General features: G+C 53.1%; 16 protein-coding genes across 23 annotated transcripts in view; all 16 read left to right on the plus strand.

Moving 5' to 3' along the window:
* LOC135993760 (protocadherin gamma-A12-like) overlaps positions 1-3050 on the plus strand; it is a 9253-nt gene extending 6203 nt beyond the window's left edge. The window contains exons 3-4 of the mRNA XM_065643815.1: positions 1-595; positions 2922-3050. The exon at positions 1-595 is cut by the window's left edge and continues 2113 nt beyond it. Of these exons, the coding sequence (XP_065499887.1) occupies positions 1-595; positions 2922-3050 (724 nt within the window). The remainder of the gene's footprint in view (positions 596-2921) is intronic.
* An 89-nt stretch (positions 3051-3139) lies between these two features.
* On the plus strand, positions 3140-6317 carry LOC135993761 (protocadherin gamma-B1-like). Its single transcript, XM_065643816.1, has 3 exons — positions 3140-3349; positions 3704-5590; positions 6306-6317. Exons 1-3 carry the CDS (start codon positions 3140-3142, stop codon positions 6315-6317), a joined length of 2109 nt encoding a protein of 702 aa, XP_065499888.1.
* A 3077-nt stretch (positions 6318-9394) lies between these two features.
* On the plus strand, positions 9395-11920 carry LOC135993727 (protocadherin gamma-A12-like). Its single transcript, XM_065643750.1, has one exon. The coding sequence runs from the start codon at positions 9410-9412 to the stop codon at positions 11918-11920; it is 2511 nt and encodes an 836-aa protein (XP_065499822.1). The 5' UTR covers positions 9395-9409.
* Positions 11921-20519: 8599 nt separating this feature from the next.
* LOC135993763 (protocadherin gamma-B5-like) lies at positions 20520-22997 on the plus strand. The gene has a single exon (XM_065643817.1). It carries the CDS (start codon positions 20520-20522, stop codon positions 22995-22997), a length of 2478 nt encoding a protein of 825 aa, XP_065499889.1.
* A 2082-nt stretch (positions 22998-25079) lies between these two features.
* LOC135993764 (protocadherin gamma-A10-like) lies at positions 25080-37985 on the plus strand. The gene is made up of 2 exons (XM_065643818.1): positions 25080-27695; positions 37965-37985. Exons 1-2 carry the CDS (start codon positions 25080-25082, stop codon positions 37983-37985), a joined length of 2637 nt encoding a protein of 878 aa, XP_065499890.1.
* An 862-nt stretch (positions 37986-38847) lies between these two features.
* LOC135993765 (protocadherin gamma-B2-like) lies at positions 38848-41319 on the plus strand. Its single transcript, XM_065643819.1, has one exon. It carries the CDS (start codon positions 38848-38850, stop codon positions 41317-41319), a length of 2472 nt encoding a protein of 823 aa, XP_065499891.1.
* A 2464-nt stretch (positions 41320-43783) lies between these two features.
* On the plus strand, positions 43784-46656 carry LOC135993773 (protocadherin gamma-A2-like). Its single transcript, XM_065643828.1, is given in 2 exon segments — positions 43784-43847; positions 43850-46656. Coding segments are annotated over 2 exon segments (2871 nt in total).
* An 11536-nt stretch (positions 46657-58192) lies between these two features.
* Positions 58193-60674, plus strand: LOC135993766 (protocadherin gamma-B5-like). Its single transcript, XM_065643821.1, has one exon. The coding sequence runs from the start codon at positions 58215-58217 to the stop codon at positions 60672-60674; it is 2460 nt and encodes an 819-aa protein (XP_065499893.1). The 5' UTR covers positions 58193-58214.
* Positions 60675-63195: 2521 nt separating this feature from the next.
* Positions 63196-66062, plus strand: LOC135993790 (protocadherin gamma-A3-like). Its single transcript, XM_065643868.1, is given in 3 exon segments — positions 63196-63251; positions 63253-63319; positions 63321-66062. Coding segments are annotated over 3 exon segments (2865 nt in total).
* Positions 66063-75681: 9619 nt separating this feature from the next.
* LOC135993734 (protocadherin gamma-B2-like) lies at positions 75682-78331 on the plus strand. The gene has a single exon (XM_065643763.1). The coding sequence runs from the start codon at positions 75717-75719 to the stop codon at positions 78198-78200; it is 2484 nt and encodes an 827-aa protein (XP_065499835.1). The 5' UTR covers positions 75682-75716; the 3' UTR covers positions 78201-78331.
* A 3815-nt stretch (positions 78332-82146) lies between these two features.
* Positions 82147-84699, plus strand: LOC135993767 (protocadherin gamma-A10-like). Its single transcript, XM_065643822.1, has one exon. The coding sequence runs from the start codon at positions 82147-82149 to the stop codon at positions 84697-84699; it is 2553 nt and encodes an 850-aa protein (XP_065499894.1).
* Positions 84700-92667: 7968 nt separating this feature from the next.
* LOC135993789 (protocadherin gamma-C5-like) lies at positions 92668-211598 on the plus strand. Of its 8 annotated transcripts, none has more exons than XM_065643863.1 (4): positions 92668-95097; positions 188527-188585; positions 203448-203536; positions 209245-211598. In XM_065643863.1, the coding sequence occupies exons 1-4, from the start codon at positions 92668-92670 to the stop codon at positions 209469-209471; spliced, it is 2805 nt and encodes a 934-aa protein (XP_065499935.1). In that variant the 3' UTR covers positions 209472-211598. The 8 variants fall into 8 exon arrangements, with proteins under 8 accessions (XP_065499935.1, XP_065499932.1, XP_065499934.1 ...); XM_065643860.1 differs by lacking the exon at positions 92668-95097 and adding an exon at positions 122220-124673; XM_065643862.1 differs by lacking the exon at positions 92668-95097 and adding an exon at positions 135857-138414.
* Positions 107138-109694, plus strand: LOC135994073 (protocadherin gamma-B1-like). The gene is given in 2 exon segments (XM_065644369.1): positions 107138-107890; positions 107893-109694. Coding segments are annotated over 2 exon segments (2484 nt in total). The 5' UTR covers positions 107138-107208.
* LOC135993732 (protocadherin gamma-A12-like) lies at positions 111232-114109 on the plus strand. Its single transcript, XM_065643759.1, is given in 4 exon segments — positions 111232-111287; positions 111289-111355; positions 111357-111564; positions 111567-114109. Coding segments are annotated over 4 exon segments (2874 nt in total).
* Positions 156374-159241, plus strand: LOC135993791 (protocadherin gamma-A10-like). Its single transcript, XM_065643869.1, is given in 3 exon segments — positions 156374-156487; positions 156489-156615; positions 156618-159241. Coding segments are annotated over 3 exon segments (2865 nt in total).
* LOC135994074 (protocadherin gamma-C5-like) lies at positions 181132-184427 on the plus strand. Its single transcript, XM_065644370.1, has 4 exons — positions 181132-183555; positions 183785-183857; positions 183920-184347; positions 184413-184427. Exons 1-4 carry the CDS (start codon positions 181132-181134, stop codon positions 184425-184427), a joined length of 2940 nt encoding a protein of 979 aa, XP_065500442.1.
* Positions 211599-253289: the final 41691 nt, after the last annotated feature.

The raw sequence follows: 253289 nt of genomic DNA on the forward strand, positions 1-253289 counted from the left end.
GGAGCCGGGGCTGTTCCGCGTGGGGCTGCACAGCGGCGAGGTGCGCACGGCGCGCTTCCCGCTGGCCCGCGACGCGGCGCGGCAGAGCCTGGTGGTGGTGGTGAAGGACCACGGGCGGCCGGCGCTGTCGGCCACGGCCACGCTGACGGTGGTGCTGGCCGAGAGCGTGGCCGAGCTGCTGTCGGAGCTGGGCAGCGCGGCATCGGCGGCGGCGCCGGGCGAGCCGGCCGGCAGCCTGACGCGCTGGCTGGTGCTGGCCGTGGCGGCCGTGTCCTGCCTCTTCCTCGCCTTCCTGCTGCTGCTATTCGCGCTGCGCCTGCGGCGCTGGCGCCGCTCGCAGCTGCCGGCGGCGGGCAGCGGCGCCTTGAGCGGCGTGCCGGCGTCGCACTTCGTGGGCATCGACGGCGTCCGCGCCTTCCTGCAGTCCTACTCGCACGAGGTGTCGCTCACCGCCGACTCGCGCAAGAGCCAGCTCCGCTTCTCGGCCGCCAGCTGCTGCGACACCCTCCCAGCCCGCCCGCCGGCTGAGGCTTCGAGTGATCTCGTCCCTACGGGAGATCACGTTGCTGAGAATGGCGAACAAGTTTCCTTTAAGGTACGTTAATTTTTTTTTAACCTTCTTTTGTGTACGCAGTGCTTATGATTCTTAGGGTAGCCACGGACATTTCACAGATCACGGTTCACAGGCTAGGAAATAATATTTTACGGTGGTCACCAGATTGTGAATGTCACCTCCTGAACGTGTGTTGAATCTGCTGTGCATGGTTTAGATGCCATGTTCTGTAACGTCTGTACTGAGCTCATCGTATCTAGATTTCTCTTCGACCTGAAGGTTCCATAGCATGTGGAACTGCACAAGGAAATTTGACACTTCCCCGAAATTGGTTATATACTTCCTAGTACACAGTTCCCAGAATTTGTTTTTCAACCCCTCTTTAGCTCTCATATGCTGGTAGAAGCAGGCAACTCTGTAGCCCGAAAGCCAACATCTCTGAAGTTCCAGTTTACCTGGAAATCAGCCTTCAACAAGTGAGTTAATGAATCACACCTAAGGACTTTAAAGTTCTACGAATAAATCCGTATTACAGGGTGAAAATTGGTTCTGATATCCTATCGAGTTTTTTTCCCACTGCTGGGCTTTGTGACCTAACCTTTGGATTCGATACAAATGTAATTGTCGATTACTGTATAGGCATAGACATACAGAGTTTATTTACTAGAATATAGATGGAAAATATTTTAAAACTAATCACGATTCATCACAGTCTGATTATCGTGTGTCTAATATGGGAATCCGAGTTAGTCTGAGAATATAAAACATTTTACTCCTTGATTCCCATATAATATTTAAACATTTCCCTGACAAACATGCTATTCTGTTTTGAAAACACATCTACCAAACAGGCTGCTTGGAAGTGTCCTGCTGTCCATTACTGATCTTTCATCATGGACTGAACAGGCTTTTAGGACTTCAGGAATATAATGAATGAATAATATTAAGTTGCTCTATTGTTTGTTATTCTCCTATGTAAGTTGGTGATACATTGTGTTGTTGCATGTTAAACAAAATAAACTAGTGGCACATAAAAATGACTACTTTCAAGTCGACAGAAAATCATACTACAAGGTTCCTGGTGAAGGTCCGCATAGATTGTTTTGTGCTGATCCTAGATCCTGCCAAAATATTGTGACTTGGTATCGGTGCTTTTGTGTGTTCATGTTTCAGCAGTGTCCCTCCGTCCCTGTATAAATATCTACATTCTTCTCTCGAACTCGTATAGAGATGCCCACATGCTTGTTACCTCCTGACTCGTGAAACACTGCAAGTTCAAGCCAACTTCTCGTTCGGGTGGGTTATTAATTTATTACCGTGAGTTTTGTATAGGTGCAGCTGGAGGAAAACAGATTGTCCTCTACGGGATGAATGGCCAGAGTTAGCAGGAAAACATTAGCATCCACAGAAACTCAGAGTTTGTGTATATGTGAGAGCTACTACACCGCATAGGTTGTGCGGAGAGTTTCCTAAACTTTCCTGCTTTGTGCATAAGGGGCTATGGTCATACAGCCCTCCTTCAGGTTGGTTTGGTTTGGTTTGTTTTTTATTTCTTCACCGTAAGAAAGGCTATGTTTTAATGTACGGGTGAGATACAGTGGCTTTTCATGATGGTGGGAACTGTGCGTTTTCTCTTGGCTTGTTCAAGAAACAGGAGCTGCTGTCGACATTTGCCACAAAATATTTTTAACGTTTGAGAAAGCTGCAGTAACGGCCGGCTTAGGAGATGAGGACGTGGTTTGTCAGAGACATAGATAAAATAAATTCGGAGTTGGGTTGTATGGCACTGATACAATGATGGGTATTCAGTGTCGAAAGAGATGGGACCAGGTAGGTCTGGTGTGTCCACTGTGCTTTTCTCAGTGTCTAGGATTCCCGGCTTTGCCAGTCCATCAGCGATTACCGTTCAAAGTGAGAAAGTTCAGTGCTAGCTAGGGATCTCCCAACTATCAACCCGCCTCCCCGCCCCCCCCCCATCATCTACTAGCAGTGCTTCAGTGTTCGTCCCGTCCTGCTGTTTTTCTCACGGTGGTGAGGAGATGGCAGCGAGGACACTCCTGCGCCTCACCCTAGAGACCAGCAAGACTGTGGGGTAGAGACAGAGATCCTGCCCTACATCCTCTGAGCAATGGGGGAGGATTTGTTCGGCAGAGGACTTGCAAGTGTAAGGAATTCAGACAATGTGAATTCCTAGATGCACTGTTTCAGCACAGACAGATTTCTGTTTCACGCCTCTGACAGCATCTCTTTTTTCCAAACCCCGTGAGTACGATTCCAGGAGCTGCGTTAGCAGGACCTTCGGGCTGTTGCCTTCCTCTCGGACGCTGCGGTTCTCAGGCACGGACTCCGGGTGTCACTGTTGTCCAAGGCGGAGAAGCGGCTCCTCCGTCGGCTCCTCCCCGGCCCCGGCGCCCGTTCAGTGCCGCTCCACACGGAGCAGAGCAGAGAGCAGAGCAGGAACTGCCCGACTCAGCCCGTCCTCCGACCGGCAACCTAGATTTCATGTCTTTCTCTCAGGTACTGATTTAGCTGCTCGGAAACCCTTATTTTAAATCGTCTGTAGAATACCCTTCAGAGAAGTAGAGCATGGAGGTCCGGCCGACAGCGCAGGGCCGCGCAGCCGCCGGGCGGGTCGCGCTGTTGGCCGTGCTGTTGCTACCGGTGTGCTGCCGGGAGCCACCGGAGCGGCTCCGCTACGCCATCCCCGAGGAGCGGGGCAGAGGCTCGCTGGTGGGGCCACTGGCGCGGGACCTGGGGCTGAGCCCGGCGAACCTGCCGGCACGGAAGCTGCGGATAGTCTCTGGTGACGAAAAGCAATACTTCACTCTCGGGGAAGACAAAACAAATCTCCAGGTAAACGAGAGGATAGACCGAGAGGGTATCTGTGGGGCCGTGTCACCCTGTGTTCTCAGTCTGGAGGCAGTCGTGGAAAACCCTTTCGATATATTTCATATAAGCATTATTATCCAGGATATCAATGACAATGCGCCGCAATTTGACAGAGAACTTTTTGCCATAGAAATGATTGAGTCCACTCCTCCTGGTGTCAGGTTCCCACTGGGCAGTGGCAGAGACCCCGACATTGGGACGAACTCATTACAAAACTACCAACTTACCCCCAACCCGCTCTTCTCCCTTGTAGTGAGAGAGAGTCCTGATGGGATGAAGCAGCCGGAACTAGTGCTGGAGAAGAGCTTAGATCGAGAAAAACAAAGAAATCACAATTTGATACTGACGGCGGTGGATGGCGGGGATCCAGTCCGATCCGGGACTGCCCAGATTAAGATTAACGTGACCGACGCAAATGACAACGCGCCAGTATTCACCAAAGAGGTCTACAACGTCCAACTGCTGGAAAACCTGCCAGAGGGCTCCTTAGCTTTTCAGGTGAAAGCCACTGACAGCGACGAAGGTACGAATGCAGAAATTACGTATTCTTTCAGTGACATCTCAAACAGGGCTCGCCAGCTATTCACTCTGGACTCCAGGACAGGGGACGTGAAGATTAAAGGCTCCCTAGATTATGAAGAAGGGAAACATTATGAAGCAACTGTTGAAGGCAAGGACGGGGGCGGGCTGAGTGCGCACGCTAAAGTGCACATAGACATTCTAGACGTGAACGACAATGCGCCAACACTTTCTGTCTTGCCTATCTTGAACCCGACACCCGAAGACTCAGTCCCGAGCACAGTCGTAGCTGTGATCAATGTCCGTGACAGAGACTCGGGAGATAACGGAGCGGTGAGCTGCACTATCGACGGCGATTTGCCTTTCAGACTAGAACCGTCATCAGAGAACACCTATAAACTAATACTAGCCAGTGCCCTGGACCGAGAAAAGGTGGCCGCTTACAATATCACCATCACTGCCACGGACCAGGGTCGGCCGGCGCTATTGAGCAGCATGGCGCTGGTGCTGGAGGTGTCGGACGTGAACGACAACGCGCCGGTGTTCGAGGAGGCCGCCTACAGCGCCTACGTGGCGGAGAACAACGCGGCGGGCGCGCCGGTGCTGCGCGTGCTCGCGCGAGACGCGGACGCGGGCGCCAACGGGCGCGTGAGCTACTGGCTGGCGGGCGGCAGCGGGGACGCGGCGGCGTACGTGTCGGTGGAGGCGCGGAGCGGCGCGCTGTACGCGCAGCGCTCCTTCGACTACGAGCAGTGCCGTGAGTTCGCCGTGGTCGTGCGGGCGCAGGACGATGGGGAACCGGCGCGGAGCTCGACGGCGACGGTGCGCGTCTTCGTGCTGGACCGCAACGACAACGCGCCGCGGGTGCTCTGGCCGGCGGCGGAAGCGGAAGAGAGAGTGCCGGGGTCGGCGCCGGCGTTGGAGCCATTCGAGGTGGTTCCGCGTTCGGCCGAGGCCGGGTACCTGGTGGCCAAAGTGGTGGCGGTGGACGCGGACGCAGGGCGCAACGCGTGGCTGTCGTACGAGCTGGTGCAGGCGGCGGAGCCGGCGCTGTTCCGCGTGGGGCTGCACAGCGGCGAGGTGCGCACGGCGCGGGCCGTGTCGGAGAGGGACGCGGCGAAGCAGCGGCTGGTGGCCGTGGTGAAGGACCACGGGCAGCCGGCGCTGTCGGCCACGGCCACGCTGCACGTGGTGCTGGCCGAGAGCTTGCAGGAGGCGCTGCCGGAGCTGAGCGAGCGGGCGGCGGGCGCCGAGTCGCCGGCGGAACTGCAGTTCTACCTGGTGCTGGCGCTGGCGCTCCTGTCCGCCCTGTTCCTGCTGAGCGTGGCGCTGGCCGTGCTGGCGCGGCTGCGCCGGGCCGGGCCGCCCGCCGTCCTGCGCTGCCTGGGCGCGCAGCGCTTCTCTGTGGCCGGCGCCGCCTTCCCGGCCGACTTCTACGAGGGCACCTTACCCTACTCCTACAACCTGTGTGTGGCGCCGGGCCGCGCCGTGACCGAGGCCGCTTGGCTGCCGCCGCCTCTGCCCAGCCTGCCCGCGGAGGAGCTTCTGGATGGGGAGCCCGGCGGGAAGCGGAGCCCGAGCAGCAGGGCCGGCGCGGGAGAACGGCCCGCCAACCCCGACGCCCCGCAGGTCTGTAATCCCGCGCGGTCCTTGTCTCTCAGCCTTCCCTAACCTCGTGCTGGGGGTAGTGGGCAGTTCTTCCTTTGTCTGCTTTGGTGGTTAGTGATCATTTATGTTGCCATGAAAGAATGAACTAATCCTGTACCAGCGCTTTTTCAACAGCACGTTCTTCCTCATCAGCTCTTCATCGTGTAGGGTCGGTGGGGTGCGGAGGTTCTTGCCTGTGCTGCTTCCGCTGTGATCGAGATAGTTTTCTTCCTAGTTGTTAGAATCTTTTCTTCTTACTAGCTGGTACCGCCTTTGTTTTGTATTTCGTATCGGCTTCCTTGGCCGTTGAAGGTTCAGGTACAGCTGACTGGTTTTGGGTACGAAGCTTTCTGAAATACTAGTGATGGTGAAGGCGGATCCTTACTGTGTAGTATGAGATTCGCTGATTCTATATGACTGTATTGGGAGACTGGATTTGACGCCTTGTGTTAGAGATGTTTCCTTCCTGAAATTTGCGTGCTTTGTCCATAAAAGGAGAAGTTATGGGTTGCTCCTCCCTGATGAAGGAGGAGAGTGCCGCCCAACTTCTGGTGCAATAAAGATAGCAGAGGCGTGACGGCTTATTTCGTCCAGGCATTGTTTCTCTTTGCACTATGTCCTTTCCCCCCCCCCCTTATTCCGGTTTGGGTTATAGGTCCCTCTTTTTCACCCTTCCCGATCTGTGTTTCATACACAGGTGAAGGTGTAGAATGCGATCTCAAGAAATAAATTGCATTTAGTGTTTCAGACCCTGTGCTGTTTTCGATCCCCTTTTCCCAAGAAAGGGTGCTTGGTCTTTGCTGATGGCGTTGACTAAACGGAGGAAATCTGTCTCCTAGCCACTTTCTGCAATCCTTGTTGTGTCTGCCTGTTTTAGCAGGAGAGTCTGTACCCATCCTGAGAACATATCTTAAACTACAAGGAGATACGCAAAATAACAACGATTAGGCACTTGAATAAATCCCTTTACAAATGGTGTGCTTGGTTTAGGATGTGCAGCTGTACTATCTCGTGCCTACCTAGAGTATTCTGTTGAAAAGGCGTCCTATAAATAGTGAAAACTCAAGGATTAGAGGAATACTTTATTAACAAGTTGTTATCCTTTACACCTTGGTTTCTGAAAAAGGAACGGCCCCTTTCCTAGGTGTTCAAGCTATCGAATTAATAGAGTGTAATTGCGTATAAACTGTACAAATCCTGAATGTATGTGGTGCATTAAAAAGGGAAATTCCAGCCATTGACCTTGTCAGCATTAGTTGCGTCTTTACGTGTTCCAGGAGTTTAATGATTATGCCTGAACAACCCCCACTCCTCAGGATCTGTCATATGGAACAAGATCTAAATTGGCTACTCCATTGCATTTGACTGAGAGTGAAAATCTCGGTTTCAGTGGCTTGACCCTACCTTCTTCTGCCTTTAAATGTCCAATCTCAGTCAGTGGTGGCGGAGTTCTTAATTCCGTGTTTGCGCTGTTCCGAGATCAGCTGCATGGGATCGGTGTTCATGAGCAATTGCCCTGTGCATTAATTATCGAGATATGGGTATTTATTATTATTTTGTTTGTTTGTTTTACTGCGTTGTTGAACTGTTCTTATCTCTAGCCATTAATTTCTTCCTTGCCTTTCGATTCTTTTACCCATCACGTTTGGGCGAGAGAATGGGGGAGGTGAACGAGTGGTTACATGTGGTTGTAGTTGCAAGCTCGGGTTAAACCACAACAGTGCCATTCACCTTGGGCTGGACAAAAGGGTAGAGGTGTGGTGAAACTCTTAGATCTAATGAGCTCTGCTGATCCTGGACATTCACAAGGAAGAAAAAAAAAAAAAAGACGTTTTTTCTTTTTGCACTCAGAGCAGAATAGTGATGACGCTTCTTGATTCATCACGCGTTCAGGTTCAGCTGAGAAGTTTTGGCACCACAAAATGGTGAAATATGTTATGCATTAGTAATTGTTTACAAAGATCCTTATCGTGGTGAGTACGATCCTTGGGCCTTTCTGAAGCTTCATTCTGTTTCTCTGCGGTTTCCCCGGGTAGTAGTGATGGGAAGTGCTGATCCGTGTGTCCATGAAGGCATGAATACAGGGAACGGGATGACCTCCTTCCATTCAGAGCAGTCCCTAGGTGACGGCAGTTCTTGTTTCATCAGTGGTCACTGTTTCAGGTTAAGCTGAGAAGTTTTGACTCCGAAGCTTGTGTTGTCCTTTCAGACAGTCACGATGAAGGTGGAGCCTGACTGTGTATAGTGAGAGCCGCTAATTCTACATGACAGGGTTGGGAAAATAGGGTTGATGCTTGCTGTTGGAGATTTTTCCTTCCTGATCGCTTTTACCTGAAGGGATGTACTTGGACCTGGTTGACGGCTGAACAAAACCCCTTTGCTTAATGCTGTTTCGGTTTTGGGCTCCCGAAGTGTACGTGTAAGTCCACGCATGAAGAAGCTGTAGGTTGTTCTTCTGCCGTGTGCCTTCTTGTCTTCTGAGGGAAGGCCGCTGCAGAAACGGTAGCAGCAGTGAGGCTAATTTTTCCTGGCATTGTTTATCTGATTACTTTGAGCAGTATTTTTTCAGTATTTTTGTTCCCTCTTTTCTTACCTTCCTGATCTTTCTTTTTCTACAGAGCTTAAGCTGTGTAACAGAATCTGCAAAAAGAATGGTTGACTTCTTTATTTCAGAGCATGTTTCATTTTTGCATCCCCTTTCCCAAAGAATGTTTGTTTACCATGAAGTGTTTTCTTCCTTTTTTGGTTTTGTTTTGGTTTGGTTTTTTTTCGGATTTTTTTTTTTAATTATCACCCCGACAGAGAGTGCACCTCTACCTACTGCTGAGTTACTCTAGGAGGGAGCACTAAGTCCTAAGTGCAAGCACAGCCTGTAGTGCAAAGTTATTATAAAAAGAATCAGAACTGGTGGTGTGGAGAAAGGGGAGACATGGAGTATGATTCAGAACCGCCTCGGTGTTGAGATGAAAAGTAACAAAATCAAGAGAGAAAAGTAGTCCCTGAGGAGGACTCCTTTTGAGGGGGGATCTTAATTGCTGCCTTGTGGTACTGGTTAGTCGTTTGGGGATCCCTGTATTGCAGGATCCAGGGACTGACCATTCTGACTTCACGAGTAGTTCTCTTACTCCATGGTGCTCTTTTGATCTGCAGAAAGGCTGAGAGTCAATCAAGGACGACTGCTGAAAAAGCTGTGGAATTGCTGTGGTAGATTTTGCTATCAGACTAATGGGATAAGACATGTAATACTCTACAATTCATGTTACGAAGAAAAATAACATATAGAAACTATCAACAATAAAAACAAACAAACACTCCCGTGTAGTAGAAATAACACAAACACGTGAGGTGTGTTATTTCTTTGTGGTCCAGATCACCTCGAATTTCAGAAAAGAGCTCGACTGGAGAAAAGCCGACGCAGGAGTACACCACTGGAGAGAGGCGATGTCTCCGTGACCATTGTCTCGCGTCCAAGAGCTGTGGGTGCGACAGGCCGGGCGGGCAGCGCTGGGCAGCGCTCGGTGCGTGCAGTGCCGGGAGGAGGCTGCGGGCGCCGCTGTTGACCGAGGAGGAGCGAGAGGAAGGCCGGAGCGCTGCAGGCAGCCCCGCCCGCTGCGGCCCGGCTCCCTCACTCGCTCGCTCGCTGGCTACCGGGCGGTCTGTGAGCGTCCCCGCGGTGCGGAGCCGTGCTGCAGCGAGGCGGAGGCGCCGGCGGCGGCACCTGAGAGCGGCGAAAAAGGGCCGAAAGAGGAAGGCTGCGGGAGCTGCCGTTGTTGGTGCGGTGCTGGCGGGGCCGCGGCGGAGATGTGGGCGGCGGGGAGGCGCTGGGGCCGGCGGGAGCGAGCCCTGCTGTGGGGCGTGCTGGTGGCGGCGTGGGAGGCGGCGTGGGGGCAGCTGCGCTACTCGATTCCCGAGGAGCTGCCGAAGGGCTCGTTCGTGGGCGACGTGGCCAAGGACCTGGGGCTGCAGCTGGTGGCGCTCCGAGACCGAGGCGTCCGCATCTTGGACAAAGGTAGGACGCAGTATTTCACTCTGCACGGGAAGACGGGACATTTAGTGACGGCGGAGAGGATAGACAGAGAGCAGCTCTGCGACAGTGTGCAGCAATGCGTGCTGCGCTGTGAAGTGATAGTGGAGAGTGAAATGCAGATTTTCGGAGTCGAAGTGGAAATCACGGACATTAACGACAATGCCCCTAGCTTCAAGGAAGTTGACCTGGAAGAGAGAATAAGCGAGACGACAGCACCGAGCTCGCGGTTTCCCCTGGTCAGGGCTCACGACCCGGACTTGGGACAGAATTCTGTGCAGAGCTACGAGCTGAGCGGCGACGAGCACTTCTCGCTGGCTGTGCAGGCGGGTCCCGGCGGGGATCAGCGTCCCGAGCTGGTGCTGGTCAAGGCGCTGGACCGGGAGGAGGCGTCGTTTCACGAGCTAGTGCTGAGGGCGAGCGACGGCGGCGAGCCAGCGCGGACGGGCACCGCGCGGATCCGCGTGGCGGTGCTGGACGCCAACGACAACGCGCCCGTGTTCAGCCAGGCGGAGTACACGGTGCGTGTGCCGGAGGACGTGCCCGTGGGCTCCACCCTCGCCATCGTCACGGCCACGGATGCCGACGAGGGGCTCAACGGGCACGTGAATTACTCATTGAAAAAAATCACAGAGAAAGCTTCGAATATTTTCCATCTGGACGCTGAGAGCGGAGTTGTTACGCTCTTGCGGAGCCTGGACTTCGAAGAAGGTGAATCCCACGAACTGGAGGTTCAGGCACGGGATGGTGCAGGTCTTTCCGATACAGCTGAAGTGGCGATAACAGTGACAGACGTCAACGACAACGCACCCGAACTGACAGTGTCCTCGGCGTTGAGCGAGATCTCCGAGAACGCCCCGTCGGGGACAGTGGTGGCCCTGCTGCACGTGCAGGACCAGGACTCGGGGACGAATGGCGAGGTGCGGTGCAGCATCGACGAGAACCTCCCGTTCCGGCTAGAGAGATCGTTAGATAATTACTACCGCGTGGTGACGGCTCACGAGCTGGACCGGGAGCAGGTGTCGGAGTACAACGTGACGGTGCGGGCGGCGGACGGCGGGTCGCCGGCGCTGCGGAGCAGCGCGGTGCTGTGTCTGCGGGTGCTGGACGTGAACGACAACGCGCCGGTGTTCGCGGAGGCGCGCTACAGCGCCCGTCTGCCCGAGAACAACGCGGCGGGCGCGCTGGTGCTGAGGGTGCGGGCGTGGGACGCGGACTGGGGGCAGAACGCGCGCGTGCGGTACCGGCTGGCGGAGGGGCGGGTGCGGGGCGCGCCGCTGTCGTCGTACGTGTCGGTGGAGGCGGAGACGGGCGCGCTGTACGCGCTGCGCTCGTTCGACTACGAGGAGGTGCGCGAGGTGGGGCTGTGGGTGCGGGCGGAGGACGGCGGCGCGCCGGCGCTGAGCAGCAACGTGTCGGTGCGGCTGGTGATCGTGGACGAGAACGACAACGCGCCGCAGGTGCTGTACCCGCCGGCGGCGCCGCTGCTTGCGCCGGGCGCGGGCTGGGCGGGCGTGGAGCTGGCGCCGCGCTCGGCGGAGCCCGGGGCGCTGGTGGCCAAGGTGGTGGCGGTGGACGCGGACGCGGGGCAGAACGCGTGGCTGTCGTACGAGCTGGCCAAGGCGACGGAGCCGGGGCTGTTCCGCGTGGGGCTGCACAGCGGCGAGGTGCGCACGGCGCGCTTCCCGCTGGCCCGCGACGCGGCGCGGCAGAGCCTGGTGGTGGTGGTGAAGGACCACGGGCGGCCGGCGCTGTCGGCCACGGCCACGCTGACGGTAGTGCTGGCCGAGAGCGTGGCCGAGCTGCTGTCGGAGCTGGGCAGCGCGGCATCGGCGGCGGCGCCGGGAGAGCCGGCCGGCAGCCTGACGCGCTGGCTGGTGCTGGCCGTGGCGGCCGTGTCCTGCCTCTTCCTCGCCTTCCTGCTGCTGCTGCTGGCGCTGCGCCTGCGGCGCTGGCGCCGCTCACAGCTGCCGGCGGCGAGCAGCGGCGCCTTTCGCGGCGTGCCGGCGTCGCACTTCGTGGGCATCGACGGCGTCCGCGCCTTCCTGCAGTCCTACTCGCACGAGGTGTCGCTCACCGCCGACTCGCGCAAGAGCCAGCTCCGCTTCTCGGCCGCCAGCTGCTGCGACACCCTCCCGGCCCGCCCGCCACCCGACGAGCCCGCGCCGCTGCTCGGGGAGGACCCCGCCGCTCCCCCGGTGAGTTCCAATGACCGCCCTTTCTCTGTGACACTTCCCTCTGCTGCTTCTCTGTCCTTTCCCTTCTGCGTTCTGCTGCGTCCTGCGTAGGGAGGTTTGGTTACAGGGAAGGCAAAGCTTCGTTCGGCAGCGCGTTGTGCGCTAGTGGCTCTTGGTCTGTGGGCGTGAACCTGTTATCGTTGCTCAGAGTTACCGTTGGTGTGGAAGGGAGAAGTTGGGCTGCTGCTGGCTTGAGCTTTGTTAGCGCAGGGCTTTATGGTTTTATTACGTTGTCAGTATTGTTACACGCTGTTGACTGATCCAGTCTTCTCCTGTAGGGCAGCTACTCGTTTTCTTTTTAGAACCCTGATGCTTCTTCTCTGAAGTGTAGTGTGGAGACAATGTATCTTCATCTCATCAGAGAAATGTGAAAGACACGTATGCGAAGTCCATAACGTGAGCCTGCTGCACTTTTTATAGAAATGGTCTGGGTAACTGGCCCTTTGATGATATGTGCCTGCTGATTTTTGGGCCAAATAATATAGTGCAAGTTGTGAAGGGCTGGAGACAGCTCATGGGAGCTGTTTGTGAAGGCCTCCTAAAGGTCACAAGAGATATGGTTTGCTGCTTTCCATTTTCAGTGCCCATCTGCAGTATGTTGCAACGTGAGTTTCTTCTTCCCAAGTCAGTTTGGCCTAAGACATGTCACTTCAGCTGTATTGGGAGCCATGGGAAGTTCCTCCTGTGTCTTTCCTGGTTGTTGTGGTGTACGCAACTAACAGCTTAAGTATGTAGTAATTAAAAAAATACATGTGTTAATAGTTTAACTGTGTATTCATTCTAAATGGTAGAGCCAAGTGATTATGCATTCCCTCCTAAATACCTGCGTTATTTATCTTCTCTAAAAGCCATAATCTGGAAGCATATGTTCTGATCCCTTCCTTTCTGCAGGCTTTAACTTCTTGCCTGCTTGTTGTAATGATCTGAATGTGAACCTTTGTCTCACTGTGTGGAAGATCCCATCATCTGTTAATTTTTCCTGACTGTCCTTTATATGTCTTTCATGTTTACAGCTGTAAAGAGGAGGACTTCCATAGACATGTTTCCTTAAAATGTTACTGGTGGAAATGGTCTTGATTGTCACATATGCATGCTGAGAAGTCAAATATTATCCGTAGTAAGGAGAAGTTGTCTGTAGAACTTTTTTTGGGTGAAGTCCATCTGATGCTCATTGACAATGATTCGAGCTGTGAAGTGTTTGAGGAGACTGTTGGGGGTGCTGTGTGTGACGAGGTACGGGTGGAGACCTGGCATGTGTTTTGTCGAATCCTGGGGTTTATTTCTGGTGTTCCAAAACTGTGTCTGAAGGTGTCATCTTTTTCAATATCACTGGCTTCCTGTGGGTTTATCACTGTGCTTTCTTATTGCCTGATGTTCCCTGTGGATGGTATTTAAAGGCTTATCTTGCTTCTTGTGATGAGGTAAAGGTGGACCTCTGTGTATCTGATGATGCACCTGAGAAAAATCACTGGAAGAAATGACCTTGTTTGTCACATACACATGGTGAGAAATCAGTACAGGATCAGTACGAGACTGGCCTGGAAGCAGAAGAAGAGGGGGTTGTGTGCTCAATCTGTCTCGGCAGTGCTTTAATATGATGCCTAGTGCCAAGTCCTCTGCCACTTACATTTAGACACCTTTTCCCACGTCCTGAAAAGGGATGACAATCTTCTGAGAAACTAGTCTGCAAGTAATAGCAAAGGAAGGGCAAACATGAATCAGGGATGCTATTTGTAGTAATTGCTGTGTGAAATGTAGTTTTTTCTAGATACATGAGCTTCTAAGACTGAGATGTAGAGTTTCACACTGTTTTTATTAAGCTTTTCCAAGCCTTGACCAGCCTTCCAATGTTATAATGGCCCTTGGTCTAAAGAAGTAACTGTTGATGTTTTGTTTGCCTTAAAATTGCTGTGAATGTAGGGGATGGGAGGGTATTTTTGTTAGGAATTTGTGGGTTTGGGGCTTCTTATTTGAAGTATGTACGAGGAAGATACTCCTTTTTTGTACTGTCATGATCAGCTTTTCCTATGAATGGTAGACATTTGGCATAGAGGTAAACATTGTATTAATGCTTGCAGTCACATCTCTTCCAAATTGCCCATGGCTGAGGAAGGATGGTGGTGTTTTGAGTTGATACTGATGACTAACCCTCTAACTGAGCTACATATCGCTTATGCCCTTTAGAGCATTTTATGTTTCTTGTAATGAGTGTGATGAGCAGACAAGTCTCCATGCGTGCATCCAAGTTGTGATCCTTATTCTGCATCAGGAGAAGTTGTAGGTGCAACATTTCTTTGATGGTGTCTGTCTTCAAAGTCTCCTTCCTTGTTGTGTGATGTCGGAGCACGTTAAAACATTTGGCCTGCACAGAGACAGGGCAGGTGGAAGAGTTCACTGTGTCACCCCTTCCCCCACATTCTGAAAGGACATGACAATCTTCTGACAAATTTGTCTGCAAGTAATAGCCATAGAAGTGCAAACATGACTCCGGGTTGCTATTTCTAGTAATTGCTGTGTGAAACATTGTTTTTCCACATATATGTGCTTATGAGACTGAGATGTAAATTTTTGTCCTCCTCCTGTTCAGCTTTTCCCAGCCTTGACCATCCTTCAGATGTTATTAATGTCTCTGCTCCAATGAAGTAACTGCTGATGTTTTGTCGACATTAAAAATGGTGTGAATGTAGGGAATGGGAGGGTATTTCTGTCTGGAATTTCTGGGTTTTGGGCTTGTAATGTGAAGTATGTGTGAGGAAAGTACTAATTTTATGCACTGTCATGTCCAGTACAGCTTTTCCTGTGAATGGTAATCCTTGGGCAGAGAGGCAAACATTTCAATGACAGTTGCAGAGTCACATCTCTTCCAAATTTCCCATGTGCATGATGGTGTTTTGAGCTGATGCTGATGACTGAGCCTTTAACTGAGCTACATGTTGCATATGCCCTTTAGAGCATTTTATGTTTCTTGAAATGAGTGTGATGAGCAGAGAAGTCTCCATGCATGCATCCATGTTGTGGTACATGGTCTCGATCAGGAGAAAGTTGTATGTGTAACGTTTCAATGATGTTTGTCCGCAAAGTTATCTTCCTTGTTTTGTGCTATTGGAGAATGCTAAAGCATTTGGCCTGCACAGTCAGGGCAGGTGGAAGAGCTCACTGTGCTATAGTTTGTAATGTCTAAAAGAGAGGTATAAATGTTTCATTTCTCCTAGTTGTTCAATGGGGCCCATAGTTGTGCTCCTGTGCATTTTCCTTTTCTTATTGTCCAAAGAAATGTCTTGGAGAACTGTGGCAATGGTCTTTGGTGTAAACTCCTGTGTAATCCTCCCATGTACTTTTTACTAACTAGACCTCAGGGTGCCCCATCTGAAGGGGAAGGTCACATCTATTGCAATTGTCTGAGTGCAGGTGCAGTTCCCATGCTCACCTTCTCTCTGCTGCTTCTCTGCCCTTTCCCCACTGTGTGGAGACATTTGGTTACAGGGAATGCAAAGCTTTGTTCAGCAATGCACTGTGTGCTGGTGGCTCTTGCTCTAGGGAGTTCAACAAAGGATTGTTGCTCACTGTTACAGCTGGTGTGGGTGACAGGAGAAGTGGGGCTCTGCTGGTCTGAGTTTCATTTGAGCAGGGTTTTTTTAATCACATGCCAGGTCATTTCTCATTTTGTCACCTGAGACATGTCAAACTGTTTTTCCTGACACTATTAACTTTTCCAAATTGATGTGTTGTGTTATTAGCAAATGAAACTTCACCTAAGTAGCATGGTCAGATGTCTTTCTGACAGCACATGTGCTTGAGAAGGATGAGTTTGTCTTGAAATGGAACATTAAGGTCCCCATGTAGAACTGAGCTGCTCATCATTTCTGCTTTTCTCAGCCTTCCTGTTTCTCCATGATAACGTGGATAAGAAACAAAATGTCACTGTATTGGTTCATGCTGCCGTATTTTTGCGGGAGATGAAGCAATGGTCTGGGCAACAAGTGGTCCCTTATCGATGTCTGCCTGTTATGAAGATGAAAGAGAATTGTAAAAGATGTGACTATTTGAGGAGATCTCTAAGTGTCTGCGTGTGAAGGGGTATTGGAGAAAATGGGAGATGTTTTTTGCTGATTTCCTGTCTTTTAAGTTTGACTTATTTCAAATGGAGCTGGATGTGCTTGCACTTGAAAATACACTGTAGTCATTACCAATAAAAGAGATGTATCCTGTCAGTAATTACTAACTTAAGAATATACAAGCAGTGGACCAGTACCGGGTCAGTCTGCTCCTTAAACAAAGAGTGATTTGAGTGAGTTTCTCTCCTTGTGGTTTGAACATCCTGCAACATGCATAATTAGTTAAGTTTGTTTAACATATATCTTAAGACTGTCAGAGTGTCCTCTAGATGAACTTGGCTCATTATAAGCTCATTATCATACTAAAAATGACATCCACTTAGGAGAAGACCTGTGCCCAAGTGAAGACCCTAACCCATGTGCATGCGAAGTACACGAAAATTATTGTCTCACCATTTGTATATTACTATGCAATCCTGGAAAGAGGGTGGAAATGTGGGGAGGTCTAACCAAAATCAAAAATATAAATTGTGTAAGTACTGAGAAGAAGGTGTGCTAGCGTGGTGGTTTTATCATTTAGCACTCAACATTGTGCAGTCTCATAATAAAGCAGTATCTTGATCCTGCAGAGAGACAGGGCAGGTGGAAGAGTTCACCATAGTATGGTTTGAAATATCTAAAATGTAGGTGTAAATGTTCATTTTCTCCTAGTTGTTAAATGGAACCCACCGTTGCGCTTCCAGGCATTTTCTTTTTGTTATTGTCCAAAGAAATTACTTAGAGAACTGTGGCTATAGTCTCTGGTATAAACTCCTGTGTGATCTTCCCATGTAATTTTTACTAACTAGAAACCCTTCTGGTGTACCTACTACTGTTTAAATAACCCGAATGTTAACCCATGATTCCTTCACTTTTCCAGGTTTCTCATTCTTCCTTACTTCTCCTCATGTTCCAAGACTGTGCCGCATTTTAGCTGGTAGTCCTTAAAAATAAAGATCTGTTAAAATTATCAGACTGGGGGAGCAGTTTCTGCCCATACCTTGAAGATGTTCAGCTGCTGAGACAAAGACTTTGATAGTCCACTGTTTCCCCAAAATGTTGCTGAATGAAATGCACTTTCACCTGTTGCTGACATAGAGGAAAAAGTTACATATTGTCCACTGTGTACCCAAAGGCTGTGAATGCAGAGCAAGGAGGCTGACAGGCTGAGTTCCAACCAGGAAAATAGGTGGGCCGAGATGGTCTCGGCTGGGCAATGTTTTGATTTCATGCCTGGTGCCAATGCCTGTGCCTTTTATGCTGTGTTCCTATATTCCCTGTCTTGAAAGGCAATGATAGCTCTCTGATAATAAACTATGTGAGTGTCTGTACCTACAATTATGGCACATGGATGGAACAGCTTATGATTCCTCTGTGAAACCTCTTTATCCATCTCTGTCTCCCTTTAGTTTTGCGATATAGAGTTTCTTCATATTTGTAGTTACACTTTCTTCAAGCCTTTGTTTCCTGGAAGGTGGTGATTCATTTTCCCCATTTCTGGACATTTAAACTTACAGCATCGTATTTGTGGGAGATGAAGAGGTCACATGGTATTAAAAAATTACTGAGAGATTATAACTATTTCATACTATTTAGGCCAGAGCAAGTCTTCAGGGTTGCACTTGTGACTTTAGAGATGAACAACTTCCAGGTGCTCTCAGGGATGAATTTCCACGTCTGCAGTGAAGACATAGATGCCCTCACAGTGAGTTTCTCCGACAACACTTTCCTGTCAATGCTTTCTTGAGTTGCTTCTCTGATTTTGCTCTTTTTCCTTTTCTCCTGTGTATGTAGGTTTACTTGTAAGTAGCAGTGTATCCTCATTTATCAATTCATTGTGGATTAGTGCCACTTGCTCATGGTACAGCAAGTGTGGAAAGGAGGAGATATGAGGGTACCTTTGTATTCTGTTCTTTTGTAGAGAGAATGGATGAAAACATAACCTCAAGTAGAAGTTACGACTCTGTAGAACAGTGCGTGTGATAAAAGAGGGGTGATTGTCCCTAAGCCATTAGTTTGCTGACCTAGTCTCTGTTGGATGACTGCTCTTCTTTTACTTTGGGCACTTATCATGCATGTGCTTTAGAATCCTTCTGCTTCTCCTCAGAATGGTGGTGAGCAGACAGATGTAGTAAATCTCCCTTCTTGGTGTTATGGTAGTGCATTACCCTTTCATGATATGTTTTTGCTAATTATGGTGTCAGAAGCAAACCTTTAAGTTGTGAAGGGTTGGTGAAATTATTTGGGGGAGCTCTGTTCGCAGGAGTGAGGCATAGAAAAGAAGATGGTCACTTCCCTGATGGTCGTAGTTACTCCCTTAGGCACACAGTTGTGGTACCATGCAATTTGAATTCCTTCTGATCAATAAGTTTGGCCTAAGAAATATTATTCCACCTGATCTGTTATTTCAGTATGTTTAAATTTGTTCTTGCCTTGCTTGTTGCATGAGCTACAGCTTGACCTCACAATGTTTGATCAAATGGGGAATGGGGTTCCTGTACACACCTCTGATATTTACAGCTGCATAGAAGACGACTTTCATAAACGTATGCTTGCTTCCAGAAACCAACTTGTCTCTAGTGAAAGAAAGCAAAACCATCTGTCCTGCAGTCCTCAAAGCACTGACTGCAACCCAGCCCAGGCAAAGTTTCCATGAACAAACCAGGGGTCAGTGACAGAACCTGTGCAGGGTGTTCCCCTCACGGTCCCCCAAAACATGCTGACTGCTAAACTGGAGAGATATGGGACTGTTAGATGGAGAAGCAATTGGCTGGATGGCAGCACTCAAAGAATTATAGTTCATGACACAATGTCCAAGTGGAAACCAGTAACATGGTGTTCCTCAAGGGTCCATACTGGGACCAGTGCTGTGTAATATCTTGATCAGTGACACTGAGAATGGGCTTGAGTGTACCCTCAGCATGTTTGCAGACAACACCAAGCTGAATGGTGCAGCTGATTCGTTCAAGGGACTTTGACAGGCTTGAGAAGTGAGTTCCTTTTAACCTTGTGAAGTTCCACACAGCCAAGTGCAAGATCCTACACCTGGGGTGGGACAATGCCCAGTTCCAATACAGGCTGGGAGGCTGAGAGCAGCCTTGCAGAGAAGGACTTGGGGATACTTGTGGGAGACAAATGGGACATGAAGTGACGATGTGCACTTGAAGTACTGCACCCATCTCTGGGGCCTACAGAACAAAAACCACCTGGGTCTAGAGGAGGATGAGAAAAAGGCTGAAAAAAGGCTGAAACAGTTGAGGCGGATCAGGCTGGAGAAGGGAAGGCTGTGTGGAGGCCTTATGGTAGCCTTTTGATATAGAAAGGGGACTTGTAAGAAAGACAGAGAAAGTTTTTAGCAGGGCCTGTCGTGACAGGAGAAGTGGCAACAGTTTTAAACTGAAAGAGCAGAGGTTTCAATTGAACATTATGATGAACTGTTTTATGACAAGGTTTGTGAGATACGGGAACAAGTTACCCAGAGAAGTTAAGGATGTGTCATTGTTGGAAAGGTTCAAGGTTAGGTTAGACACAGCTTTGAGCAACCCGATCCTTTGATGGATGTCCCTGCCATGGTAGAAGGGTTTGACCAGATGATCTTTAAAGGTCCCTTCACACTCAAACCATTCTATGACTCTCTGAAACAGATAACATGTCTTTACCCTTTCTCTTTGTCAATCCCTATGGTATGGAGATGCAAAAGAAGGAACTTTGTGAATCAGAAAAAAAAGGAAGATTATTCTGCTCTCAGCATAGAAATCTACACATTCCCTCTACAGTGATATAGTTCTCAGTGTACTTTTTCTTCTAACTAAAATAAAAATTAACAATGGGAGGAAAGTCAGAGACTTACAAAAGCAAAAGGAAGAAATGCATAGAAGATGGAAACCCTTTGCGGGCATTGCCTTAAAGGATCCAAATTACTCTTGCTTCGTTCTGTTTCTCATCTTTTATCATTTACACCACCATGAGCATTTCTTTCTTGGTATTCGTCCCAGGTAAGGAAAGCAAATTCAAAATACCTGACGGAATCCTACAAAGCTCTTCCCTACTTATTCGATCGTATCTTGATCTTACAGTTCCATCTTTATCTTCTTAAGAGAAGCTGAGCTCCTTTATTTCTTGCTCTTCCGTGAATATTTACAGATGACTGTTCATTGACTCAGGAGATGACCTAAAAGTACTTGACAGTGTCTATCACTTTGAAATGCCTTTGGAGTCGTAGCAAACTAGAGCTTCTGCGCTAAGTGATTTTAATGAAAGAAAGAACCCGAAGGCGGGTGCAGGCACCAAACCCCGTTGAAGAGCCCAGGTCCCCGGGAGCGCGGCCATCAGGCGGCTGCGGTGTCGTCGCGGCGCCTCCGGGTGCCGCTGTTGGCCAGAGCGGCAGCGGCACAGGCAGCAGCGGCGAGAGGCGGCGCGGACTAGGGAGCAGCAGCGTCCGAGCCGGCGCCCACATCGCTCGCTGCCCTTCGGCGGCCCCTGCGCTGTTTGCGGAGAGGGACTGGAAGGAGGGAGGACAGCAGCAGGAGGGAAGAGCGCGGCAAGCGCTGCCAAGAATGGCGGGCAGGCAGAGACAGAGGCGGCGGCGAGCAGCCGGGCGAGTGCTGCTGGCCGCTTTGCTGCTGGGCTTGTGCTGGCGGGCGGCGGCGGAGCGGCTCCGCTACGCCATCCCCGAGGAGCTGGGCAGAGGTTCGCTGGTGGGGCCGCTGGCGCGGGACCTGGGGCTGAGCCCGGCCGACCTGCCGGCACGCAGACTGCGGCTCAGCGCCGAGAAGCAATACTTCACGGTGAGCGGGGAGAACGGGAACTTGTACGTGAGCGAGAGGCTGGACCGGGAGGAGATGTGCGGCGAGGCGGCGTCCTGTTCCGTCAGCTTCGAGGCGCTGGTGCAGAACCCGCTCAACGTTTTCCACGTCGAGGTGGCCATCCAGGACGTCAACGACAACGCGCCGCGTTTCTTGAGAGAGAGTTTCCAGCTGGAGATCAACGAATTGACTTCTCCTGGCGCCCGTTTTGCCTTGGGCAAGGCGCAAGACGCGGACGTGGGCAGCAACTCGCTGCAGGGCTACGAGCTGGAGGCCAACGGGTACTTCGCGGTGGAGGTGAAGGAGAGCCAGGACGGCAGCAAGTTCGCGGAGCTGGTGCTGCGCCGCGCGCTGGACCGGGAGCGCGAGCGGAGCCTGCAGCTGGTGCTGACGGCGCTGGACGGCGGCGACCCGCCGCGGAGCGGCACTGCCCAGCTCTGCATCAACGTCACCGACGCCAACGACAACGCGCCCGTTTTCGCGCAGGACCGGTACCGCGCGAGCCTGCGGGAGGACGCGTCCCCGGGCTCGACGGTACTCAATGTCTCCGCTTCCGACGCCGACACCGGCACCAACGCCTGCATCAGGTACGGCTTCAGGGAAACGCCGGCCAAGGTGCTTCAGAAGTTCGCGGTGGACCCCGAGGGCGGGACGATCACGCTGCAGGATGCACTGGACTTCGAGGACACACGAAGCTACACGCTGCTGGTGGAGGCGAGGGACGGGGGTGGTCTGGTGGCTCACTGCGAAGTGGAGGTGGAGGTGCTCGACGTGAACGACAATGCGCCCGAGGTGACACTGACGTCAGTGTCGAGCCCGGTGCCCGAAAACGCTCCGGCCGGCACGGTGGTGGCGCTGGTGAAAGTGCGAGATCGGGACTCCGGGGAGAACGGGGAAGTGTCGTGTAAGCTGTCGGGCGAAGCGCCGCTGTCGCTCGTGCAGTCGTCGGGCGGCTCGTACAAGGTGGTGACGGCGAGCGCCCTGGACCGAGAGCAGGCGGCCGAACACCGCGTGACGGTGGTGGCCAGGGACCGGGGCCGGCCGGCGCTGTCGAGCAGCACGGCGCTGGTGCTGGAGGTGTCGGACGTGAACGACAACGCGCCGGTGTTCGAGGAGGCCGCCTACAGCGCCTACGTGGCGGAGAACAACGCGGCGGGCGCGCCGGTGCTGCGCGTGCTCGCGCGGGACGCGGACGCGGGCGCCAACGGGCGCGTGAGCTACTGGCTGGCGGGCGGCAGCGCGGACGCGGCGGCGTACGTGTCGGTGGAGGCGCGGAGCGGCGCGCTGTACGCGCAGCGCTCCTTCGACTACGAGCAGTGCCGCGAGTTCGCCGTGGTCGTGCGGGCGCAGGACGGCGGGGAGCCGGCGCGGAGCTCGACGGCGACGGTGCGCGTCTTCGTGCTGGACCGCAACGACAACGCGCCGCGGGTGCTCTGGCCAGCGTCCGGAGCGGGCCCGGGAGCAGCGGCCCCGGCGTCGGCGTTGGAGGCGTTCGAGGTGGTTCCGCGTTCGGCCGAGGCCGGGTACCTGGTGGCCAAGGTGGTGGCGGTGGACGCGGACGCGGGGCGCAACGCGTGGCTGTCGTACGAGCTGGTGCAGGCGGCGGAGCCGGCGCTGTTCCGCGTGGGGCTGCACAGCGGCGAGGTGCGCACGGCGCGGGCCGTGTCGGAGAGGGACGCGGCGAAGCAGCGGCTGGTGGCCGTGGTGAAGGACCACGGGCAGCCGGCGCTGTCGGCCACGGCCACGCTGCACGTGGTGCTGGCCGAGAGCTTGCAGGAGGCGCTGCCGGAGCTGAGCGAGCGGGCGGCGGGCGCCGAGTCGCCGGCGGAACTGCAGTTCTACCTGGTGCTGGCGCTGGCGCTCCTGTCCGCCCTGTTCCTGCTGAGCGTGGCGCTGGCCGTGCTGGCGCGGCTGCGCCGGGCCGGGCCGCCCGCCGTCCTGCGCTGCCTGGGCGCGCAGCGCTTCTCCGTGGCCGGCGCCGCCTTCCCGGCCGACTTCTGCGAGGGCACCTTGCCCTACTCCTACAACCTGTGCGTGGCGCCGGGCCACGCCGTGGCCGAGGCCGCTTGGCTGCCGCCGCCTCTGCCCAGCCTGCCCGTGGAGGAGCTTCTGGGCGGGGAGCCCAGCGGGAAGAGGAGCCCGAGCAGCAGCGCCGGCGCGGGAGAGCCGCCCGCCGACCCTGACGCCTCGCAGGTCTGTAAGCCCACTCTCTATCGGTATTTTCGTTGAATTATTCTTAGCCTTCTTTTTTGTTCCCCTGGGTTTTCTGAGTAGTGAGACCGGGAAGTGCTTTTCTACGTCTCCCTGAAAAAACGAGTGATCGAGGTGTTCCCCTCCGACCTTGTAAGCCCGTGCTCTCTCGCGGTTTCTCCTGAGGTTCTCTGGACCTTCGTCCCTTTTCCCATGGGGTTTCCCTCATGTTGGTGGTAGTGGGCTCTGGGCTCTTCGTTTATCGTCTCCGGCTGTTAGTGCCCATCTATGTTTCTATGAACGAATGAACTAATCCTGTACCTCTGCTGTTCAGGCAGTGCTTCGTGACTAATCAGCTTTGCCTTAAGTGTTTTCGGTTGGGAGGTTCCTGCCATTCAACTTAGTGGACAAAATTTTAAAGGTGTGTTGAACCTGTTAGTTCTAATGAGCTCTTGTTGATGGTCGTTGTCAACTAGTAAGAAAAAAAAAAAAGATTCTTTAAAATTTTCCACTCAGAGCAGGTAGTTATTTGTGGCGCCTATTGCTTCAACATGCGTTCAGGTATGGGTAAGAAGTTTTGGTTCCACAATTTGTGCTGCATAAGATGGTATTCGTTAGTACTGGTTGACAAACATCCTTTCTGTGTGCAGTGAGATCCTTGATCTCAATGAGGGCCTTTCTCAATCTCCATCCTGTTTCTCCTGGATTTCCCCGGGTGGTGTGGATGAGAAGGGCTAGTCCATTCAGAGCACGCACTCTGTTGGTACTTTTTGGTTCATTGGCAGTAACAGAGCCAGGTACAGATTGCAGGTTTTCATTACAACACTTATGTTGTCTGAAGTGTCAGTAACGGTGAATGGTGGATCCTGACTCTATAATGAGTTCCACTATTTCTACACGGTGGTGTCCGAAAATGGTTGGGAAAATGGGATTGACGCTTGGTGTTGGCGATTTTTCCTTGCTGATCTCTTTTTCCCGAAGCGATGTAGTTGGACCTGGCTGATGGCTGAACAAAACACATTTGGTTGATGCCGTTTTAGTGGTGGATTCCCAAAGGAAAGTGAGTGTGACTCCATGAGTGGGGAAGTTACAGACGGTTCCTCCAGTGCCCTCCCATCAACTGAGGAAAGGCCACTGCAGAAATGGTAGCGCTAGGGACACTGACTAATTTTTTAAGGCATTGTTACTCTGAATTATTTCTACAGTTATTTCTCATTTCTCACCCTCTTTTTTATTGTTCATGATTTGTACTTTACTACAGCGGTTAAACCGTTGAATCGGTTAAAAAAAAAAAGGACAAAGAAAAAAAGGTCGAGTTCTGTACTTCATGGTTCGTCTTCTTTTTCTGTTGCCTTTTTGTCAAACACCAGTACTTGGTTTCATTGCTGGCTTCTGCTATTTGTCGGACTTTGGGAAATTAATGTGGCAGGTGGCGTTGCATTCTGAGGCTGTATTGGTCTAAAGAAAGGCTGAGGAAGAAGTAATTGAGGCACAACCACTGCAAAAGCTGTACAATTGGTGGTGCAGGTTTTGCTTTTGGACTACGTGAATAAGACTCGTAATAATCTGTACGTCATATTAGCAGAATTTCATTTCTGTTTTGTACCAACAGTACAATTGTTTTTTCCCCTGCGGCAGAAATAATACAACCACGGGAGGCCTCTGCCTTCTTCCAGGTTATGATCGCAACGAGAATCAGAGAAAAGCTCGGCTGAAGAAAAGCCGACGCAGGAGATCACCACTGGAGGGAAGCGATGTCTACGTGGCCCTGTCCCGCGTCCAAGAGCTGTGGGTGGGACAGGCCGAGCGGGCAGCGCTCGGCAGCGCTCGGCGCGTGCAGTGCCGGGAGGAGGCTGCGGGCGCCGCTGTTGACCGAGGAGGAGCGAGAGGAAGGCCAGAGCGCTGCAGGCAGCCCCGCCCGCTGCGGCCCGGCTCGCTCGCTCGCTCGCTGGCTGGTCCGGCGGCCGGGCGGTCTGCGAGCGTCCCCACGGTGAGGAGCCGTGCTGCAGCGAGGCGGAGGCGACGGCGGCAGCGGCCGGGAGCTGTGAGCCAGGACCGAAGCAGGAGACGGCTGAGGGGAGCTGCCGTTGTTGGTGCGGTGCTGGCGGGGCCGCGGCGGAGATGTGGGCGGCGGGGAGGCGCTGGGGCCGGCGGGAGCGAGCCCTGCTGTGGGGCGTGCTGGTGGCGGCGTGGGAGGCGGCGTGGGGGCAGCTGCGCTACTCGATTCCCGAGGAGCTGCCGAAGGGCTCGTTCGTGGGCGACGTGGCCAAGGACCTGGGGCTGCAGCTGGCGGGGCTCACCGACGGCGGCGTCCGGGTAGTTTCCGAGGGTAGGACGCAGTATTTCACTCTGCACGGGAAGACGGGACATTTGGTGACGGCGGAGAGGATAGACAGAGAGCAGCTCTGCGAGAGTGTGCAGCAATGCGTGCTGCGCTGTGAGGTGATAGTGGAAGGTGAAATGAAGTTTTACGGAATCGATGTGGAAATCACCGATATTAATGACAACACCCCCGGCTTCCGGGAGGCAGAAAAAGAACTGAGAATGACCGAGACGACAACCCCGGGCTCGCGGTTTCCCCTGGTCAGGGCTCATGACCCCGACTCGGGACAGAATTCTGTGCAGAGCTACGAGCTGAGCGGAGACGAGCACTTCTCGCTGGCCGTGCAGGCGGGCCCCGGCGGGGATCAGCGTCCCGAGCTGGTGCTGGTCAAGGAGCTGGACAGGGAGGAGGCGGCGTTTCACGAGCTGGTGCTGAGGGCGAGCGACGGCGGCGAGCCGGCGCGAACGGGCACGGCGCGGATCCGCGTGGCGGTGCTGGACGCCAACGACAACGCGCCCGTGTTCAGCCAGGCGGAGTACACGGTGCGTGTGCCGGAGGACGTGCCAGTGGGCTCCACCCTCGTCATCGTCACGGCCACCGACGCCGACGAGGGGTCCAACGGGCACGTGATATACAGTTTCCATACAATTACAGACCGGGCATCGCAAATTTTCCAGCTGAACTCCGAGACAGGAAAAATAACCCTTAAGGACAATTTGGACTTCGAAGAATTATCCTCACATGAACTGGAGGTGCAGGCACGAGACGGAGGAGACCTTCTTGAAACAGCTAAAGTCACGATTACCGTGACAGACGTCAACGACAACGCACCCGAGATTTCGGTACGATCGGCGCTTAATGTGATCTCTGAGGACGCCATGTCGGGGACGGTGGTGGCTCTGCTGCATGTGCAAGACCGCGACTCGGGGGCAAACGGCGAGGTGCGGTGCTCGCTAGACGGCGACGTCCCGTTCCGGCTGCGCAGCTCCCGGGGCAGCTACTACAGCGTGGTGACGGCTCAGGAGCTGGACCGGGAGCAGGTGTCGGAGTACAACGTGACGGTGCGGGCGGTGGACGGCGGGTCGCCGGCGCTGTGGAGCAGTGCGGTGCTGTGGCTGCGGGTGCTGGACGTGAACGACAACGCGCCGGTGTTCGCGGAGGCGCGCTACAGCGCCCGTCTGCCCGAGAACAACGCGGCGGGCGCGCTGGTGCTGAGGGTGCGGGCGTGGGACGCGGACTGGGGGCAGAACGCGCGCGTGCGGTACCGGCTGGCGGAGGGGCGGGTGCGGGGCGCGCCGCTGTCGTCGTACGTGTCGGTGGAGGCGGAGACGGGCGCGCTGTACGCGCTGCGGTCGTTCGACTACGAGGAGGTGCGCGAGGTGGGGCTGTGGGTGCGGGCGGAGGACGGCGGCGCGCCGGCGCTGAGCAGCAACGTGTCGGTGCGGCTGGTGATCGTGGACGAGAACGACAACGCGCCGCAGGTGCTGTACCCGCCGGCGGCGCCGCTGCTTGCACCGGGCGCGGGCTGGGCGGGCGTGGAGCTGGCGCCGCGCTCGGCGGAGCCCGGGGCGCTGGTGACCAAGGTGGTGGCGGTGGACGCAGACGCGGGGCGCAACGCGTGGCTGTCGTACGAGCTGGCCAAGGCGACGGAGCCGGGGCTGTTCCGCGTGGGGCTGCACAGCGGCGAGGTGTGCACGGCGCGCTTCCCGCTGGCCCGCGACGCGGCGCGGCAGAGCCTGGTGGTGGTGGTGAAGGACCACGGGCGGCCGGCGCTGTCGGCCACGGCCACGCTGACGGTGGTGCTGGCCGAGAGCGTGGCCGAGCTGCTGTCGGAGCTGGGCAGCGCGGCATCGGCGGCGGCGCCGGGTGAGCCTGCCGGCAGCCTGACGCGCTGGTTGGTGCTGGCCGTGGCGGCCGTGTCCTGCCTCTTCCTCGCCTTCCTGCTGCTGCTGCTGGCGCTGCGCCTGCGGCGCTGGCGCCGCTCGCAGCTGCCGGCGGCGGGCAGCGGCGCCTTGCGCGGCGTGCCGGCGTCGCACTTCGTGGGCATCGACGGCGTCCGCGCCTTCCTGCAGTCCTACTCGCACGAGGTGTCGCTCACCGCCGACTCGCGCAAGAGCCAGCTCCGCTTCTCGGCCGCCAGCTGCTGCGACACCCTCCCGGCCCGCCCGCCACCCGACGAGCCCGTGCCGCTGCTCGGGGAAGACCCCGCCGCTCCCCCGGTGAGTTCCAATGACCGCCTTTTCTCCGCGACGCTTCCCTCTGCTACTTCTCTGCCCTTTCTCCCCCGCGTTCCGTTGCGTCCTGCGTTAGGGAGGTTTCGTTACAAGGATGGCAAAACTTCGTTCAGCAGCACGCTGTGTTCTGATGCCTCTTGCTTCGTGGAGGTTGAAGTGGGATCGTTGCTCAGTGTCACAGTTGGTGTGGGAGGCAGGAGAAGTGGGACTGCTGTTGTCTTGAGTTTCATTAGACCGGGGCTTTGTGTTTGTATCACATCGTTATTGTATTATAGGCTGTTGACTGTCCCAGACTTCTCTTGGAGGACACCTCGATTACTTGTAGAAACTTGATATAGTGAAAAAACGACGCGTCATCATCTCCGCATAGACACTTAAAAGATGCGATACCCATAATGTGATCCTAGTGCATGTACTAATAGTTTAATTATGTACTAATTAGAAATGAGTGGAGCCAAATGTTTCTTCATTGCATACTAAATACCGGGGTTATGTATCTTCACCTATAATTTAGAAGACTATTTTCTGATCCTTTCCTTTCTTCAGGTGTTAACTTCTTGTCTTGCTCATTGTAATGATCTGAAGGTGGGCTTCTTTCTCTGACATCGTGTGGAAATCCCGTCTGTTACATTTGCCACACATGTTTACAGCTGTAAAGAGACAGACTTCCAAAGATATGTTTCCTTGAAATGTTGTCAGAAGGAACTCTCTTGCTTGACACAATCACATGCTGAGAATTCAGATACTATCCATGGTAAGGAGTACTTGTCCATGCAACATTTCTTTAGGTGTTGTCTATGTGCAATTGGTGAAGATGATTGACAATGATGTGAGCTGTGAAGTGTCTGAGGAGAGTCTTCGCGGTGCTATGTGTAAGGAGGTACTGGTGGAGACAAGGCATGTGTTTTGTTAACTCCCAGGGTTAATTGCTGGCCTACAGAAAATGAGTCTGAAAGTGTCTTGATTTTGGATATCACACTGCTTGAATTCTAACTGACCAAGCTGTGGGTTCATCAGTTTGCTTTGCTGTTGCATGATGTCTCCTGTGAACTGCAGTTATTGAGCACAGATGGACAATTTCCATTAAGATATGAGAGTTACATGTCTTCCAAGTTGTCCAATGTGCTGAATGGGGATTGGAGCTGCATGCTATGAGAACATTTAATATTCATTTGAATTAGTGTGATGTTTGGGTAGGGCAAAGACTTCTGTCTGTTTTGAGAAAGGGCAGGTCAAAACATGTGCTTTGGTATAATCAAAATGCCTACAAGGTAGGTTTCATGGTTCAGTTGTTCCTATTTGTTAGACAGGGCCCACAGTTGTGGCTCTATACATTTTCCCATTTCCATTGTCTGAAGGAATTACATGGAAGAACTGTGTCTGTGGTCTATGGTGTGAGATGCTGTGTGAGTCTCCTGTGGACTTTTTACCAACCAGATACCTGTCTTGTGTACCTACTAATAATCTGAAATGTTAAGCTATGATTCCTTTACTTGTGCAAGTTTCCCATTCTTGCCTTATTTGTTGTCCAGGTCTAGAGCTGGGCCTCATTGTGGCTGGTGACCCTGAAAACATTAAAAGCTCTCTTTAGTTGTTGAGCTTGGGGAGCAGTTTCCATCCATACCTTGCAAGCGGTCAGCTGCCAGGACAAACACTCTGATGTTTCCTTAAAATGTCCCTGAATGAAATGCTTTTTCACCTGTGTCTGCCACATAGTCAAAACACTGCTAATTTTCCATGGTGCAAATAAAGTTTCCAGCCATACTTTGAAGGTGTTCAGCTGCAAGACAAGGATTGTGATAGAACTCCGTTTCCCTAAAATGTCACTGAATGACATGTTCTTTTGCCTATAGCTACCATATTGTCAAAACAGTGGATATTGTCCATGATTCAACTAAAGGCTGTGAATGTAGAGCAAGGAGGGTGAGCAGCTGGCTTAGAACCATGAAAATATGTGCATTAATTTCCTTTGATTTCATGATTGGTGCCAAGGCCTGTGCAATTTTTGCCATGATCCTGCATTCCCTGTCCTGAAAGGCAATGGTAGTTCTCTAATCATAAAGCGTTCGCACAATAACTGTGCATGTAGAACGATGATGCATGAACGGCTTTTAATTCCTGTGTGAAATCCCCTTTATCCATCTCTGTTCTCCTTATAACTTTGCAATGTAGAGTTTCTTCATAGTTGTAATTAGACTTTATTTCAAGTCTTTGTTTCCTGGGAGGTTGTGGTTCATTCTGCCTGCTTCTGGACAGTGTTTTTGCATTTGAAAATGTGAGTGTTGTTTTGCAGCAAATACTTCCTTCAAACACCTAAGAGAGATTTTTTGGTGAGAAAAATTAAGCAGAAGATAACAGAGAATCTGTTGTAATTTCTCAGGAGCCTTTAACTTGAGAATGAGGCCCATGATGAGGTGATTACACATATGGTTTCATATATGTGGGAGATGAGTAGGCCACACATTAGAAGACCTGAAGAGAGCAAATGACTATTTCTTAAAAAGAAACCCCCAGCAATGTTGTCCAGAGTAAGATTGTAGGATTGCATTTACAGTGTGAGACCACAATGACTTCCAATGCTCTCAGGGATTAATTTCCACATCTGTAGTGAATCCTGAGACATCCTTCCAATGAGTTTCTCTGACAACACTTTATCTTCTAATGCTTCCTTCTATTGCTTGTCTGGCTTATGGTTCTGTTTTTCTTCTCTTGGTTTCCTAGGTATGATGTTTTACTTGTAATTATCAGCATACCTGGTTTAGCAATGTGTTGTGTGTTTGTGCCTCTTGCACGTGCTACAGCGGGTGTTAAAGGCAGGAGATGTGAGGCTGCCTTTGTGTTATGTGTTTGATAGGGAGAGTAGATGAAAGTATGACTATAGGAGAAGTCACATCTCTGTAGAGAGTTGTTTATCATGAAAGAAGAGATTCCACCTAAGCCATTAGTTTGATGACCATTTCTGTTTTTCTGTTTATCATTCCTGTGCTTTAGAATCTTCTGGTTCTCCTCAGAATGGTGGTGAGCAGACAAATGTACCTCCCTTCTTGATGCGATCGTAGTGTGTTTATCCTCTCGTGATATGTTTTTGCCAATTCTGAGGTCAGAAGCAAACCTGCAAGTTGTGTAGGGTTGGAGAGAAGACAGAGCAGCCAATAGAAGAACAGATGGTCATTTCCTTCCTTGCCATAGTTAACACAAGCATGTGCTTAATGGAGTACCATGCACTTTGCATTGCTTCTGCTGAATAAGTTTGGCCTAAGAAATGTTACTTTATGTGATCCGTTCACTTCTGTATGTTTCTAACTTTTCCCTTGCTTCTTGTCATGACCTCGCCCTCAGGGTATCTAATCATATTTGGAAAGTCTCATCTGCTCTCATTCCCGTACACACCTTTGATGTTTACAGCTGTGGAGAAGAAGGCTTTCATAAATATATGCGTGCTTCTAGACACACTTGTCTCTAGTGAAAGAAAGCAAAACCATCTGTCCTGCAGTCCTCGAAGTGCCAAGTGGCAACCCAGCCCAGTCAAGGTTTCCATGAACAAACTAGGGGTCAGTGGCATAACGTGTGCAGGATGTCTCCCACATGGTACCCCAAAACATGCTGACTGCTAAACTGAAGAGGTATGGGTTTGACTGGTGGACTGTTGGATGTTGAAAGAACTGGCTGGACATCCACATCCCAATAGTTATAGTCAATAGTTTAATGTCCAACTGGCAACCAGTAACATATGGTGGCCCTCAAGGGTCCATACTAGGACCAGTACTATTTAGTATCTTCATAGACAGTGGGATTGAGTGCACCCTCAGCAAGTTTGCAGACAACACCAAGGCGAGTGCTGCAGTTGATTCGCCCAAGGGGAGAGATGCCATCCAGAGGGACCCTGACAGGCTTGAGAAGTTGGCTCACATGTGCACCCTAGGAATTTCAACAAGGCCAAGTGCAAGGTCCTGCACCCAGGTCGGGACAATACCCATTTTCAATACAGACAATGAGATGAATGGATTGAGAGCAGCCTTGTGGAGAAGGACTCAGGAGTACTGGTGGGTGATGAATGGCACATGAGCTGGAAACGTGCATTCACAGCCAAGAAGGCCAGTTGTATCCTGGGCTGCATAACAAGTAGTGTGAGTGGCAGGACAAGGGAGGTGGGTCTCCCCTTCTACTCTGCTTTGGCAAGAACCCACCTGAAGTACTGTGTGCAGCTCTTGAGCACACACTACAAGAAAGACATGGACTTCTTAGAGTAGATCCAGAGAAGTACCATGGAAATTTTCAACGGGTGGGAACATGTCTGCTGTGAAGAGGGCTGGAAGAGTTGAGATTCTTCAGCCTGGAGAAGCAAAGGGTCTCAGCAGATCTTATTACACCTGACAGCAGGCTCTGTCATGACAGGACAAGGGTCAAAGATTTTCAGCTGAAAGAGGGTAGGTTTAGATTGGACATAAGGAAGAAATGTTTTATAAGAAGGTGTTGAGACACTGTAAGGGTTTAAGGTCAGGATGGATGGGGCTTTTGAGCAACCTGATCTTTTGATTGGTGTCCCTGACCATGGCAGAGGGGTGGACTAGATCTTTAAATATCCTTTCCAACCCAAACCATTCCATGATTCTATGAAAGGCTTGACCTGGCTATACATTTTCCTGTTGTCAGCCCCTTGAGTATGGAGACACAAAAGAAGGAACTTTTGTGTATCAAAATCAAAATAGTAAATTATCATCTTCTTTTTTAGTATAAAACAATATACATTACTCTTAGGTTGATATATTCTTATCAGTGTAGTTGTTCTTCTCAAAAAAAATAGGAATCAGTTTTCTCATGGAAGACCGCTTCTCATGTACTTTTAGACCATCAATTTTTCTTCTGTAAAGTGTAGTGAGGAGACAACTCATCTTTCAATAGATGTAAATAATACGTATGCAAAAAGTTGGGAAGGGTTGGAAATGATAGTTGTGGGAGCTGTTAAAGGGAAAAAGAGTTCTGTTTTGCTGCTTTCACTGTTCAGTTCACATCTGAGTTTCTTCTTCCCAAGTCAGTTTGGCCTAAGACATGTTACTCCAGGTGTATTGGGAGCCCTGTGTGTTTGCAGGTTGTTGGGATGTACTTTATTCATAGCTTAAGTATGTACTCATTATAAATGTCATGTACGAATAGGTTAATAATCTACTAATTATAATTGGTGGAACCAAATGATTATTCATTCCCTACTAAATACCTGGGTTATGAAACTTCACCAGGAGCCATAATCTTTAAGAGTATTTTGTGACCCCTTCCTTTCTGCTAGTAGTAACTTCCTGCCTTGCTCATTGTAATGATCTGAAGGTGGGCCCTTGTCTCTGACGATGTGTGGAACATCCCGTCTGCCACATTCGCCTGAGTGTCCCCTACGTGCCTCTCATGTTTACAGCTGTAAAGAGAAAGACTTCCATAGACCTGTTTCTTTAAAATCTTACTGGAAGAAATGCACTTGCTTGTCACATACACATGCTAAGAAGTCAAATATCATCCACGGTAAGGAGATTTCTGTGCAGCTTTCCATTAGGTGGAGTGTATGTGCAAATGATGAACACCATTTATAACCATGTGAGCTGTGAAGTGTTTGAGGAGAGTTTTGAGGGTGCTGTGTGTGAAGAGGTACTAGTGGAGATCTGGCACGTGTTTTATCGATTCCCAACGATTGTTTCTGACTTTCTGAAAATGTATCTGAAGGCGTCTTATTATCACCTTGCTCAGACTGACCTCCTGTAGGTTCATCAGTGTTCTTTCTTATTGCATGATATTTCCTGTGAATGGTATTTGAAGGCTTGCCTTGCTTGTCATGATGAGGTAGAGGTGGGCCTCTGTGTGTCTGACGTGTCTGAAAAAATCACTGAAATTAATGCCCTTGCTTGTCATATACGCATGGTGAGAAGCCAGTGCAGGATCAGCAAGAGACTGGCCTGGAAACAGGAGAAGAGGAGGTTGTGTACTTCATCTATCTGGGCAGTGCTTTAATGTCAGGCCTAGTGCCAAGGTCTGCCACTTACACTACAGCCCTCTTCCCACCCCTTGAAAGAGGATGACAATCTTGTGACAAGTTCTTCTGCAAGTAATAGGCATGAGAGTGCAAACATGTCTCAGGGGTACTATTTCTAGTAATTTCTGTGTGAAATGTCCCTTTTCCAGATACATGTGCTTGTAAGACTGTGATGTACAGTTTCATCCTCGTTGTATTAAATTTTCCCCAGCCTTGACCAGCCTTCAGATACTGTTAATGGCTCTTGCTCCTGTGAAGTAACTGGTAATGTTTCATCAGCATTAAAAGTGTTGTGAATGTAGGGGGTGGGAGTGTATTTTGTCAGGAATTTTTGGGTTTGGTTTTGGTATTTGAACTAGGTGCAAGAAGAGTATTCATTTTATGCACTGTCATGTCCAATACACCTTTTCCTGTGAATGGTAGTCACTGAGAATAGAGGCAAACATTGCATTGACAGTTGCAGAGTCACATATTTTCTAAATTGCTCCTGTGTATGATGGTGTTTTGATCTGATACTAATGACTGAGCCTTTAACTGAGTGCATGTTTCTTGTGCCCTTAGAACATTTTCTATTTCTTGAAATGACTGTGGTGAGCAGAGAAGTTTCCATGCATGCATCCATGTTGTGATCCTTGGTCTCCATAAAGAGGAGTTGCATGTGCAGCATCTGTGTCAGTGACGTCTGTCTGCACAGTTTTCTTCCTTGTTGTGTGATGTTGGAGCACACTGAAGCATTCAGTCTGCAAAGAGACAGGGCATGTGCCACAGCTCACTCTGCTATAGTTTGGAATATCTAAAAGGGAGGTGTAAATGCTAATTTTCTCCTACTTGTTAAATGGGCCCCATAGTTCTGCTCCTGTACATTTTCCTTTTCTTTTTGTCCAAATAAATTCCTCAGAGAACTGTGGCTACAGCCTGTTTGTAAACTCCTGCATGATCCTCCTGTCTACTTCTTACCAACTAGAAACCCTTCTTGTGTACCAACTACAGTTGATATCATCTGAAATATTAACCTATGAGTCCTTTGCTTCTCTAGGTTTCCTCTTCCTTCTATATTTCTTCTCATGTTCTAAAACTGGGCCTCATTTTGGCTGATAGTTCTTAAAGTAGAGATCTGTTAAAATTATCAGGCTGCAGGAGCAGTTTTCACCCGTACCTTGAAGATGTTCAGCTGCCAAGACTTTCCCAGACCACTGTTTCCCCAAAACGTTGCTGAATGAAGTGCTTGTTCACCTGTGGGTGACATAGAGGCAAAATTTGGATATTGTCCATGGTGCAACCAAGTGCTGTTAATGCAGAACAAGGAGGGTGAGGGTCTGTATTCTAGCCAGGAAAATAGGTGGGCTAATGTGGTCTTGGCTGGGCAATGGTGTGATTTCATGCCTGGTGCCAAGAGAAGGACTCATGGTTGGTTGGAGGTCGCATTGGCCATAATGGTCATGAAATGATTGAGTTTTCTATCCTTGGAGAAGCAAGGAGGGTGTTCAGCAGAACTACTACTTTGGACTTCTGAAGGGCAGGCTTTCAGCTGTTTAGGAGGCTGGTTGGCAGAGTTTCTTGGGAGGCAGTCCTGAAGGACAAAGAATTTCAGGAAGGCTGGTCTCTCTTCAAGACAGAAATCTTAGAGGCACAGGAACAGGCTGTCCCCATGTGCCAAAAGGCAAGCTGACGGGGCAGAAGACTGGCCTGGCTGAATAGAGAACTGTGGCTGGAACTTAGGAATAAAAGGAGAATTTATAACCTTTGGACAGAGGAGCAGGCTACTCAAGAGAAATTCAAGAATGTTGTGAAGTTATGCAGGGAGAAAATTAGAAGGGCCAAAGCCCAACAAGAGCTGAGCCTGGCTATTGGTGTAAAAGACAAGAAGAAATGTTTCTATAAATATATCAGCAACAAAAGGAGAGCTAAGGAGAATCTCCATCTTCTGGTGGATGCAGGGGGAAACATAGTGACAGAAGATGAGGGAAAGTCTGAGGTACTAAATTCCTTCTTTGTCATAGTCTTTAATAGTAAGACCAGTTGTGGTTCAGGTACCCAGCCCCCTGAGCCAGAAGACAGGGATGCGGAGCAGAGTGAAGCCCCAGTAATCCAAGGGGAAATGGTTAGTGACCTGCCACACCAGTTAGACACTCACAAGTCTATGGGGCCAGATGGGATCCATTGATGTGTGCTGAGGGAGCTGGTGGCGGTGATCACTAAGCCACGTTCCATTATCTATCAACAATCCTGGCTAACTGGGGAAGAACCAGTTGACTGGAAGTTGGTAAATGTGACACCCATCTACAAGAAGGGCCAGAAGGAGTATCCAGGGAATTACAGGCCTGTCAGTCTGACCTCAATGCCAGGGAAGCTCATGGGGCTGATCATCCCGAGTGCCATCACATGGCGCATACAAGACAACAAAGCGATCAGGCCCAGTCAACATGGGTTTATGAAAGGCAGGCCCTGCTAGACTGACCTTATCTCTTTCTATGACAAGGTGACCAGCTTAGTAGATGGGGGAAAGGCTGTGGATGTTGTGTACCTAGACTTCAGTAAAGCCTTTGACACCGTATCCCACAGCACTCTCCTGGAGAAGCTGGCAGCTCGTGGCCTGGATGGGTGTACGCTTTGATGGATTAAAAAAACTGGTTGGATGGCCAGACCCAAAGAGTTGTGGTGAATAGAGTCAAATGCAGTTGCTGGCCAATCACGAGTGGTGATCCTCAGGGCTCAGTAGTGGGGCCAGTTCTGTTTAGTATCTTTATCAATGATCTGGATGAGAGGATTGAGTGCACCCTTAGCAAGTTTGCAGATGACACCAAATTGGGTGAGAGTGGTGATCTGCTGGAGGGTAGGAAGGCTCTACAGAGGGATCTGGACTGGCGGGATATTTGGGCTGAGGAAAATTGTATGAGGTTTAACAAGACCAAGTGCCAGGTCCTACATTTGAGTCACAACAACACCCTGCAATGATACAGGCTTGGGGAGGAGTGACTGGAAAACTGCCTGGCAGAAAAGGACTTGGGGGTGTTGATCGATAGCTGGCTGAATATGAGCCAGCAGTGTGCCCAGGTGGCCAAAAAGTCCAAAAGCATCCTGGCTTGTATCAGGAATAGTGTGGCCAGTAGGACTAGTGATCATTCCACTGTAATTGGCGCTGGTGAGGCCCCACCTTGAATACTGTGTTCAGTTTTGGGTCCCTTATTATAAGAAAGACCTTGAAGTACTAGAGAGAATTCAGAGGAGAGTGACAAAGCTATTGAGGGGCCCGGAGCACAAGTCTTATGAAGAGCAGTTGAGGGAACTGGGGCTGTTTAGCTTGGAGAAAAGGAGACTGAGGGGAGACCTTATTGCTGTCTACACCTACCTAAAAGGTTGTACCATGGAATGTGTCAGTCTTTTCTCGTAAGTAGCATGTGATAGGAGAAGAGGAAATAGCCTCAAGTTGCACCAGGGAAGGTTCAGATTGGACATTAGGAAAATATTCCTCCTGGAAAGGGTTGTGAAGAATTGGAACAGGCTGTCCTGGCCAGTGGTGGAGTCACCATTCCTGGAGGTGTTTAAAAGGCATTTAGACAAGGTTCTTAGGGACATGGTTTATGGCTAGAGCTAGGTGATGGCTGGACTCGATCTTGAGTGTCTCTTCAAAATGAAATGACTCTATGATTCTATGATTCAAGCTGTGGTCCTAAATTCACTGTTCTGAAAGGCCATGGTAGTCCTCTGATAATAAACCATTTGAGCTTAAGTGTGTACATAGAACTGTGATTCATGGGTAGGACAGCTTATGATTCCTGTGTGAAACCTTTGTGATGTAGAGTTTCTTCCTATTTTTAGTTATACTTTCTTTTGGGCCTCTGTTTCCTGGGAGATTGTGGTTCATTTTCGCCATTTCCGGACAGTGCTTTTGTGTTTGAAAATGTAGTGTTGCTTTGCAGATAATACTTCATTTAACCACCCAAGACAGAATTTCAGGTGTAAGGAGAATGAAGCAGAAGCTAAAAGATAATTTGTTACCCTTTCTCAGAAGACTGAGCTTGATAAAGAGGCCCATGATAAGACACTTGAACTTACAGATTCATATTTATGGGAGATGAGGTGGCCACATAGTATTAAAAAATTACTGAGAGTTGATAACTACTTCTTAGCATGTAGTCCAGAGCAAGGCTTTAGGGTTGCACTTGCAGCTTAAGAGATGAACAGGGATTAATTTCCATGTCTGCAGTGAAGACCAAGACATCCTCTCAGTGAGTTTCTCTGGACACTTTCCTTCTTGAGTTACTTCTCTGATTTTCATCTTTTTCCTGTTCTCCTATCTACGTAGGTTTATTTTTAAGTAGCAGTGTATCCTCATTTATAAATCCATTGTGGTTTAGTGTCTCTTGCTCATGGTACAGCATGTATGGAAAGCAGGAAATGTGGGGGTACTTTTGTGTTCTGTTTTTTGGTAGGGACAGTGGATGAAAGCATAACCTCAAGTAGAAGTCGCATTTCTGTAGAACAGTGCGTGTGATAAAAGACAAGAGATTTTCTTCTCCCTAAAATAAAATTTACCAGTGGGACAAAAGTCAGAGACTGATATGAAAAAAAAAAAAAGGGGGGGGGGAATGCAGAGAAGATGGAAACCCTTTGCAGGCTTGCAACCCTTTGCTTCATTGAGATTCTGACTGCATATTAATTAGTCTATTATTGGAATTTTGTTCTCGGTATTCATCCAGGTAAGGAAAGCATATTTCAAAATACCTGACAGAGTGCTAAAAAGCTCTTCCCTAGCTATGCTATCATATCTTCCTCTAAAGCTCCCTCTTCATTTTATTAACAGCATGAGTTCCTTTCTTGATCTGCTGTAAATATTTACAGTTGACTATTTAAGGAGATGACCTAAAAGCATCTGACAGAGTCTCCCCGTTTATAAAGCCTTTGGAGTTGCAGCAAGCGATAACTTCTGAGCTTCCTGATTCTAATGAAAATGAGACCCCTCAAAAAGGTGCAGGCACCAAAACCCGTTGAGGAGCCCGGACTCCGGGAGAGCGGCCATCAGGCGGCTGCGGTGGCGTCGCGGAGCCTCTGGGTGCCGCTGTTGGCCGAGGCGGAGCGACGCTGGAGCCGCAGCAGCGTCCAGCCCCCGCAGGCTGATCGCTCCCCGGCACCGGCCAGAGCGGCAGCGGCACGGGCAGCAGCGCCGAGAGACGGCGTGGACTGGGGAGCAGCGGCGTCCGAGCCGGAGCCTACATCGCTCGCTGCCCTTCGGCGGCCCCTGCGCTGTTTGCGGAGAGGGGCTGGAAGGAGGGAGGACAGCGGCAGGAGGGAGGAGCGCGGCGAGCTCTGCCGAGAATGGCGGGCAGGCAGAGGCGGCGGCGAGCAGCCGGGCGAGTGCTGCTGGCCGCTTTGCTGCTGGGCTTGTGCTGGCGGGCGGCGGCGGAGCGGCTCCGCTACGCCATCCCCGAGGAGCTGGGCAAAGGTTCGCTGGTGGGGCCGCTGGCGCGGGACCTGGGGCTGAGCCCGGCCGACCTGCCGGCGCGCAAGCTGCGGCTCAGCGCCGAGAAGCAATACTTCGCGGTGAGCGGGGAGAACGGGAACCTGTACGTGAGCGAGAGGCTGGACCGGGAGGAGATGTGCGGCGAGGCGGTGACCTGCTCTGTCGGCTTCGAGGTGCTGGTGCAGAACCCGCTCAACGTTTTCCTTGTGGAGGTGGCCATTCAGGACGTCAACGACAACTCCCCGGCTTTCAGCAAGGTTGCTCTGGACCTCGAGATCGGTGAATGGACTCTTCCCGGTGCTCATTTTCCACTGGAGATGGCCCGAGACGCGGACGTAGGCAGCAACGCGTTGCTGACTTACCAGCTCACAGACAACCCGGCCTTCACTCTCACCGTGAAGGAAAGTGCGGGTGGAAAGAAGCATCCGGAATTAGTGTTGGAGAGAGCGTTGGACCGGGAGAAGAAGAGCTCCTTTCAGCTGGTGCTGACGGCCATGGATGGCGGGGACCCCGTGAAGTCCGGAACCGTCCAGATTCGCATCACCGTGACGGACGCCAACGACAACGCGCCCGTGTTCAGTAAGAGCGTCTACGAGGCGCGAGTGCGGGAGAATGTGCCGGCGGGGTCGCTGGTGTTGCGGGTGCGGGCCACGGATGCAGACGCGGGCTCCAACGGGTGGGTCTCCTACTTCTTCGGCAACGTCCCTGACGGCGTCCGAGAGTTATTCAGTGTCGACAGCGATACCGGCGAGGTAAGGACGGCAGGCCCCCTCGATTTCGAGGAGAAGAGCAAATACAGCTTCGGTCTGGAGGCAAGGGACGGCGGCGGCCTCACCGGTCACTGCGAAGTGCAGATAAATATCACGGACGAGAACGACAGCGCTCCCGAAATCACGATGTTGTCGGTGTCGAGCCCAGTGCCCGAGGACGCGCCGGCCGGCACGGTGGTGGCGCTGGTGAAAGTGAGGGACCGGGACTCTGGGGAGAACGGGGAAGTGTCGTGCGAGCTGTCGGGCGGAGCGCCGTTGTCGCTCGTGGCGTTGTCGGGCGGCTCGTACAAGGTGGTGACGGCGAGTGCGCTGGACCGGGAGCAGGCGGCCGAGCACCGCGTGACGGTGGTGGCCAGGGACCGAGGCCGGCCGGCGCTGTCGAGCAGCACGGCGCTGGTGCTGGAGGTGTCGGACGTGAACGACAACGCGCCGGTGTTCGAGGAGGCCGCCTACAGCGCCTACGTGGCGGAGAACAACGCGGCGGGCGCGCCGGTGCTGCGCGTGCTCGCGCGGGACGCGGACGCGGGCGCCAACGGGCGCGTGAGCTACTGGCTGGCGGGCGGCAGCGGGGACGCGGCGGCGTACGTGTCGGTGGAGGCGCGGAGCGGCGCGCTGTACGCGCAGCGCTCCTTCGACTACGAGCAGTGCCGCGAGTTCGCCGTGGTCGTGCGGGCGCAGGACGATGGGGAACCGGCGCGGAGCTCGACGGCGACGGTGCGCGTCTTCGTGCTGGACCGCAACGACAACGCGCCGCGGGTGCTCTGGCCGGCGGCGGGAGCGGGCCCGGGAGCAGCGGCCCCGGCGCCGGCGTTGGAGGCGTTCGAGGTGGTGCCGCGTTCGGCCGAGGCCGGGTACCTGGTGGCCAAAGTGGTGGCGGTGGACGCGGACGCGGGGCGCAACGCGTGGCTGTCGTACGAGCTGGTGCAGGCGGCGGAGCCGGCGCTGTTCCGCGTGGGGCTGCACAGCGGCGAGGTGCGCACGGCGCGGGCCGTGTCGGAGAGGGACGCGGCGAAGCAGCGGCTGGTGGCCGTGGTGAAGGACCACGGGCAGCCGGCGCTGTCGGCCACGGCCACGCTGCACGTGGTGCTGGCCGAGAGCTTGCAGGAGGCGCTGCCGGAGCTGAGCGAGCGGGCGGCGGGCGCCGAGTCGCCGGCGGAGCTGCAGTTCTACCTGGTGCTGGCGCTGGCGCTCCTGTCCGCCCTGTTCCTGCTGAGCGTGGCGCTGGCCGTGCTGGCGCGGCTGCGCCGGGCCGGGCCGCCCGCCGTCCTGCGCTGCCTGGGCGCGCAGCGCTTCTCCGTGGCCGGCGCCGCCTTCCCGGCCGACTTCTGCGAGGGCACCTTGCCCTACTCCTACAACCTGTGCGTGGCGCCGGGCCGCGCCGTGGCCGAGGCCGCTTGGCTGCCGCCGCGGCTGCCCAGCCTGCCCGCGAAGGAGCTTCTGGGCGGGGAGCCCAGCGGGAAGAGGAGCCCGAGCAGCAGCACCGGCGCGGGAGAGCCGCCCGCCGACCCTGACGCCCCGCAGGTCTGTAAGCCCACGCTCTATCGCGTTTTCCCTTGACCTTCTCTGAACCTTTTTCGCTGTTTTCATGGGTGTTCCCGAGTGGTGGGAATAGGGATTGCAGGTCCGTGTCTCCGTGAACAAATGCGTGATCCAGATACCCTCCTCCTCCTCATAGCAGGCAGCTCGTGGCGACCCTTCTCAGTTCTTCGCTGGTTACATGCTCAGCTGAGAGGTGTTGACTACTACTCTCATATGAGTTAGTAACGCGGTAAATTAATGATTCGGCAAGATGGAAAATGTGATGGACGCTTTACGTTTGAGATTTTTTTCTTCCTCGTCGTTTTTTTTCCCAAGCCGATATACTAGAACCTGGTTGATAGTTGGATGCAAAAGTGTTGGTTTCCCAAAGGAAATGTGCGTGTATCTCCATGAATGGCGAAATTACAGATAGTTCCTCCCTGTTGAATGTCCCCCTCTTCCTTTGTGTGCTTTCTCAGGTTTTGGAAGAAGGTTCCTGCAGGAATGGCAGCATTGATAGGACAGGCAGATATTATCCACGCAAGATTTTTCCCATTCTTTGTGCAGTTATTTCCCATTTTAAAGATTAAGACGGATCCTTGCTATGTAGAATGAGATCCACTGATTCTACATGATGGTGTCGGGAGACTGGAAGTGACGCTTGGCGTTAGAGATGTTTCTTTCCTGAATCATGCGTGCTTTTTCTACGATAGGAGAAGTTACAGGTTGTTACTCCTTGATGAAGAGGAGAGCGTCGCCAATCTTTTGGTGCAAGGCTTCTGCAGAAAAGGTAACCCAGGTGTGAAAGTTTAATTCTTCCAGGCATTGTTTCTCTTTGCAATTACATATATAATGTATATATATTTTTTTTCCTTCTTATTCCGCGTTAAGTAGTAGGTCCCTCTTTTTTGCCCTTCCCGATCTATCTTTCATACACAGGTAAATGTGTAGAATGGGATATCAAGAAAAAATATCGTGTTTCAAGTCCTATGCTCTTTTTGATCCCCTTTTCCCAACAAGGGGTGCTTGGATCTGGTTGATTGCGTTGACTAAACCGAGGAATTCAGTCTCTCAGCCACTCTCTGCAATCCTTGTTATGTCTGGTTGTTTTACCAGGCGAAGCTATACCCATCCTGAGAACACATCTAAAAAGACAAGGAGATATGCAATATGACAGCGATTAGTTACATTGCCTGCGTAGTCCTGCCGTGACCTAGAGTATTTGGTTAAAAGTATTTAGTTTAAAACTCAAGGATTAGATGAATATTTTATGAAGAAGTTGCAATCCTTTACACCTTTTTTTCTGACAATAGAAAAAACCCTTCCCCAGTCATTCCAGCTATTAAAGAAGGGCTCCTGCTACTTGGGTTAATGAGCCTGATCTCTTTGGTTCCTCGGGAGTGTAAATATCACGGTTTGTATTTCAGAACCCGTTCTCTTTCGCTGCCCTTGTACCAGACATTCAGCCATGACAAAAAAATCATGGTGGGGATTGTAGTTTTGGACAAAATAAGAAAAATTATTTTACTTTACGTATATCGTCATTAGCAAGGAATTTTTCCATGACGTAGAAATAGCACTGTGTTCGGTGACATGACATAACTTAACACAGTAATGTTATATTATATGTTATGGGCCCCTCACTACAACGAAGCTGCTGAAGCATCTAGGGCACAGGTATCATGAGGAGCGGCTGATAGAAAGGTGGTTGTTTAGCCTGGAGAAAAAACAGCTGAGAGGAGATTTTATCACTCTCTACAACTACCTGAAAGTATGTTGTAGCGAGGTGGGTGCTGCTCTCTTCTCCCAAGTAACAAGCGATAGGAGGAGAGTAAATGTCCCCAAGTTTCGCCAGCGGAGGTTTACATTGGCTATTAGGAACATTTTTTTACTGAAAGGGTTATCAGGAACAGGCTGTCCAGGGAAACGGCTGAGCCACCATCTCTGGACATATTAACAGATTAATATATGTAGTGCTTAGGGAATCGGCACTGTTAGGTTAACAGGCTTGATGACCTTGAACGTCTTTTCTAACCTATATGATTATACGATTCTGTACGGTCACCGTTAAACAAGAGCACAGGCTAGAGAAAAGCCAATGTAGGAAATCACCGGTCTCCATTTGAGGGAGGATCGTCATTGCGGCTTTCCTCTATTGGTCGGGATGCGGGGAGTTAATGGGGCTGTATGACGTACTTTTGATCTGCAGAAAGCGTAAGAGAAAAGTCATTCAAAGACGACACCTATAACAAACTGCAATTCGTGGAGGAGATCATGCATTCAGACTACTGGGATAAACCTTGTAATATTGTACGCGTCATATTTTACTTTACATATACCGACAAATTCGGTGACTTTTCCTTTGCGGTCGACCGCTCCGTGCTGAATACGGCGACACGGGAGGACTCTGCCTTCTCCCTGGTTGTGATCACCGCGAGTGTAAGAGAAGAGCTCAGCTAGAGAAAAGGCGACGCAGGAGATCACTGACCGCTGGAGGGAAGCGATGTCTCCGTGGCCGCTGTCGCGTGACCGCGAGCTGTGGGGTGGGACAGGCCGGGCGGGCAGCGCTGGGCAGCGCTCGGTGCGTGCAGTGCCGGGAGGAGGCTGCGGGCGCCGCTGTTGACCGAGGAGGAGCGAGAGGAAGGCCGGAGCGCTGCAGACAGCCCCGCCCGCTGCGGCCCGGCTCGCTCGCTCGCTGGCTGGCTCGGCGGCCGGGCGGTCAGCGAGCATCCCCGCGGTGCGGAGCCGTGCTGCAGCGAGGCGGAGGCGCCGGCGGCAGCGGCCGGGAGCGGCGAGCAGGGGCCGAAGCAGGAGACGGCTGAGGGGAGCTGCCGTTGTTGGTGCGGTATCAGTGGGTCCGCGGCGGAGATGTGGGCGGCGGGGAGGCGCTGGGGCCGGCGGGAGCGAGCCCTGCTGTGGGGCGTGCTGGTGGCGGCGTGGGAGGCGGCGTGGGGGCAGCTGCACTACTCGATTCCCGAGGAGCTGCCGAAGGGCTCGTTCGTGGGCGACGTGGCCAAGGACCTGGGGCTGCAGCTGCCAGCGCTCAGCGACAGCGGCGTCCGCATCTTGGACAAAGGTAGGACACCGTATTTTGCTTTGCATGGGAAGACGGGACACCTAGTGATAGCGGAAAGGATAGACAGAGAGCAGCTCTGCGAGAATGTGCACCAATGCGTGCTACGATCTGGCGTGATAGTGGAAGGTGAAATGCAGGTTTACGGAATCGAAGTGGAGATCACGGACATTAACGACAATGCCCCCAGCTTCCGAGAGGCAGAAAAAGAACTGAGAATGAGCGAGACGACAACCCCGGGGTCACGATTTCCTCTGATTAAGGCTCACGACCCGGACTCGGGACCGAATTCTGTGCAGAGCTACGAGCTGAGCGGAGACGAGCACTTCTCGCTGGCCGTGCAGGCGGGCCCCGGCGGGGATCAGCGTCCCGAGCTGGTGCTGGCGAAGGCGCTGAACCGGGAGGAGGCAGCGTTTCACGAGCTGGTGCTGAGGGCGAGCGACGGCGGCGAGCCGGCGCGGACGGGCACGGCGCGGATCCGCGTGGCGGTGCTGGACGCCAACGACAACGCGCCCGTGTTCAGCCAGGCGGAGTACACGGTGCGTGTGCCGGAGGACGTGCCCGTGGGTTCCACCCTCGTCACCGTCACGGCCACGGACGCCGACGAGGGGCTCAATGGGCACGTGATATACAGTTTCCATACAATTTCAGTCCGGGAATCGCAGATTTTCAGTATGAACTCTGAAACAGGAGAAGTATCCCTCAAGGGCAATTTGGACTTCGAAGAATTATCTTCACATGTACTGGAGGTGCAGGCACGGGACGGAGGAGACCTTTCTGATACCGCCAAACTCGTAATCTCCGTGACAGACGTGAATGACAACGCGCCCCACATTTTGGTACAGTCGGCTCTGAATGAGATCTCTGAGGATGCCCGGTCGGGGACAGTAGTGGCCTTGCTGCAAGTGCAGGACAGGGACGCGGGGCCGAACGGCGAGGTGCGTTGCAGCATCGCTGAGAACCTCCCGTTCCGTCTGGAGAAGTCCTTCGAGGAGTACTACCGCGTGGTGACGGCTAGGAAGCTGGACAGGGAGCACGTGTCGGAGTACAACGTGACGGTGCGGGCGGCGGACGGCGGGTCGCCGGCGCTGTGGAGCAACGTGGTGCTGTGGCTGCGGGTGCTGGACGTGAACGACAACGCGCCGGTGTTCGCGGAGGCGCGCTACAGCGCCCGTCTGCCCGAGAACAACGCGGCGGGCGCGCTGGTGCTGAGGGTGCGGGCGTGGGACGCGGACTGGGGGCAGAACGCGCGCGTGCGGTACCGGCTGGGGGAGGGGCGGGTGCGGGGCGCGCCGCTGTCGTCGTACGTGTCGGTGGAGGCGGAGACGGGCGCGCTGTACGCGCTGCGGTCGTTCGACTACGAGGAGGTGCGCGAGGTGGGGCTGTGGGTGCGGGCGGAGGACGGCGGCGCGCCGGCGCTGAGCAGCAACGTGTCGGTGCGGCTGGTGATCGTGGACGAGAACGACAACGCGCCGCAGGTGCTGTACCCGCCGGCGGCGCCGCTTGCGCCAGGGGCGGGCTGGGCGGGCGTGGAGCTGGCGCCGCGCTCGGCAGAGCCCGGGGCGCTGGTGGCCAAGGTGGTGGCGGTGGACGCAGACGCGGGGCAGAACGCGTGGCTGTCGTACGAGCTGGCCAAGGCGACGGAGCCGGGGCTGTTCCGCGTGGGGCTGCACAGCGGCGAGGTGCGCACGGCGCGCTTCCCGCTGGCCCGCGACGCGGCGCGGCAGAGCCTGGTGGTGGTGGTGAAGGACCACGGGCGGCCGGCGCTGTCGGCCACGGCCACGCTGACGGTGGTGCTGGCCGAGAGCGTGGCCGAGCTGCTGTCGGAGCTGGGCAGCGCGGCATCGTCGGCGGCGCCGGGCGAGCCTGCCGGCAGCCTGACGCGCTGGTTGGTGCTGGCCGTGGCGGCCGTGTCCTGCCTCTTCCTCGCCTTCCTGCTGCTGCTGCTGGCGCTGTGCCTGCGGCGCTGGCGCCGCTCGCAGCTGCCGGCGGCGGGCAGCGGCGCCTTGCGCGGCGTGCCGGCGTCGCACTTCGTGGGCATCGACGGCGTCCGCGCCTTCCTGCAGTCCTACTCGCACGAGGTGTCGCTCACCGCCGACTCGCGCAAGAGCCAGCTCCGCTTCTCGGCCGCCAGCTGCTGCGACACCCTCCCGGCCCGCCCGCCACCCGACGAGCCCGCGCCGCTGCTCGGGGAGGACCTCGCCGCTCCCCCGGTGAGTTCCAATGACCGCCCTTTCTCTGTGACACTTCCCTCTGCTGCTTCTCTGTCCTTTCCCTGCCGCGTTCTGCTGCGTCCTGCGTAGCGTGGTTTGGTTACAGGGAAGGCAAAGCTTCGTTCGGCAGCTCGTTGTGAGCTGGTCGGTCTTGCCTAGGGGAGGTGAACGTGAGATCGTTGCTCAGAGTTATCTTAAGTGTCGGAGGCAGAAGTGGTGCTGTTGCTGGCTTGAGTTTCGTTTGAGCAGGAGGTTTTTTTGTGTGGGTTTTTTTCGGTTGTTGGTTGGTTGGTTTCGGGTTTTTCATTCTTTCCCCTGAGATGTGTAATACTGTTTTTCCAGACACTATAAGTTCTTCTGAACGGTTGTATTGCATTATTAACAAGTTGTAGTTTGCTTTATTAGCACCGTCAGATGTTTTCCCGACATAAAGAGATGTATCTTATCAGCAATTACTAACCTAAGAATATGCAAGCATTGGACCATCGGTTTGAACATCCTGGAACATGCATCATTATTTGAGTTTGTTTAACATGAAGATGAACTTTGTTCATCATAAGCTCATTCTTATACTGCAAATCATGCCCACAGGTGCGAAGACTCCGTGTTTATATTTGGCTGCTACACACCGGGTAAAGAACCCTGATTTGGGACAACAGCATGACAGTGATGCATGTTGAAGAGAAATGGTCTGGGCAACTGGCCTTTTGATGACATGTGCATGTAAATTAAGAGGGTCAAAGAACACCATGCAAGTTGTGAAGGGCTGGAGATGAGAGCTGTGTGAGCTGCGTGTGAGGGGCTATTGAAGGACACAAGAGATTTACTCCAACTGTATTGGGAGCCCTGCGGAGGTTCTTCCTGTGTGCTGGCATGTCGTCATCATTTCTGAACAGCTTAATTCTGGACTTATGACAAATGTCATAATGCGAGCTTTGGGAAGAGCAAACTGTGTATTCACTAGATACTAAATAACTGAACTATGTACCTACTCCAAGTGTCATAATATAGAGGAGTCTGTTGTGATCCCTTCCCTCTGGAGGTGTTATCTTCTTGCCTTGCTTGTTGTAATGATCTGAAGGTGGGCCTTTGTATCTGGTAACAGTGGAAGGCAGGTATTTTGTTGATTCCCTAGGTTTATCGCTGGTCTTTTGAATATGAGTCTGAAGGTGTCTTGGTTTTGGATATCACGCTCCTCACATTCCATCTGGCCAAGTTGTGGGTTCATCAGTTCGCTTTCTTATTGCACGATGTTTCCTGTGATTGACACTTATTGCACACACACTGTATGTTAAAATTTGAGCATTGTGAGCCTTCCAAGTTACTCATGTGCTGAACAGGGATGATGGTGTCTTTGAGCTGATATTTGGATGACTGCATCTCTATTGGACCTGCGTGTCACTTATGCATGTGAGAACATTTAACTTTTCTTTGAATCAGAGTTATGAGCAGAGAAATCTCTTTGCAGGTATCCATGTTGTTATCCTTGTTCTCAGATGAGTAGAAGTTGTGTGGGCAACATTTCTTTCAATGGTGTCTGTCTGCAAGGTAGCTTTTTTACTGCAAGATGTTTGGGCAGGAGACAGGGCAAGGGAAAATGTTGTTATGGTATAATTCAAAATGTCTGAAAGACAGGTATAAAGGTTCAGTTTCTCCTAGTTGTTGGATGAGCCCCACAATACTGGTTTCATGTATTTTTCCTCTTTTTTTTGTCCAGATAAATTACATTGAGGAACTGTGGCTACAGCCTGTGGTGTGAGATAGTGTGTGAGTCACCTTTGAATTTTTTTGAACGAGATGCCTTTCTTGTGTATCTACTATAGTTGACATAATCTGAAATGTTAAGCTATGATTCCTTCACTTGTGCAAGTTTCCCATTCTTGCCTTGTTTGTTGTCCAGGTCTAGAGCTGGGCCTCATTGTGGCTGGTAACCCAGAAAACATTAAAAGCTCTCTTTAGTTGTTGAGCTGGGGGAGCAGTTTCCATCAATACCTTGAAGATGGTCAGCTGCCAAGACAAAGACTCTGATATGTTTCCTTAGCATGTCCCTGAATGAAATGCTCTTTCGCTTTTGGCTGCCATACAGTCAAAACACTGGTTATTGTCTGTGGTTCAACTAAAGGTTGTGAATGCAGAGCAAGGAGGATGTGAGGATGGATTCCAACTGGGAAAATTGATGGGTCAGTGTAGTTTTGACTGAGTAATGGTTTGATATCATGCCTGGTGCTAAGGCCTGTGCCATTTTTGCTGTGATCCTGGATTCCCTGTCCTGAAAGGCAATGGTAGTTCTCTACTTTTCAGTGTTTGTGCAATAGCTGTGCATGTGGAATGATGCTTATAGAACGGCTTATACTTCCTGTGGGTATACGTCCTGTGTGAAATCTCCTTTATTCCATTCTGTCTCCATGGAACATTGTGATGTAGAGTTAGTTCATAGTTTTAATTAGGCTTTCTTTCAGGCCTTCTTCTCCTGGAAGGTCATGGTTATTTTTTTCCATTTCTGGGCAGCACTTTTGCATTTGAATGTGTGAGTGTTGTTTCGTAGCAAATATTTCCTTCAGCCAAGTGAAACGGAATTTTAGTTGTGAGAAAAATGAAGCAGTAGCTAAAAGAGAATCTGCTCTACTTTCTCTGAAGTTTGAGGTTGAGAACAATGTCCATGATAAGGTGTTCATACATATGCTGTCGTATCTGTGGGAGATGAGTAAGCCGCATATTAGAAGAATTGCTGAAAGCTGATGACTATCTCTTACAATGAAACCCCCCAAAATGTAGTCCAGAGTGAGACTTGAGGGCTAAACTTGCAGCTTGAGGCCTCAGTGACTGCCAGGTGTTCTCAGAGATGAATTTCAATGACTGTAGTGAAGTCTTAGATGTCCTCCCAGCGAGTTTCTCTGACAATGCTTTCTCTTCTAATGCTTCCTTGCCGTGGTTGTCTGATTTTGCTTTTCTTCCCCTAGTCTTCTGTGTATATATGTTTACTTGTAATGGTTACAGGGAAGGCAAAGCTTCATTCAGCAACGTGCTGTGTGCTGGTGGCTCTTGCTCTGGAGAGGTGAACGTGGGATCACTGCTCAGTGTCACAGTCAGTGTGGTAGGCAGGAAAGGTGGAACTACTGCTGGCTTGAGTTTCACTGGAGCAGGGCATGGTTTCTTTATCACACACCAGGTTGTTTCTCATTTTGTCCTCTGACATGTAATACTCTTTTTCCTCTCAGGATTAGCTCTTCTGAATGGATGTGTTGCATTATTAGCAAAAGGAAATCTGCGCTTTTAACAGGGTCACTTGTCTTCCCGACAGCCGGTATTCTTGTGTAGGATGAGAAAATGGAATGTTAATGGCCGCATGTATATACAGTGCTACTGTAGGAGGAAATTCATGCTACTAAAACTCTATTAGAATTGAAGCTGGCCAGTATTGCCAAGTACAATAAAAAAGGCTTTTAAAAATATGCTAATGGTGAAAGGCAAACTAGAAATTACATTGGTCCATTACTTGATGAGTATGGTCAGCTTATGAACAGGGACATAGACAAAGCCAAGATATTTAATGCTTTCTTCGCCTCCATCTTGAACACCAAAAGTGGACTTGGGGCCTCCATAACTCTGAGTCAGAAAACCATGACTGCAAGAACGATAATCTCCCAATCAGTTCAGAACTTGTACGTGATATGCTGTTCCACCTAGATCCCTACAAGTTGGTGGGGCCTGATGGGATTTATCTAAGGGTGCATAAAGAGCTGGCTGATTTTTCAACATTCCTGGGAACCTGGAAAGGTCCCAGATGACTGGAAGCTGGCAGACATTGTCCCCATCTACAAGAAGGGCAACAGAGATGACCCTGGCAACTACAGGCCTGTCAGCCTATAGTTCTGTTCTATTCAAAATCTTGGAGAAGATTGTTCTGGGAGTTATTGAAAAACATCTGAACAACAACGCAGTCGTTGGTGCCAGCCAGTATGGGTTCATGAGGGGAAAGTCCTGCTTGACAAACTTAATCTTGTTCTACAACAAGGTACCCACCTAGCTGACCAAGGGAAGCCTATTGATGTGATCTTGTTGGATTTCAGTAAAGCCTTCTGTACTGTCTCTCGCAGTATTCTCCTGGACAAGATGTCCAGCACACAGCTGGGTAAACACACAATGCAGTGGGTGAGCAATTGTCTGACGGGCCAAACTCAAAGGGTTCTAGTAAGTGGGGTTATGTTGGGCTGGCGACCAGTCACTAGCAGGTTCCACAGGGATCCATCTTAGGGCCAGCAGTCTTCAATGTCTTTTTAAATGACTTAGACTTAGGACTTGAGGGATTACTTGCTAAGTTTGCGGATGGCACAAAATGGGAGGAGCTGTTGACACTCTTCAGGGCAGAGAGGCCCTGCAGAGGAATCTGGACAAATTGGAGAACTGGTCAATCACCAACCGCATGAAGTTCAACAAGGGCAAGCCCCAGATTTTGCACCTGGGACACGGCAACCCTGACTGTACATACAGACTGGGGGACGAGATGCTGGAAAGCAGCTCAGTGGAGAGAGGTCGGGGGGTTCTCGTCAATGGCAAGTTGAACATGAGCCAAGAGTATGCCCTGGCAGCCAACTGTGTCCTGGGGTGCATCAACTTGCTTGCCACATACACATGCTGAGAAGTCAAATATCATCCACGGTAAGGAGATGTCTGCACAGCAGTTCATTAGGGGGAGTGTATGTGCAAATGATGATAAACACGTGATCTATGAAGTGCTGAGGAGAGTTTTGGGGGTGTTTTGTCGATTCCCAGGGGTTTTTTTTTGACAATCTGAACATGTGTCTGAAGGTGTGTTATTGTTACCTTGCTCGGACTGACCTCCTGTAGGTTCATCAGTGTTCTTTCTTATTGCATGATGTTCCCTGTGAATGGTATTTGAAGGCTGCCTTGCTTGTCAATGATGAGGAATGTGTCCGACCATGTGTCTGAAAAAAATCCCTGGAAGTAATGTCTTTGCTTGTCACATACGCATGGTAAGGAGTCAGTGCAGGGTCAGCAAGAGACTGGCCTGGACGCAAGAGAAGAGGGGATTGTGTGCTTCATCTGTCTGGGCAGTGCTTTAATGTCAGGCCTAGTGTCAAGGCCTCTGCCACTTACACTAGAGTCCTTTTCCCGTGTCCTGAAGGGGGATGACAATCTTGTGACAAGTTAGCCTGCAATTAATAGCCATGGAAGTGTAAACATGACTCTGGGGTACTATTTCTAGTATATGCTGTGTAAACTGTCCCTTTTCCAGATACATGTGCTTCTAAGATTGTGATGTACAATGTCATCCTGCTTGTATTCAGCTTTCCCCAGCCTTGACTATCCTTCAGATGCTATTAATGGCTCTTGCTCCTGTGAAGTAACTGGTGATGTTTCATCAGCATTAAAAGTGCTGTGAATGTAGAGGATGGGAGTGTATTACTGTCAGGAATTTCTGGGTTGGGTCTGATTATTTAAAGTTGGTGCAAGGAAGGTACTCATATTTTGCACTGTCATGTCCAGTACAACTTTTCCTGTGAATGGTAATCATTGAGTATAGAGGTAAACGTTGCAGTAATGGTTGCAGAGTCACATCTCTTCCAAGCTGCTTATGTGCATGATGGTGTTTTGAGCTGATACTAATGACTGAGCCTTTAACTGAGCTGCATGTTTCTTGTGCCCTTAGAACTTTTTCTATTTCTTGAAATGACTGTGGTGAGCAGGGAAGTCTCCATGCGTGCATCCATGTTGTGATCCTCATTCTGCATCAGGAGAACTTGTATGTGCAACATTTCTTTAATGGTGTCTGTCTGCAAAGTTACCTTCCTTATTGTGTGATGACGGCACACACTGAAGCATTCAGTTTGCAAAGACACGGGTCAGTTGGAAGAATTCACCGTACTATAGTATGAAATGTTTAAAAGGGACGTTTAAAGGATCTTTTTCTCCTACTTGTTAGATGGGTCCCATAGTTGTGATTCTCAGCATTTTCCTTTTATTGTTGTCTAAAGAAATTCCTTGGAGAACTGTGGCTATGGAGAACTGTGGCTATGGTCGTTGCTGTAAACTCCTATGTGGTGTGCCATGTACATTTTACCAACTAGATACCCTTGTTGTGCACCTACTACAGTTGACATACTCTGATATATTTACTTATGAGTCCATCACTTCTCTAGATGGCCCATTCCTTCTATGTTTCTTACGTTCTAAAAGTGGGCCTCATTTTGGCTGATAGCCAGTAGAAGTAGAGATCTGTTAAAATTGTCAGATTGGGAAGGCAGTTTCCACCAATACCTTGAAGGTGTTCAGCTGCTGAGATGAAGACTTGGATACACCTCTATTTCCCCCAAATGTTGCTGAATGAAACGCTCTTTTACCTGTGGCCAACAGAGAGAAAAAAGTTGGATATTGTCCATGGTGTAACCAAAGGCCGTGAATGCAGAGCAAGGAGGGTAAGAGGCTGGATTCCAACCAGGAAAACGTCTGGGAAATGGTTTGATTTCATGCCTGGTACCAAGCCAGTGCCATTCATCCTGTGATGCTGTTTTCCCTGTCCTGAAGGGCAGTGATAGTCCTCTGATAATAAAGTATTGGTACAATAACTCTGCATTTAGAAGAATGATGCATGGGTGGAATGGCTAGTCATTCATCTGGAAACCTCCATTTTCTAAATTATATCTCCCAATAACATTGTAACATAGAGTTTCTTCACAGTAGTAATCACACTTTCTTTCAGGCCTTCATTTCCTGGAAGGTCATGGTTCATTTTCCCCATTTCTGGCCAATGGTTTTGCACTTGAATCTGTGAGTGTTGTTTTGCAGCAAATACTGTCTTCAGCCAGGTAAACCAGAATTTTATTTGTGAGGAGAATGAAGCAGAAGCTAGAACAGTATCTGTTATGCTTTCTCAGAAGACTGAACTTGAGGAAGAGGCCCGTGACAAGACATTTAAACTTACAGCCTTGTATTTGTGGAAGATGACTAGTAGAAAAATTGATGAGTGCTGAAGAGTGTTTTGTTGGATGCTAGTGCCTCTTGCTTATGTTACCGCTGGTGTGGAAGGCAGGAGATGTGAGGGGGGAACATTTGTGTTCTATTTTTGTTATGGGTGAATAAATGTAAACTTGACCTGAGAAGAGTTGCACCTTTATGGAACAGTGTGTGTGATAGAAGAGGGGAAGAGATTCCCCCTAAATGAATAGGTCGACCACCCAGTTTCTGTTGGATGACCACTCGTCATTCTTCTGAGAATGGTGATGAACAAACAAAGGTATCTCCTTTCTTGGTATAATTGTAATGGCTTGTCTTCTCATGATATGTTTTTGCCAATTATGAGAATTGGAAGCAAACCTACAACTTCTGTAAGGTTGGAGAGGTATGAGAACAATTACATATGGGCAGAACAGCTTCTAGTTCCTGTGTGAAACCTCCTTTAGCCATGTATACCTCCCTATAGCAACTTGATGGAGAGCTTTATCCAAGTCATAAATCCATTTTCTCATCATTCATTTTCCTTCAGGCATTGTTTGCTGGAAGGTCTTGGTTCATGTTTTTCATTTGCAGATAGTTCTTTTGTATCTGAAACTGTGAGTGTTCTTTTGCAGCAAATACTCAACAAACTGATGAATTTCCAAAAGTGAACTCCTCGACTGTGTAGTCCCAATGAATATTTTAGGGCCTTGCTTGCAGGTTCAGACCTCAGGGACTTCCAGGCGCTCTGGGAGATGAATTTTCAAGGCAGAGATATGGCAAAGCACATGGACATTCCAGGAGTCGAGTATTTACCTCACAGGATCCAGCTGGAGGCTTTATTTTCATTCCATAATAACCAGAGATGACTGAGATGTTTCAGTTTCTGCTTTCAAGAAGGACTTCATGGAGAACACTTGCATATACCCCTACCTATTGCCCACACAAAGTAGCTAACAAGCATTAAACAAGATGAGCGAGCATTATTGCATTGCAGCAGCCACCCCTGAAAGCCCTCTGGCAAGCTCAAGAACACAGTGCAGACTGTAGAGTCCTGCTGGCCAGTCTCACCTACCTGTGGTTTCTTCTTACATCTTTGGGGGACTACAAGACTACGTGCCCTTCTCTGTGACTTCCTACACTGCACAGATCTGGAAGTGTCACAGCAGTGAATAAACAGCCCTGTGTGGGTCAGGGGGAGGTATTTGGTTTGGCTTCTTTGGTTGGATTTGGTGTCGGGGAGTTTTGTTGTTCTGATAAAGGGAAGATCTCAAGCTTAGCAAAGTCATTCAGTATGTGCAAAAGAGACCTAGCAGCCCCTCTCAATCACTGTGAATTGCCTACCTTACATCTTGAGGCCTCCATGACTTCCGAGGTGGTCAAGGGTTGAGTTTTGAAGGCAAAGTTGTGGCAAAGAAACTGAAAATCACAGCAAATCATGGAAGGAGGAGGGGCTGGCCACTTGGGAAGAATATAAGGCTGTTGTTAGAGGATGTAACAACATCCTCTAGGATGTTGGGGAGGATGAGGGGAGGCAACTAGGAAAGCTAAGGCCTCCTTAGAATTAAACCTGGCAAGAGGGGTCAAGGACAACAGAAAGAGCTTCTTCAAATACATGGCAGATAAAACTAACACCAGAGGCAATGTAGGCCCACTGATGAATGGGGTGGGTGCCCTGGTGACAGAAGATACAGAGAAGGCAGAGTTACTGAATGCCTTCTTTGTCTCTGTCTACTCTGCTGGAGCCTGTCCTGAGGAGCCCCATACCCCTGAGGCCCCAGAGGAAGGCAGGACAATGGAGGAGTTTGCCTTAGTTGATGAGGACTGGGTTAGGGAGCAATTAAGCAATCTGGACATCCATAAATCCATGGGTCCAGATGGGATGCACCCGCAGGTGCTGAGGGAGCTGGCTGAAGTCATTGCTGGACTACTCTCCATGATCTTTGCCAAGTCTTGGGAAACGGGAGAGGTGCCTGAGGACAGGAGGAAAGCAAATGTCACTCCGGTCTTCAAAAAGGGCCAGAAGGAGGACCCGGGTAACTATAGACCAGTCAGCCTCACCTCCATCCCTGGGAAAGTGATGGAACACCTTATCCTTGGTGCCATCTTAAGACATATCAAGGATAAGAGGGTCATTAGGGGTAGTCAACATGGCTTCACCAAGGGGAAGTTGTGCTTGACCGACCTCATAGCCTCTTATGAAGACATAACAAGGTGGATTGATGATGGCAGAGCAGTGAATGTGATCTACCTTGACTTCAGTAAAGCATTTGACACTGTCTCCCACAGCATCCTCACAGCTAAACTGAGGAAGTGTGGACTGGATGATCGGGTAGAGAGATGGACCGCAAACTGGCTGAAGGAAAAAAGCCAGAGAGTCGTGGTCAATGCGGGGGAGTCTGGTTGGAGGCCTGTATCTAGTGGAGTGCCTCAAGGGTCAGTTCTGGGGCCAGTATTATGCAATATATTCATCAACGACTTGGATGAGGGAGTTGAGTGTACTATCAGCAAGTTTGCTGATGACACCAAGCTGGGAGGAGTGGCTGACACGCCAGAAGGCTGTGCTGCCATCCAGGGAGATCTGGACAGGCTGGAGAGTTGGGCAGGGAAAAATTTAATGAGATATAACAAGGGAAAAAGTAGAGTCTTACATCTGGGCAGGAACAACCCCAGGTTCCAATATAGGTTGGGGAATGACCTATTAGAGAGCAGTGTAGGGGAAAGGGACCTGGGGGTCCTGGTGGACAGCAGGATGACCATGAGCCAGCACTGTGCCCTTGTGGCCAAGAAGGCCAATGGCATCCTGGGGTGTATTAGAAGGGGGGTGGTTAGCAGGTCGAGAGAGGTTCTCCTTCCCCTCTACTCTGCCCTGGTGAGACCTCATCTGGAATATTGTGTCCAGTTCTGGGCCCCTCAGTTCAAGAAGGACAGGGAACTGCTGGAGAGAGTCCAGCGCAGGGCAACGAAGATGATTAAGGGAGTGGAGCATCTCCCTTATGAGGAAAGGCTGAGGGAGCTGGGTCTCTTTAGTTTGGAGGAGACTGAGAGGTGACCTCATTAATGTTTATCAATATGGAAAGGTTGAGTGTCAGGAGGATGGAGCCAGGCTCTTCTCAGTGACAACCAACAGTAAGACAAGGGGTAATGGGTTCAAGCTGGAACACAAGAGGTTCCACTTAAATTTGAGAAGAAACTTCTTCTCAGCGAGGGTGATGGAACACTGGAACAGGCTGCCCAGGGAGGTTGTGGAGTCTCCTTCTCTGGAGACATTCAAAATCCACCTGGATGCCTTCCTGTGTAATCTCCTCTAGGTATTCCTGTTCTGGCAGGAGGATTGGACTAGATGATCTTTCGAGGTCCCTTCCAATCCCTAACATTCTGTGATTCTGTGATATACCTGCCCCAGTGAGGTCAGGTGGAGGTTTTGCTTGTGTATATTGATAATCAGAAATCATTGAAAAGCTTCCAGCTGATCAGGCTGTCCTTAGGTGGGCTGGCCGGGTGATGGGACAGAGAGCGAAATGGGAGATCAATTCTTATGATAGGCCTTGGACTTTGGAGTTTCCACCAAGTTGTCACACTAAAGGTTTTTCTAGATGGAAGAGGAGTCGGTGTTAGGATGTGCACAGGGCAAAGAGCCTGTGCTGGTTTCCACTTCCTTTTTCTCTGCCAGGTCTGTACATTTTGTCTGTGACATAAGCCTGAGTTCAAGCCCACTACCTTTAGGCTTCATGTTTTTCTGTCAACGTTTTTCTGTTAATTGTTCTTCTAAATCAGAATAAAACCTGGCCATTTGCAGGTTTCCCATGAAATGATAGAGTGGGTTTGGAAAATGAGGAAGAGCATCACCTGGATCTTACAGTGTTTCCCTCTGCCTCTTTCTTATCCTTGCAACTAGGCACATGACTTTACCCAAACCGGTCTGCTGACTCTTTCTGACTCTACGCAGTGTTTATCACCAAGATTCCCTTTTCTCATTGGTTCTGAACAAACCATATATCTGGTATGAGTGAAACGAATAAGCTGTAAAGTGTCTAATCAAACATCATTTCAGATCTGTACCTCAGCTCTCTGACTGTGCATGAGGAACAACTGTATTGCTGTGGCACACGTATTTCCTTCTTAGTTTTCATGCCTACCCAAGACACAGAAGATAGAAGTCCTTGACAAATGTAATACTTAAAACTGTATTGCAATTGCACATAACCTTTTCAGTATTAGACTGCTGGTAGTGTCAAAATGAGTAACGTTCATGCTAAGAATTGAGTGCTTCTGCATTCCTGATTCTAACGAGAGACCCTGCAGCTGGACGCAGACACCAAAACCCGGTGAGAAGCCGGGGTCCCCGGGAGCGCGGCCATCAGGCGGCTGCGGTGGCGTCACGGCACCTCCGGGTGCCGCTGTTGGCCGAGGCGGAGGGGCTCTGGAGTCAGAGCCGCAGCCGGAGTCAGAGCCGCAGCCGGAGCCGGCGCAGCATCCAGCCCCCGCAGGCTGATCGCTCGCCCGGCGCCGGCCAGAACGGCAGCGGCACAGGCAGCAGCGGCGAGAGGCGGCGCGGATTGGGGAGCAGCGGCGTCCGAGCCGGAGCCTACATCGCTCGCTGCCCTCCGGCGGCCCCTGCGCTGTTTGCGGAGAGGGGCTGGAAGGAGGGAGGACAGCGGCAGGAGGGAGGAGCGCGACGAGCGCTGCCGAGAATGGCGGGTGGGCAGAGGCGGCGGCGAGCAACCGAGCAAGCGCTGCTGCCCGCTTTGCTGCTGGGCTTGTGCTGGCGGGCGGCGGCGGAGCGGCTCCGCTACGCCATCCCCGAGGAGCTGGGCAGAGGCTCGCTGGTGGGGCCGCTGGCGCGGGACCTGGGGCTGAGCCCGGCCGACCTGCCGGCACGCAAGCTGCGGCTCAGCGCCGAGAAGCAATACTTCACGGTGAGCGGGGAGAACGGGAACTTGTACGTGAGCGAGAGGCTGGACCGGGAGGAGATGTGCGGCGAGGCGGCGTCCTGTTCCGTCAGCTTGGAGGCGCTAGTGCAGAACCCACTCAACGTTTTCCACGTCGAGGTGGCCATTCAGGACGTCAACGACAACGCGCCGCGCTTCCTTCAAGACAATTTCCAGCTGGAGATCAACGAGTTGACTTTGCCTGGCGCCCGCTTTTACTTGGCCGTAGCGGAAGACGCGGACGTGGGCAGCAACTCGCTGCACGGCTACGAGCTGGAGGCCAACGAGTACTTCGCGGTGGAGGTGAAGGAGAGCCCGGACGGCAGCAAGTTCGCGGAGCTGGTGCTGCGCCGCGCGCTAGACCGGGAGCGCGAGCCGAATCTGCGGCTGGTGCTGACGGCGCTGGACGGCGGCGACCCGCCGCGGAGCGGCACCGCCCAGCTCTGCATCAACGTCACCGACGCCAACGACAACGCGCCCGTTTTCGCGCAGGACCGGTACCGCTCGAGCCTGCGTGAGGACGCGCCGCCGGGGTCGACGGTGCAGAACGTCTCCGCCTCTGACGCGGATGCCGGTACCAACGCCCGCATCACGTACGGCTTCGGGAAAATGCCAGCCAAGGTGCTTCAGAAGTTCGTGGTCGACGCGGAGAGCGGGACGATCATGCTGCTGGATGCGCTGGACTTCGAAGACACACGGTCGTTCAGCCTGGCCGTAGAGGCGAAGGACGGGGGCGGTCTGGTGGCGCACTGCAAAGTGGAGGTGGAAGTGCTGGACGTGAACGACAACGTGCCCGAGGTGACATTGACGTCGGTGTCGAGCCCGGTGCCCGAGGACGCGCCGGCCGGCACGGTGGTGGCGCTGGTGAAAGTGCGGGACCGGGACTCCGGGGAGAACGGGGAAGTGTCGTGCGAGCTATCGGGGGAGTCGCCGCTGTCGCTCGTGGCGTCGTCGGGTGGCTCGTACAAGGTGGTGACGGCGAGCGCGCTGGACCGGGAGCAGGCGGCCGAGCACCGCGTGACGGTGGTGGCCAGGGACCGAGGCCGGCCGGCGCTGTCGAGCAGCACGGCGCTGGTGCTGGAGGTGTCGGACGTGAACGACAACGCGCCGGTGTTCGAGGAGGCCGCCTACAGCGCCTACGTGGCGGAGAACAACGCGGCGGGCGCGCCGGTGCTGCGCGTGCTCGCGCGGGACGCGGACGCGGGCGCCAACGGGCGCGTGAGCTACTGGCTGGCGGGCGGCAGCGGGGACGCGGCGGCGTACGTGTCGGTGGAGGCGCGGAGCGGCGCGCTGTACGCGCAGCGCTCCTTCGACTACGAGCAGTGCCGCGAGTTCGCCGTGGTCGTGCGGGCGCAGGACGGCGGGGAGCCGGCGCGGAGCTCGACGGCGACGGTGCGCGTCTTCGTGCTGGACCGCAACGACAACGCGCCGCGGGTGCTCTGGCCGGCGGCGGGACCGGGAAAGGCGGCGCCGGCGTTGGAGCCGTTCGAGATGGTTCCGCGTTCGGCCGAGGCCGGGTACCTGGTGGCCAAGGTGGTGGCGGTGGACGCGGACGCGGGGCGCAACGCGTGGCTGTCGTACGAGCTGGTGCAGGCGGCGGAGCCGGCGCTGTTCCGCGTGGGGCTGCACAGCGGCGAGGTGCGCACGGCGCGGGCCGTGTCGGAGAGGGACGCGGCGAAGCAGCGGCTGGTGGCCGTGGTGAAGGACCACGGGCAGCCGGCGCTGTCGGCCACGGCCACGCTGCACGTGGTGCTGGCCGAGAGCTTGCAGGAGGCGCTGCCGGAGCTGAGCGAGCGGGCGGCGGGCGCCGAGTCGCCGGCGGAGCTGCAGTTCTACCTGGTGCTGGCGCTGGCGCTCCTGTCCGCCCTGTTCCTGCTGAGCGTGGCGCTGGCCGTGCTGGCGCGGCTGCGCCGGGCCGGGCCGCCCGCCGTCCTGCGCTGCCTGGGTGCGCAGCGCTTCTCCGTGGCCGGCGCCGCCTTCCCGGCCGACTTCTGCGAGGGCACCTTGCCCTACTCCTACAACCTGTGCGTGGCGCCGGGCCGCGCCGTGGCCGAGGCTGCTTGGCTGCCGCCGCCTCTGCCCAGCCTGCCCGCGGAGGAGCTTCTGGGCGGGGAGCCCAGCGGGAAGCGGATCCCGAGCAGCAGCGCCGGCGCGGGAGAGCCGCCCGCCGACCCCGACGCCCCGCAGGTCTGTAATCCCGCGATCTATCGGTATTTTCGTTGAAGTATTCTGAACCTTCTTCCTTGTTCTCCTGGGTTTTCCCGAGTGGTGAGTGGTGGTACTTTTCCGCGTCTCCCTCAAAAAATGAATGATCGGTGTGTCCTCCTCCGACTCATAGTAGGCAGGTAATGGCGTCATTTCGTGTTTCTTCAGTGGTCACGGATACAGGTTCATCCGAGGGGTGTTGACTACAACTCTCATATGGGTTAGGAACGCAGTAATTGAATTATTTTTACACGGTGAGATATGTGATGGCCCCCCTGTGTTATAGAATTTTCCTTCCTTATCTCTGTTTTGCCAAACGGATGTACTTGGTTGATAACTGGATGTAAACCCGGTGCCTTCCTAAAGGAAAGGTGTACGTAGCTCCATGTATTGCGAAATTACAAGTAGTTCCTCTCCGTGCTTTCTCGTTTTTTGGATTATGGTTGCTGCAGAAATGACAGCATTAATGGGATGGATAAATATTGTACAGGCTTGATTTTTCCCGACTGTTTGTGTATAAACTCTCCAAACCCTAAATTTATGTATCATAATAAAAAGGGAAATCTGTCCATTATCTTTCTTCCCTCAGTATTAGCTGCATCTGTAGATGTTCCATCAGTTCAATGATGCTGTCTGAGATCTCTTTTTGTTTGGTTGGTTTTTTGTAATAATCTTCTCTATAGAGAGTGCATATGCACCTCTGTCTGCTGCTGACTTAGTCTAGGAGGGAGCACTAAGTCCTAAGTGTAAGCACAGCCTGTAGTGTAAGGTTATTATGAAAAAATCCAAAACGGTGTTTGGAGAAATGGAGTATGAATCACACCAGCCTCGATGTTGAGGTGAGAAGTAACAAAATGAAGAGAGAAGGGTAGTCGCTCTTTTTGAGGGGGGATCTTCATTGCTGCCTTGTGGTACTGGTAAGCGTTTGGGAATCCCTGTACTGCAGGATCCAGGGACTGACTGTTCTGATTTCATGAGTAGTTCCCTTACTCCATGGTGCTTTTTTGGTCTGCAGAAAGGCTGAAGATAAAGTCAACCAAGCACGACTGCTCTGCTCAGTTCTGAAATCACTTGCATGGGAATAGTGTTCATGAGCTATTGCCTTTTGGATCAGTCTTTGGAATTTATGTATTTATTGCTGTTTTTATTTGCTGAACAAAATTGTAGATTTGTGGTGAAACTCTTTAGTGTAATGAGCTCTACTGATGTTGGTCGTCCAAAAGGCAGTTATTGGTGGCACCTTTAGTTCATCATGTATTCAGATTCAGCTGAGAATTTTTGTCTCCACAAATGATGCTGTATAAAATACTATGCGTTAATATTGGTTGACCAAGATCCTTTCTGTGCCTACTTCCTGTTTCTTCTGGGTTTCCCTGCGTGGTGTCGATCAGAAGTGCTAATCCATGTGTCCATGAAAGAATGAAAGGAGGAACAATATTACCCCTTTCCATTCAGAGTACGAAGTGGGTGTTGGCACTTCTTGGTTCATAGGCCATCGCAGGTTCAGGTTCAGATGACAGTTTTTGATTGCGAAGCTTGTGTTGTCTGAAATGTCAGTAATGGTGAATGGTGGATCCTGACACTACAATGAGATCTGCTAATTCTACACAATGGGGTTGACACTTGATGTTGGAGATTTTTCCTTCCTGATCACTTTTTGCCGAAGTTATGTACTTGGACCTGGTTGTGAGCTGAACAAAACCCCTTTGTTTTAATGCTGTTTCGGTGTTGGACTCCCAAAGGAAATGCATGTGATGCCGGTGGTGGTGAAGGTACAGATTATTCATTTGCCTCAGCCGTGTACCCTCCAATCTTTTGAGGGAAGGCCATCAGAGCAATGGTAACAATAGATGATGCTGTCATCTTATTTTCTGTTCCCACTTTTGTTTTTTTCCCTGTTTCTGATTTGTATTTTCCAACAGAGGTTCTTGTATCCCCTTATTCTCAAACTGTTTTACCTTTGTATATGTATTGCTGCCTGCTGATTAATTACTCTAGAGTGGACCACAACTCCTTTTTGAAAGCACGGCCTGTAGTGTAAGATTATAACGAAACCTGTTGGAATAGGGGGAGCAACTGAGGCTGATTCAGAGCAACCTCCGATATGCAGCTGAAAAGTGACAAGAGCAAGAGTGAAGGGACTGCTTTTGAAAAAGGATAGTCATCACTGCCTTGTGCTGCCTTGTGTTGATAAGGATTTGAAAAATCTGGCTGGTGGCGTTCCAATATGACGCTGCATTAATCTGCGGAAAAAGTGAGAGAAAAATAGTTCAAAGACCACTGATACCAAAAGCCGTACAATCAGTGGAGGAGATTGTGCTTTCAGACTAATAGGTTAGGCCTCATAATATTCTACACGTCACACTGAGAAAGATTCTGTCTCTATATTATAAATCACTGCCATTTGAAAGAAATATCTTTCCCCGTACTAGAAATAACAAAACAACAGGAGGCCTCTGCCTTTCTTCTGCAAGGAGCAGAGATAAGTTCAGCTGAAGAAAAGCCGGCGCAGGAGATCACTGACCGCTGGAGGGAAGCGATGTCTCCGTGGCCACTGTCCCGTGGCCGCGAAATGTGGATGGAACAGGCCGGGCGGGCAGCGCTTGGTAGCGCTCGGTGCATGCAGTGCCGGGAGGAGGCTGCGGGCGCCGCTGTTGACCGAGGAGGAGCGAGAGGAAGGCCGGAGCGCTGCAGGCAGCCCCGCCCGCTGCGGCCCGGCTCGCTCTCTCGCTCGCTGGCTGTCTCGGCGGCCGGGCGGTCTGCGAGCGTCCCCACGGTGAGGAGCCGTGCTGCAGCGAGGCGGAGGGGTCGGCGGCAGCGGCCGGGGGGGGAGAGGAGGAGCCGGAGAGGGGAGCTGCCGTTGTTGGAGCGGTGAAGGTAGAGGCCGCGGCAGAGATGTGGCCGGTGGGGAGGCGCTGGGGCCGGCGGGAGCGAGCCCTGCTGTGGGGCGTGCTGGTGGCGATGTGGGAGGCGGCGTGGGGGCAGCTGCGCTACTCGGTTCCCGAGGAGCTGCCGAAGGGCTCGTTCGTGGGCGATGTGGCCAAGGACCTGGGGCTGCAGCTGCCGGCACTCCGAGACCGCGGCGTCCGCATCTTGGACAACGGTAGGACGCAGTATTTCTCCCTGCACGGGAAGACGGGATATTTGGTGACGGCGGAGAGGATAGACAGAGAGCAGCTTTGCGAGAGTGTGCAGCAATGCGTGCTGCAATGTGAGACGTTAGTAGAGGGAGAAATGCACATTTATGAAATTCAGGTGGAGATCACGGACATTAACGACAACGCCCCCAGCTTTCAAGAGACAGAAAGAGAACTGAGAATGAGCGAGACGACAGCCCCAGGGTCGCGGTTTCCCCTGGCCGAAGCTCACGACCCGGACGTGAGACCGAATTCTGTGCAGAGCTACGAGCTGAGCGGCGACGAGCACTTCTCGCTGGCCGTGCAGGCTGGCCCCGGCGGGGATCAGCGTCCCGAGCTGGTGCTGGCGAAGGCGCTGGACCGGGAGGAGGCGGCGTTTCACGAGCTGGTGCTGAGGGCGAGCGACGGCGGCGAGCCAGCGCGGACGGGCACGGCGCGGATCCGCGTGGCGGTGCTGGACGCCAACGACAACGCGCCCGTGTTCAGCCAGGCGGAGTACACGGTGCGTGTGCCGGAGGACGTGCCCGTGGGTTCCACCCTCGTCACCGTCATCGCCACGGACGCCGACGAGGGGCTCAATGGGCACGTGAAATACTCCTTGAACAAAATCACAGGGAAAGCCTCCCAGATTTTCCATCTGGACTCTGAGACGGGAGTGATCACCCTGGTGCGGAGCCTGGACTTCGAGGAAGGCGCCTCGTACGAAATGGAGGTGCAGGCACGGGACGGAGGAGAGCTTTTCGATACGGCAAATGTTGCGATCGTGGTGACAGACGTGAATGACAATGCGCCCGAACTGAAGGTCTCGTCAATGATGAGCGAGATCTCTGAGGACGCTCCGTCGGGGACCGTGGTGGCCCTGCTGTACGTGCACGACCGGGACTCGGGGGCGAACGGCGAGGTGCGCTGCTCCCTCGACGGCGACGTCCCGTTCCAGCTACGTAGCTCGCGCGGCAGCTACTACAGCGTGGTGACGTCGAGAGAGCTGGACCGGGAGCAGGTGTCGGAGTACAACGTGACGGTGCGGGCGGCGGACGGTGGGTCGCCGTCGCTGTGGAGCAGCGCGGTGCTGTGTCTGCGGGTGCTGGACGTGAACGACAACGCGCCGGTGTTCGCGGAGGCGCGCTACAGCGCCCGTCTGCCCGAGAACAACGCGGCGGGCGCGCTGGTGCTGAGGGTGCGGGCGTGGGACGCGGACTGGGGGCAGAACGCGCGCGTGCGGTACCGGCTGGGGGAGGGGCGGGTGCGGGGCGCGCCGCTGTCGTCGTACGTGTCGGTGGAGGCGGAGACGGGCGCACTGTACGCGCTGCGCTCGTTCGACTACGAGGAGGTGCGCGAGGTGGGGCTGTGGGTGCGGGCGGAGGACGGCGGCGCGCCGGCGCTGAGCAGCAACGTGTCGGTGCGGCTGGTGATCGTGGACGAGAACGACAACGCGCCGCAGGTGCTGTACCCGCCGGCGGCGCCGCTGCTTGCGCCGGGGCGGGGCTGGGCGGGCGTGGAGCTGGCGCCGCGCTCGGCGGAGCCCGGGGCGCTGGTGGCCAAGGTGGTGGCGGTGGACGCAGACGCGGGGCAGAACGCGTGGCTGTCGTACGAGCTGGCCAAGGCGACGGAGCCGGGGCTGTTCCGCGTGGGGCTGCACAGCGGCGAGGTGCGCACGGCGCGCTTCCCGCTGGCCCGCGACGCGGCGCGGCAGAGCCTGGTGGTGGTGGTGAAGGACCACGGGCGGCCGGCGCTGTCGGCCACGGCCACGCTGACGGTGGTGCTGGCCGAGAGCGTGGCCGAGCTGCTGTCGGAGCTGGGCAGCGCGGCATCGGCGGCGGCGCCGGGCGAGCCTGCCGGCAGCCTGACGCGCTGGTTGGAGCTGGCCGTGGCGGCCGTGTCCTGCCTCTTCCTCGCCTTCTTGCTGCTGCTGCTGGCGCTGCGCCTGCGGCGCTGGCGCCGCTCGCAGCTGCCGGCGGCGAGCAGCGGCGCCTTGCGCGGCGTGCCGGCGTCGCACTTCGTGGGCATCGACGGCGTCCGCGCCTTCCTGCAGTCCTACTCGCACGAGGTGTCGCTCACCGCCGACTCGCGCAAGAGCCAGCTCCGCTTCTCGGCCGCCAGCTGCTGCGACACCCTCCCGGCCCGCCCGCCGCCCGACGAGCCCGCGCCGCTGCTCGGGGAGGACCTCGCCGCTCCCCCGGTGAGTTCCAATGACCGTCCTTTTTCCGCGACGCTTCCCTCTGCTGCTTCTCTGTGGTTTCCCTGCCGCGTTCTGCTGCGTCCTGCGTAGCGTGGTTTGGTTACAGGGAAGGCAAAAGCTTCGTTGGGCAACGCGCTGTGAGCTGCTGGCTCTTGCTCCCTGGAGGTGAACGTGGGATCGTCGCTCAGAGTTATCGTTGGTGTCGAAGGCAGAAGTGGTGCTGTTGCTGGCTTGAGTTTCGTTTGAGCGGGAGGTTTTTTTGTGTGGGTTTTTTTCGGTTGTTGGTTGATTGGTTTCGGGTTTTTGTTTTTGATCACATGCCGGGTTGTTTCTCATTCTTTCCCCTGAGATCTGTAATAGTGTTTTTCCAGACATTATTAGTTTTTCTGAACGGTTGTATTGTGTTATTGACAAATTGAAGTTTGCTTTATTAGCACCGTCAGATGTCTTCCCGACATGAAGAGATGTATCCTATCAGCAATTACTAACCTAAGAATATGCAAGCATTGGACCAGTCCTGGCTCAGTGTTCTCCTTAGAGACAAGAGCGATATTCGGTTTGAACATCCTGGAGCATGTGTAATTATTTGAGTTTGTTTAACATAAAGATTAACTCTGTGTTTATATTCGGCTGCTACACACCGGGTAAAGAACCCTGATTTGGGACAACAGCATGATAGCGGTGTATATTGAAGAGAAATGGTCTGGGCAACTGGCCTTTTGATGACATGTGCTTGTAAATTAAGAGGGTCAAAGAACACCATGCAAGTTGTGAAGGGCTGGAGATGAGAGCTGTGTGAGCTGCGTGTGAGGGGCTATTGAAGGACACAAGAGATTTACTCCAACTGTATTGGGAGCCCTGCGGAGGTTCTTCCTGTGTGCTGGCATGTCGTCATCATTTCTGAACAGCTTAATTCTGGACTTATGACAAATGTCATAATGCGAGCTTTGGGAAGAGCAAACTGTGTATTCACTAGCTACTAAATAACTGAACTATATACCTACTCCAGGTGTCATAATATAGAGGAGTCTGTTGTGATCCCTTCCCTCTGGAGGTGTTATCTTCTTGCCTTGCTTGTTGTAATGATCTGAAGGTGGGCCTTTGTATCTGGTAACAGTGGAAGGCAGGTATTTTGTTGATTCCCTAGGTTTATCGCTGGTCTTTTGAATATGAGTCTGAAGGTGTCTTGGTTTTGGATATCACGCTCCTCACATTCCATCTGGCCAAGTTGTGGGTTCATCAGTTCGCTTTCTTATTGCACGATGTTTCCTGTGATTGACACTTATTGCACACACACTGTATGTTAAAATTTGAGCATTGTGAGCCTTCCAAGTTACTCATGTGCTGAACAGGGATGATGGTGTCTTTGAGCTGATATTTGGATGACTGCATCTCTATTGGACCTGCGTGTCACTTATGCATGTGAGAACATTTAACTTTTCTTTGAATCAGAGTTATGAGCAGAGAAATCTCTTTGCAGGTATCCATGTTGTTATCCTTGTTCTCAGATGAGTAGAAGTTGTGTGGGCAACATTTCTTTCAATGGTGTCTGTCTGCAAGGTAGCTTTTTTACTGCAAGATGTATGGGCAGGAGACAGGGCAAGGGAAAATGTTGTTGTGGTATAATTCAAAATGTCTGAAAGACAGGTATAAAGGTTCAGTTTCTCCTAGTTGTTAGATGAGCCCCACAATACTGGTTTCATGTATTTTTCCTTTATTTTTGTCCAAATAAGTTACATTAAGGAACTGTGGCTACAGCCTGTGGTGTGAGATAGAGTATTAGTTGCTTTTGAATTTTTTTGAACGAGATGCCTTTCTCGTGTATCTACTATAGTTGACATAATCTGAAATGTTAAGCTATGATTCCTTCACTTGTGCAAGTTTCCCATTCTTGCCTTGTTTGTTGTCCAGGTCTAGAGCTGGGCCTCATTGTGGCTGGTAACCCTGAAAACATTAAAAGCTCTCTTTAGTTGTTGAGCTGGGGGAGCAGTTTCCATCAATACCTTGAAGATGGTCAGCTGCCAAGACAAAGACTCTGATATGTTTCCTTAGCATGTCCCTGAATGAAATGCTCCTTCGCTTGTGGCTGCCACACAGTCAAAACACTGGTTATTGTCTGTGGTTCAACTAAAGGTTGTGAATGCAGAGCAAGGAGGATGTGAGGATGGATTCCAACTGGGAAAATTGGTGGGTCAGTGTGGTTTTGACTGAGCAATCACTGCATATGTAGAAAGATGCTTATAGAACAGCTTATACCTCCTGTGGGTATACTTCCTGTGTGAAATCTCCTTTATTCATCTCTGTCTCCATGGAACATTGTGATGTAGAGTTAGTTCATAGTTGTAATTAGGCTTTCTTTCAGGCTTTTTTTTCCTGGAAGGTCGTGGTTAATTCTTCCCATTTCTGGACAGTACTTTTGCATTTGAAAGTGTGAGTGTTGTTTTGTGTCAAATACTTCCTTCACCCACCTGAAACAGAATTTTAGTTATGAGACAAATGAAGCAGTAGCTAAAAGAGAATCTGTTCTGCTTTCTCAGAAGTTTGACGTTGAGAACGATGCGCATGATAAGGTGTCCAAATATATACTGTCGTATCTGTGGGAGATAAGTAAGCCACATATTAGAAGAATTGCTGAAAGCTGATGACTACTTCTTACAATGAAACCCTCAACAATGTAGTCCAGAGTGAGACTTGAGGGCTACACTTGCAGTTTGATGCCTCAGTGACTTCCAGGTACTCTCAGGGATGAATTTCAGTGACTATTGTGAAGTCTTAGATGTCCTCCCAGCGAGTTTCTCTGACAATGCTTTCTCTTCTAATGCTTCCTTGCCGTGGTTGTCTGATTTTGGTTTTCTTTCCCTGGTCTCCTGTGTATATATATTTACTTGTAATGATCAACATAGCTTCATCTAGCAAGACGTTGTGTGTTTGTTCCTCTTACTCACACTACCGTGAGTGGGAAAGGCAGGAGATGGGAGGATAACTTTGTTTTCTGTTATTGTCAGTGTGGAATATATGTAAACATGACCTTAAGTAGAAGTTGTATCTCTGTGGAGCTGCATGTGTGATAAGAGGGGAGATTCCCACTAAGCCATTAGAGTGATGAGCCAGTCTCTGTTGGATGACCAGTATTCTTTTACTTTGGTCATTTATCATTCGTGTGCTTTAGAATCCTTCTGTTTCTCCTCAGAATGGTGGTGAGGAGACAAATGTAGCTCCCTTCCTGGTGTGATCGTAGTGCGTTATCCTCTTATGATATGTTTTTGCCAATTCTGAGAAGGTCAGAAGCAAACCTGCAAGTTGCGTAGGGTTGGAGTGAAGACAGGGGAGCTGTATGAGGGAGGCTATAGAAGAACAGATGGTCATTTCCTTCCTTGTCATGGTTAACACAAGTGTGTGCCTAATCGAGTACCATGCAATTTGAGTTGCTTCTGCTCAATAATTTTGGCCTCAGAAATGTTTTTCCAAATGACCCATTCACATTCACTTCTGTATGTTTCTAACTCTTCCCTTGCTTGTTGTCTTGAGATATAGCTTGACCTCAGGGTGTCTGATCAAATGGAGAAGGTCACACCTGTTCTACTTGTCTGAGTGCAGGTGCAGTTCCCATACATGCCTTCTCTCTGCTGCTTCTCTGCCCTTTCCCTTCTGCGTTCTGCTGCCTTCTGCATAGGCTGGTCTGGTTACAGGGAAGGCAAAGCTTCATTCAGCAACGTGCTGTGTGCTGGTGGCTCTTGCTCTGGAGAGGTGAACGTGGGATCACTGCTCAGTGTCACAGTCAGTGTGGTAGGCAGGAAAGGTGGAACTACTGCTGGCTTGAGTTTCACTGGAGCAGGGCATGCTTTCTTTATCACACACCAGGTTGTTTCTCATTTTGTCCTCTGACATGTAATACTCTTTTTCCTCTCAGGATTAGCTCTTCTGAATGGATGCATTGCATTATTAGCAAATGGATATCTGTGCTTTTAACAGGGTCACTTGTCTTCCCGACAGCCCGTATTCTTGTGTAGGATGAGAAAATGGAATGTTAATGGCCCCATGTATATACAGTGCTACTTGCACTGTAGGGAAGAAATTCGTGAATACCAAAGCTCGATTAGAATTGAAACTGGCCAGTATTGTCAAGGACAATAAAAAAGGCTTTTAAAAATATATGAAGGGCAAAAGGCAAAGTAGAAATTATATTGGTCCATTACTTGATGAGTATGGTCAGCTTATGAACAGGGACATAGACAAAGCCAAGATATTTAATGCTTTCTTTACCTCCATCTTGAACAACAAAAGTGGACTTGGGGTCCCCATAACTCTGAGTCAGAAAACCATGACTGCAAGAACGATAATCTCCCAATCAGTCCAGAACTTGTACGTGATATGCTTCTCCACCTAGATCCCTACAAGCTGATGGTACCTGATGGGATTCATCCAAGGGTGGATAAAGAGCTGACTGATGTCATTTCACGACCTCTCTCTCTGATTTTTCAACACTCCTGGGAACCTGCAGAGGTCCCAGATGACTGGAAGCTGGCAAACATTGTCCCCATCTACAAGAAGGGCAACAGAGATGACCCTGGCAACTACAGGCCTGTCAGCCTGTAGTTCTGTTCTCAGCAAAATCATGGGGAAGATTGTTCTGGGAGTTATTGAAAAACATCTGAACAACAACGCAGTCATTGGTGCCAGCCAGTATGGGTTCATGAGGGGAAAGTCCTGCTTGACAAACTTAATCTTGTTCTACAACAAGGTACCCACCTAGCTGACCAAGGGAAGCCTGTTGATGTGATCTTGTTGGATTTCAGTAAAGCCTTCTGTACTGTCTCTCGCAGTATTCTCCTGGACAAGATGTCCAGCACACAGCTGGGTAAACACACAATGCAGTGGGTGAGCAATTGTCTGACGGGCCAAACTCAAAGGGTTCTAGTAAGTGGGGTTATGTTGGGCTGGCGACCAGTCACTAGCAGGTTCCACAGGGATCCATCTTAGGGCCAGCAGTCTTCAATGTCTTTTTAAATGACTTAGACTTAGGACTTGAGGGATTACTTGCTAAGTTTGCGGATGGCACAAAATGGGAGGAGCTGTTGACACTCTTCAGGGCAGAGAGGCCCTGCAGAGGAATCTGGACAAATTGGAGAACTGGTCAATCACCAACCGCATGAAGTTCAACAAGGGCAAGCCCCAGATTTTGCACCTGGGACACGGCAACCCTGACTGTACATACAGACTGGGGGACGAGATGCTGGAAAGCAGCTCAGTGGAGAGAGGTCGGGGGGTTCTCGTCAATGGCAAGTTGAACATGAGCCAAGAGTATGCCCTGGCAGCCAACTGTGTCCTGGGGTGCATCAACTTGCTTGCCACATACACATGCTGAGAAGTCAAATATCATCCACGGTAAGGAGATGTCTGCACAGCAGTTCATTAGGGGGAGTGTATGTGCAAATGATGATAAACACGTGATCTATGAAGTGCTGAGGAGAGTTTTGGGGGTGTTTTGTCGATTCCCAGGGGGTTTTTTTTGACAGTCTGAACATGTGTCTGAAGGTGTGTTATTGTTACCTTGCTCGGACTGACCTCCTGTAGGTTCATCAGTGTTCTTTCTTATTGCATGATGTTCCCTGTGAATGGTATTTGAAGGCTGCCTTGCTTGTCAATGATGAGGAATGTGTCCGACCATGTGTCTGAAAAAAATCCCTGGAAGTAATGTCTTTGCTTGTCACATATGCATGGTAAGGAGTCAGTGCAGGATCAGCAAGAGACTGGCCTGGATGCAGGAGAAGAGGGGATTGTGTGCTTCATCTGTCTGGGCAGTGCTTTAATGTCAGGCCTAGTGTCAAGGCCTCTGCCACTTACACTAGAGTCCTTTTCCCGTGTCCTGAAGGGGGATGACAATCTTGTGACAAGTTAGCCTGCAATTAATAGCCATGGAAGTGTAAACATGACTCTGGGGTACTATTTCTAGTATATGCCATGTAAACTGTCCCTTTTCCAGATACACGTGCTTCTAAGATTGTGATGTACAATGTCATCCTGCTTGTATTCAGCTTTCCCCAGCCTTGACTATCCTTCAGATGCTATTAATGGCTCTTGCTCCTGTGAAGTAACTGGTGATGTTTCATCAGCATTAAAAGTGCTGTGAATGTAGAGGATGGGAGTGTATTACTGTCAGGAATTTCTGGGTTGGGTCTGATTATTTAAAGTTGGTGCAAGGAAGGTACTCATATTTTGCACTGTCATGTCCAGTACAACTTTTCCTGTGAATGGTAATCGTTGAGTATAGAGGTAAACATTGCAGTAATGGTTGCAGAGTCACATCTCTTCCAAGCTGCTTATGTGCATGATGGTGTTTTGAGCTGATACTAATGACTGAGCCTTTAACTGAGCTGCATGTTTCTTGTGCCCTTAGAACTTTTTCTATTTCTTGAAATGACTGTGGTGAGCAGGGAAGTCTCCATGCATGCATCCATGTTGTGATCCTCATTCTGCATCAGGAGAACTTGTATGTGCAACATTTCTTTAATGGTGTCTGTCTGCAAAGTTACCTTCCTTATTGTGTGATGACGGCACACACTGAAGCATTCAGTCTGCAAAGACACGGGTCAGTTGGAAGAATTCACCGTACTATAGTATGAAATGTTTAAAAGGGACGTTTAAAGGATCTTTTTCTCCTACTTGTTAGATGGGTCCCATAGTTGTGATTCTCAGCATTTTCCTTTTATTGTTGTCTAAAGAAATTCCTTGGAGAACTGTGGCTATGGTCGTTGCTGTAAACTCCTATGTGGTGTGCCATGTACATTTTACCAACTAGGTACCCTTGTTGTGCACCTACTACAGTTGACATACTCTGATATATTTACTTATGAGTCCATCACTTCTCTAGGTTTCCCATTCCTTCTATGTTTCTTATGTTCTAAAAGTGGGCCTCATTTTGGCTGATAGCCAGTAGAAGTAGAGATCTGTTAAAATTGTCAGACTGGGAAGGCAGTTTCCACCAATACCTTGAAGGTGTTCAGCTGCTGAGATGAAGACTTGGATACACCTCTATTTCCCCCAAATGTTGCTGAATGAAACGCTCTTTTACCTGTGGCCAACAGAGAGAAAAAAGTTGGATATTGTCCATGGTGTAACCAAAGGCCGTGAATGCAGAGCAAGGAGGGTGAGAGGCTGGATTCCAACCAGGAAAACGTCTGGGAAATGGTTTGATTTCATGCCTGGTACCAAGCCAGTGCCATTCATCCTGTGATGCTGTTTTCCCTGTTCTGAAGGGCAGTGATAGTCCTCTGATAATAAAGTATTGGTACAATAACTCGGCATTTAGAAGAATGATGCAGGGGTGGAATGGCTAGTCATTCATGTGGAAACCTCCATTTTCTAAATTATATCTCCCAATAACATTGTAACATAGAGTTTCTTCACAGTAGTAATCACACTTTCTTTCAGGCCTTCATTTCCTGGAAGGTCATGGTTCATTTTCCCCATTTCTGGCCAATGGTTTTGCACTTGAATCTGTGAGTGTTGTTTTGCAGCAAATACTGTCTTCAGCCAGGTAAACCAGAATTTTATTTGTGAGGAGAATGAAGCAGAAGCTAGAACAGTATCTGTTATGCTTTCTCAGAAGACTGAACTTGAGGAAGAGGCCCGTGACAAGACATTTAAACTTACAGCCTCGTATTTGTGGAAGATGACTAGTAGAAAAATTGATGAGTGCTGAAGAGTGTTTTGTTGGATGCTAGTGCCTCTTGCTTATGTTACCGCTGGTGTGGAAGGCAGGAGATGTGAGGGGGGAACATTTGTGTTCTATTTTTGTTATGGGTGAATAAATGTAAACTCAACCTGAGAAGAGTTGCACCTTTATGGAACAGTGTGTGTGATAGAAGAGGGGAAGAGATTCCCCCTAAATGAATAGGTCGACCACCCAGTTTCTGTTGGATGACCACTCGTCATTCTTCTGAGAATGGTGATGAACAAACAAAGGTATCTCCTTTCTTGGTATAATTGTAATGGCTTATCTTCTCATGATATGTTTTTGCCAATTATGAGAATTGGAAGCAAACCTACAACTTCTGTAAGGTTGGAGAGATATGAGAAGGGTTACATATGGGCAGAACAGCTTCTAGTTCCTGTGTGAAACCTCCTTTAGCCATGTATACCTCACTGTAGCAACTTGATGGAGAGCTTTATCCAAGTCATAAATCCATTTTCTCATCATTCGTTTTCCTTCAGGCATTGTTTGCTGGAAGGCCTTGGTTCATGTTTTTCATTTGCAGATAGTTCTTTTGTATCTGAAACTGTGTGTGTTCTTTTGCAGCAAATACTCAACAAACTGATGAATTTCCAAAAGTGAACTCCCCGACTGTGTAGTCCCAATGAATATTTTAGGGCCTTGCTTGCAGGTTCAGACCTCAGGGACTTCCAGGCGCTCTGGGAGATGAATTTTCAAGGCAGAGATATGGCAAAGCACATGGACATTCCAGGAGTCGAGTATTTACCTCACAGGATCCAGCTGGAGGCTTTATTTTCATTCCATAATAACCAGAGATGACTGAGATGTTTCAGTTTCTGCTTTCAAGAAGGACTTCATGGAGAACACTTGCATACACCCCTACCTATTGCCCACACAAAGTAGCTAACAAGCATTAAACAAGATGAGCGAGCATTATTGCATTGCAGCAGCCACCCCTGAAAGCCCTCTGGCAAGCTCAAGAACACAGTGCAGACTGTAGAGTCCTGCTGGCCAGTCCCACCTACCTGTGGTTTCTTCTTACATCTTTGGGGGACTACAAGACTACGTGCCCTTCTCTGTGACTTCCTACACTGCACAGATCTGGAAGTGTCACAGCAGTGAATAAACAGCCCTGTGTGGGTCAGGGGGAGGTATTTGGTTTGGCTTCTTTGGTTGGTTTGAGTGTCAGGGAGTTTTGTTGTTCTGATAGAAGTAAGATCTCAAGCTTAGTAAAGTCATTCAGTATGTGCAAAAGAGACCTAGTAGCCCCTCTTAATTACTGTGAATTGCCTACCTTACATCTTGAGGCCTCCATGACTTCCGAGGTGGTCAAGGGATGAATTTTGAAGGCAAAGTTGTGGCAAAGAAACTGAAAATCACAGCACTGATATACCTGCTCCAGTGAGGTCAGATGGAGTTCGTGATTTCATATATTGATCATCAGAAATCATTGAAAAGCTTCCAGCTGATCATGCTGTCCTTAGGTGGACTGGTCAGATGATGGGAGAGATGAGATGGAAGTCCTTGACAAGTGCACTACTTGAAAATTTAACAGGAGCTCCACATAACCTTTTCAGTATTAGACTGCTGGTGATGTCAAAATGAATAGCCTTCATGCTAAGAATTGAGTGCTTCTGTACTTCCTGATTCTAGTAAAAGTGAGACCCCACAGCAGAGTGCACGCACCAAACGCCGTTGAGGAGCCCGAGCCCCTGAGAGCGCGGCCAGCAGGCGGCTGCGATGGCATCGCGGCGCCTCCGGGTGCCGCTGTTGGCCGAGGCGGAGCGGCGCTGGAGCCGGAACCGCAGCCGCAGCCGCCGTAGCGTCCTGCCCCCTCGCCCGGCGCCGACCCGAGCGGCAGCGGCACGGGCAACAGCGGCGAGAGGCGGCGCAGATTGGGCAGCAGCGACGTCCGAGCCGGCGCCCACATCGCTCGCTGCCCTCCGGAGGCCTCTGCACTGTTTGCGGAGAGGGGCTGGAAGGAGGGAGGGCAGCGGCAGGAGGGAGGAGCGCGGCGAGCGCTGCCGAGAATGGCGTGTGGGCAGAGGCGGCGGCGAGCAGCCGGACGAGTGCTGCTGCCCGCTTTGCTGCTGGGCTTGTGCTGGCGGGCGGCGGCGGAGCGGCTCCGCTACGCCATCCCCGAGGAGCTGGGCAGAGGCTCGCTGGTGGGGCCGCTGGCGCGGGACCTGGGACTGAGCCCAGCGGACCTGCCGGCACGCAAGCTGCGATTGGCGTCTGCCGCGAAAAGGCAGCTGCAATACTTCACGGTGAGCGGGGAGAACGGGAACCTGTACGTGAGCGAGAGGCTGGACCGGGAGGAGATGTGCGGCGAGGCGGCTTCCTGCTCCGTCAGCTTGGAGGCGCTGGTGCAGAACCCTCTCAACGTTTTCCACGTCGAGGTGGCCATTCAGGACGTCAACGACAACTCCCCGGCCTTCAGTAAGGTTTCTCTGGACCTCGAGGTCGGTGAATGGACTGTTCCCGGTGCTCATTTTCCACTGGAGATGGCCCGAGACGCAGACGTGGGCAGCAACTCGCTGCTGGCTTACCACCTCACTGACAATCCGGCCTTCACTCTGGCCGTGAAGGAGACCCCAGATGGAAGCAAACAGCCGGAATTGGTGCTGGAAGGAGCGTTGGACCGGGAGAAGCAGAGCTCCTTCCAGCTCGTGCTGACGGCGGTAGATGGAGGGGACCCAGTGAGGTCCGGGACTGTCCAGATTCGCATCAACGTGACGGACGCCAACGACAACGCGCCCGTGTTCAGTAAGAGCGTCTACGAGGCGCGAGTGCGGGAGAATGTGCCGACAGATTCGCTGGTGTTGCGGGTGCGGGCCACGGATGCGGACGCGGGCTCCAACGGGTGGGTCTCCTACTTTTTCGGCAACGTCCCGGACGGCGTCCGAGAGTTGTTCAGTGTCGACAGCGAGAGCGGCGAGGTCAGGACGGCAGGCCCCCTCGATTTCGAGGAGAAGAGCAAATACAGCTTCGGTCTGGAAGCGAGAGATGGCGGCGGGCTCACGGCGCATTGCAAGGTGCAGATAAATATCACGGACGAGAACGACAACGCTCCCGAAATCACGATACTGTCGGTGTCGAGCCCAGTGCCCGAGGATGCGCCGGCCAGTACGGTGGTGGCGCTCCTAAACGTGAAGGACCCGGACTCCGGGGAGAACGGGGAAGTGTCGTGTAAGCTGTCGGGCGAGGCGCCACTGTCGCTCGTGCAGTCGTCGGGCGGCTCGTATAAGGTGGTGACGGCGAGCGCGCTGGACCGGGAGCAGGCGGCCGAGCACCGCGTGACGGTGGTGGCCAGGGACCGGGGCCGGCCGGCGCTGTCGAGCAGCACGGCGCTGGTGCTGGAGGTGTCGGACGTGAACGACAACGCGCCGGTGTTCGAGGAGGCCGCCTACAGCGCCTACGTGGCGGAGAACAACGCGGCGGGCGCGCCGGTGCTGCGCGTGCTCGCGCGGGACGTGGACGCGGGCGCCAACGGGCGCGTGAGCTACTGGCTAGCGGGCGGCAGCGGGGACGCGGCGGCGTACGTGTCGGTGGAGGCGCGGAGCGGCGCGCTGTACGCGCAGCGCTCCTTCGACTACGAGCAGTGCCGTGAGTTCGCCGTGGTCGTGCGGGCGCAGGACGGCGGGGAGCCGGCGCAGAGCTCGACGGCGACGGTGCGCGTCTTCGTGCTGGACCGCAACGACAACGCGCCGCGGGTGCTCTGGCCGGCGGCGGGAGCGGGCCCGGGAGCAGCGGCCCCGGCGCCGGCGTTGGAGGCGTTCGAGGTGGTGCCGCGTTCGGCCGAGGCCGGGTACCTGGTGGCCAAGGTGGTGGCGGTGGACGCGGACGCGGGGCGCAACGCGTGGCTGTCGTACGAGCTGGTGCAGGCGGCGGAGCCGGCGCTGTTCCGCGTGGGGCTGCACAGCGGCGAGGTGCGCACGGCGCGGGCCGTGTCGGAGAGGGACGCGGCGAAGCAGCGGCTGGTGGCCGTGGTGAAGGACCACGGGCAGCCGGCGCTGTCGGCCACGGCCACGCTGCACGTGGTGCTGGCCGAGAGCTTGCAGGAGGCGCTGCCGGAGCTGAGCGAGCGGGCGGCGGGCGCCGAGTCGCCGGCGGAGCTGCAGTTCTACCTGGTGCTGGCGCTGGCGCTCCTGTCCGCCCTGTTCCTGCTGAGCGTGGCGCTGGCCGTGCTGGCGCGGCTGCGCCGGGCCGGGCCGCCCGCCGTCCTGCGCTGCCTGGGCGCGCAGCGCTTCTCCGTGGCCGCCGCCGCCTTCCCGGCCGACTTCTGCGAGGGCACCTTGCCCTACTCCTACAACCTGTGTGTGGCGCCGGGCCGCGCCGTGACCGAGGCCGCTTGGCTGCCGCCGCGGCTGCCCAGCCTGCCCGCGGAGGAGCTTCTGGGCGGGGAGCCCAGCGGGAAGCGGAGCCCGAGCAGCAGCGCCGGCGCGGGAGAGCCGCCCGCCGACCCCGACGCCCCGCAGGTCTGTGATTTCGCGCTCTATCGGTATTTTCGTTGAAGTATTCTGAACCTTCTTCCTTGTTGCCCTGGGTTTTTCCGAGTGGTGAAACCGGGGAGCGCTTTTCCGCATCTCCCCTCTCTGCAGCGGGACTTTGTTTTTTTATCATGCCGTTACTCTGTTACATGCTATTGACTGATGTAGTCTTTTCCTGGAGGACAGCTCCTCGTTTACTTTTAGACAGTTGATATTTCTTCTCTGAAGTATAATGAGCAGGCAATAGTTCTTGATCTTTGCATAGAGGTGTAAAGATACCTGTGTGAAGGGCATTATTTGATCGTGGTGTACTTTAGAGTGAAATGGTTTATGCACCTGGCTCTTTGATACAAACGTCTTCCTCTTTGTATGCGAGTTTTGAATGGTTGGAGACCCAAGTCGTGGGAACTGGTTTTGAGCGGTTGTTAAAGGACATAAGAGATCTGTTTTGGTTCTTTCTCTGTTCAGTGCCCATCTGTAGTATGTCACAACGTGAGTTTCTTCTTCCCTCATCAGTTTGGCCTAAGACATGTTACTCCAGCTATATTGGGAGCCCTGGAATGTTCCTCCTCTGTGTTTGCAGTTTGTCGTGATGTACTTAAATAATAGCTTAATTATGTACTAATTAGAAATGGCGTGTAATAATAGTTTAATTATGTTTCGATTATAATTAGCGAAAGCAAATTATTTTTCGTTCCCTACTAAATACCTGGGTTGTGGATCTTGTCTAAGAGCCATTATCTGGAAGAGCACGTTCTGATCCTTTCTGCATCTGTCAATTCCTCGCCGTACTCGTTGTAATGATCTGAAGATGGACCCTGGTCTCTGGCAGTGTGTGGAAGATCCATCTCTTACATTTGCCTGACTGTCCCCTATGTGCCTTTCATGTATACAGCTGTAAAGATAAAGAATTCCATAGCCCTGTTTCCTCTAAATGTTGCTGGAAGAAATGCTCTTATTTTTCACATACACATGCTAAGAAGTCAAATATTATCCATAGTAAAGAGAAGTTCTCTGTGCAAATTTTCTCTTGGATGGAGTCTTTGTGCAAATGATGACCATCATTGACAACAATGTGAGCTGTGAAGAGTTTTGAGAAGACTGTTGGGGGTGTGATAGCCAGGATTTGTTGCTGGCCTTCTAAAAATGGGTCTGAAGATGTCTTATATTTGAATACCACCTTGCTTGTACTGACCTCCTGAAAGTTCCTCAGTGTGTTTCTTTATTGTATTTCCCTGTTAATGGGCTTGCCTTGATTGCTGCGATGAGGTAAAGGTGTCTGAAAAAATCTAGACCACCGCAGGTCTGTGAGCCTGTGCTCTCTCGCTCTTTCCCGTGAACTTTTCTGAACCTTCGTCCTTATTCCCCTGGGGTCTCCTTCTTGCTGGAGGTAGTGGGCTGTTGTCTGCTTTGGCGGTTGGTGCCAATCCATGTTTCCATGAAGGAATGAGCTAATCCTATACCACTGCTTTTTTGGCAGCAGGTAGTGTGAACGAGTACTTCCTGCTTCGTCAGCTGTGCCTCAGGTGGGCTCGATGGAGAGGTTCTTGCCATTCAAATTGTGCTGGACAAAATTTTAAAGGTGTGGTAAACCTCTTAGAACTAATGAGCTCTTGCTGATGCTGGTCTTGCACAAGAGAAAAAAAAATCCACTCAGAGCAAAGAGTTATTGACCCTTCAGATTCAGCTGGGAAATGTTGGCTCCGCAACTCGTGCTGTATAAAATTATCCGCGCTAGTAGTGGTTGACAAAGATCTTTTCTGTGCCGAAGGCATGAAGGAAGGAACAGTATAACCCTGTTCCATTCAGAGCACGCAGTAGATGTTGGCACTTCTTGCTTCATCGGCAGTCGCAGGTTCAGATTCAGCTGAGAGGTTTTGATTACGAAGTTTATGTTGTGTGAAATGCCAGTAATGGTAGTGGATCCTGACTCTACAATGAAATCCACTGATCTTACACAATGGGGTCGGGAAAATGGGGTTCACGCTTGATTTTTCCTTCCTGATCTCTTTTTCCCGAAGTTATGTACTTGAACCTGGTGGACAGCTGAACAAACCCCCTGTGTTTAATGCTGCTTCGGTGTTGGACTCTCAAAGGAAAGTGCCTGTGCCTCCATGAAAGCAGAAGATACAGATTATTCCTCTGCCTCTGCCGCGTACCCTCAGGTCTTTTGAGGGGAGGCCATTGTAGAAATCGTAGCACTAGCAAGGCTAATTGTTTTATTTTCTCTTTGTATGTGTATAGCTGCCTGCTGCTTAGTCTAGAATTAGTCCTAAGTGTAAGCATGGCCCGTAGTATAAGATTATAACGAAACCTCTTGGAGAAGGGCGAGAAATGGAGGCTGATGTAGCCTTCGCTGTGCAGCTGAAAAGTAACAAGTTCAAGGGTGAAAGGTTGTCCCTAAGAAGGACTCATTTTGAAGGAAGCAGGGAAAAATTTAATGAGATATAACAAGGGAAAAAGTAGAGTCTTACATCTGGGCAGGAACAACCCCAGGTTCCAATATAGGTTGGGGAATGACCTATTAGAGAGCAGTGTAGGGGAAAGGGACCTGGGGGTCCTGGTGGACAGCAGGATGACCATGAGCCAGCACTGTGCCCTTGCGGCCAAGAAGGCCAATGGCATCCTGGGGTGTATTAGAAGGGGGGTGGTTAGCAGGTCGAGAGAGGTTCTCCTTCCCCTCTACTCTACCCTGGTGAGACCTCATCTGGAATATTGTGTCCAGTTCTGGGCCCCTCAGGTCAAGAAGGACAGGGAACTGCTGGAGAGAGTCCAGCGCAGGGCAACGAAGATGATTAAGGGAGTGGAGCATCTCCCTTATGAGGAAAGGCTGAGGGAGCTGGGTCTCTTTAGCTTGGAGAAGAGGAGACTGAGGGGTGACCTCATCAATGTTTATAAATATATAAAGGGTGAGTGTCAGGAGGATGGAGCCAGGCTCTTCTCAGTGACAACCAACAGTAAGACAAGGGGTAATGGGTTCAAGCTGGAACACAAGAGGTTCCACTTAAATTTGAGAAGAAACTTCTTCTCAGCGAGGGTGATGGAACACTGGAACAGGCTGCCCAGGGAGGTTGTGGAGTCTCCTTCTCTGGAGACATTCAAAATCCACCTGGATGCCTTCCTGTGTAATCTCCTCTAGGTATTCCTGTTCTGGCAGGAGGATTGGACTAGATGATCTTTCGAGGTCCCTTCCAATCCCTAACATTCTGTGATTCTGTGATTCATTGCTGCCTTGTGATGTTGGTCAAGATTTGGGAAATGTGGCTGGTGGCGGTCCAATATGAGGCTGTATTAGTCTGCAGAAAGAGTGAGAGAAAAATCATACAAGGACGACTGCTACGTAAAGCTGTGCAACCCGTGGAGGATATTGTGCTTTCAAAATAATGGGATACGCCTCGTAATATTCTACACGACAGACTAAGAAAACTTTCCCTAAATTATACTAACATTTAAACCCTCTCCCCTCTCCCCCCCGTCCCCCGCAACAAAACAACCAAGACCAACTCCATTTTACCCGCGCGGGAAAAATAACACAGCAACGGGAAGACTCTGCCTTCTCCCTGGTTGTAGATAGAGGAACAAAGAAAAGCTCGGCTGGAGAGGAGGCGATCGCAGGAGATTACCGCTGGAGACAAGCGATTTCTCCATGGAGACTGTCCCGTGGTCGCGAGCTGTGGATGGGTGCGTGCAGTGCCGGGAGGAGGCTGCGGGCGCCGCTGTTGACCGAGGAGGAGCGAGAGGAAGGCCGGAGCGCTGCAGGCAGCCCCGCCCGCTGCGGCCCGGCTCGCTCGCTCGCTCGCTGGCTGGCTCGGCGGCCGGGCGGTCAGCGAGCGTCCCAGCGGTGCGGAGCCGTGCTGCAGCGAGGCGGAGGGGCCGGCGGCAGCGGCCGGGAGCGGCGAAAAAGGGCCGGCCGAGGAAGGTGGCGGGGAGCTGCAGTTGCTGGTGCGGTGCCGGCGGGGCCGCGGCGGAGATGTGGGCGGTGGGGAGGCGCTGGGGCCGGTGGGAGCGAGCCCTGCTGTGGGGCGTGCTGGTGGCGGCCTTGGAGGCGGCGTGGGGGCAGCTGCGGTACTCGGTTCCCGAGGAGCTGCCGAAGGGCTCGTTCGTGGGCGACGTGGCCAAGGACCTGGGGCTGCAGTTGCCAGGGCTCGGCGACAGTGGCGTTCGCATCTTGGAGAAAGGTAGGACGCAGTATTTCGCTCTGAATGGGAAGACGGGACATTTAGTGACGGCGGAGAGGATAGATAGAGAGAAGCTGTGCCGGCTGGTGCAGAGATGCGTGCTGCGTTGTGAGGTGATAGTGGATGGAGAAATGCAGGTTTATGGAATCGAAGTGGAGATCACGGACATTAACGACAACGCCCCCAGCTTCCGGGAGGAAAAAACAGAACTGAGAATGAGCGAGATGACAACCCCGGGCTCGCGGTTTCCCCTGGCCCGCGCCCTTGATCCGGACTCGGGACGGAATTCTGTGCAGAGCTACGAGCTGAGCGGCGACGAGCACTTCTCCCTGGCCGTGCAGGCTGGCCCCGGCGGGGATCAGCGTCCCGAGCTGGTGCTGGCGAAGGCGCTGGACCGGGAGGAGGCGGCGTTACACGAGCTGGTGCTGAGGGCGAGCGACGGCGGCGAGCCGGCGCGGACGGGCACGGCGCGGATCCGCGTGGCGGTGCTGGACGCCAACGACAACGCGCCCGTGTTCAGCCAGGCGGAGTACACGGTGCGTGTGCCGGAGGACGTGCCCGTGGGCTCCACCCTCGTCACCGTCACGGCCACGGATGCCGACGAGGGGCTCAACGGGCACGTGAAATACTCCTTGAAGAAAATGACGGAGATGGAAATTTTCCATCTGGACTCTGAGACGGGAGTGATCACTCTGGTGCGGAGCCTGGACTTCGAGGAAGGCGCCTCATACGAACTGGAGGTGCAGGCACATGACGGGGGAGAATTTTTTGACACAGCAAAGGTCGCGATCACCGTGATAGACGTCAACGACAACGTGCCAGAAATCACGGTGTCATCTATGCTGAGCGAGATCTCTGAGGACGCCCAGTCCGGGACCGTGGTGGCCCTGCTGCACGTGCAGGACCCTGACTCGGGGGCGAACGGCGAGGTGCGGTGCAGCATCGCCGACAGCCTCCCTTTCAGCTTGGAGAAGCCGTTTGAGAATTATTACCGCGTGGTGACGTCGAGAGAGCTGGACCGGGAGCAGGTGTCGGAGTACAACGTGACGGTGCGGGCGGCGGACGGTGGGTCGCCGTCGCTGTGGAGCAGCGCGGTGCTGTGTCTGCGGGTGCTGGACGTGAACGACAACGCGCCGGTGTTCGCGGAGGCGCGCTACAGCGCCCGTCTGCCCGAGAACAACGCGGCGGGCGCGCTGGTGCTGAGGGTGCGGGCGTGGGACGCGGACTGGGGGCAGAACGCGCACGTGCGGTACCGGCTGGGGGAGGGGCGGGTGCGGGGCGCGCCGCTGTCGTCGTACGTGTCGGTGGAGGCGGAGACGGGCGCGCTGTACGCGCTGCGCTCGTTCGACTACGAGGAGATGCGCGAGGTGGGGCTGTGGGTGCGGGCGGAGGACGGCGGCGCGCCGGCGCTGAGCAGCAACGTGTCGGTGCGGCTGGTGATCGTGGACGAGAACGACAACGCGCCGCAGGTGCTGTACCCGCCGGCGGCGCCGCTGCTTGCACCGGGCGCGGGCTGGGCGGGCGTGGAGCTGGCGCCGCGCTCGGCGGAGCCCGGGGCGCTGGTGGCCAAGGTGGTGGCGGTGGACGCGGACGCGGGGCAGAACGCGTGGCTGTCGTACGAGCTGGCCAAGGCGACGGAGCCGGGGCTGTTCCGCGTGGGGCTGCACAGCGGCGAGGTGCGCATGGCGCGCTTCCCACTGGCCCGCGACGCGGCGCGGCAGAGCCTGGTGGTGGTGGTGAAGGACCACGGGCGGCCGGCGCTGTCGGCCACGGCCACGCTGACGGTGGTGCTGGCCGAGAGCGTGGCCGAGCTGCTGTCGGAGCTGGGCAGCGCGGCATCGGCGGCGGCGCCGGGCGAGCCTGCCGGCAGCCTGACGCGCTGGCTGGTACTGGCCGTGGCGGCCGTGTCCTGCCTCTTCCTCGCCTTCCTGCTGCTGCTGTTGGCGCTGCGCCTGCGGCGCTGGCGCCGCTCGCAGCTGCCGGCGGCGGGCGGCGGCGCCTTGCGCGGCGTGCCGGCGTCGCACTTCGTGGGCATCGACGGCGTCCGCGCCTTCCTGCAGTCCTACTCGCACGAGGTGTCGCTCACCGCCGACTCGCGCAAGAGCCACCTCCGCTTTTCGGGCGCCAGCTGCTGTGACACCCTCCCGGCCCGCCCGCCGCCCGACGAGCCCGCGCCCCTGCTCGGGGAGGACTCTGCCGCTCCCCCGGTGAGTTCCAATGGCCGCCCTTTCTCCGCCAAGCTTCCGTTTGCTGCTTCTCTGCCATTTCCCCGCCGCGTTCTGCTTCATTCTGCGTGGGGAGGTTTGGTTGCAGGGAAGGAAAGGTTCTTTCGGCAGCTCGTTTAGAGCTGGTGGGTCTTGCTCCGTGGAGGTGAACGTGGGATCGTTGCTCACTGTTACCGTTGGTATGGTGTGCAGCAGAAGTGGGTCTGGTCTTATCTTGAATTTTTTCAGAGCGGGCTTATAAGTTTTTGTCGGGTCTTTACTTTGTTACACGCTGTTGACTCCCCCAGTCTTCTCCTGGAGGACATACCCTTGTTGTTTCTTCTCTGAAATGTAGTGACCAGATAAATAGCTTCATCTTAGCATAGTTTTACGTGTGTGTAGCCCGTGATGTGATCCTGGTGCACTCTAGAGAGGAATCGTCTGAGCAACTGGCTGTTTAATGAGGAGTGCTTGAAAATTATTTCGGTCAAAGAGCACCATGGAAGTTGTTGGAGACAAGCGTGGTGGTAGCTGTACGTTAGGGGCTGTTAAAGGACACAAGAAATCTGTTTTGTTCCTTTTCCTGTTCAGTGCCCATCTGCAGTATCTTGCAAAGTGAATTTCTTCTTCCTGCGTGTTGCAATGTTGTGATTAACGAATAGCTATGTAAAAATTACATATTGCGGATGCAAATGGTTTAATTACATACTAATTACAAATGCGTGGAAGCAAGAGGTTTTTCCTTCCCTACTAAATACCTGGGTTATGGATTTTCTCTAAAAACCATAGTCTGGAAGAGTATGTTCTGATCCCTTCCTTTCTGCAGGTGTTAACTTCTTGCCTTCCATTTTGGAATGATCTGAATTTGAGCCTTTTTCTCTGGCAATGTGTGGAAGATCCCATCTGTTACATTTGCCTGAGTTTCCCGTCCATGTCTTTCATGTTTACAGCTCTAAAGAGAGAGATTTCCATAGACCTGTTTCCCTAAAATGTCACTGGAAGAAATGCTCTTCTTTGCCTTTTACATATCCTGTAAAGTGAAATGTTATCCATAGTAAGGAGAACATGTATGTGCAGATTTTCATTAGGTGGAGTCTACCTGCAAATGATTAATAGGAGTGACAGACATGCATGCTGTGAAGTGTTTGAGGAGACTGGTGGAGACCTGGCATGTGTTTCGTCGACTCATAGGGTTTATTACTGGCCTTCTAAAAATGGGTCTGAAGATGGCTTAGTTTTGAATATCACCTCGCTTGGCCTGGCCCCACGTGGGTTCATCAGTGTTCTTTCTTGTTGCACAATGTTCCCTGCCAATAGTATTTAAAGGCTTGGATTGCTTGTCGTGATGAGGTAAAGATAGGCCTCTGTGTGTCTGATCATGTGTCTGAAAAAATCACCAGAAGTAATGCCCTTACTTGTCACATACACATGGTGGGAAGTCAGCACAGGATCAGCAAGAGATTAGCCTGGAAGCAGGTAAGGAGGGGGTTGTGTGCTCCAGCTTTCTGGACAGTGCTTTAATATCATGCCTAGTGCCAAGGCCTCTGCCACTTACACTAGAGCCTTTTTCCCATACTCTGAAAGGGGATGACAATCTTCTGACAAACTGGTCTTCAAGTAATAGCCATGGAAGTGCAAACATGACTCGATGGGACTGTTTCTAGTATTTGCTGTGTGAAAAATCGTTTTTCCAGATATACGTGCTTGTGAGACTGAGATGTAGAGTTTCATCCTCGTTCTGTTCAGCTTTCTCCAGCCTTGACCATCCTTCAGATCTTATTAATGCCTCTGCTCCTATGAAGTAACTGCTGATGATCTGTCTGCATTAAAAGTGGTGTGAATGTAGTGGATGGGAGGGTATTTCTGTCAGGAATTTCTGGCTTTGGTCATCTTATTTGAAGTAGGTGTGAGGAAGGTACTCATTTTATGCACTCCTCTGTCCAATACAGCTTTTCCTGTGACTGGTTGTCCTTGGGTATAGTGGTAAACATTACAGTCAGGATGGTCTGCAGGTAGTAGCCATGGAAGTGCAAACATGAATGAGGGATACTATTTCTCCTAATTGCTGTATGAAATATCCTTTTTCTAGATACATGTGCTTGTAAGACTGATGTAGGGTTTCATCCTGGTTGTATTAAGCTTTTCCCAGCATCAACCAACCCTCTGATGTTATTAATGGCTCTTGCTGCTATGAAGTAACTGCTGATGTTTTTTCAGCCTTAGAAGTGGCGTGAATGTAGGGGATGGGAGTGTATTTTTGTCTGGAATTTCTGGGTTTGGGGCTTGTAATTTAAAGTAGGTGCGGAAAAGGCACTCATTTTATACACTGTCATGTCCAATACAGCTTTTCTTGTGAATGGTAATCATTGGGCATAGAGGCAAACATTGCAATAACAGTAGCAGTCACATCTCTTCCAAATTGCCAATGTGCATGATAGTGTTTTGAGCTGATACTGATGACTGAGCCTTTAACTGAGCTACATGTTGTATATGCCCTTTAGAGCATTTTATTTTATTGAAATGAGTGTGATGAGCAGAGAACTTTTCATGCATACATCCACATTGTGATCCTTGGTAAGTGGCACAGCTCGCTTTGTTATAGTTTGTAATGTCTAAAAGTGAGGTGTTAATACGCATTTTCTCCTAGTTGTTAAATAGGGCCCATAGTTGTGTTCCCGTGCATTTTCCATTTCTTATTGTCCAAAGAAATGACTTGGAGAACTGTGGCTATGGTCTTTGCTATAAACTCCTGTGTGATCCTCCCATGTACATTTTACCAATTAGAAACCCTTCTTGTGTACCTGCTACAGTTGACATAATCCGAAATGTTAACCTTTCATTCCTTCACTTCTGTAGATTTCGCATTTCTTCTGTGTTTTTTCTCATGTTCTAAAAGTGGGCCTCAGTTGACTGATAGTCCTTAAAGGAGAGATCTGTTAAAATTATCAGGCTGCAGGAGCAGTTTCCACCCATAACTTGAAGGTGTTCAGCTGCCAAGATTTTGATAGACCACTGTTTCCCCAAAATGTTGCTGAATGAAATGCTCTTTGGCCAACATAGAGGCAAAAGTTGGATATTGTCCACGGTGCAATCAAAGTTTTGGAATGCAGAGCAAGGAGGGTAAGATGATGGGCTCCAGTTAGGGAAAGATGTGGCTCTATGTGGTTTTGACTGGGAAATGGTTTGATTTCATGCCTGTGCCATTTGTGTTGTGATCCTAGCTTTGCTGTCCTGCAAGGCAATGGTAGTCCTCTGGTAAGAAGTTATTTGAGCTTAAGTGTGTACCTAGAACTATGACGCATGGGTAGAACAGCTTGTGGTTCCTCTTGGAAACCCAGTTTACACATTTGTATCTAGCTGTAATGTTTTAATGTAGAGTTTCTTCATATTTGTAGTGTAAGTATGTACTTAGAAATATGGCACATGGGGAAAACAACTTATGATTCCTATATGAAACCTCTTTATCCATCTCTATCTCCCTTTAACTTTGAGATGTACAGTTCCTTCATATTTGTAGTTGTACTTTCTTCAGGCTTTTGTTTCCTGGAAGGCTGTGGTTCTTTTTCCCAATTTCTGGACAGTGCTTTTGCTTTTGAAACTGTGGATGTTGCTTTGCAGCAAACACTTCCTTCAGCCACCTAAGTCAGAATTTTAGTTGTTAGGAAAGTGAAGCAGAAGCTGAAAGAGAATCTGCTGTAATTTCTCAGAAGACTGAGATTGAGAACAAGGCCCATTTTCAGGTTTTTACACTCATGGCTTCATTTTTGTGGGAGATTAGGAGGCCACATACTGTAAAAAGTTACTGAGAGCTGATGAGTATTTCTTCCAAGGTAATCTAGAGAAGGTCTTGAGGGTTGCACTTTCATCTTTAGAGGTGAACAATTTCCAGGTGCTCTCAGGGATGAGTTTCAAGGCCTGCAATGAAAACCAAAACAACCTCTCAGTGAGTTTCCCTGAACACTTTCCCCACATACACTTAGATACCTTTCCCCATATCCTGAAAAGGGAAGGCAATCTTCTGAGAAACTGGTCCGCAAGTAATAGCTAAGAAGTGCAAACAGGAATCAGGGACACTATCTGTAGTAATTGCTGTGTGAAATGTAATTTTTCAGATACATGAGCTTATAAGACTGAGACGTAGAGTTTCACACTGTTTTTATTAAGCTTTTCCAAGCCTTGACCAGCCTTCCAATGTTATAATGGCTCTTGGTCTAATGAAGTAACTGTTGATGTTTTGTTTGCCTTAAAATTGCTGTGAATGTAGGGAATGGGATGGTATTTCTGTAAGAAATTTGTGGGTTTGGGGTTTCTTATTTGAAGTATGTGTTAGGAAGATACTAATTTTATGCACTATCATGTTCAGTATAGCTTTTCCTATGAATGGTAGATGTTTGGCGTAGACGTAAATGTTGTATGAACGCTTGCAGAGTCACATCTCTTCCAAATTGCCCATGGCTGAGGAAGAATGGTGGTGTTTTGAGCTGATATTGATGACTAAGCCTCTAACTGAGCTACATATCACTTATGCCCTTCAGAGCATTTTATGTTTTTTGTAATGAGTGTGATGAGCAGACAAGTCTCCATGCGTGCATCCATGTTGTGATCCTTATTCTGCATCAGGAGAAGTTGTAGGTGCAACATTTCTTTGATGGTGTCTGTCTGCAAAGTTTTCTTCCTTGTTGTGTGATGTTGGAGCATGTTAAAACATTTGGCAAGTGGAAGAGGTCACTGTGTTATAGATTGGAATGTCTAAAAGGGAGGTATAAGTGTTCCACTTCTCCTGCTTGTTAAATGGGAACCATAGTTGTGGTCCTGTGCATTTTCCTTTTCCTATCATCCACATAAATTACTTGGAGAACTGTGGCTATGGTCTTTGGTGTAAACTCCTGTGTGATCCTCCCATGTACATTTTTATCAACTAGATACCCTTCTTGTGTACCTACTAGCATTGACATAGTCTGAAACATTAAGCTATGATTCCCTCACTCCTGTATGTTTCCCATTCCCTCTTTATTTCTTCTCATGTTCTAAAACCAGGCCTACATTCTGATTGATAGTCCTTAAAAGTAGAGATCTGTTAAAATTGTCAGGCTAGGGAGGTAGTTTCCACCCATACCTTGAAAGTGTTCAGCTGCCAAGACAAAGACTTTCCTAGACCACTGTTTCCCCAAAATGCTGCTGAATGAAATGTTCTTTCGCCTGTGGCCGACATAGAGACAAAAGTTGGATATTGTCCATGGTGCACCCAAAGGTTGCAAATGCAGAGCAAGGGGAGTGAGAGGCTGGATTCCAACCAGGAAGAGGGGTGGGCCCATATGTTTTTGCCTGGCCAATGGTTTGATTTCATGTCTGTACCATTCATGCTGTGATCCTGGATTCCCTGTCCTGAAAGACAATGGTAGTCCTCTGATAATAAGCTATTTGAGTATAAGTATGTACCTAGAATTATGATGCATGGGTAGAACAGCTTATGAGTCCCGTGTGAAACCTCTTTATCCATCTCTATCTCCATGTAACTTTGAGATGTAGAGTTCCTTCACCTTTGTATTTACACTTTCTTCAGACCTTTACTTCCTGAAAGGTTGTGGTTCATTTTCCCATTTCTGGACAGTGCTTTTGCTTTTGAAACTGTGGGTATTGTTTTGCAGCAAATACTTCCTTCAGCCACCCAAGACAGAATGTTAAGTGTAAGGAGAAGGAAGCAGAAGCTAAAAGATAATTTGTTATACTTTCTCAAAGGGCATAGCTTGAGAAAGAGGCTCATGATAAGATATTTAAACTTACAGCTTCATATTTACGGGAGATGAGGAGGCTACTTAGTATAAAATAATTACTGAGAGCTGATGACTATTTCTTCCTATGTAGGCCAGTGCAAAATGTTAGGGTTGTACTTGCAGCTTTAGAGATGAACAACTTCCAGGTGCTCTCAGGGACAAATTTCCATGTCTGCAGTGAACACGAAGACATCCTCCCAGTGAGTTTCTCTGACAACACTTTCCTTTTAATCCTTTCTTGAGTTGCTTCCCTGATTTGGGTCTTTTCCCTGGTCTTCTGTGTATATAGGTTTATTTTTAAGTAGGTGCATATCCTCATTTATCAATCTGTTTTTACTGCCTCTTGTCATGGTACAGCAGGAGTGGAAAGCACGAGATGTGAGGGTACCTTTGTGATCTGTTTTTTGGTAGGGAGAGTAGATGAAAGCGTAACCTCAAGTAGAAGTCGCATTTCTGTAGAACTGTGCATGTGATAAAAGAGGAGAGATTGTCCTTAAGCCATTTGTTTGATGATCCAATCTCTCTTGGATGACTGCTCTTGTTTTACTTTGGCTATTTATTATTCATGTGCTTTAGAATCCTTCTGTTTTTCTTCAGAATGGTGGGGAGCAGACAAATACACCTCCCTTCTTGGTGTGATGGTAGTGTCTTATCCTCTCATGATATATTTCTGCCCCTTATGAGAGTCAGAAGCAAACCTGCAAGTTGTGTAGGGTTGGAGAGAAGATTTGGGGGAGCTCTTTTGGCAGGAGTGGGGTATAGAAAAAGAAATGGTCATTTTCCTGCTAGTCGTAGTTACTGCATTACTACGTACGTACTACTGTAGGTAGGCACACAGTTGTGGTATCATGCATTGAAGGCATCCTTGCAGAGAAGGACTTGGGAATACTTGTGGGAGACAAATGGGACATGAGCTGGCAACGTGCACTTGAAGTACTGCATCCATCCCTGATGCCCGCAGAATAAAAACCATGTGGGTACAGAGGAGGGCCAGAAAATTCATTAAACTGTAAAAGAGTTGTTGAGGTGCATCAGCCTGGAGAAGGAAAATCTCTGGGGAGACCTATGGTGGCTTTTCAATATACAAAGGGGGCTTGTAAGAAAGACAGAGTTTTTACCAGGGCCTGTCATAAAAGGACAAGGGGCAGTGGTTTTAAACTGAAAGAGTGGAGGTTTCAATTGAACATAAGGATGAAATATTTATGATAAAGGTGGCGAGACACTGAAATGAGTTGCCCAGTGAAGTTGTGGATGTGTTGTCATTGGAAGGGTTCAAAGTCAGGCTGGACGGGGCTTTGAGCAACCTGATCATTTGATGGCTGCCCCTGCCATGGCACAAGGGTTGGACTAGATAATGTTCAAAGGTCTCTTCATACCCAGACCATTCCATGATTCTGTGAAACACTCAAAATCACTTTTCACTTTCCCATTGTCAGCACCTGTAGTATGGAGATGCAAAGCAAGAAACTCTGTGGATCAGGAACAAAATAGAAAGATTATTCTGCTATCTCAGCCTAGAGCTATACACAATACTGAGTTCTATAGTTCTCAGTATAATTTTCTTCTCCCTAAAATACAAATTTACAACAGAAATAAAGCCAGAGACTTAGATGGCCAAAAGGAAGAGGAAACCCTTGTCAGGCCTTGCCTAAAAGGATTGAAATTAATTTTGCTTCCTTCTGCTTCTGATTGTGTATTGATTACTCCAATACAATTTTTCCTAGGTATTTCTCGCAGGTAAGGAAAGTAGAATTAAAAATACCTTACAGAGTGCTAAAAAGGTCTCCTATAGCTATACAATCGTATCTTGATGTTAAAGTCTCATCTGTATTTTATTGAGCAGCTTTATTTCTTGCTCTGCCATGAATATTTACAGTTCAATATTCATTGTACCACAAGGAGATGGCCTAAAAGCAGCAGACAGCGTCCCTTAGTTTTAAACGGCTTTGGAGTCGCAGCAAGCGAGAGGTTCTGCGCTTCCTGATTCTAATGACAGTGGGACCCCGCAGCTGGGCATCAAACCCCGTTGAGGAACCCGGGCCCTCCAGAGCGCGGCCACCAGGCGGCTGCGGTGGCGTCGCGGCACCTCTGGGTGCCGCTGTTGGCCGAGGAGGAACGGCCCCCGCAGGCTGCTCGCTCACCCGGCGCCGGCCAGAGCGGCAGCGGCACGGGCAGCAGCGCCGAGAGGCGGTGCGGATTGGGGAGCAGCGGCATCCGAGCCGGCGCCCACATCGCTCGCTGCCTTCCGGCGTTCCCTGCGCTGTTTGCGGAGAGGGACTGGAAGGAGGGAGGACAGCGGCAGGAGGAAGCAGGAGCACGGCGAGCGCTGCCGAGAATGGCGAGCGGGCAGACACGGCAGCGAGCAGCCGGGCGAGTGCTGCTGCCCGCTTTGCTGCTGGGCTTGTGCTGGCGGGCGGCGGCGGAGCGGCTCCGCTACGCCATTCCCGAGGAGCTGGGCAGAGGCTCGCTGGTGGGGCCGCTGGCGCGGGACCTGGGGCTGAGCCCGGCCGACCTGCCGGCACGCAAGCTGCGGCTCAGCGCCGAGAAGCAATACTTCACGGTGAGCGGGGAGAGCGGGAACCTGTATGTGAGCGAGAGGCTGGACCGGGAGGAAATGTGCGGCGAGGCGGCGTCCTGCTCCGTTAGCTTCGAGGTGCTGGTGCAGAACCCGCTCAACGTTTTCCACGTCGAGGTGGCCATCCAGGACGTCAACGACAACGCGCCGCGCTTCCTTCAAGACAATTTCCAGCTGGAGATCAATGAGTTGACTTCTCCCGGCGCCCGCTTTGCCTTGGGCAAGGCAGAAGACGCGGACGTGGGCAGCAACTCGCTGCAGGGCTACGAGCTGGAGGCCAACGGGTACTTCGCGGTGGAGGCGAAGGAGAGCCAAGACGGCAGTAAGTTCGCGGAGCTGGTGCTGCGCCACGCGCTGGACCGGGAGCGCGAGCCGAATCTGCGGCTGGTGCTGACGGCGCTGGACGGCGGCGACCCGCCCCGGAGCGGCACCGCCCAGCTCTGCATCAACGTCACCGACGCCAACGACAACGCGCCCGTGTTCGTGCAGGACCGGTACCTCGTGAGCCTGCGGGAGGACGCGCCGCCGGGCTCGACGGTACTCAATGTCTCCGCCTCTGACGCGGATGCCGGGACCTACGCCCGCATCACGTACGGCTTCGGAAAAATGCCGGCCAAGGTGCTTCAGAAGTTCGTCGTGGACGCAGAGAGGGGGACGATCACACTGAAGGAAACGTTGGACTTCGAGGATACGAGGGGCTACACACTGTTGGTGGAGGCGAGGGACGGGGGCGGTCTGGTGGCGCACTGTGAAGTGGAGGTGGTGGTGCTGGACGTGAATGACAACGCGCCCGAGGTGACACTGACGTCAGTGTCGAGCCCGGTGTCGGAGGACGTGCCGGCCGGCACGGTGGTGGCCCTGCTGAAAGTGCGGGATCGGGACTCCGGGGAGAACGGGGAGGTGGCGTGCGAGCTGTCGGGCGAGGCGCCGCTGTCGCTCGTGGCGTCGTCGGGCGGCTCGTACAAGGTGGTGACGGCGAGCGCGCTGGACCGGGAGCAGGCGGCCGAGCACCGCGTGACGGTGGTGGCCAGGGACCGAGGCCGGCCGGCGCTGTCGAGCAGCACGGCGCTGGTGCTGGAGGTGTCGGACGTGAACGACAACGCGCCGGTGTTCGAGGAGGCCGCCTACAGCGCCTACGTGGCGGAGAACAACGCGGCGGGCGCGCCGGTGCTGCGCGTGCTCGCGCGGGACGTGGACGCGGGCGCCAACGGACGCGTGAGCTACTGGCTGGCGGGCGGCAGCGGGGACGCGGCCGCATACGTGTCGGTGGAGGCGCGGAGCGGCGCTCTGTACGCGCAGCGCTCCTTCGACTACGAGCAGTGCCGCGAGTTCGCCGTGGTCGTGCGGGCGCAGGACGGCGGGGAGCCGGCGCAGAGCTCGACGGCGACGGTGCGCGTCTTCGTGCTGGACCGCAACGACAACGCGCCGCGGGTGCTCTGGCCGGCGGTGGAACCGGGAGACAGATTACCGGGAGCAGCAGCGCCCGCGTTGGAGCCATTCGAGGTGGTTCCGCGTTCGGCCGAGGCCGGGTACCTGGTGGCCAAAGTGGTGGCGGTGGACGCGGACGCGGGGCGCAACGCGTGGCTGTCGTACGAGCTGGTGCAGGCGGCGGAGCCGGCGCTGTTCCGCGTGGGGCTGCACAGCGGCGAGGTGCGCACGGCGCGGGCCGTGTCGGAGAGGGACGCGGCGAAGCAGCGGCTGGTGGCCGTGGTGAAGGACCACGGGCAGCCGGCGCTGTCGGCCACGGCCACGCTGCACGTGGTGCTGGCCGAGAGCTTGCAGGAGGCGCTGCCGGAGCTGAGCGAGCGGGCGGCGGGCGCCGAGTCGCCGGCGGAGCTGCAGTTCTACCTGGTGCTGGCGCTGGCGCTCCTGTCCGCCCTGTTCCTGCTGAGCGTGGCGCTGGCCGTGCTGGCGCGGCTGCGCCGGGCCGGGCCGCCCGCCGTCCTGCGCTGCCTGGGCGCGCAGCGCTTCTCCGTGGCCGGCGCCGCCTTCCCGGCCGACTTCTGCGAGGGCACCTTACCCTACTCCTACAACCTGTGCGTGGCGCCGGGCCGCGCCGTGGCCGAGGCCGCTTGGCTGCCGCCGCCGCTGCCCAGCCTGCCCGCGGAGGAGCTTCTGGGCGGGGAGCCCGGCGGGAAGCGGAGCCTGAGCAGCAGCGCCGGCGCGGGAGAGCCGCCTGACGCCCCGCAGGTCTGTAAGTCCGCGGTCTCTCGGTGTTTTCTCTTGATCTTTTCAGAATCTTCGTCCCGTTTCCCCTGGGTTTTCCCGAGTGGTGTGAATGGGGAGTACTAGTCCTTGTCTCCGTGAAGAAATGAAAGATCCGAGTATTCGTCTTCCACTTACAGCAAACATCTCGTGGAGTCACTTTTTGTTTCTTCGGTAATCACAGGTTCAGGTTCAGCCAGGAGTTGTTGACTACAACGCTTGTATGGGGAAGTCACGCTCTAAATTTATGATCCTGCGTGATGAAAAACGTGGTGGACGGTTGGTGTTAGAGTTGTTTTCTTCCTCATTACCTTTTTCTCAAACCGATGTACTTGAACGTGATCCGCGTAGTTTAGGGTATGCAGCTGTACTTGTCTCCTACAGTATTGTTTGCTTTATCTGTAGCTGCGCCGACAGTTCAGTGCAATTCAATTGCTCTCGTCCAGTTCAAAAATACTGTTGAGAACAGACGAATATCGGGTTAAGAGTCGCGTAAGAAGACGTTGGACAAAATCAGTTTGTGGTATGGTTGCAATGACTCCCCATTTGGTAATACGAGATACAGAATAGGTACAGGAGTCAAGGCAGATGTGTGCGCTATTCTTCTTGCTGTACTCGCAAAGGAATTTCCACTGCAGTTTGAGGAGGGCAGTGGTTCTGGCCAAATGGTGGAGTGGAAAATTTAGACCGTGTTCCGTATGAAGTGAAGTTTTTAAAGAAGAGTTCCTGCTACTTGGGCTAATGAGCCTGATATATCTTGTTCTCTGGGGCTGTGACTATCACGTTTTGTGTTTCAGAGCCAGTTTTCTTTTGCTGTCCTTGTATCAGCCATTCAAGCATAACCACTACAAACATTCACGGCGAGGATTATGGTTTTGTACAAATAGGAAAAGACCGTAATATTCGGCACCTTAAAATAAGAAAAAATATTTTACTTTGTATTTATCATCATTAACAAGTAACTTTCCTCATGCAGAAGAAATAACACTGTATTCAGTAACATAACATAATAATATGGTGTAATATAATAATACTGTGTTCAATTTTAGGCCCCTCACTACAAGAAAGACATTGATGTGCTGAAGCACGTCCAAAGAAGAGCAACAAAGCCGGTAACGGGTCTGGAGCACAGGTCTGCTGAGGAACAGCTGAGGGAGCTTGGCTTATTTAGCCTAGAGAAAATAAAGCTGGGGGGAGACCATATCTTTCTCTACATCTATCTGAAAGGATGTTGCAGCGTCGTGGGGTTCGTCTTTTTTCCCAAGTACAAGAGCTAGGAGAAGAGGAAATACCCCAGAGTTTGCCAGAGGAGGTTTAGATTGGATATTAGGAAAAAATTATTCACGGAAAGTGTGGTCAGGCATTAGAACAGGCTGCCCAGGGAGTGGTGGAGTCACCATCTCTGGGCATATTTAAAAGACGTAGATGTGGTTAGGGACGTGGTTTAGTGGGGGACTTGGCAGTATTAGGTTAATGGTTGGACACAATGATCTTGGAAGTTTTTTCCAAACTAAAGGAATCTAACAGGCACCGTTGAAAAGAACGTCTTAGAAAAAACCCGATAAGGAAATCACAGGTGTCTGTTTCAAGGAATATCTTCATTGCTGCTTTCCTCTATTGATCAGAGTGTGGGAGAACTAATGGGGCTCTATGACACACTTCGGATCTGCAGAATGGGTGACAGAAACGTAATGCAAGCACGACTGCTACAAAAAGCTGTGCAACTCGTAGAAGAGATTATGCTTTCGCGCTATTGGGGTAAGACTCGTAATATTCTACACGTCATGTTTTACTTTACATAAATTGCCCTCACAGATGCGTTTTTCCCATGCGGTTCAAATAACACAACCACAGGAGGTCTCGTATTTCCTCCCGTGATCATTTCGAGGATCAAGGAATATCTCGTCTGGAGAAAAGACGAAGCAGGAGATCACCGCTGGAGAGAAGCGATGTCTCCGTGGCCACTGTCCCGTGGCCGCGAGCTTCGGATGGGACAGGGCGGCCGGGCAGCGTTGGGCAGTGCTCGGTGCGTGCAGTGCCGGGACGAGGCTGCGGGCGCCGCTGTTGACCGAGGAGGAGCGAGAGGAAGGCCGGAGCGCTGCAGGCAGCCCCGCCCGCTGCGGCCCGGCTCGCTCGCTCGCTGGCTGACTGGCTCGGCAGCCGGGCGGTCTGCGAGCGTCCCCGCGGTGCGGAGCCGTGCTGCAGCGAGGCGGAGGGGCCAGCGGCAGCGGTCGGGAGCGGCGAGCAGGGGCCGAAGCAGGAGACGGCTGAGGGGAGCTGCCGTTGTTGGTGCGGTATCAGTGGGTCCGCGGCGGAGATGTGGGCGGCGGGGAGGCGCTGGGGCCGGCGGGAGCGAGCCCTGCTGTGGGGCGTGCTGGTGGCGGCGTGGGAGGCAGCGTGGGGGCAGCTACGCTACTCGATTCCCGAGGAGATGCCGAAGGGCTCGTTCGTGGGTGACGTGGCCAAGGACCTGGGGCTGCAGCTGCCGGCGCTGCGCGACCGCGGCGTCCGCGTTGTCTCCGAAGGTAGGACACAGTATTTCTCCCTGAACGGGAAGATGGGACATCTAGTCACGACGGAGAGGATAGACAGAGAGCAGCTGTGCCGGCTGCTGGAGAAATGCGTGCTGCGCTGTGAGGTGATATTAGAGGGAGACATGCAAGTTTACGATATCGAAGTGGAAATCACGGACGTTAACGACAATGCCCCCAGCTTCAACAACATTGAGCTGGAAGAGAAAATCAGCGAGATGACAGCCCCGGGGTCGCGATTTCCCCTGGCCGGGGCTCACGACCCGGACTCGGGACCGAATTCTGTGCAGAGCTACGAGCTGAGCGGCGACGAGCACTTCTCGCTGGCCGTGCAAGCGGGTCCCGGCGGGGATCAGCGTCCCGAGCTGGTGCTGGCGAAGGCGCTGGACCGGGAGGAGGCGGCGTTTCACGAGCTGGTGCTGAGGGCGAGCGACGGCGGCGAGCCAGCGCGGACGGGCACGGCGCGGATCCGCGTGGCGGTGCTGGACGCCAACGACAACGCGCCCGTGTTCAGCCAGACGGAGTACACGGTGCGTGTGCCGGAGGACGTGCCCGTGGGCTCCACCCTCGTCACCGTCACGGCCGCCGACCCCGACGAGGGGCTCAACGGGAATCTGAAGTACTCACTGAAGAAGGCGACGGACTTAGCATCGGAGATTTTCCATCTGGACGCGGAGAAGGGAGCGATCACTCTGGTGCGGTGTCTGGACTTCGAGGAAGGCGACTCGTATGAAATGGAGGTGCAGGCACGAGACGGCGGGGGCCTTTACGACACAGCAAATGTCGCGATCATTGTGACCGACGTCAACGACAACGCGCCCGAGATTTCGGTGCGGTCAGCATTGAGCGAGATCTCTGAGGACGCCCCGTCAGGAACGGTGGTGGCCCTGCTACACGTGCAAGACCGGGACTCGGGCCCGAACGGCGACGTGCGGTGTTCACTCGACGGGGACGTCCCGTTTCTGCTGCAGAGCTCGCGGGAGAGCTACTACAGCGTGGTGACGGCTCAGGAGCTGGACAGGGAGCAGGTGTCGGAGTACAACGTGACGGTGCGGGCGGCGGACGGCGGGTCGCCGTCGCTGTGGAGCAGCGCGGTGCTGTGTCTGCGGGTGCTGGACGTGAACGACAACGCGCCGGTGTTCGCGGAGGCGCGCTACAGCGCCCGTCTGCCCGAGAACAACGCGGCGGGCGCGCTGGTGCTGAGGGTGCGGGCGTGGGACGCGGACTGGGGGCAGAACGCGCACGTGCGGTACCGGCTGGCGGAGGGGCGGGTGCGGGGCGCGCCGCTGTCGTCGTACGTGTCGGTGGAGGCGGAGACGGGCGCGCTGTACGCGCTGCGCTCGTTCGACTACGAGGAGGTGCGCGAGGTGGGGCTGTGGGTGCGGGCGGAGGACGGCGGCGCGCCGGCGCTGAGCAGCAACGTGTCGGTGCGGCTGGTGATCGTGGACGAGAACGACAACGCGCCGCAGGTGCTGTACCCGCCGGCGGCGCCGCTGCTTGCGCCGGGCGCGGGCTGGGCGGGCGTGGAGCTGGCGCCGCGCTCGGCGGAGCCCGGGGCGCTGGTGGCCAAGGTGGTGGCGGTGGACGCGGACGCGGGGCAGAACGCGTGGCTGTCGTACGAGCTGGCCAAGGCGACGGAGCCGGGGCTGTTCCGCGTGGGGCTGCACAGCGGCGAGGTGCGCACGGCGCGCTTCCCGCTGGCCCGCGACGCGGCGCGGCAGAGCCTGGTGGTGGTGGTGAAGGACCACGGGCGGCCGGCGCTGTCGGCCACGGCCACGCTGACGGTGGTGCTGGCCGAGAGCGTGGCCGAGCTGCTGTCGGAGCTGGGCAGCGCGGCATCGTCGGCGGCGCCGGGCGAGCCGGCCGGCAGCCTGACGCGCTGGCTGGTGCTGGCCGTGGCGGCCGTGTCCTGCCTCTTCCTCGCCTTCCTGCTGCTGCTGCTGGCGCTGCGCCTGCGGCGCTGGCGCCACTCACAGCTGCCGGCGGCGGGCGGCGGCGCCTTGCGCGGCGTGCCGGCGTCGCACTTCGTGGGCATCGACGGCGTCCGCGCCTTCCTGCAGTCCTACTCGCACGAGGTGTCGCTCACCGCCGACTCGCGCAAGAGCCACCTCCGCTTTTCGGGCGCCAGCTGCTGTGACACCCTCCCGGCCCGCCCGCCGCCCGACGAGCCCGCTCCGCTGCTCGGGGAGGACCCCGCCTCTCCCCCGGTGAGTTCCAATGACCGCCCTTTCTCCGCGACGCTTCCCTCTGCTGCTTCTCTGTCCTTTCCCCGCCGCGTTCTGCCGCGTCCCGCCTAGGGAGGTTTGGTTACAGGGAAGGCAAAGCTTCGTTCGGCCGCGCGCTGTGTGCTGGTGGGTCTTGCCTCGGGGAGTTGAACGTGGGATCGTTCCTCAGTGTCACAGTTGGTGTGGGAGCCAGGAGAAGTTCTGCAGCTGCTGTTTGGAGTTTCGTTTGAGCAGGAGTTTGGTTTTTGATCACATGCCTGATCGTTTCTCATCCTTTCCCCTACAATGTGTTAGTTTTTCGGTTCTGTTGCATTATTAACAAATTGAAGTTTGCGTTATTAGCATCGTCAGATGTCTTCCCGACGTAAATAGCTGTATCCTATCAGCAATTACTAACCTAAGAATATGCAGGCAGTGGAGCACTCGCAGCTCAGTGCTCTCCTTAAACAAAGGTAATAACGATCTGAGAGATCTGAGTTTTTTTAATATATAAATACGAACTTTGTTTATTACAAGCTTTTGATGACATGTGCTTGTAAATTAAGTGGGTCAAAGAAAACCATGCAAGTTGTGAAGGGGTGGAGATGAAAGCTGTGTGAGCTGTGCTTGAGGGGCTATTGAAGGACACAAGAGATTTACTCCAGCTGTATTGGGAGCCCTGGGAGGTTCTTCCTGTATGCTGGCATGTCGCCATCAGTTGTGAACTAACAGCTTAATTCTGGACTTTGGGAAAAGCAAACTGTGTATTCATTACCTACTAAATAACTGAACTACGTACCTACTCCAAGTGTCCTAATATAGAAGAGTCTGTTGTGATCCCTTTTCTTCTGGAGGTGTTATCTTCTTGCGTTGCTTGTTATAATGATCTGAAAGTGGACCTTTGTATCTGGTAACATGTGGAAGGCATGTGTTTTGTTGATTCTCTGGGTTTATTGCTGGCCTTTTGATATGAGTCTGAAGGTGTCTTGGTTTTTGATATTATGCTGCTCAGATTTCACCTGGCCCAGTTGTGGTTTCATCAGTTTGCTTTCTTGTTGCATGATGTTTCCTGTGAATGGCAGTTACTGAGCATGCAGATACACTTTATGTTGAAATTTGAGCATCATGAACCTTCCAAGTTACTCAAGGTGAATGGGGATGATGGTTTCTTTGAGCTGATACTTGGACAACAGGGCCTTTATGAGAGCTGCATGTCATTTAGACATGTGAGAACATGTACAATTTCTTCTAATTAGTGTGATGAGGAGAGAAATCACTTTGCAGGCATCTGTGTTGTGGTCCTTGTTCTTAGATGAGGAGAATTTTGCATTCAACTTTTCTTTCAATGGTGTCTGTCTGCAAAGGTAGTTTTTCTATTGCAAGATATTTGGGCAGGGTGAAAAATTCTGTCTGTCCAGAGACAGGGGAGGTGAAGAAGTTTACTGTGGTATAATTCAAAATGTCTGAAAGACAGGTTTTAAGGTTCACTTTCTCCTAGATGTTGGATGGGGCCCATGGTAGTGGTTCTGTGCATTTTCCCTTTTTTATTCTCCAAAGAAATTCCATTGAGGGACTGTAGCTATGGTCTGTGGTGTGAGATCCTGTATGAGTTTCTTGAGAACTTTTTACCAACTAGATACCTTGTATACTGACTTCAGTTGACATACTCTGAAATGTTAAGCTATGATTCCTTCACTTGTGCAAATTTCCCATTCTTGCCTTGTTTGTTGTTCAGGTCTAGAGCTGGGCCTCGCTATGGCTGGTAACCCTGAAAACATTAAAAGCTCTCTTTAGTTGTTGAGCTGGGGGAGCAGTTTCCATCCATACTTTTAAAGTGGTCAGCTGCCAAGACAAAGACTGTGATATACTTATGTTTCCCTAAAATGTTCTTTTGCCTGTGGCTGCCGTACACTCAAAATAGTGCATACTGTCCATGGTGCAACTAAAGGCCATAAATGCAAAGCAAGGAGGGTGAGAGCCTGGATTGCGTCCAGGAAAATATGTGGGTCAGTGTGACTTGGCTGAATAATGGTTTGATTTCATGCCTGGTGCCAAGGCCTGTGATGTGTTTTCTGTGATCCTGGATTCCCTGTCCTGAAAGGCAATGGTTGGTCTCTAACCATAAAGTGCACAACTGTGTATGTAGAATGATGTTGCATGCGTAAAACAGCTTATAATTCCTTTGTGAAATCTCCTTTATCCATCTCTGTCTCCTTGGAACATTGTGATGTAGAGTTAGTTCATAGTTGTAATTAGACTTTCAGGCCTTTTTTTCCTGGAAGTTGTGGTTCATTTTCCCCATATCCGGTCAACACTTTTGCGTTTGAAAGTGTGAGTGTTGTTTTGCAGCAAATACTTCCTTCAACCACCTTAGACAGAATTTTAGTTGTGAAGAAAATGAAGCAGAAGCTAAAAGAGAATCTGTTATACTTTCTCAGAAGACTTAGCTTGAGAACAATGCCCTTGATAAGGTGTTTACACATATGGCGTCCTACTTGTGGGAGATGAGTAGGCCGCATATTAGAAGAATTGCTGAGAGCTGATGACTATTTCTTACAATGAGACACCTTACAATGTAGTCCAGAGGAAGACTTCGGGGCTCCACTTGCAGCTTGTGGCCTCAGTGATATCCAGGCGCTCTCAGGGATGAATTTTAATGCCTGTAGTGAAGTCTTTGAAGTACTCAGAGTGAGTTTCTCTGACAACACTTTCTCTTCTAATGCTTCCTTGCCTTGCTTGTCTGATTTATGTTTTTGTTTTTCTTTATGTGGTCACCTGTGTATTTAGATTTACTTGTAATTATCAACATGGCTTCATCTAGTAATGTGTCATGTGTTTGTGCCTCTTGCTCATGCTACAGTGAATGTGAAAGGCAGGAGATGTTCTGTTATTGTGGGTGGGGAATACAGGTAAATGTGACTTAGCAGGAGTCACATCTCTGAGGAACTGTGTGTGTCATAAAAGAGGGCAGGAGATCCCCCCTAAGACATTAATTTGATGAGCCAGTCTCTGTTGGATGACCAGTCCTCTTTTACTATGGCCATTTATCATCTGTGTGCCTTAGAATGTTTCTGTTTCTCCTCAGAATGGTGGTGAGTAGATGTCCCTTCTTGGTGTGATTGTAGTGCATTATAGAAGAACAGATAGTAATTTCCTTTCTTGTCACGGTTAACTCAAGGGTGTGCCTATTGGTGTACCATGCAATTTGAGTGGCGTCCGCTCAAAACCTTTGTCCTAAGAAATGTTATTCCACCTGATCCGTTCACTTCTATATGTTTCTAACTGTTCCCTTACTTGTTGTGAGGAGCTACAGCTCGCCCTCAGGGTGTCTGATCTAGTTGTCTGAGTGCAGGTGAAGTTCCTGTACACACCTTCTCTCTGCTGTTTTTCTGTCTTTTCCCTGTCATATTCTGCCTCCTGTGTAGGGAGGTTTGGTTACAGGGAAGGCAAAGCTTCATTCAGCAACAGGCTGTGTTCTGGTGGCTTTTGGTCCGGGGAGGTGAATGTCAGATCATTGCTCAGTGCTACAGCTGGTGTGGGAGATAGGAGAAGTGGGGCTGCTGCTGGCTTGAGTTTTGCTGGAGCAGGGATTTATTTTTTCTATCATGTGTGGCATTGTTTCTCATTTTGTTCTCTGACGTTTCTTACTGTTCTTCGTGTCAGTATTTTCTCTTCTGAACAGATGTGTTACATCATTAGCAAATGGAAGATTATGTTTTTAGCAGGATCATGTGTCTTCCCAGAAGCACATGTGCTTGAGTAGGGTCAGATTCCCTTGAAATGGAATGTTAATGGCCCTGTATATAGCTTGCCTTGACAGGTTAATAATTTGTACTTCTAATGCAGCCTTATGGCTTCTTTCATGTCATTACCTGCTTGTCTGTATAGTAGCACTTGATCTTGTGTTGTTTATTATTTATTATAGTTGAAAGTAGTGTGTGAGAAACAGAGTACTACATATTCTTAATAAAGGTACTTGTTAGAGAGGTTCTCTTCTTTTTCTGTGCTCCTTACCAGCCACTGAGCTGTGTTACTTATAGGAGGGAATTTTACAAGTAGAACATTATTTTCGTCTTGAACGGCATGTTAGTTGCAATGTTTTTCTCAAGCACATCTTCGGTTCACTTTATTTTCACTTTTCCCTTATATGACAGTTTTTTCATTAAACAGTTATTAATTAGGATGAATGTAAGCCATTACTGGAAATGAAGGTAGAGTCACGTGTGCCTGCTTTGGTATGGGTCTTGTACTTGTCTCATGTGTGAGAGTTCCTCACACAGCCTGTTTCTCAGCCAACAGTGACAGCAGTGTCAATTTTGTGTACCAGAATGCAGTGTGTGTTTTCCACATTGGAGGTACTTCTTCCTCAACGGGGGTGGCATTCCCAGGTGTTGCTGCAAATTCCTTGTACGTGTGGGAGTTGAGTCCAAGTGAGGTCCAGGCATTGTATTGAGGAAGAGGGTGGAAGAAGAGTGAATGTACGTGTTGGTAAGTGTTAAATTCTAAAATACATGTGTGCCCACGAGCACTGTTTGGTCACCTTGGTTGTGATCCACCACTGTGCTCTTCCAAAGACAGAGTGGAGTTGGAGAACTGGGTGTTTCCAGACCAAATCCTGTGCTTATAGACTCTATAAACCTCTTATTTGGCCTTTGATGTATAAGTGTTATAAAGAAGATGGTATTTTTGCCATTTCTGTTGGAGTGCATTACAAACGGCATAGAAAGGTCAAGATATTCTTGCTGTGAAGGATTATTAATTTGTGCTTTTTATGTTGCCTTATTTCTTGGTTTGTATTGTTGTTTTTCGTGTAGCAGTGCTTGATCTTTAGATGCTAAGTGTTTAAAATTGATGCAAATTATTTGTAAGGAAGAGAGTAGCAAGCATTCCTAACAGTGTTAGTGGTTAGAAAGGTTGTTTTCTCCTTCTGTGCTCCTTACCAGCTGGTGAGCACATTTGGAGTCTTACTGCACCCAGAATGATTTTGTGAGAACAAACTTGCTGATCGCGAGAAGCCTGTTCACACAGCAACCATTTGGTCTCTTCAGCTGACAGAGGGTTGATCTCCAAGGGGTCATCACTATCCTGTGGGTACTTTTCATTCACTTTACTGTTCATTACAATGTCTTTTACAGAGAGGTGTAGTTAGGGGGAGGTCTCTAGCTGAGTGTGTAGCGACAGTATGTCTTAACACCGACATAGCATTCATTTCTTACTTGGTAGAATTACTCACAGGATTGCACTACCTGATATACACAGGTATTTTCATTGTGAATGGCTTATTAATTCAAGATTTTTATAAAATTCTGTCGTTTGTTGCTTTATTTATCACTACTGTCTTAAAACACATTCTGATTTACTGTTAATTATTTGAAATGCATGTAAGCAGTACCTTAGTAAAGCAATCAGAAATTTCTGAGGGCGAGATTCTGCACAAATACCTGCTCAGTATGGGTGTATGGGAATAGCAGAAGAACGGTGAGAAGTTCTAGCAACTGCAGCTGGAGTGTAGAAAAAACACATAGATTCACACATTTTTTTACTGACCTTACATTCTTGACAAGTAGAACCTCTGTGTTAGATAACACAGGCCTGTGAGAAACTCTAAGGCACCTTACCATTATGCCTGAGATTCCTGCTTTGTTGTGAGAAAGAGCAGAGCACAGACGAAGACTGCACCTGCTTGAAGCCTTGAAATACAGGTGAACACAGCAGGCCCAGTGATCTTCTACCAGGGCTGAATTCTGCAGCACCTGTGTCTGTGCTTGTGTCACCTGCCTGGGACCTTAGATGCTGTTTTGGAGAACCCTGGTAGTGGGGTAACTAGAATAAATTTGGTTGTTACAGTTGTATTCATGGCCTTTGGTTGTTCTTGCGATCTGGCTGTGGTGGCTCACACAATGGGGTAAGTGACCCTCTTTTCTGTGTCTTTTCATGTGAAGTAGACTGCGACGACTACTTCGTGAGAATAGCCTTGTTGCTGGTGAAGAACCTGTTTTCACAGCCACATTGTGTCTGTATAGTAGTTTGCACTGCTACAGTGGGAGAAGCTTGTGAAGGAGAAACAGAGTCCTGTAGGCCATGTCTTTGTAGGGATTAAGGGAGCAGTGAGAGTGGCATAACCGGGAACTGAGTTACCACCAGGAACCTGTGAATGACCACAGTAGTCATCCATGGAGTCATCTCTTGCTTGGAGCAACCAGAGTTTAGGGAAGTCTGATGTACCTGTAGTTTCCAAATTCGTGGTCTGTGTAGCACTTGAAATGATGCAGCTGGTCCTAATGTGTCCTGCTTTCTCCATGGGCATGAACCAAGATTTGTTGGTTTGCAGAGACTCTTCCATTCTATTATTTCCTTTGATTGTCCAGGAGCAGTCGTATTATCATGCAAAGAGGTACTGAGGAGGATCAAGTTCTTTTCATAGGTGTTGAGAGGTTTTATCCTTGCTATTTTCTGATGACCCCACACCTGGAGTGTTCTTTGTATTGTGGATGAAAAATACACATCATTGTGTTGGTATCATAGGCAAACTGCCTTCTCTAGTGCTGCCCTTCTGACTGGTCATTGTAGTATTCTGTGCATGTGGGAAGCTTTCTGCTGCACGTCCATGTTACTAGATGTGCATAATTACCTTGTTCCCTAAAAGAGGTAATTTTGAAGAAATGTTTTAAGAGGTTGGTCTGGAGTTTCCTTTCTACAAGAGCTTCACCTCTGAAGTACGCTGCAGCTACTGCTCCTCAAAGCTCGTAGAAATGAAATAAAAGAGTTGGGCAAAGATAAGTTGCAGCAAGAATAGAATCTGCTGGAATATGCCATATATTTGCTGTACAGTGCACCTGCTTGTACTTATCTGTCCTCTGCTGTACCAAGTCTGCTCGCTCCTCCGCTACTCAGGAACACGTTCCCCAGCCAGACGCTTCAATTCCACTATGAACAGAGCTGCCTGGTTCGCCTTGCCAGGGATATGATCAAAGTCGGCAAACTGAAAGCCGAATCTCACTTTTCCGTAGCCGATGGCGCCGACTCCCGGCAGCTGCTGGCAGCGCGGCTCGGACCGCAGCGGCCAAAGCCCCGGCCGGCATCAGGCGGCTGCGGTGGCGTCGCGGCGCCTCCGGGTGCCGCTGTTGGCCGAGGCGGAGCGGCGCTGGAGCCGAAGCCGCAGCCGCCGCAGCGTCCTGCCCCCGCAGGCTGCTCGCTCGCCCGGCGCAGGCGAGAAGCGGCGCGGATCGGGCAGCAGCGGCGTCCGAGCCGGCGTCCACATCGCTCGCTGCCCTCCGGCGGCCCCTGCGCTCTTTGTGGACAGGGACTGGAAGGAGGGAGGGCAGCGGCAGGAGGGAGAGGCGCGGCGAGCGCTGCCGAGAATGGCGGGCTGGCAGAGGCGGCGGCGAGCAGCCGGGCGAGTGCTGCTGCCCGCTTTGCTGCTGGGCTTGTGCTGGCGGGCGGCGGCGGAGCGGCTCCGCTACGCCATCCCCGAGGAGCTGGGCAGAGGCTCGCTGGTGGGGCCGCTGGCGCGGGACCTGGGGCTGAGCCCGGCCGACCTGCCGGCACGCAAGCTGCGACTGGCGTCTGCCGCGAAAAGGCAGCTGCAATACTTCACAGTGAGCGGTGAGAACGGGAACCTGTACGTGAGCGAGAGGCTGGACCGGGAGGAGATGTGCGGCGAGGCGGCGTCCTGCTCCGTCAGCTTCGAGGCGCTGGTGGAGAACCCACTCAACGTTTTCCACGTCGAGGTGGCCATCCAGGACGTCAACGACAACTCCCCGACCTTCAGCAAGGCGGCTCTGGCCCTCGAGATCAATGAGTTGACTTCTCCCGGGGCACGCTTTCCACTGGAGGTGGCCCGAGACGTGGACGTGGGCAGCAACTCGCTGCTGATTTACCAGCTCACTGACAACCCGGCCTTCACTCTGACCGTGAAGGAAAGCCCGGGTGGAAAGAAGCATCCGGAATTATTGTTGGAGAGAGCATTGGACCGGGAGAAGCAGAGCTCCTTCCAGCTGGTGCTTACAGTGGTGGATGACGGGGACCCCGTGAGGTCCGGGACTAGGTTCGCGTCAACGTGACAGACGCCAACGACAACGCGCCCGTGTTCAGTAAGAGCGTCTACGAGGCGCGAGTGCGAGAGAATGTGCCGGCGGGGTCGCTGGTGCTGCGGGTACGGGCCACGGATGCGGACGCGGGCTCCAATGGGCGCGTCTCCTACTTCTTCAGCAACGTCCCGGACGGCGTCCGCGCGTTTTTCAGTGTCGACAGCGAGAGTGGTGAGGTCAGGACAGCGGGCCCCCTCGATTTCGAGGAGAAGAGCAAATACAGCTTCGGTCTGGAAGCGAGGGACGGCGGCGGGCTCACGGGTCACTGCGAAGTGCAGATAAATATCACGGACGAGAACGACAACGCTCCCGAAATCACGATACTGTCGGTGTCGAGCCCGGTGCCCGAGGACGCGTCAACCGGCACGGTGGTGGCCCTTCTGAACGTGAAAGACCCGGACTCCAGGGAGAACGGGGAGGTGTCTTGCGAGCTTTCGGGCGAGGCGCCCCTGTCGCTCGTGGCATTGTCGAGTGGCTCGTACAAGGTGGTGACAGCGAGCGCGCTGGACCGGGAGCAGGCGTCCGAGCACCGCGTGACGGTGGTGGCCAGGGACCGGGGCCGGCCGGCGCTGTCGAGCCGCACGGCGCTGGTGCTGGAGGTGTCGGACGTGAACGACAACGCGCCGGTGTTCGAGGAGGCCGCCTACAGCGCCTACGTGGCGGAGAACAACGCGGCGGGCGCGCCGGTGCTGCGCGTGCTCGCGCGGGACGTGGACGCGGGCGCCAACGGGCGCGTGAGCTACTGGCTAGCGGGCGGCAGCGGGGACGCGGCGGCGTACGTGTCGGTGGAGGCGCGGAGCGGCGCGCTGTACGCGCAGCGCTCCTTCGACTACGAGCAGTGCCGCGAGTTCGCCGTGGTCGTGCGGGCGCAGGACGGCGGGGAGCCGGCGCGGAGCTCGACGGCGACGGTGCGCGTCTTCGTGCTGGACCGCAACGACAACGCGCCGCGGGTGCTCTGGCCGGCGGCGGGAGCGGGCCCGGGAGCAGCGGCCCCGGCGCCGGCGTTGGAGGCGTTCGAGGTGGTGCCGCGTTCGGCCGAGGCCGGGTACCTGGTGGCCAAGGTGGTGGCGGTGGACGCGGACGCGGGGCGCAACGCGTGGCTGTCGTACGAGCTGGTGCAGGCGGCGGAGCCGGCGCTGTTCCGCGTGGGGCTGCACAGCGGCGAGATGCGCACGGCGCGGGCCGTGTCGGAGAGGGACGCAGCGAAGCAGCGGCTGGTGGCCGTGGTGAAGGACCACGGGCAGCCGGCGCTGTCGGCCACGGCCACGCTGCACGTGGTGCTGGCCGAGAGCTTGCAGGAGGCGCTGCCGGAGCTGAGCGAGCGGGCGGCGGGCGCCGAGTCGCCGGCGGAGCTGCAGTTCTACCTGGTGCTGGCGCTGGCGCTCCTGTCCGCCCTGTTCCTGCTGAGCGTGGCGCTGGCCGTGCTGGCGCGGCTGCGCCGGGCCGGGCCGCCCGCCGTCCTGCGCTGCCTGGGCGCGCAGCGCTTCTCCGTGGCCGGCGCCGCCTTCCCGGCCGACTTCTGCGAGGGCACCTTGCCCTACTCCTACAACCTGTGCGTGGCGCCGGGCCGCGCCGTGGCCGAGGCCGCTTGGCTGCCGCCGCGGCTGCCCAGCTTGCCCGCGGAGGAGCTTCTGGGCGGGGAGCCCAGCGGGAAGGGGAGCCCGAGCAGCAACGCCGGCCCAGGAGAGCCGCCCGCCGACCCCGACGGCCCGCAGGTCTGTAAGCCGGCGCGGTCCTTTTCTCTCAGTCTTTCCTAACCTCGTGCTGGGGGTAGTGGTCTGTTGGCTCTTGGTTTTTCTGCTTTGGTATTTATTGCCCATCTATGTTTCCATAAAGGAATATGAAATAATCCTCTACTGCGGCTTTTTTGGCAACAGGGCTGCGAAACGTTCTTCTTCATCAACTGCCCATCCTGTAGTTTCCGTGGGGCGTGGAGGTTCTTGGCTGTGAGGCTTCTTCTTGGATCGTGGTAATTTTTTTGTAGTAGTTAGAATCTTCTCCTCTTATCCTACTAGCACAGTCTTCTGGTTTGGGTTTAGTATGACACATATGGTGCATTCGCGGTTGAAGGTTCAGGTTCACCTGAGAGGTTTTGTGTATAAAGCTTGTGTTTTCTGAAATGCCAGTAGCAGTGAAGGCGGATACTGGCTGTGTACAATGAGAGCCACTAATTCTACACTACGCAACGGGAAAATGGGATTGACGCTTGGTGTTGGCGATTTTTCCTTCCTCATCACTTTTCCCTGAAACGATGTACTTGGATCTGTTGATGGCTGAACACAACGCCTTTGGTTAATGCTGTTTCAGGGTGGTTTCCCGAAGGAATGTGCGTGTGACTCCACGAATAAGGAAGTTATATACCATTCTTCTGCCTCTGACATGTACCCTCCAATATTCTGAGGGAAGACCCCTGCAGAAATGGTAGCGCTAGGGAAGCTGACTAATTTTTTGAAGGTATTATATTTCTGAATACTTTATGCAGTTATTTTGTCATTTTTGCCGCTCTTTTTTAGTGTTCCTGATTTGTATTTTTTTTCCTACAGCTGTTAAGCCTTTGAATGGGGAAAAAAAAAAAAGGAAAAAGAAGTTCGAGTTTCATACGTTTTTGTATCCTCCTTTGTATACTTTTTTGTGTCCTCCTTTTTCTCAAATAGTCGTACTTGGTTTAAAGTGAATATCTTTATTTGTCATATGCATCACTGCCTGCTGCTGAGTTACTCTAGAATGGAGCACAAACTCCTAAGTGCGTAGTCCTTACACTACGGCCTGTAGCGTTAAGGTATCAACCAAAATGGTGTTGGATAATGAAAAGAAAATGAGGCTCATTCAGAGCAGCATCCGATGGGCAGCTGAAAAGTAACAAGATCAAGAGAAAAGGGCCGTTCCTGAGAAGAACTCCTTTTTCAGGGACGATCTTCTTTGCTGACTTGAGTGCTATTTGTCGGGGTTTGGGAAACGGATGTGGCAGGTGGAGTTGCAGTATGAGGCTCTATTGATCTGCAGAAAGGCTGAGGAAGAAGTAATTGAGGTACAGCTGCTGCAAAAGCTGTGCAATTAGTGGTGGAGATTTTACTTTTGTACTAATAAAACAAGACTCATAATATTTTGCAGGTCATATTAAGATAATTTTATATCCATATTGTAACAATATAAAAAAAAAAGTTTTCCCATGCGGAAGACATAACACAACCAGGGGAAGCCGCTGTTTTCCTCCTGTTCGTGATCAGGTCGATCAAGAAAGAACAGCTCGGCTGGAGAAAAGCCGACACAGGAGATCACCGCTGGAAGGAAGCGATGTCTCCGTGGCCACTGCCCCGTGGCCCCGAGGTGTGGGTGGGACAGGCCGGGCGGGCAGCGCTGGGCAGCGCTCGGTGCGTGCAGTACCGGGACGAGGCTGCGGGCGCCGCTGTTGACCGAGGAGGAGCGAGAGGAAGGCCGGAGCGCTGCAGGCAGCCCCGCCCGCTGCGGCCCGGCTCGCTCGCTCGCTCGCTGGCTGGCTCGGCGGCCGGGCGGTCTGCGAGCGTCCCCGCGGTGCGGAGCCGTGCTGCAGCGAGGCTGAGGGGCCAGCGGCAGCGGTCGGGAGCGGCGAAAAAGGGCCGAGCGAGGAAAGCGGGGGGGGAGCTGCCGTTGTCGGTGCGGTGCTGGCGGGGCCGCGGCGGAGATGTGGGCGGCGGGGAGGCGCTGGGGCCGGCGGGAGCGAGCCCTGCTGTGGGGCGTGCTGGTGGCGGCCTTGGAGGCGGCGTGGGGGCAGCTGCGGTACTCGATTCCCGAGGAGATGCCGAAGGGCTCGTTCGTGGGTGACGTGGTAAAGGATCTGGGGCTGCAGCTGCCGGCGCTCCGAGATCGGGGCGTCCGCATCATAGACAGAGGGAGGACGCAGTATTTTGCTTTGCACGGGAAGACGGGACATTTAATGACGGTGGAGAGGATAGACAGAGATCAGATCTGCGAGAGTGTGCAACAATGTGTGCTGCGCTGTGAGGTGATAGTGGAGGGAGAAATGCAGATTCACGAAATCGAAGTGGAGATCATGGACATTAACGACAACGCTCCCAGCTTCAAGAACATTGAGCTGGAAGAGAGAGTAAGTGAGATTACTGCCGCAGGGTCGAGGTTTCCCCTGGCTGGGGCTCACGACCCGGACTTGGGACCGAATTCTGTGCAGAGCTACGAGCTGAGCGGCGACGAGCACTTCTCGCTGGCCGTGCAAGCGGGTCCCGGCGGGGATCAGCGTCCCGAGCTGGTGCTGGCGAAGGCGCTGGACCGGGAGGAGGCGGCGTTTCACGAGCTGGTGCTGAGGGCGAGAGACGGCGGCGAGCCAGCGCGGACGGGCACGGCGCGGATCCGCGTGGCGGTGCTGGACGCCAACGACAATGCGCCCGTGTTCAGCCAGGCGGAGTACACGGTGCGTGTGCCGGAGGACGTGCCCGTGGGCTCCACCCTCGTCACCGTCACGGCCACCGATGCCGACGAGGGGCTCAACGGGCACGTGAAATACTCATTGAACAAAATCACAGAGAAAGCCTCGCAGATTTTCCAGCTGGACTCTGAGACGGGAGCGATCACGCTGGTGCGGAGCTTGGACTTCGAGGAAGGTGACACCTACGAAATGGAGATGCAGGCACGGGACGGAGGAGAGCTTTTCGACACGGCGAAAGTTGCAATCACCGTAACTGACGTTAACGATAACCCACCTGAACTGACAGTGATGTCTCAGCTGAGCGAGATTTCAGAGGGTTCCCCGTCGGGGACCGTTGTGGCCCTGCTGCACGTGCAAGACCGCGACTCGGGAGCGAACGGCGAGGTTCGGTGCTCCCTCGACGGGGACGTCCCGTTCCTACTGCGCAGCTCGCGGGGCAGCTACTACAGCGTGGTGACGTCGAGAGAGCTGGACCGGGAGCAGGTGTCGGAGTACAACGTAACGGTGCGGGCGGCGGACGGCGGGTCGCCGTCGCTGTGGAGCAGCGCGGTGCTGTGTCTGCGGGTGCTGGACGTGAACGACAACGCGCCGGTGTTCGCGGAGGCGCGCTACAGCGCCCGTCTGCCCGAGAACAACGCGGCGGGCGCGCTGGTGCTGAGGGTGCGGGCGTGGGACGCGGACTGGGGGCAGAACGCGCACGTGCGGTACCGGCTGGGGGAGGGGCGGGTGCGGGGCGCGCCGCTGTCGTCGTACGTGTCGGTGGAGGCGGAGACGGGCGCACTGTACGCGCTGCGCTCGTTCGACTACGAGGAGGTGCGCGAGGTGGGGCTGTGGGTGCGGGCGGAGGACGGCGGCGCGCCGGCGCTGAGCAGCAACGTGTCGGTGCGGCTGGTGATCGTGGACGAGAACGACAACGCGCCGCAGGTGCTGTACCCGCCGGCGGCGCCGCTGCTTGCGCCGGGCGCGGGCTGGGCGGGCGTGGAGCTGGCGCCGCGCTCGGCGGAGCCCGGGGCGCTGGTGGCCAAGGTGGTGGCGGTGGACGCGGACGCGGGGCAGAACGCGTGGCTGTCGTACGAGCTGGCCAAGGCGACGGAGCCGGGGCTGTTCCGCGTGGGGCTGCACAGCGGCGAGGTGCGCACGGCGCGCTTCCCGCTGGCCCGCGACGCGGCGCGGCAGAGCCTGGTGGTGGTGGTGAAGGACCACGGGCGGCCGGCGCTGTCGGCCACGGCCACGCTGACGGTGGTGCTGGCCGAGAGCGTGGCCGAGCTGCTGTCGGAGCTGGGCAGCGCGGCATCGTCGGCGGCGCCGGGCGAGCCGGCCGGCAGCCTGACGCGCTGGCTGGTGCTGGCCGTGGCGGCCGTGTCCTGCCTCTTCCTCGCCTTCCTGCTGCTGCTGCTGGCGCTGCGCCTGCGGCGCTGGCGCCGCTCACAGCTGCCGGCGGCGGGCGGCGGCGCGTTGCGCGGCGTGCCGGCCTCGCACTTCGTGGGCATCGACGGCGTCCGCGCCTTCCTGCAGTCCTACTCGCACGAGGTGTCCCTCACCGCCGACTCGCGCAAGAGCCAGCTCCGCTTCTCGGCCGCCAGCTGCTGTGACACCCTCCCGGCCCGCCCGCCGCCCGCCGAGCCCGCGCCGCTGCTCGGGGAGGACCCTGGCGCTCCCCCGGTGAGTTCCAATGACCGTCCTTTCTCCGCGACGCTTCCCTCTGCTGCTTCTCTGTCCTTTCCCTGCCGTGTTCTGTTGCGTCCTGCGTAGCGTGGTTTGGTTACAGGGAAGTTATTGCTCGCTTGAGTTTCGTTCGGCCGGGGCTCTGTTCAGTGCGAATCTGTAGGATCATTTATCGTGAGTTTCTTCTTCCCAAATCATTTTAGCCTAAGACATGCTAGAGAGGTTTGGTTACAGGGAAGGCAAAGCCTCATTCGGTAACGCGCTGTGTGCTGGTGGTTCTTGTTCCGGGGAGGTGAATGTGCGATCCTTTCTCAGAGTTTCCGTTCGTGTGGGAGGCAGGAGAAGTGGGGCTGCTGTTGGCTTGAGTTTCGTTTTAGTAGGACTTTGGTTTTTTTATCACGTTGTCACTGTGTTACACATTTTTCACTGACCCACTCTACTGGCCGACCGATATGTCTTGATGTTTCTTCTCAGAAGTGTAGTGAGCAGACAATGTCCTGGTGGCTTTTCGTCCGGGGAGGTGAACGCGTGGGAGGCAGGAGCTCTGGGGCTGCTGTTATGCTGAATTTCGTTAGAGCTGGGTTTTCTGTTTGTATTAGGCATCAGGTCGTTTCTCATTTTGTCCCCTGACATGTCATATCGTTTTTCCTGTCATTGTTAGCTCTTCTGAACAATCGTATTGCCTTATTAGCAAATTGAAGTTTGCGTTATTAGCACGGTCATCTGTCTTCCCAACAGCACATGTGCTTGAGTAGGATGAAAGTGTCTTGAAACGGAACATAAGACTCCCGTGTAGAACTGCTAATCGTTTCTACTTTTTCCAGCCCTTCTGTTTCTCTGTGATAACGTGGATGAGAAAGGAAATGTCTCTTTTTTGCTTCATATTGCCATGTTTTTCAGCGGGTGGAGGAATGGGCTGACAACAAGTAGTCCCTTGTTGATATCTGCTTGCTTGTTATAAGGACGAAAGGGAATTTTAGAAGTCGTTACTATTTGACGAAGTCTCTGGGTGGCTGCGTGTGAAGAGGTATTGAAGGAAATGGGATTTTTTTTTTTCTTATTCCCCGTCTTTTGAGGTTGGTTTATTTCAAATGTAGCTGGATGTGCTTGCGCTTGAAAATACGTTGTAGTCGTTACCAATTAAAGAGATGTATCCTATCAGCAATTAGTAACCTATGGATGTGTAAATCATGTCAGCAATTACGTGTGCTTCTAATTTATGCGGGTTAGAGAATACCATGCGATTTGCGAAGGGTTGGAGATGAGAGTTGTGTGAGCTGTGCGTGTGAGGCTTTTATAGGACACGAGATTCTTTTTGCTCTTTTCCCTGTTCGGTGGCTCTCTGTAGTACCATGCACTGTGAGTTCCATCTTCCCAAAGAAGTTTGGCTAGAATACATGTTACTCCAGCTGTACTGGGAGCCCTGGGGGGTTCTTCCTGTGTGTTGTCATGTTGTCATCAATTCTGAACTAACAGCTTAATTCAGGACTTATGACAAATGTCGTAATGGGAGCTTTGGGAAGAGCAAACTGTGTATTCACTACCTACGAAACACCTGAACTATGTACCTATTCTAAGTGCCATAATATAGAAAAGTATGCTGTGATCCCTTCCTTTCAGCAAGTGTTAGTGTGCCTTACTTCTTGTAATGATCTGAAGGTGGGTCTTTGTCTCTGGTAACGTGTGAATGCCATGTGTATTTTTGATTCCACGGGTTTATTGCTGGCCTTTTGAAGGTGTCTTATATTTTGTCATCACACTGGCCAGATTCCAACTGGACAAGTTGTGGGTTCATCATTTTGCTTTCTTTTGCAGTTATTGAGCATACACATACATGTCATGTTAAAATTTGAGCACCATGAACCTTTGAAGTTACTCATGTGCCAAATAGGGATGATGGTGTCTTTGAGCTGATATATGCATGACTGGGTTTTATTGGACCTGCATGTCACTTATGCATGTGAGAACATTTAATATTTCTTCAGATTAGGGTTATGAGCAGAGAAATACATTTGCAGGCGTCCTTGCTCTCAGATCAGGAGAAGTCGTGCATGCAACTTCTCTTTCAATGGTATCTGTCTGCAAAGGCACCTTTGTATTGCATGAAGTTTGGGCAGGAAGAAAAATTCTGTCTGTCCAGAGACAAGGCAGGTGAAAAAGTTTGCATTTCAAAATGTCTGAGGGACATGTTTAAGTGTTCGCTTTCTCCTAGTTGTTAGATGGGGCCCACAGTAGTGGTTCCATGCACCTTGCCTTTTTTATTGTCTGAAGAAATTACATTGAGGAACTGTGGCTACAGTCTGTGATGTGAGATCGTGTGTGAGTCCTCTGTGTTCTTTTTAACAACTAGATGCCTTTGTCGTGTAGACTACAGTTGACATATTCTGAAATGTTAAGCTATGATTCCTTCACTTGTGCAAATTTCCCATTCTTGCCTTGTTTGTTGTCCAGGTCTAGAGCTGGGCCTCATTGTGGCTGGTGACCCTTAAAACATTAAAAGATCTCTTTAATTGTTGAGCTGGGGAGCAGTTTCCACCCATGCCTTGAAGGAGTTCAACTGCCAGGACAAAGACTTCGATATACTTCTGTTTCCCTAAAATATTACTGAATGACATGTCTTCCACCTTTGGCTGCCATGCAGTCAAAATACTGGATATGGTCCATGGTGCAACTAAAAGCTGTGAATGCAGAGCAAGGAGGGTGTGAGGATGGATTCCAACCAGGAAAATTGGTGGGTCAGTGTGTTTGTCTGAGCAATGGTTTGATTTCATGGTTGGTGCCAAGGCCTGTGCTGTGTTTGCTGTGATTCTGGATTCCTTGTCCTGAAAGGCAATGGTAGTTCTCTACTTCTCAGTGTTTGTGCAATAGCTGTGCATGTAGAATGATGACGCATGTGTAGCACAGCTTATAATTCCTGTGTGACATCTCCTTTATTCACCTCTATCTCTCTGGATCATTGTAATGTAGAGTTAATTCACAGTTGTAATTCGACTTTCTTTCAGGCCTTTGTTTCCTGGAAGTTGTGGTTCATTTTCCCCATATCTGGCCAGTACTTTTGGATTTGAGAGTGTGAGTGTTGTTTTGCAGCAAATACTTCCTTCAACCACCTTAGACAGAATTTTAGTTGTGAGGAAAATGAAGCAGAAGCTAAAAGAGAATCCGTTCTACTTTCTCACAAGACTGAGCTTGAGAACGATGCTCATGATAAGGTGTTTACACATATGGCGTCCTATCTGTGGGAGATGAGAAGGCCATATATTAGAAGAACTGCTGAGAGCTGATGACTATTTCTTACAATGTAATGCCCACCAATGTAGTCCAGGGGGCTCCACTTGCAGCCTGAGGCCTCAGTGACATCCAGGTGCTCTCAGAGATGAATTTCAATTCCTGTAGTGAAGTCTTTGAAGTACTCAGAGTGAGTTTCTCTGACTACACTTTCTTGTGTAATGATTCCTTGCATTGCTTGTCTGATTTATGTTTTTGTTTTCTGTATCTGGTCTCCTATGTATATAGGTTTACTTGTAACTCTCAACATAGCTTCATCTAGCAATGTATCATGCATTCCTGTCTCTTGCTCATGCTACAGTGAATGTGAAAGGCAGGAGATGTGAGGGCACCTTTCTTTTCTGTTATTGTAAACATGACTTAGCAGAAGCCACATCTCTGTGGAACTGTGCGTGTGATAGAAGAGGGGTGGAGATTCTCCCTATGCCATTAGTTTGATGACCCAGTCTCTGTTGGGTGACCACTCCTCTTTTATTATGGCCATTTATCATCCATGTGGTTTAGAACATTTTTGTTTCTCCTCAGAACAGTAGTGAGTAGACAAATGTACCTCCCTTCTTGATATGATCGTAGTGTGTTATAGAAGAACAGATGGTCATTTCCTTGCTTGTCATGGTTAACACAAGCATGGGCCTAATAGAATACCATGCAATTTGAGTGGCTTCTGCTCTATAACATTCTCCTAAGAAATGTTATTCCACCTGATCCCATTCACTTCTGTATGTTTCTAACTGTTCCCTTACTTCTTGTCATAAGCTACAGCTCGACCCCAGGGTGTCTGATCAAATGGAGAAGGTCACATCTGTTCTAGTCATCTGAGTGCAGGTGCAGTTCCTGTACACACCTTCTCTCTGCTGCTTCTCTGCCTTTTACCTGTCATATTCTGGGTCCTGCAGAGGGAGGTGTGGTTACGGGGAAGGCAAAGCTTCATTCAGCAACACGCTGTGTCCTGGTGGCTTTTGGTCCACGGAGGTGAATGTGGGATTGTTGCTCAGAGTTACAGCTGGTATGGGAGACAGGAGAAGTGGGGCTGCTGCTGACTTGAATTTTGCTGCACTTATGTTTTTGTCACGCACCTCTTTGTTTTTCATTTTGTTCTCTGAGGTGTGTTTTTCCTATCAGTATTATCCCTTCTGAACAGATGTGTTGCATCATTAGCAAATGGAAGATTATGTTTTTAGCAGGGTCACATGTCTTCACAGAAACACATGTGCTTGAGTAGGGTCAGATTCCCTTGAAATGGAATGTTAATGGCCCCATGTATAGCTTGCCTTGACAGGTTAATAATTTGTACTTTTAATGCAGCCTTATTGCTTGTTTCATGTCATTACCTGCTTGTCTGTATAGTAGCACTTGATCTTGTGTTGTTTATTATTTATTATAGTTGAAAGTAGTGTGTGAGAAACAGAGTACTACATATTCTTAATAAAGGCACTTGTTAGAGAGGTTCTCTTCTTTTTCTGTGCTCCTTACCAGCCACTGAGCTGTGTTACTTATAGGATAGGCCTTTTACAAATACAAAAATATTTATATCTGGAATGGAAGGCTAGTTGCAATGTTTTTCTCAAGTCCATCTTTGGTTCACTTAGTTCTCACTCTTGCCTTGTAAGGCAGCTTTTTCATTAGTCGTTATTTAGCATGAAAGTAAGCCAGTATTGGAAATGAAGGTAGAGTCACTTGTGCCTGCTTTGGGATGGGTCTTGTACTTGTCTCATGTGTGAGAGTTCCTCACACAGCCTGTTCTTCAGCCAGCAGTGACAGCAGTGTCAATTTTGTGTACCAGAATGCAGTGTGTGTTTTCCACGTTGGAGGTATTTCTTCCTCAACTGGGAGGCCGTTCCCAGGTGTTGCTGCAAATTCCCTGTTGCTTGTGGCAATTTCCTTGACTGAGTCCAAGTGAGCTCCAAGCATCATGTTAAGGAAGAAGGTGGGAGGGGAGCAAAATTCCTTGTTGCTGAATTCTGAATTGAATTCTAAAATACATGTGTGCACATGAGCACTGGTTGGCCCCCTTGGTTGTGATCCACCACTGTGCTATTCCAAAGACGGAGTGGAGTTGGAGAACTGGATGTTTCCAGACCAAATCTTGTTCTTATAGACTCTGTAAACCGCTTCTTTCGCCTTCGAACTATGGGTGAAGTGTTAGAAAGAAGAGTATTGTCACGGTTTCTGCTGAGGGGTATTACAAACAGCATGGCACTTCATGAAAGGTCAAGATATTCTTGCTGTGAAGGGTTATTCATTTGTGCTTTGTATGTCAGCTTACAGCTTGTTTTGTATTGTTGTCCCTCGTATAGCAGTGCTTGATCTTTTGATGCTAAGTGTTTAAAATTGATGCAAGTGATTTGTGAGGAAGAGAGTAGCAAGCATTCCTAGCAGTGTTAGTGGTTAGAAAGGTTGTTTTCTCCTTCTGTGCTCCTTGCCAGCCAGTGAGAACATCTGGAGTCTTACTGCACCCAGAATGATTTTGTGAGAACGAACCTGCTGAACACGAGAAGCCTGTTCACACAGCAACCTTGTGGCCTCTTCAGCTGATGGAGGGTTAATCTCCAAGGCATCATCACTCTCCTGTGGGTACTTTTCATTCACTTTACTGTTCATTACAATGTCTTTTACAGAGAGGTGTAGTTAGAGGGAGGTCTCTAGCTGAGTGTGTTAGCGACAGTATGTCCTAACACCGACATAGCATTCATTTCTTACCTGGTAGAATTACTCACAGGATTGCACTACCTGATATACACAGGTATTTTCATTGTGAATGGCTTATTAATTCAAGATTTTTATAAAATTCTGTCGTTCATTGCTTTTTTATCACAATTGTCTTACAACACTTGTTTTGATTTACTGTTAATTATTTGAAATGCATGTAAGCAGTACCTTAGTAAAGCAATCAGAAATTTCTGAGGAAGGGTGAGATTCTGCATAAATACCTGCTCAGTATGGGTGTATGGGAATAGAGGAAGAATGGCAAGGAAGAGAATTGTAAATATGCTCAAGCAACTGCAGCTGGAGTGTAGAAAAAACACATACATTCACACACTGTTTTACCTACCTTATGTGCTTGACAAGTAGAACCTCTGTGTTAGATAACATAGGTCTGTGAGAAACTCTAAGGCACCTTACCATTATGCCTGAGATTCCTGCTTTGTTGTGAGAAAGAGCAGAGCACAGAGGAAGACTGCACCTGCTTGAAGCCTTGAAATACAGGTGAACACAGCAGGCCCAGTGATCTTCTATCAGGGCTGAATTCTGCAGCACCTGCGTCTGTGCTTGTGTCCTTAGATGCTAGGACCTTAGATGCTATTTTGGAGAACCCTGGTAGTGGGATAACTAGAATAAATTTGGTCGTTACAGTTGTATTCGTGGCCTTTGGTTGTTCTTGTGATCTGCCTGTGTTGGCTCACACAATGGGTAAGTGACCCGCTTTTCTGTGTCTTTTCATGTGAAGTAGACTGCGACGACTACTTCGTGAGAATAGCCTTGTTGCTGATGAAGAGCCTGTTTTCACAGGCATGTCGTGTCTGTACAATAGTTTGCACTGCTACAGTGGGAGAAGCTTGTGAAGGAGAAACAGAGTCCTGGAGGGACTGAAGGAGCAGTGAGAGTGGCATAACTGGGAACTGAGTTACCACCAGGAACCTGTGAATGACCACAGTAGTCATCCATGGAGTCATCTCTTCTTTAGAGCAACCAGAGTTTAGGGAAGTCTGATGTACCTGTAGTTTCCAAATTCGTGGTCTGTGTAGCACTTGAAATGATGCAGCTGGTCCTAATGTGTCCTGCTCTCTCCATGAACATGAACTAAGATTTGTTGGTTTGCAGAGACTCTTGCATTCTGTGATTTCCTTGGATTGTCAAGGAGAGATTGTGTTATCATGCAAAGAGGTACTGAGGAGGATCAAGTTCTTTTCATAGGTGTTGAGAGGTTTTATCCTTGCCATTTTCCTATGTGTTGAAGGTTTTATCCTTGCTATTTCTGATGACCCCACACCTGGAGTGTTCTTTGTATTGTGGATGAAAAATACACATCATTGTGTTGGTATCATAGGCAAACTGCATTCTCTAGTGCTGCCCTTCTGACTGGTCATTGTAGTATTCTGCGCATGTGGGAAGCTTTCTGCTGCACGTCCATGTTACTAGATGTGCATAATTACCTTGCTCCCTAAAAGAGGTAATTTTGAAGAAATGCTTTAAGCGGTTGGTCTGGACTTTCCCTTCTACAAGAGATTCTCCTCTGAAGTACGCTGCAGCTACTGCTCCTCAGAGCTCATAGAATTGGAATAAAAAATTGGGGAAAGATGAGTGCCAGCAAGAGTAGGATCTGCTGGAATATGTCATATACTTGCTGTACAGTGCACCTACTTGTAGTTACCTGTGCTCTGCTGTACGAAGTCTGCTCGCTGCTCCATCGCTCGCAAACACGATCCCCAGCCAGACTCTTCACTTCCGCGATAAACAGAGCTGCCTGGTTCGCCTTGCCAGGAAATGATCAAAGTCGCCAAACTGAAAGCCGAATCTCACTTTTCCGTAGCCGATGGCGCCGACTCCCGGCAGCTGCTGGCAGCGCGGCTCGGACCGCAGCGGCCAAAGCCCCGGCCGGCATCAGGCGGCTGCGGTGGCGTCGCGGCGCCTCCGGGTGCCGCTGTTGGCCGAGGCGGAGCGGCGCTGGAGCCGGAGCCGGAGCCGCCGCAGCGTCCTGCCCCCGCAGGCTGCTCGCTCGCCCGGCGCCGGCCAGAGCGGCAGCGGCACCGGCAGCAGCGGCGAGAGGCGGCGCGAACTGGGGAGCAGCGGCGTCCGAGCCGGCGCCCACATCGCTCGCTGCCCTCCGGCGGCCCCTGCGCTGTTTGCGGAGAGGGGCTGGAAAGAGGAAGGGCAGCGGCAGGAGGGAAGAGCGCGGCGAGCGCTGCCGAGAATGGCGGGTGGGCAGAGACAGAGGCGGCGAGCAGCCGGGCGAGTGCTGCTGCCCGCTTTGCTGCTGGGCTTGTGCTGGCGGGCGGCGGCGGAGCGGCTCCGCTACGCCATCCCCGAGGAGCTGGGCAGAGGCTCGCTGGTGGGGCCGCTGGCGCGGGACCTGGGGCTGAGCCCGGCCGACCTGCCGGCACGCAAGCTGCGACTGGCGTCTGCCGCGAAAAGGCAGCTGCAATACTTCACGGTGAGCGGAGAGAACGGGAACCTGTACGTGAGCGAGAGGCTGGACCGGGAGGAGATGTGCGGCGAGGCGGCGTCCTGCTCCGTCAGCTTCGAGGCGCTGGTGCAGAACCCACTCAACGTTTTCCACGTCGAGGTGGCCATCCAGGACGTCAACGACAACGCGCCGCTTTTCCTGCAAGACATTTTCCAGCTGGAGATCAACGAATTCACGTCTCCTGGCGCGCGGTTTTACTTGGGCAAGGCGCAAGACGCGGACGTGAGCAGCAACTCGCTGCAGGGCTACGAGCTGGAGGCCAACGGGTACTTCGCGGTGGAGGCGAAGGAGAGCCAAGACGGCAGTAAGTTCGCGGAGCTGGTGCTGCGCCACGCGCTGGACCGGGAGCGCGAGCCGAATCTGCGGCTGGTGCTGATGGCGCTGGACGGCGGCGACCCGCCGCGGAGCGGCACCGCCCAGCTCTGCATCAACGTCACCGACGCCAACGACAACGCGCCCGTTTTCGCGCAGGACGGGTACCGCGCGAGCCTGCGGGAGGACGCGCCGGTGGGCTCGACAGTGCTGAACGTCTCCGCTTCCGACGCAGATGCCGGTATCAACGCCCGCATCACGTATGGCCTCGGCAAAATGCCAGCCAAGGTGCTCAAGAAGTTCGCGGTCGATGCAGAGAGTGGGACGATCACGCTGCAGGAGGCGCTGGACTTCGAAGACACACGGTCCTTCAGCCTGGCCGTAGAGGCGAGGGACGGGGGCGGTCTAGTGGCGCATTGCGAAGTGGAGGTGGAGGTGCTGGACGTGAACGACAATGCGCCCGAGGTGACACTGATATTGGTGTCGAGCTCGGTGCCCGAGGACGCGCCGGTCGGCACGGTGGTGGCCCTCCTAAACGTGAATGACCCGGACTCCGGGGAGAACGGGGAGGTGTCGTGCGAGCTGTCGGGCGGAGCGCCGTTGTCTCTCGTGGTGTCGTCGGGCGGCTCGTACAAGGTGGTGACAGCGAGCGCGCTGGACCGGGAGCAGGCGGCCGAGCACCGCGTGACGGTGGTGGCCAGGGACCGGGGCCGGCCGGCGCTGTCGAGCCGCACGGCGCTGGTGCTGGAGGTGTCGGACGTGAACGACAACGCGCCGGTGTTCGAGGAGGCCGCCTACAGCGCCTACATGGCGGAGAACAACGCGGCGGGCACGCCGGTGCTGCGCGTGCTCGCGCGGGACGCGGACGCGGGCGCCAACGGGCGCGTGAGCTACTGGCTGGCGGGCGGCAGCGGGGACGCGGCGGCGTACGTGTCGGTGGAGGCGCGGAGCGGCGCGCTGTACGCGCAGCGCTCCTTCGACTACGAGCAGTGCCGTGAGTTCGCCGTGGTCGTGCGGGCGCAGGACGGCGGGGAGCCGGCGCGGAGCTCGACGGCGACGGTGCGCGTCTTCGTGCTGGACCGCAACGACAACGCGCCGCGGGTGCTCTGGCCGGCGGTGGAAGCGAGAGACAGATTACCGGGAGCAGCGGCGCCGGCGTTGGAGGCGTTCGAGGTGGTGCCGCGTTCGGCCGAGGCCGGGTACCTGGTGGCCAAGGTGGTGGCGGTGGACGCGGACGCGGGGCGCAACGCGTGGCTGTCGTACGAGCTGGTGCAGGCGGCGGAGCCGGCGCTGTTCCGCGTGGGGCTGCACAGCGGCGAGGTGCGCACGGCGCGGGCCGTGTCGGAGAGGGACGCGGCGAAGCAGCGGCTGGTGGCCGTGGTGAAGGACCACGGGCAGCCGGCGCTGTCGGCCACGGCCACGCTGCACGTGGTGCTGGCCGAGAGCTTGCAGGAGGCGCTGCCGGAGCTGAGTGAGCGGGCGGCGGGCGCCGAGTCGCCGGCGGAGCTGCAGTTCTACCTGGTGCTGGCGCTGGCGCTCCTGTCCGCCCTGTTCCTGCTGAGCGTGGCGCTGGCCGTGCTGGCGCGGCTGCGCCGGGCCGGGCCGCCCGCCGTCCTGCGCTGCCTGGGCGCGCAGCGCTTCTCCGTGGCCGGCGCCGCCTTCCCGGCCGACTTCTGTGAGGGCACCTTACCCTACTCCTACAACCTGTGCGTGGCGCCGGGCCGCGCCGTGGCCGAGGCCGCTTGGCTGCCGCCGCGGCTGCCCAGCTTGCCCGCGGAGGAGCTTCTGGGCGGGAAGCCCAGCGGGAAGGGGAGCCCGAGCAGCAGCGCCGGCGCGGGAGAGCCGCCCGCCGACCCCGACGCCCCGCAGGTCTGTAAGCCCGCGCGGTCCTTGTCTCTCAGCCTTCCCTAACCTCGTGCTGGGGGTAGTGGGCTGTTGGGTCCCGGTTTGCCTGCTGTGGCAGTTTGTGCCTATCTCTGTTTCCGTGGAGGAATGAATTAATGCTGTACCGCTGCTCTTTTGGTACCAGGCTGTGCGAGCTGGCACTCCCTGCCTCATCAGCTGGTCCTCTTCGGGGCTCCGTGGCGACGTTCTTGCCCGTGCCACTTTTACTGTGATCCGTTTTTTTTTTTTTCCTTGTATTTAATTTTTTCTTTTAGTAGCTCTCACGGACTTGTTTTGGATATAGTATGAGAATAATGTGATCATACACTCATCTTCCCTGTTAGAGTTAATATTTTCTTTGTACTAGCTGGACTGTTTTTTGGAATTGGTTTGAAAAGAATGTCAGAATTTACTGATGTTTTGGTGGTTGCGAAGGAGACCAAAGACTTTTCGGGGCCAGGTCACCGTCTTTTCCTGGCCTGCCTGTTCGGCACAATCTAGGCAGGGAGAACGGGGAATGAGCGAACGGCTATGTGGTGGTCCTACTTGTAATTCGTTTAACATGAAGAGTTTCCTTTATGCTGCTTTTTTTTCTGTTATGTTCATTCGTATGGCTGCCTGCTTTTAGTCTAGAATGGAGCGCTAAGTCCTAACTTTAAGTGCAGCCTGTAGTGTAAGCTTATAACCAAAAATTCTGAAGTGTTGTTGAATGGGAGGAGAAAATGAGGTTGATTCAGAGCAGCCTCCGATGTGCAGATGAAAAGTGACAAGGTCAAGAGTGAAGGGTCGTCCCTGAGACTCCTTTTGAGGGAGGATCTTCTTGCTGGCTTGTGCTATTGTTGGTGCTTGGGAAATTCATGTGCCTGGTGGCGTTCCAGAATGTGTCGGTATTTAAAGAAGAGTTCCTGCTGCTTGAGTTAATGAGCCTGATATATCTGGTCCCTCGGGATTATGAATATCACGTTTTGAATTTCAGAGCCTGTTTTCTTTTGCTATCCTTGTACCAATCATCCAACAATACCGCTATAAAAGTTACTGGTGGAGATTGTGGTTTTGTGCAAATGGAAAAAGACTGTTAATATTCGGCACGTTAAAATAGGGAGTTATTTTACATTACATATATGGCCATTAGCTGAAACATGGCTAATGCGGTAAAAATAACACGCATCGTTAAAGAAAGGTATTGCTTACCGAAAAGCAAGCTCTTCATTTCAGTGAGTATCTTCATTGCTGCTTTTTTTCTATTGGTCGGGATATGGGGCATTGATGGGGCTGTATGAAGCAACTTTGACTTGCAGAAAGGGTGATAGACAAGTAATTGAAGCTCGATTGCTATAAAGGGGTGTACAATACGTAACGGAGATTTTGCCTTTGAAGGAATGGCCTAAGATTGTAGTATTCTAAATTTCATCTTTTACTTTAGATATATCACCATTACAAACACGTGGAAAGAACGCAAAAGACGCAGCCGATCAGAGCTGTAGAGAAGCGTCATCTCCGTGGCCACTGTCCCGTGGTTAATGCGGGTTTTGCTTTTGGACTGGTGGCGTAAGAGAGTAACATTCTACACTTCGGCTTTTACTTTACATATATCGCCGTTACAAACACATTTTCCCGTGCGGTATAAACCACAGGAGACTTCTTTCTTCCCCCTGATCTCGATCTGTGATAAGAGACGATCTCGGCTGGAGAAAAGCAGACACAGGAGATCACTCACCGCTGGAGGGAAGCCATGTCTCCGTGGCCACTGTCCCGTGGCCGCGAGCTGTGGGTGGGACAGGCCGGGCGGGCAGCGCTGGGCAGCGCTCGGTGCGTGCAGTGCCGGGACGAGGCTGCGAGCGCCGCTGTTGACCGAGGAGAAGCGAGAGAAAGGCCGGAGCGCTGCAGGCAGCCCCGCCCGCTGCGGCCCGGCTCGCTCGCTCGCTCGCTGGCTGGCTCGGCGGCCGGGCGGTCTGCGAGCGTCCCAGCGGTGCGGAGCCGTGCTGCAGCGAGGCGGAGGAGCCGGCGGCAGCGGACGGGAGCGGCGAGCAGGGGCCGAAGCAGGAGGAGGCGGCGGGCAGTTGCCGTTGTTGTGGCGGTGCCGGAGGGGCCGCGGCAGAGATGTGGGCGGCGAGGAGGCGCTGGGGCCGGCGGGAGAGAGTCCTGCTGTGGGGCGTGTTGGTGGTGGCGTGGGAGGCGGCGTGGGGGCAGCTGCGCTACTCGATTCCCGAGGAGCTGCCGAAGGGCTCGTTCGTGGGCGACGTGGCCAAGGACCTGGGGCTGCAGCTGCCGGCGCTCCGCGACCGCGGCGTCCGAGTTGTCTCCGAAAGTAGGTCGCAGTATTTCGCCCTGCACGGGAAGACGGGACATTTGGTGACGGCGGAGAGAATAGACAGAGAGCAGCTGTGCCGGCTGCTGGAGAAATGCGTGCTGCGCTGTGAGGTGGTATTAGAGGGAGACATGCAAATTTACGAAATCGAAGTGGAAATTACGGACATTAATGACAACGCTCCCAGTTTCAAGGAAATGGAGCTAGAAGAGAGAATCAGCGAGATGACAGCCCCGGGGTGGCGGTTTCCCCTGGCCGAGGCTCACGACCCGGACTCGGGACCGAATTCTGTGCAGAGCTACGAGCTGAGCGGAGACGAGCACTTCTCGCTCGCCGTGCAGGCGGGCCCCGGTGGGGATCAGCGTCCCGAGCTGGTGCTGACGAAGGCGCTGGACCGGGAGGAGGCGGCGTTTCACGAGCTGGTGCTGAGGGCGAGCGACGGCGGCGAGCCGGCGCGGACAGGCACGGCGCGGATCCGCGTGGCGGTGCTGGACGCCAACGACAACGCGCCCGTGTTCAGCCAGGCGGAGTACACGGTGCGTGTGCCGGAGGACGTGCCCGTGGGCTCCACCCTCGTAATCGTCACGGCCACGGATGCTGACGAGGGGCTCAACGGGTACGTAAAATACTCACTGAAGAAGGCGACGGACTTGGCATCGGAGATTTTCCATCTGGACTCTGAGACGGGAGCGATCGCTCTGGTGCGGAGCCTGGACTTCGAGGAAGGCGACTCGTACGAAATAGAGGTACAGGCACGAGACGGCGGGGTCTTTTTCGACACGGCAAAGGTCACGATTACCGTGACCGACGTCAACGACAACGCGCCCGAGATTTCGGTGCGGTCAGCATTGAGCGAGATCTCTGAGGACGCCCAGTCCGGGACGGTGGTGGCCCTCCTGCACGTGCAGGACCGCGACTCGGGACCGAACGGCGAGGTTCGGTGCTCCCTCGAAGGCGACGTCCCGTTCTTACTGCGCAGCTCGCGGGGCAGCTACTACAGCGTGGTGACGTCGAGAGAGCTGGACCGGGAGCAGGTGTCGGAGTACAACGTGACGGTGCGGGCGGCGGACGGCGGGTCGCCGTCGCTGTGGAGCAGCGCGGTGCTGTGGCTGCGGGTGCTGGACGTGAACGACAATGCGCCGGTGTTCGCGGAGGCGCGCTACAGCGCCCGTCTGCCCGAGAACAACGCGGCGGGCGCGCTGGTGCTGAGGGTGCGGGCGTGGGACGCGGACTGGGGGCAGAACGCGCGCGTGCGGTACCGGCTGGCGGAGGGGCGGGTGCGGGGCGCGCCGCTGTCGTCGTACGTGTCGCTAGAGTCGGAGACGGGCGCACTGTACGCGCTGCGCTCGTTCGACTACGAGGAGGTGCGCGAGGTGGGGCTGTGGGTGCGGGCGGAGGACGGCGGCGCGCCGGCGCTGAGCAGCAACGTGTCGGTGCGGCTGGTGATCGTGGACGAGAACGACAACGCGCCGCAGGTGCTGTACCCGCCGGCGGCGCCGCTGCTTGCACCGGGCGCGGGCTGGGCGGGCGTGGAGCTGGCGCCGCGCTCGGCGGAGCCCGGGGCGCTGGTGGCCAAGGTGGTAGCGGTGGACGCGGACGCGGGGCAGAACGCGTGGCTGTCGTACGAGCTGGCCAAGGCGACGGAGCCGGGGCTGTTCCGCGTGGGGCTGCACAGCGGCGAGGTGCGCACGGCGCGCTTCCCGCTGGCCCGCGACGCGGCGCGGCAGAGCCTGGTGGTGGTGGTGAAGGACCACGGGCGGCCGGCGCTGTCGGCCACGGCCACGCTGACGGTGGTGCTGGCCGAGAGCGTGGCCGAGCTGCTGTCGGAGCTGGGCAGCGCGGCATCGGCGGCGGCGCCGGGCGAGCCTGCCGGCAGCCTGACGCGCTGGCTGGTGCTGGCCGTGGCGGCCGTGTCCTGCCTCTTCCTCACCTTCCTGCTGCTGCTGCTGGCGCTGCGCCTGCGGCGCTGGCGCCGCTCACAGCTGCCGGCGGCGGGCGGCGGCGCCTTGCGCGGCGTGCCGTCGTCGCACTTCGTGGGCATCGACGGCGTCCGCGCCTTCCTGCAGTCCTACTCGCACGAGGTGTCGCTCACCGCCGACTCGCGCAAGAGCCACCTCCGCTTTTCGGGCGCCAGCTGCTGCGACACCCTCCCGGCCCGCCCGCCGCCTGCCGAGCCCGCTCCGCTGCTCGGGGAGGACCCCGCCGCTCCACCGGTGAGTTCAAATGACCGTCCTTTCTCTGTGACACTTCCCTCTGCTGCTTCTCTGCCTTCTCCCCTTATGGGGAGGTTTGGTTACAGGGAGGGCAAAGCTTTGTTCGGCAGCGCGCTGTGCTCTGGTGGGTCTTGCTCCGTGGAGGTGAATGCGGGCTCGTTTTTCAATGCTACCGTTGGTGTGTTTGGCAGCAGAAGTGGGTCTGGTCTTATCTTGAATTTCTTCAGAGCGGTCCTATATGTCACATTTGGTGTGCGTAGGCAGGAGAAGTGATGCAGCTACTGGCTGAAGTTCGGTTTGTGCAGGAGTTTGGTTTTTGATCACATGACTGATCGTTTCTCATCCTGAGATATGTAATACTGTTTTTCCTGTCATTATTAATTTTTCGGTTCTGTTGTGTTATCAACATATCGAAGTTTGCGTTATTAACATCTTCTGATGTCTTTCCGACATAAAAAGCTGTATCCTATCAGCAATTACTAACCTAAGAATATGCAAGCATTGGACCAGTCCCGGCTTGTTGTACTCCTTAAACAAAGATAAGAGCGATCTGCGGTTTGAACATCCTGGACCATGCATAACTGTTTGAGGTTGTTTAACATAAAGATGAACTTTGTTCATGATAAGCTCATTCTCAGACTACAAATCATGCCCACAGTTGCGAAGACTCTGTGTTTATATTCGGCTGCTACACACCGGTAAAGAACCCTGATTTGGGACAACAGTATGACAGTGATGTATGTTGAAGAGAAATGGTCTGGGCAACTGGCCTTTTGATGACATGTGCTTGTAAATTAAGAGGGTAAAAGCACACCACGCAAGTTGTGAATGGCTGGAGATGAGACTTGTGTGAGCTGTGTGAGGGGCTATTGAAGGACACAAGAGATTTACTCCAACTGTATTGGGAGCCGTGGGAGGTTCTTCCTGTGCGTTGACATGTCGTCATCATGTCATAACTAACAGCTTAATTCTGGACTTATGACAAATGTCAGGATGGGAGCTTTGGGAAGAGCATACTGTGTATTCACCACCTACTAAATAGCCGAACTATGTACCTACTCCAAGTGCTATAATATAAAGGAGTCTGTTGTGATCCCTTCCCTTCTGGAGGTGTTATCTTCTTGCCTTGCTAATTATAATGATGGAAGGTAGGCCTTTGTACTTGGTAATGTATGGAAGGCATGTGTTTTTTCAGTTCCCCGAGTTTATTGCTGGTGTTTTGAGTATGACTCTGAAGGTTTCTTATTTTTTGACACTATGCTGCTCATATTCCATCTGTCCCAGTTGTGGATTCATCGGTTTGCTTTCTTATTACATGATGTTTCCTGTGAATGGCAGTTATTGCACACATACTGTATGTTAAAATTTGAGCATTGTGAGCCTTCCAAGTTACTCATGTGCTGAATAGGGATGATGGTGTCTTTGAGCTGATATTTGGATGACAGGGTCTTTATTTGACCTGCATGTCACTTATGCATGTGAGAATATTAAATGTTTCCTTGAACATGTCTTTGCAGGCATCGATGTTGTGATCCTTATTCTCAGATCAGGAGAAGCTGTATGTGCAAGTTTTCTTTTAATGGTGTCTGTCTGCAAAGGTAGCTTTTCTGCCGCAAGATGTTTGGGTAGGAAGAAAAGTTCTGTCTGTCCAGAGACAGGGCAGGTGCAAAAGTTTGCTGTGGTATGATTCAAAATGGCTGAAAGACAGGTTTAAAGGTTCACTTTTTCATATTCATTAGATGGGGACCACAATACTGGTTTAATGTATTTTTGCTTTTTTATTGTCCAAAGAAACTGCATTGAGGAACTGTGGCTACGATCTGTGATGTGAGATCCTGTACGAGTCTCCTGTGGACTTTTTACCAACTAGATGCCTTTCTTGTGCACCTACTACAGTTGACATAATCTGAAATGTTAAGCGATGATTCCTTTACTTCTGCAGGTTTCCATTCTTGCCTTGTTTGTTGTCCAGGTCTAGAGCTGGGCCTCATTGTGGCTGGTGACACTGAAAAGATTAAGAGATCTCTTGGAGTGTTGAGCTGGAGGAGCAGTTTCCATCCATACCTTGAAGGAGTTCAACTGCCAGGACAAAGACTTTGATATGCTTATGTTTCCCTAAAGTGTCACTGAATGAAATGCTCTTTCATCTCTGGTTGTCACACGGTCAAAACACTGGATATTGTCTATGGTGCAACTCGAGGCTGTGAATGTAGAGTAAGGAGGGTGTGAGGATGGATTCCAACCAGGAAAATGTGTGGGTCAGTGTGGTTTTGGCTGAGCATTGGTTTGGTTTCATGCCTGTTGCCAAGGCCTGTGCCATTTTTGCTGTGATCCTGGATTCCCTGTCCTGAAAGGCAATGGTAGTTCTGTAATCATAAAGTGTTTGCACAATAACCGTGCATGTAGAATGGTGATCCATGTGTAGAAGGCTTATAATTGCTGTGTGAAATCTTTATCCATCTGTATCTCCCTGTAAGTTTGCAATGTAGACTTAGTTCATAGTTCTAATTAGACTTTCTTTCAGGCCTTTGTTTCCTGAAGGTTGTGGTTTGTTTTCCCCATTTCCAGACAGTGTTTTTGCATTTGAAAGTGTGAGGTTTTGTTTTGCAGCAAGTACTTCCTTCAACCACCTCAGATAGAGTTTGAATTGTGAGGAGAAAATGAAAGGCAAATGAAGTAGAAGCTAAAAGAGAAACTGTTCTTCTTTCTCAGAAGACTTAGCTAGAGAACAATGATAAGGTGTTTATACACATGGTGTCCTATCCGTGGGAGATGAGTGGGCCACATATTACAAGAATTGCTGAGAGCTGATGACTGTTTCTTAAAATGAAACCCTCTATATTATAGTCCAGAGTGAGTCTTTAGGGCTACACTTGCAGCTTGAGGTCTCAGTGACTTCCAGGTGCTCTCAGGAATGGATTTCAATGCCTGTAGTGGTGTCTTAAAAGTCCTCCCAGTAAGTTTCTCTGACAACACTTCTAATGCTTCCTTGCCTAGCTTGTCTGATTTATGGCTTTAGTTTTCTTTCCCTGGTCTCCTATGTATTTAGCTTTACTTGTAATTATCAACATAGCTTCATCTACCAATGTGTCATGTGTTCATGCCTCTTGCTCATGCTACAGTGAATGTGAAAGGCAGATGGGAGAGTACCTTTCTTTTCTGTTATTGTGGGTGGGTAATATATGTAAACATGACCTCAAGTAGGATTTGCATCTCTATGGAACCGTGTGTGTGATAGAAGAGGGGAGGAGATTCCCCTTAAGACAAGGGTGTGGGATAGTTGCTCAGCATTACAGGTGGTGTGGGAGGCAGGAGAAATAGGGTTTTCATTACACAGTTGTTATTTAGGATGAACGTAAGCCGGTATTGGAAATTAAGGTAGAGTTGCCTATGCCTGCTTTAGGGTGGGTCTTGTAATTGTCTCATGTGTCAGAGCTCCTCACACAGCCTGTTCCTCAGCCAGCAGTGACAGCAGTGTCAATTTTGTGTACCAGAATGCAGTATGTGTTTTCCACATTGGAGGTACTTCTTCCTCAACTGGGAGGCCATTCCCAGGTGTTCCTGCAAATTCCCTGTTGCTTGTGGGAATTTCCTTGGTTGAGTCCAAGTGAGCTCCAAGCATTGTAATGAAGAAGAGGGCAGAAGAGGAGTGAAATTACTTGTTTGTAATTGTTAAATTCTAAAATACATGTGTGCCAATGAGCACTGTTTGGTCACCTTGGTTGTGATCCGCCACTGTGCTCTTCTAAAGACGGAGTAGAGTTAAAGAACTGGATGTGTCCAGACTGAATCTTGTGCTTACAGACTCTATAAACCTCTTCTTTCACCATCAAACTGTGGGTGAAGTGTTACAAAGAAGAGAGTATTGTCACGGTTTCTGCTGGGGTGCCTTACGAAGAGCATGGCACTTCAACAAATGTAAAGATATTCTTTCTGTGAAGGGTTATTCATTTATGCTTTCTTTTGCCACCTTACAGCTTCTTTCATATCGTTATCTGTCGTGTAGGAGCACTTGATCTTTTGATACTGTCCTGGTTTTGTTAAAAAACAAGTTTCTCTTTTAGTAAATTTCCCTGTCAGCTATAGTCTTCTTACTAACTGCTGTTTTCCTGAAAGTTAGATACATGTTTTGGTAGATATAGCAAGGAAATGCAAGGTCATTGATAATGATGCATCTTGCGAGATGTGCAAGCAGGAGGTGAACTGAAAATTGACCAACTAAAGTATTCCATCCCATTCACGTGATACTTCATATAAAAGTGGAGGATCACGAGGATCTCGTCCCTTTTTCCTTATGGCCAACATTGGGAGAGGACCTTGCAGTTGTCCAGTTCTGGTTGAATCCAGTTCCGGTTGGCTGCAGAGTCCAGTCCAGGACATCGAGTGCCGGCCCTACAACTGCCGGAGCAGTTGCCGGGACTTTCAAGATTGGTTTTGTGTCTTTCCTATTATTTTCTCTATTTTTATTGGTAGCATTAGTAAAACATTTTTAATTTTTTCCAACTCTCTTCTCTCTGTCCTTATTTCCTTCCCCATCTCCTGTTCTTAGTGGGAAGGGAGGAGAGGGAGGGACTGAAGGGGGAAGCAGGGGGAGAGAGAGTTAACAATACATCTGCCACAGTTTTATTGTCACCCTGCAATCAAACCACGACAGATACTAAGTGTTTTAAAGTGATGCAAACAGTGTGTCAGGAAGAGAGTAGAAGCATTCTTAGCAGCATTGCTAATTAGAAAGGTCATTTTCTTCTGTGCTCCTTGCTAGCTGGTGAGCACATTCAGAGTCTTACAGTATTTGGAATGATTTTGTGAGAACGAACTTGCTGACCTCAAGAGGCCTGTTCACACAGCAACCTTGTGGCTTCTTCAGTCGAAGGAGGGTTAATCTCCAAGGGATTGTTGCTGTGCTGTGGGCATTTTTCATCTGCGTTACTCTTCATCCTCATGTCTTTTAAAGAGAGGTGTAGTTAGAGGGACCACTGTAGCTGAGCGTAGCAAGTATGTCCTAACACCGATATAATGTTCATTTCTTGCTTGGTGGCATTCCACACAGGATTGCACTATTAGATATATACAGGTAATATCGTTGTGAATAGCTTATTAATTCCAAGTTTTTCTAAAACCTTGTTTATTCGTGGCTGTATTTATCACTACTGTTTACTGCTAATTGTTTGAAAAGCATGTAAGCAGTACCTTAGTAATGCAATCACAAATGAGGTGGAAGGGCAAGGTCCTGACTAAATACCTGCTCAGTATTGATGAGTGGTCCTCTTGTCTTTGTCTCTCCATCTGAAGTAAAATGCGACTACTTGTTTGTGAGAATGGCCTTGGTAAGGTAGAGCCTGTTTTCACAGAAATGTGGCTGAGTGACCATTTGCTGATAAGTGTTACAGTGCAAGAAGCTTGTGAAGGAGAAACTGAGTCCTGTAGGCAATGCCTTTGTATGTATTGAGGGAGCAGCGAGAGTGGCATAACCAGGAACTGAGTTGTCACCAGGAACCTGTGCATAAGCACAGGAGTCATCCATGGAGTCATCTCTTGTTTGGAGCAATCAGAGTTTAGGGAGGTCTGCTACACCTGTAGTTTCCAAATTCGTGGTCTGTGTAGCACTTGAAATGATGATGCTGGTCATAATGTGTCCTGCTCTCTCCATGGCCATCAACCAAGATTTGTTGGTTTGCAGAGACTCTTGCATTCTGTGATTTCCTTTGATTGTCGAGCAGAGGTGGTCTTATCGTACGAAGAGGTTGAGGAGGATCAAGCACTCTTCAAAGGTGATGAAAGGTTTTATCCTTGCCATTTTCCTATGTGTTGAAGGTTTTATCCTGGCCGTTTCCTGATGACCCCACACCTGGAGTATTCTTTGTACTATGGGTACAAATCATTGTCTTGATGTCCTAGGCAAACTGCCCTCTCTAGTGCTGCTCTTCTGACTGGTAACTGTAGTATTCTGGGTCACGTGGGAACATTTCTGCTGCACGTCCATGTTACTAGATGTGCATCATTACCTTGTTCCCTAAAAGAGGTAATTTTGAAGAAATGCTTTAAGAGATAGATCTGGACTTTCCCTTCTACAAGAGATTCTCCTCTGAAGTACGCTGCAGCTACTGCTCCTCAGAGCTCGTAGAATTGGAATAAAAAATTGGGGAAAGATGAGTGCCAGCAAGAGTAGGATCTGCTGGAATATGTCATATACTTGCTGTACAGTGCACCTGCTTGTACTTATCTGTCCTCTGCTGTACCAAGTCTACTCAGTCCTCCACCACTCGGGAACACGTACCGCAGGAGATTCTTCACTTCCGCGATAAACAGAGCTGCCTGGTTCGCCTTCCCGGAGATAAGAGCCAAGTCGCCAAACTGAAAGCCGAATCTCACTTTTCCGTAGCCGATGGCGCCGACTCCCGGCAGCTGCTGGCAGCGCGGCTCGGGGCGCACGGACCGAAGCCCCGGCCGGCATCAGGCGGCTGCGGTGGCGTCGCGGCGCCTCGGGGTGCCGCTGTTGGCCGAGGCGGAGCGGCGCTGGAGCCGGAGCCGCCGCAGCGTCCTGCCCCCGCAGGCTGCTCGCTCGCCCGGCGCCGGCCAGAGCGGCAGCGGCACCGGCAGCAGCGGCGAGAGGCGGCGCGAACTGGGGAGCAGCGGCGTCCGAGCCGGCGCCCACATCGCTCGCTGCCCTCCGGCGGCCCCTGCGCTGATTGCGGAGAGGGACTGGAAGGAGGGAAGGCCGCGGCAGGAGGGAGGAGCGCGGCGAGCGCTGCCGAGAATGGCGGGTGGGCAGAGACAGAGGCGGCGAGCAGCCGGGCGAGTGCTGCTGCCCGCTTTGCTGCTGGGCTTGTGCTGGCGGGCGGCGGCGGAGCGGCTCCGCTACGCCATCCCCGAGGAGCTGGGCAGAGGCTCGCTGGTGGGGCCGCTGGCGCGGGACCTGGGGCTGAGCCCGGCCGACCTGCCGGCACGCAAGCTGCGACTGGCGTCTGCCGCGAAAAGGCGGCTGCAATACTTCACGGTGAGCGGAGAGAACGGGAACCTGTACGTGGGTGAGAGGCTGGACCGGGAGGAGATGTGCGGCGAGGCGGCGTCCTGCTCCATCAGCTTCGAGGCGCTGGTGCAGAACCCTCTCAACGTTTTCCACGTCGAGGTGGCCATCCAGGACGTCAACGACAACGCCCCGCGTTTCCTGCATAGCACTTTCCCGCTTGAGGTCAATGAGTTGTCTACTCCTGGCGCCCGCTTTCTCTTGGGCAAGGCAGAAGATGCGGACGTGGGCAGCAACTCGCTGCAGGGCTACGAGCTGGAGGCCAACGGGTACTTCGCGGTGGAGGCGAAGGAGAGCCAGGACGGCAGCAAGTTCGCGGAGCTGGTGCTGCGCCACGCGCTGGACCGGGAGCGCGAGCCGAGCCTGCAGCTGGTGCTGACGGCGCTGGACGGCGGCGACCCGCCCCGGAGCGGCACCGCCCAGCTCTGCATCATCGTCACCGACGCCAACGACAACGCTCCCGTGTTCGCGCAGGACCGGTTCCACGCGAGCCTGCGGGAGGACGCGCCCCCGGGCTCGACGGTGCTGAACGTCTCCGCCTCTGACGCGGACGCCGGTACCAACGCACGCATCACGTATAGGTTCGGGAAGATGCCGGCCAAGGTGCTGCAGAAATTCGTGATGGACGCAGAGAGCGGGATGATCACGCTGCAGGAGGTGCTGGACTTCGAGGACACGCGACGCTACACGCTGCTGGTGGAGGCAAGCGACGGAGGCGGTCTGGTGGCGCACTGCGAAGTGGAGGTGGAGGTTCTGGACGTCAACGACAACGCGCCTGATATCACGATGCTGTCAGTGTCGAGCCCGGTGCCCGAGGACGCGCCGGCCGGCACGGTAGTGGCCCTGCTGAATGTGAACGACCTGGACTCCGGGGAGAACGGGGAGGTGTCGTGTGAGCTGTTGGGCGAAGCGCCGCTGTCGCTCGTGGCGTCGTCGGGTAGCTCGTACAAGGTGGTGACGGCGATCGACCTGGACCGGGAGCAGGCGTCCGAGCACCGCGTGACGGTGGTGGCCAGGGACCGGGGCCGGCCGGCGCAATCAAGCCGCACGGCGCTGGTGCTGGAGGTGTCGGACGTGAACGACAACGCGCCGGTGTTCGAGGAGGCCGCCTACAGCGCCTACGTGGCGGAGAACAACGCGGCGGGCGCGCCGGTGCTGCGCGTGCTCGCACGGGACGCGGACGCGGGCGCCAACGGGCGCGTGAGCTACTGGCTGGCGGGCGGCAGCGGGGACGCGGCGGCGTACGTGTCGGTGGAGGCGCGGAGCGGCGCGCTGTACGCGCAGCGCTCCTTCGACTACGAGCAGTGCCGTGAGTTCGCCGTGGTCGTGCGGGCGCAGGACGGCGGGGAGCCGGCGCGGAGCTCGACGGCGACGGTGCGCGTCTTCGTGCTGGACCGCAACGACAATGCGCCGCGGGTGCTCTGGCCGGCAGTGGAAGCGGGAGACAGATTACCGGGAGCAGCGGCGCCGGCGTTGGAGGCGTTCGAGGTGGTGCCGCGTTCGGCCGAGGCCGGGTACCTGGTGGCCAAGGTGGTGGCGGTGGACGCGGACGCGGGGCGCAACGCGTGGCTGTCGTACGAGCTGGTGCAGGCGGCGGAGCCGGCGCTGTTCCGCGTGGGGCTGCACAGCGGCGAGGTGCGCACGGCGCGGGCCGTGTCGGAGAGGGACGCGGCGAAGCAGCGGCTGGTGGCCGTGGTGAAGGACCACGGGCAGCCGGCGCTGTCGGCCACGGCCACGCTGCACGTGGTGCTGGCCGAGAGCTTGCAGGAGGCGCTGCCGGAGCTGAGCGAGCGGGCGGCGGGCGCCGAGTCGCCGGCGGAGCTGCAGTTCTACCTGGCGCTGGCGCTCCTGTCCGCCCTGTTCCTGCTGAGCGTGGCGCTGGCCGTGCTGGCGCGGCTGCGCCGGGCCGGGCCGCCCGCCGTCCTGCGCTGCCTGGGCGCGCAGCGCTTCTCCGTGGCCGGCGCCGCCTTCCCGGCCGACTTCTGCGAGGACACCTTACCCTACTCCTACAACCTGTGCGTGGCGCCGGGCCGCGCCGTGGCCGAGGCTGCTTGGCTGCCGCCGCCGCTGCCCAGCCTGCCCGCGGAGGAGCTTCTGGGCGGGGAGCCCAGCGGGAAGGGGAGCCCGAGCAGCAACGCCGGCGCGGGAGAGCCGCCCGCCGACCCCAACGCCCCGCAGGTCTGTAAGCCCGCGCGGTCCTTGTCTCTCAGCCTTCCCTAACCTCGTGCTGTGGGTAGTGGGCTGTTGGATCTTGTTTCGTCTGCTGTGGCGGTTCGTGCCCATCTCTGTTTCCATGGAGGAATGAACTATTGTTGTACTGCCGCTCTTTTGGCAATAGACTGTGCGGACCAGCACTTACTGCCTCATCAACTTTTCCTCTTTTAGGCTCCGTGGGGAGGTTCTTGCCTCTGCTGGTTCTGTTGTGATCCATGTAGTTTTCTTCCTAGAAGTTAGAGTATTTTCTTCTTAGTGGTCTGCATGGTCTTCTGCTTTCGATGTAGTGTGAGAATAACTTGATCACACACTCATCTGCCCTTTGACAGAAGTAATGTTTTCTTGCCACGAGCTAGACCGTGTTTTGGAGTTGTTATGTGAAGAATGTTAGAATTCACTGATGTTTTGGTTTTTTGTCATGGAGACCGTGGACTTTTTAGCTGGGCGGGAGCCAGGACAGGACAGCAACTAGATTGACATCCAGGCTGGTCAAAGAGTTATTCCCGAACAGTACTGTCGTGCTCGGTATATAGCTGAAGCCGGCCTTTCTGGCTCATTAGTTCGCTAGTTCATTTTTTCTTCGTTTACGGATTTTTGTTGTTGCCGTTATTTGTTATTTTGTTCGTTTGGTTTTGTCTGTCTGTATGTGTGTTTGTGTGGGGTTTTGTTTGTTTTGTTGTGTTGTTGGTTTTGGGTTTTGCGTTTTTTTTTTTTTTTTTCTTTTGCTGTTTTGGCCTTTTGTCATTTTGGTCTCTCTGGGACCATTTTTTCGGGCCTGCCTGTTCGGCACAATCTAGGCAGGGAGAACGGAGGGATGAGTGAAAAGGTATGTGGTGGTTGTAGTTGTACTTCGTTTAACATGAAGAGTTTGCCTTATGCTTCCTTTCTTATTTTTTTGAGTTTTTGTTATGTTTATGCGCATCGCTGCCTGCTGCTTAGTTACTCTAAAATGGAGCACTCAGTCCTAACTGTAAGCACAGCTCATAACCGAAAATCCCAAAGTGTTCTTGAATGGGGGGAGAAAATCACGTTGGTTCAGAGCAGCCTCCGATGTGCAGACGAAAAGGACAAGGTCAAGAGTGAAGGGTTGTCCCTGAGGTGGACTCCTTTTGAGGGAGGATCTTCGTTGCTGGCTTGTGCTATTGCTGGTGTTTGGGAAATTCACGTGTGTGGTGGCATTCCAGTATGGGTCGGTATTAAAGAAGAGTTCCTGCTGCTTGGTTTAATGAGCCTGATATATCTGGTCCCTCGGGGATATGAATATCACATTTTGAATTTCAGAGCCTGTTTTCATTTGCTGTCCTTATACCAGTCATTCAAGCAAGACCGCTATAAAAATTAATGGTGCGAATTGTAGTTTTGGACAAATGCGAAAAGACTCGTAATAATCGGCACTTTAAAATAAGAAAAATTATCTAACACATATGTCTGCGTTAGCAAGTAAGTATTCCCGTGCAGTAGAAGTAGCACGCATCGTTATAGGAAAGTACGGCTTAGAGAAGAGCCAGTGCAGGAAATCACGAGTACCCGTTTCACAGAATCACAGAATCACAGAATGTTAGGGATTGGAAGGGACCTCGAAAGATCATCTAGTCCAATCCCCCTGCCAGAGCAGGAACACCTAGGTGAGGTTACACAGGAAGGCGTCCAGGCGGGTTTTGAATGTCCCCAGAGAAGGAGAATCCACAACCTCCCTGGGCAGCCTGTTCCAGTGTTGCGTCACCCTCACTGAGAAGAAGGTTCTTCTCAAATTTAAGTGGAATCTCTTGTGTTCCAGCTTGAACCCATTACCCTTTGTCTTACTGTTGGTTGTCACCGAGAAGAGCCTGGCTCCATCCTCGTGACACCTACCCTTTATATATTTATAAACATTGATGAGGTCACCCCTCAGTCTCCTCTTCTCCAAGCTAAAGAGACCCGGCTCCCTCAGCCTTTCCTCATAAGGGAGATGCTCCACTCCCTTCATCATCTTTGTGGCCCTGCGCTGGACTCTCTCCAGCAGTTCCCTGTCCTTCTTGAACTGAGGGGCCCAGAACTGGACACAATATTCCAGATGAGGTCTCACCAGGGTAGAGTAGAGGGGAAGGAGAACCTCTCTCGACCTACTAACCATCCCCCTTCTTATACACCCCAGGATGCCATTGGCCTTCTTGGCCACAAGGGCACAGTGCTGGCTCATGGTCATCCTGCTGTCCACCAGGACCCCCAGGTCCCTTTCCCCTACACTGCTCTCTAATAGGTCATTCCCCAACCTGTACTGGAACCTGGGGTTGTTCCTGCCCAGATGTAAGACTCTACACTTTCCCTTGTTATATTTCATTAAATTTTTCCCCGCCCAACTCTCTAGCCTATCCAGATCTCGCTGGATGGCAGCACAGCCCTCTGCTGTGTCAGCCACTCCTCCCAGCTTGGTGTCATCAGCAAACTTGCTGATAGTACACTCAATTCCCTCATCCAAGTCATTGATGAATATATTGAACAGTATTGGTCCCAGAACTGACCCTTGAGGCACTCCACTAGATACAGGCCTCCAACCAGACTCTGCCCCATTGACCACGACTCTCTGGCTTCTCTCCTTCAGCCAGTTTGCAGTCCACCTCACTACCCGATCATCCAGTCCACACTTCCTCAGTTTTGCTGTGAGGATGCTGTGGGAGACGGTGTCAAATGCTTTGCTGAAGTCAAGGTAGACCACATCCACTGCTCTGCCATCGTCAATCCACCTTGTTACGTCTTCATAAAAGGCTATGAGGTTGGTCAAACACGACTTCCCCTTGGTGAAGCCATGTTGACTGTCCCTGATGACTCTCTTATCCTTGATATGTCTTAAGATGGCACTAAGGTTAAGGTGTTCCATCACTTTCCCAGGGATGGAGGTGAGGCTGACCGGTCTATAGTTGCCCGGGTCCTCCTTCTTGCCCTTTTTGAAGACCGGAGTGACATTTGCTTTCCTCCAGTCCTCAGGCACCTCTCCCGTTTCCCAAGACTTGGCAAAGATGATGGAGAGCGGTCTAGCAATGACTTCAGCCAGCTCCCTCAGCACCCGCGGGTGCATCCCATCTGGACCCATGGATTTATGGGTGTCCAGATTGCTTAACTGGTCCCTAACCCAGTCCTCATCAACTAAGGCAAACTCTTCCATTGCCCTGCCTTCCTCTGGGGCCTCAGGGGTTCAGAGCTCCTCAGGACAGCCTCCGGCAGAGTAGACAGAGAAAAAGAAGGCATTCAGTAATTCTGCCTTCTCTGTATCTTCTGTCACCAGGGCACCCACCCCGTTCATCAGTGGGCCTACGTTGCCTCTGGTATTAGTTTTATCTGCCATGTATTTGTGGGAGGATGGTCCTTGCTGCTTTGTTCTGTAGGTCGGGATGTGGTGAATTGATGGGGCTGTGTGACGCACTTTCGATCTGCAGAAAGGGTGAGAGAAAAGTAATTCGGGCACGACTGCTAGAAAAAGCTGTGAAAATGGTTAATGCAGGGTTTGCTTTTGGACTGGTGGCGTAAGAGAGTAACATTCTACACTTCGGCTTTTACTTTACATATATCGCCATTACAAACACACTTTCCCGTTCGGTAGAAATCACAGGAGACTTCTTTCTTCCCCCTGGTCTTGATCGCCTCTGTGATAAGAGACGATCTCGGCTGGAGAAAAGCCGACGCAGGAGATCACTCACCGCTGGAGGGAAGCCATGTCTCCGTGGCCACTGTCCCGTGGCCGCGAGCTGCGGATGGGACAGGCCGGGCGGGCAGCGCTCGGTGCGTGCAGTGCCGGGACGAGGCTGCGGGCGCCGCTGTTGACCGAGGAGGAGCGAGAGGAAGGCCGGAGCGCTGCAGGCAGCCCCGCCCGCTGCGGCCCGGCTCGCTCGCTGGCTGTCTCGGCGGCCGGGCGGTCTGCGAGCGTCCCCGCGGTGCGGAGCCGTGCAGCAGCGAGGCGGAAGGGCCGGGCGACAGCGGCGGAGAGCGGCGAGCCGGAGCCAGAGAAGGAGCCGTCTCGATAGGTGGCTCCGGGGAGTTGCCGTTGTTGGAGCGGTGCCGGCGGGGCCGCGGCGGAGATGAGGGCGGAGGGGAGGCGCTGGGGCCGGCGGGAGCGAGTCCTGCTGTGGGGCGTGTTGGTGGTGGCGTGGGAGGCGGCGTGGGGGCAGCTGCGCTACTCGATTCCCGAGGAGCTGCCGAAGGGCTCGTTCGTGGGCGACGTGGCCAAGGACCTGGGGCTGCAGCTGCCGGCGCTCCGCGACCGCGGTGTCCGCGTTGTCTCCGACAGCAGGACGCAGTATTTCGCCCTGCACGGGAAGACGGGACATTTGGTGACGGCGGAGCGGACAGACAGAGAGCAACTCTGCCAGTTGGTGGAGAAATGTGTGCTGCGCTGTGAGGTGTTAGTGGAGGGAGAAATGAACATTTACGGCATCGAAGTGGAGATCATGGATATTAACGACAACGTCCCCAGCTTCCGAGAGGCAGAAAAAGAACTAAGAATAAGCGAGACGTCAGCCCCAGGATCGCGGTTTCCCCTGGCCGAGGCTCATGACCGGGACTCGGGACCGAATTCTGTGCAGAGCTACGAGCTGAGCGGAGACGAGCACTTCTCGCTGGCCGTGCAGGCGGGCCCCGGCGGGGATCAGCGTCCCGAGCTGGTGCTGATGAAGGCGCTGGACCGGGAGGAGGCGGCGTTTCACGAGCTGGTGCTGAGGGCGAGCGACGGCGGCGAGCCGGCGCGGACAGGCACGGCGCGGATCCGCGTGGCGGTGCTGGACGCCAACGACAACGCGCCCGTGTTCAGCCAGGCGGAGTACACGGTGCGTGTGCCGGAGGACGTGCCCGTGGGCTCCACCCTCGTCACCGTCACGGCCAACGACGCCGACGAGGGGCTGAATGGGCACGTGGAGTACAGTTTCCATAAAATTTCAGGCCGGGCATCCGACATTATCAAGCTGGACTCAGAGACAGGAGAAATATCCCTTAAGGAGTATTTGGACTTCGAAGAATTCTCTTCACTTGATCTAGAGGTACAGGCACGAGATGGAGGAGACCTTTCTAACATGGCTAAAGTCACGATCACCGTGACAGACGTCAACGACAACGCGCCGGAGATTTCGGTGCGGTCAGCACTGAGTGAGATCTCTGAGGATTCCCCGCTGGGGACGGTGGTGGCCCTCCTGCACATGCAGGACCGCGACTCCGGGGCGAATGGCGAGGTGCGGTGCAGCATCTCGGAAAAGATCCCGTTTCGTCTAGAGAAGTCTTTTGAGAATTACTACCGCGTGGTGACGACTCGCGAGCTGGACCGGGAGCAGGTGTCGGAGTACAACGTGACGGTGCGGGCGGCGGACGGCGGGTCGCCGTCGCTGTGGAGCAGCGCGGTGCTGTGGCTGCGGGTGCTGGACGTGAACGACAACGCGCCGGTGTTCGCGGAGGCGCGCTACAGCGCCCGTCTGCCCGAGAACAACGCGGCGGGCGCGCTGGTGCTGAGGGTGCGGGCGTGGGACGCGGACTGGGGGCAGAACGCGCGCGTGCGGTACCGGCTGGCGGAGGGGCGGGTGCGGGGCGCGCCGCTGTCGTCGTACGTGTCGGTGGAGGCGGAGACGGGCGCGCTGTACGCGCTGCGCTCGTTCGACTACGAGGAGGTGCACGAGTTGGGGCTGTGGGTGCGGGCGGAGGACGGCGGCGCGCCGGCGCTGAGCAGCAACGTGTCGGTGCGGCTGGTGATCGTGGACGAGAACGACAACGCGCCGCAGGTGCTGTACCCGCCGGCGGCGCCGCTGCTTGCGCCGGGCGCGGGCTGGGCGGGCGTGGAGCTGGCGCCGCGCTCGGTGGAGCCCGGGGCGCTGGTGGCCAAGGTGGTGGCGGTGGACGCGGACGCGGGGCAGAACGCGTGGCTGTCGTACGAGCTGGCCAAGGCGACGGAGCCGGGGCTGTTCCGCGTGGGGCTGCACAGCGGCGAGGTGCGCGCGGCGCGCTTCCCGCTGGCCCGCGACGCGGCGCGGCAGAGCCTGGTGGTGGTGGTGAAGGACCACGGGCGGCCGGCGCTGTCGGCCACGGCCACGCTGACGGTGGTGCTGGCCGAGAGCGTGGCCGAGCTGCTGTCGGAGCTGGGCAGCGCGGCATCGTCGGCGGCGCCGGGCGAGCCGGCCGGCAGCCTGACGCGCTGGCTGGTGCTGGCCGTGGCGGCCGTGTCCTGCCTCTTCCTCGCCTTCCTGCTGCTGCTGCTGGCGCTGCGCCTGCGGCGCTGGCGCCGCTCACAGCTGCCGGCGGCGGGCGGCGGCGCGTTGCGCGGCGTGCCGGCCTCGCACTTCGTGGGCATCGACGGCGTCCGCGCCTTCCTGCAGTCCTACTCGCACGAGGTGTCGCTCACCGCCGACTCGCGCAAGAGCCAGCTCCGCTTCTCGGCCGCCAGCTGCTGTGACACCCTCCCGGCCCGCCCGCCGCCCGCCGAGCCCGCGCCGCTGCTCGGGGAGGACCCTGGCGCTCCCCCGGTGAGTTCCAATGACCGTCCTTTCTCCGCGACGCTTCCCTCTGCTGCTTCTCTGTCCTTTCCCTGCCGTGTTCTGTTGCGTCCTGCGTAGCGTGGTTTGGTTACAGGGAAGTTATTGCTCGCTTGAGTTTCGTTCGGCCGGGGCTCTGTTCAGTGCGAATCTGTAGGATCATTTATCGTGAGTTTCTTCTTCCCAAATCATTTTAGCCTAAGACATGCTAGAGAGGTTTGGTTACAGGGAAGGCAAAGCCTCATTCGGTAACGCGCTGTGTGCTGGTGGTTCTTGTTCCGGGGAGGTGAATGTGCGATCCTTTCTCAGAGTTTCCGTTCGTGTGGGAGGCAGGAGAAGTGGGGCTGCTGTTGGCTTGAGTTTCGTTTTAGTAGGACTTTGGTTTTTTTATCACGTTGTCACTGTGTTACACATTTTTCACTGACCCACTCTACTGGCCGACCGATATGTCTTGATGTTTCTTCTCAGAAGTGTAGTGAGCAGACAATGTCCTGGTGGCTTTTCGTCCGGGGAGGTGAACGCGTGGGAGGCAGGAGCTCTGGGGCTGCTGTTATGCTGAATTTCGTTAGAGCTGGGTTTTCTGTTTGTATTAGGCATCAGGTCGTTTCTCATTTTGTCCCCTGACATGTCATATCGTTTTTCCTGTCATTGTTAGCTCTTCTGAACAATCGTATTGCCTTATTAGCAAATTGAAGTTTGCGTTATTAGCACGGTCATCTGTCTTCCCAACAGCACATGTGCTTGAGTAGGATGAAAGTGTCTTGAAACGGAACATAAGACTCCCGTGTAGAACTGCTAATCGTTTCTACTTTTTCCAGCCCTTCTGTTTCTCTGTGATAACGTGGATGAGAAAGGAAATGTCTCTTTTTTGCTTCATATTGCCATGTTTTTCAGCGGGTGGAGGAATGGGCTGACAACAAGTAGTCCCTTGTTGATATCTGCTTGCTTGTTATAAGGACGAAAGGGAATTTTAGAAGTCGTTACTATTTGACGAAGTCTCTGGGTGGCTGCGTGTGAAGAGGTATTGAAGGAAATGGGATTTTTTTTTTTCTTATTCCCCGTCTTTTGAGGTTGGTTTATTTCAAATGTAGCTGGATGTGCTTGCGCTTGAAAATACGTTGTAGTCGTTACCAATTAAAGAGATGTATCCTATCAGCAATTAGTAACCTATGGATGTGTAAATCATGTCAGCAATTACGTGTGCTTCTAATTTATGCGGGTTAGAGAATACCATGCGATTTGCGAAGGGTTGGAGATGAGAGTTGTGTGAGCTGTGCGTGTGAGGCTTTTATAGGACACGAGATTCTTTTTGCTCTTTTCCCTGTTCGGTGGCTCTCTGTAGTACCATGCACTGTGAGTTCCATCTTCCCAAAGAAGTTTGGCTAGAATACATGTTACTCCAGCTGTACTGGGAGCCCTGGGGGGTTCTTCCTGTGTGTTGTCATGTTGTCATCAATTCTGAACTAACAGCTTAATTCAGGACTTATGACAAATGTCGTAATGGGAGCTTTGGGAAGAGCAAACTGTGTATTCACTACCTACGAAACACCTGAACTATGTACCTATTCTAAGTGCCATAATATAGAAAAGTATGCTGTGATCCCTTCCTTTCAGCAAGTGTTAGTGTGCCTTACTTCTTGTAATGATCTGAAGGTGGGTCTTTGTCTCTGGTAACGTGTGAATGCCATGTGTATTTTTGATTCCACGGGTTTATTGCTGGCCTTTTGAAGGTGTCTTATATTTTGTCATCACACTGGCCAGATTCCAACTGGACAAGTTGTGGGTTCATCATTTTGCTTTCTTTTGCAGTTATTGAGCATACACATACATGTCATGTTAAAATTTGAGCACCATGAACCTTTGAAGTTACTCATGTGCCAAATAGGGATGATGGTGTCTTTGAGCTGATATATGCATGACTGGGTTTTATTGGACCTGCATGTCACTTATGCATGTGAGAACATTTAATATTTCTTCAGATTAGGGTTATGAGCAGAGAAATACATTTGCAGGCGTCCTTGCTCTCAGATCAGGAGAAGTCGTGCATGCAACTTCTCTTTCAATGGTATCTGTCTGCAAAGGCACCTTTGTATTGCATGAAGTTTGGGCAGGAAGAAAAATTCTGTCTGTCCAGAGACAAGGCAGGTGAAAAAGTTTGCATTTCAAAATGTCTGAGGGACATGTTTAAGTGTTCGCTTTCTCCTAGTTGTTAGATGGGGCCCACAGTAGTGGTTCCATGCACCTTGCCTTTTTTATTGTCTGAAGAAATTACATTGAGGAACTGTGGCTACAGTCTGTGATGTGAGATCGTGTGTGAGTCCTCTGTGTTCTTTTTAACAACTAGATGCCTTTGTCGTGTAGACTACAGTTGACATATTCTGAAATGTTAAGCTATGATTCCTTCACTTGTGCAAATTTCCCATTCTTGCCTTGTTTGTTGTCCAGGTCTAGAGCTGGGCCTCATTGTGGCTGGTGACCCTTAAAACATTAAAAGATCTCTTTAATTGTTGAGCTGGGGAGCAGTTTCCACCCATGCCTTGAAGGAGTTCAACTGCCAGGACAAAGACTTCGATATACTTCTGTTTCCCTAAAATATTACTGAATGACATGTCTTCCACCTTTGGCTGCCATGCAGTCAAAATACTGGATATGGTCCATGGTGCAACTAAAAGCTGTGAATGCAGAGCAAGGAGGGTGTGAGGATGGATTCCAACCAGGAAAATTGGTGGGTCAGTGTGTTTGTCTGAGCAATGGTTTGATTTCATGGTTGGTGCCAAGGCCTGTGCTGTGTTTGCTGTGATTCTGGATTCCTTGTCCTGAAAGGCAATGGTAGTTCTCTACTTCTCAGTGTTTGTGCAATAGCTGTGCATGTAGAATGATGACGCATGTGTAGCACAGCTTATAATTCCTGTGTGACATCTCCTTTATTCACCTCTATCTCTCTGGATCATTGTAATGTAGAGTTAATTCACAGTTGTAATTCGACTTTCTTTCAGGCCTTTGTTTCCTGGAAGTTGTGGTTCATTTTCCCCATATCTGGCCAGTACTTTTGGATTTGAGAGTGTGAGTGTTGTTTTGCAGCAAATACTTCCTTCAACCACCTTAGACAGAATTTTAGTTGTGAGGAAAATGAAGCAGAAGCTAAAAGAGAATCCGTTCTACTTTCTCACAAGACTGAGCTTGAGAACGATGCTCATGATAAGGTGTTTACACATATGGCGTCCTATCTGTGGGAGATGAGAAGGCCATATATTAGAAGAACTGCTGAGAGCTGATGACTATTTCTTACAATGTAATGCCCACCAATGTAGTCCAGGGGGCTCCACTTGCAGCCTGAGGCCTCAGTGACATCCAGGTGCTCTCAGAGATGAATTTCAATTCCTGTAGTGAAGTCTTTGAAGTACTCAGAGTGAGTTTCTCTGACTACACTTTCTTGTGTAATGATTCCTTGCATTGCTTGTCTGATTTATGTTTTTGTTTTCTGTATCTGGTCTCCTATGTATATAGGTTTACTTGTAACTCTCAACATAGCTTCATCTAGCAATGTATCATGCATTCCTGTCTCTTGCTCATGCTACAGTGAATGTGAAAGGCAGGAGATGTGAGGGCACCTTTCTTTTCTGTTATTGTAAACATGACTTAGCAGAAGCCACATCTCTGTGGAACTGTGCGTGTGATAGAAGAGGGGTGGAGATTCTCCCTATGCCATTAGTTTGATGACCCAGTCTCTGTTGGGTGACCACTCCTCTTTTATTATGGCCATTTATCATCCATGTGGTTTAGAACATTTTTGTTTCTCCTCAGAACAGTAGTGAGTAGACAAATGTACCTCCCTTCTTGATATGATCGTAGTGTGTTATAGAAGAACAGATGGTCATTTCCTTGCTTGTCATGGTTAACACAAGCATGGGCCTAATAGAATACCATGCAATTTGAGTGGCTTCTGCTCTATAACATTCTCCTAAGAAATGTTATTCCACCTGATCCCATTCACTTCTGTATGTTTCTAACTGTTCCCTTACTTCTTGTCATAAGCTACAGCTCGACCCCAGGGTGTCTGATCAAATGGAGAAGGTCACATCTGTTCTAGTCATCTGAGTGCAGGTGCAGTTCCTGTACACACCTTCTCTCTGCTGCTTCTCTGCCTTTTACCTGTCATATTCTGGGTCCTGCAGAGGGAGGTGTGGTTACGGGGAAGGCAAAGCTTCATTCAGCAACACGCTGTGTCCTGGTGGCTTTTGGTCCACGGAGGTGAATGTGGGATTGTTGCTCAGAGTTACAGCTGGTATGGGAGACAGGAGAAGTGGGGCTGCTGCTGACTTGAATTTTGCTGCACTTATGTTTTTGTCACGCACCTCTTTGTTTTTCATTTTGTTCTCTGAGGTGTGTTTTTCCTATCAGTATTATCCCTTCTGAACAGATGTGTTGCATCATTAGCAAATGGAAGATTATGTTTTTAGCAGGGTCACATGTCTTCACAGAAACACATGTGCTTGAGTAGGGTCAGATTCCCTTGAAATGGAATGTTAATGGCCCCATGTATAGCTTGCCTTGACAGGTTAATAATTTGTACTTTTAATGCAGCCTTATTGCTTGTTTCATGTCATTACCTGCTTGTCTGTATAGTAGCACTTGATCTTGTGTTGTTTATTATTTATTATAGTTGAAAGTAGTGTGTGAGAAACAGAGTACTACATATTCTTAATAAAGGCACTTGTTAGAGAGGTTCTCTTCTTTTTCTGTGCTCCTTACCAGCCACTGAGCTGTGTTACTTATAGGATAGGCCTTTTACAAATACAAAAATATTTATATCTGGAATGGAAGGCTAGTTGCAATGTTTTTCTCAAGTCCATCTTTGGTTCACTTAGTTCTCACTCTTGCCTTGTAAGGCAGCTTTTTCATTAGTCGTTATTTAGCATGAAAGTAAGCCAGTATTGGAAATGAAGGTAGAGTCACTTGTGCCTGCTTTGGGATGGGTCTTGTACTTGTCTCATGTGTGAGAGTTCCTCACACAGCCTGTTCTTCAGCCAGCAGTGACAGCAGTGTCAATTTTGTGTACCAGAATGCAGTGTGTGTTTTCCACGTTGGAGGTATTTCTTCCTCAACTGGGAGGCCGTTCCCAGGTGTTGCTGCAAATTCCCTGTTGCTTGTGGCAATTTCCTTGACTGAGTCCAAGTGAGCTCCAAGCATCATGTTAAGGAAGAAGGTGGGAGGGGAGCAAAATTCCTTGTTGCTGAATTCTGAATTGAATTCTAAAATACATGTGTGCACATGAGCACTGGTTGGCCCCCTTGGTTGTGATCCACCACTGTGCTATTCCAAAGACGGAGTGGAGTTGGAGAACTGGATGTTTCCAGACCAAATCTTGTTCTTATAGACTCTGTAAACCGCTTCTTTCGCCTTCGAACTATGGGTGAAGTGTTAGAAAGAAGAGTATTGTCACGGTTTCTGCTGAGGGGTATTACAAACAGCATGGCACTTCATGAAAGGTCAAGATATTCTTGCTGTGAAGGGTTATTCATTTGTGCTTTGTATGTCAGCTTACAGCTTGTTTTGTATTGTTGTCCCTCGTATAGCAGTGCTTGATCTTTTGATGCTAAGTGTTTAAAATTGATGCAAGTGATTTGTGAGGAAGAGAGTAGCAAGCATTCCTAGCAGTGTTAGTGGTTAGAAAGGTTGTTTTCTCCTTCTGTGCTCCTTGCCAGCCAGTGAGAACATCTGGAGTCTTACTGCACCCAGAATGATTTTGTGAGAACGAACCTGCTGAACACGAGAAGCCTGTTCACACAGCAACCTTGTGGCCTCTTCAGCTGATGGAGGGTTAATCTCCAAGGCATCATCACTCTCCTGTGGGTACTTTTCATTCACTTTACTGTTCATTACAATGTCTTTTACAGAGAGGTGTAGTTAGAGGGAGGTCTCTAGCTGAGTGTGTTAGCGACAGTATGTCCTAACACCGACATAGCATTCATTTCTTACCTGGTAGAATTACTCACAGGATTGCACTACCTGATATACACAGGTATTTTCATTGTGAATGGCTTATTAATTCAAGATTTTTATAAAATTCTGTCGTTCATTGCTTTTTTATCACAATTGTCTTACAACACTTGTTTTGATTTACTGTTAATTATTTGAAATGCATGTAAGCAGTACCTTAGTAAAGCAATCAGAAATTTCTGAGGAAGGGTGAGATTCTGCATAAATACCTGCTCAGTATGGGTGTATGGGAATAGAGGAAGAATGGCAAGGAAGAGAATTGTAAATATGCTCAAGCAACTGCAGCTGGAGTGTAGAAAAAACACATACATTCACACACTGTTTTACCTACCTTATGTGCTTGACAAGTAGAACCTCTGTGTTAGATAACATAGGTCTGTGAGAAACTCTAAGGCACCTTACCATTATGCCTGAGATTCCTGCTTTGTTGTGAGAAAGAGCAGAGCACAGAGGAAGACTGCACCTGCTTGAAGCCTTGAAATACAGGTGAACACAGCAGGCCCAGTGATCTTCTATCAGGGCTGAATTCTGCAGCACCTGCGTCTGTGCTTGTGTCCTTAGATGCTAGGACCTTAGATGCTATTTTGGAGAACCCTGGTAGTGGGATAACTAGAATAAATTTGGTCGTTACAGTTGTATTCGTGGCCTTTGGTTGTTCTTGTGATCTGCCTGTGTTGGCTCACACAATGGGTAAGTGACCCGCTTTTCTGTGTCTTTTCATGTGAAGTAGACTGCGACGACTACTTCGTGAGAATAGCCTTGTTGCTGATGAAGAGCCTGTTTTCACAGGCATGTCGTGTCTGTACAATAGTTTGCACTGCTACAGTGGGAGAAGCTTGTGAAGGAGAAACAGAGTCCTGGAGGGACTGAAGGAGCAGTGAGAGTGGCATAACTGGGAACTGAGTTACCACCAGGAACCTGTGAATGACCACAGTAGTCATCCATGGAGTCATCTCTTCTTTAGAGCAACCAGAGTTTAGGGAAGTCTGATGTACCTGTAGTTTCCAAATTCGTGGTCTGTGTAGCACTTGAAATGATGCAGCTGGTCCTAATGTGTCCTGCTCTCTCCATGAACATGAACTAAGATTTGTTGGTTTGCAGAGACTCTTGCATTCTGTGATTTCCTTGGATTGTCAAGGAGAGATTGTGTTATCATGCAAAGAGGTACTGAGGAGGATCAAGTTCTTTTCATAGGTGTTGAGAGGTTTTATCCTTGCCATTTTCCTATGTGTTGAAGGTTTTATCCTTGCTATTTCTGATGACCCCACACCTGAAGTGTTCTTTGTATTGTGGATGAAAAATACACATCATTGTGTTGGTATCATAGGCAAACTGCATTCTCTAGTGCTGCCCTTCTGACTGGTCATTGTAGTATTCTGCGCATGTGGGAAGCTTTCTGCTGCACGTCCATGTTACTAGATGTGCATAATTACCTTGCTCCCTAAAAGAGGTAATTTTGAAGAAATGCTTTAAGCGGTTGGTCTGGACTTTCCCTTCTACAAGAGATTCTCCTCTGAAGTACGCTGCAGCTACTGCTCCTCAGAGCTCGTAGAATTGGAATAAAAATTTGCGGAAAGATGAGTGCCAGCAAGAGTAGGATCTGCTGGAATATGTCATATACTTGCTGTACAGTGCACCTACTTGTAGTTACCTGTGCTCTGCTGTACGAAGTCTGCTCGCTGCTCCATCGCTCGCAAACACGATCCCCAGCCAGACTCTTCACTTCCGCGATAAACAGAGCTGCCTGGTTCGCCTTGCCAGGGATATGATCAAAGTCGCCAAACTGAAAGCCGAATCTCACTTTTCCGTAGCCGATGGCGCCGACTCCCGGCAGCTGCTGGCAGCGCGGCTCGGACCGCAGCGGCCAAAGCCCCGGCCGGCATCAGGCGGCTGCGGTGGCGTCGCGGCGCCTCCGGGTGCCGCTGTTGGCCGAGGCGGAGCGGCGCCGGAGCCGCAGCCGGAGCCGCCGCAGCGTCCTGCCCCCGCAGGCTGCTCGCTCGCCCGGCGCCGGCCAGAGCGGCAACGGCACGGGCAGCAGCGGCGAACGGTGGCGCGAATTTGGGAGCAGCGGCGTCCAAGCCGGCGCCCACATCGCTCGCTGCCCTCCGGCGGCCCCTGCGCTATTTGTGGAGAGGGGCTAGAAGGACGCAGACGTGGGCAGCAACTCTCTACAGGGCTACGAGCTGGAGGCCAACGGGCACTTCGCGGTGGAGGTGAAGGAGAGCCAGGACGGCAGCAAGTTCGCGGAGCTGGTGCTGCGCCGCGCGCTGGACCGGGAGCGCGAGCCGAGCCTGCAGCTGGTGCTGACGGCGCTGGACGGCGGCGACCCGCCCCGGAGCGGCACCGCCCAGCTCTGCATCAACGTCACCGACGCCAACGACAACGCGCCCGTGTTCGCGCAGGACCGGTACCGCGCGAGCCTCCCGGAGGACGCGTCGGTGGGCTGGACGGTGCTGAACGTCTCCGCCTCTGACGCGGACGCCGGTACCAACGCCCGCATCACGTACGGCTTCGGGGAAACGCCGGCCAAGGTGCTTCAGAAGTTCGCGGTGGACCCCGAGAGCGGGACGATCACGCTCCAGGAGGCGCTGGACTTCGAAGACACACGGTCGTTTAGCCTGGCCGTAGAGGCGAGGGACGGGGGCGGTCTGGTGGCGCACTGCAACGTAGAGGTGGAGGTGCTGGACGTGAATGACAATGCTCCTGAGGTGACACTTACGTCGGTGTCGAGCCCGGTGCTCGAGGACGCTCTGACCGGCACGGTGGTGGCCCTGCTGAAAGTGCGAGACCGGGACTCCGGGGAGAACGGGGAGGTGTCGTGCGAGCTGTCGGGCGAGGCACCGCTGTCGCTTGTGGCGTCGTCGGGCGGCTCGTACAGGGTGGTGACGGCGAGCGCGCTGGACCGAGAGCAGGCGTCCGAGCACCGCGTGACGGTGGTGGCCAGGGACCGGGGCCGGCCGGCGCTGTCGAGCAGCACGGCGCTGGTGCTGGAGGTGTCGGACGTGAACGACAACGCGCCGGTGTTCGAGGAGGCCGCCTACAGCGCCTACGTGGCGGAGAACAACGCGGCGGGCGCGCCGGTGCTGCGCGTGCTCGCGCGGGACGCGGACGCGGGCGCCAACGGACGCGTGAGCTACTGGCTGGCGGGCGGCAGCGTGGACGCGGCGGCGTACGTGTCGGTGGAGGCGCGGAGCGGCGCGCTGTACGCGCAGCGCTCCTTCGACTACGAGCAGTGCCGTGAGTTCGCCGTGGTCGTGCGGGCGCAGGACGGCGGGGAACCGGCGCGGAGCTCGACGGCGACGGTGCGCGTGTTCGTGCTGGACCGCAACGACAACGCGCCGCGGGTGCTCTGGCCGGCGGTGGAAGCGGGAGACAGATTACCGGGAGCAGCGGCGCCGGCGTTGGAGGCGTTCGAGGTGGTGCCGCGTTCGGCCGAGGCCGGGTACCTGGTGGCCAAGGTGGTGGCGGTGGACGCGGACGCGGGGCGCAACGCGTGGCTGTCGTACGAGCTGGTGCAGGCGGCGGAGCCGGCGCTGTTCCGCGTGGGGCTGCACAGCGGCGAGGTGCGCACGGCGCGGGCCGTGTCGGAGAGGGACGCGGCGAAGCAGCGGCTGGTGGCCGTGGTGAAGGACCACGGGCAGCCGGCGCTGTCGGCCACGGCCACGCTGCACGTGGTGCTGGCCGAGAGCTTGCAGGAGGCGCTGCCGGAGCTGAGCGAGCGGGCGGCGGGCGCCGAGTCGCCGGCGGAGCTGCAGTTCTACCTGGTGCTGGCGCTGGCGCTCCTGTCCGCCCTGTTCCTGCTGAGCGTGGCGCTGGCCGTGCTGGCGCGGCTGCGCCGGGCCGGGCCGCCCGCCGTCCTGCGCTGCCTGGGCGCGCAGCGCTTCTCCGTGGCCGGCGCCGCCTTCCCGGCCGACTTCTGCGAGGGCACCTTACCCTACTCCTACAACCTGTGCGTGGCGCCGGGCCGCGCCGTGGCCGAGGCCGCTTGGCTGCCGCCGCCGCTGCCCAGCCTGCCCGCGGAGGAGCTTCTGGGCGGGGAGCCCAGCGGGAAGCGGAGCCCGAGCAGCAGCGCCGGAGCCGGAGAGCCGCCCGCCGACCCCGACGCCCCACAGGTCTGTAAGCTCGCGCGGTCTTTGTCCCTCAGCCTTCCCTAACCTCGTGCTGGGCGTAGTGGGCTGTTGGATCTTGTTTCGTCTGCTGTGGCGGTTCGTGCCCATCTCTGTTTCCATGGAGGAATGAACTATTGTTGTACCGCCGCTCTTTTGGCAATAGACTGTGCGGACCAGCACTTACTGCCTCATCAACTTTTCCTCTTTTAGGCTCCGTGGGGAGGTTCTTGCCTCTGCTGGTTCTGTTGTGATCCATGTAGTTTTCTTCCTAGAAGTCAGAGTATTTTCTTCTTACTGATCTGCATGGTCTTCTGCTTTCGATGTAGTATGAGAATAACTTGATCACACACTCATCTGCCCTTTGACAGAAGTAATGTTTTCTTGCCACGAGCTAGACCGTGTTTTGGAGTTGTTATGTAAAGAATGCTAGAATTCACTGATGTTTTGGTTTTTTGTCATGGATACCGTGGACTTTTTAGCTGGGCGGGAGCCAGGACAGGACAGCAACTAGATTGACATCCAGGCTGGTCAGAGTTATTCCCGAACAGTACTGTTCAGAGCAGCCTCCGATGTGCAGATGAAAAGCGACAAGGTCAAGAGTGAAGGGTCGTCCCTGAGGTGGACTCCTTTTGAGGGAGGATCTTCATTGCTGGGTTGTGCTATTGCTGGTGTTTGGGAAATTCAGGTGTGTGGTGGCATGCCAGTATGGGTCGGTATTAAAGAAGAGTTCCTGCTGCTTGGGTTAATGAACCTGATTCAAGCAAGACCGCTATAAAAATTAATGATGCGAATTGTAGTTTTGGACAAATGCGAAAAGACTCGTAAAAATCGGCACTTTAAAATAAGAAAAATTATCTAACACATATGTCTACGTTAGCAAGTAAGTATTCCCGTGCAGTAGAAGTAGCACGCATCGTTATAGGAAAGTACGGCTTAGAGAAGAGCCAGTGCAGGAAATCACGAGTACCCATTTGTGGGAGGATGGTCCTTGCTGCTTTGTTCTGTAGGTCGGGATGTGGTGAATTGATGGGGCTGTGTGACGCACTTTCGATCTGCAGAAAGGGTGAGAAAAGTAATTCGGGCACGACTGCTAGAAAAAGCTGTGAAAATGGTTAATGCATGGTTTGCTTTTGGACTGGTGGCGTAAGAGAGTAACATTCTACACTTGGGCTTTTACTTTACATATATCGCCATTACAAACACACTTTCCCGTTCGGTAGAAATCACAGGAGACTTCTTTCTTCCCCCTGGTCTTGATCGCCTCTGTGATAAGAGACGATCTCGGCTGGAGAAAAGCCGACGCAGGAGATCACTCACCGCTGAAGGGAAGCCATGTCTCCGTGGCCACTGTCCCGTGGCCGCGAGCTGCGGATGGAACAGGCCGGGCGGGCAGCGCTCGGTGCGTGCAGTGCCGGGACGAGGCTGCGGGCGCCGCTGTTGACCGAGGAGGAGCGAGAGGAAGGCCGGAGCGCTGCAGGCAGCCCCGCCCGCTGCGGCCCGGCTCGCTCGCTCGCTCGCTGGCTGGCTCGGCGGCCGGGCGGTCTGCGAGCGTCCCCGCGGTGCGGAGCCGTGCTGCAGGGAGGCGGACGGGCGGCGGCGGCACCTGAGAGCGGCGAAAAAGGGCCGGGCGAGGAAGCGGCGGGGGGAGCTGCCGTCGTTGGAGCGGTGCCGGGCGGGGCCGCGGCGGAGATGTGGGCGGTGGGGAGGCGCTGGGGCCGGCGGGAGCGAGCCCTGCTGTGGGGCGTGCTGGTGGCGGCGTGGGAGGTGGCGTGGGGTCAGCTGCGCTACTCGATTCCCGAGGAGATGCCGAAGGGCTCGTTCGTGGGCGATGTGGCCAAGGACCTGGGGCTGCAGCAGACGATACTCACCGACCGCGGCGTCCGCCTTGTCTCCGAAGGCAGGTCGAGATATTTCGCCCTGCACAGGAAGACGGGACATTTGGTGACGGCGGAGAGGATAGACAGAGATCAGATCTGCGAGAGTGTGCAGCAATGTGTGCTGCGCTGTGAAGTGATAGTAGAGGGAGAAATGCAAGTTTACGAAATCGAAGTGGAAATCACGGACATTAACGACAACGCCCCCAGCTTCAAGAACATCGAGCTGGAAGAGCAAATCAGCGAGATGACAGCCCCGGGCTCGCGTTTTCCCCTGGCCGAGGCTCACGACCCGGACTTGGGACCGAATTCTGTGCAGAGCTACGAGCTGAGCGGAGACGAGCACTTCTCGCTGGCCGTGCAGGCGGGTCCCGGCGGGGATCAGCGTCCCGAGCTGGTGCTGGCGAAGGCGCTGGACCGGGAGGAGGCGGCGTTTCACGAGCTGGTGCTGAGGGCGAGCGACGGCGGCGAGCCGGCGCGGACGGGCACGGCGCGGATCCGCGTGGCGGTGCTGGACGCCAACGACAACGCGCCCGTGTTCAGCCAGGCGGAGTACACGGTGCGTGTGCCGGAGGACGTGCCCGTGGGCTCCACCCTCGTCACCGTCACGGCCACCGATGCCGACGAGGGGCTCAACGGGCACGTGAAATACTCACTGAAGAAAATCACAGAGAAAGCCTCGCAGATTTTCCAGCTGGACTCTGAGACGGGAGCGATCACGCTGGAGCGGAGCTTGGACTTCGAGGAAGGCGACTCGTATGAAATGGAGCTGCAGGCACGGGACGGCGGGGTCCTATTCGACACGGCAATGGTCGCGATCATTGTGACCGACGTCAACGACAACGCGCCAGAGATTTCGGTACGGTCGGCACGGAGCGAGATCTCTGAGGATTCCCCAACCGGGACCGTTGTGGCCCTGCTACACGTGCACGACCAGGATTCAGGGGCAAACGGCGAGGTGCGGTGCTTGCTGGACGGGGATGTCCCCTTTCGGCTGCGCAGCTCGCGGAGCAGCTACTACAGCGTGGTGACGGCTCAGGAGCTGGACCGGGAGCAGGTGTCGGAGTACAACGTGACGGTGCGGGCGGCGGACGGCGGGTCGCCGTCGCTGTGGAGCAGCGCGGTGCTGTGGCTGCGGGTTCTGGACGTGAACGACAACGCGCCGGTGTTCGCGGAGGCGCGCTACAGCGCCCGTCTGCCCGAGAACAACGCGGCGGGCGCGCTGGTGCTGAGGGTGCGGGCGTGGGACGCGGACTGGGGGCAGAACGCGCGCGTGCGGTACCGGCTGGCGGAGGGGCGGGTGCGGGGCGCGCCGCTGTCGTCGTACGTGTCGGTGGAAGCGGAGACGGGCGCGCTGTACGCGCTGCGCTCGTTCGACTACGAGGAGGTGCGCGAGGTGGGGCTGTGGGTGCGGGCGGAGGACGGCGGCGCGCCGGCGCTGAGCAGCAACGTGTCGGTGCGGCTGGTGATCGTGGACGAGAACGACAACGCGCCGCAGGTGCTGTACCCGCCGGCGGCGCCGCTGCTTGCACCGGGCGCGGGCTGGGCGGGCGTGGAGCTGGCGCCGCGCTCGGCGGAGCCCGGGGCGCTGGTGGCCAAGGTGGTAGCGGTGGACGCGGACGCGGGGCAGAACGCGTGGCTGTCGTACGAGCTGGCCAAGGCGACGGAGCCGGGGCTGTTCCGCGTGGGGCTGCACAGCGGCGAGGTGCGCACGGCGCGCTTCCCGCTGGCCCGCGACGCGGCGCGGCAGAGCCTGGTGGTGGTGGTGAAGGACCACGGGCGGCCGGCGCTGTCGGCCACGGCCACGCTGACGGTGGTGCTGGCCGAGAGCGTGGCCGAGCTGCTGTCGGAGCTGGGCAGCGCGGCATCGTCGGCGGCGCCGGGCGAGCCGGCCGGCAGCCTGACGCGCTGGCTGGTGCTGGCCGTGGCGGCCGTGTCCTGCCTCTTCCTCGCCTTCCTGCTGCTGCTGCTGGCGCTGCGCCTGCGGCGCTGGCGCCGCTCGCAGCTGCCGGCGGCGGGCGGCCGCGCGTTGCGCGGCGTGCCGGCGTCGCACTTCGTGGGCATCGACGGCGTCCGCGCCTTCCTGCAGTCCTACTCGCACGAGGTGTCGCTCACCGCCGACTCGCGCAAGAGCCAGCTCCGCTTCTCGGCCGCCAGCTGCTGCGACACCCTCCCGGCCCGCCCGCCGCCCGACGAGCCCGCGCCGCTGCTCGGGGAGGACCCTGGCGCTCCCCCGGTGAGTTCCAATGACCGTCCTTTCTCCGTGACGCTTCCCTCTGCTGTTTCTCTGCCTTTTCCCTGCCGCGTTCTGTTTCGTCCTGCGTAGCGTGGTTTGGTTACAGGGAAGGCAAAAGCTTCGTTGGGCAACGCGCTGTGAGCTGCTGGCTCTTGCTCCCTGGAGGTGAACGTGGGATCGTCGCTCAGAGTTATCGTTGGTGTCGAAGGCAGAGGTGGTGCTGTTGCTGGCTTGAGTTTCATTTGAGCAGGAGGTTTTTTTGGGGGGTTTTTTTTTGGTTGTTGGTTGGTTGGTTTTGGGTTTTTGTTTTTGATCACATGCCGGGTCGTTTCTCATTCTTTCCCCTGAGATCTGTAATAGTGTTTTTCCAGACATTATTAGTTTTTCTGAACGGTTGTATTGCGTTATTGACAAATTGAAGTTTGCTTTATTAGCACCGTCAGATGTCTTCCCGACATGAAGAGATGTATCCTATCAGCAATTACTAACCTAAGAATATGCAAGCATTGGACCAGTCCTGGCTCAGTGTTCTCCTTAGAGACAAGAGCGATATTCGGTTTGAACATCCTGGAGCATGCGTAATTATTTGAGTTTGTTTAACATAAAGATGAACTCTGTTTATATTCGGCTGCTACACACTGGGTAAAGAACCCTGATTTGGGACAACAGCATGATAGTGGTGTATATTGAAGAGAAATGGTCTGGGCAACTGGCCTTTTGATGACATGTGCTTGTAAATTAAGAGGGTCAAAGAACACCATGCAAGTTGTGAAGGGCTAGAGATGACAGCTGTGTGAGCTGCGTGTGAGGGGCTATTGAAGGACACAAGAGATTTACTCCAACTGTATTGGGAGCCCTAGGGAGGTTCTTCCTGTGTGCTGGCATGTCGTCATCATTTCTGAACAGGTTAATTCTGAACTTATGACAAATGTCATAATGCGAGCTTTGGGAAGAGCAAACTGTGTATTCACTAGCTACTAAATAACTGAACCATGTACCTACTCCAAGTGTCATAATATAGAGGAGTCTGTTGTGATCCCTTCCCTCTGGAGGTGTTATCTTCTTGCCTTGCTTGTTGTAATGATCTGAAGGTGGGCCTTTGTATCTGGTAACAGTGGAAGGCAGGTATTTTGTTGATTCCCTAGGTTTATCGCTGGTCTTTTGAATATGAGTCTGAAGGTGTCTTGGTTTTGGATATCACGCTCCTCACATTCCATCTGGCCAAGTTGTGGGTTCATCAGTTTGCTTTCTTATTGCACGATGTTTCCTGTGATTGACACTTATTGCACACACACTGTATGTTAAAATTTGAGCATTGTGAGCCTTCCAAGTTACTCATGTGCTGAACAGGGATGATGGTGTCTTTGAGCTGATATTTGGATGACTGCATCTCTATTGGACCTGCGTGTCACTTATGCATGTGAGAACATTTAACTTTTCTTTGAATCAGAGTTATGAGCAGAGAAATCTCTTTGCAGGTATCCGTGTTGTTATCCTTGTTCTCAGATGAGTAGAAGTTGTGTGGGCAACATTTCTTTTAATGGTGTCTGTCTGCAAGGTAGCTTTTTTACTGCAAGATGTATGGGCAGGAGACAGGGCAAGGGAAAATGTTGTTGTGGTATAATTCAAGATGTCTGAAAGACAGGTATAAAGGTTCAGTTTCTCCTAGTTGTTAGATGAGCCCCACAATACTGGTTTCATGTATTTTTCCGTTGTTTTTGTCCAAATAAATTACATTAAGGAACTGTGGCTACAGCCTGTGGTGTGAGATAGACTGTGAGTCGCTTTTGAATTTTTTTGAACGAGATGCCTTTCTTGTGTATCTACTACAGTTGACATAATCTGAAATGTTAAACTACGTTTCCTTCACTTGTGCAAGTTTCCCATTCTCGCCTTGTTTGTTGTTCAGGTCTAGAGCTGAGCCTATTGTGGCTGGTAACCCCCAAAATATTAGAAAATCTCTTTAACTGTTGATCTGGGGGAGCAGTTTCCATCCATACCTTGAAGGAGGTCAGCTGCCAAGACAAAGACTTTGATATACTTATGTTTCCCTAAACTGTCACTGAATAACATGGTCAGCCTGTGGCTGACACATGGACAAAATACTGGATATTGTCCATGGTGCAACTAAAGGCCATAAATGCAGATCAAGGAGGGTGAGAGCCTGGATTCCAACCAGGAAAATAGGTGGGTCAGCATGACTTGACTAAGCAATGGTTTGGTTTCATGCCTGTTGCCAAGGCCTGTGCCATGTTTGCTGTGATCCTGGATTCCTTGTCCTGAAAAGTAATGGGAGTTCTGTAATCATAAAGAGTTTGCACAATAACTGTACATGTAGAACGATGGTGCATGTGTAGAAAGGCTTATGATTCCTGTGTGAAGTCTTCTTTACCCATCTCTGTCTCCCTGGAACATTGTAATGTAGAAATTATTTCATAGTTGTAATTAGACTTTCTTTTAGGTGTTTGTTTCCTGGAAGCTGTCGTTCATTTTCCCCATTTCTGGACAGGTTTTTTTTAATTTGAATGGGTGAGTGTTGTTTTGCAGCAAATTCTTCCTTCAACCACCTGAGACACAATTTTAGTTATGAGGAAAATGAAGTAGAAGTTAAAGGAAAATCTCTTATGCTTTCTCAGAAGACTTGGCTTGAGAACAACATCTGTAAGAAGGTGTTTACACGTATGGTGTCCTATCCGTGGGAGATGAGTAGGCCACATATTAGAAGAATTGCTAAGAGCTGATGACAATTTCTTAAAATGAAACCCTCTACAATGTAGTCCAGAGCAAGACTTTAGTGCTACACTTGCAGCTCAAGGCCTCAATGATGTCCAGGTGCTCTCAGAGATGAACTGCATTGGCCATAGTGAAGTCTTAGATGTTCTCCTAGTGAATTTCTCTGACACCACTTTCTCATCTAATGCTTCCTTGACTTGCTTCTCTGATTTATGGTTTTGTTTTTCTTTACATGGTCTCCTGTATATGGAGGTTTACATGTAATTACCAACATAGCTTCATCTAGCAATATGTCATGTGTTTGTGCCTCTTGTTGATGCAACAGCGAATGTGAAAGGCAGGAGATGTAAGGGTACCTTTCTTTTCTGTTATTATGTGTGGGGAATACAGGTAAACGTGACTTAGCAGAAGTCACATCTCTGTGGAACTGCATGTGTATGACAAAACAGGGGAGGAGATTCCCCATAAACCATTAGTTTGATGACCCAGTCTCTGTTGGATGACCACTCCACTTTTACTTCGGCCATTTATCATCCATGTGCTTTAGAATCGTTACGTTTTTCATTAGAATGGTGGTGAGCAGACAAATGTACCTCCCTTCTTGGTGTGATCATAGTGTGTTATCCTCTAATGATATGTTTTTGCCAGTTCTGAGAAGGTCAGAAGCAAGCCTGCAAGTTGTGTAGTGTTGGAAAGAAGACAGGGGAGCTCAAGGGGGTGGTGGTAGAAGATTAGATGGTCATTTCCTTGCTTCTCATGGTTAACACAAGCATGTGCCTATTGGAGTACCGTGCAATTTGAGTTATTACATCTGATCCATTCATTTATTTATATTTCTCTTCCCTTGCTTCTTGTCATGAGCTACTGCTCACCCTCAGGGTGTCTGATCAAATGACCATGTTCTGTGTCCTGTGTAGGGTGTTTTGGTTACAGGGAAGACAAAGCTTCGTTCAGCGATGTACTGTGTGCTGGTGGCTCCTCCTTCATGGAGGTGAACAGAGGTTTATTGCTCAATGTCACAGTTGGTGTGGGAGGCAGGAGAAGTGGGGCTGCTGCTGGCTTGAGTTTTGCTACGGCAAGGCTTTCTTTATCACGCACCACGTTATTTCTCATTTTGTCCTCGGACATGTGTAATACTGTTTCTCCTTTCAGTGTCAGCTCTTCTGAACACATGTTGCATTATTAATGGAAGGCTGCGATTTTAGCAGGGTCAGATGTCTTCCTGACATTACGGGTACTTGAGTAAGGTGAGATTCTCTTGAAATTGAATAATTATATCCTCATGTGCAACTCACAGTGATGGATTAATATTTTGTACTTTTTATTAGGTCTTATTGCTTGTTTCATTTCATTATCTGCTTGCACGTCTAGTAGCGCTTGATCTTATATTGTTTATTATCTATTATCTTTGAAAGTACTATGTGAGAAACAGAGTACTAAAAATTCTTCCTAGGGATACACTTTAGGAAGTTTTTATTATTTTTCTGTGCTCCTTACCAGCCAGTGAGCAGTATTATTTATCGGATGAGACTTCTACAAGTACATAATTATTTTTATGTTGAATGGCTTGTTAGTTGAAATGTTTTTCTCAAGTCCGTCTTTGATTCACTTATTTATTACACTCTTCCCTTGTTAAGAGAGCTTTTTCATTAAACAGTCGTTATTTAGGATGAATGTAAGCCAGTATTTGATGTGAAGGTAGAGCCGCCTGTGCCTGCTTTGGGGTGGGTCTTGTAATTGTCTCGTGTGTCAGAGTTCCTCACACAGCCTGTTCCTCAGCCAGCAGTGACAGCAGTGTCAATTTTGTGTACCAGAATGCAGTGTGTGTTTTCCACATTGGAGGTACTTCTTCCTCAACTGGGAAGCCATTCCCAGGTGTTGCTGCAAATTCCCTGTTGCTTGTGGGAATTTCCTTGATTGAGTCCAAGTGAGCTCCAAGCATTGTAATGAAGAAGAGGGCAGAAGAGGAGTGAAATTACTTGTTTGTAGTTGTTAAATTCTAAAATACATGTGTGCCAATGAGCACTGTTTGGTCACCTTGGTTGTGATCCGCCACTGTGCTCTTCTAAAGACGGAGTAGAGTTAAAGAACTGGATGTGTCCAGACTGAATCTTGTGCTTACAGACTCTATAAACCTCTTCTTTCACCATCAAACTGTGGGTGAAGTGTTACAAAGAAGAGAGTATTGTCACGGTTTCTGCTGGGGTGCCTTACAAAGAGCATGGCACTTCATGAAAGGTCAAGATATTCTTGCTGTGAAGGGTTATTCATTTGTGCTTTTTATGTCAGCTTACAGCTTGTTTTGTGTTGTTATCTGTCATGTAGCAGCGCTTCGTATTTTTATGCTAATTGTTTTAAATTGATGCAAACGATGTATCAGGAAGAGAGTAGCAAGCATTCTTAACAGTGTTACTGGTTAGAAAGGTTGGGGTTTTTTCCTTCTGTGCTCCTTACCAGCTGGTGAGCACATTCAGAGTCTTACAGTACTTGGGATGATTTTGTGACAAACACACAGCAACCTTGTGGCCTCTTCTGTCAAAGGAGTCTTAATGTCCAAGGTATTGTTACTGTCCTTTGGGCACCTTTCATCTGCTCTGTCGTTCGTCATCATGTCTTCCCCAGAGAGGTGTAGTTAGAGGGAGGTTTGTAGCTGAGTTTGTAGCAACAGTATGTCCTAACGCCGATTTGATGATGTTCATTTCTTGCTTGGTAGCATTTGGTAGTATTTTCATTGTGAATTGCTTATTAATTCAATGTTTTGCTAAAATTGTCATTCGTTGCTTTATTTATCACTGTTGTCTTACAACACACATTTTGTATTAATGTTAACTATTTGAAATGCATGTAAGCGGTATCTCAGTAATGCAATCACAAATTATGACGAAGGGTGAGATTCTGCATAAATAACTGCTCAGTATGGGTAAGTGAGCCTCTTGTCTATGTCTCTCCATCTGATATAAAGTGTGACTACTTCTTTGTGAGAATGGCCTTGGTGAGGTAGAGCCCTTTTTCACAGAAATGTGGCTGAGTGACCACTGCTACAGTGCAAGAAGCTTGTGAAGGAGAAACTGAGTCCTGTAGCCCATGCCTTTGTACGTTTTGAGGGAGCAGCGAGAGTGGCATAACCAGGAACTGAGTTGTCACCAGTAATCCATGGAGTCATCTCTTGTTTGGGGCAATCAGAGTTTAGGGAAGTCTGCCGTACCTGTAGTTTCCAAATTCGTGGTCTGTGTAGTGCTTGAAATGATGCAGCTGGTCATAATGTGGCCTGCTCTCTCCATGGCCATGAAGGAAGATTTGTTGGTTTGCAGAGTCTTGCATTCCGTGGTTCCTTTGATTGTTGCTGAGAGGTGGTGGTGTCGTACAAACAGGCTCTGAGAAGGATCAAGTATTTTCATAGGTGTTGCACTCAAGGCTTTTATCCTTTCTCTTTTCAGTCGATCTCATGCCGGGAGTGATATTTGTATTTTGGGTGCAAAATACACATCACTGTGTTGGTGTCATGGGCAAACTGCCTTCTCTAGTACTGCCCTTCTGACTGGTAACTAAAGCGTCTTCAGCACATGGGAACCTTTCTGCTCGATGTCCGTGTTCTTAGATGTGCATACTTATCCGTAACTAAAAGAGGTGATTTTGAAGAAATGCTTTTAGAGGTGGGTCTGGGGCTTCCTTTCTACAAGACCTTCTCCTCTGAAGTATGCTGCAGCTGCTGCTCCTCAGAGCTCATAAAAATGAAATAAAAGAGCTGGGGAAAGACGACCTGCAGCAAGAGTAGGTGTTGGAATATGTCAGACATTTGCTGTACAGTGCACCTGCCTGTACTTACCTGTCCTCTGCTGTACGAAGTTTGCTTGCTTCTCCATCGCTCGGGAACACGTTCCCCAGCCAGACTCTTCCATTATGAACAGAGCTGCCTGGTTCGCCTTCCCGGAGATAAGAGCCAAGTCGCCAAACTGAAAGCCGAATCTCGCATTTCCGTAGCCGATGGCGCCGACTCCTGGCAGCTGCTGACAGCGCGGCTCGGGGCGCAGGGACCGAAGCCCCGGCCGGCATCAGGCGGCTGCGGTGGCGTCGCGGCGCCTCGGGGTGCCGCTGTTGGCCGAGGCGGAGCGGCGCTGAAGCCGGAGCCGCAGCCGGAGCCGCCGCAGCGTCCTGCCCCCGCAGGCTGCTCGCTCGCCCGGCGCCGGCCAGAGCGGCAACGGCACGGGCAGCAGCGGCGAACGGTGGCGCGAATTTGGGAGCAGCGGCGTCCAAGCCGGCGCCCACATCGCTCGCTGCCCTCCGGCGGCCCCTGCGCTATTTGTGGAGAGGGGCTAGAAGGAAAGAGGGCAGCGGCAGGAGGGAGGAGCGCAGCGAGCGCTGCCGAGAATGGCGGGTGGGCAGAGACAGAGGCGGCGGCGAGCAGCCGGGCGAGTGCTGCTGCCCGCTTTGCTGCTGGGCTTGTGCTGGCGGGCGGCGGCGGAGCGGCTCCGCTACGCCATCCCCGAGGAGCTGGGAAGAGGTTCGCTGGTGGGGCCGCTGGCGCGGGACCTGGGGCTGAGCCCGGCCGACCTGCCGGCACGCAAACTGCGGGTCAGCGCCGAGAAGCAATACTTCACGGTGAGCGGGGAGAACGGGAACCTGTACGTGAGCGAGAGGCTGGACCGGGAGGAGATGTGCGGCGAGGTGGCATCCTGTTCTGTCAGCTTCGAGGTGCTGGTGCAGAACCCTCTCAACGTTTTCCACGTCGAGGTGGCCATTCAGGACGTCAACGACAACGCGCCGCGTTTTCTTAAGGAGAACATGCAATTCGAAATAATTGAATCTACCATTCCCGGCGCTCGGTTTTACTTGGGCAAGGCGGAAGACGCGGATGTAGGCAGCAACTCTCTGCAGGGCTACGAGCTGGAGGCCAACGGGTACTTCGCGGTGGAGGTGAAGGAGAGCCAGGATGGCAGCAAGTTCGCGGAGCTGGTGCTGCGCCGCGCGCTGGACCGGGAGCGCGAGCCGAGCCTGCAGCTGGTGCTGACGGCGCTGGACGGCGGCGACCCGCCGCGGAGCGGCACCGCCCAGCTCTGCATCAACGTCACCGACGCCAACGACAACGCGCCCGTGTTCGCGCAGGACCGGTACCGCGCGAGCCTCCCGGAGGACGCGTCGGTGGGCTGGACGGTGCTGAACGTCTCCGCCTCTGACGCGGACGCCGGTACCAACGCCCGCATCACATACGGCTTCGGGGAAACGCCGGCCAAGGTGCTTCAGAAGTTCGCGGTGGACCCCGAGAGCGGGACGATCACGCTCCAGGAGGCGCTGGACTTCGAAGACACACGGTCGTTTAGCCTGGCCGTAGAGGCGAGGGACGGGGGCGGTCTGGTGGCGCACTGCAACGTAGAGGTGGAGGTGCTGGACGTGAATGACAATGCTCCTGAGGTGACACTGACGTCGGTGTCGAGCCCGGTGCTCGAGGACGCTCTGACCGGCACGGTGGTGGCCCTGCTGAAAGTGCGAGACCGGGACTCCGGGGAGAACGGGGAGGTGTCGTGCGAGCTGTCGGGCGAGGCACCGCTGTCGCTTGTGGCGTCGTCGGGCGGCTCGTACAGGGTGGTGACGGCGAGCGCGCTGGACCGAGAGCAGGCGTCCGAGCACCGGGTGACGGTGGTGGCCAGGGACCGGGGCCGGCCGGCGCTGTCAAGCAGCACGGCGCTGGTGCTGGAGGTGTCGGACGTGAACGACAACGCGCCGGTGTTCGAGGAGGCCGCCTACAGCGCCTACGTGGCGGAGAACAACGCGGCGGGCGCGCCGGTGCTGCGCGTGCTCGCGCGGGACGCGGACGCGGGCGCCAACGGACGCGTGAGCTACTGGCTGGCGGGCGGCAGCGGGGACGCGGCGGCGTACGTGTCGGTGGAGGCGCGGAGCGGCGCGCTGTACGCGCAGCGCTCCTTCGACTACGAGCAGTGCCGCGAGTTCGCCGTGGTCGTGCGGGCGCAGGACGGCGGGGAGCCGGCGCGGAGCTCGACGGCGACGGTGCGCGTGTTCGTGCTGGACCGCAACGACAACGCGCCGCGGGTGCTCTGGCCGGCGGTGGAAGCGAGAGACAGATTACCGGGAGCAGCGGCGCCGGCGTTGGAGGCGTTCGAGGTGGTGCCGCGTTCGGCCGAGGCTGGTTACCTGGTGGCCAAGGTGGTGGCGGTGGACGCGGACGCGGGGCGCAACGCGTGGCTGTCGTACGAGCTGGTGCAGGCGGCGGAGCCGGCGCTGTTCCGCGTGGGGCTGCACAGCGGCGAGGTGCGCACGGCGCGGGCCGTGTCGGAGAGGGACGCGGCGAAGCAGCGGCTGGTGGCCGTGGTGAAGGACCACGGGCAGCCGGCGCTGTCGGCCACGGCCACGCTGCACGTGGTGCTGGCCGAGAGCTTGCAGGAGGCGCTGCCGGAGCTGAGTGACAAAGACACTGTGTCCGAGCTGACGTCTGATTTAAACCTCATTCTTGTAGTGGCCCTTGCTGTCGTGTCGTTGGTATTCGTTTTGACAGTCATTTTGATATTCTTTAAATGCCGACGGTCAAGGAGCCCTCCCATTTTTATAACTTCTGATAAGGAATTGTATTCCAGCCTGGGCTCAAAAGTACCGTACAATTACTGCAGCAGCACGCTGCCCTTGCCCTGTTCCTACGAGGTGTGTTTAACCTCTGAGTCAGGGCAGAAGGACTTCACATTTCTGAGACCAGGGACGACAGCGCTGTCTGACTGTCTCCTGGCCCGGGAACCCGGCTCAGGTACTCACTCCAGGAAGGACTCTCCCATCCCAGAGAGCTTGGCACAGGTGAGCTTCTGTCTTGACGTCCCTCTCTGCGGACTTAAGTGAACCTTCTTCTGTTCTGCTGTTTGGGACCCGTGAGCAACTGGCAGAGCTCAGCGTTGCTTACCGGCCCACTGCTCAATAGCTCAGGGGTGGGGGTGTGGGGAGGAGTGTGTGGGGGTGTCTGTGTGATCTCGATTCTTCTTTTTTACATGCCTAATCTCATCTGTGAATTCTTGGTTGTGCCCCGAGGAGCGACGCTATGTTGGCAGTACTGCTATCTGTCCCACTCTGGCTGCGAGTTTCACCGAACCAAAGTGATGGGGTGGACATGGGGTGGAGCTGGGCTGAAAATGTCGTGGGATCCGAAGCTGTGACAAACTTTCGTCTTGGTCCAGTGACTGCTTCATTTATCGTCTCTGCTAGATTTGAGCGCTTTCCTGTGGTAACGATGTGTGATTCATACCGGTCTGTTCACTCAGTCAGGGCAGCGGCTCTGTTATTCCTCTTTTTTTTTCCCTTTCCAGCTCGGTTCTTTTCATACTCTGAACCGCTCAAAAGGCAGATGATGTGTAAACCCGTGACTAAACTTTTTCCCTCCATCTGGGGAGCCCGGGCTGGTGTTTCACTGTAGCTGTGATCTCGGAGTCGAGCAAAAAATGCTTTGGGTGTGCTCCTGCCACTGGCTCCTCTGGAGCCCCAGCGGAGCCAGGAATAACGCCAGAGTGAACTGCTCTGGCTGGGGTTTGGCTTTAACCTGTCCCCATAGGAATTCCTGATGCAGGGGAAATGCGTCTTTTGCTTGTAGCCGTTTTCACCTCCTTTTCCTCCAATGGTGCGTTCAGGAGCTCTGAGGTGTCACCGTCAATATGCGGGTTTCCCATCAAAGTGAGGGAGACCTAAGTCTCCAGATCAGTCGAAATATGTGAGATATAAATCTTCAGTCTTCCATGCCTTTCCAGAGGTTTCTGCTGTACTCACCTCTCCACTGCTTGCCCGTCCTTCTATTGCTGGGATTAAGCGGATAAGGTACTCTGAATATGGGCCATGTATGCACTCGTATGAAGAGAAACTCCTTAGGAATTGCGATATGCACATTAGAGAAATTGCTCAGTAAACAGAGTTTAGGAAAGACAGGAAGTGGGCAGTGTTTGGAAAAAAGATTCAGAGCTTATTTCAGAGAAAATAAGTGGCTGAAGACTGTGACAAGATTTATCTCCAAGAGAGCTGTGGATTTTATTCTTTTTAGATTATATGTAAGAAAAAAGGTAATTGGGATTTGATTGCGTAAGGGCCTATGAAAAATCTGCTCTCAGCACTGGGAGCCTGCAGATACGGATAGAGAGGTGTAACTGTACTTACCTGCATGATGCAGCTACTGTGGGTAAAGCATATCGTTTTCCTTCAGAGTCTTGAATTTGCTTCAGAGTTAAATTAAACGAAAATACAAACAGATGACTAGCGTTGGATTTTATCGGTGTGAAGCCTATACTTTTATCACATCCTGTAGACTGGTGATAAGAATGGTAAGTAGCAATGACACAGTTTATATTTCGGCAACGATTATTCAGTAGGAAAGGAAATAACTCAGCGTGTAGAAAGACTGTGCTGACTATTTGATATTTTTGGCTCTTCGTATAAGCGCAGAAATACTGCATGTCTGGGTGGATCCTGTGTGCTCACGGCAGCTGACAGGACTCTGCGGGACGAGGACACGTAGCCAAAGTCGAGGTTCCCGTGGCTCTGGCGGGTGTTTGGTCTCCCATGTTGGTGCGGGTGATTTGCGCCCTTCCACAACACGCTCAGCCACAAGCAGCGGAGTAACACATAACCAGCCGCAAACATTTCCGAGCCAGTTCTGCAGGGCATGGAGAGCCTTGTCGTTTCTCTCTATAAGCGAAGGAACGCGGGGGCGCTGATTTCCAGTCCGGTTTCTTTTCCAGGCATGGCCATCCCTTCCTTACCAGGCTCGGCTGTGGAATGACATCCGGATGCTGTTTCTTGGCCACAGCCGAGTTTTGACAGAGCTCCTGGTGCTCCCTTATCAATCTCTCTTGGACCCTTCCCATTTCACCTAGAGAGGTGAGCAGGCGACGGACAACGAACGTCAAAGTTGCGGCAGTTTTATCCGTGTGCGCTCGAAACGTCGGAAATCCCGACGTATCATGAGTTTGTTGTTGACAGCAACAACCCCAAACACAGGCAGGCAGCTCGGAATTGGCTGGTTTGCACTCAGGTGCTCTGGTGCCGTGGTCCTGTTGGGCTGTTGCTGCGGGGGAATAGGAACCACTCTCGCCTCCGGTGAACCAAAACGTCGCAGACCGTGATTTCCCTGCGTATGACTGGCGGAAACAGGTACTGGGGGGCAAGCTGGGAGGTGGCAGGAGCAGGAGGGCGTATCAAACTGAGATTTGTCAGGGAAAATGCCTGCTGCGACAGCGGTAGCGGTAGGGAGCAGGAGGAGCGATGCTCCTGGGAGCCTTGCGGCAGGAGCTGCCCGCGGGGTGCCTGTGAGGCGGCCGGAGGAGCTGCTCGTAACTCGGCAGCAGGAAATCCTTGTCGTTTTACCGACAACGCTGCTTTGATGGCACAATGAGGCGCGACTTCGCGGCGCCGTGGGATGTCAGGAAAGGGCTGAGCAAATGCTTGGGTGGGAGGAGCGGCATCCCGAAGGTCCTGAGGTCCCCTGCCGGGACTGGCCGCTCCCCGGCGGTGTGCTTGCCCCGGACAACCCTCTCCACCCCTCGTCCCGCCCGCTTCACCTCCCCTTCTTGCTCCCACTCTCTCTTTCCAACGAGGTTTTCCCGGGGAACACCCCCTGTGTTTCCATGTCTTCCCTTTTGGCGTCATCCTCTCCGCCAACTCTTACACCTTCCTGCCCGCACATGCAGTCTCCTTGCCCGATCTGCGCTGCCTCTGCCAGCGCTCTGCCAGCCCGGCTGTCCTTATTAGCTGGGTTTCGCGCAGGGCTTTGCTTTCTCTTCGGGGTCAGCCGTCTTGAGCCCCCTCGGGTCGGGACCGCCGCGCTCCCTCCCGACGGTGCTCGGCGGGCGGCTGCCCCGCCGCGGGACTCCGCCAGCCCTGCGCTCCGTGCAGTTATTGGCCGGGACTCTGTGTGCCGCTGTCGGCCAATGATGGAGCGGGGGGGATCTGGCGGCCCGGCCCCGCTCGGGAGCCGGGATGAGGCGCAGACGGTCTCAGAGAGAGCCTGGGAGTGAGTCACGGCGGAGCCCGCAGAGCGATGCCCGTCTCCCCGCCGGATGCCGCTTCCCGGGGCGGCATGACGGGGCGAGCTGAGGAATTCTAGCCGGGGCGGGGAGGGGCGAAGCGGGGAGCGCGGCCGTCCTGTGCGATGAACGGCGTTGCTGTAAGGAGCCGCGGGGTGACGACGGGGCAGGTACTGAGCCTCTTGCTTTTGTTCGGCGTTTCCGACTGGGTTTCCGCCGCCATTCGCTATGCGATTCCCGAGGAGGCGCGGAGAGGCTCCGCGGTGGGGAACGTTGTAGCCGACCTGGCGTTGGACCTCGGGCGGCTGCCTGGGCGCCGGTTGCGGGTGGTGTCCGGCGGCAACAAAAAGTACTTCGGAGTGGATCTGACGAGCGGCGCGCTGCTGGTGAGCGAGCGGATAGATCGGGAGGAGCTCTGCGGTGCGCTTTCTCCCTGCTCCCTCAGCTTTGAGATCGTGGTGGAAAACCCACTGGAGCTGTTCAGCGGCGCCGTAGAGATCCAGGACATCAATGACAACGACCCGGTTTTTCCCAGCAGCCAAGCGAGGCTGGAAATCAGTGAGTCAGTGGCGGCCGGAGCGCGCTTCCCGCTAGAGAGCGCCCAAGATCCCGATGTGGGGATTAACTCTTTGCAGACCTACCAGCTGAGCGCCAACCCGCACTTTGCACTCGATGTGCAGACAAGGGTGGATGGTAGCAAGTATGCAGAGTTGGTGCTAGAGAAGGAGCTGGACAGGGAGGAGCAACGGGAGCTGCACTTGGTCTTGACCGCGCTGGACGGAGGCAGCCCACCACGGTCGGCCCACGTGCAGATCCACATTGAAGTTGTGGACGCCAACGATAATGCTCCGGTCTTCAACCAGTCCACCTACAAAGCGAGTGTGAGGGAGAACACACTCAGTGGTACCCTGGTTGCCAGGATCAGTGCATACGATCTGGATGATGGGCCAAATGGAGATATCGTCTATTCCTTCAGCAGCCACACTCCCGCCAAGGTACGAGAACTCTTTGCTCTGGACTCGGCCACAGGGGAGTTGAGGGTCAAGGGGCAACTGGACTATGAGGAAACAAAGCTGTACGAGATTTACTTACAGGCTAAAGACAAGGGTGCCGTTCCTGGCGTGGCTCATTGCAAAGTCCTGGTGGAAGTTGTGGATGTGAATGACAACAGTCCAGAGGTGACAGTGACTTCTGTGTACAGCCCTGTGCCCGAAGATGCAGCCCCAGGGACGGTCGTAGCTCTGCTGAGTGTAACAGACTTGGACTCCCATGATAACGGTGTGGTGAACTGCTTCATTTCTCCTGGGATCCCATTCATGCTCAGCTCCTCCCTCAAAAATTACTACACATTGAAAACAAAAGCAGCCTTGGACCGGGAAAAGGCATCAGAGTATAACATCACTATCACAGCCAGGGACTCAGGCTCACCACCGTTGTCTGCAGTAAAACAGATCCTGGTGCAGGTGTCAGATGTCAATGACAATGCACCCAAGACCTCCCAGGACTCCTATGATGTCTATGTGCTGGAGAACAACATGCCTGGCATCCCCATCCTTAACATCAGTGCCACAGATCCGGACCTTGGGCGCAATGCACATCTCTCCTATAGCCTCTTGCAGGCTGGCCATATCTTCTCCATTAACCGAGAGAATGGCACCCTTTACCTGCTCACCTCCCTGGACCATGAGGACCAGGTGGAGTTCAGCATGATGGTACAGGTCCAGGATGGCGGCTCTCCGCCTCTGGCCACTAATGTCTCAGTCAGTGTGTTTGTCACTGACCTCAATGACAATGCCCCAACTGTGCTGTACCCTCAACCCAACACCACCGCCACCTATACCGATGTGGTGGCACCAGGCACTCCTGCCGGGCACATGGTCACCAAGGTGGTGGCGGTGGATGCAGATGCAGGGTACAATGCCTGGATCTCCTATACTCTGTTGCAGGCCACTGACCCCAGCCTCTTCTCAGTTGGGCTGCACAGTGGGGAGATCTTCACGGCCCGCCAGCTCCAGGAGGATGATGTTCCCCAGCACACTCTAGTCATCCTGCTGAAAGACCATGGGGAGCCTGTGCTGTCCACCAGTGCCACTGTCTCCATCTCTGTGGCTGAGCTGGCCAAGGAGGTGCTCACTGACCTCACTGACGTGGCACCTGCCAATGATCCCAGGAGGCATGTGACCTTCTATCTCATCCTGGCTGTGATTTTGGTGTCTGCAGCTTTCTTCATCACCATGTTGTCAGTTGGCATCTTCAAGTGCTACAAGTGGAGGCAGTCAAAGGAGCTGTTCAACAGCTCCAGGAGCACCTTGTACAGGACACCAGGGCCCTTCCACCACATTGATGCTGTGCGAGGTGGCTTCACGCCACCCAATTTCTACCACCAGGTCTATCTCACCACGGACTCTCGCCAGAGTGATCTGTGTAAAAAGCCCTTCACTTCCAGCCCCCTGGGGAGCCGCCAGAGCACCATGAAGAATGGTGAGCCAGGGCTGTATCACCAGATCGTGGGCACCACCAGCCGGCTCTCCACACCTGCCGAGGTAATGTAGCTGCTTCCTTGGCATGTCCCAGTGCCAGGCAGAGCCATGGTTCATTTGTGCCATAAGCATATGGTAGTGGATCTGGGTTGGGGGCAATGTCCAGTCCCACTGTGTCTCTCAAGAGTGGTTAGCTAATAGCTGAACTGGTCTTTTTCAGAGTCAATTGCGCCGTCCTGAGTGTTGATGATGTTTGCACTGTGATGAGCAGGATCAAGTGAGTCAGTTTGCTCAGGTTAGCGAACAGACGTCTTTTGGATGCAGTTTTGGGTACACTTTGTATGAGTAACTGGCAGAGGCTGAGGTCACCTTGCACCCACTTGCAAATCCTTGGCAGAAAGTTTGCTGCTTATTGTATTTCCTTACCTTTGCAAACTCAGTGTTGAGAGGAGTGCGTACGGGGTCAAGTGCTGGGAGGGGAGCACAGCACCTCTGCGTTGTGCCCCGGTGTGGGCTGAGGAGGTGGTGGTGCACATGGGGCTGGGAGCCACCAGCTGCCGATGAGGGACGGGGGCATCGCTTCCCATCGTGTAATATGCGAAGCTGCACGATGGTCCTGGTTCCTCCGTTTGATACAGAGCGGTCCCTCCTGTCCATGTCTTACTTCATGTTTGATTCCTGATGGTTCCTGTTTTGTTTCTGCGGAAGTTTTGCGATGATGTTCACTTCAGGGTGGGGGGGTAGGGTTGTAGGCTACCTCAGCTGCTTGCAGCATCCACTGAGCTGGTCTGTGCCTCTGAGCAGGATGGTAAGTCCTCCACCCAGGTATTGTTTTAACAACCCTGTTACAAGCCCTGCACGATCTGTAATATGCCATCTCCGGGTGATGTCTAATGTCCTGACTGAACAAACTGCAGTGAGGAAGGCGTTTGCGCATGGCAGGCAGCTTCTGTGCGTCTTCACCAGTGGGAATTGTGCAGCTTAATTTTAGAGCTTTCAATTACAGGAACATGTCGATCCTCAGAGGTGACACTGGGTAGCGGATCCAGCAGAGGAGGTGGGGGGGAGGATCTGATGGGTTTCCGAGGCAATTGGCGCTGGTAATGTGTCCCTTCCCGGGAGGCCATGAATAGGAGAGACCGGTTTCTCAGAGCAGGAGGAAGTGAGGTGCAGCGGAAGCTGTAGATGGGTGTGTGGCTGCGTGTGCTTGCTGTGACCAAATCACAGGCGGAGGCAGAAACCGCCTAGAATTATTTTATGTCTTTTTTTTTTTCCTCCCTCCTGTGTCGCTGCTCAGACTCAGCACTTCTGATCTGTGGCAGGTGGGAATGGCTGCAGCAGCTGCAGGAGCAAGTGTTCCTCTGCATTATGCCGGTTGTGCTACAGCTGGGGACAATGATGTCCCCCCCACCAAATGATCTTGGCAAGATGCCTCTGGGGGTGGGGGCTGTGAATGGTTTGAGAGTGAGGATGGAAGGAGATGATAATGAGCAGGTGGTAAGCCCCAGCCCTAGCCATAGCTCTCTCCTACTCCCCAGCACTACACTGGAAAGGTACTGGCAGTGAAAAAACAGGCAATGGGCCCTGGATTTTCAGTGTTTGTGGTGAAAGAAGATCCAGCCCAGTGCCACAGACCATGTCAAACCTACAAAGGATTCATACCTCTTCGCTCTGCAGGGCAACAGCCAGACCCCAAAACCAGTGCAGTGGGGGTGGTGCTCGCCCCATCTGTGGCAGGTGGTGTGTCCTGCCATGAGGACAGGATCTCCAGTGATCCCTCAGCTCCCTGGTTTGTTTGGGTTGGAGCTTTTCCACAGAGTGTGTTCTGGCCCTGTGGAACAGGGACATCTTCTTCTCCATTCTAGACACCCCATACCCTTCCTGCCTTGCCACTGTCTCTATCCCAGGCTTTGGCAGACCCAAGCAACAGCAGGATCCCCTGTGTGAAGCCTGTCCCTTGCTCCAGCCCCTTGGTGACTAAGCTACCTTGGGATACTGAGCAGGTTCTCTGAGATCAGGTGGGCTTCACAGGAGGCTTCTGCTGAGGCACTGCAGCAGCACCAAACCTGTTCCAGGGGCGCAGCACCCCTTGTTGCCAGTGGCAATGTCTGTCACCCAGCTCTGCTGTCCAGGGCCCTGCCTGGGATGGGGACAGGGCACATCCCAGAGTCAGGCTTACTGTGACAGCCTCCTGCTGGTGGCACCGCCGGATACCCTCAGGGAATGAGTGTGTACAAACAGGTGTCGGTCTCTGGATGCTGGGGAATCCACTTGTTCAGCATTTTGCTGGGTTGGCCCTTTAAGAATGTGTTCTCCCCTCCTCCAGAGCAGGGAGTAGGTGGTACCCAGAGGGTGTTCTGCACCAATCGTGAGGTTCCTTGCTCTGTCTCGCCCTGGCTGGCAAAAGGATGGACCCGACCGATGGCTCTCGGAAGGGGGGGGGGGGGTGCTGCAGAGGGGAGGGTGGCATCTCGATTGCAGCACCTGCACCGATTCTGTTCTCGCCCAGAAGGACAGTGTCCCTGTCAGTGTCCACCCTGCCAGCCATGGGTGTCCCCAGCCTCTCCTGCCTATTCCCCCAGGTCCCTTTGGTGCCTGAGTGGTGGGGACAGGCAGGGTCCCCAATAAGAGCTGGCTCCCCTGCCTGCCACATCACTGTGGACATCAGCCCCACAGGGTCTGCGTGTACTCAAGAGAGGTCAAGGTGGCCTTGAGTGCGCTGAGGGCAGGACCCCAGGGCATGATTGTGTGAGGTTTGTGCAGTGATGTGAAATGAGTGAACACCTTGCAGCTTGCTGCCACTCTCTGGGGCAGGGAGGGGGGGGAAATTATGGTTCTGCTTCTACCTGGGGAGGCTGAGACCCTGCTTTTGCCCTCTGGGAGATCACTCCATTGCAAAGCTGTGTCTGCTGTAAAAATTCCGTATGTGTGTCTGCCAGGTGGAAGGCTTGGGCTTCCTTCTTAGTCTGATGTCCTGACCTGATGTTGTATTCTGGTAGTGGTGTAGTGGGCTTGTTGTTTGACTCCGTGCACCTGCAGTGACTTTTGTACCAGGAAGGTTGACCCTTCCTTGTCCTAGGGTTGAAAAGGGGCGTCCAGCTGAGTGTGCGTGGACAGCAATTGCATTCCAGCTTTGAATGGCTCACCCATCTCTGCCTTCCCACCTTCTGCTCTGACCACCATGGGGGGCCAGCAGGGGTGGGCATCCCTGTCTTGGTACAAGCTTTCCTGGCTGCTCGCAGCACTGGTGGTAGTGATGCCTCACTTAGAGAGGCACTTATGGGGAGCAGGCAGCAGCCAAAGCATTAGCTGGGGAGGAGAAAACGGGTGGGAGAAGAGCCCCTGGCACCTCAGGGCTCTAACAAGCACCTTTTCATCAGGCATGAAAAGTCCTTTGGCCTGCATTCATGACAGCTGCCCTTTGTCTATGGGCACGATGTGAAGCCACCATTGTGGAAGGGGGAGCACACAGGGAAGGTTCTGTACCTAACTTCCAGGCTGCCAGGACGTGCAGTTTCCCTGCGAACGGGAAGTGAGCTGTCAGAGCAAGTGATTCAGGCTGGCGGAGGGGAGGCCGGGGGTGGCAGCCCCGCTGATGCCGGCTCAGGCCCCGCTTTCCCCACTGCCTGGGAGCCACTGCTGGCCGAGAGAGGCTGGAGCTCTCGGCCAATTGCATGCTGATCTGAAGCACGGGAGGGGAAAATCTGCTTCTCCCCCCCACTTCCACCTCCGCGCTGGGGCTGTGATTCAGTTCCCCTCCCCCAGCCCACCCCCTCTGCTCGGAGGCTGACAGCCGGAGCTGCAGCCTGCCGGAGCCCCAGAGCTGTTTTCCAAGCCGTGGAAGAGAGACCCAGGGATTTTTTCACAGCTCCTCAGCTCCTGCCCTGTCCTGGGCCAGACGCGCGTGGACATGGAGAGCGTCAGCCTCCAGCGACCTGCCTGGAAATGGCAAGTACTGAGTTTGTTTTCGCTCTGCGGCTGGGGCTGGGTCACCGGGCAGATCCGCTACTCGGTGGTTGAGGAGTCAGAGGTGGGAACTGTGGTGGGGAACGTGGCCCGGGACCTGGGCTTGAAAGTGGAGGAGCTGCCGGGTCGCAGGCTGCGCCTGGGCTCGGAGGAGAGCCTGCGCCACTTTGCTGTGCACCTGGACAGCGGCGCGCTGGTGGTGAGCCAGCAGCTGGACCGGGAGCGTCTGTGCGGAGCGGCTGCCAGCTGCGTGCTGTCGGTGCAGGTGGTGACAGAGAACCCCCTGCAGCTCTTCCGCCTGGAAGTTGAGATCCTGGACCTGAACGACAACCCCCCAAGCTTCCCCACTGCTCACCGCACCCTGCGCGTCGCTGAGTCTGCCACAGTGGCCGCGCGCTTCCCCCTGGAGAGCGCCCAGGACCCTGATGTGGGCACCAATGCCGTGGGCTCCTACCAACTAAGCCCCAACTCCCATTTCTCCCTGGACGTCAAGCAGCAGCAGGATGGCAAACTCTTCCCGGAGCTGGTGCTAGAGCGTGCCCTGGACCGGGAAGAGCAGCCAGAACTGCAGCTGGTGCTGACGGCCATGGATGGGGGAAGCCCAGCCCGCTCAGGCACAGCACAGATAACAGTCTTGGTGCTGGATGTCAATGACAATGCGCCCACCTTTGACCGTGCCACGTACAAGGTGCAAATCCCAGAAAACACGCCTGTGGGGGCCCTGCTCCTCCGGCTCAATGCGTCTGACCCTGATGAGGGCCCCAATGGGGAGATGCAGTACTCCTTCGGGGTCCACACCTCCGACTCGGTCCGAAAGCTCTTTACCCTGGATCCCCACAACGGCGAGGTCCGGGTGAGTGGGGCTCTGGACTTTGAGGAGTCTCCTTTCTATGAGATCTACGTGCGAGCCCACGATGGTGGGGTCCCAGAGATGGAGGGCCACTGTGTGCTACAAGTGGAAGTACAGGATACCAATGACAACCCCCCAGAGGTGCTGCTCACCTCCCTGCTGAACCCATTGCCAGAAGACACCCCACCAGAGACTGTTGTGGGGCTCTTGAATGTACGGGACCGAGACTCAGGGGTCAATGGGGATGTGAGTTTGGAAATTTCCCCTGATGTGCCTTTCACTGTCAGGTCCCTTCAGAACCACTTCTCCCTGGTCACCCGGAGGAATCTGGACCGAGAGGCCATCTCACAGTATGTAGTGGAGCTGATTGCCCAGGATGGTGGGTCTCCCACTCTCACCACGACACTCACCCTGCTCCTCAACATATCTGACGTGAACGACAACCCCCCGTGCTTCTCGCAGCCCTCCTATGATGCCTTCCTCCCAGAGAACAGCCCACCCGGCACCCTGCTGTGCACTGTCTCTGCCTCAGACCCAGATGATGGGGATAATTCCCGACTTGTTTACTCCATAGAAAGTGGCCAAGTGCAAGGTGCCCCGACCTCTTCCTTTGTCCACATCAACCCTGAAAATGGCAACCTCTATGCTCAGCGCACCTTTGACTTTGAGCTGCTTCAGGTTCTACCAGTCTCTGTAGCTGTGCAGGACTCGGGGTCCCCCCCACTCCATGCCAATGTTACTGTCTACATCTTTGTGCTGGACCAGAATGACCACCCCCCCACTATCCTGCACCCTGCTAGTGACAGTGACATCCTGGCACCCCAAAGGGTCCCACTGTCTGCCCCACCAGGCTACCTGGTCACCAAGGTGACAGCAGTGGATGAGGATGCCGGGTACAATGCCTGGCTCTCGTACCGACTGCTGCCGCAGTCCACTGACCCCTCCTTGTTCCACATGTCACTGTACACTGGGGAAGTGCGGACAGCCCGTGCCCTCCAGGACACCGACATGGGAGCGCAGCAGCTCATTGTCCAGGTGACAGACAATGGTGACCCACCACTCTCCACCACTGTCACCATCACTGTGGCCCTGGAAGAGGCAGCCCTGGAGGAGAGCTACAAGCCTCGGGATTTCTTGGCAGGTACCAAGGAGAAGCCAGACTTGACCCTCTACCTGATCATCGCGCTGGCAGCTGTTAGCACCGTGGCTCTTGCCACCGTCACCCTCCTGGCCGCCCGGTGCCTCCGGCGCAGAGGCCGGGCCACCGCCTCACCCTGCTGCTGCTGCTGGCTCAGCGAGTCGCCCTCCCGGGACTTCTTCAAGCACTCCAGCCCCAAGCTCCAGCTCAGCTCCGACGGCACCCTTAAGTACATGGAGGTCACCTTGCGACCCACCGACTCCCAGTCCCAGTGCTACAGCACTTGTTTCTCCCCCGGTTCCGACCCGAGCGACTTCACCTTCCTCCGGCCCTGCCCGCGCCCCGCCACCCTCCCGAGGGAAACCGGGGCTTTCCTCTCTGCTACCGGTACGCTGCGGGACCCCGGCCAGGTGAGCGCCTAAGGGCAGGGAAGGCGGTGCCGGCGCGGGGGGTCGCTGGGCGGCCGGACCGCGCCTTCCCCCCGGGGCCGCTCCTGCTCCCCCGCCGCGGCGCGGGGGGCGCGGGGGGCGCGGAGCCGCCGCCGTCGCTCGGGGAAGCGCCGCAGGTTCGCGCCGCGCGGCAACCGCCGGCGGGTTGCGATTGGCGCCGGTGTTGCTGTCCTGGGAAAGGAGCGCGGCGATTGGAGGAACGGCGCGGGGCTCGGAGCCAATAGCGAGGCGGCTGCGCGGAGCCCCGGCGTCCCCCGCCCCCGTCGAACCGCGTCCGCCCCAAACAATGAATGGGAGCGGCGAGCGCTGAGCGCGGCCGCGGAGCGCGGAGGGCATCGCTCCCTGGCCGCCCACCCGGCAAGGATGCCGAGGGCAGGGACGGCGGGCCGGTCCCTGGGACTGCCGCGTGTCTTCTCTTTCTGTTTGTTCTTGCACAGCTCCTCTGCTCAGATCCGGTACAGCATCCCGGAGGAGCTCACCCGGGGCGCCTTCGTGGGCAATATCGCGAAGGACCTGGGCACTGATGTGACGAAACTGGCGGCAGCTAATCTCCAGGTACTGTCCGATTCGGATTCTCAGTACTTCTCAGTTAATGTGAACACTGGCATTATAATGGTCAGCGAGCGAATAGACCGGGAGCAGCTCTGTGGGCAGAATCCCCGCTGCTTCCTTCACCTGAAGCTTGCCATCGAGAACCCAGTAGAGTTTTACCGCATCGAGGTGGAGATCCTGGATATTAATGACAACCCTCCGGAGTTCCCCAGTGATGAGGTATCGTTGCGCATCTATGAGCTGGCATCACTGGGTGCCCGCTTCCCCATCCAGCCTGCCCAGGACCCCGACGTGGGCACCAACACCTTGCAGACCTATCACCTGAGCGCCAATGACAACTTCAACCTCAACGTGAAGGCACGTACAGATGGAGGGAAGTTCCCTGAGCTGGTGCTGGAGAGGGCCCTGGACCGGGAACTCAGAGCTTTCCACCACCTGGTCCTGACTGCTGAAGATGGGGGCTCTCCTCCCCAGTCCAGCAAGACACATATCACTATTCAGGTCCTGGATGCCAACGACAACCACCCGGTCTTTGACAGACCATCGTATGGAGCCCGTTTGGTGGAGAACTCGCCGCTGGGCACCCTTGTGGTGAAGTTAAATGCCACCGATGTGGATGAAGGGCCCAATGGAGACATCCGCTACTCCCTCAGTAGCCACAACTCAGCTGCCTTACGCCAGATCTTTGCCATTGATGAGCAAACTGGAGAGATCCGTGTCCAGGGCAACCTTGACTTCGAGGAGGCGACAGTGTATGAGATTGAAGTGGAGGCCAAGGACATGGGGTCACCCACGATGGAGGAACACTGCAGCGTGGTGGTGGAAATCACTGATGTGAACGACAACGCCCCTGAGGTTATTCTTACCTCCTTCTCCAGCTCCCTGAGCGAGGATGCACCCCCAGGCACAGTGGTGGCTGTGGTACACGTCAGAGACAGGGACTCTGGGGAGCAGGGCAAGGTCCAGTGTCACGTGTCTCCAGATCTTCCCTTCCAGTTGCGTAAGGACTATGAGCACCAGTACTCGCTGCTAACCAGCACCCATTTGGACCGGGAGCATGTTGCCTACTACAATGTGACCATCTCTGCCTCGGACCTGGGCAGTCCTCCGCTCTCCCGCCACACCATCTTGCCAATCACCGTGGCGGATGTCAATGACAACGCACCCCAATTTGAGCAGGCGTCCTATGAAGTGCTGGTGGCAGAAAACAACCCGGTGGGCAGTGTGCTGGTTACAGTCTCTGCTGCTGACCCTGACTCGGAACAGAACTCCCGCCTCTCTTATACTATCCTGCAAGCTGGTGGGACAGATCCGGGCCTGGATCCAACGCGCTACCTCTCCATACATCCCACAAGTGGGCAGGTCTCTGCCAAACTCCCCTTTGACTATGAGCAAACCACCTATCTCCAGTTCCACGTGGAGGTCTCTGATGGTGGCTCCCCAGCCCTGAGGAACAGGACACTGGTTCATGTTTTTATAGTGGACCAGAATGACAATGCCCCACGGGTGCATTTCCCCAGGGCTGGGGAGGACTCTGCTGCCCAGTTCCGAATCTCTCCCTCTACCACCCCTCTTGCTCTCATCACCAAGGTGGTGGCAATAGACGCGGACTCGGGGCGTAATGCTTGGCTTTCCTACCACCTTGTGGAAGCCACAGAGCCAGGGCTTTTCAGTGTGGCCCTGCGCTCTGGGGAGATCCGGATCATGCGGGCCCTGCAGGAGACAGATGCTTCTGCGCATGAACTGCTCGTGGTGGTCCGGGATGCTGGGGAGCCCCCACTCTCCACAGCCGTTACGCTGGTGGTGCTGGTGGAGGAGAAGGGCCCAGAGGCCTTGCTGGGTTCTGAGGCTCAGGCCACCGATAGTGGGGGCTTGCCCACAATTACACTTTGTCTGATTGTGTCCCTAGTGCTCATCTCCACCGTCTCGCTGGTGGGACTGACAGCACTGGGTGTGAGGTGCCTCCGGCGGGTCTCTGTGCCTGCCAACCAGGGCTGCTGCGTGGAAAGCGTGAACACGCTTCAGCCCCCTCCCAGCCACGTTTTTGGGCACTTGCACTACGAACCTAAGCAAGGGGACATGGTGATGGGCGTCCAGGTGACAGCCACGGCACCTCCCGCCCCGCGTTATCGCTCCTGCTTTTCGCCGGTCTCGGACATCAGCGAGTTCATGTTTGTGAAACCCTCGGCGGGTCCAGTCAGTGCCAACCCGCCGGATGCCACCCTGCGCAGCGAGGTGAGCTCGGGAGCGTGTCCCCTCGCCTGACCGCAGCCCCGGCACCCAACCGGCTCGGGCTGTGGCCCCCCCAAGCCGGCTTTGAGGAGGGGGTGCCCGCCGGTCCCCGCTCCCAGCAGCCGGGCGGGGCGGGGGTTCCCGCTGCCGGGAGTCCCCGGCGCCTTCCCGGCGCTGAGGGGGCGGAGTGGCGGCGGGGCGGGGGGGCTACGCCGTGCGTATTTTGGGGAAGGCGGCGGAGGAGGGAGAGGAGGAGGAGGGAGAGAAAAAGGAGGAGGAGGAGGAGGAGGGGGCTGTGGAGAGACGTAGAACTGTCACTCGGTCCATCCCCTCCGCTCGCCGACTTTGTGTGCCTTTGCGTGCCGAGGAGCGGCTCAGCCGGCCGGTTTGCGATCGTCCTCCCCCGCCCCCTCCATCCCTCTCTGTCCGGCTCCGGCGACGGTTTCCTCCCTGCGCAACCCTCTCGGACCTGTTCCCTCCACCCCCGGGGCGCGGGGGTTCCGGCGCGGCGGCGGCTCCCGGGACCGGCAGCGGGGCAGGGGAGGCTGCGCGGAGCTGCCGCCGCTCCGCTCCGCGCTGCTCCGCTCGCACACCCGGCACGGGATGCTCGGGGGCCGGAGTTGGCCATGGCAGCTCCCGCTGCTGCTCGCAGCCCTCTCCTGCCTGCCGGCTCTCAGCAGCGCCCAGCTCCGCTATTCCGTGCCCGAGGACCGAGAGCCGGGCTCCCCGGTAGGCGACCTGGCCAAGGACCTGGGGGTGGAGGTGCGGAGCCTGGTCGCCCGTAACCTGCGCCTGGTGAGCGAGGGTGGGCAGCGGCACTTCCAGGTGAACCTGGCAGCAGGTGTGCTGCTCCTCGACAGCAGGCTGGACCGTGAGGCGCTGTGCGGGCAGAACCCCACGTGCTCCCTGCACCTCCAACTCGTCATGGAGAATCCCCTCCAGCTCCACCGTGTCGAGGTGGATGTCCTGGACGTCAACGACAATGCACCTCAGTTTCCCAAGCCGGAGGTGGTCTTGGAGATCACGGAGGTAGCCAACCCTGGGACTCGGCTACCTCTGGAGGTAGCAGAAGACCCCGATATGAGCTCCAACTCCATCTCCACCTACGAGCTCAGCCCCAGCGAGCATTTTGCCCTGAGTATCAACGTGAGAGGAGATGGTGTTAAAATGCCCGAGATTGTACTTGAAAAAGCACTGGATAGAGAGAAAGTGGCTGTTCATCACCTAACACTGACAGCACTGGATGGGGGGAATCCAGTGAAATCTGGCACTGCCAAGGTTACCATCCATGTCCTGGATGCAAATGACAACCCTCCTGTCTGCGACCCACCCATATCCAAGGTACATCTGGAGGAGAATGTGCCAGTGGGCACTCTGGTCACCAAATTGAATGTCACCGACCTGGATGAAGGTCCCAATGGGGATGTGGAATATTCTTTCAAAATTAGCAATAACTCACCTGGTAAATTCACCAAGCTGTTCTCCTTAGATCCTCGGACAGGGGAGATCAGAACCAAAGCTCTGCTGGATTATGAGGAGTCCAGTGCTTATGAGATTGCGGTGCGAGCCAGGGACAAGGGATCCCCAGCCATGGAAGGACATTGTCACCTGCGGGTGGAATTAATTGATATCAATGATAACAGCCCAGAGATTGTGCTGACCTCTCTCTCCAGCCCAGTGCAGGAGGACGCAACCCCGGGAACAGTGATTGCCCTCATTGGTGTGAAGGACAGCGATTCTGGTGACAATGGGCAGGTCCATCTGCAGATAGCAAAAGAGCTCCCATTTAAGCTGGTGTCATCTTTTAAAGAGCATTTCTCTCTGGTTACAAATGGTCCCCTTGATCGGGAGAAGGCCAGTGGATACAACATCACGGTGAGGGCTGTGGATTCAGGGTCCCCACAGAGGGCCACGCAAAAAACCTTTTACCTCCGGATTGCTGATGTGAATGATAATGCGCCAAATTTCTCCAGCCCTTTTGACACAGCTCACATTCAGGAAAATGCCCTTCCTGGAACTTCTGTCTTTTCAGTGTCAGCATCTGATCCTGATGAGGGTAGCAACGCCAAGCTGTCTTACTCCATCCTGGACAACGGGATGCAGGATGTACCCATCTCAACCTACTTTCGGATAGACCAAGACAATGGCACCATCTACACTGTGCGGGCTTTGGACTACGAGCAGGATAAGGTGTTCCAGGTGCCTGTGGAGGTGAAGGATGCTGGGTCTCCTGCACTGAGTAGCACTGCTGTGGTCCATGTGTTCATCCTGGATGAGAATGACAATGCCCCCACTATTGTCTACCCGTCTGTCCCCAAGGGTTCTGCCTTCCACCAAACCATCCCAGCCTTGGCAGAACCTGGCTATCTGGTCACCAAAATTGTAGCCGTTGATGCTGACAGTGGCCATAATGCCTGGCTGTCCTACCAGCTGCAGGGGACCGCTGAGGCTTTGCCTTTCCAAGTAGAACACCGCTCTGGAGAGATAAGGGTTGCACAGGTTCTCAAGGAGTCAGAAGATCCCCACAGGCTGGTGGTCGAAGTGAGGGACAATGGCACACCATCCCTTTCAGCCTCGGTGGTAATAGTCATTTCTCCGGAGGAAAACAGTGTGCAGGACTTTGCCAAGTCCTTGGACCTCCCCAGATCTTCCCCCAAGGATACCAACCTAACGCTTTACCTCATCATCTCCTTGGTGTCCATTTCCCTTGTGTCCTGTGTGATGTTTGCTCTGGCGGCTGCCCGGTGTCTCAAAGCTGGCACTGCCAGCTGGACCTTCACCGATTGCTGCCGAGGGACTGGCCGCAAGCCGGCCTCCCATTTCCGCGGGCAGATGAAGCCAGATGGCTTCATCAAGTACCTGGACGTGGGAGGAGCGGGCTTGACCTCCCAGGCACAGAATTACACCTCGTGTTTCTCGCCCATGTCCGACCAGAGTGATTTCCTCTTTGTAAAACCTTTCAGCCATTCAAGCACTGCGGAGACCATGGCTGCCTATGAGCAGGTGACCAGCACCTTAGCGAGTCCCTGCGATGGGGTAAGAGACGGGTCTTTCTTACTGTCCTGTCTCCTAAGGGCAATGGCCCGTAATATCCAGGCCAGCTGGCTGTTCTCTGGCTGCCCTTCTGCCCAAGAAGGTGGCTTCAGGGAATGTGTGTCACTGTCACCTCCTGGGAGGTGGCAGGTGAAAGTTTTGGCTCGGCTTGATGGAGGTGGGGGAAGGCGGCAATATGAAATCAAAGTGTTCATGGAAGTGGAAAGTTTTCCCTTGGCCCCGTTCGTACTCTTTTATTTTTAAAGTAATTTTTAGCGTGGTCAGGAGCATGGGTTTTGGATGTTTAACCTATTGGTTCTGTTTAACTCCTTTATTCTGTGTGGCATACAAACCATGAGGCAGCAGGAGGTTATCTGAAAGCAAAGTTTTTGGTGTTTCTTTTGCTCTGTTTTAGAGGTGTGTTGTAGAAATTGCTCATTTCTCAACTCCCCAAGTGTTAAAAGGGATCATTTTCCAGCTTAGCCCTTTCGAGCAAGGGACTGAACGTTGTGACATTTTTCAGAAAGATCTGATAACCTTATGTGCCCTTGGGCTTGCAGAGATGTAGGCAGCAGCGTGCTTTAAAAACTTTAGCCACTTGTATTCAGACATCTAAATAGAGAGGTAAGTGACTGTATTTAGCTGTCACTTTTGTAACTGGGATATAAAAAGTCAAGTAATTTTGTGTCATAAATGTCTGCCCTAAATTTGAAAGTGGTAATTACAACAGGAATTCAAAAAATAGATTGGGAAAGGCTTATCTAGTCCCGGATTGTGTGTCAGCCTGTGCAAAAATGTGTATCTGAAATCTGGAGGGCAAGTATTTAAACAGCTTAATTTGTGTGCAGCATGGGTACCAGTGGGGCCTCTATTTTAGGGGATTAATTTATTCTAATATATTCTTTCATGAGAATCATCAAAGCTGTGGATAAATTAGTGAAATCACATCTACTAAATAAAAATCTAGGTCAGCTTTACCCGTCTTCACTTTTCCTTAGTAATTGCATGTACAAGCAGAATAATCCTATAAAATTGCTGTTCCACTGTATGGACTGTGAACTGCTCATTCCTAAGGTAGCAGAGAGAAATGTTGTCCTTTCCAGGTAGCATGTTATTATTCTGGAGTTAATTAAGAAGATTAAGATTTTCGGAAGTATGTGTCTTCCAGACAGAAAACAGTTCTGCTATTTAGTGCTCTTCACAAAAGCGTGATTCAAACAGGAATATACAAGCGTGCTTCATGTCCTTCCTTATTTACAAAATGTCCATTGTCTGATGGTAAAATAACACGGGCAGAAAGCGATATGGGGGTTTACTAATGAAGTTACAAAGTGTGCTGCTGTGTCTGAAGTTTATTGTGTCTCCTAAACAAATAATGCTTTTTTCTTTTGCTGTTGGAAGTTTATTCTTTCCTCTGTGGACAGAAAAATACTGTAATGCTCTGAGGCCCCAGCATCTAGGAAAAGTCATTCAAATACAATGTGTGATCTCAGGCAAGGCTTTTTCAGGACAGAAGAAGGACAGATTAGGAAGGTCTGTTATCATTTTACCTTCTGGCATTAAAAGCATCTTTCTCAGTATCGATTAACTCTGCCACCCCCACCCTCTCCCTCCTCCAAGCTCCTTCCTTTGCTACCATCGCTCCTGCTGAATTGATGCCCTTATCAGTTTATTTCATGCTTCATTTCTTTCACAGCCTGGTTTCCTGAGCTGCTTTGGAAGATTATTCACTGAATGGTTTTTGTCATGCTTTTTAGTATTCATGCTGGTTCAGAAATACGCAGGAAAGGGCTGGGGGGAGAGCTTTCTTTTTCTTCTAATTGATTTTCTTTACTTGGAAAGAACATGCTGATATTCCAGACTGAAATAATCCAGGATCAGTTCACTTTCATTTTCAAAGGCAAGAATGGAGGTATTAAAACTCTTCTGTTTTCTCTGCAGCAAGCTCAGCCTAACACAGACTGGCGCTTCTCTCAGACCCAGAGACCTGGAACGAGTGGGTAAGTGTCTCTTTCTCCATCTATGTGTCTGATGAAGGTTTCTCTCCTTTGTGTGCTACTTTCAGAGCTGGAAAGTCCTTGACTGGCAGCTCTGAGGATGGGTGTTCCCTGTCATCGGTAGAATTGTCCAGCCAAAGAATCAGAAATAGGGCTGCTGCTGTGTCAGCTCTGTTTGATACTGGTGTGACAGCTGTTGTTTGCAAGTGTGTCTGCTTTTGGTGTCTGCAGCTCCAGGGGGACAGTCAGGAATTGGGAGGAGCTCCAGGTGAAGTTGTGAGATGGTTAAAGGAGTGTAAAATATGCTTCATAGAGAAAGGCTTCTTCTTTAAAGCAGATTTTGAGCATTTAGACTAGATTCTGCGTCCAAAAACTTGATTCCTCCCCTTGTGTGGTGGCCACTGGAAATCACTGTGTGAGTCCCTTTACCAGGCATAGAGCCTCGAGCTCTGCACTGCTGAAGTGTATTTCTTGCCCTGGCTTGATCACCTAGTACCAAACCACTACGTAAGCCCCCGTGGCAGTCAGAAGTTGGGTAGATGAGCCTCAGGTCCCCAAAGGCCCGTTTGAAGAAACATGTCCCAGCCACATCTAACTCAGCAGGAGCAGCTTCCTCATGGGGTGAGGTCCCTTTAGGATGAGAGGAAATGGCTTCAAGTTGTGCCAGGGAAGGTTCAGATTGGATATTAGGAAAAATTTATTAATGGAAAGGGTTGTGAAGCATTGGAACAGTCTGCCCAGGGAAGTGGTTGAGTCACCATCCCTGGAGGTGTTTAAAAGACATGGAGATGAGGTTCTTAGGGACACGGTTTAGTGCTAGAGTTAGGTTATGGTTGGACTTGATGATCTTAAGGGTGTTTTCCAACCTAAATGATTCTATGATTCTATGAAATGCCACTGTATGTGCTTTCCCCTATGGGCTAATCTGGCTGAACCAGGGTTAGGAACCCTGGATCTAACTCCACTTGTCGGGGAGTTTGGAACCTTTCTTGCATTCCTTGGGAAGTGCCATCTCCAGCACAGGGTGGTTCACTAGATCACCCAGGTGAGGAGTGCTCTGCACGCTTCCACTCGAGGCTACAGAAGAAGAAATTAAACCTAATGAGTGAGGAGACTCAAAGGAAGGAGGTCTCCTAAGGTCTGGTCTTGCTCTCAAAACCATGGCTGAATTTTTTCCAATTTTCATGTGATGGCAAAAAGATGAGAAGCTCTGGCAGCAGAGCAGAGACCTGCCTCCCATGTGAGACTCTGCACCCTCTTGCCTCTGGCCCAATGAAGTTTGGTTTTCTTGGTACATGGTGAGGAAGCATTGACGTGAAAATGTTGAGCAGGCACCCTTCACTTCTCCCATCTTCCCTCCTGGTTCGTAGACAGGCGCGGGGATCCTCTTCAGGGGGTGAGCTCCCTTGAGTACCATCAGGGTAAGAAAGGACTTAAACTGGGAGTCCACCTTCCTCTGTAGATACTCCAACCAGAGATTATTGTATATGAGGAGAGTGGCTCCAAGATAATTTATATGTGACAAGCTTATATTTTTGGGGCTGTACCCAAGGATTGTGTTCTTGAAGCAATTGGGAGTAAATTTGGATGCTGTGCTTCCTTGGCTGGTGGGGTCAGGCACTGCGTCTCTGCATAAAAGAGAGGAGCTCACTCCTCTGTGCTTTGTCATTGCTGGTGGCCACTCAGGCAGCTTCGGTGGAGGTTTAAATGGTGCCACAGGGATCGTCAGGTCCTGGATTTTGGTGTTGGAGGTTGCAGTTAAATGTCTGCAGCATCTGGTTGTGTCTCAGTCTTTCCCTGGGACTGGCTCAATAGCTTAACAGAAAATTAAGAGGCTGCTATAATTAACTTGTTGCAGCAATTTAACTTTGTTACTAGGCTCTCCTGGCTGACAAAGGCAAAATGGAGTGAGGATTTGATGTAAAGCATATAGAGCATTCCCACAAGACGCCAGCCATGGACTTTAACAATAAGGTCATTGCTGGAAGTTTTCTCAGAGCTCTGTTGAATTCCCCATCACTGACAACATTTTAATCAAGAAAAATCTTTCTAACCGTTTATGCTCTAGTTCAAATGACAATTAACAAAGCCCTGTTAATACAGAAGTGCTCCAAAGCTGCTGTAGCAGTTTTATTATGAGAAGCGAGTAAATGAGCCACATTGGAGCAAGCGCTATTGCTCCCTCTTCTCACATCGTGCCAGAGCTCTTCAAGGCACAGAGCTGATGCACTGCAGAGAAACTTAACTCAGTGACAGGGACCTTTTCTCATGCCATGGGACAGTGACCCCCACTCCAGCTCCTGCCTGACGCTTTTTACAAGCTCCAGCCCCTTCGCGATGCCTGAGTGGGAGCAGCAGCATGTGGGGTGGGAAGAGGGCAGGGGGAAAGGCAACCTCAGACTGTCCATGGGGAGCTGAACTAGCGTGACATGTTGGTTTTGGTGCATGAGCCGTGATGTTGGATGTTACCTCTCAGGATGTGTGACCTTGGTGCCCACGGTTGTCCCTGAAACGGCCACCAGCGGTTCACGTCAGTGACTCTTGTGCCAGGGGTTCCCATAGGACGGGCTGGCCCCCTGGTTTGGAGAGGGGCTTTGCCCGAGCACAGGCTGATACTGAACTAACTCAGTGGATTTTAGTTTGTACTGGTTTTCCCCACCTACTTGTGTGCAAATTCCACATTTGCAATGAAACAGCTCATCTTGATTTTCAGTTTTTGGTTTCTTTTATCCTGTTTTAAGTTAAATCACGATGTCTTTATTCTAAACCTGTGTCGCGATGGTAAAGGGTAGAAATAGTACTATCATATGTTCAGTGCCCAGTCCTGCCATGTCCCTGCTGATCAAACAGGCAAATCCTGGAAAGCAAGCTGCTCTCTGTTGTGCTCTTCCCAGTGTTTCGGTGTCTGGTGTGTGAATTCCCCAGGCCCTGGTTGATGATAAAGCAGAGTGCAAGGGCAGAACCTCTCCAGCACCATGAGCTCCCCGAACTGCAGGGCTCCACTTGGTGCTTGGGGAACACAGGCCACCTCTTAGCTGAGAAGAAAAAGAAGGGATGTGCTTTTAACTGCATTTGCCTGACGCAAATTAAATAGCAATAAAGACAAGGCAGCTTAGACTGGCGGTTTGAATTGATCCCGGAGGGAGTTCGGCATGGACCCTGAGCCAGGAAGCGTGCTTAAACCCACATTGCGATTCTTCCTTTGCTGCCTTCATGGGAGCTGGAGGAGGGAACAATCTTGTCTTTTCTTAGCGTAGCCCTGCCCACTCAAACAAATCCCACATGTCTCTGAGCACCTGGAACCAGGCAAACCCAGGGTGAGCTCAATAACCTGGGACCATCTCTCAGTCTTGCACATCGCTGCATTCACAGTGCAGTTACGGGACAACAAAGAGAATTTTTCTTTGTTCTGAAACACAGAAGAGCTCTGATGCACATGCTCAGGAAATAAGAGCTCAGACAATATCCTCTGAAAATGTGGTGGGGAATCAGACCTGAGTAGAATGATTCTCAATCTCATTTGGTAGAAACAGGAGGATAGATTAATGAATTAAATGATGTTTGTGTTTTTTTTTCTTAAAAAAAAAAAAGCATCCTCGCTGTCTCTGGGCAAATGTAAATGACTACAGAATGATACGGAGCAGCAGATGCCATTCCCAGACTAATCAGATCAGTGGCTGTTGCGGAGATTACAGTGATGAATTGTCCCAGACGCAAAGTCCAGCAGCGCTGCAGGACAACCCTGTGGGATCAGCGTGGGGTTTCCCTGGGGGGTGTGTATCGGGGAGAACACAGGGAGCGGGGCTGGTACGAGGGACCCATCTCGTTGCTATTTAACTAGTTGCCAAAGGAACAGAGCCCGGGCCTGTGCCCTGCATGTTCCTGGTACTTGCCTGACCCTGCTAGCTCTTTGTTCTGATCACTGTGGGATGGTTTATTCAGGAAAACACTGTGCTTAAGTCAGGATTTCCTTCCTGGAGGTGTGGGGAGGGCTCTGTGTTGCTCACAGATGGGCATGGGATGGTGAGACAACCTGGGATGGGAAGAGCCGGTATGTCCTGGGCAGCTTGTGGGAGGAGTGGGGACAATCTCAGCCATGGGGATAGGCTGGAAGGGGATCCCAGGCAGGAGGCAGCCAAGAGATGGTGTTGGGGGACTCACAATGAGGTGGGAAGCAATGTGGAAATCCCCAGTCAGGAGTGGAGGGAGGAGCAAACATGTGAAGAAGATATAGAATGCCATTTCGCACCCCCCCCACCCCCATTTATTTTCTCCAATCCTGTATCTCCCTGTGTTAATACTTTCCAGCGCTGTTGCCAGCCAGACTCCCTCTCCCATGGCGAACACAGCCAGTAGTGATGTTCGCTTCACTCGCCCATTAAGCAGCATCCCAGCTGCCCCTTCTGACTCTACCACCCCGGCTGTGCAGAGGGAGGAAGGGGAGTGCAGCAGAAAGGGTTTGCAGCAGTGCCCATAGGAGACCTATGAAGGAAAGGAGTGTTTTTTTCATTCTTTGTTTCATTTTCACACCTGAGCTCTAAGAATTGGACACACAGGGCTAGTGGCAGCCTGCCTGTGTGTGGTGTGGGATGGGGAAGGGAAAAAAGGTGTCCCAAGAATAGTCCTTAAATGCTCTCAGGTGCATTCTTGGGGTTCAGAGTGTACAGACACACTGCCAAAGGGTGGCTGCAGCTTGAAGGGCTTCTGGTGTGTGTTTGGGGTGGTTGTAGAATCGTAGAATCATTTAGGTTGGAAGAGACCCTCGAGATCATCGAGTCCAACTGTTAACCCAGTACTGGCACTAACCCATGTCCCTAAGAACGTCATCTCCATGTCTGTCCAACCCCTCCAGGGATGGTGACTCCAGCACTGCCCTGGGCAGCCTGTTCCAATGCCCAGCAGCCCTTTCTGGGAAGAAATGTTTCCTAATGTCCAATCTGAACCTCTCCTGGCCAGCATGACAGCAGCACCTCAGTGTACCAGGACATGTCTCTGCCAAGGGGACACCATATGTGCATATCTGGGGGGCCATCCCAGAGCATGCAGCAGCTGGAGCCAGGGGCCAGAGGCAGAGGGAGACGCAGACATTCGTGGGCTTACGCAGCACGGGGGTGTATACACAGCAAAAAGACAACTGGTCACAGATGCAGGCTCGAGCATGTCCTTCCTAAAAAAAAATTACTTGCTAACCCAGCAGACACAGGGGTGTCTGTGGGTGTTGTAACCCTGTAGGAATTTACGTTGCAAATTTGCGTAATGTTATAGGGGACGCAGTAGCAAGTACCATAAAGCACATGCACAGATGCACCAGTAGGGATGTAAAGGTAAACGCTGATAGATTTACCTTCTGTTCACTCTTTCATTGAAAACTTGTGAAAACGGGCACACAGAGACGCTGATCAAGCTGCAGCAGTCCTGTCCCTGCCCTCCAGTGCTGGGTTGCAGAGCCACGTCCCTGTAGCTGTGACCTTTCCATCCCTCTCAAGCCCCACCGTGGCTCTTGTGGCATCTTTTCATAGCCTCACAGATTCACAGAACAGTTTGGGTTGGCAGGAACCTTCAAAGCTCATCCAGTCCAACCCCCTGCTATGGGAAGGGACTTATTCACCCAGATCAGGTTGCTCAGAGCCCCATCCAGCCTGGCCTTGAAAATTTCCAGCGATGGGGCTTCCATAGCTAATCTGGGCAGCCTGTCCCAGTGCTTCACCATCCTCATTGTAAAACATTTCTTCCTTATGTCCAATATAACCCTCTCCTCTTTTAGTTTAGAAGTGTTGCCCCTTGTCCTGTCATGACAGGCCCTGGTAGAAAGTCTTTCTCTTTATTATAAGCTTCTTTATATACTAAAAGGTGCAACAAGGTCTCATGGAGCCTTCTCTTCTCCAGGCTGAACACCCCAACTCTCTCAGCCCGTCCTCCCAGCAGAGCTGTTCCAGCCTCGGATCATTTTGGCTCCTCTGGCCCCTCTCCGACAGGTCCATGTCTGTCCTGTGCTGAGGACCCCAGAGCTGGACACTGTGCCCTGGGGGGTGTCATGAGAGCTGAGTTAGAGGGACAGAATCACCTGCTGGCTGTGCTGCTGGTGATGCAGCCCAGGACACTATTGACTTTCTGGGCTGCAGAGCATGTCCAAAGAAGAGCAGCAAAGCTGGTGAAGGGTCTGGAGCACAAGTGTGATGGGAGCTGCTGAGGGAGCTGGGGGTTCAGCTGGAGAACAGGAGCTGAGGGGAGACCTTCTGATCTCTGACCTGCCTGAAAGGAGCTTGGAGCCAGGGGGGGTCGGGCTCTGCTCCCCAGGAACAAGCGCCAGGACCAGAGGAAACGGCCTCAAGTTGCGCCAGGGAGGTTGAGGTTGGATATCAGGAAAAATTTCTTAATGGAAAGGGCTGTCAGGCGTTGGAACAGGCTGCCCAGGGCAGTGCTGGAGTCACCATCCCTGGAGGGGTTTAAAAGATGTGCAGATGAGGTTCTTAAGGACGTGGTTTAGAGATGGTCTTGGCAGCGTTGGATTTACAGCTGGACTGGATCTTAGGGTCTTGTCCAAGCTAAATGATTCTATGATTGTGGTTTCCTATCAAGTGCTCCAGAGAAAATGCTGCTTTAAAGCATTATGAGGCTGCTCAGAGCCTGGCTTTGCTCTGAGCATGGGCTGTGGCCCTCTGGTGCAATTTTGGAGAGGATTTGGGATGCCAGGACAGGCAGGAGTTGTTTTGACACTGGGAGCAGGAGCTGTCCCTGGATAACTGCTCTCCTTTCCCCTCATCCTGTGGAGCTGAGCTGATACTGGGGCTGGAAGGTGAAGGTTTTGTTGCAGTATGTCCTGGTCCCACCCCACCTCCCCTTCCACAGCCAGGAAGCCACGAAGTTGGTCGCCTGTGCTGTGCACGGCGCCTGCGAGCACTCCTGCTTGCAGAGTTCCCCCTTTTGTCTATTAACAGCCCACATTTCAGCAGATCCAGCATTTTAGCATCTTTTTAGATCACGTAGCCTTCTTCAACTGAATGTTTTCTTCCCTTATTGACCATCTTGGGCCAATAATCCCTTTATCTGCATTTGTCACGGCCCTTGAAGTCTGAGCCATCCGGATCCTGCCAGGTGGGACAAAAGCTGGATAGCCTTTTATGGAGAAAGGGAAATATCCCTGTGATGGGACGTGTTTCTCATTCTAGAAAGCCCCCAGAATATCAGGAGCTTCGTCATCACAGCATTATGTATAGAAATGCTATTTTAGGTAATTTAGCAGGTGCTACGTGTATTAGTTTAATTTTTCTTCCTCCACCTGCTTCCTGTGCAGCTGAGCACATGCCATGGCTGGCTGCAGGGGTGCAGGGATCTGACAAATACACAACAACCTTTCCAAAGAATTTCTCAAAATATCCTTCCCGGGGTGTTTGGGACATGGGTGGCAGCAGGATGGGCTGGGTGAAACAATCACTGGTCTCAGCTCTGGCTCATTCAGGAGGACTAGAAAAGTCCCCAAGGAGGGGGACACTACCACTGGTCCCACTTTTAGAGACATGGTGGCCTTTTGTTCTGCCTCTGCCTGGTCGAGCAGCATCCCAGCGGCTCCGCTGGCTGGGAGTAATGACTCGCTGGTGCTTTGGAGGCTGCAAATCTTCCCCCCCGCTTGCCTGCTAACATTTTTCAATCCCATCTTTGCAAAGTCATGATCTGAAAGCTGGGCCTCGTCCAGACCCTCTCCAGCCCCTGTAATTGCATTACAGAAGCGGCAGAGAATGCGAGGAGCGTGGGGGAAGGGCCGGCAGCATCCTCTGTGAAGGAAGGGAGAAAGAAAGCAGGAAATTGTGGCGATTTTGGAGCTGGTTCTATTTTTTTGGAGGCTGGCGCAGGTGGCAGGATAGAGGGATGCTGGCCCTGGGGCTGTGTCCTCAGCCGTGGGGCTGTGTCCCCAGCCCGCCCCGAGCACGGAGGAGGCTCAGCACCGGCAGGGACGGATCCGTCCCCTCTTGCCTGTCACTTTGCCAGCCTGGAAAGGCGTAGGCTGAGATTTTATGTCTGCTGCTGCCTCTGACTGGAGCTGTGTGTAGGAGGTGGCAGGGAGGACTTGGAGGAAGCTGGGAGAGGAAACAGCAGTTCAGGGGGGATCAGGCTTTGGGGGCAGCCTGGGGGACCAGGGGATGCCCAGGAATGGGGCTGGAGGAATGGGCTGTAAGATGCACCCCAGCCCTTGGAGCTGGGTGGGAAGGGGAGGGCAGAGTGAGGAGCTGCCAGGGGAGGTGATGGAAAGGTGGGAGCAGCAGCCAGAGCTGGGGAGACAATGGGAGGGAAAGGAGAAAAGGCTGGGAGGAGAAACAAACCCCAGCCACGTCCTCAAAGCCCGAGAGCAGCTGGGGCTGTGGGGTGGCAGCGGTGCTGGCTGGAGGGCTGCTGTTGTAGGAGCCAGAAAGCCTCAAATGAGGGTGGAGGGAGGATGGTGAGGGAACATCCTCAGGTCAAGTGCTGCCCGCAGCCCTGCCAGGCACGCACAGGGTGCCCGGGTCTCGCCCATGGGGTGCTGGGCTGCCCCCTTCAGCCCCTGGGGCTCTGCCAGCACCACTCTGGCACCAATAAATTTCTTCAGTTTATTGTGGTGCTGCTACGGCTCATGTTTCCAGCTGCAGAGTGAGGAAAACAATATTTCAGGAATCCACCGGGCAGTTGTGCAAATAAATGTTTGCAAGGTCTTCGGCTGCCATAGTGACGAGCTCCATAGCAACCCCGCAAGGAAATGAATAATTCTGTGCTCGAAATGGAGGTTAAAAGGGATGTGGTGGCTGGGCATGTCACAAAATAGTCGGTCAGCAAAGCACCTGCGTCCACCCTGCACTGCTCAGGAAGCTCTTACAGCCCCTGCACTGTTCTCCCCACCATGTCCTGAGCCCCCTAAGCTGCTGCATCCCCAGGTTTATCTCAAGCGTGGGTTTGCTTCCTTCCCTCTGTTCCTAGCTGGAAACATTCCCGAAAATGCAAGCCAGCTCTTTGCCGAGCTTCGAAGTGTGGAGCAGAATTGAACAGGAGAAAAAAAAAAATCCATTCTATGGGGGATGGGTTTTTAGAAAAAAAACCCAAACTATTCAGTCAACGGCATTTGTATTAAAAACAGAGTCCTTGGAGTAATTTCCATAGGAGCCAGCCCTCCCATTCCGGGCAGTGGTTAAGGCAGCGCTGAGCAGGGAGCAGGGCTGCAAGGGGGGGATCCAGGTCTGCCCGCCCCGGGCAGGGGGAGCAGGGCAGGGCAGGCTGCTCGCTATTGAATCGGTGATTCACAGCTCTGATTCACAACTCTGTTCTATAGCTGTGGAAGGCAGCCAGATCTGGTCATCAGCTGTGTGCCTTTTTCCAATGCGATAAGTTATTTTTGGGTGTTTTTAGATTACAGCACTTTTCTTTTTTTTTTCCGTGCCTTTGAATTCTGGTTGATTGCACTGCAAGTAATTGAGGCACTTGAATTTCCTGCTTAGAGAAGTGAGCTCAATACGATTTTTTGCAATGCTAAGGCATTTCTAAAATAGCCTTTCTGCGTGGCATCATGGGGAGCAGGCACACGGCTTTGGGGCTGTTTGGGTAAAATTCAGGAACACTGGGTGCTATAGATTTGCAGAAAAGGACCTGGGTGCCAGCAGGTTGAACGTGAGTCACCAGTGCACCCTTGCTGTGATGGAAACCCCCTGTATACTAGGTTTTACTGGTAAGATTGTAGCCAACAGGTCAGGAGAAGAGATGGTTGCCCTCAATTTGGCATTTATGGGACCATATCTGGAGCACTGTGCCCAGTTTTAGGGCTCCCCCTGCAACAAACACATGGCCAAATGGGACCCACCAAAATGATCAGAGGTCTGGAGTCTGTGGCAGGGGACAAGAGGCTGAGAGCTCCTTCAGCTTTGAAGGTGTGAGAGTTAGAAGGGTCTCATTGCTGTCTTCAGAGGTGCACAGTGAAAGGACAAGAGTCAACGCGCACGTGTTGCAACAGGAAAAATTCAGAGTAGATATTAGGAAACATTTTTCACCTGATGGTTGTGAAACACTGGGACAGGAGACCAGGAGAGATGGAGAAATCTCCTACTCAAACTGGCTGCTCAGAGCCCTGAGGATCTAATATGAAGTTGGAGCCAGCTGAAAGCTTGGCCCTGTTTGAGGGGGGTGTTGGACCTTCCCACCGTTGTCAGGCTGGGTACTTCATGTCCCTCTCCATCTGAAACAGTCTGTGACTTTGTGATCCCACAGGGCATTAAGGGGATGTAGGGCTTTGGCTGTCCCCCTGTCACTGAGGTGTAGCTGTAACACAGGGGCCAGTGAAGTCCACTACGTGAGTTCACGTCTGTTCACTCCCTAAGACCAGAAGAAAGGAAAAGGTTCTGAAACTGTCTCCCCATCCTCCGGCGATGAACCTCAGGGTGAGCCGTTCCTTACATGTGTTCGTGCCATCCGAGGCACGGAGACACGGCTTGGACAGGAGGAGCTGCTGTCCAGTGCAGCCCGTTGATCGAAGAAGAGGTGGGAGGGGAGGAAGGAGTCTTTTGGGAGGTGGAAAATGTGATGCTGACATTGCCATGTCAAACAGGGAGTTGAACCTGGGCCTCCAATTTCAAAACAGAGTTCAAACCACCAGAATATTATGATGAAAAAAAAAAAAGGATTTGTCACTTCCTTGTGCTTTCCCTTTCCCCATCCCTGGATCCCACCAGCATCGTGGGGCAGTGTCCAGAGCCAGGAGCAGGGTGCTTCTGGGCACGTTTCCTGCAGCCCTGGAGAACCTGGGAACCTCAGGGGGGGCAGTTGGTGGGGCAGGAGCTGCTGGGGTTAACCAGTGCTGGATGGGTTGTAGTTTGCAATGGGGTTTAGGTTCCTAAGTCCTTTATTGGATCTAGCCTGAGGCTCTATTCCCAGCCCTGCTTGTGATATTAACAGGTCTCTACAGCCCCAGGGCTGTCCCCTCCTTGTCCCCACTGCCTGGACAGCGGTACCCACATCCGAGGAGTCTTATCACAACCATCATACAAGCACTGAAATCAGTTTGCAAGAAGAGCAAATCTTGCTTCTGGCTTTCTTGAAATTGTGCCACGGCACATGTTGCGGAGGATGGATATAAATAGTTGCAGCAGACGGCAGGTATTTTGGAAGCGGTGCTGTTGGCAGGGTCGTGCCGGGGCAGCCTCTGCCACGTTAGGGATTGTTTGCATCCTCTGCAGATACACGGTTGTGAGAGCAGTGCCCTGTGCCTGGTGGGGATGGATCGGGCAGGCGGTGCAGGAGGGGAAGGGACGGGGGGTTGTGTGGTCCTGGCACAGGTCCTGTGTGTCTTTGGGCAAGTTGCTTAAGACCAGATTTTCCATAGAGTCCCTGAGACTGTCCATACGCACACCCTTACATTCAGAATCTCAAGGTTCAAAACCATTTGCTTCTGAAGTTTCAGGCTTTTAAAGTTTTATTAACAGCTCCTGTGTAGTCAATACATTTGGTACTTCCACCCTGATGTACAGCAACTCAAGTATATAAATAATAGGACAAATAATACAAATACAGTTAAGAAATGCTTTCTTAGAGGCTGGACGGGGCTCTGAGCAACCTGATCTGGGTGAATATGTCCCTGCTCATTGCAGGGGGAGTGGACTGGATGAGCTTCGAAGGTCCCTTCCAACACAAACTATTCGAGGATTCTAAGTTCTCAAGCATTTATATAACAGAGGCTACGTCTTTATGGATTATCACACACACCACCTGTGTACCTCCAGTACCAAAATGCAAAAAATTATGAAGATGTGGAAAAAAAATGTAAAAAGAAGGTTCCTTTCAAACTGTGGAAAACAAAAATTTCTTCTTTGCTAGAAGTGAGATCCTCTGCAGTACACTGCAAAACAGAAACAAGGATTAAGAAGCACTTAAGTAAAAGCACTAACAGCTTTTATTTTAGGTGATTATGGGCATAAATGATCCTGCAGATTTGGGGAAATCTAGTTTAGCAGAAGTACTGTATGCGTGAAATGTAATGTCTTGATCCCTAAACAAAGGCTTAACAGGAGTGGCTTTATACAGCTTCAATACAGCACAAAGATGTAACTTCAAGAGGAGTAGTATTGTTTGTTACATTTACATGTGGGTAGACATTTGACAAACTTGTGTCTCCTGAGGGCTCACGCTCATGTTTCAGTGACAGCTATGGTAGCCTAAAGATATAAGCAAGATGCTGTCAGAGTAAGCTTCTAACAGGAGGTCATGACTTTTCTTAGGTCAACTGACACAATCACAAAAACATTTCACAAGACACTTGAACTGATGCAATAGTGCAATAGTGCTTCCACTTAACCATGTGCACTTGACATTTCCCTTAAAACAACTTTGGTGCCAAATCAGCCAAGAGCTAACTTAGCCAGAGTTAGAGTTGAGTCAGCTCATCGAGGAGACACCAAATACCGATGCATAAAAAGAAGCATACAGCACTGTATGGCTCTGAGCAAAGGGACACCTTCTCAGCACTGCTAACCTCTAAATGAAACTCAGACAACTGATAATAGCTTATGGGGAAAAGGCAAACAAGCTGTTGAACAGCAAACCTCATCTGCGGATCTGAAAGAGAAGTCAGGCTCCAAGACTATCTGAAAACACTTACTCTGCATTTAACTTTGTTCAGCTGATTAATTGTACAATTTGAAAGGAATGAGCGATTCTCAGTTCCCCCTTGTGTTCCACAGGTACAAAAGGGAGAGGTGATAAGGGAGTTCGCCTATATGTACCCCTCACTGGGTCCATACCAAGCGCTGTGCCCAATCAGGGCCATGTGGGGCCCGATCAGAGCTCACGGGCACTCTTATCGACCTCATGCATCTGCAGTTCTTCATCTTGTGTGAGGACATTTGCACAGGGAGGATGGGGAAAGCTCTTATGTGCTCAGGGCTTCCTCCTTGCAGAGCTCTGATGCAGCTGGGGCAGTAGCTGCCCGTGCTAGAAGGTCACCATGGCAGATACGACCTTCAAGAACGTGCCAGTGGGTCTGTTCCATTTCTGAAATGGCCATATAGAGCCTGTCCTCTGTGCGGGGGCTGCAGTGGGTGCGGCTGGTGGGGGCACTCGGGCAGCAGGATGCTCAGCATGGTGGTGAAGAGCCCATCTGCCGCCCGGCACGCCGTGCTGAGTTGGCACCGGCAGTGCCCGTGCCGGCATTTGCAACGTGTGGGGTGCCGAGCGCTCAAGCATGGAGCTGCTAGCGGGGAACTCCAGAACTGGGGGAGATCTCGGCTTCTTGAGCTTGTCTGAACGGGGCTTCGGGTTCTGAGCAGGGCTTTGGGGTCTGAGAGGGGCTTCAGGCTCTGATTAAGGCTTTGGGGTCTGAGCGGGGCTTTGGGATATGAGCGACAGAACACTGGTGTCAGAACACTGGACCAGGCTGCCCAGGGAGGCTGTGGAGTCTCCTTCTCTGGAGACATTCAAAACCCGCCTGGACACCTTCCTGTGTAACCTCATCTGGGCGTTCCTGCTCCGGCGGGGGGATTGGACTGGATGAGCTTTTGAGGTCCCTTCCAATCCCTAACATTCTGTGATTCTGTGACTGGGATCTGAGCGGGGCTTTGGAGTCTGAGTGGGGTTTTGGGATCTGAGTGGGGCTTAGAGGTCTGAGTGGGGCTTCAGGGTCTGAGCAAGGTTTTGGGGTCTGGCAGACCCTGGGTGTAAGGGCTGGGACCACAGTGGTGAAGGAAGAGGAGGAGGCCACCTCCGTGCCTTGCAGTCCGGTCGTTTGAACACTTGCCTGGGAAATGGGCTCAGCTCTCTCCAAGGGCTTTCAAACTCCCGCATCTCACTTTTGTAGAGCTTCTGGCTGCAAGAGCGGGGCAGACCTCATCCCAGGCAAGCCAGCGCACAGCCCAGGGGCAGATCCTGGTGCCCAGTGGGCGGCAAGAGCTATGGGTGCTCAGAGCACCCATCTGGGAGAGGGGAGACGGATGCTCTGGGTGCTGTGGTCACTTAGGGTCAGAGCAGAGGAGGACCCAGGAAGCTGGCGAGATGTTCAGGTCTCTGCTGGAAGTGGGGAGACTCCGGAGGGGCTCTGGGAGCAAAGCCCTGACATCTCTGGCAGAAGTGTCACCACTAGTGAGCGGTGGCCGAGCACAGCTGGCACCTGGCAAACATGAGAGCAGGGCTTGTAAGACTGCACACAGACTGCTGATTGTACCTTCGGGTCACAAAACCTCCTTAGTCCAGGTCTGGTAGCATCCTCAGAGGTTTCCCAAGCGGATCTCAGGCCCACTTCCCTTCTTTCCCCTCCTGTTGCTTTAGCCTCCCCAGCACTGCTTGCTGCCAGCTCTGTGGGGCTGCCAGCTGCTCTCGGACTCCCTTCAGAGCAAGTTTTGGGGTGCAGCCGGCTCCATGCTGATCCCAAAGCCCACCATGCCATAGGGCTTTCTCACCTTCCGTCTTATAGATGCAGAATGGAATTGTAGCCTGAAATAGCTTGAAAGGCACATCCACTCACATGGCCTGCAAAAGCAACAGGGGACCTGGTCATACAAGGGTGTGTGCACCTCTGGGGCTTTAGGACCAGAATTTTTCATGGTATTGCACTATATATGGTGGGATTTTTGAGGTGATGAGGTGCTGTCTGTCTCTGAAGTCAGCAGGAGCTAGACAGGTGTTGCTGGAAATACCACTGAGCCTCCAAGTGCTTTTGGTATTGGTGGTTTTTCTTTGAAAGCCCGGTGAGGGATGGAGACCCCTGAAAGTGTCTTGACTCTTGAGTGTTATTTAATAAAAGGATTTAAAGCCTGCAAACGCCTCTCCTCCAGGAGATGAGCCCACAGCCTTGGCTTTTCTCTGACAAGCCCGCTCCTCCTAACTGAGCTCTAGTAACTTGTTGTTTCTTTTCTTTTCCCATAGCTCCCAGAATGGAGAGGAAGGTGGAGCCTGGCCGAACAACCAGTTTGACACAGAGATGCTCCAAGCCATGATCCTGGCTTCAGCAAACGGTTGGTCTCCATTGCATGTCAGAAAACCATGCTGCTTGCTCTCGTGTGGACATCTCAGATGCGTGCCAGTAGATAAGATGCTGGTGGGATGTATCTGAGTTAGCTGGGGTGGTTTCAAAAGTCCGTCCTCACTAGTTGCTTGTGGAAAAGCATTGCTTTCTGTGTTACCCTGCAGAGAAGAGAGGTCAGGAAGGATTCAGGCAGAGGAGACACCAGGCAGCCATCAGCATCACGCATGCTGTAGACAGGGTACCTCTTCCACCCAAACTACATTATCTATTAACTGTATTGAATGTTATCTGGCTCATGATGTGGTTGTGTTATGTGAAAGAGCCAGTCTTGAGCTGATATTTTATAAACTACTTGGTTCCAGAAGGTCTCAGTAAATGAAACCTCTGCTGTGTTGCAACTTGCCGTACGGCAAGGAGGTCAGAAGCCTGGAAGATTTGCTTGTGCCTGGAGGCTGGGCCAGGAATCCAGTAACCGCCTGACTCAGTATCCCCTGCAAACCTCATGTCCAGACACGTCAGTGTGTGCTCCCTGCTTGCACCGGGTCTGTTGTCGAGCCGTGGCCTCACCAAGGTTTTCCCCACTGGCTGCTGCCGCCTTTTTGCAGTTGTAGTCACAGGGGTTTGGTTTTGCGTTGGTTTGTTCTGGTTTACGGCTGTGCCATGTGGAAGCGCTGGGCAGGGAAGGGTGTTCCCATGAACCCGCCGTCTCCATGGCTTTATATAAAAGACATGCAATTATCACTCTGCGTAACACTATGGATAAAGAGGGCTGGTTTTCCTACAGCCTTTATTTATAAATACCTCCAAGTGTTTTCCCCCTTGATTTAAAAATAGAAGCAACAGCATAGCCATTAAAACCCTGTGCAAAATGCTTTGGATGTTTCCTTTGAGCTGTTGGGAGAGAAGGAATCTGGGGGAGGAGGGATGGCTTTGGTGTTGCTTTCTTGGAAAGCTGCTGCAGCCGAACTTTGCTGTTCTGCAGACACCAGGCAGCCTGGAGACACAGCTGCTGTGGCCAGGGAGCGGGACGAAGGTCTTGGGCAAAGGACTTGTTTACGCTCAAGGGAAAGAAACAATACGAAAATGTGTCTCCACTCTGAAAAAAGACTATGGAAAAATAGCCTCTGGGGCTGCATGTGGTTATCATCACCCAGTGCCTCCGGATCCGGTTTCCTTGCTCATAAATAAAGATGTTTTTCTGACTGCGGCTCCAGCAGTCCCCGGCATCTGCGAGCTGAGCAGGTCCCTTCCAGGTTAAACACCCACTTCCATGGAGCCCCAGGCCCTATGGCAGCAAATCTCCCCCAATCCACAAGTCTCAAACAGTCCTAACCTCTCCCACGGCTCAGGGAGTTAATTTAAATCAGATCCATCCACTAGATAAGGGCTTTCCCTGCTGCGGCCCCAGGGAAAGGACTCTCCGGGTGCCCCATCCTTCTCTTGCCCATGCGGGTCCCTCGCTGTGCTGGATGGATGGATGGATGGATGGATGAGGACACAGCACAAGCTTTTTCCACGAGCACTGTTGTTTTCATATCTCCCCTGCTCTTTGTCCCCAGCTTTTCTCTCCTCACTCATTAAGCTAGCAGTGTTGATTGGAGCAGGCTTTGATTAGGGGCAGTGCTAATTGCCTGTTAAGCTTTGTGTTGCCCATTAGGACAAAAGGAAATGGCCTCAAGTTGTGACAGGGAAGGTTTGACTTGGATATTAGGAAACATTTCTTCCTGGAAAGGGCTGTTGGGCATTGGAACAGGCTGCCCAGGGAAGTGGTGGAGTCACCATCCCTGGAGGGGTTGAACAGGTGTATAGGGACATGGTTTAGTGCTATGTTTAGGTTATGGCTGGACTTGATGATCTTGAGGGTCTCTTCCAACCAAACAATTCTATGATTCTATCACTGGGTAATCGTTCCTGGCTGTTGAAATGATCCTTATCTCTTCCTGTCACCTGCTGAGCTCTGGTTGAGCTGTGGGCAGGCAGGTGGGACGCAGTGACACAGGTCATGGCACTGTGTGATATTTGCTCCGAGTGTGAGCTGGTCTGGCACAGAGCAGATAATGCTGACTGGCACCGCACTTGAGTCTGTGCCAAGCAGAGACTGCCCAGGGAGGAAGAAGCTCCTTTGATGCTGCTCTGCTCCATGAGCATCTAGAAGGGGCTGGTGATGCTCTACCTGCATCTCTACTCCATGCTGGGGTTATCCTTCCTCACAGCAAGAGGCAGAGCTGCTCCTGCCAAGCCTGTGCAATCCAGTCACTCTGAGGATTAAATCCCTTGCCCAAAGGCTAAACCACGCTCCCAAGGCAGAGCATCCAGGGAGCTGGTTCCCCCCAGGGCTGTGACCCTGCTGTAGGGCTTCTGTCTCCCTTCCTGGGCTCCCTTCCTCTGGATCTTCCTCCCTTGGAGCTGGGAATAACGTGAAAAGCCAGTGTTTTGAGCCATCTGATGGGGCAGAGGCAGCTGTTAAGCCAGACCAAGCAGCACAGATGCTCCAGGACACCAGACACTAAAGGGCAGACATCCCATCCTTAAAATACTCTGGCTTCCAGTGGGGATTTATAGGGGTGCCGTGAGATGGTGGGGGAGCAGACAGAAAGGCAGCCCGAGGTCTTTGTCCCCAGCCCCACAGCCCTGACGTGCTATATTGAGTTCTCCTGAAAGCCCCACCAGCAGCTGCAGCAGCATCTGCTCCGGGGCCACCTCCATCCAGCCTCTCCTCCCCTCTGTTTACGAGGGCTGTGGAGCCACTAGCTGGTTATTTTTGCCAAAGCCCAGATTCTTGTTTTCCTCTCCAGGACCATTTGGGATAATAGCTGGCTGCTGGTAAAGGCTGAGCGTAACCTTCCCAGCAACAAGAGCTGAAGTGCCCTGCTTGGCAGGAGCGGCTCAGTGCCCATTTATAAACCTTTATTGTCCCAGTTCTCAATTCTTTTCAGCCTTAATGTCAATGTTACCTAGAAACAGCCCTTTGCTCTTACCCGGGACCAACTGGCAGGCTGGGAACCTCACAGGCGGCTTTTTCTCCCCGATGAAAGCTGTGCTGTGCCTGCAAACTAGTTCATGGGGACCAGTTGTCCTGGATGCTGCTGGCAGCCCCCAGCTTCCTTGCTGCCCTGGTGCAGTGGGGATGGTCCAGGGCAGTGGCACAGGAGAAGGTGCCCAGGCCCACCAAGCCCCCAGCCGGGCTGTATCCATCTGGAAAAGCCCAGAAAAAAAAAAAAAATCTCCCTCCTGCCAGAGACCAGAGTCCACCTCCGAGCTGGTTGCTGGCTACAGCCTGGCGTGACAGCACATTTCCAACTGTTCTGTCCCCATTTGTAGCACCCCAATGAGTGTGGAGTTGAGTTGGTTGTTAATGAGACAAGCTGCTGATGAGGTGAGTGCAGATTAGTGATTAATATCACTAACTGTGTACGCACATCTCCTCCAGCCCTCCTCCAGACCTCAAAGCCCCACCAGGTCTGGAAGCCATTTAACTGCAGAAAAATACTTGTGCCAGTGAATGCTTCCACAGCAGAAAGCAAAATAGCGTTTCCCACACTGGTTCGCTGTGTTTGTACCCGGTCCTCGGTGCACAATATCGCCCCTGTTTTCAGACTCGCTGTGTGTTTTCCTCCGCCTGCTCCAGCAGAGCAGCTGTAGCTTTTCAAACTGTGGTTGCTTCATAGTTCTGACCTCTGCGGGGGGATGTTTTGGGGGCTGGTAGGATGTGGCCCAGCTTTTTGTCCAGCTTTCTGGCTGGCTTAGCCACCTCCATCTGCTCAGGGAAAAGCAGAAGCAACACAGAGGCATGCACAGATCTGCTCTGGAGCGAGGAAAAACACGAGGGGATCAGCCCACGTTCTCTGCTTGTCTTTTTTTCTTTATTCCCGCAGTCTCTCTGCCTGCAAAACGAGGGAGCAGCTTCCCCAGACTCAGCCTTGGGCCCTTCAGGTGCCCTTGCTGGGTCTCTCCAGCCTCCCAGGAGAGCTTGCCTGCAGCCACGGGCATGGAGCAGTTCAAAGCTGAGCTGGGATCCACAGTACCCAGTGCAGAGACAGGCTTTTAGCAAACCATTTCTGAGCAGGGATCCCACCCCGAGCCACGCGCTTGCACCGGAGCAGTTCACACAGCAGCCCATGGCAACAGCATCACTTGTGCTTTGCCGTCCCCTGTGCTCATTTCTCCTCCTTTCTCTGAGCATCCCCCATCTCCATCTGGTCTCTACCTTCCAGCATCCCGGGGGGGCCCAAAGCCCTTCCCCCCCGCTGCGCTTGCTCTCTCCGTGCTGGGGCTTTGCAGAGCGACAGGAATGAATTTGCCTTCCCCTCCCCCTGCTCCCAGATCTGGACCATTGGATGGCTTCAGCACTGATTTGCTTTGTGCTCGGCTTCCTAGAGCCATTTTGTGGTACTGCAGGGGAGGGATTTTCTTTCTTATCTCATGTGCTCTGCTCTCTGAATAAACCTGGCTGGAGAAATACTGGGGGCAGGGTTTTAACTCTAGCGGAAAAAAAAAAAAAAAAAAAAATTGGACTTCCCTTAATGCATTACTAATGGTTGTGGCTGTACAAGATGTTCGTAACGGGCTGCTTTGGGGGCGGATGGGGGTGTGTTTTTCTGTGGACGCAGCAGCCGAGGAGGGGGCAGAGCACGCAGTGTCAGGCAGGGAGGGACAAGCAGCCCCATCAGTGCGAGGGCAGAGGGCAGGTTGTCCTACCCTGGTCAGCCGCAGCCCCGAATCCCAAACCTTTAGTAACAATGTGAGATGAAAACGAGGGATTTTGGTGCTGGTTGTGCCACACTCCCCAGTATGTGTGTTGCAGCCATCCCATGGAGTGATGTGTATGAGGATCAACAATGCTAAGTGGCGGCTCCTGCACTTGGGTCACAACAACCCCATGAATGCTACAGGCTTGAGGAAGAGGACTTGGGGGTTGACAGTGTCTGAATGTGAGCCAGCATGTGCCCAGGTGGCCAAAAAGGCCACCAGCATCCTGGCTGGTACCAGCACTGGTGTGGCCAGCAGGCCCAGGGCAGTGACCGTCCTGTGCTGGGCACTGGGGAGGCCAAACCGCGAATCCTGGGGTCAGTTCTGGGCCCCTCACGCCAAGAAAGGCCTTGAGGTGCTGGAGTGAGTTCAGAGAAGGGAACGGAGCTGGTGAGGGGCTGGAGCACAAGTGTGATGGGAGCGGCTGAGGGAGCTGGGGGTTCAGCTGGAGAACAGGAGCTGAGGGGAGACCTTCTGATCTCTGACCTGCCTGAAAGGAGCTTGGAGCCAGGGGGGGTCGGGCTCTGCTCCCCAGGAACAAGCGCCAGGACCAGAGGAAACGGCCTCAAGTTGCGCCAGGGGAGGTTGAGGTTGGATCTGGGGAACAATTTCTTCCCCAAAGGGCTGTGGGGCATTGGAACAGGCTGCCCAGGGCAGTGCTGGAGTCACCATCCCTGGAGGGGTTGGACAGACGGAGATGAGGTTCTCAGGACATGGGGCAGTGCCAGGGGTGGGTTAACAGTTGGACTTGATCTTAAGGGTCTCTTCCAACCAAAACGATTCTATAAGTCTATGATAGTGCCAAAGAGCAATGATGGGTGGGGGGAGAATATTGGTGGCAACAAGGTCTTTGTTTGACACCCCTGAGGGCCTTTCGGGGCTGCTGGGGCTTGGGGGGGGATCTGCTGGCACTAACAACCTGTCCTTCTCTTTCCCCCCACCCCGCAGAAGCTGCTGATGCCAACTCGACCCTGGGCGGTGGGACAGGCACCATGGGGCTGAGCGCCCGCTACGGCCCCCAGTTCACCCTGCAGCACGTCCCCGATTACCGGCAGAATGTCTACATCCCCGGCAGCACCGCCACCCTCACCAATGCCGCCGGCAAGCGCGACGCCAAGAGCGCCGCCTCCTCAGGAGGCAACAAGAAGAAATCTGGGAAGAAGGAGAAGAAGTAGAGAAGAAGAAGGAGACCTCAGAGCAACAGGGCAGCCAGCTCCAGCACTCCCCCAAACCACAGCCCAGGCCGGAGGACGAATGTGAATTTTTGTAATGCAAAAAGTAGGAAATGCTGCGAATGTATCTCATCATCATCAGAGCTAGGAGCAGGGGCTCGCTGCTGTTAGATCTCATGATGAAAACCAATCTGGAAGCTAAACCGAATGCAAACAAGTGCCCTGTGAATACTTGCTAATGTTTTATACGATCCCTTGGGTATTCGAATATGTAAAGGCAGAAGGTTTTCTGCCATGTCTTTGGATCCAATTTGCTCCCAGATAGTCCGAGAAAGGCACAAGGCTTGTGCTTGGCTTTGCCTAGTGTAAATAATTTTAACGTGGATCTTTTAATTTATAGACCTTCAATCATTTTTTGGAAAGGAAAAGAAAGTTCCTAGTTTAGAGCCCATGCTCCAGATCTTTGCTTTTAAACTTTCCATTGTAAAATTCACCCCCAGTTAATGATAGTGATGGATTTGTTGCTGAGAAGTTGGTAGGGAGTGCTTCAGTTCCTGCTTACCTGTTACCCAGGAAAAAATAAGTAAGTGTTTCTATTGCATGAGTCAAAGGGAATATAGCAAAGCTGCATCCTAAACATAAATTTTTTTTCTTAAGAAGTGCAACCAACGATGGCCTGAAACGAGGTGAAGAAAAACCCTCCTGATGTCTGAGAGGTAGGGAATTCCATGAGGAGCGTGCCGAGGTACGTGGCAGCTGCCCCGGCGGTTCTAGGGGTCTCCGAAGAGCAGACACATCTCATCCCTTCTTTGCAGTAAATATTTATATGTACAGTCAATGTTCTTCTGGAATTTAAGCTGTCTCACTCCCCTGCAGCCAGGTGGCCACCTGGGCGAGTCCTCACCAAGGGGACCAGGGGACGATGCTTCACGTTCCTGCACACCATGTCTGCATGCACATCCTTCACCTCCCGCTTGCACCCACGCAGGCAGCTCCACGGTTCCCGAACGTCCCCGCATGCCCATGCAGCGCGGTGCGAACGCGCCGGCAGCCACCCAAGCTGGGGCTGCCTTGGGAGGGAGGGTGGGATCGGTCAAGTGGGATGGGGAGACTCATGGCTTCTTATTTGGGGTGTGGATCTCAAATAAGGGGGTTGTTCGGGGTCTCAGCTGAAGGGGTGGGATCTGTGGAGCTGCCGGCGTGCGGCTTCAGTGCAGAGTTGGTGACCGAGTAAGTGACAGTTGGTTTGGTGGCGCTTGGGGACCAGACCCAGTGGAGGGACCTGAGAGCTGGAGGTGAGCGTGAGGTGATGCTGTGAAGCCAGCGAGGGGGGTGGCGAGCGGGGGGACGCATGGGACCACATCGGGCCAGCCCAAAGGAGGTGACGCTCCCACTAGCACTGGGTTCTCCACCCCAAGGAGGGAATCGAAGGATGAGGAGTAGAGTTTCACCATGTGCCCATCACCCTTGCGCTAGGCCAGCTGCCCATATCAAAGCAGCTCTGACCTTCCCCAGGGAACCCAAGGGGAAATTTGTGCAGCTGGAGGGAGCAGAGGGGCTGCAGGGTGGCCAGGAAGGGGCTGCACCGGGTGTCCCAAGGGATACGTGGTGGTTTCTTTTCCCCCTTTTTAATCACTAACACATAACTCACCCGAGCACATCCAACCCTCTTTTCCAGCGGTCACCCCCCCATCGCCCCCTCCCCAAACCCAGGGCAGCAGGAGTATCCGCTGCGTTTCATCCAGCTCCGGTTCCCACCCCGTCCCCTGCCCTCCCTAGAGATGCTGTAGCTGAATTGTAGTCTTTATATTTCTTTTTAATCTGCATTTTGAGGTAGTGTAGTGAGTGTTGTGTATTTAGTGGCGTGTTATTTTTAATCTTGGTAACTAACTTGTGGACACCAGTATTTTCAATTTTCTCTGTATCTTCTTTCCATGTGGTCTGTGCTCCGAGTGTACGTGAAATGAAACACGTTTGCCCTTTCAATGTGTCTAATATTGAATTATACTTATATATTATATATATGCTTATATCCTTCTTATACCCATATAGACCAACGTCGATGTGTTACACGCAAGTTTTATACTCTAATATTTATATTGCTTTTTTTCTTTGGGAAAAAAAAAATAATAAAATGGTTTCTTCTGAATAAATGGTATTTATTCTGGTGGGAAGAGGGGAGCACAGATGGGGCCTGTGCTGAGGCTGCTGGCAGTGGAGGGTGGTTTGGTCCCAGCCTGGCCTTCATAGCGGGGATGCTCTTGGGGTGCCCCCACCCTCGGGTCCCCCAGGCCTCTGGGTGGAGGGTGACGCGGCTGTGGGGGACACTGGTGTGTTCCTGGCTGGTGTTTTTGGGGAACGGGCAGGGAAGGCCCTGGCACAGCCCAGGGAGGAGATTGTGGTGTCTGCAGCTACAGCCCCTTCGCCAGTCCCAGAGGGATCCGGCCACCCTTCCCCATCACTGCAGGGATCCACTCCTCCAACCCCAGGGCGATTCGCTTTTTGCGGTGCCCACACTCCCCTCTTTGCATTTGAGGGGCGAATGGGAGGGGGGTCAGGGGCTGCACCTGGGTCTCCCCCAGCCAGGACCAGCCCCCCCGGGTCCTCTCCCTGTGGGGGGTTCTGACACAGGACGGGGAGAAACATCCCGCGACTTGGGGTGTTGCAACTGCAGAGAAAAAAATAAGCTGCTGTTGCGCAGATGTGAGGGGGGGGAAGCGGGGAGAGTGGGGGCAGGGCAGCCCTGGGAGACAGACAGACAGCTCGGGGGGAGGGGATGGGGGCCGGTCCCCCCCCCATCAGCAGCGCACAGGAGGCTCCAGGAGCGCAGGGCACAGCCCCTTCCCCCCACCATGTTCCATCCCACCCCCCCCAGTGCCTCTGTCAGGCCCCCCTGTGCTCCCCAGGATTGCCCTTGCACACAAAGACCACCCCCAAAACTCCCTTGCAGACCAACAGACACTCCCCAAACCCTCCTGCACCCCACAGAGACCCCTGGAAATCTCCACGCACCCCTCATAGGGACACCCCTCCACCCCAAATTACCCTGCACCCCACAGAGCCACCCCTCCCTTTGCACATGGGGTCGACCCTGCTCACCTGTGCACCCACACGGGGACGGGGGTTCCAACCAGAGCACCCTCCTTGGGGGCGGGTGGACCCGGACCACAGGGGATGGCAGGGGGGTGATGACAGGGCAGGGACCCTCTGCCCCCAGCCCTGGTGCCACTGTCCCTTGCACATTGGAGCACCTGGGGAGACAGCTCCAGGGGGGACAATGATGGGGATCAATCCACTGCCAAAGGGGACCAGGGCTGAGCACATCCAGGTGTCACCCTCAGGCTGTCCCCGGCACCCGTCCCAGAGGGGGTCACATTGTCCCGGGACACTGGGCATTGCTGCCCACTTTGCCTGTGATGCCACCAGTGGTGGAGGCAGGGGGGCTGGTCAGACCAGTGGGTCTTTGGTGGGGTGACGGCCACCGCTGGTGGGGAGCAAAGAGGCTTTGCAGAGCTGCAGATGTGGGTCTGGCTTCAGGAGCCCACAGCCACCCCGATGTGTCTCTGTGTCCCCAGCTGCTGGTGTCAGCATCAGGATGTGTGCTGTGTGAGGACGCACGGTTAGTTTGATTTTATTTCTCCTCTCCGTTGTGCTAAAATCACCCAAGGGCACCACAAAAAACCAGGAAGGGAGGTGCACAGAGACACAAACCTGGCCAATTAGCGCTGATGAAGGGAACTCGGTCAGCTGTGCTAATTACCAGGGACACACGGGATTGCGAACATGTTCATTGCAGCAAGGTTAGCCGATGGAGGATTTCCTGAGCCGGGGTGATGAGAAAAGGGAGATCAATAGAAAACAAGCCCGAGTCACAGCCCGGACAAAAGGGACACAAAGAGGGTGACAAGACCAAGTCCCCGGCAGCCACTTGGGTTGAGTGGCCATCGAGGAATTTGAGGGATGGCACCCAGGAAGGGCAACTTGACCTTGGAGAGGAGGGGACGATCCTGGATGCAGGATGGGAGCAGATGTGGGGGGGATCTTTCACCTCCGGCTGGGGGGGGGCAGAGGGACTCTGTGGGACTGTGGGTTACAGCCGGTGTCCCTGTGCTGGCAGCTGAGGGGGTGAGCGGCATTATCCCACCTCCCAAACTAGGTGCGTGTGGGCTGTGCACCTCTGCCCCCTCTCTTGCTGTCCCTTGTCACTTCCCCAGTACATCCATGGCCTGGGACGGGGGGAGCCCCAGCTGGAAGCCCTTGATAGTGCAAGAACAGGTCACATAGTGCTGGAGATCCCATTGTCCTTCCCCTGGGGATTGTTCCCAACTCACTGCCAGCTCCTGGCAGGCTGGAGCCTGTAGATGCTGCGGGCAGTGACGGTCCCATGTCACCAGCTTGCAGGGCCTTTGTTCACAGCAGTCACTTTTTTTTTTCCTTTGGCCAGTTACCTTGAAAAACCAGAGCAAAAAATCAACGGAAACAACAACAACAACAAAGAATTGTACAAACACAGTTTTCCTCTGGATTTGTGAGCTGAGCTGGCCCCTGGTCGCTCGGCCCCGGGGAGGGCTGGGTGGGAGCCGGTGTCCTGCCCGCTGACGTGCTCCTTGGCATCCAGCTGCGGTCACGGGCTGAGTCCCACCAGGCAGCTCCTCCAGCCGTGACCTCACCCAGCAAAGAGCGGGGCGGGGGAAATCACCAAAAAACCGGACTTTTGACACAGCTCCCTCTCGCCTGCTGTTTTGGAGTCCCCAAAGACAGCTGGGAGGTCGCCCCGGGTCTGACACAGACACTGGGAGCTGCAGGGTTAAGCGGGGCTTTGTGCATCTCAGTGCCAAGAACCTGCAGCTGGATTTTGAGCCTGCCCCGAGCAGAAGAAACCATGGGGAGGGGGCAGCAGCGGGGGGGCTTCTCCTCCCATAAACGCGTCAGTGGGGAGAGTGGCTGATGCTGTTGAGAAGCACTTAAAATTCTTGGTGCTTGGGATAGAAAAGCTCTAAAAGGGACCTGCTGGGGCAGTGGGTGCAAACATCCGGGTGAGGACAGCGGGTGTTGGAGCAGGGTGAGGTGGAGCAGCCATTCCCACAGCCCACACCACCCACTCCCCCCAGCCCCTCGCCATAACACCCCCCTGGGATTTTATTTCCCCCGATGCAGCCGGCTCCTCTCACAGCATCACGTTCCCAGTGGGAACGAGAGATGTTTCATCATCCACCACATCCTGTCCTGCTCCATAAATCTACTTCCTGACGCTTTGACTTTTTTTTTTTTTTTTTTTTTTTTTTTTAAATGGCTTAAGCCCAGCATGTGGAGACGGGGTAAATTTGCATTTTGCTGGCTGGAACCTTGTGACTGCGGCGAAGGAGAAGGTGGAGGCCAGGTACTGCCTGCCCTTTGCCAGCCTTGCCGGGGCTGGGTGGCTGCCAGGAGCTCATCATCCCGCAGGACCAGCCTCCAGCCGCTCTCCAGCTTCAGGAGACCAGGGAAAATACTATAGGACGTGGGGGAATGTGCCCTTTTGCAGCTGGCGTGACCTCATGGCGGCCTCTGCCATAGAACCATAGGATCGTTTTGATTGGAAAAGACCTTTAACATAATCGAGTCGAACCGTTAAAAAGCTTGATATTCAGCTGCTGGAAGGATGATGACCGATCTCAACAGAAAAATGTGGTTTTTGTCTGGAAAGCTTTGAATAACATTCCACACAAATTTAAGTTCAATGCTCACATGTTCACTAGTATGAAATATTATTATGCAGAATATTTAAATTGCTTTTAACTTCATGGTGCTGAGAATATTTAGAAGCAAGCATATTCATTAATATGAACCTCAGCAGAGGTGAAAGTACTACGTTTAGCCACATTCAAGTTGGAATTAAAGAAATAAATAAAAGAAAGAAGACTAATAGGGACTTCATAGTAACAGTACAATACTGATCCAGGGATTAAGTTGGGGGTTTTATAATATTTTTCTATAATGTTCTTCTGTTATTATGAATACAGTGTATTGAAAAAGAATCTATGAAAGGAGTCCCGTCTGTCTGTCTGTCTGTCTGTCCATCCTCCCTCCGGGGGCTCGAGGAGGCAACGGCTGCAGCCCAGACCTGTGGCTGGGGATCTGGGGAGAGAGGAGACTGGGGAGGGACACAGGGGACAGAGAGGGGTGCCAGGTGGGATGAAGGCAAATTGGGCAGAGTGGGGAGATGCTGCAGGCACTGCTGCCAGGGGCTCAGCTCCGAGGGGACACTGCTGTCCCCCCCCAACCAGGAGCCTGCACACTCGGCTGGACCTTGCTGAGGCCACTGCAGGTGGGACCTGCCAGGGTCACTGTCACCAAACTGCTGGGGGACGAGCCACCCCATGGCTGGCACTGTGTCCGATGCTGCCTCTGCAGTCAGGAACCCCCCCGACTCCCTCAGAACCCCACGTTGCCCCCCTATCCCCATCTTGGGGAGCTCCTGGGGTCCCACAGCTGGGCAGGGCCAATTCCCTCATGGGTGCCCCCACCAGCTCCCAGGGACTTTGGGCAGAGGCAGCGCTTTGGGAAACCCCCAGACAAAAAATGGAAATGTCAGGAAAAGCCACTCAAAAGCAAAATCCCCCCCGCCAGCTGCATAAACGACAATTTGTGCCCAACCTTCCCCTCTTGGACACACGGTGACAGTGGCCGTGCCCAGCGTGGGGAGGGAATTTTGCCACTGATGCTGTGCCAAAGCACCCAGGGCTTTGCCAGGGCAGCTGGGAGTGGGAAGGGGGCTGGGAATGGCTGTGTTGGGGCATGTCCCTCTTTCAGGGGACAAGGACAGGGGTCGCACGGTGCTGGGGACATCCTGCTGGCTGAGGTTTGGAGGCCACTGCTGATTTTGGACCAGGGAGCACCCCACAGGAGCCTCCCCTCCTCTCCTACAGGGCTCATGACATGGGATTTGGGGGTCCCCTCCCAGGTGAACCCCGAGTGACACAGCCCTTCCCTGGGGAAGGGAAAGCAGCCGGTGGAGCCATGAGGTGCCAGAAAGAAAGGGCCCCCCAGTGCCATCCCAGCTCGTCCCAGTGGCAGCTGCATGACAGGTCCCCAAGGGGTGCCAAGGCCAGTGGGGCGGGGACCCTGTCCCTGTCCCTATCCCCATCACCAGGCCACAGCCAGGGGGTCCCCTCAAGCTGCAGTGGGAAAACAGGGGAGCTTGTCCCCCCCGCTCCAAGGATAAATAGAGAAGGAGGGTCCTTGTGCTGCGGAGGGAGATGGGACGGGCGCCAGGGAGGGAGAGCGGCCAGACGGGAGGGGAGGAAGAGGAAGAGGCAGACAAAGCTGCTTTGTGTGGGGCAGCGTCTGGGGGGGTGAAAGGACAGGATGGGGCCCGTGGGTGCCAGATGGGGGCTGGGCTGGCTCCCTCAGAACCCACAGTCGCCAAAGTGAGGGGCACGAGATAGTCCAGCGGGTTGTGGGAAGAAAATATTTTTTGTACTGTTAATACATTTTAAAAAACCTTTAAAAATATTGTTTATATTAATCTCTGCCCCATCCTTTTTTAAATTTCTATTTAAATTTGTGCTTTACGATGTACATGTTAGCCCACTGGTATGTGTGGGTAATTTATAAATCAAATATTGGGGGATGCAATAAAAAAACCGTGGAGTCCGCTGCTCTACATGATTGCTGGTGGGTGCCCCGTGTTGGGAGGAAGCAGAAATCCTCCCTCACTGCTGCAGCACCCCAGGGGATGTGGCATTTCTCCCCCTGAAGCTCACGAGGTCTCTGCTGTCCCCTGCAGAGCTTTGGGGTGTCCCCACCCCCTAAACGAACACCAGCCCCATGGCCTCTCTCCCCGGCTTTCCCCAACCCCCTGGCCAGGCACAGTGCCAGGTTTAGACAATTATTTTATCGCGGCTCTTTTTGTCCCCCATTTTTGCAGGCCAACGCGGGCGCGTTGAGCTGTGGGGGTGCTGCGGGAGACCCCACTCCGCACCCCACTCCCCCAATTCAGGGCCTCCTGCTCCCCAATTAGCAACTTGTCATTGACGAGCTCATCAAAAGGCTGCTAAAAAAAAAAAAAAAAAGAAAAGAAAAGAAAAAGAACTGAGAGTTGATACAAACTAGGGCAATAACCAGGTCTCTGCCCTCACGTTTTAAATTATCCTGGCAGTCCCACATGTGTCCATGCCTGCGGGGGCCAGTTCCCAAAAACCCCGTGGAGCCAGCGCTGGCCCCATCCCGCATCCACTGCAGCAATGAGGACATCTTGAAGAGGACAGGGGGCTGGGGAAGAGGCAGGGACATTTTTGGACACGGGCGTGGCTGGTGGCCGCATCCCTCCAAGCCTGTGCCTGTGGGGGCACAGGAAGGCAAGGAGGAGGACTGAGGATGAGGAGGAGATGCTGATGGCAGCTCGCTGCAGCAGGAGGGGCTGGAGCAGCTCCAGGGTGCACCAAGGACCCTCTTGGTGATGTCCTGCTGTCATCTTTGTAAACTCACAGCAGCAGGGAGGGGAACAGGAGCTGCTCCCCAGGCCACGCAGGAGGGGATAGGTTGATGCAGGGGAGATGCGGACGCCCCATGGGGCACCAACCACGAGGTGCTGCAGGACTTGAATAGCGAAACAGCTGCTGCAACGTAGGCTTGGCCCCAGGATGAGTAACACAGCCCGGATTCAGGTGTCCATGCATGAAGATGCAGCCTTTCTCCTCGGCTCCAGCCCCAGACACAGAACCAGTCACAAGGACGAACTCCTGTGCCACCAAGCCAGGGCCACCGGCATATGGCCAAGCATTTGTCCCTCCGAAGTGGCCATCTGGGAGAAACCGTCCTGTGTCCCAGCAGCGCAGCCAGGAGTCCTGGCCCAGTTCTGCCTCTCAGGCATTGGAACAGGCTGCCCAGGGCAGTGGTGGAGTCGCCATCCCTGGAGGGGTTGAACAGATGGAGATGAGGTTCTCAGGGACATGGGGCAGTGCCAGGGGTGGGTTAACAGTTGGACTGGATGAACTCGAGGGGCTTTTCCAACCAGAATGATCCTGTGATTCTAAACCCAGCCAGTGGCCAGTCTTATGCCTTGCACACAAGATCAAGGGCAGGAGGACCCTCCATGGGGGTCACCAGGAGGGACACTGCTGGCACAGAGCTGCCGCAAGGGTATGTACACCTTTGCGGACGAGAAAGGCTTGAGCAGCATGACCAGGGCTACACTTACTGTTTTATCCCTGGGGAATATCCAACACAGCAAGTATTTTGGACAGTGAGGGTGGCTCCTGTCCTCACCTACTTCCCACCTGGGTGACATTTGGGCAGGAGTGGACACCTCCATCCTCTAGAACCCACTCCACGCCGGGGCCCTCATGTACCAGATCAGGTTTGCCAAGGCAGATTTCCCGGGGGGAAAACAGGACTTGCAGCCTCCTCCCAGGACATGGTGGCAGTGCCCAGCCCAGCCCAGGCAGCTGTGATGCTGCTCCAGGTCCCCAGTGACCCTCTCAGCCTGGACAACGTCCCTGCTCAGTGCCACAAGGCTTCAGGTTCATCTCTGTAGCAACAAACTTACAATATGGAGGCAAAAAAAGTCAAGATCACATAGTTTGTACCAATTATAATGTTTATTTCTCCATCTTTCGCATATACAAACTGTCACGATAGTGTGGTGCTACCAGAGCATCACTTGCTCACAGCTGCAAAGTCATGAAAAAAAGGCTTCATATTATATTAAAGGAATTGTTACCAGAAAATAAAAGCTCTCGGGCAAAGCTCCAGGCTGGCCCGGGTGCAGCTCACGTATCCTGATTTCTCTTGCATTTTGCAGCTTTCTAGGGCTGCTAAATGCAGCTACCGGCCTTCGGCTGCGCAAAGGCGACTCCTGCCCGTGCAGGCAGCTGTCAGCCCAGCAGAGCCCAGCACCACCACGATGCCAGAGGAACTCAGCCCTCAGCGCTGCGATGCCACAGGCATCGAGAAGGCAGAGGAGCCGATGCCTGAATTGCCCTTTTTTATTCCCTCATCCATTCCTGGGGATAATGGGCTGGTGGATGCCAGGGGAAGGGGTCAAGCTTTGCTTCTAGGGGCCTCCTGGTTAATCCAGGTTTGAGTGCGAGGGGTCCCTGGACCCATCCTGCCTGAAGCTGAACCGGAGCAACTCCTCTCTCCTCCACAATCAGCGTTTTTCTCTTTTAAGCACAAACCTCTTGCGCGCAGGCACGTACCTGCCTCTTCCCAAGGGCCCCTCTGCAGCCGCTCGCTCGCTGTTATTCTCTCCGGTTCATGCACCGCTGGGTTTGTACGATGCAGTCAAGCACCTGGGATGGGAGATAATAGACATGAAGTGCATTTGAAGCAGGGAGCACGTTGTGCCCCACAGAGCGCTGCTGAGAGCAGACGCTGCCGCGAGGGGACCGGTGGCTGTGCCATGTGCTGTGCAGGGCTGACCTGGCACAGGGGCACGTGGTGTCCTTGCTCTCCCAGCTTTTTATTAGTGCTTCCAACCCATGATGTGATAACAGGCCCCAGGAACACCTGAAATAATAGAATTCTATTTTTCATAGCGTTGTTGAATATAAAAGTGCTGCTGTGCAGAAGGAGGCTCTGCCGGTTCCTGCAGGACAAGCCCTACCGCCCAGTGCCCAAGAGCTTGTGGGCAAAACCCACCAAGTATTCCGGAAGGAGAAGGCTTCTAACTTGCAGCACTGCTGCCGTGACACGAGGAAGAAATTGTTGCCCCTGAGGGTGGTGAGAGCCTGGCCCAGGTTGGCCAGAGAGGTGGCGGATGCCCCATCCCTGGAGACATCCCAGGCCAGGCTGGACGGGGCTCTGAGCAACCTGAGCTGGTGCAGATGTCCCTGCTCATGGCAGGGGTTGGACTTCCAATCCAAACTATTCTGTGATTCTTGAAAAGCGCATTAAAACTAAAAGCTGCAAAAGCTCAGCATGACCCCAGCAGGGACCAGTGCCCCCAGTAGCGCTCCAGCGGGCACGGGCTCCTGTGGGAAAGAGCCTGCCCTGTGCTGGGTGCCCCCAGTCATGCTGAAAGGCCTCCAGACCCCACTGCAGCGCCTGTGCTGTCCGCAGGGGCAGAGCAAAGGTGTGACGGGGAGCTAAAACAACACCAAAACTGGCATGAACGGCCTCAAGAACAAGAAGGAAAATAAATTAACCTTCATAGCCATGCACAGATCCCAGAGTGAAACTTTATTTTACTCACTGAGCGCTCTCACAGGTCGAGGAGTTTCTGCCTTTGTGCAGGGCAAATGTCGAGCTTGAGCAGCCGATGATTTCCTCGGTTTCTTCCAGGATACTCTCTGGCTGGCTTTGCTGGTCTTGCTTGATTCTGCAAACAAGGTGCTGTTACAAACAGGGGAAGAAGCAGCTCCAGGCCAGCCCTGGCACAGAGCGGCCTCCTGGGGGGCAGCGGCCCCTGGGCTGGAGGAGCTGCCTGAGTTCAGGACACCACAGGACCAAGATGCTCCCACTGCAGCGGCCGGGGCTGCCAAGTGCCCTGTGTCAAGGGCTCAGGCCTTTGTCTGTCCTCACCCCAACTCCAGAGAGCAGGAGCAGCCCTGACAGGTACCACCAGGACCCAAACAGGACCCGACCTCCTTGGGAACCCCCGCACACCCCATGGGAGGGGACAGCAGGAGGGTCACGGGGGACACTGCCCACCTGGCTCTCGCGCGGTTGTGCTGGCAGAGGATTCCAGCCCCCTGAACCCACCACGCTCTGCGCTTTGGCCTTATCCACTTAAGCCCGGCTTTGCCTTCCCGCACTGGTGTCCCAACAACCAGGCCCAGACCGTGCCCAGACTTAAGAAGCCTTTATAGCTTAAAGCCTGAGCTCATCCAGCTCCTGACGCCACGCTCAAGCCGCAGCCCCGAATTAGAGCAGCCGCTGAGCACTGACTGACGCCGGGGCACTCGGTGGAAGAGGGCACGGGGCAAGCGTGGCCACTGAGTATCACCACTGGCACTGCCACGGCACCGGCACTGCCACCGGCACAGACATGGGACCAGCATCGCCTGCACAAGCTCCTGCCTCCAGCGCCTCTGGAGATATATCTTTACAACTGGGAGAGGATGGCAGGAGGGAGGGAATCAGCTCAGGAATATAAAGCAGCAGCTGAGTTACTGCCTAGATGCTGCGGGAGTGAGACGTTAACTCTTTCAGGACTGAAAACCTTCCACGCTGTTATCCTGGCTTCTGAAACACCAAGGGCTGGCACACAAAACTGTGCAGAGGAGACAAGCTAGAGGTTCCCATGCAGGATTTAAAAGTCTTTTGTAGACTTTGCTTAACAACAATCATGGACCCAGCTCTGCTCTCTCACCCTCCCCATCCCCTGGAACTACGCCTCACCTCTCCCTGCCCTGCTCCCCGACACAGTGTCCACTTCACCAGTGGCACAGCAGGCAGGAGATGTCACTTATGGGTCTGTCTCTCACCCCCAAACCAGAAACGCAAGAGAAACACAGGCTGTGCCCCAGAGACAACCAAGACAGTGCGTCTGCCTTGTGTGCAGCAGGTCTGACGCATGCAGACCCCATTCTGTCTGGGAAGGGACCGACAGACATCCGTGTCCAACCCCAGACATGGACCATCTTCCATCCCCTTCCAGCTCTGCTGGCAGCACGGCCCCTTGTGCAGGGGACCATTCTTCAGTGCAGCCCCACCGGGTGGGCTCAGGTTCCTGCAGTGGGGTTGTGAGAGCTGCCTGAGAGCTGCTCTCCAAGCTCGGTCCCATGGTGAGCGGGGATGAAGCATTTGGTTTGTGCAGACAACACAGGGAGCATTCAGAGCTGCCAGGCTTTGTGCATGGATCCCCTCGGGGTACAGCAGAAAGGAGCAGGCGGGGGTGAGAGATGTCCCCCCTCACCAGCTGCCAGCTGGATCGTAGGAGAGCTAGAGAGAGATGAAGGGAAGTGGGAGCTCAATGGACTTCTTGTCTTCATGGCCATGAGCTGGCAATGTGCGCTTGCAGCCCAAAGGCCAATCCTATCTTGGGCTGCATCCCCAGCAGCATGGGCAGCAGGTCAAGGAGCTGATCCTGCCCCTCTGCTCCACTCTGGTGAGACCCCCCTGCAGTGCTGGTCCAGCTCTGTCCTCAGCACAGGACACACATGGACCTGCTGGAGAGGGGCCAGAGGAGCCCCAGAAATGATCTGAGGCTGGAACAGCTCTGCTGTGGGACAGGCTGAGAGAGTTGGGGGGTTCAGCCTGGAGAAGAGAAACTCTGGGGAGACCTTATTGTGGCCTTTCCATACTTAAAAGGGGGCTGATAAGAAAGATGGGGACAGACTTTTTAGCAGGGCCTGTTGCCATAGGACAAGGGTGACAGTTTTAAACTAAAGAAGGGGAGATTCAAGATGGACAAGAGGAAGAAATTGTTGGCGCTGAGGGTGGTGAGAGCCTGGCCCAGGTTGCCCAGAGAGGTGGTGGATGAACCATCCCTGGAGTCATCCCAGGCCAGGCTGGACGGGGCTCTGAGCAACCTGAGCTGGTGCAGATGTCCCTGCTCATGGCAGGGGGGGCACTGGGGGAGCTGAGAAGGTCCCTTCCAACCCAAACCATTCTGTGTTTCTATGATTCTTCATCCCTTAGTAAAGCCTCCTCTCCCCAACAGCCCCTTCTCCCCCAGGCTCTTCCATATCGCCCAATCCCTCTCCCAAGCCCCGACCTGCAGAAGCTTCTCTCTCCTCTGGCAGAACCGACCTCCGCCGGCAGCCCGGCTCTGCCCCCCGCCAAACCCCTTTCCAACACAGCATGAACCCAGCAGGCTGCTCCCTGCCTCCCTCCCTGCACCTCCACTCCTTGCAGGTCCCAAATATCCCCTCACACCCCCACTGACACTCTCTCATCTTTCTCAGCCAGAGAATTTTCTCACATCCTCCCACGTTTTTCTTCCATAAATGTGTTTGGTTGCTTTTTTTAACCTGTCTAAACCATAAGCATCTGCAACATCCTGTGAAGAGGAGGGCTGCGAAACCACGGCTTGGCATTTAAACCTGTCCCTCCCAGCTTCATTCAAGCTCTCGCAGAAGAGACACAAACATCTCCAGTTTATAATTTCACACGCCTCTTTCATGCCCTTGTTCTGGACTGAGCAGCCCCAGGTCTGCAGCCTCCCCTGCACCTCAGCCAGCTGACACCGTCCCCCCTTGGGGGAACCGGAACTGTGGGTGGCACAACATCTTTCAAACCAAAACAGCCACTGCTGAGGTTGCTTTTCCCTCGTCTCCTTCTTTTCCCAGGAATTCCTTGATCACAGACGGGGATTTGGGGTTTTAACCACAGCAGAGCACTGGGCTGACATTGCCGCGGCCACCCCGTAAACCTCACGTGTCGCTCTGAGGGGCAATGACCAGCTCGGAGCATCCCCTGCTCACGGGATCAAAAAGGGCAAGACAACCCCTTTGAGATGCTATGAGCCATGCAGCGAGGTCCCTCTGCAGCCCTTCACAGTTAGGCTTTGGGTTTTTCCTCCTGAAATACTGTCAGAAATATCCTACTATTCAGCTTCCCTGATGTGTTTTGTTTCCTGCCCTTCTGCCTATTAAATAATGGCTTAGCAGCCATGTCAGAACCTGCCCTCTCATCCCATGGCAGCTGAGCTTCTTTAGGAGACTGGAAAGACCCCTTTGGAAATCCCGATGGGCTTCAGCAACTGGCTTCTCATGCTATCGCCATCAGCAGCAGAACAACAGGAAAACACTGGAGCTACTGAACATTAATAATGTTTGGGGCCACAAGTACTTATGATTTGGCCAAGGGATCGCTGGGCTAAAAACCCCTGCCCAAAGATGCTAATTTCGATCAGCCCCAGCAGATGCGACTTGAAATTGCAGCAGCTCTGCAGAGGACTGACAAAACTTTTTGGAAAGACTCGGAAATCGCTTCCTCCTCCCACAGCACCCGCAAATTTTTGCCGTGGCAGGATTGCACCCCTTGGCAGAGGGTGCAGCCTGCCCTGCTCTTCACCTCCGTTTGTGGTTTGCATCACCCATGTTAAGGATGAGCATCTTCCTCCCTCCCACAAACCAGGCAACAGCCCAAGCAATGGGGCAAGGGGTGATGCGTCTGCTCCGTACTCGACAGCTTCATCCCCTCTGAGGAAGAAGAGTCCCTGGATGGATTCACAATTGATGGAGTCCCTGGGATGGATTCACAATTGATTTTCTGCCTTTGCTTTGCTGTGCGGTGGGGAGCAGATGGCACACGCATGACGTCGAAGTGACAGAAAAGGACACTGCTTGAGTCACATCAATCACAAGCCAATTCTGAATCATCTGGCTGAAGCTCTGGGGGTAGGACAAGCACCGAGCCAAACCAGAGAAGGACACTGAGCTATTGTCCGTGTGTCCTGCCGTGGTCCGCGTGCCTTTCCCAAGGAGCTGCCTGCGGCACTTCCCTCTCGCTGACCTCGCTCCTTCACAACGGGTCCTTTAAGCTATTAAGCAAAAGCCTGTCGGCTTTTCCCATTTCTTTACAGTTTAGGGATGGAGCTGCCTGGGCAGGACGGGAGTCGGGGATCAGAGCTGATCAGGTTCATGCTGAGCTCCTGCCTTCCTCGGCAGCCGTGATGGGGGATGGAGAAATGTCCTGACAACTGGTGATGGAGAAGGACAATACGTCCCACTGGGAGAGCTCCTGGGGACCGCAAAGCATCAGACGGAGATTCACGGGGAGGAGGACAGCGAGAAGCACCATCCGCAGCAGAATCCTCTGCAAACATGCAGGATCCTCTGCAAACATGCGGGATCCTCTGCAAACACACACTCTCGGAGCACCACGTGGCAATGCCAAAACCAGCCCAGGCTTGGGATCTGGTGGGTTAATCCCTGTGGGCAGTTCAGCCCCACAGCCACTTGCTCAACTCACCCCCAGTGGGATGGGGGGCCAAATTGGAAGGGTAAGGGTTGAGATGAAGGTAGTTTAATAGGTAAAGCAACAGCTGAGTGCGCAAGCAAAGAAAAAGAAAGGCTTCACTCCCCACCTCCCATCACAGGTGGGTGTTCAGCATTCAGCAGCTGGTGGTGTTGAGCTGCCCACCAGGGTGACAACACAATAGGATCTCATGGATACTGCCCTGTGCTGAAACCACCTTCTGAAAAGAGCAAAAAAGGGGAAAATCCGGAGGGCAGGGGAAGGAAATACCCTGGTGACAGGCAAAGTTCAGGCTCATGTGCCTGGCACCCTCCAGGTCCACCCTTGGCACCCTGTGGTACTGAGCTGGGGCCCCTTGTTTGTGCAGGTGTGGGAAGGGAAATCGTCCCCTCCAAGGGAAGTGGGGTCTGACTCCTGTGAAGGCAGCGAGTGTCCCCCGGGGTTCTGGTTACAGCAGGAGAGATTCCTGTGATGGGAGCACACGGCGGCTCCAGGGAAGGGCTGGCAGGGGACACCATGCTGAGGAAATGTCAATGACACAGGACGTGCTGTCACTGAGAGCTGAGGTGGCATACGGGAGCACACGTGGTGCCACGGTCAGACCTACCCGCACGTTTTGTGCTGCTGCAGCTCACTGCCACGGTCCCGTCACCGGTGCAGGACCCGCACACCCACCAGCACCATGACGCAGCTGCCACACACGCACCGAGGGATCGGGGTCTGATGGGGGAGCAAGGCTGTGCTGACTCCGTTACTGCAAATCCCTGCCCCTTTCTGAGGGTAAAAAAATGAGCAAACACCCCACTACAGGCTGCTGAAAGCAAGCTGGAGATTTCTTTCCATGTTTTCCTGACCCTCCTCCTCCTATATTTGAGACATTAAAGTTGTAGCTTCATCTCTTCTGCATCTCTACTCTGATGTACTTTTTCCAAATGCTTGGCTGAGAGACCTTCCTCCCCTGCTCTTCTGCTCTGGCCACTGGCTTGTGGCCACTTCTGTGGCACAGATCCAGCACCATGTGCCCTCACTCCCACTGCGGGTCAGGTTTTTCTCCACTTTCTTTTCCACCCTGAGCACATCACATCCCCTCTACCCATAATCTCCCCTCCAGGGAACACTTTCAGCAGCACACAGGCTGCTCTGACATCTCCGTCACACCGTTCTCCTCAAACTCTGTCATTTCTGAACGGGCTGCCAAGCTGTCTCATTTTCCAAACTCTCTCGATCTCCCTTCCTTCACTAATGTGGCACAAGCCCCTTCTCTCTGGCTTTTTCTTTAGCTTCTGGCACCTGGGGGTAACTCCATATATCTCACTACCACCTCAACTCGCTCCATCTCTGTGAGTCCTTCTGGCAGAAGTGTAACAGTCCTGCCTTAACCACACTCATGCACGTAAAAGATGTGATTCTGCTTCCTGAGCCTGGAAGAAAACTGAGAGAGTTGGGGTGTTCAGCCTGGAGAAGAGGAGGCTCCAGGGAGACCTTATTGTGGCCTTTCTGTACTTAAAAGGGGCCGAAAAGAAAGATGAGGACAGATTTTTTAGCAGGGTCTGTTGCCATAGGACATAGGGTGATGGTTTTAAACTAAAGGAGGGAGATTCAGGCTGGACATGAGGAAGAAATTGTTGCCCCTGAGGGTGGTGAGAGCCTGGCCCAGGTTGGCCAGAGAGGTGGTGGATGAACCATCCCTGGAGACATCCCAGGCCAGGCTGGACGGGGCTCTGAGCAACCTGAGCTGGTGCAGATGTCTCTGCTCATGGCAGGGGGGGCACTGGGGGAGCTGGGAAGGTACCTCCCAAACTATTCTGTGATTCTATGATTCTAAGAAAATGTCTGTTGTCCTGCTCCAAATCATCGGCAGGAGAGCAGCCGACGGCAGCGCACAAGGAAAGGTGCTGTGCAAGCCAGCGTGAACAGAGGCATGGAGAAGCTATTTTGGATACGGATTATAGGGACATAACACGTCGGCAACGGCAGCAATGCCAGCTGGGTATGTGAACCATGCCAGGGTTTCCTTGACAGCTGAGAGGAAGGAACAAACACCAAATACTAACAGGAGGCACCATTTTTGCCTTCTCTTCCCAGCCCTGGAGCTCTCTGTGGGTAAAATGCAGAAGAAACACAAGCCGGTGAGCAGCACTGACCCTGTCGTACTCCCTGCTCCGGTGGGACAGGGTGCAGGACTGCAAGGCTTCCTGTAAAACATCCATCACTCTGGTCCTACCAGCCACCTGCACAGAAAACCCAGGACCCCGTGACACCCACATGGCAGGAACAGGGACTGGAGCCCAGAGTCTGGGCTCCTTCACCAAAGCTTTGTAAGCAACAGCCACACTCTGCTACAGAAAAGAGCATATTTTGCCTCTTCTGTCATGCAAAGGGACAATAAATATTCCACATCCTGTTCCTCCACCTCTCTCAGGCAAAGGGAAAATCCAGTGTTTTTCCCTTCCCTCTGTTCATGCTTCCAGGGAATGTTTTCATGCCCCACGGGTATGATGGGGGGTGGGAAGGCATCCACTCCCCGCCTGTGGATGGGAGGGAAGGGATGAGGACCCAGCCTGCCTGGCAACACCTTCCTCCTGGGGGGACAGCGTGCAGACGGCTCCGCCAGGATTTTGGGGCATATTGTCTAAAGCCTTTCACTTCTCCGAGATCCCAGCTGTTGGGTTATTTGTTGCCGACGGAGGCGTCTCCAGCTCCTCCACTGATCTCCCCCAGGGTCTTCTCCCCCTCTGCGGGGCTCAGTCGTCCCCTTACTCCTCTCCAATGAGCGTCCCCGGTTGCTAATGCCACCCTGTCCCCTAATCTCCCTTTCACTCTCGTGATGGTGCTCAGGCTGCTAAGGAGATTAGCCTGGCCTCAGCTGCTCTCCCTCCCCAGCAACAGGGATGTCACCATGTGCAGAGGTGACACATGCGCTGCCACCACCCCGGTGGCAGTGCGGCTCCGCTGCCCTCTCCTGTCCAGCCGCAGACCCAGAGGTGCCAGAGCCGCAGCGCAGGATTAGATGTGCTGAGACAAAGCATCTGCAGGACATTTCCCCCCCAAGCTGGGAATCTGGGACACCCGCACCCATCCTCACTGTCCCCTCTTTTTGTGTGGGAAGCTTGAAAACGAGTGAGCCAGGACACAAGCAGAGGACGGAGCACCCCTGGGACCCAGCCTGGTGCTCCACCAGCCTGGGAACAGATTTTAAGAAGCCACTAAAACCCCAGCCCTAGACAAAGCAGCGCGTTCCCGCTGGCTCTGCAGAGCCAGGCGGAGGTTGTGAGCTCCGGCACAAATCACTCACCGTGTGTGGGGCTGCTCGCTGCCCTGCACATCTTCCCTCGGCGCCGAAGCGGTTAACGCTGGACGCGCGGGCTCTCTGCAGATCTCTGTTTCCGTGACAACAGCTCCTGATGAATCCCAGAGCTATAAAATCCCATTAAATATAAGTGAGAGCCTGCCTGCACTGCCTGCGCTGCCTGCACAGGCTGCCACCTGCCGGCAAACCCCCCCTCACCAGGATGAGCCCCCATCACACCCAGCACCCCAGAAACACGGCCGAGGGGAGCAGGGACAGCACCAACATGCTGGGGGAAGCCTGGGGCATGAACCCTGGCTACCAAACCCGGCTTTTGGGCTAGCGAAGGGAGGCTGTAAGAATGGAGGGTGAAAGTAATACACCCCACAAGTCACCGGAGCCTTGGGGGGGCTCCTAGGAGAGAGACAGCACCCATCACTGTCACTTTGGCTGGCAGAGATCCTCCTCTGGGAGCAAACAGTCCAAATTCACCCGTGGGGGCTCTCAAACCTCTGAGGGCAGGTTTGAGTGACAGTGGTAAGTCACTGGCATCTATCAGGGCTTTCTAGTTTTTTTACACTTCCCATTCCACTTGCGGCAAGCCCAAGTGAAGGGTCTGGGCTGCTGCGAAGGGTCTCTGAGGATGTGACAGCGCGCTGGCCCTGTGGGGACTTCAGACTGAGCTAAGCCCAAGCCAGACAACAGGATGGGAAGGATGCTGTGACACCAATAGTTGGGGTCCCTGCCTCACCCTCTGTGCTTCATCTATTCCCCTCCAGTTTTAGTGTACTCAAGGACTTTTAAACATCCTTTACCTGATTAGAGGAGTTTGGGCTTTTCCGCCTCCGTGCTTCCACTGAGAGAAGGGGAGTAGGAAGGTAGGGAGGTGCTACACATTTAAGGTGATGCTCAGGCAGATGTGCTCCTGCTGCACGTGAGAAAAGCAGCGCTGAGTTTAGTCTGGTATCACACAAAGGGCTCTCTGGGTACCGGGCAAACAGAACTGTGGCGCTCCAGAGATCCTAAGGAGTTACTGCTCCTCATGGTCCAGGAGAGAACGGGCACCATCCCTCGAGGGGAAGCTCAAACAACCCATTCCCGTGTGCCTATTGTTGGGGCTCAGTGACCCCAGATGAGAGAATCCTGACACGCAGTGTCCAGGCTTATTATAATGTGGCTTATTATACAATATATAATAATATATAAGCCGTATCTACATATAACAATACATAAGCCTTATTATACATTAAGGCTCTTGCATCTGAAGCTGACGGCAGGACTGCTCAGACATAGATATTGATTTGTTGGAGCTGCAACCTGAGTCGCTCCCCTGAGCTCCTGGATTCAGAGGCGCAGAAGCTGCAGCTTTTCCTTCCATTTGCGAGTGCTGCTGCATCGCTCGGATGCTGGGAAAAAGCCAGGAGCAAAAAAAAAAAGCAGGGAGCAAGCAGTGCCTTCTTCATCCCTCCTCATCCTCTAACTCCATCGTCGGGTATGGGAGGAAACAGAGTCACAGGAGCCCCCTGGAAACTCTGGCATCTGTGGGAGTGAGGGGAACCCAAAGGGGCCACGGATGAAAGCCAACACAGAAAGAAAATACCCTTTTTGAGCTACAATTGCTGGCACAGCTGTGGGCCAGACCCCCCTTCTGAAAACTGAAACACGCCAGCAAGGGGATGGAAATCATTAACTTGTTCGTTTGCGTGATTTAACCGTTTCCATCTCCCCCTGCCTCTTGAATGAGCTCAGATTTCTTACAATTTCCAGCACCCTGATGCTGCTGCCTCCCAGAGCAGCTGGCAGGGGTTAAAAGAACCACTAAAAGCAAAGACAGGGCTCCCTCTGCCCTCCTCCTCAAGAGCTTTTAATGGGCACATGGCTTTTTTGTGGGAGATGTCCAGGAAAGAAGCCAAACAGCCCCCAGGAGAAACCCAGAGCGGGTTGATGCTCCTTTCAAAGCGCAGAGGCTCCAAAAGCCCACGGCCTCTGAAGGGAGTAGGAAAAATCCCTGAAGTTTTGCACACAAAGCAGTTGGCCAAAAACTATGGGGTGCTCTAGGAAGGATGCTGAGGCAGGGTAGTACACAAGAGGAGCTGGGATACAGCTCTGCCAGGCACTGAACGTGCATTTAGCGGGGTGACCGGTTTTGCTGCGGGACGCCGAGCCCTTGAGGTTCCTGGGCTCAGCGACAGCGCTGGGTCTGCATGTTCTGGGTCAGGACACTTCATTAGAGGCAACAAAGCAGCAGGAGAGAGGAATGCGAGAGCTTGCAAAGCATCTCACTGCAGGAGTTCAGGCTGCCAGGGGGAGGGGGCGCGTTTCAGGAAACCCGAAGAGGCAGGAAATCAAGGGAGAGGGACAGTAATTGAGTCCATATGTTGGAAGTGCAGAATGCATCTGGTAGCAGGGAGCAGACTCGGGGAGAAAACCCACACTGCGGGGACAGCACAGGGTGTCGCAGAGTCATGGTCACCTCCTGGACCAAGCACAAGGTTGAATTCAGACCAACCAAAACTGCTGAGATGGGTCACTTGTCACTTGTGGGGGGTTTCAGGTCTGTGCCTGGAGTAGCTACAGCTTCAGGAGGCTTCAAACCTAAACCTCACCAATATCTGAATGTAACAGGTAATGCTGCAAAAAGGAGAAGGAAATGGCTGTTTTATTACAAAATCACAGGGTTACAACTACACTTGCATCACTCAGCATGTAAGGAGCTTGGAAGGGAAGTGAATGGGAACAGCAGAACAGGACTTTGCTGTTCATCTGGCAAAGGGAGGGGTGAAGCCAAACCTCGAATCCTGGGGTCAGTTTTGGGCCTCTCACACCAAGAAAGCCCTTGAGGTGCTGGAGCGAGTTCAGAGAAGGGAACGGAGCTGGGGAAGGGGCTGAACCTGGGGGTTCAGCCTGGAGAGCAGGAGCTGAGGGGAGACCTGATCTCTGAACTGCCTGAAAGGAGCTTGGAGCCAGGGGGGGTCGGGCTCTGCTCCCCAGGAACAAGCGCCAGGACCAGAGGAAACGGCCTCAAGTTGCGCCAGGGGAGGTTGAGGTTGGATCTGGGGAACAATTTCTTCCCCAAAGGGCTGTGGGGCATTGGAACAGGCTGCCCAGGGCAGTGCTGGAGTCACCATCCCTGGAGGGGTTGGACAGACGGAGATGAGGTTCTCAGGACATGGGGCAGTGCCAGGGGTGGGTTAATGGTTGGACTCAATGATCTTGAGGGTCTCTTCCACCAAAATGATTCTATGATTCTATGTCAGGTCCCCCCTGCTCTCAGAAAGCAGCACAGCTTTGGTACAGGAGGAGCTGCGATGACAGAATTCACTTGGAGGTGAGGGCACAGACAGGTGATGAATGAGGAACCCAAGTGTGCACAATCACAGAATCATAGAATCATTGAGGTTGGAACAGACCCTTAAGATCATCGAGTCCAGCCATAACCTAACTCTGGCACTAAACCATATCCCTAAAAATCACCGCAGGGCTGTCCCACAGAGACTGTCCCAACAGCTTAGGTGCTCCCAGGTTCAGGTTACAGCACTGGGAAAGCTCCCAAGACTGTTTTAAAAGGGGGGAGGGGGAGAGGCCACAAACACATGTGCAAAGAAATTGGAAACGTATGTGGCTGGAAGAGAGGAGCCGAATGGCAGACTCAAGCACAGGATCACAGGTTGGGAAGGGGGGAGAAGAGCTCTGAGCTAAAACCCACCAGGCCTCCCAAGAAAACAAGGGATGAGACGGAGCGCAGGACCGCAGCGCTGAACAGCCATACAGGCTTTTGGTGTGTCATGCAAATCGCTGCATTTTATACAGGCAAAAAAAGCCTCTTGTGAAGGTTTGGCAAGGTTCTCTGTACCTTAGCAGGCTTTGCACGTCACTGAAGATGGGCTTTCTGTGACTTGCCTGAGTTTACAGCTCTGCAGGCAAATCTGCAAATCGCTGCTCTCAGGACTCATCCTCCCAGTAGAGCGCGATACCACTCGTGCTGCCCCACATCTCCATCCCTGGGGGTGCTCCAGAGCATTTCTCTCTTCACCTGCAGCTCTCCGCACACATTATTAACACAGCTTTGCATCCAGTTCAAAACTTCTGCTGTCCCAGACACCCAATTCCATCTCATACCTGCAGTCGTGTCTACCAGCTCTTCTCTGCCACTGTCACTCCTGGCGTTTCTCCTCTGCCTCCTCCTTCACCAGCTTTGCATGGCACATCAGCTGTTTCATGTCGTTTCTGATTCTCCATGACAGCTTGCTGCAGACCAGGAGAAACAGCTGCGCAGCGGCTGCAGGAGGCTTGGGTGAGGGAAAAAATGCACCAGAGCAGTTAAGATCCCTCTTTGGAAGAGGGGGAGTGAGAAGCATGGCAGATCTGGGCAATGAAGGAAACACTTAAGAATTAAGAGGAGGAAAGGGTGCCTTGCTCACCAGAAACGCTACTCCTGAAGTTATTTAGCTCTATGAAGATGCTGTCAACAGCAGTTTTCTGGTGGTCAAACAGAAAGTACCGGCCCAGCACCACACAGAAGTCCTCTGTGTTGGGGGCATGAGGGGCAAGGGGCAGAGACTGAAGCACAGGAGGTTCCATCAGAACATGAGGAGAAACTTCTTTGCTGGGAGGTGCCAGAGCCTGGACCAGGCTGCCCAGAGCGGGTGTAGAGTCTCCTGCTCTGAGACATTCAAACCCGCCTGGCCCGACCTGTGTGATCTGCTCTGGTGACCCTGCGTGAGCAGGGGTTGGGCTGGGGGATCTCCAGAGGTCCCTTCAACCCCAATCAGGCTGGGATTCTGTAATTCTGCGTTGGAGTACATCATTTGCAACTTCTCATACTGTGTCTTGGCATCCTTAACAAAGCTGTGAAACCCAGAAGTCACAGCCCATAAAGCAAACATCAGGAGGAAAACAGAGCGAGCAATCCACCACACAGCACTGCAGCATTCGGCTTCATCGGTGGTTCCTCTCCCCTCAGAGGTTTCAGCAGTAGCACAGAAGCCACCAGCACCAGGACATGATACTGAGATGAACCCAGCCTAACCCGCTCAGCGCTTGGGCGATGCTTACACCTCCTGTGTCAGAGGCAAAGCGATAGAATATGCAGCTGGCAAACAAGCAGCATCTTGCTTATGCTCCACCTCCCAGATGGGATGGCAGCCCCACGGCACACATCTGCAAAAGCGAGATCATGGAATCATTTTGGTTGGAAGAGACCCTTAAGATCATCAAGTCCAACCATAACCCACTCCTGGCACTGCCCCATGTCCCTGAGAACCTCATCTCCATCTGTTCAACCCCTCCAGGGATGGTGACTCCAGCACTGCCCTGGGCAGCCTGTTCCAATGCCCCACAGCTCTTTGGGGAAGAAATTGTCGCCAAGATCCAACCTCAACCTCCCCTGGCGCAACTTGAGGCCATTTCCTCTGGTCCTGGCGCTTGTTCCTTAGGAGCAGAACCCGACCCCTTTGGTTCCAAGCTCCTTTCAGGCAGTTCAGAGATCAGAAGGTCTCCCCTCAGCCTCCTTTATCCAGGGTAACATGTACAGCCCCAACTGCTCCATCACAGCACTGTGACACCCAGCACCCCAGGGTGTCTCCTGGCCAGCACACAGCACCCCCAGCAACCCACCCACCTCCAGAAACTCCAGGAATGCTGTCAGGTAATTCTCTTTTTAGACAACAACTGAACAGAGCAGCAATCACAGAATCACACAGAATGTCCTGAGTTGGAAGGGACAAGGATCATCAAGTCCAACTCCTGTCCCTGCACAGGACAACCCCAAAATCCACACCATGTGTTTGAGGGCATTGTCCAAACAGCGATACCTTCTTCTCTCTCTGCAATTATGGATGGGTCTTGCTGCTACTGAGAGTGAGTTTCCAGACAGTGCAGAAATTAGCTTTAGTCTAAGAACTGAGAAGTCCTGGACCCCCAGAGGTGAGAAATGATAAGAAGGTGAGGAAAAAAAAAATATTAAAAACTATAACACAGGGATGAACAACAACAACAAATTCCTTTCGCCCAAAGCCGTCAAGGAGGCTCAGAATGACAGAGATTCCCTGCAGCGCTGCCAGGTCTCCCCAAAGCTGTGGAGGAACAACCCGCAGTCCACACTGCAACGGAAATTACTTTTCCTACATGAGGGACCCTCCTGCTCCCTCCCTCTCCAAACCTGTGAATCCCTTCCACCGTAGCTCACATCCGCTTTGAAACGTTTTTCTTCCCAGAAGCAAAAGGATATTGTCATTTTTTTCTCCACTCCCATCTGTGTCAGCTGCAAAGTACAGAATATTACATTGCATGTTCAGAATCTGTCCTTTTGTCTTGTTTAAGCTCTACTTCAAGCTCGCAGCAGACACTAAAAAAAAAAAAAAAAACAACGTAAAAATAGAGAAGGACATTCCTAAAATATTTGCTTTAAGCAGGAGCATAGTTTCTACCCTGCAACTGTCATCAGGACTCCAGATGTACCCCTTAAAAATCCCTTTGTGCTCCCTGCCAGAAGTATCGCTCACCCCTTGTTTAGATGCAGGCAAATCCTCTCCAAACTGATAATTAACTGCTTCAGGCAATACTCCCGTGCTCCCCTAGCAGCAGATCTCCCAGGAAATATGGTCCTTTCTGCTCCTGGACGGTGTGTGTGCTCAGACCAAGGGCAAAACTCGCTCATGCAGATGCTCACATTTCACAGGCAGAGAGAGCTCCGCAGCATAAATACAACCCCAAGCAGCACCAGGGCTCTCCCCCCTCTTTTTTTACAGTACTTTGGTGCGAGGGACACACACACCAGGAAAGGTCTGCAGGCTTTCACCATCTCCAGCTTCTAAAATCAGATAAAAAAGCTGATTTCTTTGGATCTATTGTTTAAAGCTGTTTAAAGACTGACAGCCCTGGAGAAGGGCACAAAGACATTGTGAAGCCACCTGCCCCATCGCTGAGATGGGCTGGAGTTATACTGGAGATGTTACCGCAGGTTAGAGGGAGGCTAAAAGTAAGTGTTAGACCAGGACCAGGTAAGACAAGGAGCAGAGCACCGGGGGTGCGTGCATGGCAGCAGTCGGGCATCCGTCTTGCATCCGAGGGACGGATACATCTGCCGTTTGCATCCTGCTGTTCCTCCGTCTTTCCTTCCTCCCTGGATGCTGACCGAGCACCACCAGCTTTTCATCACAGGATGAAACAATAGGTGTCCTTCCTTCCAGACATCACATCCGCTTGATTCAGCGATGTTTCTTTCATTCATCACCCTGCGCAGCGCAGCCGCGGCTCTAATAGGGAAAAAGCTTCTGCTAAAACAACATAAATAAGGCATTTCTGGGATGCAGCCTCAGGCTTTATGGACACAGCAATGAGCCCAAACTGTCCTGGGTCAGAGCAGCTGAGATCCAAACCCCTGTTGTGCAGCCTCAGCAAGCACTTTGCCTTCACCGGGATCACTTCTGAGCCCAGGACTGTGTGTCTTGGAGCTGGTCACGAGAAAAACTAGTCAGCAGAACAGGAACATAGAGCAGGCGTTAAAAGCCCAGCTAGCAGCCAGCAGGTATTTGAAATCCTCAGCGTGTATTTCCAGCCACCCACATGCAGGTGGCCAGGAAATAAACCCAGAGGGTCCCAACCGGTTCCCTGAGCTGCCCACAGAAAAGCCCTCGCCTTGCTGAGAGCTGAACCCTCCGGCTCTGCCCAGACCTGCTCCAGAGTCCACACACTGTCCTACAGCTGTCACCTCTCAGAGACCCACACGTTACATCCTCTTTTAGCCAAAGAGATCGATCCCACACACCAGATCATGCTCAGATCCATTTTACCAAGCAAAAAAAATTATAAAATTAAGTGTTAGCGCCAGAGGCAGCAGGTATGTGAGCAGAGGCAGGGTGCATGCAGGCACTAGGATGGGCTGGCTGTAATTTTTTCCTTTGCCATCACCAGTTCCCACTTGTAGGATCAGATGCAGAAGCATCGCAGTGATGCCTGCAGCCCCGCAGACTCCAGACCCATCAAACACTTGTTTCTCGCTGAGCTGAGCCGGAGTCCAACACAGCGACACGCAGGGAAATCAGTGGGAGGATACAGTAGAAAGATGTGTTTGAATAGAGATAAAGAGAGGATTCCTGAGACGAGCGCTGACCGACTGAATCTCAAGGGACTGTCCCTGAGCACATCCGTGTCGCAGGGTCCTGCAGCGGCACAGGCGCGTCTCTGGTGCAGCTCGCTATGCGAAACCTTCTGCTTTCTGGACTCCCGCGTGACTGAATACAGACAGTCACAGAAAAACAACTGCTCCTTACTTGTGCTGCTTCCCACTTGCTACAGCAACCAGAACTATTTTCTGAACAGGCGGGTTCTGTCTCCAGCGCAGTTTTGCATTCAGATCCCATCCTCGGGCAAACTATCCGGTACCAGAATCACAAAATCATAGAATAGTTTGGGTTGGAAAGGACCTTAAAGCTCCCCCAGTGCCCCCCTGCCATGAGCAGGGACATCTGCACCAGCTCAGGTTGCTCAGAGCCCCGTCCAGCCTGGCCTGGGATGTCTCCAGGGATGGTTCATCCACCACCTCTCTGGGCAGAATTCCCCGCATGGGGAAGAATTTCTTCCAAATATCTAACCTAAATCTACCCTCTTTAGAAGACCTCAGGCTGGGTGTATGTTATCCTGGCCAGGAATGGGCTTCTAAGGTTCTCCAGGCGTCGAGGAGGAGGAAGGAGGCACAGGAGATGCTGCCAGCATCAGCAAGGGCTGAAGCACGGCAGAATCATCATCCCCCAGAGGGTCCTTCTGCACCCTGTGAGCATCTTAACTGCAAAAACGGTATTTCTGATCAATAAAAGTGAAAAAACAGGAACAGGCATTTCTGAAGTATTTCGTCCTTCCTGTACTTCTTAAACTTTGCAAAGATTCCAGCGCTGGGAACAAAATCAGATTTATTTTCCACTCCCCCGTTCCTGACAGGCAGCAGTGCTCTCATTTCAGGTCACATCTGAACTCCTGAGAGCCCGTCCCCCTCGGTGCGGGATTCACCCCTTCCCCACCGCGCTCTCTTCTTGCCCGTTATCCCGCAGCAGGGCTGAACGGGACTGCGAAAATGGCTAAAAGAGGCTTTTTAGGTCAGACAATCTGAAAACTTCTTGCAATGAAGAAAGGGGAGAAAAAAAGAACTCGTGATAGGAGTTTCCTACTGGCATCGCACAGCCAAATTTTCATTTTTTTGGAATTAAACGTGGCAGGAGAAAATGATGTGTCCTGTTGGAGTTTTACCAGATGCTTTTCAAACATCAGATTTCTCCTATTTGGAAAACTCAGAGTCCTGTGTCTTAAAAAAATAGGACAACTGAGATCCTCTCAAGATGTTTTGGGAAGACAAATAGGGAGCTTCTAACTGGTTTTTTTTGTTGTTTGTTTGTTGTCTTTTTGTTTGTTTGTTTTTGTTGGGTTTTTCTGCCTTTAAAAGAAATGGGGTAGGGGTGTGAAGCCAAGCAACCACATATTTTATGAAAGCTTGTACACAGGGAACATAGATTTTCCAGAACAAATGTGTAAGGACAGATATTGTTTGGATCTTAAAAATCCACCAAGTCTAAAATTTACTCATCCAGACTCTCCCCACATCAAAGGGAGATGATAAAGCTGCCTTCACTGCAGGAAGAAAGTCGGTGTATTTGGAAACTCAGGTAATAAAGCTGGTACTGATTAAACTGCCCAAAGAGAATTACTGCTGTCCGAGCAGGTTAAAGACACCAGTAGCCTTTTCTCTTTTTTGACAAATTAAGCACAGAATTTAAATTCATCACTGGTTGGTCACAAGGATGCTAAAAACCATGATCGGGAAGGAGGATGAGGAAGAAAAGGAGACGACAGCAATAAGGTCTCTGCTGTAGGACAGGGTGTGGAGCAGATGGACCAGGTAGAAGAGACTTTTCCTTGAGAGCCATTTAAGTCTTTACCAAACCAGACCTAAGGCTAACCCTGAGCCCACACAGTGCTGTAACCTGGATAACCTTGAAGCTTCTCCCTTATCTCCTCTAAATCAGCCCTGCAGCCCAGGTCTGTCGTGCTGAGTGGAAGCAATTAGAATAGAAGAGTTAATTACCACTGATGGGGGAGCTGATCTGTCTTTTCCTGCCCTGCTGTGAGCTGTCACCTCCTCCCAGGGCACAACAAAAGGAGACGAGGGTCGTTAAAACAATCACCCAAGGATGGGCGGCCCTAAGCTTAATGGGTAATTAGCGCTGCAACATCTGCCCCTAATCAAAGCCCACTCCAATCAACACTCTCAGCCTGAGGATTGACAAAGGGGACACAGAGCAAGACCTGAAGAGTCCAAAGGGTCACTGTAGGAAAAGTATTTGGCTGCTCTGGAGAAAGTGTTTATTCCAGGAGACTCCTGCTGCTCCTCATCCCAGGTGGTCCCTGGGGAGAGTTTTCCCTTTCCCTTTTCTCCCATTTATTCTCCCTCCCCACACCTCACAAAGGAACTTTTACTGCTGTAGTTGATGTTCACCACTAGCACCAGATCCTGAGAACAAATCTGCACGCACAGCAGCCTGGCTCATGTGGCCAGTGACCGTCCCCTGGACGGGGCACTAGTGAAGCCAGATCTCGAATCCTGGGCTCAGTTTTGGGCCCCTCACACCAAGAAAGCCCTTGAGGTGCTGGAGTGAGTTCAGAGAAGGGAATGGAGCTGGGGAAGGGGCTGGAGCACAAGTGTGATGGGAGCGGCTGAGGGAGCTGGGGGTTCAGCTGGAGAACAGGAGCTGAGGGGAGACCTTCTGATCTCTGACCTGCCTGAAAGGAGCTTGGAGCCAGGGGGGGTCGGGCTCTGCTCCCCAGGAACAAGCGCCAGGACCAGAGGAAACGGCCTCAAGTTGCACCAGGGGAGGTTGAGGTTGGATCTGGGGAACAATTTCTTCCCCAAAGGGCTGTGGGGCATTGGAACAGGCTGCCCAGGGCAGTGCTGGAGTCACCATCCCTGGAGGGGTTGGACAGACGGAGATGAGGTTCTCAGGACATGGGGCAGTGCCAGGGGTGGGTTAACGGTTGGACTTCATGATCTTGAGGGTCTCTTCCAACCAAAATGATTCTATGACTCTACGTCTTCAGGCCACGGTCACAATATCCACCTGCACATCAAAGCATGAGACACTGAATGCCAAAGGATTTGGGGAGCAGCATTTCAGGAAAGGTGTTTGCAGGTTTGGTGCTGGATGAGCAACTGAAAGATGCCCAACATCATTGCAGTCCCTATAGAATTTTTTTCCCCAGCTGTTAACGGCCCGCAACATTAGGTTATATACCCTGCCTGTTACAGGAAATTCTAGAAGAAGGACTTAAGTGAGAACACAGAGCTTGACCAAAATGCAGGCACTATTTGGGAGCAGAAGGCAATGACAGATGTGAGAAAAAGAAAAGTCAAGATCAGAACAAGTCCTCTATCAAACTCATGTCAGGGCAACAGGGAAACATCACCTTTGTCTGTACCTGTACTTCAGACTGTCTGTTTGGGGGTTTTGTTCTCTTCTTTGCAAGTTAGAAATATTTAAATGAAGACATATTAGATGCCAGCCTGTCCTGGTACGGAGCTTTTGGTGGGCATGGTCAGTCACTAAAATAGAGCATTAGCCCTAAGGATCACGCCTCATCCTCCTCCAGCAGCTCCTTCTCTCATCTCTCCAAGAGCAGACAGTAGCTTGGCATAAAACATCATGTTTGTCATTATCTACTAAAAATATAAAACTCTGGTTCGTTCAGTAACTGAAAGAACTGATTCCATAGGAACAACGAAACAAAAATATCATTTCAGCTGCTAAGTGAAGGGCTGCCCAGAACTCACACTATTGCAATCTATTGTAAATGATTTTGTTTTGGGGTCAGGGAAGTTGTTCAGATTTTTGATGAATGAGATGGAAAATGAATCTGTGCTGCACCAGGGTCAGGCTGTCACAGCCACCCCCATCTCCGGGGACCCGAGCGGTCCCACCAGCACCCTGGGACTCACCCAGAGGAGCGCAGAGAGGGTTTGCCCCCGTTCTGCCAGCTCCACAGCACAAGAGGGGAAACTGAGGCATCCCACTGCTTAGACACCTAAAAACTCACTGCTTCACTGCAGGGGTCTGTACCCATCCTGGGGTGACCACAAAAACCAAGACACCCCCTCCTGCTGTACCCCAGCCATGGGGAGGGGGAGAAGCAGCACAGAATCATACAGAATCACACAGAATCACAGAATGTTAGAACACCGACCTGACCCTTCCCCGCCTTGGGTGGGGGGGTTGCAGGAGCCTGTGGCACCCCCAGCACTGTCCCCTGCCCTGCTCACCAGTCCCCAAAGCCGCGTTCTGCCCAGTAACAGGGCAGGGGAGGACGAGCATCCCTCCCGGGAGCCGAGCTGTGGCTGTGCCGCTGCCGCCACCCTCCTCCCGCTGCCGCCCCGGGCCAGCCAGCAGCACAGAATCACTGACCTATTTTCGTGTATGTGGGCATGCACAGGATGAAAAACAAAGGGCACTTTAGCTTAGGATATTTAAAGGCAAAGATACTCATCTAGCTCTCCCCAGAAACCACGGCGGCTCTTATAATGTGTATTATCTTCCTGAGAAGCATCCTTGTGCATGGCTGTGGGAAGGGAAAATAAAAAAAAAAAAGCACAGAGCGGTTGGGTAAAAGCAGAACAAAGAGCTCCACTATGCTGCAAAATCACATTTCTAGGAAAGCAACAAAAAGGGACGTAAGAACTTGAGAATAAAATGGACCTAAGACTTGAAAAGCACAAAAGCAAGTAGGGCTGACTCTGTGGAGGGAACAAATGTCTCTAAAAAGGGGTGACGGAGCAGTCCTGCGAGATGTCCCCCCATCCCTGTCACTGAGGGATGAGCTGCTTGTGCAGACTCGTCTAAACAGAATTTGAACAAGTCAGCTTTCCCAGGGATTTTTTTCAAGATTGCTGATGGACTTGGACGGAACAGCAAACTATTTAATCCACACCTCAGGCAGGTTTTGGAGCTGATAGCTTCAGCTGGTTTGAAGTCAGCTGAATGCATTTACACCAGCTATTACTTCTGTGCACACACCTGTAAGGGCGAGGACCCCGAAATTTGGTTCTCAGGTACTGGAACAACAGATGCCACAAGAGAAAACTGCACTTCTTAGCCTGAAAAAAATTCCAAACAAACCCAGGAGTCTTACAGAGGTTCACAAAACTATCTCCTGCAACTGTCTCTCATGGAGGGAAAGATGTGCCTGCAAAGAGGCAGTGACCAGGAGCGGATCAGAGACACATGAGTCCATCTCCAAGCCCGCAGCATCCTTGTTTGGTTGGTTTGGTGAAGTTCACTGTCGGAGAAACCTCCAGCAGTTTAGTTTGCTGTCTTGCTTCATATCCTGGATTGGGAAATGCCTGCTGGCCCCTAAGTGCTCCCCTGCATAACAAGGAGGATGCAGTGATGAATAACACAAAAATGATTACTACAAATAGAGACGCTGACAATAGTGACTCAGTATCAGATGCCGGCGGCTCTCCTGGGGCTCCACACAGCTGGGAAAGGTGCTGCAGCCAGGATTTACTTGGTAACAAACCTGGGGCAACAACCCACTCCCCGCAATGTCCATAGGCAGGAAGGAAAAAAAGAGCAAGAATAGATCAGTGTGTCCTGAACAATGAAAAACAGGAAAGTGCCTCTTGTCTGGGGCGCCCGGACGAGAGCAGCTCTGCGGTGAAACCTCAGCCAGGCAGTGTGGGGGGTCTGCTCAGCCTCCTGGGTGGGTTAAAACCAGCAATATTGCAGCTTGAGCATCCTGCGACAGTGAGGGACGGAGGGAGGGTGGGCACCACCCAGCCCCAGGGGCTGGCAGGGCCTGGGGCGGGGGGTGGTTCCGAGCAATATTTCATCAAAACCAGCAGCTCTCTCTGCAGAGCACCCCCTCCCCAATCCTGGCATCCATCCCCCAGAGAGCCCCTCGCTCTACATCTCCCTGGGTACCAGTCGGGGCTCACAGCATCCCCCCACCCCAGCCCCACCAAGCTTTGCCTCTGCACATCCTGCTCCCCCCGCATCCTCCCCGCTTTCCTTGCCAACCTTTTTATTTTCTGCGTCAGAAACATAAAATGGAGACTGCAGGGAAGGAAAAACACTTTGCCTAAGATGGCTGAGGGAAAAGAAGGATTTGCACAGCGATGCACGAGCACCCTCTGCTGCTGGATGAGCTGTTTGGGGGGTGGGGGGGGCAGCTCTCCAGCTCTGCTCCAGCCCCACAGGCTCCAGGCAGAAAAAGAGACCCCAACCAGCCCTTACTGCAGCATTTAAATCGGTATAGCCAAAATATTTGCTTAAAAAACGTCAGCAGCCTTGTTGCCTCCTGAGCTCTCCTGGTTGCCTCTCCCCACCACCCCTTTTATATTCTGCTTTTCCTCCAGCGTGTTACATTCACAATCCTTAGGAAAAGGACAGTATTTTGTATTAAAACCAGTATGTTTTACACATACAACTCCCAACAACTAATGCTACTGCCTTCCACATTTATATATTTTTCCATGTTTGAGTAAAACCACCAGATTTCATTTGTATGAAGTCCCACAACAGAGCCAGTGCTCAAACCCTGGTGTTACCTCTCATGGGAACATATCTGGGCCCAGGGATGGGATAAAGGGCTGAAGACAGACATGGAGGGAGAACCAGGACCCACCTGAACTGGGGTGACCAGATGCTGTCCCTAGGAAGGGTTCAGGGACAAAAGGGCACATGCAAAACTTGCACAGGGATACCTTGCAAGCTGCTCCCTGAGCATCCAGCTTTTAAGCCAGGATTATGTCAGTGTAGGGCCAAATCCAGCTGAATCCGAGGCTTAAATTCTCATGCGAATGCCACAGGAAGCTTTCCTAGGATCAGCTCAAAAAGGGCCAAAAGGCATCACTCAGTTATGGGTGAAAAACAAATAGATCCAGGATCTCAAGTCCATTGTGGCAACTAAAACAAATGCAGAGAAGGATGAGGAAGAAAAGTAAGGAATTAAAAAAAAAAGACAGAGAGAAAGCAATTATATAGGTGACTGCAGGTAAAATCCTAACACTGAAGGATTAAATTCAGGCAGGAATAGTGTGCCCAGCACATATTTTGGCACTGGAACTGCACATATCCAGCCTGCAAGGACACAGCCTGGAAAGTGCCAGCACCTAAACACCACAAAGCTGCACCCAGAAGTCCCACTGGCTGCATAACTACCTACAAAAATATCTGCAAGGGCCTTTTCTGGGAGAGAACAGTCATTTTTATGGCATCAGGCTGAAGCTGACCCAGAGCTGGAGCTCTATAGTGATTTTCCTGCTGCAGCAGCACCTGGGTGCTGAGTATGGGACACCTGGGATGGGACAGCCAGGGAGGTTTGATTTTATTATTGTCATTTCTGCAGCTGCAAAAACTACAGGCACGTCCCCCTGCATGGCAGGAGACAAGCAAGGCTGGCACTGGGACAGGAGGGAGCTTGGCAGGTCAGACTGGCTGCCAGCACAGGGTGATCAGCATCACGGGTGCGCTGACGGGCATTTTGCATCATTGCCACATTGGAAGTGGTATCGAAAGATAGAATCACAGAATAGTTCGGGTGGGAAGGGACCTCCAAATCTCCCCCAATGCCCCCCCTGCCATGAGCAGGGACATCTGCACCAGCTCAGGTTGCTCAGAGCCCCGTCCAGCCTGGCCTGGGATGTCTCCAGGGATGCTTCATCCATCACCTCTCTGGCCAACCTGGGCCAGGCTCTCACCACCCTCAGGGCCAACAACTTCTTCCTCATGTCCAGCCTGAATCTTCCTCCTTTAGTTTCAAACCATCGCCCCTTGTCCTATGGCAGCAGGCCCTGCTAAAAAGTCTGTCCCATCTTTCTTTTTGGCCCCTTTTAGGCACAGAAAGGCCATAATTAGGTCTCCCTGGAGCCTTCTCTTCTCCAGGCCAAACAACCACAATTAAGTTGCCAGAACACCAATCCTGCGAGGAAAGGCCAACTGAAAAAAAAATTACAAAACATAGCTCTGGGGCTACTAAACACGGGTGCTTCCTCAGCACACCCTGGGTGACTCAGTCAGGGAGCGCTGGGAGAGCTCAGGGTGTGCCCGGCCCGGTCAGACGGGGCTGTGGGGCAGGAGCGATGGAGCGGGGCAGAGCTGGGGGACCCAGGCCTGGGGTGCGCTGGCACCGCTGGGCAGACACCCAAACATGCAATGTCAGCAGGGACGGGGGGGTTGGGGGTGCAGGAATGGAGGTTTAGGGGTGCAGGAGCAGCAGAGCACTGCAGCAGCATAACAGCCCCCCGGCTCAGAGCACAGGGCAGGAGTGCGGGGCACTGGAGAGACGTGAGGACCCCCATGACAGAAGGGCTTGCACAATGTTCCAAGATCCCCGTTCCATTTAAATGGCACAAAACGCTGCTAAGCCCCGCTCCTGCTCTCAAACTGCCTAATCACCAAGCATCCAAAAGGCTGGTGATGCCGGCTGGGGGGTAAGCGCTGCCTTTTTGTACTGGGGCAGGTGATCTCTCCCTGTGACCCCCCCGTCCCCCGCCAGCAGCAGATGGAGACCCCCTTCCTAATTATGGTCTGGTCACCGGCAGAAAAAAAAGAAAGAAATCTCTCAAAGCAAGCTCTCTGAGAGGACAAAGGCTCCTTGAAATGGGAGCTGAGCTGCTCTTGCCAGGTTCGGAATGGGGACACGGGGAGGGGGGCACAGCGCAGGGCGGGGGGGCCGGGGCTGCCCGCGGCGCAGAGCGGGGTGCGCGCGCAGCCGGCACATCCCTTCTTTGTCTGGAAAAGGAGGTCACGGGGGGGGCCGGGGGGGATGCAGGGGGGGATGCAGGGGAGGATGCTGAGCTGCGTCAGCCCCACGTCAGGGAAGCAGCTGATCCCTTCTCCCAATCCCCGTCCTCTGAGCTCATCCCCCGGCACGGAGCCAACGCGGCTCAACTGCGCACATCTGGCGGATGAAACCAGCACTGCAAGGGACCTGGAAATATTAACACACAGTAAGGGGATCCCAGAGAAAACCCCCAGTTTGCAAAGCCAGAAAAGCCCCCAGATACACAAGAGGCAAAAAAACCACCAAGGCACCCCTGGTCCTAAGCTAAGGCTCACCCCAGGGGCTTCTCAAAGCTCAAATTGCAAATAAAATCACCGCCCAGTGCTGATGCCCCAGTGAATAAGTCAGGGATGAGCGTTGTGGGCACTTCAGGCACAGTTGGGCTCCCAGTATCTCCCAGTAAGCACCACACACTTGCAGAGAGCCCACCAGTAACATCCCAAGTGCTTCTCACAGCAGCAGCAGCCTGGCAGAAGCCCAGGACAGGCAGGAGCTGCACCCCAGAGCTGGGTGCACCCGCCACCCACAGCACCCCCAAAAGCGAGTGCCGGCAGTCAGTGGCTGCACCAGCAGTGCCAGCACCGGCGGGGACAGCAGCTCGTCACTCCCAGGGAGGCAGCCCCGGGTCACAGCCCCATCTCACTCCCACAGGCTTTTCCACACGTCCTCTGTTAGAAATGCCACCTCCACCTGGCAAAACATCCGCACCGGGACGTCTGCTGCAGCTGAACCAGCAGCTGGGCACGAGCCGGGTGCTGCGGGGACGGCACTGCCAGGGCAGGAAAAGCGCAGCTTGCCCTAAAGCGTAGGAAAAGGTCAGGCCAAGCCATATATCGCCTGTTGTGAGATGAAAACAGCAACTGCTGAACTACACAGCGGTGCTACAGAAAGTTTCTGAGCTGGTTGCAGTTCTTCTCTCTGGACTCTGATACACGTAGGTGGGAAACAGTAGGAATGTACGAACACCTCCCAAAACAGACAACATCGTAGTTGTACTTCTAGACTGCATCAGTGCGATGAGGAGTGACTTCGGTTTCTAGTAACTCCAGGGTAGAGGCTCAAAACCTTCTCCCAGGGCATGATACATGCAGCGAGTACCCCACATATTCTGGAGAGATTAAACACTTAAAAGATCTAGGGCAAAAGTTCTCCAAAGAGATTCTGCCTCCTTTGGAAATCAAATGAAGCTTCAGTGTCCACCAATGCTGCGCCCGAACCCTGTCACAGCACACAGGTGCTGTCACTGTGTCCCCAACACCACTCTGGGAGAAACAAGGAGGTGAGAGCAGAGAGAAGGTTAAGAGGTAACAGCCACCAGCTCCAACAAGGGAAATTCTGACTTGATGCAAGGATAACCTTTTCACAAACACTGGAGAAGGGAGCCTAGCCATGTCTAGAGGGCTGGGGCAATTTCTGTCCTTGAAAAGACTCAAACTTGACTGCAAAAGGCCCTGAGCAATCTCTAACCTTGGGGTCAGCCTTACCTGGAGCAGGATGGATGGACCCGAGGCCTCCAGAGGAACTTGTGAACCGAATTGTTCTGCGATGATATCTGGTGAACTCTTCCCATCTGTTCTGCTCAGCAGACACCAGGATTTACCAGCTCCCAGGTTTGAGGACAAACTTCTCCATTCTGTCTGAGAATATTCCTGAGCAAGACAAGAAGAGAGACATTTCTGACCCTGTTCACTGCCGCTCTTCAGCCGACGTCGACACGACGCTCATGGATGCTCGAGGAAGAAAGAAGCTACAGGTGCAGAATCCTGAAGGCCTCTGTGTCACCAGAGAGGGGATGGAGCTGGGGACACCGGCATGGAAAAGGAACAAGGGAGGAAGGTATTGGCTAGAGGAGACACTTGTGCCAGGGATCCCTGCAGCAAAACTTCTGGGAGCAGGGGGGAGCGAAGCCTCCGCACAGCCTGGAAACCTGAGGACATGTGAAGAGCACGCAGGGACGCTTTAAATACATTTGGGAGCACCTAGGGGGCCCAGAGAACCAGCAACAGTCATTTTGCGGGCTCATCCACAGCACTGGGTGGAATTTTCGTTAAAGAAAAAACAAAAATGAAGTTTCATTCTCAACAAACTTTGGTTTGTGTTCACACAAGGTATCCAGGGCCTGAACCTTAGGCAGGTGTATGAAGCCCCACTGTCTGCAATGGTATCTCACATTTCCATACATTAGGAGCTAAACACCTACCTGCATCTGGCCTTCTGGAGCTCAGGGGTCACTGACCTCTAGAAAAGCTCTGGATCTTATTAGATGGATAAGAAATGGGCTGCATGGCTGCATTGAAAGGGCTAGAGTCAATGGCTCAACGTGCAAGTGGAAACCAGCAATGAGCGGTGTCACATATGGGTCTGGTTTAGGACCAATGATATTTAATATTGTACCTGATGACATAGACAGTGAGATCAAGTGCACTCTCAGCAAGTTCGTGGGTGACACCAAGCTGAGCAGTGCAGGTGACACGCCTGTGGGACAGGATCCATCCAGAGGGACATGGACAGGCTGGAGAAGTGGGGCCATGTGAACCTCATCAGGTTCAACAAGGCCAAGTGTGAGGTCCTGCACCTGGGTCAGGGCAACACCCGGTTTCACCACAGGCTGGGGATGGAGGGATGGAGATCAGCCCTGCCAAGAAAGACTTCAGGTGCTGGTGGGTGAGAAACAGGACATGAATTGGCAATGTGCACTTGCAGCCCGGGAAGGCAAGTGTGCCCTGGGCTGTGTCACCAGCAGCGTGGCCAGCCTGGAGAAGAGAAGACTCCAAGGAGACCTTATTGCAGCCCTTCTGTACTTAAAAGGGGACAATAAGAAAGATGGGGATAGACTTTTTAGCAAGGCTTGTTGCAATAGGACAAGGGGCGATGGTTTGAAACTAAAGGAGGGGAAATTCAGGCTGGACATGACACGAAGAAGAAATTGTTGCCCCTGAGGGTGGTGAGAGCCTGGCCCAGGTTGGCCAGAGAGGTGGTGGCTGAACCATCCCTGGAGACATCCCAGGCCAGGCTGGACGGGGCTCTGAGCAACCTGAGCTGGTGCAGATGTCCCTGCTCATGGCAGGGGCAGCACTGGGGGAGCTGGGAAGTGCCCTTCCAACCCAGACAATTCTGTGATTCTATGATTTGGGTTGAAGTAGTGGATGCTCCCCATCTGCTCTGCTTTCGTGAGATCCCCCGGGGCACAGCGTCCAGCTCTGGGGTCCCCAGCACAAGACAGAGCTGTGAGTGGGGCCAGAGGAGCCACGGAAACGGTCCGAGGGCTGAAGGAGCTCTCCTGTAGAGAGAGGCTGAGAGAGCTGGGGTTCTTCAGCCTGGAGAAGGCTCTGGGGAGACATAATCGCACCTTTCAGTGCATCTTTCTTACAAGCCCCTTTATGGAGAGAGGCTTTCTACCAAGGCCTGTCATGACAGGACAAAGGGCAAGGGTTTTAAACTGAAAGAAGGCAGATTTAGACTAGTCGTAAGGAACAAATGTTTTACAATCAGTGTGGTACAACACTGGCACAAGCTGCCCAGAGAAGCTGTGGATGTCCCATCCCTGTAAGTGTTCAGGGTCAGGCTGGACGGGGCTTTGAGCAACCTGATCTGGGTGAAGATGTCCCTGCCCATGGCAGAGGGGTTAAGCAGATGATCTGCAAGGGTCCCTCCAACCCAAACCTCTCAATATTACTACCTCCTGCCTCTTCAGATTACACCTACCAGAATTTAAACCAGATAAATACAGAAGGAACTTTACCCACAGGCTGTGTAAGATGGTAAACAACCCAATACAGAAAATGATTGCATGCTCTTGAATGAAGTATTTGGAGTAGCACACCTGAGGCTGAAGCACTCCGGTGCACTGTGTCACCAGGGAGGGCATCACCCCAGGGACAGCGCGGCTCCGTGGGGCTGGAGAGCACCAAGAATCACGGAAAACAAGAAATAAAATTATTTTATGTGATTCTTTACAAGGAATTAAGAAAGAAAATTAATTGCTCTCAAGGAGGGCATCTCTGGGTGACAGGGCTGTTCTGTCACCGGAGTCAGTGCGGGGAAAGGGCAGAGCCACCGTGGCCACAGCTCTGGTGACCCAGCTGCCACACGCGTGGTGGCAGAGGGTTTGCTGAGCACGTGTGACACTCCCAAAAGAGGCACAGACGTGCAGCAGGAGCAAACTCTGCTCCTCTGCAGTCTGGGGACAGTGGGGCCACAAACAGGCTCCGCGGGGGCTGCATTGCACCGGCACCCCCAGAACTCCCCAAAAGCACAGCCAGGGCCCTGCTCCCCCAAAAACACCATACCCAGGACCCTGTTCCCCTGAAAACCTACAGCTAAGACCCTGCTCCCCTGAAACACCCCACAGCCAGGGCCCTGCTCCCTCGAAACACCCCACAGCCAGGGCCCTGCTCCCCCTAAAACCCCACAGCCAGGGCCCTGCTCCCCCTAAAAATCCCACAACCATGACCCCACTCCCCCTAAAACCCACACCCTGGGCCCTGCTCCCACAAAAACCCCACAACCAGGGCCCTGCTCCCCAAAAACACCATACCCAGGGCCCTGCTCCCCAAAACCCCACAGCCAGAGCCCTGCTCCCCAAAAACCCAGAGCCAGGATCTGCTCCCCCAAACCCCACAGCCAGGGCTGTTTCCCTCTGCAAGGCTCTGTGCAGGGCTGTAACCGGCTGCAGCAGGGACACAAAACCTCCCTGCAAAAGCAAGAGATCCATGTGCCACCTGGTGCCCAAAAGCAGAGCTGCACCGGGACCTCAATTGTCCAGAAAGAAAGATTGAAACCTCTCTAAAATGTCAATAATGTCACTACCGGGACACACAGCACCCTGCTCTGCTGCAGAACCATCGAGTGCCACCCTCCTGTCCTGAATGCCGGTAGGCCAGAGCACAGCGGTACACATCTGCAGAAAATACCTGATGTTTTCCTTCACGCAGGTTAATTCTGTCCTGGTAGGAAACTGTTGGCCAGGCTCCCAAGTCCTACGGACACTTCAAACTATGAAACTTGATTAAAAGGAAAAAAAAAAGAAAAAATGGGGCATGCAGAAAAAAAGCCACCAACTTGGAAATCAAAAGTAGAGGGGAACCAAGAAGTAGATGCTTCCATACCAGCAACTGCTGTGACTGGAAGTTTGGGGATATGGCCCAGCAGTAGAGCAAGGAGCTGCTAATAAAAAAGCAGCAGAAAATGGCCTTAAAGCGAAATATGTCCGTCCCCGCAGCTGGTGCCACCACTGAGGCAGGTCCTGGGCTGTGTCCTCCAGCAGCCAGAAGAGCCAGGGCTGGCCCTGGGGCAAAGCACCAAACCACCACCATATGCTTTGGGGCAGAACGGATTTCTCCGATGAACACACAGTTTTCTTCTGCTGACCAAGAAGAAAAGCTCAAAGGGATGAGACTTTTCTCCCCTTCCACCTTTTTAAGGAACATAAGGTTGGGGATGTCTGTGTACTTCACCTTCCAAACCCTCCTGTTCACATATCCTTTCTACGTCACAGTCACAGGGTTTGTCCTAAACTCTGGGACATAACACAGCTCCAAACCCTGTCCTCAGGGCAGGGACAAGTCCCCTCCAAGGGGCAGGGCCTGGAGCTGTGGGCAGGGGTGCTCCCTCTCCGTCTCCCCAGGCAATGAGCACACACAGTGCCCGGATCCTGCTGCTCTCCTGCCTCTGTGCAAAGGTGGGGAAACAGCTCCAGAAATGTTTAACAGAGAGAGATGTTACAGAGAGTGCTCCCAGATGGGGGACAAGAGTCTCAACATCCACCTGGTAACGCAGGAGGAAGGAGAGGAGAGAAAACCAGTCAGAAAAAGTTGTAACTGGCTGTACACAGTGCCAACCAGCTGTCTCTGCCCAGCAGCTGCTCGTAACACAACTGTTGGGAGAGGGAATCGCGCAAAAAAGCAGCTCCGGGGAGACCTTATTGTGGCCTTTCTGTACTTACAAGGGACCAATAAGAAAGATGGAGACGGATTTTTTAGCAGAGCCTGTTGCCATCGGACAGGGAGCGATGGTTTTAAACTAAAGGAGAGAGATTCATGCTGGACATGAGGAAGAAATTGTTGCCCCTGAGGGTAGTGAGAGCCTGTCCCAGGTTGGCCAGAGAGGTGGTGGCTGAACCACCCCTGGAGACATCCCAGGCCAGGCTGGACGGGGCTCTGAGCAACCTGAGCTGGTGCAGATGTCCCTGCTCATGGCAGGGGGGCACTGGGGTAGCTGGGAACGTCCCTTCCAACCCAAACCATTCTGTGATCTAGAAGGGTCTCCAGGTCTTTACAAGATCTTACTAAGGACAACCAGCTCATTAAGCCAGTTTACACAGAAGAGACACCTCAGGTCAACAATGAAGACCTTCCAGTCCACCAGAGCCTTCAGAGGAAAGCACGTGCCAGCACACTGCAAGCCGGGCCTCACATGCAGTTTCTGAAGGACGAAGCGCTTCAGGTCCCTGTGTCCTCTGCCCTGCCCTCTTTGCGCACAAAGGCAAGGATAAAATCACCTCCTTCTACAGAACATCGGCTTTTCTATAGCCTATAGAAAGCAGGGCCACGAAACCCCTCAGCCAGGGGGACGTGAGGAGATGAGACACAAGGGAAGAGAGGAGCTTGCTGGGGTGAAGGAGCAAGGCATAAGGTGGCCTTTAAAATGGAGGTCCTACCTTAACCCAGCGTGGTCTTCACAGTTGTACAGCTGGACAAGAATCTTCTTTGGAGACGATGCCCACGGAAGCAGTTGAGCTGCACAGACTCCCCTGAACCTGAGGGCAGGAGGGGGATGTCCATTCCTGGTGGAGGTGGTGGGATGCCAGGACACCCTGGGAGCAGAGGAGCTGCTGGGATGTCTCGTCGCTGGTAGTGGATGGGTGGTGGTGGATGTTCCCTGCAGCACCTGGAAGCAAAGCTGCAGGCAGGGAACACGACCCTGAAGTCATTTCTTTCTTGGTGCCTTCAAGCTCCTCTTTCAGCCACTCCATCTGAAGGAGAAACAAGAACATGCCGGTGCTCAGTTCATGTAAACCAGGTACCACCATGTCCCAAATGCTCAGGCCTATCTCAGATCCCCATCCTGCCCCTCACACGACCCTGCCAGCTTCCCTTGTCAATGAAAAATGAGAAGGTAGCACCAAAACAAGTGACCTGGATGACCATTTGAGGACTTAAAGTCCTCCTCCCATGAGGGGGAAGATACATTCCTGCAGCAGGGCGACCTGCGGAGAGCTCTGGCAAGAAAGCTACAGCAGGAAGCACTATAGCAAAGTGGAGTCTGCTCTCAACCCCAAAAGTCAGTGGTTCAATATCAAATGGGGTGCTAGAGACACACTGTGTAGCATAGAAACAAGCCCAAATCCTCTGTTTGTACTATTTGCTGCTCCTTGTGTTGGTGAGGGGAAGAAGGGAAGAAAATCCAGGGCTCTGCAGGACTTGTGCTCTTGTGGTGGGGCATCCACACCATGGTCAGCCCAAAGCTCTTGCTGTTGGACACCTCAGAGGCCCTGACAGAGCTTCTCTTGTACTGTGCAACCCTTTTTCCCCCCATGTGCCCTCCTCTCCTCTCTCAGCTTTTGACCAGACCCTGGCATCTGGCAGATGAGACAAAACCTCTTGCCCACAGTATCCAGTGGCTCAGAATGTAAAAGTATCCCTTGCTCAGGTCAGCCCTGCCTCGAGTTGGGGGAGAGGGACAGGGCTGGAGCTGCCGCAACCCCTGCCAGCAAAATTAATGCTGCAAAATTTACTGCAGCAAAATTAGGGGAACGTTTCCCTCCCTCCAATCTGTGCTTTCTCATCCCGTCAAGTGTAACCAGCCAGAGAGAATGTTCAAGAATGGAGATGTTTTTCCTTCCTTTCCTCCCTTAGAGG

Source organism: Caloenas nicobarica, chromosome 13, assembly GCF_036013445.1.
Source record: "Caloenas nicobarica isolate bCalNic1 chromosome 13, bCalNic1.hap1, whole genome shotgun sequence".
Lineage (NCBI taxonomy): Eukaryota > Metazoa > Chordata > Aves > Columbiformes > Columbidae > Caloenas > Caloenas nicobarica.

What these genes read in the sequence shown, in the direction of transcription:
- LOC135993761 (XM_065643816.1), top strand. Translation starts at nt 3,140, where the DNA reads ATGGAGGTCCGGCCGACAGCGCAGGGCCGCGCAGCCGCCGGGCGGGTC. An exon ending in CGGCACGGAAGCTGCGGATA is followed by an intron (nt 3,350 to 3,703) that starts GTCTCTGGTGAC and finishes GTAGTGAGAGAG; the next exon opens with AGTCCTGATGGGATGAAGCA.
- LOC135993727 (XM_065643750.1), top strand. Translation starts at nt 9,410, where the DNA reads ATGTGGGCGGCGGGGAGGCGCTGGGGCCGGCGGGAGCGAGCCCTGCTG.
- LOC135993763 (XM_065643817.1), top strand. Translation starts at nt 20,520, where the DNA reads ATGGCGGGCAGGCAGAGACAGAGGCGGCGGCGAGCAGCCGGGCGAGTG.
- LOC135993764 (XM_065643818.1), top strand. Translation starts at nt 25,080, where the DNA reads ATGTGGGCGGCGGGGAGGCGCTGGGGCCGGCGGGAGCGAGCCCTGCTG. An exon ending in GATCGTTGCTCAGTGTCACA is followed by an intron (nt 27,696 to 37,964) that starts GTTGGTGTGGGA and finishes GTTTTTTGGTAG; the next exon opens with GGACAGTGGATGAAAGCATA.
- LOC135993765 (XM_065643819.1), top strand. Translation starts at nt 38,848, where the DNA reads ATGGCGGGCAGGCAGAGGCGGCGGCGAGCAGCCGGGCGAGTGCTGCTG.
- LOC135993766 (XM_065643821.1), top strand. Translation starts at nt 58,215, where the DNA reads ATGGCGGGTGGGCAGAGGCGGCGGCGAGCAACCGAGCAAGCGCTGCTG.
- LOC135993734 (XM_065643763.1), top strand. Translation starts at nt 75,717, where the DNA reads ATGGCGTGTGGGCAGAGGCGGCGGCGAGCAGCCGGACGAGTGCTGCTG.
- LOC135993767 (XM_065643822.1), top strand. Translation starts at nt 82,147, where the DNA reads ATGTGGGCGGTGGGGAGGCGCTGGGGCCGGTGGGAGCGAGCCCTGCTG.
- LOC135993789 (XM_065643860.1), top strand. Translation starts at nt 122,220, where the DNA reads ATGGCGGGTGGGCAGAGACAGAGGCGGCGAGCAGCCGGGCGAGTGCTG. An exon ending in CCGACCCCGACGCCCCGCAG is followed by an intron (nt 124,674 to 188,526) that starts GTCTGTAAGCCC and finishes TTTTCTCTGCAG; the next exon opens with CAAGCTCAGCCTAACACAGA. An exon ending in GATCCTGGCTTCAGCAAACG is followed by an intron (nt 203,537 to 209,244) that starts GTTGGTCTCCAT and finishes CCCACCCCGCAG; the next exon opens with AAGCTGCTGATGCCAACTCG.
- LOC135994074 (XM_065644370.1), top strand. Translation starts at nt 181,132, where the DNA reads ATGCCGAGGGCAGGGACGGCGGGCCGGTCCCTGGGACTGCCGCGTGTC. An exon ending in ATGCCACCCTGCGCAGCGAG is followed by an intron (nt 183,556 to 183,784) that starts GTGAGCTCGGGA and finishes ATTTTGGGGAAG; the next exon opens with GCGGCGGAGGAGGGAGAGGA. An exon ending in GGAGGGGGCTGTGGAGAGAC is followed by an intron (nt 183,858 to 183,919) that starts GTAGAACTGTCA and finishes TTGCGTGCCGAG; the next exon opens with GAGCGGCTCAGCCGGCCGGT.